At 44.6% G+C, this 288,358-nt stretch overlaps 4 protein-coding genes, 2 long non-coding RNA genes and 1 pseudogene across 8 annotated transcripts; 5 read left to right on the top strand and 2 right to left on the bottom strand.

The window, feature by feature from the left end:
• Positions 1-55,174: 55,174 nt before the first annotated feature.
• Positions 55,175-55,916, top strand: LOC132680123 (bcl-2 homologous antagonist/killer pseudogene; annotated as a pseudogene).
• Positions 55,917-63,353: 7,437 nt separating this feature from the next.
• GLRA1 (glycine receptor alpha 1) lies at positions 63,354-146,259 on the top strand. The gene is made up of 9 exons (XM_060634773.3): positions 63,354-64,037; positions 97,202-97,329; positions 103,159-103,226; positions 123,431-123,654; positions 126,391-126,473; positions 128,330-128,467; positions 130,785-130,999; positions 139,369-139,515; positions 145,920-146,259. Exons 1-9 carry the CDS (start codon positions 63,982-63,984, stop codon positions 146,232-146,234), a joined length of 1,374 nt encoding a protein of 457 aa, XP_060490756.1. The 5' UTR covers positions 63,354-63,981; the 3' UTR covers positions 146,235-146,259.
• A 13,456-nt stretch (positions 146,260-159,715) lies between these two features.
• On the bottom strand, positions 159,716-196,065 carry G3BP1 (G3BP stress granule assembly factor 1). Of its 3 annotated transcripts, XM_060634771.2 has the most exons (13): positions 195,302-195,567; positions 192,541-192,653; positions 184,853-184,965; positions 179,448-179,529; positions 178,812-178,985; positions 176,973-177,063; positions 175,234-175,327; positions 173,162-173,363; positions 171,810-171,911; positions 171,078-171,189; positions 170,748-170,876; positions 169,955-170,064; positions 159,716-166,822 (listed from the first exon to the last, which is right to left on the bottom strand). In XM_060634771.2, the coding sequence occupies exons 3-13, from the start codon at positions 184,945-184,947 to the stop codon at positions 166,616-166,618; spliced, it is 1,398 nt and encodes a 465-aa protein (XP_060490754.1). In that variant the 5' UTR covers positions 184,948-184,965; positions 192,541-192,653; positions 195,302-195,567; the 3' UTR covers positions 159,716-166,615. The 3 variants fall into 3 exon arrangements, with proteins under 3 accessions (XP_060490754.1, XP_060490750.1, XP_060490751.1); XM_060634767.2 differs by lacking the exons at positions 192,541-192,653; positions 195,302-195,567 and adding an exon at positions 195,953-196,065; XM_060634768.2 differs by lacking the exon at positions 192,541-192,653.
• A 117-nt stretch (positions 196,066-196,182) lies between these two features.
• On the top strand, positions 196,183-203,251 carry LOC132680876 (uncharacterized). Its single transcript, XR_009610738.1, has 3 exons — positions 196,183-196,272; positions 202,322-202,380; positions 202,935-203,251. It is a non-coding gene; the product is annotated as an uncharacterized LOC132680876 (long non-coding RNA).
• On the bottom strand, positions 199,487-210,387 carry LOC132680877 (uncharacterized). Its single transcript, XR_009610739.3, has 3 exons — positions 209,606-210,387; positions 205,614-205,768; positions 199,487-200,028 (listed from the first exon to the last, which is right to left on the bottom strand). It is a non-coding gene; the product is annotated as an uncharacterized LOC132680877 (long non-coding RNA).
• Positions 210,388-210,490: 103 nt separating this feature from the next.
• Positions 210,491-223,438, top strand: ATOX1 (antioxidant 1 copper chaperone). Its single transcript, XM_060634772.2, has 4 exons — positions 210,491-210,579; positions 217,049-217,124; positions 220,780-220,948; positions 223,300-223,438. The coding sequence occupies exons 1-3, from the start codon at positions 210,574-210,576 to the stop codon at positions 220,902-220,904; spliced, it is 207 nt and encodes a 68-aa protein (XP_060490755.1). The 5' UTR covers positions 210,491-210,573; the 3' UTR covers positions 220,905-220,948; positions 223,300-223,438.
• A 37,664-nt stretch (positions 223,439-261,102) lies between these two features.
• SPARC (secreted protein acidic and cysteine rich) lies at positions 261,103-283,998 on the top strand. Its single transcript, XM_060634766.3, has 10 exons — positions 261,103-261,234; positions 271,775-271,844; positions 273,150-273,212; positions 273,766-273,853; positions 275,290-275,411; positions 277,231-277,351; positions 280,152-280,285; positions 280,966-281,114; positions 283,195-283,343; positions 283,808-283,998. Exons 2-10 carry the CDS (start codon positions 271,788-271,790, stop codon positions 283,834-283,836), a joined length of 912 nt encoding a protein of 303 aa, XP_060490749.1. The 5' UTR covers positions 261,103-261,234; positions 271,775-271,787; the 3' UTR covers positions 283,837-283,998.
• The last annotated feature ends 4,360 nt before the right edge of the window (positions 283,999-288,358 follow it).

The raw sequence follows: 288,358 nt of genomic DNA, 5'->3' as shown, positions 1-288,358 counted from the left end.
GATGTCCATGCCATTGGTATAATTGCTGCAAGGCTCACCCAGAAAGGGGGGCAGGGGAGGGGGGCTTCAGACACAGCTACAAGGCAAAGAAAAAGGTTACTCTGTGACTATCAAAAGATGATCTATCCCCACGTTTATGATATCTGCCTTGGCTGCTTCTTATTGGCCAGATGGTCCTGGAGTTAATATATTTCTATCCAACAAAATACAAAAGGGAAGCAGCTATAGCCACTGCTGCTGTTGGCGCTCATACGAGCTTTTCTGCAGATGATGTTGGGGAACGCAGCCTAAAACGTTCTGCAGCAATGACTGTCGAAATGTCCACACTAGACCCACAGGCAACACTGCCCCGACTGTCTACACACCCAACTTTAGTGCCAAACCACTACCCCTCACTTCAGCACATTGTAAATTCCAGAGAGACAGATGTGGTCAATTCTCTCTGGTCCTTATGTTTTGAATGCAGATAAAATCTAATCATTGAACAAGTCGTCGCCAAACATCACTACAGGATTCCGTCAGGATTACAAAGACAAATAAAATACAGTTCCTCCTTCTGAGGAGCTTAGAGTTTCAGACACATAATAGGTACTTATTAGAAATCAAACAAAAGGGGCGCCTGGGTGGCTCAGTCGGTTGAGCGACTGACTTCAGCTCAGGTCATGATCTCATGGTTTGTGAGTTCAAACCCCGCGTCGGACTCTGTGCTGACAGCTCAGAGCCTGGAGCCTGTTTCAGATTCTGTGTCTCCCTCTCTCTGACTCTCCCCCACTCATGCTCTGTCTCTCTCTGTCTCAGAAATAAACGTTAAAAAACAATCAAACAAAACTCTAAAATGCATCTGTTTACTAGCCCCTGATGCAGCCTTTGTCAACTTTCCACTAAAATGTTCAGAAGACAGAGGAAAACACACAAATATTCATAATGAAAAAGGAAAGAAACAAAATCTGACAGAAACGTGTACTAAATTGTGAGGCAGCTGATGCTGCTAGAAAGAAATATACCAAAGCCTTGCCTCAAGATGCCCAGGTTTTTTTCTCATGAGACTCTAAAAAGTATCTCCCCACCATCTGCCCTGCTCAGAGACTCAAGCAAATTACCAGTCACCTGGCTACTACACGGATGCTGCCTTTTGAGGAGGCTGGCACACAGGGCTTAGTCCATGGTGCGCAGTAATCAAATATCTGCAAAATGACAGTGAGTGAACAAACCGTGCCCCGATCCACCCTTTCTCACACTGCTACTCCTCGTGCCCCGAGTTCTACATCCTTTGAGAGACAGCAACTCTGCGGGCATGAAGCAGGGAGAGCCGGAAATGTTAAATTGCATCCTGGAACATGTCTTTCTTACACATAAAGAAATTCAATCTAGAAAAGAAAAAAATATATATTTCTGGTAGCAATATATGCTGAAAATTGGATTTTACCTGTGTTCCCTTGATTCAGAGTATCAGGGAAGAAAAGGTAGAGGGACTAGGGTGAAACGCCACCTTTGCGGAACAGAGTGTCATTAATCTGAATTTCTCAGTTTGGGGCACCATTAACACCTGAAGCCACACCAGTCTTTTTTGAGAGTTCCTTGTGCACTGGAGGATATGTAGCACTATCCCTGACCCCTACCCACTAGGCACCTGTAACACACACACCCCTCCAGACATTAACATCTGTCCCTTGGGAGACAAAACCACTGTCAATTGAGAAGCACTGTCCTAAATGAATGTTTAAGAAACTACAAATTGTATGGTGAGCTATTTATAGTACCTTGCCCCTGAGTTGTAAAGCTGACCCATCACCACACAAATACCTCCGGACAAGAGCCAGTAGAATATCGACAGACAGAAGGTTCTAAGGTAGTTGGAAGGATAACGAAGCGTGGAAAAGAGTTACAAGCTTTAGGGGGGAAAAAACTAATGCAGAACAAAAAAAAAAAACAAAGGAGGAAGAGGAGGAGGAGGAAGAAGATCATCCCAAAGACCCCAGAAATGATCCACTGCAAGATATAGAAGAAAATTTCAGAAAATTGTTTTGTGTCCTCGACAGAGAGCACAAAGATCTGTTGTCCATGAAAGAAGCAGGAAACCTTTAGGACAGATAGGCAATATGGAAAGATAACAAATACGATATGATCCATAAAAGGATAGAATGAAATTTAAATGGATGAGGTGTTTTTTTTAAGAGTTAGCAAAAACTAAAAATATCATCACAGAATTAAAATACACAGGTGAGGCATCCAGTAAACAGAATTGATAAAGCAGAAAGCCACAACAGCAATATGAGATGCTATCCCAGACTGCCAAGAGAAAGGGAAAAGACAAAAACCATGAGATAATTGGAAGGAAGGGGATAAAAGGTTAATATGTAGGTAGTAAGCATTTCTAAAAATGGCACTAGAACAAAGAAATAGAAGCAATAACCAAAGGTAAAATGAAAATTAAATGTGTTCAAATGGAAAAGACTCATGAATATATATAGACTGGAAATGTCCACTGGTTTGCAGATCAACTCAAAGTCACCCCCATATAAAAATGTAATCTTTTTAGGAATTACATGGATAGAGATAGCAGTGCTATGTGTATGTGGTGATTTTAAAAATAAAGAAAAAAATGGGGTTCTTACAAAGGAACAAAAATCAGGTAGTTCTCATATTTCTGCTCTGAAATGAATTATGACCAAAAATTACACTCAATTTATTCTTGGTAGGCAAGGGCTCAGAAAAAAAACATGCTATCCATGTTCACTTCCTCTATTTTTGTTTTTATTTTGAAAGATTTTATTTTTAAGTCATCGCTACGCCTAAAATGGGGCTCGAACTTATAACCCCAAGATCAAGAGTGTCATGCTCCACCAACTGAGCCAACCAGGTGCCCCTGTTTCCACTTCTTTTAAAACATCACTTAATGGTGCTGATTCATAGAGCACATGTACCCCAATGTTTATAGCAGCTCTTTCAACAATAGCCAAATTATGGAAAGAGCCTAATGTCCATCAACTGATGAATGGATAAAGAAGATGTGGTTTATATATACAATGGAATACTACTTGGCAATGAAAAAGAATGAAATCTGGCCATTTGTAGCCACATGGATGGAACTGGAGGGTATTACACTAAGTGAAATAAGTCAGGCAGAGAAAGACAGATACCATATATTTTCACTCATAGGTGGAACTTGAGAAGCTTAACAGAAGACATGGGGAGAAGGGAAGGGGAAAAAAATAGTTACAGAGAGGGAAGGAGGCAAACCATAAGAGATTCTTAAATACAGACAACAAACTGAGTGTTGATGGTGGGGGGGAGATGGGGGAGAGGGGAAAATGGGTGATGGGCACTGAGGAGGGCACTTGTTGGGATGAGAACTGGGTGTTGTATGTAAACGATGAATCATGGGAATCCACCCCCAAAACTAAGAACACACTATCTACACTGTATGTTAGCCAACTTGACAATAAATTACACTTAAAAATAAATAAAAATAAAGCTAATATAAAATAAATAAAAAAGTAAAATAAAATAAAATATCCCTTAAAGCTATACCCCAAAGAGAAAAGACAAGACCTCAGAAATAGAGGCCTGATGATATAAAAAGATGGACAGTAAACATTGAAACCAGAGAATGAGAGATGAACCTCAATGATTATTAACTCTAGATAAAATAATGTGAAAAATTGTTATTGAATAGAATATATAAAAATTACTAATGTAGCATAAATAATCTAGATCTAAATCCCAAGGTTACATTAACAGAGATGTAATGTACGAGATCAGAGGTTTACTAAAAGCATACTGTTTTAAAGTTAATTTTGCTCTTAACAAAATTAGATAAATATAGAACCAACATTGCTCTCAAAAACATTTAAAATAATCATAAATGGGCTATAATTAATATAACTGTTCAAAAACATCAGGAAAAAAATAACAATATATACTCTAGGAAACACAGAAAGTAATAAAACAAGAAAGTATAAAGTAACATAAAATAAAATTTTATAAGCATTAAAAAATAAATTCAAATGAGTTTAACAATTCTCTTAAAGACAAAAACTCTCAATAATTTTGCCACATACAACTAAATTCCATGGTATTGAAAAGGGATGTGTCTAAACCAAGTAACACATACCCCAAAAAAGTTTAAAAATGAAAGAAATGGAGAAATACCGGACAGGCAGCTTAAGAAAAAAATCAGGATCACAATACTGTTACCAGGAAAGTAGAGCTCAAAGTTCAAACAAGAAGCCTCAAAGAAGATAAAGCAAATCATGTTATAAAGGATAAAATGCATAATGAAAAATATTAGATTTCTATGCATCAAGAAATTTCTTTGAAATAAATTATGTTCTATAAATGTTGAGGACAAAAATTAGTAGTGAGATAACTAAATACACTTAAATCTTTGACTAGGAAAGTGAACAAAAATTAGGACAAGAAGGATGTGAATAATATAAATTAATTATGTTGATTTAACAAACTGGGTATGGTACAATCAGGGAATATGGTTTCCTTCCAGCACTCAAGAAAGTCATAAAAATTGATCATTTATTAAGCCACAATGAATAGCTCAATAAGCTGCAAAACTAAATGTATAGAATGCATTCCAGATTGTAAAGCAATAAAACTAAAAACAAGAGTTTTAAGTTTTTAAAATACCAACCCCTGAGAAATTATTAACACTCTTACATGACTTGAAAAAGTGAAAGTCAAAATTACTACAAATCATTTCAAAAATAGTAAAATTTGATACTTCTATATATTAAAATACAGCAACCAAAGCTATACACGTATTAAAATTTATCACTTCACATGTGTCATTGTTCAACAAGAAAAGGTGGAAATAAATAGATTAAGCATTGAAGACAAGATGTTAGGAAAAAGAATAAACTAAGGTAAGAAAAAATATAAAAACAAAAACAATGGCACCACAAGGGTGGTTCAGTCAGTTAAGTGTCCCACTCTTGATTTCAGCTCAGGACATGATTTCAGGTTTCATGGGATCAAGCCCCACATCAAGATCTATGCTGACAGGGCAGAGCCTGCTTGGCATCCCCTCTCCCCCTCACTCAGTCTGCCCCTCCCCCACTTTCTCTCTCTCTGTCAAAGTAATAAACATTTTTTTTAAAAGCAAAAACTAATGAATTTAATTGATAAATTGACTTGATAAATTATCCAAGGGTCCATTAAAATTTTTTAAAATACTTCTGGAAGTGTTATCTCCTTGTAGTTTTGATTTGTGTTTCCCTGATGACGAGTGATGGTGACACATCTTGTCATGTGTCTGTTGGCCATTTGTAGGTCTTCTTTGGAAAAATGTCTATTGGTGTCTTCCACCCATTTATTAACTGGATTGCAACTACGTGGATGGAGCAAGACAGTATAATGCTAAGCGAAATAAGTCAGTCAGGGAATGACAAATACCATATGATTTCACTCATATTTGGAATTTAAGAAACAAACAAGTATGGGGGAAAACAGAGAAAGGCAAACCAAGAAATAGACTCTTAACTATAGAGAACTAACTGATGGTCCCAGAAAGGAGGTGGGTGGGGGATAGGTGAAATAGGTGATGGGGATTAAGGAGGGCACTTTGTGATGAGCACAGGGAGTTGAATGGAAGTGATATAGTGAATCACTATATTATACAACTGAGACTAATATTACACTGTATGTTAAGTAACTGGAACTTAAATAAGAATTTTTTTTAATTTAATAAAAATACTTCTAGAAAATCTGAGACAAAAGTGAAAGCATTTTCAATGTAAAATATTAGAAATGAGATTTTCTTTTTCACTATAAACAACACTTTGTGTAATTCAAGCTAATAGATTTTTTAAATCTCATTGAAATAGATTATTTTCCAGGAAGAAAATAAATCAACAAAATTCATTCAAAAAGACATTTAAGGAAAAAAAGAAAAAACCTTGACTATTCCAGTAGCAAAGGAAGAAACTAAAATAAAAGTTTGAACTGCATCTTGCATTGTATGCCAGAAATAATTTGCAATGGGTTTAAGAATGAAATTTGACATGTAATTCTTAAGTAGAAGAAAATGTTTTTTTTTAATTTCAAATTGTATCAGTCCTCATACATATCAAGAAAAAAAAATCTACACAGAGAAAACACATTCACATAAAGAAAAAAAATCTGCAGATTTGGCTCTACTGAATAGGATTTCAGTATGAATAACATCTTTAAATATTAAGAGACAGATTTGTAACCTGGAAAAAGTAGTTTCAACACACATGACAGAAAAAGGTATAATACCCTCAATGTAAACAAGAATAAGAAATAGATAATCATTAACAGAGATATAAATGGGGGACAACAAGAAAAACATGTTCACCCTCTTTAACATGCAACAAGCAAATTCAAATAACAATAAGATCTATTTGCTTCTACTGATATTTTAAATAATTCCCAGTTTTAACAGAGGTGAAGAGATTGATGCTATCTACAGAAAATGGATATTTTAACTTTTTTAAGTCCTTTCTACAAGGACAATTTGGCCACTGATATCAAAAGCCTGAAAATATACATATTCTTTGACTCAGTGATTCTACGTGTAGGAATTTATCCTAACGAAATGGGTATACAAGATAATTTATTTAGAGAAATTGTTCATGTTACTATTTATTACATAAAATATTGTTTGTGCTGTAAATGGCCAATGATAATGAATAATGTGATATGTTTGAATGATGGAACATTATATAAGCACGAAGTATAGAATATTAAATGTCATTTTAAAAATGTTATTACAGCTTATGTTTTCAAAGCTCCTATTTTTTTAAGAAAAGAACATCACAATTCCAGATGTGCATCATAATAATCTCCAAACATGTTATACATTCAGATTCCCGGGCCTCCTGAATCAGCCCAAGTGTGGACCCAGGAATCTGTATTCTTAAAATGCTCCATATATAAATATCTGTACCTGAAGACTGAAAGTATCTATGACATGTTTATTTTGGGGTAGAAAGAATATAGATAATGTTTACTTGTGCTTTATGTGCCTGTTTTGCATTTTCTATAATGAATGCATGTATTGCATTTATCAATTTAAAAATTCTAAGTTTAACGTAAATTGACCACGCAAGGTGATCTGTGATCTGATAAAGAAGCCCTAAGGACCGTGGTTCTGAGAGATTGTAGGAAAAAAAAAAATTAAGGCAGAAAACATGAACTGGTGGCCCACAAGGTACATCTGAATCCTAGACCTCTTTAATCCACATGGTGTTTTAATATTTTAAAAGTGATTGTCCACATTGAAAAATCGGGAGATTCCCCATAACAAATACTGACTTCCATCTTCTCTTGAGAAGAATACTTGGCCATGCTGGGCCCAGATGGCAGGAACTGATTACAGTACAGTGACTCCTCCCTAGGTGGGCAAGGGCCCTTAAGTTTACTACTGTCCCCACTGCTCCCTAATGTCCTCCTCATCCTGAGGTCAAAGCCAGCTACCTTTAAAAACACACATTCTTTTTGAGGGAGGGAGCCAAAACATAAGAGACTCTTAAAAACAGAACAAACTGAGGGTTGATGGGGGATGGGAGGGAGGGGAAAGTGGGTGATGGGCATTGAGGAGGGTACCTATTGGGATGAGCACTGGGTGTTGTATGGAAACCAATTTGACAATAAATTTCATACTTAAAAAAATAATAAATAAAAAAAATAAAAGCACACATTCACTAGTTTGTTGTTGTTGTTTTTTAATCTTGATCCAAACTGTTTTTACATTATCTGCCTGACCCCTGTGTGTATTTGAGTCTAAGATCCCGTGATTAAGCAAACACTGAGTCAACATGTAAAAAGTGGGGGAGACAAGGTTGAGAGCCACTGTTTTAGGGGAAAGGGTGCTGGCAGGGGGAGCCCAGACACATCTGAGGGCAAGAAAGGAGACGATACTTGGTGGGTGCTGAGCCATAGCAAGGAGTTTGGAGACACCCTGGATTCAAACTCCAGCCTTTCCGCATCCTGTCTGTGCTCACTGAACTCACAAGAAGCATTTGCTTCTCGGGGCCTCTGTGTTCTCATCTGCAAAGCAAGAGTCATATTCCCTTCCCTAGAGGACTGTTATGAGGGTTGCATGGGATAAGGCCTGTACCAGCTCCACACAGTGTTTGCTTTATAGTGAGTACTCCATAAATGCAAGCAATTTTGAGCATTATCACTAAGATCGTACCAAGTACAATGGAGGGATGAAGGAGGGAGAGGGGGACGAGAGTTGCTCATGATAGTTGGGCTCTTCTATATACCTTATAACATGATCTCATTTTATCCTGAGAAACCTACCAGTAAAGTACCAGAAAGGGCTGGAGTGAGATGATGGAGACCAAAGCGTTTTCTGAGCCACAGAGAACTCTCCTGACACAAAATATTTGTAATGCCATCATTATTGGTCTCCTTTAACTAGCAGGCCTCATGAAGAGGGTTTTCCAATATTTGATCAGTGATGTTCCCTGTCTCCCCTCTTCTGGCCTGACACTTCCCCTTGATCCATACCCATTCTTCACTCATCTAAAAAAAAATGAATAGGCAAAATAAAAGTAAATGCTTCTTGACTTTCCTGTCCCAATGGCAGAGCAGAAGGCTCTGTGTGGAAGAGCACACAGGGAAGCCCCAGGGTCGGGAGAGGGAGAGCCCGTCACCCCCAAACAGATTGCAGCTGAAGGATCTGCCGTAAAGTATCAGGGAGGTGGGCTTCCACCAGGAGAACGCCTAGGCCCTCCCTGCCTTCATCCTTTCCCAGCTCTCTGCTCACTCCAACCTCCGGCCTCAGGTTGGGTAAGCTAACTCCAGGCTTGAACCTTGGACTGTGTCAGCAGCACAGAGGAGACCCTACCCTGGGGAGGCCCCAGGCTCTACAGTCAGTGCTGCTATTTGCCTCAGGCAAGTCACTTCCTTTCCAGTGCCTTCCTCTGTTTCCTCATCTGTTCAATGGGAGTGATAATCCCAGACCTCTCCACCTACCCCTTGTGGGTTTTACAAGGACTGTAGGGGAAGGGAAGAAAGTGCATGAAAATTCATATTTCAGGCCAAAGAAATTTAGGCCAAAGTCGTTAGTACCAGTGTCGTGCAGGCACCGTGTCCTTCTACAGCATGAATACATTCATGTTCCTGAATAGCAGTTTCCTTTGGAGTTGTGTTTTCTGGGTAGAATGTCAGATATCTGAAGGTGTCAGAGAAAGCAGTTTGGCGTTGAGGGCCTTTGGGGGTCTGTGACATCCCTACCCATAACTTACCCACAATTTGTCCGTGTCGGGGCAAGAGTTGTAATCCATCATCAATTTACTTCCCAGCTATAATCATCTGTATGAGTGCAGCTTACGTTTTCCTAAGCCCTTTCCTCTTTAGGATCTTATATGGTAGTTGCCAGACCCCACAGAGAAACACTAGGCATGGATCCTTGTCGCCTTTGACAGTGAAGGTGACAACACTTGGCAGGATTATACATGGGTTGAATGAAGTCAAATTAGGAAGCACTCAGCACAGGCATGATGCCATGACACCAGATAAGTAGTCCCTGAGTGGCGGTCAGGGTCTAGGTAGCCTGTAGCATCGTTAAACCCAGGCTCCGGGAGCACCCAGCCTACTGTGCTCAATCCAGAACACCTCTATCTTTTACCTGGGCAACTACAACTTCTCAAGTAGTGGCCCTGCCTTCAAAACATCCCATGAATGCCTTCTCCACACTAACGATCTTACTCCAGGCTGATTATACCACTCCTCAGCTTAAAACCCATCATTAGCCCCACACTGGCCCAATTAAGTTTGGCCACAATTAAGTCCAAACAACTTAAAGTGGCTTACTGGGTACTGGTGATGAGGCATCTATCTCTCTCCCCATCCCCAAACTCCCTCTCTCCAAGCTCCCCACATTCTAGCCACTACTGGTCCTCTCTCAGCTCTCCCAGAATCCTGTGTGCCCTCTGCTTCTGAGCTTTTGCATGTGCTGTGCCCTACCTGGAACACTCCCACCTCCCTGACTGCCCTGACCCACGCACACTGACCTCAACCTTTGACACGGCCCAATTTAACACTTATGCATCCCCCCCCAGCTCTCAACTGAAACGTCACACCCTCCAGGAGACTTTCCTGACTCTAGGCAGGACAGAAACCTCTGCTACGTGCTCCCAGAGCAACTTCTCTGTCCCTTCAGAGCATACTGAAGGGACTTATCTGTTTTCTTCACTAGATGATGAAGTCATGTGTGGAGACGGAGGACGCTGAATCCCAAGAACCTAAGATAGGAGAGGGAAGGAAGGAGGGACAGAAGGAGAGAAAGTGGGAAAGGAAAAAGAAACTGCCTTACCTATCCAAGACTTTCCTTATTCAGGCCCTTGCTTTGTCTTTATCTTTGGGTTTATTCTTCATCTGACCTCTGGGAAGAAATGAAGGGTAGGGAACCATCCCCAACAAACCAAAACAGAGAAGCATTATTTAAAAGAGAAGTTAAATAAAAGATTTAGTCTTTAAAAAATCAATATCCGTCAGGAACATACCCATGGAAATTAAGAAAAATTCAGAACCAAGGATCAGAATATCCTCTGGGCCAAGGATTCCTTCTAAGAAAGCTCCTTTGCAACAGTCAATTCCTCACAGAGAGGGAAACAGAAGAGCCCAAAGTCCTGGCTGAGATACTAACAAATTATCTCAGGGATGGGAAGTACAATCACCCTCTTCTTCCTTTGTGTCCCATGGCAACTGATAGGGACTCCCACCTGTACTTAGGGCTTTATATGTCCATCTTGGCCTGCTAGACCACGAGCAACTGAAATCAGGACGCAGGCTGAACTGTGTCTGTCCCCCAGACTCAGTACACAGCCTGGCACATAGTAGATGCTCAAGAAATGTTTTCTGCATGAATCAATGAATGACCTTTACTCATACTCCTCTTTGAGTAAGCCACCTATGTCATGTAATCTTTCAGTGTGTATTTACTGTGTCCCTACACATAACAAGACAAACAACTCCTCACCTGATTGAGTTTGCAATCTCTTGGAGAACGCGGATATTGAGCATATAATTCCAAGTGTACTTGGAGTTAGGAAAGGGACATTCACTGTTGGCTGGAAGCTTCCACTATGGACGAGTTAAAGCTGAGCGATCAGAAAGCTGGATGGGATTTAGCCACGCAAAGGGACGAGAGGTGGGAGAGAAAGTTCAAAGAAACAGGAAAAGCATATGAGAAGGCCCCAGGTGGAAAAATGAGACCACAGAGGAGGACAGATTCTCCAAGCCTGAAAGCCAATGAGCGCAGTATGGTGTAGCCATTTCACACGCACCCTAGTAGGGGAGCTCTTTCTTCCAGTAAAATCCTCTGTGGAAGCCATTAACGTAAAACATAAAAGGAGAGCTACTCTGGTTGAAGCCACTCCTGTGTTTGCCAAGGAAGGCAAATATTTCAGCCCAGGGCTTCTCAACTTCAACATGCACACAAGTCAAACGGGGAATCTCATTAAAAGGCAGATTCAGCCTCAGGAGGCCTGGAGTGAGGCCTGAGATTCCGCATATCTACCAGCCCTCAGGTGATCCCAACCCTGCTGGCCCACCAGCATCTCCATGAACACCAGGATCCTAGCCACTTATCAGGCAGTTAACTGGGACCCACGAGAATGCGGGGATGGCCAAACAATCTCTCCAGAATAGAGGCAGTCCTGTGTGGAATGTATTTCACCGCACATGTGCGGGTCCGTAGGTCAAGTTGAGATGTTGTAAGCTGCGGGCCTGCAATGAGCTATTGTTACTGAGGTGGCTCATGTACATATGCTCACACCTGCCTCCATCTGAGTGTGTGCGTTTCTTTGAACAGTGTATATGTGCACGGGTGCACACACCTCAACAAATTCTCACAACAGAGCAAGAACCATGGGCACTAAAAATAGCTCCTGGGACTTACAGCAGCATAATCCGGATTTAGGAGAAAATAAATTATTTGATCTGTCACTCTGATGTCAGCAGGTCACTTACAATCTACCCAAGTCTTGCTCTGTTTTTTTAGTGCCACTGACAAAAGAGAGGAAGAGATCCTTGGAGCAGGGTTTCAGCTTCTTGGAAAGGAATGAGGTTAAAAAAAAAAAAAAAAAGTCTCCCTACCCGAGTCTTGGTTCAAAGGCCTTGCTGTACTCCACGGACATCCCAAATGGCACATAATTGCAGTTGTCCGTGCCTGGGGAGCAAGGGGGCTAGTACTGCCTTGGGATTTCAGGACAATTTGAAGAGCAACCCCCCCCCACCCCGCCACACACATACCTGTTACAATGCTTGAACCCACACTATTGGAATCTAATGTGCTCTTGTAATCTAATGATTTCCAGCCTAAAGGATTTTCAGTCTTCCGTAGGGGTTAATACTTTAAGCTTTCATCACGTAATTCTTCAGGGAGCTTGAAGAGCGGTAAGCGAAAGCAAGGCCTCTGAAATGCGACTCACTGTGAGCCGCTGGTTTTGTAAAACCGCCCAAAGAGCAAATGTGACTCTTGGCTGTGCTAATAGGGAGAGAGGGTGCAGGGGCACCCGTGTGGCTCAGCTGGTTAAGCATCTGATCCTTGGTTTCAGTGTAGGTCATGATCTCATGGTTCGTGAGTTCAAGCCTCATGTCGGGCTCTGCACTGACAGTGTAGAACCTGCTTGGGATTTCTCTCTCCCTCGCTTTCTGCCCCTCCTCTGTCTCTCTCTCTCAAACTAAATAAATAAACTTTGGAAAAAAAGAGTAGAGGGTAAGAAGGATGATGATCTCAAAGAATTCCATATATTCAGAGTCCACGGAGCAGCCAGAGTAATCTTAAAAGGCAAAGCACTTTGGTGTCTGGCCATCGCTGTTAGAAGACGTAAGTCAGGTGTCCTTGAGTGGCTCAGTCGGATGAGCGTCCAACTCTTGATTTCTGCTCCAGTCATGATCCCATTTGTGGGATGGAGCCCTGTGTCAGGCTCCATGCTGGGTGTGGAGCCTGCCTGAGATTCTCTCTCTTCCTCCCTCTCCCCTCTCCCCTGCCCATGCACTCTTCCTAGTGACCTGAGAAGTCCTACACAACACAGCCCCAGTCACCCCTCCAGCCCCATAGCTCCTGAGGTTGTCTCCCTCACCAAGCTCCATCTACACTGGTTTGCAGTTCCTGCCATATGCCTAGCATACCCTCAGGACCTTTGCACATGCTGTTTCCTCTCGTCTCCCTTTTCACCTAGCCAGCCCTTGTTCATCCTACAAGCTTCAACTAAATGCTACTTCCTTACCAATGTTTCCGTGACTCCACAATTCCTCAGGCTATGCACCTGAATATCTTCTTCTGCTCCATTGTAGCAGCAGTAATAATAGCTAACATTTTCTCAGTGCTCAAAATGTGCCAAGCTTGACCCTAAGCCCTCTTCATTTGTTAGTTCCTAATAACAACCCTCATGAAGCCGTTACTGTTATTATTTCCCCCCATGCAATAGATGGGAAAACTACAGACCAGAAAGGGGAAACAACTTGCCCAATGCCACCCAACGGTAAGTAATGGAGCTCAAGTTCAAAACGACCCAACCTAACTCCAGAATTCTTTGCTCAGCGTATGTTTTTCCCAGCAGACTCCAGAAGCCAGGAGCCAAGGTCCTTTGCATCCCTCCATCATCAGCACCCAGTACAATGGCTGGCACATGCAGGCACTTAGTAAATATTTGTTGAACAAGTAATTGACTGAGTAGCTTAGAGTGGGACCCAAGGAATGATGAGGAGTCTAGAAATTATATAAGAAAAGGGTGAGGTTGAAGAGTATGCTTAGCTAAGAAAAAGATGCATGGCCAACCTCAAAACTGGGAAAGAAATAGATTTCCTCTGAGTGGCTACAGAAGGCAGGGCCAGAAATGATTGGTAAAAAAAAAAATCACAGAAAGAAGATTTCAGCTCAGTAAAAAGACCACCATTCAGTGTCATGCCAAAATACAGAGTGCTTCCTTTAGGTAGTCAAGCAAAGGCTGGATCAGCATTTGAGAGGATGGTACTTGGGGAGACACGTGCTCCAGATGGGGATCCAAACGGGATGGTCCCTCTGTGTCACTCCAACCCTTATATTCTCAGGAACCACCTACCTCTTCCTGCCCCTCATTCCCAGAGGCTCCAAAAAGAGCATTTCAGCAGGAAAGCAAACTCACGATGGTTGCTCCTAAGAATAAAAGGATGGACTGGAGTTTTAACAAATACAATCCAAAAGGGAGACTCCGCCCTCCCCTGTCACTGCCCCACCCTGTTCCCCACCCTCACCCCCTCCCCTGACATCCCAGGGAGGGAGGAAATCTTTTGAAACAAGGAAGCCCTCTCCTACCCTCTCTCCTCCCAGCCCTGCAGCCACTTAGGGCAAGCGCACTGCTCCCCACTGTCCTACTCCTCCCGGAATAGTTCTGCTCTAAGGGATGGAAGGGGTGCCTAGGGCTCCTTGAAAGACTGGAGCAAAGTTTTCTTTTGCATTTAACTAAAAAGACAGAAGGGTACTTCTGCTACATGCCCTTTAAGAGCCTTCCACATTTACATTTTGATTTTAAGAATTGAATTAAATAGAGTAGAATGTTAGAACTAGGAGGGAACTTAAATACTATTCCATCCATTACCTTTGCTTTATCTTTATAGGGAAGGAAAGAAATGCTGGCACAGAGACTGGAGGGAGCTTGTCCAAGGTTGCACAGTAAATTGGTACCAAATTGTAACTCAACTCACTGTCTCTGACATCTTATTTAACCTTTCTTTTTCTAAAATTTTCCAAGATTGTTTTCTCAGACCTGCTACTTTCTGAGTTCAGGCAGGCCCTGTTTGTCCACCTTCTTTTGTGTCACCCCCACGGAGAGCCTTTAGCATGGTTTCACTTGGTAGAAATGCACTTGTGACTTGGAATTAACTTTGAACTCTTGAAAACCTTTTCATAAGGACCAGGTGATTTCTTTCCTGTCATTCAAGCCAGAGGCTCTGGAAATAAAAGCAGAGGAGAGACCAAAAGGGCATATGCCTAAATGACCTGCCTGTGACACTCTGACATTCTGATGTGTGTTTGGAGGCTGGGTCAGTGAACTGGCTCTCACTGTACCACTGGGGGAAAGGAAACCCTAGAATGAGTAGGCTAGACATAGCCTTAAAAATCTCCCAGTCCCATGATTCTCCAAAAACTAGTCCTTGAGTCTGCCATAAGGAAATGTTTAATGATGTGTGTGTGTATGTAGACACCTTTCCTGACAAAGACCATCCTTTATTCTGAGACCATGTTCTTCTTTCTTTTCTAGTCACTACGTATCTCTTCTTTTATAAAATGGTGGTGACAGTAGATGGTTTGGGGGTTTTGTTTTTAATATTCTTACCATCAAAATGAAAACTGATAATAAAGTTGACAACTCTGTGTTTGGTACCCCAATTTTTTGGAAATTTTAGAAAACCATGAAGTCTAGAAACCACTGACCTAAACCAGCCTTCTCTTTTTGACAGTTGTGGGACCAAAGGGCCATAGAAATATATAAATATTTCGTGTTCTGTGAAATAAAATTCCTAGGGGTCCTGGGTGTCTCAGTTGGTTGAGCATCTGACTCTTGATTTTGGTTCAAGTCTTGATCCTAGGGCTGTGGGATCCCAAACCTGGCCCCGAACCTGGCTCTGCACTGAGCACAGAACCTGCTTGAGACTCTCTCTCTCCCCACCCCCCGCCCCTCTCCCCTGCTCATGCTCTCTCTCTCTCTCCCTCTGCCCCTCTCCCCTGCTCATGCTCTCTCTCTCTCTGAAAGAAAGAAAGAAAGAAAGAAAGAAAGAAAGAAAGAGGAAAGGAAAGGAAAGGAAATTCCTAAAATGAAGTTAGACATGTTAAGGGGCCATAAAACAGAGCTGGGAGCCATTGGGAAAGTGAGCACATGCTCACCCAGATGGAACCTGAACCTATGGACTCTGCAAACATCATCCTAAAAAACATCCATGCACTTTGGCCACAGGGCCAGAACGCCCCCCCCTTTTTTTTATTTGAGAGAGAGCGCATGTGAGAAGGAGAGGGGCAGAGGTAGGGAGCAAGGGGGGGTGGAGAGAGAGAGAGAGAGAGAGAGAGAGAGAGAGAGAGAGAGAGAGAGAATCTTAAGCATGATCCACACCCAGCATGGAGCCCAGCACAGCCCAACACAGGACTCCATCCCACCACCCTGTAATCATGACCTAAGCCGAAATCAAGAATTGGCCACTCAATTGACTAAGCCACCCAGGCGCCTCCTAGAAAAACTCTTCTGCAACCATTGCATTTCACTATCCAATTGCATTTTAACAGCTCAGCATTATTATAACACAGTCACGTTTTGTTCAAAACAACTCGCATACATTTCTCCTCTTTCCTCTTTAAAAACTTAACCTCCTTTGTCTTTTCAGAGCACTCTTTGGATTTCGGTTGACTCTGTATCTCCTGGTTTGCAATGCCTAAGACCCCAGGTAAACACATACACTTATTTTCGGTTTTCCCATGGTCAACGGTTTTCATAGTCTCTTACAAACCAAATCCAATCTTGAGCATCCATTAAACTAGTCCTACCTCAGCACTGAAGCGCTAGATGGTCAAGAGGGCAAGTGGCTTAACTTTGGGCCTCTATTTCTCCATCTGGAAAATGGACACAAGTAATTCCTGTCCTGACTTCTTCACAGGTGGAGATCAACATATGTGAAAGTGTTTTGAATGTAAGGGGTTATTATAATGAGCTCTGTGCAAACAGCTACAAACTCCAATACCTGCAGTGCAGGCAGACAGTAGAAACAAGTGAAGGAGGCCAAGTGTGAGTGAACAGATGACCGTTCCGTCTCGGTGTTGGGAATGCAATGAGGCATGGTGGGGAGTGGGGATAATTGGCAAGTTTGGCATCTGAAGGGAGGGGAGTGGCCACCCTAGCTAATTGTTGCTATACAGCAATATAAGCTTAGATTAACCAGATATTCTCATTTTCAAGGACATTGGGACTTAAATTTTTATGCTCTATCTTTTGATTTTTAAATATTGACCACAAATTCAAACTTGGAAAATTGTGAGAGACAAACAAAATAATGTTATATGTGGGCTACTTCTATGTCAACCTCTGGTCTCAATGACTCCATTTCTCCCCTTTTCTGGAAGCCCTGTAGGCAGGTTGTATCAGAGAGTGCCCTTTATTGCCCAATGACAAGAACACAGCTCAAGACAACTTGAACAATACAAACGTGCAGCCAAGACTGGCCCCTGAGGATCTGTATACACGTTTCAGAGTTGGGCAAGAGATAAAGCTGGCTAAGAAAACACCTCATGAATTAGGGTGACACTCTCTGTACAGGCTCTCCTCTCTAATGCTCTGAACCATTTCTCTGAACTCTCTCACCAACTTGAAACACAACTACCTCATCCCCAAAATGGAAGCAATTATACGTGTCTTACCTGCCTAAATAAGATATTGGGCATAATGTGAGTAAAACAAAGAAATATACAGCAAGACTGTTTTGTCCCCAACAGTGAAGATGATGTTGTTAATGAACAGCATGCCAGGCACTGTTGTATATTAGGTATATTAATTAATTTAGTCCCCATGACAATCCAATGAGGTAGGTACTAACAGTATTTTGTGAAACTGAAAACTAAGGCACAGAAAGGTTAAGTCATTGCCCAGTGCCACACAGCTGCATAGCGGCAGAAATGGGAGCCAACTGATTACAATCTTCCTTCCTGCTGAGATTCAGAATCCTTGTTGATAGAGTGACCCAAGAAAGCCTACCAACGGACCAAGCTGGCATGCAGATTTTTTAATTTTTTTAAATATTTGTTTATTTTTGAGAGAGAGAGAGAGCATGCGTACACACAAGCAGGGGAGGAGCAGAGAGAGAAAGAGGGAGGCACAGAATCGGAAGTAGTCTCCAGGCTCTAAGCTGTCAGCACAGAGCCCAACATAGGGCTCGAACCTACTAACAGCGAGATCATGACCTGAGCTGAAGTTGGAAGTTTAACCTACTGAGCCACCCAGGCATCACATGACATGCAGATTAAAATCTATTTTCCCTACTCTCACCTAACTCAATGCCTGGCACAAAAGAGGTCCCATTGCCCTTATTATACATCCTTCCTCTCGGACTTCTCAAGTTGTTATGAAGATCAAATCATAGGATGGGTATCAGGAAGGGTATCTCAACCTCAGCGCTACGGACATTTTGGATCAGATAATTCTTTGCTGTGAGGAGCTGCTAGATGCCAGTGGCACACTCAACCGCCCCCCTTTTGCCAGCTGCAACAGCAAAAAAATGTCCTCAGCAAATGTCCCCTGGGGGACAAAGCTGTCCCTTTTTGAGCTCTACGTGTGTCAACTATGATTAGTCAAATTCCTCTTCCTGGACCTCTGGTGATTCCCCCTGCTTCCCTGTTGCCTCTCACTTGTGGAGCCCCACCCTATGCCGGGAGGGGTCTCGGCTACTGACTCTGGAATAAGAGACATCTCTCCAGGAGCTGCCTCTCCTCTGTTCTAAAACCCATCCCCAAGAACTTCTCATGTTAAGGGTTTCATTGTTCATTCCTGCAGGAAACAGATGAAGTGTTAGAAGCAACAAACAAGACAGGAATGGGGAATAACAGAAGTTCCAGAGTTCTCCGGACAGTAGAGACATACAGAAAAAGCTTGGATCGCGAGTAACTTGCTCTGCGAGTGTTCTGCAAGACAAGCAAACGTTTCTAAGAAATTTTAACTTGATAAACAAGCGATGTCTTGCAATACGAGTAGTACATGATGCTGAATGTCACATGATCACAACTGAGCCAATGGTGGTGGTGGTGGTGGTGGTGGTTCTTCTTCTTCTTCTTCTTCTTCTTCTTCTTCTTCTTCTTCTTCTCTCTCTCTCTCTCTCTCTCTCTGTCTCTCACTGTGGGATTGTGGGTTATCATCTCCCATGCACAGATGCTGGGTCTCAGGCCACAATGTTTGGCAGAAATCAGTGATTTTTCAGAAGGTTGGAAGGTGCCCCCAACTGGCACTAGTGTGTTTTTTGTCCCTTCAAAGCACCTATGGACAGCCCTCCACTGTTCCATACAAGAGTGAGCTTAGGAATGCTCTGCTTCATTCTGGGTCAGGCTGCCTGCAGATCGAGACCCTCTCCTCGGCTGCCTTGTTGCCAGTTACATTCGATACAGTCTATGACAAGAGTTTATTAATACTGTACTGTAGTCAACATCCCTGCGAGTGTATACAATGGCCCCCATGCAGAAGAAGATTCCACTGAGCCAATAGAGAGCAGTGATTCCGTTAGTGATAGTGAAAGTCGCCCTACACAATAACTTTCCTCTCTCTTGTCTCCCTCACACCGGCCACAAAGGTTTTCAAAGGTAAGTGCAGGTTAATTTATTTGTCTTTATATTTTGTATTTTCTTTATTACTTTGTATTATATTACAGTATTGTAATCATTTTTATATGAATATTTTTGGGTTGTAAAGTGAATCATCTGAGTTACCATCATTTCTTATGGAGAAATTCGCTTTGATACACAAGTGCTTTGGATTACAAGTGTGTTTCCAGAATGAACTATGCTCACAAACCAAGGTTTTACTGTATTACAATACCTACCTCATAGGATTGTCTGGGAGAACTGAGCAGGGCCTGGCCCACAGGAACCACTCAGATAAATAAATGATAAGCACATAATAAGCACCTTACATGATTAGTCCTTCATTCCACAAATACTCTTTTATGCAGACCAGACATTGGCAAGTTTGTTACAGCTTTGCGTACAGGATTCTACCCCTAAAACTTACAAGGAAGGAACTATCACCACACTGGAATTCATGGATCAAAACACTGAGCCTCAGTGCACTCAACAACTTTCCAAGGGCAGTCTAGCGGGTGGAGGGAACACGATCGAAGCCTTCTGTGGCATAGCAAACAAACACAGCTTGGTACAGCAGGAAGAGATTCAGGTCCTGGTGGCTCTGCCATTTACTCTGTGGCAGCCTGGAGTCCATAACTCAACCTCCCTGAGGCCCGATTTCCTCATCTGTAGGACGAGGGGCTGGATGAGAGTCCTGTCTAGCTCTAAAATTCCTTAACACTTACCTGTTACCCCTCTCAAACCTGCCTCTGAGACAAGGGATGGTAATTTGTCATTAAATTAGGATTAAAAAAAAAATGTTTGAGGGGGGAAAGAAAGAAGATTAACTCTCAAAGTGAGTGTTTCCCATTATAAAACCCCATTTTCTCGCTAAACACCGGATTAATGTTGCTGCAATTGTGTTGCTGGAATGAGTGGGGGAGGGGGAGCAGTAATGAACTTCTGCTGAGCAAAAATTTTCATCAGCGGGGGAAGAAGATCTAAATTAATGAGGAAGAAACGCTAAAAAAAAAACCAATCACGTCAGGCCAGCTTTCACTGGAATTACATTATTAACAAAATGCAATGAAACAACAATTGGTTCAAAGTGGAGGACAGAGAGGAAGCAGTGGCCTATTTATTCATAGAATCCCAGAATCGTGGAGCAGGAAGGAAGCCCTGGTGAGCACAACATTCTCCACAAGTAACCAAAATCATAGTAACAGCGACTGTTAAGGGCTTTATACATATTATCTCATTTAATCCTCACAATCCAGGAATATAAGTATGATCTCCTCTATTTTTTTTTTCTTTTGCTAAGGAAACTATATCCAGAGAGTCTTATTTCCTTACCCAGCTAATAAACTGCAGAGCCACGATTTGAACGCGGATCTGATGCCAAATCTTGTTCTCGAAACTCTACATCATACAGCTTCACTCTGGCTGGCCTCTGCTGGAATGTCTCTGTTGCCTGGGTACGTACCACCTCATAAGGGAGCCGTATTCCACGGCAGACGTCTCTCCACTACAAGGCATCTTCTTAAATTGAGCGGAATATACCTCCTTGTGACTTTGTCCAAAAGACACCGACTCTGCCACTCCCCTCATTCCCAAGCTTGTGACCCGACGTCCCACAGAACCCAACATCTATCCCTTTTCCGCACAGTAGCCCTTCAGAGATTTAAAGTCCATGATCACCCTGACATTTCTCTAGGATAAAAATCCCCAGCTCTTTTCTTCGTACCCCACTTGGCAAGGTCTCCAGACCCTTCCGATCTCAACCACCTTGTGCAGGACAAACTCGAATATGACAAGAGTCTCTCAGAGGGCTGAACCCATATTTCTAAGTGTATCCTAAGTGTATCCAAGTTTATCTCCTCCCTCGTTCTAGGCGTGCTACTTCTGTTAATGTACTCCAAGAGCCTATTATCTGTATTGGCAGCCAGATCACAGATTGGCTCATGATGGGCTTGCTCCCAAAGGGCTAAGATGTCTCTGCGTCTTTTCCAAAATGGCCTTCTTTAGCCAGTGTATGACTCAGCGCCATAGTTCAACAATTAGTTGCTTCATAGGAGAATGCCCAAACAGATCCCACCAGACAAAAACACCAAAAAAGCTCACGTCCCATTCAAAATCGCTTTTCCTTTGTGAGGAAACTAATTGGTATCAGTTGGTCCCACAGCAACAGATTATCCTGTTAACCAATAAAATAATCACCACCCCTCATACGCCCTTCAGTCTGTTTTATAAAGCATTTCACCTCAATAACAAAAACTACCATTTTGAGCACTTAGGTGGACACCAGGCAAGTTGAGTATCCTAACACAGGAGAATCTGGAAAGTTTGGCATGATTCTTTCCTTTTTCCAGATGGAGAGACTGGAGCACAGAGTTTAGTGACCTGCCCAAGGTTTTCACAACCACCTTACCACTTTCTCTCCTACAAGTGCCAGGACTGGTGTTCAAATCCAGTCTGCTGCTGGATCCATTTTTTTCCACCACAGCACAATGGCTTCCGAGTTCAAACTTCCTACCTGGTCCATCCCAAGAAGCCGAGTTTGTCTACTTGTCTAACTTCTCAGTTAACCTTAGGATCCTAAGAAGGGAGAGACCAAGGGACTTACCTACATCCCAAAGACTGGTGGTCTTCTTTCTGAGTCTTCAACAGCTAGTCTCTCTGTCCTGGATCCAGGCACAGAGGACGCCCCTTCCACCATCCCGCCTTATTAATCCATGCTCTTCTTTCTAGCTGAGTCTCTCAGATCTCAGAGGACCTCTGCAGGTCAGAAGGTTGGAGAGGACAAAGTCACATCCCCTGCAGAGAAAACCAATCAATCCCATCAGCCCACCTGCTCTCAAAAAGAGCAGCTGATCAGCCACAGCTGATAAGAGAGAGGTAATTTAAAGGTCAAAGGAAGGCTGGATGTCTATCTGTGCTTCCTTCATGACAAATGTGTCTGAGATGTGAGCACAGTGAGATGATGATATTTTAAGATGGGTAGCTTATCAGGAACACTGAATTTACCCAGCCTGTGTCAGTCCCATTTTATAAAATGTAGTGCCTAGGGTTTCAAAAGGCAAAGCAATGGGCTGAAATGAGCACTAGAATAGGGGCAGGGAGCCCAGAATACATATGGAGACTTGGCATCAGCTGCTGGTCTTTGGACCCATTGCTTGAACCCTTTGAGTTTCACTTTGCTCATTTTTCAAATGAGGAATTATCACATGTGGAATTTAAGAAGCAAAACAGATGAACCTATGGGAGAGAGGGGGGAAGAAAAAAGAGGGAAACAAACCATGAGAGACTCTTAGAGAACAAACGGGGGGTTGAGGGAGGGAGATGGGCGGGGGGATAGGCTGGATGGATGATGGGTATGAAGGAGGGCACTTGGGATGAGCACTGAGTGATGAAATCACTGAATTCTACCCCTAAAACCCATATTGTACTGTATGTTAAGTAACTAAACTGAATTAAAATTTAAAAAGAAAAAAAATGAATAAAAAATATAAATGAACGAATGAAGGAAATGAGGAGTTTTGTGAGCCACAGTCATAACGCTGTAATAAGAATATGTAGCAGGGTGCCTGGGTGGCTCAGTCAGTTAAGCGTCTGACTCTCAGTTTCGGCTCAGGTCATGATCTCACAGTTTCATGGGTTCAAGCCCCACATCAAGCTCTTCACTGATGGTGCAGACCCTGCTTGGGATTCTCTCTCTCTCTCTCTCTCTCTCTCTCTCTCTCTCTCTCTCTCTCTCTCCCTCTCTATCTCTGCTCCTCTCCCACTCATGCTAGCTCTTTCAAAATAAACAAACTTAAAAAAAAAAATGGAATTTCCCTTTACATTTCTAATCTCATGCTGTACAGGGCTAGAGCTCCAAGAACACTCAGAAAGCAATCAGTAACGCAAGTTAGAAGTAGTGGAACCCTATCCTCAAAAGGAATCTTATGTGGAACCCCAATATGTCAAACTGATAAACTTTGGACTACTGCTCTGGTTGTTACTGAGTTTGGGGGCATGGAACTCCCACCCCCAACCCCAGCAATCACCAGTACCTCTCTGAAACCTGGACACACTAGGGAACAATCCCAAGACCAGCCATCTAAGATCCCATTTTACAAATGGGGAGACTGAGGCCCAGAGAAGCCTCAATGTGAGCTTAGGCCAGAATCTCAGCTGAATGCAGAAACCACAAGTTTCAATTGAGTGCAGTTTCTACAGTATGCTGGGATGTTCATTCTTTTGCCTCTGTGTAACCCTATGTGTATCATATTAAACACAATGTTCTAGAAGGTAACAGCTCTTACCTCTGCTTCAGTCAAATTCCACCTTTGTCTCTACTCTCTGTTAATAGCACCAGCTAGTATTTATTGAGCACTTCCTATGTGTCAGGTGCTATGCTAAGCATTTTTATATACATTATCTCATTTAATACTCCCAATGAACCTATAAGACAGCTGTTATTTTCATTTCCAGTTTAGACATGAGGAAACTGGGGATTAAAAACATTAAGTGACTTGTCCAAATACATACAGCCAGCAAGAAGTAAAGCCAAAGTCAAATCCACAGGGCCTCTACTGACAAGCCCTATGCTTTCCTACCCAAGTATAACTTCCTTTGAACAAAGGGACCCACAGTCTGAAGGACCCACAGTCTGAGACAGAGGAGCAGCTGACTTCTCTCCAAGCTTCTCGCCTGTGTCTTAGGTGAGTCAGTCAGCTAACAGGTCAACCACTATCTAGAAGTGAAACAAGGGGTCTTTTGCATGGCCACCAGTTGAGGGTCTCACCAAAACTATGCCCGCTATGAGCCTGACCCAAGCTAGTGACCTCATGGGTCTTCCACTGCCACTGAAGCCATCACCAAGTCCGGTCAGAACCCCTGACAGCCTGAAGCAAAAGGTGTTTCCCTTCACTCCCCCATTTCACCCGTAGCTGGTTCATCTGCAATGGTTCTACGAGGCACATGAGACGTGCACGCGACTTCTCTGGGGTCATGCTGAGTTACTGTCAAGCCTAAACCCAACCTCCAGCTTTGGAACAACCTACTTTCCACCAACAAATTCTTCCAGCTTTTACTTGTCCCTGATCTTTCTTGCCTGGACCCCAAAAATGCCAGCTCTGCACGAGGCTGCTGAGACAAAGGCTATATATAAATGCCTGGGCCCTGTCATTCCTATTTCAGAAGTAGTCGATACACTCCTGCTTAAAGGTCCCACTCAACTCACCAAGCTTGCTGGGGACCTGAGTGACTGGGTCCCATTGGGAAGAACCCAAAAAGGAGATGGTAGGTAGACATCTTCTGACCTGAAACACCGGTTAGCAGGGACAGCTGGGCAGCAGATCCCAATGCCAGCTCTATCCATGCTATCCAGCTCTCCAAAAGGAACTCAGGTATCCACTGGCTCATTCTACAACCATAACTAAATACAGCCCCCAAATATACTTAATGACAAGGAATGGTGTTCATGATTTTTAAAAAAAAGCACATTTCATTATTATACTGTCAAAACATATATATTTGTGCATATGCAGATAAAATATACATATCTTTCAAAAATTAAAAATGGAGTGCTATTGTATGAACTTTTCTATCATGATTTTTTTCACTTGAAGTAGCATAAGCATCTTTCTGCACATGCGTACACATCTGCGTGTGTGAACCTCTTCGGTGTTAATTACCAGTGATTTTTGTTTTTTCTTGTTTCCATAGTTTTGGTGGGCAGCGGTTGGTTTAGCACACTCTCTTTCTCCTTTGGGGAACAACCCATCCTGCCCAAACGGTTGTGGCAGGGCAATCATAGTGCTCTTGTCCCCATGCTCATCACCACCACCCTACCCCCAAGACTGTCACATTAATTTAGGCTAGCCAAGCAGACCACTCTGTCTCCGTGAGCATAGTGAATGGTTCAGAGAAAGCTCATGGCCCAGCCTGAGCCTCTAAGACTTAATATCTGAGCAGAGTAAGAGAGGCTTACCTTTCCTCTGGAATTTCAGGCTGAAAAGATCATAATAAGCCAAGAATTGCTGGGAGACGGATTATCCTGCTTTCATGATACTTAAGGCAGAAACCATGTCTTAAAATGAAGGCAAGACAGAGCAGAAAGTAGACCCAGAAAACAGATAAAGAACACTTATGACATGATTTGAGCTTCTGGATCCAATCATGCCTGAAGCTGGACTGATCCCTGAAATTCCTAGCTGTGTCATCTGATAGATCCTTTCTTAAATTAATGTAAAATGGATTTCTGTAATAGACCTAACATGAATGTTTTCTAATATGCAACCATATGTGTGGATATTACCTTTTGTGAACAAGGGTAAGTGAACCCAATCATTCTTGAAGTTATCAGTGTATTACTCAAAGCTCTCTTCTCTCATTTTATATCACCAATTTTGCATACCACATTCCCATATTGTCAATTAGTTCATTTTTCATATGTTAATCTAATTAAAAAGTGAGCAGAGGAACGAAATACACATTTATCCAAAGAAGACATCCAAATGGCTATAGGTACATGAAAAGATGCTCAACATTACTAATTATCAGGGAAATGCAAATCAAAACCACAATGAGATATCACCTCATACCTGTTCAAAAGGTTATCATCAAGGAGACAAAAGAGAAGTTCTGGTGAGGATGTGGAGAAAAGGGAAAACATGTACACAGCTGGTGGAAATGTGTATTAACCCAGCCACAAGGGAAAACAATATGGAGGTTCCTCAAAAAATTAAAAATAGAACTACCATATGGTCCAGCAATATTCGAAGGAAATGAAAACACAATATGGAGGAGATCCTGCATTCCTCCATGTTTACTGCAACATTATTCACAATAGTCAAGGTATGGAAACAACTTAAGTGCCTGAAAATGGATGAATGGATAAATAAGATAAATAAATATGTATACAATGGGATATTATTTAGCCATGAGAAAGACAGACATCCTACCATTTGCAGTAACATGGATGGATTTTGTAGCCATTACACTAAGTGCAGTTAAGTCAGAGGAAGACAAATACTATGATATCACTTACACGTGGAATCTAAAAAAGCCAAACTTATAAAAACAGGAAGCAAATTGGTAGTTAGCATGAGCTGAGGGATGGGGAAGTGAGGGGGAATTGAGGAGATGTTTAAGGGTATAAACTTGCAATGAATAATAAATCCCAGAAATCTAATGCACTGTAGAGTGAATATAGACAATAATGTATTATAAGCATCAAATGTGCTAAAAGACTAGACCATAATTATTCCAACCACAAAAAAAAAAATGATAATTATGTGACATGGTAGAGGTTCTCATTACGCCTAAATGTCAACCATATTACCATACATAAATGTATCAAATCAACATGTTGTACACCTTACATTTTCACAGTATTATATGCCTAATATGTTTCAATCAAAAAAATAAAATGACCTCCCAAAAAAAAGCTCCTCAAAAGAGGGAGCTATGTCTACCTCATTCCATGATGCCAAGCACCACATGTATTGTAGGAATTCAGAAAGCCCTGTCCCTCCCCCCCACCCCTCAGCAGCTGAGGAGTGAGCACTGAGGGCATTATCACTCTCTCATGAAGTTCATAAGAGCACTATCTGGGATTTAGGTCAGTGTTCATGTACAGAAGGATCAAATCCAGAATCCCTGAATGTCAGAGCACGAGGAAACCTCAGCCATCACTCAGTCCAGTGGTTTTCAAACTGGATCTACAAAGTCTAGAGCTGTGTGTGGATGTTGGCAGGCAAGAGTCTGAAAGTCTAATGAGAGAATCAGTTGCTTATGCTGAGTGAACTAACCCCTGTTTCCACCATTTAACCCATGGTAATTTTGAGAGTACAAAAACAGTCTAGTGCTTTAAAAAAATTAAATCACAGATCCAACCAACTCCTTTATTTTACACATGGGCAAGTTAGGCATGGGGAGAAGAAGTGCTTGGGATCACTGACAAAGCTAGGTTAGGGCATGGTCTTCTAACGTGCTTTAAATACATGCTCTAAACTTCTCTCTGCTCTTCCAGATGCCTTTGAGTCTCCAGTCTCCAAAGTTTCTTGAGGCCCCTCAAGTCACTGCGATGACTCTCCAAGGTTTGTGAGCCTCAAACATCAAAGTCATCTGGGAGCTTATTAAAAATGCCAACTCCTGAGCTCCACCCCAGACCTACTAACACCTATTATCAGGTGTGAGATCCCAGGATGTGCTTTTTAACAAGCTGGCTCTAAAGTTTAGGCAGCACCATTTCTGGAGGACTCCCTCCAGAAACTTGCTATTCTTATCTGGAAATCCTATCCATCCCTACCAGCTCCCTGCCTGGCTAACCTCTGCCCTCCTGGGGAGTAGTAATTGAATGTCACATGTTGAGCATAATCCTAGAAAATCCTCTGTCATCATGTCCAAGTCCCAGTAGCTCAGAGTAATTAGATCTAGACTGGGGAGAGGCACAAAGGAATCATATTAATGCGGTTTGAAGTTTCTGAGGTTCATGCAATGAGGGAGACCAGGATCAGCAGAGGAAAACACAACCACAGACTTCAAGGGAGAGTCAGCATGGGAGAGCCGCAGTACCTCTGGAACTTTCCCAATTCATGTTAGCTTCTCTTGCCCTTTCTGTTCCCAATCTGGTGTCCCATCAAACAAGGGCATGCATACATGGTGGCAAACTTCATCCTTTGTAATGTTAAGTGGTGGTGAATTTAAAGCTCCCCTTACCTGGACTGGCTACACGTTAACAACTTGGTTTACACATCTCCAAAGGCAAGGGAATTAAAAGCAAAAAAACTATTGGGACCTCATCAAGATAAAAAGCTTCTGCACTGCAAAGGAAACAATCAACAAAACTAAAAGGCAACCAAAGGAATGGGAAAAGATATTTGCAAATGACATATCAGACAAAGGGCTAGTATCCAAAATCTATAAAGAACTTACCAAACTCCACACCTGAAATACAAATAATCCAGTGAAGAAATGGGAAGAAGACATGAATAGACACTTCTCTAAAGAAGACATTCAGATGGCCAACAAGCACATGAAAAGATGCTCAACGTCACTCCTCATCAGGGAAATACAAATCCAAACCACACTGAGATACCACCTCACACTAGTCAGAGTGGCTAAAATGAACAAATCAAGAGACTATAGATGCTGGAGAGGATGTGGAGAAACAGGAACCCTCTTGTACTGTTGGTGGGAATGCAAACTGGTGCAGCCACTCTGGAAAACAGTGTAGAGGTTCCTCAAAAAATCAAAAATAGATCTACCCTATGACCCAACAATAGCGCTGCTAGGAATTTACCCAAGGGATACAGGAGTGCTGATGCATAGGGGCACTTGTACCCCAATGTTTATAGCAGTACTTTCAACAATAGCCAAATTATGGAAAGAGCATAAATGTCCATCGACTGACAAATGGATAAAGAAGATGTGGTTTATATATACAATGGAGTACTACGTGGCAATGAGAAAGAATGAAATATGCCTTTTGTAGCAACGTGGATGGAACTGGAGGCTATTATGCGAAGTGAAATACGTCAGGCAGAGAAAGACAGATACCATATGTTTTCACTCATATGTGGATCCTGAAGAAACTTAACAGAGAATCATGGGGGAAGGGAAGAGGGGGGAGAAAGTTACAGAGAGGGAGGGAGGCAAACTATAAGAGACTCTTAAATACTGAGAACAAACTGAGGGTAGATGGGGGTGGGAGAGAGGGGAAAGTGGGTGATGGGCATCGAGGAGGGCACCTGTTGGGATGAGCACTGGGTGTTGTATGGAAACCAATCTGACAATAAATTATATTTAATATTAAAAAAAAGACCTCTGGCCACCATGATAAGGATATTAAGGTTAGAACAGTAAACTGGGGATAGATTTTATTTTTTACTTTTTTTATGGAAAATATTTTTTTCATGTTACATTTGTCCCAACACAACATTCCACTAACATATCTGTATGGGTATGTGCATTTTACACAAGTGTATAAAAATGTATATTTACATTTTCTTATTTAAATTTTGGTTAGGGGGTGCCTGGGTGGCTCAGTAGATTAAGCATCCGACTTCAGCTCAGGTCATGATCTCACCCTTCATGAGTTCAAGCCCCACGTCAGGCTCTGTGCTGACAGCTCAGAGCCTGGAGCCTACTTAAGATTCTGTGACTCCCTCTCTCTCCACCCTCCCCTGCTCACACTCTGTCTCTCTCTCAAAAATAAACATTAATTTTTTTTTTTAATTTTAGTTAGTTAACATACAGAGTAATATTAGTTTCAGCAGTAGAATTCAGTGATTTGTCACTTCATACAACACCCAGGGATCATCCCAACACTTGGGGATAGATTTTAGAGGGGCCTTAAAGTTTGAATGTTGTACTGAAGGCCATTTGGAAACACTGAAATAAAAAGCTTAAACAATTAAAATAAATAAATAAATAAATAAATAAATAAATAAATAAATGTATATATAGATAAATAAATACTAAAACTTAAGAACACTTCCTTGTCTTTCTCCAGACCTTTGGAGTCAGAAACTACAGTAGTGGAACAATGGCATTGGCATCTTTATAAAGATCCCCATTGATTTTTACGTAGCCAGCCCAACTCCAACCTATTAACTCAATTCGGGAACCCCACCCCCATCCATGTCCACATTTGAAGGTTGCTAGATGCACTTGCAAAGATTAGAGTAGGGAAAGGATATAACAGAGGGTCTAGAAGGAATGAAAGAAGTAGAAAGTCCACCATTTGCAACCACTAATGAAAAGACGGGGCTAGATAAGATGATCAGTGGATGCTAAACCCACTAGGTGAAAAGTTGATGGAGAATGTTGTCATGGTGTGGCCAGGCTGACATCGTGGGGACTAGGACAGCCCAACATGACACACCCAGGATGTGGCAGAAAAGGGAGGACACTGTCACCATGCCTACAAGGTCATCTAGCCTAAAAAACTGAGCTGAGTATAATTATATTATCGACTTCATATCATTTTACAGGAAATACTAGGGATAAAAGAATAATGTGAACACCACCAAGAAGTAATCAACTGAATCCATAATGTGGGATAATCAACTAAAAACCCAGTTTCTCTAGTAAATGATATTAAAAGTCAGGGAGAAGAGGACCCTATTAGAAAAGAAAAGAAACATAAGAGATGTAATTACCAAATACAAAGTGTGAGCCTTATTTAAATCCTGATTTCAATAAATCAACTATTAAAGAGCAATTTTTGAGACAATCTGTGAAATTTAAATATGATTTCCTATAGGTGATATTAAGGGGTTATTATAAATGTTGCTAGGCACAATAATTAAGTCCTTATCAGTAAAAGCTGGATATGAAGTAATTTACAGCAAAAAAGACATGATTCTGGTGTTTACTTTAAAATGTTCCAGTGTAGGGGCGCCTGGGTGGCTCAGTCGGTTGAGCGACCAACTTCGGCTCAGGTCATGATCTCATGGTCCGTGAGTTCAAGCCCCGCATCGGGCTCTGGGCTGACAGCTCAGAGCCTGGAGCCTGTTTCAGATTCTGTGTCTCCCTCTCTCTCTGACCCTCCCCCGTTCATGCTGTCTCTCCCTGTCTCAAAAATAAATAAACGTTGAAAATAAATAAATAAATAAATAAATAAATAAATAAATAAATAAAAATAAAATGTTCCAGTGTAAAAAAAAAAAAAAAAAATGGAGGGATAGTTAAAACAAGATTACCAAAATATCACTAACTTCAGAACTGGGTAATGAGTTTATTATATCACTCTCTCCACTTTTTTTCTACTTTTAAACATCTCCATTACAAACAAACAAAAAAAAAAAATTTTAATTCCTGGCAAGTACTATTTGTCCCTGGTAGGAAATGAGTCCATGATTGGTCAGTGGGTGGGTAAAAGTGAAAAAGTGAACAAGCAAATAAAAATATAACTGATTAAAGCATAGAAGGCTAATGGCTAACTGAGTTCCTGCTCAGATTGCCCAATATAAATACAAAAACACCTCTTTAGACATTCACTCATTTCTGCATCATACTGTATTTCAGGCCTGGTATTGGGTTCTGTGAGGTAAGAAGTTCCTTGAAGAGATTAGAGTCTAGTAAAGCCATCAAAATTAAAGCAAAATAGAATGCCCAGAATATTAGTCTAGTAAAGCAACCAAAATTAAAGCAAAATAGAATGCCCAGAATAATAATTAAGCAAAGCTAGCTTGTTTACACTCTTATTCTAGAAACTGTCCACTTAATAATACTTCACTGAATCCTCACAACCTTTAAAGGTAGCTGCTATTATCTCCGTTTATAAAGAAACTGAGTCTCAATAAAGTCATGCAGATAGCAACTGGGGGAGTCAGGCAACCCAAGGGCCATCACAGGACACAGGGAGAATGTACTTGGGAAGATGGAACCATTTCTTGCCTGTTCCTCTACAGGAATAAGTTTAATGATGGAGAAGTTAATGCCCTTGCTTTGAACAAATGGGCAGCCTGGAAGGCCCAGGCGCCATGAGATTATGTTGGTACCAGTTTTCTTTTATCTTTGGAATACGAAGGAAGCTTGAAACATTTAGGAAAGTACAAACCTCTGAACATGCTTAACCCATGAGAATCCTTCCTCCCTGGCCCTGCCTGGTCTTCAATTTCCAGAAAAGCCAAGTCTTTAAGGATTGAGGCCTTCGAGTCAAGTAGACGTGGCATTCAGTCTCAGCCCTGCTACATACAAGCAGTGAGCTGTGGGGAAGGGGGAGGGGAGGGTTCTTAGACTCTCTTTGCCTTTGATCCACCTATAAAATGGGATGATAGTTTTCCCCACAGCGTGTTTCACACCATCCAGGTGATGAATTACTATTAGTTGCCATTAGATGATGAGACTTTGTACCCTGCTGAGACTTTTCCTTCTTCCAGATCCCTGGAGCTCACTGACCAGAGAATTTCAACCATAATAAGCCAATGCCTGGCATGTAATAGGCAGTCAGTAAACAGTTACACTATGGAGTGATAGGCTACCTGGTGAGGTCTCTCCCACAGGCTTGTAACATTAACTTTGATACATGCCTCTCAACCAGGATGTAAACGAAGGTCAGAAGTTGTCTTTCAACTCTGTATCCCCCCATTTCATGCAGTAGGAGACTACAGCCTCAACAAATGCTTGCTGCAATAGCTAAATGCACAGCCAAGTGTTGGCTGTGTGCATGGGACAGAGTGTCCAGGGCCCCAGGCATGTTCACAACCCAGCCTCCAGTTGAGTCCATTCCTATAAGAAATGCTGCAAAACCTGACTCCTCTGGGGGGCCATTCAAGCCCCAAGTGACCCGAAGCAATTTCTCCCGACTCTGCAACACCCACCTCTTCTCTCTGCTCTGCCAGGCCAGAGGGTGGACACGTCCCTCTCGGTGATTTGTGACGCCTCCATTGGGACAGAGGGAATGCAGCAGCCGCGACATTGTCTACGTGGGGACGCATGCAGCAGGCTGGCCTGCTGGAGAGACGCAGGCTGGCCAAGGAGCTGAGGGCTGACTCCCCTGGGCACAGCGCGCGGCCGCGGCTGACCACGGCAATTCATCATGTTTAAAAACCTGCCCGAGGGAGGGGCCCTGAAAGGAGGCAGGGGAGCCAAAGCCTCAGGTTCTCAGGGAAATTCAGGGCTTGTGATCATTTTTTTTCTTTTTTCACCAAGCCTAAAAGGCTGGTGAGAAACCTCCAATCCGCAGGAGTCTACCAGCATGATCCGCAAGGAACACCCATTCTAGCCTGAACGTCAAAATAATCCAGGAAAAATTGACCTCACCTCTGTGACAACTTCCTCTTTTTCCTACAAAGCATCTCCAACTACCAAGAGCTTTGGACACCATTCTCTGTGCAACGAGTGGAGCTCAGATTTGAGATCCGAGTGACCTTGGGCAAGTCACCTCTGCCCTCTTAACCTCCGTTTCCTCACCTCTAAAAAGAAAACTATGAGCTAGATCAGGGTGCACGCATTGAAATGGTGTGGTGTAGGGGAGGCACATACACACAGACACACAACAAGTGGGCAGATGGCGATGATGTTAAGCGGCTTATACTGTCACCTGACAAACTCTGGAAGGGAACAAAACACAGCAGAACAAACTCTCACGTGTCCACCTGTTTGTGATCCACACTAAGGAGCCACTTAGGACCTTTCTAATTCTGCAGAATTCTCCTTCCACTGTTGCAGTGGGTATCTGCCACTTTCTCCCACGGCACCATCTTCTTGGCACCCGCCACAGCTGGCAACCAGATGTGCTCACGGGAGGTGCTGTAGCAGCGGTCCCGGAGATTTCCTTCTCCCAGAGAGTGAATGGGGTCGGGGGGAGGGAAGAGATTTCTTCACTTAAGTCATTTCCCAGTATCCCTACAAGTGAGAAAATAGAGACTCGAGGAGGTTAAATAATTCAGCTCAAAGTCCCTCTGCCAGCGAGAAGCAGAGCCAGGATTCAAACCCAGACCCGTGTGAATGAGAAGCCCTTGCCCTCTTCCTCCTCCACATCTCTCACAGTGAGGTCAGGGAGAACCCGGCCCTGACTGAGCAAAACAAAGTCACCCCCCACCCCAACACACACACACACACACACACACACACACACACACACACACACATACACACACACACACACACTCACACAGGCTCCAGAAGCAGAGATACACTCAACAACTTAGCATTTCAGAACTAGATTTCCCTCTGGGGCTTCATCCCCTCTCCACCACCACCGCCATTTCCATTTTTTGGCATTTGGTCTCACCCTTGTCCTCACCCAGAATTGTCCTCTAGCCAGGCTCCAAGAACTGGTGACAGCCTCCCTCCTCCAGGCAGTCTTCCTAAATTCATCCCTCTCTGCCCCCACTTGAATCCACTCTATACATAGTCTGCACCCCCCACTAACAATAGAACTATGAATACAGCCTCGGCAATAATGGGTTTTATGGAATTTTTACTCTATGCCAGGCTCAGCTCTCAATGTTTCACTGACGTGACATGTCATCCTTACGACAGCCCTATGAGCACCAGAAGCACCTCCCTACAACAGCAAGGTCAGGCAACTCTTCCCGGGTCACATGCTCAAGACACAGGGACAGGACCCAAACTCAGGCAGTCAGTCCCAGTCAGTGCCCCATCCCTCACAGCCCACTGCCCTGCCTTATGCTTGCATGCTGCTTTATGAACGGCCTGCTCACCTTCCAGCTCATGTTCAGACCCTCAGATGTAAAGGAGGAGTCTTACAAGAGAGCAACAAAGCTGTCAGTTAGGGGACTCACCAAAGCAACACACTCGGAATGCGATCACTCCAGCACCCATCTGACACTGGGGCATCTGGGTGGCTCAGTTGGCTAAGCGTCTGACTTTGGCTCAGATCATTATCTCATGGCTTATGACTTCGAGGCCTACATTGGGCTGTCTGCTGTCAGTGTGGAGTCTGCTTCAGACCATCTGTCCCCCTTTCTCTATGCCCCTCCCCTGTATGCTCACTCGCTCTCTCTCTCTCTCTCAAAAATAAACATTTTGGGGCACCTGATTGGCTCAGTTCGTTGAGCATCCAACTTTGGCTCAGGTCATGACCTCACGGTTCATGAATTCAAGCCCCACATTGGGCTCGCTGCTGTTAGCTCAGAGCCCGTTTCGGATCCTCTGTCCTCCTCTCTCTGCCCCTCCACGGCTTGTACTCTCTCTCTAAAATAAAAATAAACATTTGAAAATAAACAATCATTTAGAAGGAGGAGGAGGGGGAGAAGAAAAGAAAGGACTCCAGTCAGACAGACCCCTCAGCCAGGCTTATAAGAGAGACACCAGGATGTCTCCCAGAGGTATGACCAGTACCAAAGAACTCTAGTTATGGGCCATTAGCAGGGACCAGGGAGGAGACCAGAGTGTGCCCGGGAAACTGAAGCCCAAAGTCAGGATCCAGGGAAGGGCAGGTGGCAGGTTCCAGGAGAGCAAATGCTGACAACTCTGTTCACCCCAGGGGAAGGCACGGGGTTGCTGTGCTTAGCTCAGAGCTGTACCTTCTAAGTACCTAATGAAAGACTCAGACTTAGTATGTGTGTTTCTCTTTTTCAGGATACTACAGTCCCAAAGAGCCAGTACAGTCATCCCTTTCTTAGAGAAAATAAAACTAAGGTCCAGAAAGGGGAAGGTGTTGACCAAACAACAGGGTGAATTAGCACCAAAAAAACAAAAAACAAAAAACAAAACAAAACAAACCCCTAAGATCCTCCTGTTAGCCTTTCTTCAGCAGAAACATCTTCTGCAGCACCCAGCAGCCCTGGACAGGGGACCATCGTTCACTGGACAGGCAGCCTGGGAAATCCCAGCCATCTGGCCTCTGCTCCGGCTTGTCCCCAACCTCTGCAGACAAACATGCCACATGCCACCATCTGCATGGAGGCTTGATGAGAGGACTGTGATTTCCTGGTGTCTTGGCCAAGCTGTTTGCCTGTCCCAGCAAGTGATCACCTCTGACCTAACCTAACATAGGCCGTTAGCCCCTGCATGGCCTAAATAAATCACCTTGGACTCCTCTCATCTGCTCTGTAATAAATAGCCTCCTTGGTCAGGGAAATACTTTTTTAAAATCCTGACAGCAAGAGAAGAATGAGAGAAATCCTGTAGGGTTTACAAGGAAAACACTCCTAGCTTGGTCTGCCTTTATACAAAATGAGATTCTAAAGTGCCTGGTCTCCTGGGATCCCTTTGCTACAGAAGTTATGGGTGGTAGCCCCACTCTCAGGGTCTTTGATGAGATGTCCATGAAGAATAAGGTGTTTGAGGAAAGCAGAGAAGAGAGACTTCAGTGAAAGCCCACTAACAACTAATGTGCTTTGTCAGTAGAATGGTTTGACTCTACAGGACAAGGAGTCGAGGGGGGAGCTGAATCCATAGGGGACCCTGTAGCAGATCCTATGTGAGTAGAACATTAAACAGAGGCCTTAAAATCCCTTCCAAGTTGCAGGTTCTTTTCCCATGATTTGTGGAGGGCAGCAGTATAAACAGCAAAGATTTTAGAATCAGGACAGTGCAATTCAGTCCTGGCTTTTCTATTTAGAGGCTGGATGACCTTGGGTAAAGCATTCCTGATCGGTAACACATGGCTAACCTTTCCTCTACCTCTTTGGGGTATCACTGCGTGCCCCCTGTGGGGCACATAAGTACTCAGCAAACATTAGTTCCCTCCCTCTCTCCCTCTAAGGGAATATGCAGAATTCCAAGATCCCAACATTCCTAAAATCATTAAAAGTCTGTGATTCCAACAGAAACAGGGCAAACGAAACACGGATGTGCAAACCTCCTCTCCCGCCATTCTGTAACACGAAGGCAAGCTTCTCTCTAACCTTTCAGAGAACGCCCACGTTGATATTTACTTTCAAACTTGCAATTTGGCCCCCTGTTCTCGCCTTTTCCCACCTTTTTCTTCAAGTGACTTAGGCTGAGCTGTTGCTTGAGCCAAAAAGAAAAAGAAAAAAACACCAAGCTGAAGTCTGCACCCTTCCCTCCAGAAGATAAATTATGTTGGTTTTTGCAGTGAATGAATTGGGGCAGGAGAGATTTCACGAGAATAAAATGTTCTGGGCTGAAGTAGATCTGCTTTGTTTGCAGAGGCTCCCGGACCCCCTCGATTTGCAGGCTCCAGCCTCGGATTGCAGCTGTCCCCCAGGCCCTCCCGCAGCGCCTGGGGGTGAGCCTCTGAAGACCTGAAGCACAGGTGGCCTGGGATGGAAGGGCCCTGAACACTGGCAGCCTACCCTCTACCCTCTTCCCTGCCTTGGGACAGAGCTGTATGTGGAGACAGGAAGAAATAGACCACCCCGATTCTTTTCAGAAGGAAGAGCGCTTTTAGCAGAATCATCTAACATATCCCACTTGAGAAGAGAGAAGGCCTGCTTCCTGATTCAGCATTTCCCAATCAGGGTAACACTAACTTCACACGGTGCAGGAGATGATTTTAGGTAAGACGCAGACACAACATTCAATCACACTGACTCACGTAGTACGGAGGTCATTTCCTTCCCAACTCTCTTTAAATTCTTCTCATTATGAAGAAGAAAGCCTCACTTTGGCACCAGTGGGTCTTTAACCCTATTCTCCCACTCCTAATCTTCCTTTTCAACAAAACGCAGGCCCTGCTTCGGGTCCTTCGGCCGACAACAGTACCTGCTAGGTAACTGCTTCTATTTCGGTTGTGTTTATTTTCACATCACCTGCTTTTTAAAGCAGATGGTAATAGCTTCCCATTTATTGGAATAGTATTGAAAACTCCCTTTTAAAAAAATATATGTATGATTTTTTAAGTGGGCTGATTTGTTTAAATATTAAGCAAATAATATTATGACTGGTACATAGGTATGGCAAAAATCACAAAGATGGCATACAAAGGATTAAAATCGGGGGCGCCCGGAGGGCTCAGATCATGATCTTGCGGTTCGTGGGTTCGAGCCCCACGTCAGGCTCTGTGCTGACAGCTCAGAGTCTGGAGCCTGCTTCGGATTCTGTGTCTCCCTCTCGCTGCCCCTCCCCTGCTCACTTTCTGTCTCCATCTTGCTCTGTCTCCATCTTACTCAAAAAATGAGTCAATTTTAAAAAATTTTTTAATTTTTAAAATTTTCAAATTAAAAAAAAACACCAAAAGATTAAGATTGAAAAAGCTCTGGATTAACTGGAAAGAAATACATGACATGAAGACTTTTTCCTCCTTTCTCAAATTAAATAATAATTAAACAATACATCTTGTCGCCTCATTTTTCCAACTGAAATGCAGACTTGGGCTCTCTCACTTCTTTTTTCCTTTCTTTTCCCAAGGCTTCCTTAGCGACTGCAGAATTTGCAGCTGGTGAGCCCTATGAGTATATCATTTTCCTTCCCCTGAAGTTCCAGGTGAATGCTTCGAGCTATAAAAATGCTCATTATACTCATGTATTCATTCATCCATTTAGTAACCATTTGGGGGGCACCCGCTCCGTACCAGCCCTAGACCAGGTGCCATGATATAACAACGAGGTCTCTGCCTCCCTCAGGCTCATAGGCTAGATGGGCAGACAGAGTACCCCACAGCGACTGCAGTGTAGTGTCACAAGGACTGGAGGGGGACCATGTGACACTGGGAGCACCAATAGGAGTTCGGGGAGCGCTTGCCTGGCCTGCGTGGCAGCTCCCGTGTAGTTAGACGTGGAGAAATCCCAGCACCACCTCTTTCCTGCTGGGAGACTTGGGCAAGTGATTTCAACCCTCAGCCTCATTTTCCCAGTCTATTAAGAAGGGATAATAACCTTATCTCCTGCTTAATATTATTGAGAGGATCGAGTGAGACAATGAGCGTAAAATGCTTCACCACGGTGCCCAGCACATAGTAAATGTTCAATAAGTGCCAAATAATTTTTTAGCATCTTTCATCCAAGTCCTATTTCTCTCTCTCTCTCTCTCTCTCTCTCTCACACACACACACACACACACACACACACACACACACACACACCTGAAATTTCATTCAAATATCCCTACCTGACCAGAGAAAATTCTATTTGAAAAGCCAAAGAGAAGTCAGCATGCCCTTACAGCACACAGCAGATCTAGGACAATACTGAATAGAAAAATATGTTCTTGCTTCTGATCTGATGGTATTTCCTTAAGTACAGTTTGTTCTGGAGGAAGAATCCTGGGGTTGCAGTGGAATCAATTATAATGGCCAAGATGGGGAAGTTCAAAAGGAAAGGTGGGGAGGGAGGGGCTCCTGGCTCAGGAGGTTGAACATCTGACTGTTGATTTCAGCTCAGGTCGTGATCTTGCAATTCGTGAGCTGAAGCCCCACGTCAGGCTCTGCACTATATAGCACAGAGCCCACTTGGGATTTTCTGTCTCCCTCTCTCTCTCCCTCTCTGCCCCTCCCCTGCTCATATTCTCTCACTCTCAAAATAAATAAATAAATAAATAAATAAATAAATAAATAAATAAATAAATATTGGAAGGAAGGAAGGAAGGAAGGAAGGAAAAGAAAAAAGGTGGGGGGACAGAATGCTTCTTGGTAACCAGTGGGGGAGGAGTGGAAAGCAATGTGGAAAATAGCAAGATAATGAACTTATGTTAGAAGCAGGAGACAAAGGAGAGAATAGAAGAGGGGCACCTGAGTGGCTCAGTCATTTGAGCATCTGACTCTTGATTTCTGTTCAAGTCATGAATCTCACAGTTCAGAAGTTCAAGCCCCACATCAGGTTCTGTGCTGACAGTGCGGAGCTTGCTTGGGATTCACTCTCTCTCTCTCTCTCTCTCTCTCTCTCTCTCTCTCTCAAAATAAACAAACTAAAAAAAAAAAAAATAGAAGAGATCTTCAGAATCTGTTAGAAAATATGAGGAACGGAGCTGGCATTTATGAGCCCACACTGTGTCTCACAAAACAAAGGTTAGAACTATTAAGGGAAATAAAAATATCTTGGTTTTCTAATGCTTGCACATTTATAAAGTGCGTTCGCACATATCCAATCCTCACATCACCCCTATGAGGTAGGTACTATTATTAGCTCCATTTTATAAATGGAGACCTGAAGCTTGGAGAGAAGACTTGACTTGCCCAAGGTCACCCCATGACAGTCAAAAGTGCCAAGGGTGAAGCTCAGGTGTCCCGACTCCAGATCCAAGGAGCCTCCAGAACAGAGGTCAGCAAGTTTATTTTGCAAAGGGATAACAGTAAACACTTTACTTTGTACGTCTCTGTCACAACCGGTCCACTCTGTCGTTGTGGCATGCAAGTAGCCACAGACGATACGTAAACAAATGGGCATTGCGGTGTTTACAGAACTTTTTTGACAATGAAATTTGAGTTTCATGTTCATGAAATATTATTCTTTTCATTTCGTTTTCAACCTTTTAAAAATATAAGACCCATTCCTGGGATGGTGGGGGCGGGTAGTGGGCACCCAGAAATAGGCAGTGGGCCAGATTTGGCTATGGATGTTAGTTTGCCAACTCCTGTTCCAGAATATCTTTAAGATGAAGGAAGCACAGCCCCTCCCCTCACATACTTGAGAGGGAAAAAAAGGCATAACCGACACTCTTCCTGGAGAATTTGTTTCAGCTCAATTTCAATCACTACAGTACAACTTCAACAATACGGGCCATGTCTGTGAGGAAACTTATTTAATCCTTTTTTCCATCACCAACTCACTTTTTGACTTAAATAATTTTCTTTTTTAATGTTAAAATACTTTTATTAATGTGGGGTGCCTGGGTGGCTCAGTGGGTTAAGCATCTGACTCTTGATTTCAGCTCCGGTCATGAGCTTGTGATTCATAAGTTCGAGCCCCACGTCCGGCTCTGCACTGACAACACAGGATGGAGTCTGCTTGGGATTCTGTCTCCCTCTCTCTCTGCCCTTCCCCTGCTTGTGCTTTCCCTCTCTATATATCTCTCAAAAATAAAATAAACATTAAAAAAATACTTTTATTTGTGGAAAACCCATATTACTTACCAAAAATAGAAAGCAAACATAAACAAAAACAGTATAATTAAATGAACACTATTAATTCTAGCTACCTACAACCACTGTCAAAGACTCTGGGCCTGAGGACTGCTCTGCCCTCCGCCTTTATTTGAAAAAAAGAAAGTGAAAGGGGCAAAAAGGTGTGAAAGACATAGTGTCAGCAACATGAGAGGCTCTTCTTGATGAAGTCAGAAATACCAAAAGAAGAACAACTTCTATACCACATTCTTCAATCTCAGATCTCTGTCTCTGTGAGACATCCTCCGGGCTTGTGCTCCCATGCTCTGAGAGCTGCTGTAATACAAGCAAAGCGCTACAGGTTTGTACAAACAGGAGATAAACATGCAGGTGAAACACAGGAAAGGTGTTTCATGGTCTTTCAACTGGACTTTGAATAATGCCTGGGACTTCACTAGATCCAAATTCAGGAAGAGCAGTCCAGACTCACTGAATGAAGGAGTGAGTGGAGGAGGCACGTAGACAAGACATGGCTGCTACATTGTGAGTGGTCAGGAGAACCATGCTACGGGCTTTAGATACAACTTGCCTTGTTTCCTAAAATGTTCCCCAAGTCAACGATTGTATTTTTAGGCTCTTCTATGTGAGGGAGATAAAGAGATGTTGACCAGGCCCATGAGCATAGTGGGAATAAATTGGGACTAGTGGCTCTCGACTTTTGTACCCCGGAGGACCCGTTTCACATTCACCCTCGTGCACTCCTGGCTTCAAAATATTCCCATCTCAACAGTATGATTTAACTCCTGATCATTATTCTTCTGCATCCTTCACCAAGTCTCCCTAGTTGCCATGAGACTGATATTGACCACACTGAGTTGCTCTAATTCCAGCCAAAGTTAAGGAGGTCCTCTGACAGCAGGATTAACAGGCATGGTCTCCCTTGGGTGACTGTAGTGAAGAATCTCGCTGGTTCCACATCAAGTGCTTTCAACCCTGAACACCACTGCCCTGCTCTGATGCCACATACAGAATATCAATCAGGGCCACCAATTGTACTATACCACACAGAACTGGTTTGGGAACGGGAATGAGACAACCTTGATGGTAATTTTTTAAAAGAAAGAATGCTAAGTGTACATCAAGAGACAAAAGGGTAAAGATGTTTTATAAACACACACATACCTAATGGAATATTACTCGGCCATAAAAAGGAATCTTGTCATTCACAACAACCTGGATGGGTCTAGAGGGTATCACACCAAGTGAAATAAGTCAGAGAAAGTCATACCATATGACTTCACTTCTATGTGGAATCTAAAAATAACAAACAAGCAAACACACACACACACACACACACACACACACACACAAATAGTTTCATAAATACATGATGGTCAGAGGGATGGGGGAATTGATGAAGTAGATGAAGGAAATTAAGAAGCACAATCTTCCAGTTATAAAATAAATAAGTCATGGGGATGAAAAGTACAACAATGGGAATGCGGTCAATGATATTATAGTAACTTTGTATGGTAACTACGCCCATCGTGGTAAGCACTGTTTAATGTACACAATTGTCAAATCGCTAATTTGTCTGCCTGAAACTAATATAACATCGTAGGTCAACTATACTTCAATTTTTTTTAAATATTTAATACGTAGAAAGAGACAAAGAAAGAAAATAGAGCATCGTATGTTCAGTTGCTTGCTTTTACATCCCTCTGGAAACCCATACATAAATATTGGAACTGTCCTTCCTTACAGATGGCACTGTAATCATTGGGAAGCAAATGTAGTTTGTGGGAGCTGCCTCCCACCTGCAGTGCTCCCAGAGTGTTCAATAACTCGATAACCTCCTGATTGGCCGGTGGAATAGCAGCATAAGGCAATGTGGCTGCATTGCAGCTGCAGAAAATGCCCAGCAGGGCCTCTCCCAGGAGCTCTGCTGAGGTGGCCAGACTGGCCTCTGGCAGAATCAGCAGAGAAGCAAGGCCATCCTCACACCTCCTCCTCCCCCGTGAACACAGGGCTTTGGGGCTGGCAAAAAGCTCACCTTATCTCATTGCACACTCGCAATTTCCTGGAGGACAAGTGGGCCAGCTGAGTCCCATTACCTGATGTGAGATGATCCCCAAACTCCCACTGCCTCCAATGATCTTTCTGGCCCTGCCCACCTACCTAGCATGGAAGATCATCTCATAAAAAACAAAAGTGCTACAAATTTATCATAGCCTTCCCATGTTCTGGCAAATGCTTTCTAAGTGTGCAACCTCCCATAGGCCCAGGTCTGTGTTAACCTCTTTCTTTTTTTAAGTTTATTTACTTATTTTGAGAGAGGCAGAGAGAGCACGAGCAAGGGAGGAGCAAGAGAGAAAGAGAAGCTCAAGCAGGCTCTGCAGGGTCATCACAGAGCCTGATATGGGGCTCGAATGCACAAAACTGTGAGATCATGACATGACCCCAAACCAAGAGTCAAATACTTAACTGACTGAGCCACCCAGGTGCCCCAGGTCTGTGTGAATCTCTAAGGCAACATTGCCTACCTCATCTGCACCATCTTTAAATAGATCTACCCTATGACCCAGCAATAGCACTGCTAGGAATTTACCCAAGGGATAAAGGAGTGCTGATGCATAGGGGCACTTGTACCCCAATGTTTATAGCAGCACTTTCAACAATAGCCAAATTATGGAAAGAGCCTAAATGTCCATCAACTGATGAATGGATAAAGAAATTGTGGTTTATATACACAATGGAATACTACGTGGCAATGAGAAAGAATGAAATATGGCCATTTGTAGCAACATGGATGGAACCAGAGAGAGTGTTATGCTAAGTGAAATAAGTCATACAGAGAAAGACAGATACCATATGTTTTCACTCTTATGTGGATCCTGAGAAACTTAACAGAAGACCATGGGGGAAGGGAAAGAAAAAAAAAAGGTTAGAGATGGAGGGAGCCAAAACATAAGAGACTCTTAAAAACTGAGAATAAACTGAGGGTTGATGGGGGGTGGGAGTGTGGGGAGGGTGGGTGATGGGCATTGAGGAGGGCACCTGTTGGGATGAGCACTGGGTGTTGTATGGAAACCAATTTGACAATAAACTTCATATTAAAAAAATAATAAAATAAATAAATAATAAAATAAAATAAAATAAAAATAAACTGTTCTTCAGTGCTTTCAATTTGGACTCGAGGGTTCTCATCGGCTTTATTTCCCACTGGTCACCTCCATCTGCTTGGCTGAGTCCACAGGCCATCTTCTTCTCCCACCCTTGTATCCCATTAAGCGTACTCTCTACAACACTCTCCTCTCATTGATCTACCATCGGCCTGCTCCCAAAGTTTGCCGTCCACCTCCTTCAGGAGGCAGCAAGTCCCTCTGGAGTGTGTCCACAATCCCTGCATGAGTGCCCTCCCCAGGACTCTTGTCCTCCCCTCCCCATGTTAGGGGGGTCTGTTTCCCAGATGATGAATACCTCATGGGCAGGAACTATGCCGTCCTCCCCGCTTCATTCCCAGCTCTAGATCCGGGACATCCCCCAGTGAAGACACTCAGAGAAGGCTGCCTGAATGAATAAATTACTCATCAAATGAGCAAGTAAACACAGGCTTGGGAGTCAAATATAACCCACCTCAAACTCTGACTCTACTAGTCTTTAGAATAACCCATACGACAGTGGGTGAGCCACTTAAACTCTCCAAGTCTCAACTTCATCATCTGTAACACCTGTAAGAGAGCCAGAATACCCTCCCCAGGGGTTGTTTGAAGGAATAAGTGAGGTGATACATGCTACACTCAGCACATGACTAGATCAAGTAAACCATTCAATAGATGTTACCCACAGGTATAGACCTAGAACCTCGACATTATGCCAAGCCCTGAGATAGGCATTGGGGTTCTGCAGCCATTAAAATACACTCCCTGCTTTGTATTTTAATTCCTTTATTTATATGTTTTATCTACCCATTTATTCAGCACTTACTATACTAATAAAAGAGCACATGCTTTGTGCCAAACGGTTTATATTAATTATATCCTGTGATCTTCACAAGAACCTTATAAATTAGGCTCATTTAACAGATTAGGAAACAAGGCTGAAAAGACTTAATTAACTTGCCCTAAAGTCACATGGCTAATGAGGGACCAAACAGACCCTTGAACACACATTTTCAGACTGATCTCTCAATACCAAGCTCTCTGTTATCTCCAAGCATTTATCATTGACCTTTTCCCACCCTCGCGCTGACCTCTGTTACACAAAAGTCACACTCAAGGTTACATAAACATCTATGAAATGCAATTTTGTTCTGAAGTCTGAGGTCCCTGGGGGGTAGGATAGGTACCAATAAATGGGGTTGGGGAAGTGAGTGGTGAAGCAGGATGACCGGTTTTCAGGTAAGCTATACCCTTGGCAACTACCTGATGTACAACGAGTGGACTGAATGCATGACTGGGAAGAGGAGACTCAAAGCAACACCAGACTGGAGCCGCTGAGTGGTCAAGAGAAAGTTCACAACTCAGGGAATTGGGAAGGCAGGCAGGAAAAAAACATGAAATGAAGGGGAACCAAAGCAGAGCTTCCTGTAAGTGTGAACGGCTGGTTCAAACCCATCTTGCTCCCTGGTGTCCTTGTTTGACATCAGGCAAACCTCCTGACCTCAGGCCCATCATTAATGAAACAGGGTACCTAAAGCCTGCCCTGCCAAGCTTGCTGAATCACTGAGGGACTCCAAAAGATTCCTTAATGTGCTTTGAAAAAAATGAAAGAAGGCATATTTGGAGCATGATGTTTTAAATGTATTTCTTATAGGGCGACAACCATGACATGATGGAAGATACATCCCCCAACTGCTCAAGAAGAAGGGTTCACGGGCGCCTGGGTGGCTGAGTGGATTAAGCGTCCAACTTTGGCTCAGGTCATGATCTCACAGGTTGTGGGTTTGAGTGCCGCAGTGGGCTCTGTGCTGACAGTTCAGAGTCTGGAGCTTGTTTCGGATTCTGTGTCTCCCTCTCTCTCTCTCTCTCTCTCCCCCTCCCCTGCTCGTGCTCTGTCTCTCAAAAATAAATAAATGTAAAAGGAGAAGGAGAAGAAGAAGGGTTCGCATCCTAGCTTTGCTTCCTTGGGCAGACCCCATAACTTCTTGGCACCTGTTTTTCCTATCTATAAATCAAGAATAGGAACATCAGGGGCACCTGGGTGCTTCAACTGGTTGAGTGTCCCGCTTTGGATCAGGTCATAATCTCCCAGTTCATGGGTTCAAGCCCCGCATCGGGCTCTGTGCTGACATCTCAGAGCCTGGAGCCTACTTCAGGTTCTGTGTCTCCCTCTTTCTCTCTCTGCCCCTCCCCCACTCGCGCTCTGTCTCTCTCTTTCTCTCTCTCTCTCTCTCTCTCTCTCTCAGAAACAAACATTAAAAAAAAGAATTGCTTAAATTTCTAAAAAAGAATTTAAAAAGAATAGAAACATCAAACTCTTGGGGTTGGTCTCACTGCTTAATGTGAAGAAGTACACATCAGCTCGTTGTACATGTTTGTTATCTTGTCTGACAGTTCTACAACTCTTTTGTTACTTTGTTTAATTTATTATACAAACAATTAGCCCTTGCCTGGGGTCCTCCTAGCCAAAGGCAGCATGGGTCACCATGAATGGCCCCAACTTTGGAGTCAAATAGATCTGCCTTAGTGTCTCAATTCTGTCCCTTATTAGCTAAGTGGGGGGGGGGGGGGGGAGCGGGAACATGCCTGTGTTTATTTTAAAGCAGAAGTGAAAACACTACCTCATTTCTCTTCCTTAAAATGGAGATGATATTAAGTAGGTGAAACATACTCAAGTACCTGTGCGCGTAATAATTTATCAAGGAGCTTATACAAAAGAAGAATGTATGTAAGAGTCTTTGAATCCATTTTGTTCCACTTTTATTAAGTCTCAGAACTCGCAGGACAGAGAATTACTCTGGGAACAATTTTGCTCTCAACCAAGGGGTGGGCTGAGGACTTGAGATGTCCTCTTGCCATTCTCTAAAGGACCAAAGGACAAGAACAGATTTTCCATTCCCAGGGCACATGTTTTGTTGATGCACTAATAACCCAGGCACTGGAAATTCAGGTCAGGGATTTGGGGGAAAACTGAAGAAACTGCCATCAATCTTTTGGGAACCCAGTGTTAGACTCTAAGCTTTTAAAACAAAAAAGGACCCCTTGCTTCTGAAATTCAGGAGAAAACTGCCTTTAATGAGTCCCGGCAGCCAGGATCCCAGAAGAGGTTGGAGAGATGATACCGTGTTTTTAACGTTGGCTTTGGCAAGCGGCCGGAGGCCTCACAGGCTCAGCTCTCCAGTCTCACAATCAACTGTCAACTGACTGCTCAAGCGGCACAAACTCTGGGGTCCCTAGAGGACCTGCTCAGCCCTCTTCTGCCTGAGACCTGAGATAGGACCAGGAGGGAAGGACTGAGACAGTCCTTGGCAAGTGCAAGTCACAGACCTAGCCTGGGGATCACCATGGGAGAGGGAGGTGGTGGTAACAGTCACAACCAGGAGAGATGGGCACTTTGCCTGTGCCAGGCTGAATGTACTTTGTGCATTCCTACACAGCATCCCACTGAGGTAGGTCTGTGCCGTTACCGCCATTTTACAGGTAAGGAAACTGAGGTTCAGAGATGTTACGTAGTTTCGCCAATGTCACACATTAGTAAGTAGGGGAGCCAGATTTTGAACCCTGGAGCCTACACTCTTAGTCACTGTCACTACTGCCTGTGTGTATAAAATGACTGAGGATCTACCTCCTGAGTGTAAGCTTTGCTCCCAAGAGCATCCCACAGCCAACCATGCTGAAGATCTCTTGAATACTACTGAATGAATAGGGAGGGGGCCTTGAAGCCCAATCCCTCCTAAGATGCTTGGATCTGCTCTGCACTATCCTTGCCAAGTGATCACCCAATACTTGCTTTCATACCCTCAATGTGACAGACTTTAACTTACATGGTAGCCCTTTCACCTTTGAAGAGAGTTGGCTACAGGAAACCCTACATTGAGCTGAAATGCGTCTCACTGAAATCTCTACCCAACTGGTCTTATTTCTGCCCTTTGAGATGTTGCAGAACAAATTCCACTCTTTATCCCCCTAACAGCCCTCTGGGGTTGAAAACAATTCTGGGGGTGCCTGGGTGGCTCAGTTGGTTGAGTGACCGACTTCAGCTCAGGTCATGATCTCGCGGTCTGTGAGTTCGAGTCCCACGGCAGGCTCTGTGCTGACGGCTCAGAGCCTGGAGCCTGCTTCAGATTCTGTGTCTCCCCCTCTCTCTACCCCTCCCCTGCCCACGCTCTGTGTCTCAATAATAAATGTGCTCTCTCTCTCTGTTCTCTCTCTGTCTCTCAATAATAAATAAATGTTCATGAAAACAATTCTGGTTCCTTCAGATATTCCACCCTCCTCTCTCCCTACCACGCAGGGGAAAAAAAAATTAAGGCGTTTATTTACTTGTTCACACTCAGTAAACACTGTTTGAATACCGACCACAGATCAAACACTCTGCTATTTATGTGCCGAGGGAACAACGGAGCTTAAGTTCTAAGAGAGAAGATAAAAATACACACAAATGATTACATTACCAGATAGAAAATTATGAAACTGTAAGAATACCTGAAGGAGCGCTGCACGGATCCAGAAGGGAGATCTCTTCCCATTGAGGATGTGAAGATGGCACAAAGGAGATACTGTTGGAGCCTGGTCTTGAAGAATGAGAAATGTTACTGACCATCTGCTGTTGCAAAGAACTGGGTGGCCTGAGGGTCCTGGGCTGGTGCGAGAGTGAAAACATCGGGCCGGGAACGGATCTGCTACGCTGCGCCTGTCTCTCTGCCCCTCATTCCAGCCAGAATCTGTAAAATGGAAATAACAGCCACCTGTCCTGACTATCCCCAAGAGGCCATGAGTATCAGGTGCAATGGTTTTGAAAGAAGACACTAATGAGAGGAAAATGCTCTGAGTAGGCAAGGAATTAGTAAACCCAATTTTCTCATTTGAAGATTACTCTGACACTTTCACAATTTGGTGAGAGCTGGAAGAATCGGAAGACACATGCTTTGGTGAAAGCCCAAAGGGGGGGCTTCGAATCCAGAGCAAGCAGAAGGAGAAGAAAGAAAACTGAAATTCAGAGAGAAGAAATGTGGCCCAAGTGTGAGGCAAGGTAACCAAATAACAGCCTCAGCTCCTCGGTACCATCTCATTACAGAATAATCCTATAAGGCATGATCAAAGAAGGGATCAACAGCTCAAACATATTATCAGCCACCTAAGCCTTGAGAGGAGAAGGCCCACTGAGAGATTAAGACACTTAGGACATGTCTGAGAGGTTTTCCTGCAGTTAGAGCTTCACTAATTGATATCCAAGCCTCAGCACCACTCTGCCTGGCTTGTTATTACCACCACCTGAGAAAGGAGAGCCCGCCCTCACGAAGAGTCAAGGGGCCAAAGCAGAGAGAGGTGCATGGTGAGATTTTCTGCAAGGATCCATGAGAGGCCCTTTGCCTCTAATCAAGCTACACAGATACACACTTGGATTGGGTACAAGTTGCAAAGGCACATGGTCAATCAAACATCAAGAGGCGTATATTGAGCACTATATAAATCAGGGCTCTTTCAGGTGCAAAGGAAAAAGAAATCCAACTATAACTGGCTTCAAGCACAAAATCAATTAATTGGTCCATTTAACTAAAAAAGCCAGAGGAGATCATGATTTGAGGCTGGCTGGATCAGGCGATCAAACAATATCACTGGGAAAATGGCTCTCTCCTACTCTTGATTCTGATTTCCTCAGTATTGGCTTCATCCTTTTTGTTTTGTTTTGGCGAGGGGAAAAGAGTGTGGGCTCTCCTGTTTACATCCTCAAAGCATTAAGACTAAATAGCTGTGATTGGATAAATTTGGGTCATACGTTTATTCCTGAGCAAGTCCACACTCAGGGGCTGGAGTATATTGAGAACACAGTCCTGCCAGGCCCTCTCACCCCTGGATCTTTGGTTAACCCCACCCAAACTACCTGGACTGACAGTGGGTGAGGTAAGGGGTATTGGTATTCCTCAAGGAAAATCTAGGTGCTGCTACCAGAACAATGACAAATGGATGCCGGTTGGGCAAAAACAAAAGACATCTATTCGTAAACCTCTTCTGATGGAAATCCAAAAAGGAAATCCACAAAAATGCTGTATTTTTTCATCAAGGAAACCATTCTTTAGTTGAGGGAAAGTTGTCACAGGTAAAATTGATAGAAAACCTAACTGATTATAACAAATAACCTAAAGTGCACACTATAGATCACAAGTCTGAAAAATGACATTAGCTGCTATCCTGAGCAAGACGCTTGATCTCTCTGTGCCTTAAACATCATTTCTCTGTAAAATGGGGACAATAATAGACTCTACTTCATAGAGTTATTGTGATAATCTAATAAGAGAGTTCTCAGGAGCATGAAGCACAACGCATGTCACATAGTAAATAAATCTTGTAGGACTTGATTCATTCATTAAATTTTACTATGTGCCAAGAACTACTATGTGTACTGGCAATACAGTGAAGAAGAAAGTTTTTACTATTGTGCTGCTTTAAATGAAATTTTAAAATGAAAAAGTAAATGTATACATGAACAAAAACTTTTAGGTAAAGATAAATGCTACGAAGAAAAATAAAACAAAATGGATGATAGGGATGGGAAAGAGGTACCTCAGGGAGAATCATCACACAAGGCTTTGTTGAGAAGCAGCATTTGAACTGAGATATGAATGACAAAAAGATCTGGGCTCAAAAACAAGTGAAAAAAATTGGTAGCTTGGTGAGATAAGGGGGGGTGTGGCACAAGGTATGGTCACAGAGGGGAGGTCAGGGCTGATCATCTAAGTCTGTGACGAGGAACTGTATTGCATTCTAAGTACAAAGGGAATTCAGTGCAAAGTCTTAATATTTTAAATGTTTTTTTAATTTTAATTTTTATTTTTGATAGAGAAAGGAAGAGAGAGAATGAGCAGGAGAGGGGCAGAGAAAGAGGAAGAGAGGATCTGAACAGGGCTCTGTGCTGACAGCAAAGAACTCAATGTGGGGCTTGAACTCACAACCTGTGAGATCATGACCTGAGCTGAAGTCGGATGCCCAACCAACTGAGCCACACAGGTGCCCCTGAAAGTTTAATATTTTAAAGATTACTCTGACTCTTGAAGACAGAGAACAAACTGAAGGTTGATGGGGGCTGAGGGAGAGGGGAAAGTGGGTGATGGGCATTGAGGAGGACACTTGTTGGGATGAGCACTGGGTGTTGTATGGAAGCCAATTTGACAATAAATTATATTAAATAAATGAATTAAATAAATAAATATTTAAAAAATAAAATTAAAAAAATTAAGATTACTCTGGCTACTGTGTAAAGAATGGACTATGGGTTGGGTGTAAAAGTAGAAGTGAGAGCTAGAGAAGAAAAAATGCTTGATGGAAGCATAGAAGTAAAAAAGTAACTTTCCCCGAGGAAAGCATAAGGTAAGACAGAGATAAAGAGGGTCCATAAATGAGCTAGCTGAGGGAGACATGAGCATAGTGCAGAGTAGTGGTGAGAACCCTTCAGTGGTTCTCTACTCTCTCCCTACTCCCTCCTTTCTTTACTATGAAGAAGTAATTTGTGCCTGAAAACTATCCCACTGAGAAAAACTATAAAAACTGGGTCAAAAATACAACTGAATGTTAAGTTGGAGCAACCAAGGTGGCCATGACTTGAAGGGCTGAATTAGTGCCTTCTCCACTCGGGGCATTTTCTGAATCTCACTGCAGAACAAAAAGGCAAAACAAAAAACAGTGCTTAGCAGTTCCCATGGGGTACAAGGCCCCTCAAAAATAATTATAGGCAGCCAGAAATTGAAGAGCCACAACCCTAGAGAAAAAGGAACCACAGAGAAGTGAGACCAACATCCCGCATGCAATTTCTCATCAGTGCATTTGCCAAATTCTCAAATGCAGGTGTAGGTGGCGAGAGTGTAAGAAACCAAGCAAACATAGGGGATAACTTCCTCCAAGAGGTGGAGCTAATTTCCCTCTCCTTAAGTAAAAGCAGGACTTAAAAACACATGGAAAGAACACAGTGTGGGAATGGAAAAATAGTAACTCTGCCATGGAGAAACCTGTCGGACGCCACCTAAACTAAATGATCAAGGTCAACATCAACAGTGGTAAGTCAGGGAATATCATGTACCCACTGTTACCACATGACAAGGAGGGCTCCTCACCTCCATGATACTCTTTCAAAAACTCATAACCCCAATCTAATCATGAAAAAAAAAAAATCAGACACACTAAAAGTGACTGGCATTCTCCAAAATACCTGACCAGCATTCCATGACTGCTCATGGTTAAGGTCATGAAGAACAAGGAAAGACTGAGGATCTGTCACAGTGCAGACGAGGCTAAGGAGACGTGACAACTAAATGTCATGTGGTGTTCTGGATCGGAGTCCAGAACAGTAAAGGGACAAAAAAGGAAAAAGGGAGAGAAATTCAAATAAAATTTATAGTTTAACTAATAGTAATATGCTAATGTTGCTTCCTTACTTTTGGAAAATATATCATTTTATGTAAAATGTTAACATTAGGGAAAACTAGGTAAAGGGTATTTGGGAACTTTTTTGTAAATTCCAAAATAAAACAAAAGTAATGATAGTGATGAGGGTAGTGCTTCAGGGAGGATGGTCAGGGAGGGATTCACTACAAAACAGAATTTTAAAAGATGGTTTTTGAAAAAGCTGCTAAGAGGTGAAAATACTAAGTAAGGATTTGGGCAGCCCCAGAGAGGTGTGAAAACAAAAACTGGAGTTCAGGACCCACCAAAAAGAATGTACTGGCCTTTCAGTTGAGACCTGATGGGCCATGCCGAAGGGGCAAGGCAAATCAGAAATAGACCCCCCCTCCTGTGGTGACGGATAGTAACTAGCCCTTTGGTGGTGATTGCTTTATAATGTATTCTGATGTCAATTACAATGTCGTACACTGAAATTTATACAATGTTACATATAATTTTATGCCCCAAAAAAAGTCACACTGAAAAAAAAAGAGGGGGGTAGGAAATAGACACTCCTTACAAAGCCTGAAACAGAGCTTGAAATCATCTCAATACATGGTTGAATCAAGGTGATCTGTCCACACTCTACCAACCAGAAGGAAATTTAATCCTTTCTACAAGATAACATGATTCAGAGCCAGTGTAATTTTTCATATACAATTTAAAGTATTTACTGCAAAAAATACCAGGCATGACAGTAAACAGAAATGATCAAAATCCAATTTTTAAATATGAGGCAATAGAAAGATACCCATAGATAGCTCAGATTCTAGAATTATCAGGCAGGAATTTTAAGATAATTATGATGATTATGTTCCAGAAAATAAATGAAAAGATGGATAATTTCTCCAGGGAACTGCAATCTATTTTTTAAAGAAAAAAGGAGTGAAAATGCTAGCCTGGAAATTAAAACAATTAAATTAATTCAGTATATAAGTGTAAAACTAGATTAAACTCAGCAGAAGAGATGATTATTGAAAAGAGTACAAAGGATCCAGATAGATGCAGAGAAAGGGGGGGGGAGAATAGAAAATGCAGAAATAGGTATAAGTAACATAGAAACATCATGAAAAGGTCTTAGCATATGGATAATTGGGATTCTAGATGGAGAAGAGAAAATGAAGGAGCGATAATGGAAAAAATACTGACGACTGATGAAATACATCAAGACACAAATTCGAGGGAGAGGGGGACAGAAGACCCGAAGAGTTCTGTGAGTCTGAGCAGGATATTCACAAAGAAAACCGAGTCTCACCAGCCACTGTGGCCTGCTGGGGTGGAGGCCACGGTGGGCAAGAGGCACAGTCCACAGTCCGGGTATTGCCAGGACCAGGCAGAGGGTGGCACAGGATGGACCGGGAAGAGAACCTGGCCGTATGTCTGCTTCCCTCCAAGTGTGTACTCCAGGAAGGAAAATTCCATCAACAGTGTTTGAAGGAAGGACACTCCAAGCTTTGAAATATTCATTCCTTGCATGTAAAATATCAATGTTGGATGCCAGATCAAGATTCAGAGGAAGAAAAGTTTATTGATACTATTATGTTTTACCAAGGTGAAAACAACAGAGAATTTTCTCTGGTCATTAAAACAGAGAACCAAAATGGAAAACCTATTTTCTACTAATACCTCTTTAGTTGAACCAGTTTCTTCCTCCATGGAACACTGGAGAAAATGGATGAGTTCTGTTTTTCAATACATATAAAGTAAATGATTCTCTTACTCCAAGTTATTTTTAGAAGAAACACTTAATTGAGCAATTATGGGCTGGGAGCAGAATAAATGTGTTTTGAGAATTGTTCTAAAAGCAAAAAGAATGGAAAGATTGTTATTTTCAAACTTGACTCTTCAAGCAAATCACACAATTTGTACATCTTTTGTGAATGGTATGAAGGTGGCTAATGGGACTGGTATAATCCATAACACAGAGCTCAGTGAGAAAATGTCTATCAGGAAAGTTCAGCTTACAACTTCATTCAATCTTTCCTATTTAGTTCTAAAATAGTGTTGGATGGGGATGAAAGGCACAACACAGAGAATATAGTCAATGGCATTGTAAGTGTTGTATGGTGACTGATGGTCGCTACACTTGTGAGCACAGCATAACATATGGACTTGTCGACTCACTGTGTTGTACACTTCAAACCAATGTAACATTGTGTGTCAACTCTACTTCAATAATATATATATTGAACACACACACACACACACACGCAAAAAAATAATAATTCCTTAAATTGTGTTTGACTCCAAGCAAACGTTCATAGGCACATGATATAAATGGATAAAACCAAAGTCTGTAAAATATTAAAAACTACAGGAAAAAAAATCCATTGCCTTTAAATGGCAAAAACTAAGGCCTATAGCTGACTTTTCAAAGATATTATACTAGACAGAAAAGAATAGAGTGATATAATTAACAGTACACTTCCAAATACCTCTAAGCATCAAAATCTAAAGCAGGGAAGATACTAGAAAGTATTTTGAACTGAATAATAATGAAACCATAACTTGTGGGATGCATCTCAACTAAAGCTCAGGAGAAAAGACAAAGTCTTAAATATATATTAGAAAATAAGAAGGAGGGGCGCCTGGGTGGCTCCGTCAGTTAAGTGTCTGACTTCGGCTCAGGTCATGATCTCACGGTACGTGAGTTCCAGCCCCGCATCAGGCTCTGTGCTGACAGCTCAGAGCCTGGAGCCCATTTCGGATTCTGTGTCTCCCTCTCTCTCTCTCTGCCCCTCTCCTGCTCGCACTGTCTCTGTCTCTCTCAAAAATAAATAAAACGTTGAAAATTTAAAAAAAAAAAAAAAAAAAAAGAAGAGGGTTAAAAGTCAATGAAGCATCCATTTCAAGAAGCCAGAAGAGGGCCAAGCTGGGGCAAGCAGAAGCTGCGTCCAGACATCGGGACTGCACTGATACCTCTTCCAGAAAGCTGGGCCTGGGCACCTGACCCCCAGGAGCAGCTGCTGGCCCCTCAGGATCTCTGGCCTTAGCCCCGTGAGCCATCCCAGGCCTGGGCGAGGGTCCTGGCAGGCTAGCGCTGCCCTCCACTGGGACCCAAGAAATGGCATCCAGGCAATGTCCAGGTCCTCCCAGGCAGGAGTGTGAAGAGACTGCCCCATCTGCTACTTCGGAGGAGTAGGTAGCCTGGGACACCGAGGAGGTTTTCCGCAGCTATGTTTTTCACCGTTAGCAGCAGGAGCAGGAGGCTGAGGGGGCAGCTGTGCCTACTGACCCAGAAATGGTCACCTTGCCCCTAGAACCTAGCAGCACCATGGGGCAGGTGGGTCGGCAGCTCGCCATCATTGGGGACAACATCAACCAGCGCTACGATTCAGAGTTCCAGGCCATGCTGCAGCGCCTGCAACCCACAGCAGAGAACGCCTATGATCTTTTCACCAAGATTGCCTCTAGTCGATTTGAGAGCGGCATCAACTGGGGCCGAGTGGTGGCTTTCCTGGGCTTTGGCTACCGCCTGGCCCTCGACATCTACCAGCACAGCCTGACTGGCTTCCTGGGCCTGGTGACCAAACTGGTGGTCGACATCATGCTGCGTCACTGCATTGCCGGGTGGACTGCGCAGAGGGGTGGCTGGGTAAGTGCCCAAGCGTAGGCAGCCTCCTCCCTGCTGCTGGGGCTGCCTCTCTCCCAGCCCCACCCCAGTCCTGGAGTGCCTGTATGTGCCGTCAGCCCCTCTATCTCTGTCTCTTGGCAGGTGACAGCCCTGAACTTGGGAAATGGCCCCATCCTGAAAGTGCTGATAGTTCTGTCTGTGGTTCTGTTGGGCCAGTTCGTGGTACGAAGATTCTTCAAATCATGACTCCCAGAGGGGCCCTTTGGGGTCCTAGCTGAGACCCTTGCCTGGGCTTCAGCCAAGCCTTCTCCCATCACCCCCCCCCCTTACAGGGGTCCCCCTCAAGAATACAGAAGCTTTAGCAAGTGGGCACTCCAGCTTTGGGAGGGCCCTTGCCTGGGGGTCAGTCAGGCTGCCAGGGGTGCCCCAACATTGCATGGTGCTAATGGGCCCCCTCTCTGGGCCCCATCCTGTCAGAGAGGGGGTATAGCCTTCTTCCTCAGCTCTCTGGGACACCCTCAGCCCTATCTATTGGACACTGGGGAAATTCACAACTTGGGAAAGCAAGAGGCTGAGAGTCACTTCTCCCCTCAAAATTTTTAACGGTTATATCTTTATGTAATACCCTTGGAAGGACCCTCCCCCCACCCATTCCCACCGCTCTGCCCAAGCCAGGAAGTCTGGGGTGTGGGGGTTAGTAGACTACCCTGTGTTCCCCAGGATTCAGCTGTTCTAGAAGATCAGAGCTTGATTGCTAGGCCTGGAGCCCAGTCCTGGCCCTTCCTAAGCTCTCCCCCTGCTCCCACTCCCCCCCCCACCCCCACCCCATATCACATTTACAGTGGACTCGCAGGGATTCTGGGCCTCGGTATGGGGTAGAGATGAAGTTGGGGGCACGGACCAGGGCTGTCAGAACCTCATCAGCATCCCCCAAGCCCGCCTCCCAAGATCCTCAGTTCTCTCCCTTCCCCTTATCTATTACCACTTAAACCCAACCTATTCACTACAAGTGAAGCCCACCCTGCCCCCATCACTCCAAATAAGGAAGGAGGGGTCTTGGGTAAGTGGAGTGCTGAGGTTCCCTCCTTGCCCAGGTACAGAATTTGGTTTGTTATTGTCAGGGAAAGAGGGTAAGGAACTCATCTTGAGGTTTCTGAGAAAAGAGCTGTTAACGCCACTAGGAACCCCAGGGTTGGGATCTTCCCTTACGGCCCGGGTACAGTGTAATCTGGGGGTGTGGATGGGGAAACTGTGAGTACTTGAACTCTACCATGACCCCCCACTCTCCACACTCTTCACCTGCCTAAGCCCCTCCTGTGGGTGGGGTGGGAATGCCTTGTCTATCTTGCACAATCTAGAGGTTTGGGGGTAGATTAAGCCACATGCAGGGAGGGGATGCAGACAGAGCCCACTGGCCAGCCCCCACCTTCTGACTGTGTCTGAAATAAACTGCAATCTCTGAAAAAAAAAAAAAAAAGAAGCCAGAAAAAAAAATTAAACAAACAAAAAAATGCGAGTTGAGAGCAAAAAGAAAAGGAGGGAAAAGAAAGAATAGAAAACAAAGATACATAATATAGAAAACATTTTAAAGCTGGTTATTTGAAGTGACCAAAAAAATGGCTGATCCCCTAGAAAGAACAATCAAGAAAAAAGAAGCACAAATTATTGTATGACAAACAGACAAGAAGACATCACTACAGATTCTAGAGACTAACAAAGTAGGAGGATTATGGCAATTTTATGCAAATAAATGTGAAAAATCATATTAAATGGACAAGTGCCTAGGAAAAAAATGCAACTTACTAAAACCACCACAATAAGTATCAATCTTAACAGCCCTATATCTATTAAATAAATTGAATCTGTAAATAAAAACTTTCCACTAAGAAACCTCCAGAAAAAAAAAAGTTAGAGAGGGGGAGAGCCAAACCATAAGAGACTCTTAAAAGCTGAGAATAAACTGAGGGTTGATGGGGAGTAGGAGGGAGGGAAGGGTGGGTGATGGGCATTGAGGAGGGCACCTGTTAGGATGAGCACTGGGTGTTGTATGGAAACCAATTTGACAATAAATTTCATATATATATAAAAAAGGAAACCTCCAGGCCCGTATGGCTTCATCAATGAACACTTCCAAACATTTAAAAAAGAACTAACACCAAATCTTCTATAGATGTTTCTAAGGAATAGAAAAGAGAAAACATTTGCAACTTGTGAAGAAGCTACCACAATCTGTATACCAAAACCTGAAAAAGACATTTTTAAAAAGGAAAGTTATAGGTTAATGCCCTCTCATGAACGAAGATGACCTCGTTTAGCCAAAAGCAAGCAAAATAAAAGTATTCGAAATTAGAACAGCAGCTACCTTTGGCATGCAATGACTGGGAGGGAATGTGAGGTAGGCTTCGAGGGTGCTGGTACCGTTCTGTATCATTGTATTGATAGCATCCATTTTATGAGTAATTTAACAAAACTTATGCACTAATACATGTGTATTTCCATTTTAAATGGTTTTTAAATACGTAATACAAGAATCACCTTCAACCAACACTGATCATGACCCATTTGCCATAATTCCTAGCACAGAGAAGGTAGTTAATCAATATTTGTTAAAAACCAAATGAACAACTCTTTTAGTAGAGATGCAAAACCTCAGCACAGTGTCTCACACACACAGTTCGTGTGCAAAATATGTGTACTTTTTAAACGAATGAACCTCTGAGTGAAGGTATATCCTCTGCCAAGCCTTTTTCATGCCAAAACTCCTTGTGGAGGCAGTGAGAGACCCAACAAGAGGAACTAACTGGATAAACATGAAATAGGAGTTAAGGACAGACAGAGCAGAAAGTAGGAAAAAAGAGACTGAGAACGTTTGATGGAAAGATAGGAAAACAGCACAAGGAGATGATGAAAAGTCTCACGTGGATGTCAAGCTGCTGGAACCCAGGATATACATATAGACTTGGCTGCAAAACTAAATTGGGGAGTCTCTGGTCAGAAAGCCAGGGGCTGATCAGTCTTGATATGAGGCCTTTCTTCTTCACTGATCCTACCTCCTCTTCCTTTATTTTAGGTCTCCAGATGAAGGGGTTAGGAGCCAGGACGTGAGAGATGGGAGTCCTGAGTTCTAGATCCTGCTTTGTGGTGATACCTTAGGCCAGTCATTCCAATTTCCTGGCTTCTGTGTGACTAATCAGAAAAATGGAAGGAAAGGTCTCTCAATATTTTATGCATCCACTCCTTATGACTAAAAAATTCTCCCAGGGCCACTGAGATCTCCCAAGTACTTCTGAGGTCACTTCTTTAAAGCACAGAAAACATACTGTTGCTTTGCAATTCAGAAGAAGAAGAAGAAGAAGAAGAAGAAGAAGAAGAAGAAGAAGAAGAAGAAGAAGAAGAAGAAGGAGAAGGAGGAGGAGGAGGAGAAGGGGAAGAGGAAGAAGAAAAAGAAGGTACTAAGTTCATTCTCTAAGTTGGGTTGGGAAAGGCTGGCAATAGCCTCCAGCTTCTTGGAGGAAAGGCTTTTCCATAGTACTATTTGAAGACCCATATTCATCATAATACTTCAGCACAATTAGGCAAGTTGCTTAGTTGCTCCAAATATCTGTCTCTCTTTACAAAGTATCATTGAGGCCTGTCAAAGAAGTCTTGAGATGCCCAGCCCTTTCCTCTGTGAATGTCATTATGGTCAGAGACTTGGCACTGTGTTAATTACATTAGCTGGTTCAGGCCTGCGTAATCTCACCTGATTTTTACCTACCCTTCCCATGCCCTTCATCTTCGTGGGAGCAAAAAATGGTGGAAAGACCCTTCAGCTATAATTAGGTACCTGTATTCTTGTCCTAACTCTGCTACTAGTCTAGGGGGTGAGTCACTGAACCTCTCTGGATATAATTTTCCTCTTCTGTAAATAAAACTGTTGAACAAGAACAGTCTCTAAGACTCTCTCACATGGACTTTTTTCAGTAGCTTCTAACTAGTATCCTTGTTTTCATTTTGCCCCCTCCCTCCCTACACATTTTATTCTAAGCACAGTAGCCAGACTAATCTTGTTAAAATGTTAAGTCAGAACTTGTTACTCCTCTGCTCGAAACCCTCCAATGGGTCTCACTCACAAGTGAACCCAAAGTCCTTACTATGCCCTGAAGGTAGTGTATGCCCCAGCCCCCGAGCCTTCTCTAACCTGGTCCTCTCAACTTCACTCACTCCACCCAGGCACAATGGCCTCCTTGCTATTTCTCGCACACTCTAAGCATATTTCCCTCTCAGACTCTTTACATTTGCTTTCTGCACTGCCTGGAAAGCTCTCCTTTCCCTCCCCCCTCCCCGAGGTTCACATGGCTCATTCCCTCACTTCCTTCAGTCACTTGTTCAAATGTTTTTCTTCTTTTCAGAAAGCACGCCCTGGTCTAACCACCCTATATAAAATAGTGCCTCTGTATCACTCTCTGCCCTGAGACCACTTTCTTCTCTTTAATCCTTATGATTGCCTAATACATCATAAATTGCCTTTTTTTATCTTCTGTCTCCCTCCACTGGGAGATACACTCCATTAGAATGGGGGTCTCTACCTGTTTTGTTCCCTGCTATATCCCCATTCCCTAGCACAGTGACTAACACATAGTAAATGCTCAATAAATATTTTGTGTCATTAATGAAAGAATGAATTGACTCTAGTAATAAGTCTCAGTATAGGTCAAAATGTATTCATACTTGGAAGGGTTCAAATCTGGCTACCTATAAGGGGCCACTCAAGTATTGGAATTAGGCTACACAGAATACTTATCATAACAAATGGACCATCTGCTGAAGCAAACTCACTCCATTCCATTGAGATCTCTGTTTCATAGCATGGTAGTCACAGTAAGATTAGATCTGAATGCCATTTCTTCTATGCAGCTTCTTGTGATGAGATTAAGGGATGTTACTCTCCCTGTTTGACTTAGGCCCAAAGAGATTTGGTCATTTACCCAACATCATCCAGCCTTTTTGAGGCAGAGATAAAACAAAAACATAAATCTCTGACCTCCAAGCCTGCAGGTAGTTTCGATAGTGACCTACAACAAGAGAGAAAGATCCGAGTATACCGCTTATGGGCATAAGAAATACACGAGATATGGGGTAAAAAGTGTAGATTCGCAACCATGAGGAGCTTTTCCCACTGAACCTCCAAAGTGATTTCATGTTCAGAAGTTCAAAGCACTGTTTCTCTTACATACTGTCATATCCCCAAGGCCCAGCACACTCTTACTTCATGTATGCTGATTAAATAAAAGTAAGGGCCTGCTAGAAAACAGGTGCCCCCAGGTAATAATTACTCTTATCTCCAGAACAGCCCAAAACCTTGGAGCCAGTCACACCCACTACAGCAGCAGCAGCAACAATAACAACAACAACAACAACAATAACAACAACACACACACACACACACACACACCCCACATCCCTTCAAGGAAAAGAAAAAGTAACTTCTACATGCTGCATCCCACCTGCCCACACAATCGCTTCCTAGCCAGGTAAGGAACAAGCACAAAGTTGTGACATCACAGTTTGTTTCAGTACCTTCAGGGGTACAAAAATGTCACAGATAGGTGCATACATATATGCCTTTGTGGACAGAGACCATTTACAAACACAAATGTGTAAATACACATATGCACCACACATTTGCTTCAGAATTAGGGTGGCTACGGATCACGAATCAATTTGTACACACAGAAATATACACGTTTGTCTTGCCCAAGCTACTTACAAATGTACACAAATGCATTCACAAGGATAATATTTACGTCAAGGTATTACTGTGAGAAGTAGATGACATTATGGGAAGTGCACACTAGTACCTGATACGTAAAAAGCATGCTAGTAAAGGTTAGTGATAGATATGGGTAGGTAGGTAGATAGATAGATAGATAGATAGATAATATAAATTTTTATCAGACTCCGATGAAAATCCACCTTTAAAGCAAAATTTCCTTTTCAGTCACTACTCAAACTCATGGAAATTCTAAGCAGCCCATTACTGTTCCAGTGTGTGGAAGCCAATAAAAGAGAATAATGTGGGATGTGTAACAGTGGTGTGGGGGATGGGGGTGGGGGAAATCCCTGTTGGTAGGAGGCTGGAGAACAAAGCTTTCCAGGCTTCTTCAGGGAGAAAGCCTGGGCTTGGAGAGACCTGAACTGCTAAGAACTATTCTAGGGAAAATCAACCTCCAAAAACTCAAAAGAAGGCATTCCTAACGCTGCTGAGAAAGAGGGAAGGGTTGTCCCCACTTGGTAGGCTAGGAGGGAGAGACCCCAGAGTCCCAGCCAGTTCAAATCAGCCAGAAAATCCTGCAAGGCTATTAATCCACTAAATTCTGGGAGCTTGGAGAAAATCTGATTAACTCCACCTCCCCAGCTGGGCTCTAGAGTGAAATCTATAGCTAGCTGGTTTCTGAGACTCAAATAAGATGGGAAAGAGAGAAGCAGGAGGAAGAGAAAAAAGGAAGCAGGAGTGGTTAAGTACTAGATACCTGTGTGTATAGCTTGGTTCAATCATTGTTTTGGAACAAGACACAGCTCTCTTAGGCTCTGTTGCCGTAGCTTGTGAAATGTAAACAAAACTGTCTCCTGTCCTGTTGGAAGACTGCATATCTTCCTTATCTCCCCTAAGGGCTCCAACAGTGAGGCCAGGACTGCTCCCTCTTGACGCTGGGAAGTACTCAAAGAATTTCTCCTGTATTTTCCCATTGCAGTGGCCCAGGGGAAGAGAAGCAGTCTTTTATGGACCAGACGTCTTTTTGAAACCTCTCCTTTACTTCTGTACCAAATATTAAAACTTCAGAGCTCTAAAGAAACTCGGGGATCCGGTTCAATTCTTCCCTTTTAAGATGGTATGCTGAGCCCAGAGGCAGGTCCGAACTGGGACCCGTGGTGTTTGTTTTCCTCACATACAACTACATTCTTTAAATATCGAGGCAATATTTTAAGAGACCTCCAGAGATTAACTCCATAATCTCCCCCACCCCACCGCCCGCTTGCAAAGGAAAGGGGAGTCAAGGATCTCGTCCAGCACTTTAAGCGTTAAACTCAACCTAGAGTCTAAAACGCGATTGGCCAAACACTGAGAAAAGATCTGGTTTTCGCAGCCGTGGGCCAATGAGCACCTCGAGTGGGAGGGTTTGAAGATACTAAGGAGTTTTTCCCCCCTTTTTTTCCTCTCCACCCCCTCCCATCGGCCTTCGCCCGCCCCCCTCCCAGCTCCCATGCCGCCAGTTTGTTAAATTAATGCAGTAAGAAAGTCTGAAGATCTGAGGGAGTCCTGGCCAAAGGAAGATGGGCGAGCTCAGAAAATCGAGATGCATCTGAAACCCTGGGCTCCTCAGCCCCGCGGGGTCGCCATGGACCCTGACAGCCCCTGAAACTTGCCCTGAGCTCTCTCATGCCTGCAGCCCTGAGCAATGGGACACCTTTCCTGCAGCGATCATAACTTATTCGGCGGGGACCAGAGAACAGGGATCGCAAGGCGACAACAGACTCGCACGCAGGCAGGGAAACGAGATTCCGGGACTCGGTCGCGATGCGCCAGCCTGGCACATTCTCCGGGATTTAACTGAAGGCAGCACCGTCAATCGCTTCCCCTGGCCCCTAGCCCCCTCAGGCCAGCCCAGGGGCATAAAGCCCTGCTCTCTCTACCCAAGATGCTCGCCCAATCTAACGGTCGGAGGCCAGCGCTCTGATCGCCACAGAAGATTTTTTTCCCTTGCATGGAGCTGGCCGTTTAAACAGAAAAACAGGGGTAAAAAAGAAAATATACCCACCCCCAAACGTGCCTCCCCAGCGCCGCAGGGAGCCAACAGACAAGCTGGAGTTTAACAAACAGCAATACTCTTCGCGCTCCTGAAAAGCAGGGCTGGACGCTCTCCGTGGTGCTGAAACGCTTCACGGCTGCCTCTGTCCGTGGTACCTACAGCCCCCTCGTTCCAATTTCCCCTGGGGCTCTCCCTCCGCGCCCCTGTTCTCCACCTCCCCTTAGCATCTGGATTATTTTTTCAATAGCGCTCGCTGGTTTTGTAAGTGCCAATTTGAAACATTTTTTACCCTCATAACTCGTGGACTACAAAGCACAAGGACCTGAAAAATGTACAGCTTCAATACTCTTCGACTCTACCTTTGGGAGACCATTGTATTCTTCAGGTATGCAATTTTCTACTGACCACATTGCTGTAATGGAAATGGGGGAAAGGAGCACTGAGGCTGACTCTGTCCGTTATCCCTTCATTTTGGGGGGAAGGGGCTGCTGTATACCGCTGCAATCGGGTCCTTCCATCCCCCGCTCCCCCACCCCACCCCTCCCGCAGGGTGTCTGGCTTGTGCGTGGAGGTCTGAGACAGTCGCTGCTCTAGCAGCTGTTTGCCTGTTTTTTTGTGATTTGTTTGTCCTTCCATCTGCTATACCCCCGCCCCATCACTGGCCCCCAGCCCCTCTGCATATTGGCTTTCACTGGGCTGAGGACTTTAAGGGGAAGCTTTTGGAGTTACTCAGTTTAATTAGGACTGCATTCTCTCTAACCGCAGTGCCGAAAACCTCAGCTCTCTCGTCTGGGAGCCAAGTGACAACTAGCGGTGACGGGGAAGGTTGCACTCGAGCTCAATGGACACAGAACATTTAATTTTCTCTCCTTTTTTGTTGTTGTTTTCTTTTTCTGCGTGGGGCGGGGGTGGGGGGGAGTAGGCTGAGGCTTAGTGCTTGGAAACAATAGTGTTATGACCTCAGGTTGTAAAGCCCTGAACTTGGGTGCAGAGTGGATCTACTTAGGAACACATTCTGGGAAAGATTTCCCTTTAGAAACTTTGACTCCCTCCTCTCACCCACTCACCTTTCCAAACTCTTACTTTGTTAGTTGCAGATCCTGAACTGATGGACAATTCTTGTTTGTTTTGTTTAATTTATGTCCGTCCCTGAATCTGTAGCTGAGTTCCCTCATCCGTTATCTCTTCAGGTTAAAATTTTCTGCCTACAGGCTTAGCATTCTATGTTAGTACAAGTGAAAAGTGAAAAATCACCCTCTTCAGGAAGCATTGAAATAGATAGTTCTTTTGTAAGTGGGTGAATCAGCCATCGTCAGAGATGGTTATGATAAATTCCATTTATATGAATTGAAAAAAATTATTCTTCCTCCATGACCCGCAGGGATCATTAATCTTCCTCATTTTAGATACCTGCCTCTCACGTTTTACCATGGCACTGTATTAACAGCCATTTGAAAAGCCCACTCTAAGTTATTTTTAAAAATAAGTAACCACCAAATATTATTCCCATAGTACTCCCATAATAAACCAGCAACTAATTATTGCTTTTCCTTTTAACATTGTGGAGAATTCTGCATATGAATTGTTGGTTTGACTAACCTGTCGGTTGGTTTATTAAATGAATGACTCCTCCCCCAACCCTGGATTATAAGGGTCTATATGTGAACCTCTCTTCATGTCTTTCTCTTGAGATGGAGAAAAGACCCCCTCCTTCCCTGAGATACCCAACGCTAAAGCTTCTAATCTCTAGTTCAAATAATTGTTTGATAGGCCATAGTCCTGCCCACAGCTCAGAATGCAAATAGTCAGGGAGTCAGATAGAATGAAAAAGTGCAACAATCCAGGGCCCTGTGAAATGTAGCTACTTTATGGAGGAAGGGGCAGGAAGTATCCTCTTAATATCAAATCCTTTCTCCCCTACATACATATAGAACTGTAAAATGCCGCGGAGGTGGGGTACTGGGTAACATTTGTATGCAAATTGATTCTCTGTTTGGCTTACCGAGACAGAACTGAACCAGAAAGATTCAAGAGCAAATTAATAGGACCAAGCACATCACCTCCCCCCACCCCGCCACCACACACACACACACCCGACTCCTTTTTTATTGATGAACAGTATGTTTGATTTTCTTCTCCCCAACATTGTCTTTCACAAAAGGGAGACACGGTCTAAAAGGTTTGCATTGTAATCATTTCAAGAAGGTGATGAATCCACTGTGCTCATTCTTTAAGTAAACTGGTGGTAGCCCATCAGGAAACATCACTCTACATCTCCTTCCCCTACATGTGTCAAGGCATATCTGAGCTACAATGTGTATGGGATTCTGTGTTTATAAAGAAAGAAAAGTCATGACTCTGGAGAGCTGGGAAGGGATTGGTACCACTGCACTTTCAAAATATAGGAATGACTACATCATCTGAGGAGTCAATGTTGTTTCAGAACTGTTCTGAAACATAAAATAATGAAGCTAGGAATTGAACTCAGGAAATACCCTCAGCAATTTTTCAGAGAGATTGGGGAAAAAAAAGGTCAAAAGGAGGGAAAGTATTATCCTTGTGTCATTGGCACTTTCATTTCTAACTCTCTCATTTTTTAAATTTTAGGTCAAAATACAGAAGCATTAAAATCTGGGGACTCAATAGAATTGTATGTGGGGGTAAATGGAGACTGGCAGCCTAGCAGGTTCCATGTGAATAACCCTTTCTCCCCCAAGGGACAGGCACCGTGTTGGAATGAGCCAATCCAATCATCTCAGGCACCCAGGTACTACTTAGATTAAATGATGCCAGCTGCTCACCTTGTTGGGGGAAATCTGGGGGCTAGAAAAGGAAAGGCCATCAATAACAGAGGTGCTGCTGCATTAGTACATAACCAGCGAAATGGCCATAATGACAGTAAACAGTAAAACAAAACAGCAGTCAAAGTGAGGCAGAAATCTCGTATGGTGCCAACACAGAGAACGCATTCAGGCCTTCAAAAGAGCTGACAGGGAGAGAGACATAGGGTACTGGGACACAAACAGCATTGCAGTGCTCATCAACTGTGACCCCATAAGTAAAATGAGGTGATTTGGCTGAAGTTCCTGCTTTGGTATTTTAAAAGCCTATGGTTCTAAAACCATGAGTGACATCCTAGGATTCGATAACCTAAATTTTGTCTCTTTGTTTGCAGTTGGAGATGGGGCTTTATAGCCAGACTGGCCAAAAATAATAAGCAAAGATATGGTTTTTGGGGGGTTTTTTTAATGGTAGAAGCACATTCCTTTCAACCTCCTTTGCAAGCCAAAGGGAACTTGCTTTGATTCACAGAATGCTTACCTTCTAGCTTATGGCTGGAAAGGCCCAGGAAGACCCCAACATTTTTTATCTTCTGGGTAATTCGTAGCATATAACTGTGTTTCTCAGTCTCGGCACTACTGACATTTTGAACTGGATAATCTTTATTAGGAGGGCTGTCCTGTGCATTGTAAGATGTTCAGCAGTACCGTGGCCTCGGTGACATCCCCTCCCCCCAGTCATGACTATCAAAATGTCTCCAGACCCTGCCAAAAATCCCGGGGTAGGGAGTACAAAAATTGTCTGCAGTTGAGAACCACTGGTATCGAATGACCAAATTCTTAATCTGCTGTTCCGATGTCCTAATTACAATGGGGAGGAAAGTCTAGTTTCCTTGAGAACATGCCCCCCATGAACCACACAAATCACCCCAATGAAGCAAAAAGGGACCTAGCTCATGCTTGCAAAGGGAATAAAGGGAGAGGAGATAAACCAAGTCTAACCCATGGATGGTTTTGCCATGCTTCCTTGCACAGGGCTTTGTGCTGAATATGGCATTCATTTGTTAAGAAAGGTCACTAAAATCTTGAAGGAAAGATGTTTCTATTCACACAAGGGTCAAGAGGAACATGGCGGATAGACTGTTTCATATCTGGGTCCTGGAAACCCATCCAGTTGGAAGGTAAATGAGTTTTCTTTTGAGGTGCCCCCTCTGGATCTCTTCCTCCCAGTAGCATAGCTGTATTTTCCCTCAAATCTTACCCGCTGCGTTTTGGGCACTGCAGAAAGCATTTAAGAGCTTCTGAAATGGGCCAAGGACTTTTTTCCTGAGGAAAGAAGTTCCTTGGGCAAGCTTGCACCAGGCCCAATCAAACTGTCAGTCTACCCTCTTCTGGGGGCTTAGGAACCTTGAGTAAGAGAAAAGAAAACATCACATTTTTTATTCCCGAAGGATAGCTTAGATACGGCCCCTAGGCTGGTAAATAGAGTTATGAATTGGTGCATAACTTCTGTGTATTTGCAAAACTGGTGATGACCTATCAGGGGATATTTAGGGAATTTATCCCTGAGACCAACTTAACTACGAAAGAGGTTGCAAATGTGGTGCAGTGGAGAAAGCAGTTAGGCTAGGATTTGAAAGCCCCCTGTTCTAAAGTGAGCTCTGCTCCCATCCTGCAGCATGGCTTTGATAAGACTCTGCATCATGGGGACTCAGTTTGCTTACCAATCAACTCAAATGACTGATTCCAACACCCCTATGTTGCCTCCAGCCTGGGATAAGGTCTTTGTGAAAGACAGAGGCCCACACCCACAAAGGCTCAGAATGAACTTGCTTCAACACTGACGCTGCCTTCATTTCTTCACTAGGCATTTATTTATCATGTATTTATGTGTCCAGTCCCAAACTCTGCACTCTATGGGGGACACGGAGGTAACAGATGCCACAGTCCCTGTCCTTGCAGAAAGAGGAGACACTGCTCCCTTTAAAGCTACATTAAAAACCTCTTTCCTTCTTCAGAGGGCCCGCAGAGCTCCTCTCCCGACAGCCTGTGTACGCGTCCTGCGACAGCATCGCATTTATGTGGGCGTCATTAACTTTATTTCCTTCATCAGCTGGCAGAAGCCAGAATGATTTTTAAGACGGATGGCACTGTCTCCCGCCTGGCCATCTTGACGCTATTCTGCAGGTTTTCTGCTGCTTTAGGCAAAGCGGACTTGGCCCAAAGGGCAGGAGACCTGGGATCCAGAATTTAGCTAGTGGCCTGACCTTGACAGGGTTCCATGACCTTTCTGGCCCTCAGTTTCCCCAGCTGTAAGATGAAGGGAATCAACACATCAATCTCTCTAAAATCATTTTTAACTGTGCCAGTTAAGAATTGTCCTCCTCCAATCTACATGATAGAATGCTTTTGGTTAAAAATATTGCCTCATATTTCAATTGTTATATGAAGTAGTGACATTGCATTATATGCAGATTCAAAAGTCTGAAAGAACTGAGGACCTCATTAAGCAACTTCACTCTGGAGGGTTATCACATTCTAGATACGATTATTAACAAATTGCATGGCTATGTCTCTCTCCCCCAGGAAGTGCTTTGGACGATGAGAAAACATGGTGTTTGATTACTGTCCCCATAGATCTGAAGAGGAGCATGAAAAGAGACCAAAAGTTTCTATACTTTTACCAGGGATTCTATTTCGGTTTTTTTCCTCGCCCATAAAGTCTACGCTTTTAAAATTTTGTTAACCAAATCCTATACACCATTAACTTATTTTCCCCATTTTTATTAATCAAAGGCATCCATAACTGCCTTTGATAATGTTCAGAAATACTAAACATTTTGGTATAGACAGTGTCGCCACACTGAGTTGACCTAAGAAAAAAAACAAAAGCAAAGACACGTGATGCCTTTTAGTTAGTCCATAGAGCTTTGTCAGAAGTAAATATGCAATTTGTTAGAGTCTCTGAAATGTTTAAAATGGATTCCGAATCCTCATTACTATTTCATGAACCCCATAGGTATCCAGGGACCCCATTTGGGAAACATTAAATTTGATTTATTCTATATAGCTCCAAGAGAAGAACTGGAGCAAATTAATGGGTAATTATTTTACTGTACACACACACAAATTCTAGCTCAATGTAATTTGGAACTTTCTGGCAGATTTGTCAAGTGGTGCAATGGGCTGCCTCAGTGGTAGTAAGGGTCCCTGTCACCGGAGGAATGAAGGCAGAGAAACCCACCTCCCATGAGAGATGTAGAAGAAATCCAAGCTGCTTTTGAGGATTGAGATTTATAATTTACTGCAAAAAAAGTAAATGAATGCAGGTCAGGGACAAATCTTTACAATACTTATATTCCCTCTTTTCCTGATCCCCAAATTACCCTCCAATCTTTGTAAGCTCTCTGGGTACACCCTAAACACACATTCACTCATAACTTTTCCTTCTTTAAAATGGACTGGTGACGAATAAATTGGGCAATGAATACACACACACGATGCAACAAAGGATTATTAAAAGAAACCACCTGGTTATGTAAGAGGCTGGTTTTAAGAAATGAGAAGGACCTCAGACTAAGAAAATGTCAGAGCCAAAAAAAGACCCCTAGAAAATGCACTGGTCTACAGACAAGTCCACAGGCACGGCTCGTGTTCACAGGACCGATGGCCTGTATGGCTGAAGGCCTCTCAGCCCCGAACTCCCGCTGTCCCTTCTGAACCAACCCTCTGGTAAGCCCAACACACAACTAGCAAATGCATTCAGAAAGCACATTAGAAGGGAACAATGCCCTGAGATGCTGAGGAGACGGACTTATCCGCACAGTGCCTATGTTTTGTAATGCAAGCTCTTATGAGGGGTGCTGAGGCCCCAAAGCCTTTGAAACTCCTTATAAAGGATCACTTTGTGGTTTTCTGAAGTTGATATTGTCCGAGTCTCCCGAGGCTAATTCAGTGCAATTAGATTACCACTCTCCGCCTTTGGATTCAGCTGTTTTTCAGTGTCCGTTGCTAAATGAGTTTACCGTCTTAACAGGAAGCTGCTGACAGTCATTAATCCCAGCCGTGAAATGGGCAGCGTTCTCTCTTGCTTCGGGTACTGGGCAACCCACAGGCACCTAGAGTATAAGCCTCTACTCCCTTCCTGGCAAGGTCCGTCCTCAATTTCCTTCCCATTCACCCCCAGAAAACCACACTTTCCCTTCAGTGAGTCTTAAGTACCAACAGAATCATGGAAACTTAAGGCAATTCTAGAATTCAACAGCTCTCCAATCTAGCAGTGAGGGGCTTGTCAAACGTAGAGTTTCCTACCACCGTACCAGACTACTGAAACAGGATCCTTCAGGCGGGGGACCCAGAAACCTATAATGTTACCAAGAGTCTCAAACTTTAGTGTGTGTATGAATCACCTGAGAATCTCAGTTAGATGCTGATTCAGGCTCAGAAGGTCTGGGCTGGGGGCGGTGAGAGTCTGCATTTCTAAGAACGCCCAGGTGATGCTGATGTTTCCATGGACCAACAGTTTGAGTAGTAAGGTTCTAAATGATCCTGGCTAGGGACCCCTGACATAGATCAACCCTTTTATTTTGCAGATGAAGAGAGGATAAATAACTTTCTTAAGGCTACAGCGTGAATGGCAGAGCTCCCAAGGTCCTGTGGGATTATGTTCATCCCCCAAACTTACTCCCCTGCATGTCATCTCTAAGGGCTGTGTGCCCTCGACTCTGCCACGGCACTTTCCTTCCTTTGGCAGTCTCACACGCCGTCCTCCCTCACAGACACAAACCTCAAACAGCTATCCCCATTCCCTAACTGGTGGGTGGCCTGGGCCCTGAAGTCCTAGCACACCAAAAGCGCCCATTTACGCAGCCAGGCACTCTAGCCATGTGATGCTGGATAAAGAGAAGGGGCACCTGAAGAATGGGCTTTAAATCCGGGCACCGGGGGTGGGGGGTGGGCGGCCTAGGACGTAGCACTGCGAGTCTCTCGGGACTGATAGAGGAAGTAGATCAAGGTGATGAGAGGAAGGAAATCTGGTTTCTTTCTCCAACGATGACCCAACATAACTAGAGTATTGTTTAGGACTCCCAGATGTTCAGACACCATTGCCCCATTCTACCATCTGTCTGACCTCGGGACCACGTCCTTCCTTCTTCTCTACCCACTTTGACCTCTTAACCTTTCCGCAAAGCACATTATGATCGTATACATCAAATAAAGTAACTGCTATGATCTTCGGCCTTTGTGAGCTGCGTGTTGATGGTGGTGTGCTCAGTTCTGCAACACTGCCCGGCTCCAGAGGAATGCGGCAAGTCCGCTGCAACCCTGGCTGCCGGGCAGACGTGCAGCCCTCTCTTACAAGAGCACTTCACAGTTTAAGGAGCGTTTCACGTTCACGATCCCATGGGAGCTTCCCAATCACCTTAAAAAACAGATATGAGACAGCGGTTACTATCCCCATTTTAGAGTTAAGAAAACTGAGGTTTGGAGAAGTGACTTGCCAAACACCCTGCTGTTACTCTCAGGGTAAATCCAGGATTCAAATATAGATCTCCTTTCTCCTAGCTCACCACACCGTCATATATATATGCAATATATATATATATATATATATATATATATATATATATATATATATTCCTAAGCCACAGCCCTGGGGAGCCGGGGCGTTTATCAGGCTAACAGCCCTCACCCTCTGCCAGTGGACTGCAGTGGGAGGGTGGCAGGAAGCACCTGACAGGAGAGCTGGGAATTTCCCATCAGGCCTTTAGTTCGACAGTCATATTCTTCTGATTCTGAGCCAGATACGGATTTCCCTTTCTCTGTTTCTGATCATTTTTAAATGTACAATATAGGCATATATTCTCTTTTTAAAAAAATCTAATACTAGACTTAAGCTTAAAACTCCCCCTTTGATATGATCTCCAGGTCCCTCCCAGCTTTATGTTTCCTTAAGGGGTATTGTACTTGATCATTTTTATTCATATATGGGTGTGCATGCGTAGACGTATACATACACACATGTGGGTATAACTATTGAAATATATACGTGTAGACTATCATTTCATGGAATTATATTGCCTATATAATTCTGCAATTCGTCTCGTTCGCATCTCCACAGGTCTTGGGAAGCTTTACCTGTTGAGGCACACAGCTCTCACCTCATTCTTTTAACTATTGCAAACCATTTCATGTTGTGTGTATTCCATTGTTTTCCAGCCATCCCCCCCACTGATGGGCATTTATACTTTTTTTTCTAAGTTTTCCACTGCCATCAGTGCTGCAATAATCACAGTGTACCTACATCTTTGTGAACACATGTGACATTTTTCCAGGAAGATAACAAGAACAAGCAATGGAACGGCTGGGGCACAGAACATGTGCATCTTTTATGCTAATAGATACTGCAGTCTGCCATTCCTTTCTTCCTGAATCTTCCCTCCTCGCTCTCTGGTGCTGCTCCCTCTCAGCCTGGGCTGTAACAATGCACTAATAATAGTTGTTACTATTTATTGAACATTTATCGAATGCCAGGTACTGTGCTAGCAACATCACGTGCCTCGTCTCGTAAGCCCACAAAAACCCTTAGACAGAAGTACTAGTATATTCCCATTTATAGGTGACAAAACTGAGGCATAAAGAAGTTATGTAATTTGCCCAAGCTAAGACCACTAGCAAGAGGCAAAATCAAGATTCAAAACCAGGCTGACTCCATAAAACACTCTTTTTTTTTTTAATTTTTTTTTAACGTTTATTTATTTTTGAGACAGGGAGAGACAGAGCATGAACAGGGGAGGGTCAGAGAGAGGGAGACACAGAATATGAAGCAGGCTCCAGGCTCTGAGCTATCAGCACAGAGCCCGACACGGGGCTAGAACTCACGGACTGCAAGATCATGACCTGAGCCGAAGTCGGCCGCCCAACCGACTGAGCCACCCAGGCGCCCCCATAAAACACTCTTTTAACCACTGCACTGACACTGTTACTCCCAGAATGAACCGGGAGGGGGAGAGAGGGGACTGAACTGGACGAGAAAGACAGAGGTAGAAAAGAGATTAATTTCCCTCTCTAGATGATCAGGAGCTCATCTGTTTCCGAGGGCCCATCTCTTTCTAGATCATAATAAAGTTAACATACATCCGTAAGTAGATGAGTTTTCAATCTCCACCCTTCACACGGGAGGGGAATGGCACTAACTCCCACCCGCGTTCCAGAGGGTCGTGGTTGGGGCTCTAAGGGCAGACAGGTTGCTGCAGCCTTTTCTTCTTTATGCACCTGCACCTGCCTCGTGACGAAAAGCGCTCAGATAAAAGAGCTATCGAGGGTTCTGCGAGAGAATTTCTGACCTGGTGGGGAGGAAAAGGAGAAAGCCAGCACCAATCCTGGCCCTTTTGTTTTTTTTAATTGTTAATTGCTGGCCCTTAGTACTCAGAGCAAAGCCTCACATCCTAACCCACAAACACACAAGACCAAGAACACCAGTTTCCTTTTACCTTCCCTGAAGGAGGTTGGAGATACAGCCCGAGCTCCAGCCCTCACCACAGGCTCCAAATTTGCCTTTCCCAAAGCACACCCAGTGATGGGCTTCTCAGAACATCCCTGGGAGGGGAGGGGCTGGGTTGCTCCGTCGGTTAAGTGTCCGACTTCAGCTCAGGTCATGATCTCACAGTTTGTGAGTTCGAGCTCCACATTGGGCTCTGTGCTGATGATTAGAGCCTGGATCCTGCTTCAGATTCTGTGTCTCCCTCTTTCTGCCCCTCCTCCACTCGTGCTCTGTCTCTCTATCTCAAAAATAAATAAACTTAAAAAAAAAAAAAAGAATATCCCTAGGCAGGGGAAACCGCACCCAGGGCCACAGGAGGGTGGCGGGTGGTGGGAGCAGAACAGGGCCAGGAGGCAAGGACGGGGCCAGCTCTCCCATCATGAGCTGCACTCCAGACCTGGCCTGTGGGAAGCCCAAAACTGTTGCCTCAGACACCTGTTTTCAACAGCTCTCTGAGTGACACCAGAGACTTCTCCAAATGTATCCCTAGCAGGCCTGCTGCTAATAGCAGAAAAAAACACAATAAAAACAAAGTCTCCAAATATCAACCTTGAAATAAACTTGCTGGTTTGTTTACATTATAAGCATTCCATGTTTGCCATAAAATATTTAAATCACATGGGGAAATATGTTTAAAACTAAAATACACTGAAATCTTACCCCCTAGGGTAAATTACTCAACAGTTTGCTATTCATCCTTCCAGATGATTTTAATAACATAATGACCAAACCATGAGTGCTCGCTTTGTGCCTGACATCTTTCTAAAAGCTGAATATGTATTAACCCATGGAAGCTTCAGAACAATCCTGTAAAGCATTATTCATCCCATTTTATAGATGAGGTTACAGAGGAGGAAACAGAGAGGTTAAATAATTTTCCTAGGGTTACCCAGCTTGGAAACAGCAGTGCAAGATTGAAATCCAAGCAGTCTGGCTTCAGAGAGCCTTCAACTGCCATGTTCCACTAGTGAGCATTTCTGTTCTACAAAAATGGGATTATACTAAACACCGTGTTCTGCAACTTACTTTTTTTCACCCAGCAATAAGTTGTCAGTGTGCACACAGATGCGTCTCATTCCTTTTTGCATTTGCGCTGCCCTTTGCTGAGAATGCCAGGTTTGGGCAGGACATGGCTCTCAGCTTGTCGCTACAGAGCCCCTACCTCCACTTCCAGCTCCTTGCCTTCCCACAAACCAAATTCCAGCCCAAACTGAACTTCTCATTGGTCTCTGTAATATGCCCACTCTTCTCATCCCTGTACTATTCTCACATTCTTCCCTATCCCTCCATAAATCGAGAAACTCCCCGCCCCCCCACCCTTCATTTCAGCCCTGAAAGGCACACCAGCCAGCCCCAGATTCAAGCTAATTTGATTTTGAATCCTGCCTCTGGCACTTCCTTGCTGTATGATCTTGGCAATTTACCCAACCTTTCTCATCTTAAAACTGTTCCTCATCTTAAAAACTGAAGACACAGTTGAGTGCCTGACTCTTGGTTTCAGGTCAGGTCCATGATCACATGGTTCGAGCCCCACATCAGGCATGGTGTGTTCGAACCCTGCATCCGGGTCTGCATGGACAGCGTGAAGCCTGCTTGGGATTCTCTCTCTCTCTCTCTCTCTCTCTCTCTCTGCCCTTCCCCTGCTCATGTTCTCTCGCTCTCTCTTGCTCTATGTTTCAAAATAAATAAATAAACTAAAATTAAAAAACTGAAGAGAACAACTTCACCAACAGATAAATGAAGTTACCTTTCAAGCACTTTTTCCGTGCAGAACTTAAGCCTTTAACAAAGGACAATCCCTTTTCCACTTCCCTAAGGTCTTGTCCATGCCTCAAGATCCACCTCTAGCCCCACTGCCTCTGTGAGGCAGCCCCTGGACTGCCACCAGCCCCCTAAATGGGTGTAGACCCTCCTTCCTAAATCCTCTTGGAGAAGTAGGCATTACCCTTGGTGCTCGGTTTACTCAAAGTGCCCTTACATACATTTGGGTGCCCTTCTGACTTCCCTACTGGACTGTGAGCCCTTCAAAGGCTAGGAACTGAATGAATTTTGTGGTACGTGTGGAAAGGGCAGCAAGAAAAAGAACCCATCCCCTGGTGCTTCCCAGAATTTTCACCTTGTTCTCCCTCTTCCTCATAGACAGCATCATCCCAGCGGTTCATATATATTAGGTGTTCGGTGCTTGTTAAGTTGAATTACTTTGTCCCCACGTGCCTGCTCCCATCATCTTCCTGTTGGTTCTACAGAAGCCCAGGACCGGAAGGCTTCCAACCAGCCAACCCCGAAGCACTGCTGTGTCTCACCGTAATCCCTTTTTCCTCTAAGAAATGAGTCACAGTGAGAGGGAGCTGGACTCGGCAGCTCAGCCCTGGCTCAGTAGCCATTGCGGTGAGCTTCTCAGTTTTATCCTCGCCGTCTGGCTGAGCAGGTTCTAACTCCAGGCCCCGAAAAACACCTGAGGCATCACAGCTAAAGTTGCTTCCCACCATGACCAAGGTCTGCAGAGAGGCCCCTTCCACAGGACAAGGCAAACTTTCTAAAACAGTTTTTAGTTGTGCCAAAAGCATGAACTTCGGTAGAGATAGTTTTCTTGATGTGACCTAAAACACTCAGTAGAAAAGAACAATTCTTGACAGGAGCCAAGAAAGGACTGCATCATATCCAGAGCAAAGGGGCTTGGAGGAATTCGTTGAATAGGCCTTGGAATATAGAAAGCTACACTTCCTGAAGAGGAGGGTGACATGTTTCAATAAAAGGGGTAACCCCATGCTGCCTCAAGTAAGACTGCACTAGGTAAAGACTATGGGTCTTTCCAGCATAATTCTTAAATTTTTTTTAAGTTTTATTTTTATTTTTTTTAGTGTTTATTTTTGAGACAGAGAGAGACAGAGCATGATCAGGGAAGGGGCAGAGAGAAAGGGAGACACAGAATGTGAAGCAGGCTCCAGGCTCTGAGCTGTCAGCACAGAGCCCGACGCAGGGCTCGAACTCATGAACTGTGAGATCATGACCTGAGCCAAAGTCGGATGCTTAACCGACTGAGCCACCCAGGTGCCCCTGCATAATTCTTAAATTAAGTTGGCTCATAGAACACCCAGAAGTTAAAAACTCTTGGGAATCAGTCAGATATATTCTAGAACCCTAGTTATATTACTTGATTCCTGTATGTCCTGGAGAAAGATTGTTTTTAGGACTCCTGAGCCTCAGTTTTCATCATCTGTAAAATGGCAATGATTAGTATCAGCCCACACTGAAAAATCACCTGAAGGATTAAATGGGAGAAGGCATGGAGAGTGTTGACGTGTGACACACAGAAATCGTGCAAAGCAGGAAACCATGATTACTATATTACAAGGGGAGAGGTGCAAAGCATTGTGGGAGCATAAAGAAGAGTGTAACTCTGCCTGGAGGTGGGAAGACAGCAAAAAGTCGAAGGAGCCAGGACACTTAAACTGGGCCACAAAGAATGACTAATTCACCAGGTGGCAATGAGTGCCAAGAGAGACTGTCGCAGGCAGAGAGGAAAGGCTTGCCGAACAGGCAGGCTGGAGGATGTGGAGATCAAGGGCACTGGATGGGCCAGCTGTCCACTGTTAACCAGGCTCAGTCCAGTCCTGCAATTCTTTGTTCTCTCCCAGTGGGCCTTTTGTCAACTGGAAGCCCAGCTGAGAGTAGACAATTTGCTCATTATCCAAAAAATATTTCTTGAATTCCTGCTATAAGTCAGTGATTGTTCTAAGTACTGGGGATAGACACAGTGATGAACAGAACAGACGTAGTCCTTACTCTCATGCAGCCTAACGTCTAGACGGGTCTACAAACAAACAGCTTGGGAAACCACAGACTTTCAGATCATGGGCAGTGCTACAAACCCAGTTAGTCAGATGATGGGACAGAGAATAATCCATTGGAGTCCACCCCAGGCTGCCTACACTTGCACACATCACCTCCCTTAAGACTTACATCCTAGGGAGATGGGCAGATGGGAAAAGTCCACTTCCTTTTACTGATGAGGAAACTGAAACCCTGAGAGGAGCAGTGATTCATCCAAAGTCTCGGCCAATAAGTGCCAAAGGCAGGTGACCTCATTCTATGCAGGAAAGTCAAAAATATCCGGGACAAAAGATGAAACGGGGGGCGGGGGGAGAAGTGTAGAGAGAGTAGCAAAATGGTGTTTACGATAAGATCCCATTTTTATTTTTTTAATGTTTTATTGTTCTCATATGGGAAAAAGAAGTCTAGAGAAATGGACCCGAAACTGTTCATAGTTGTTATTATCTCTTGAGAATGAGACTATGGGGGGCTTTTCTTTCCTACATTAAATATTTTGGTAATGCTTGAATGTTTCACAATAATGTATTACTTTTGAAGGCTAAAAAAATAGATTTTCTATAAAGAGATATCAGAGAGAATGGGAACACAATCAAACCTAGAGCCAACCTAAATAAAAGACACATGTACCAGGTAGGGAAAAAAGACTTTTGCAGTGGTCTGAACCAGTGCCCAGTTGATTGGTTTTCTCTGAATAAAAATGAACCTAGAGGCTGAGTCTGTTTGGTGTGTTTGGAAGAATTTTCTGAGCAAACAGAAGTAGGTTTTCCTACCGAAGTCACTGTTCTAGAAGTAAGATGTCATTGGAAAATGGAAGGCCAGAGTTACATTATAGACTTGGGTTTTTAGAACCAGTGATAGATGGAATATATTTTCATCGGCATGATTGAAGCCCTAACCAATTCTTTTTGTAATTTCATAAAATCCTCATGGCCTTAAAAAAAAAAAAAGTTAGAGATGGAAAGAATTATCTGACCCAATCCCTTCAATTCCCAGGGAGGAAAAGAGGCCACAGGGAAAAGGATTTGTCTAAAGTCAACAGTGAATTGATGCCCAGCCCAGACAAGGACCAAGGACTCTAAGTCTCTTTTCACTATGACAATTTTCCCTTACACCTAAAGACTGTTCCACTGGTAGTGTGCATGACAAATTTCAGTGGTACAGGATAATTTTCTTTTATTTCACTAATCATGAATTTTATTTTACTAAGTACTAGAATTTATCCGTTTCATTATAATACTAGTAGTTTATATTACTAAAAACTCAAAGGTAAATTAGGGGCGCCTGGGTGGCTCAGTTGGTTAAGCATCTGACTCTTGATTTCGGCTCATGTCATGATCTCACGGTTTGTAAGTTCAAGACCCGCATTGGGCTGTTAGCACAGAGCCTGCTTGGGACTCTCTCTCTCTATGTCTCTCTGCCCCTCCCCACTCACACTCTCTCTCTCTTTCTCTCAAAATAAATAAATAAACTTTTTTTTAATGTTTATTTAAGAGAGGGGGGTAAGGAGCAGAGAGAGAGAGACACACAGAATCCAAAGCAGGCTCCAGGCTCTGAAGTGTCAGGACAGAGCCCAACATGGGGCTTGAACCCACGAACTGTGAGATCATGACCTGAGCTGAAGTTGGACACAACCAACTGAGCCACTCAGGTGCCCCTTCACATGCTATTATTTAATTTACCTTTTTAAAAAGTTTATTTATTTGTTTTGATGGGGTACCTGGGTTATTTTGTTGGAGCGCCTGGGTGGCTCAGTCGGTTAAGCATCTGACTTCAGCTCATGATCTTGCAGTTTGTAGGTTCAAGCCCCACATCGGGCTCTGTGCTGACAGCTCAGAGCCTGGAGTCTGCTTCAGATTCCGTATCTCTCTCTCTCTCTCTCTCTCTCTCTCTGTCTCTCTCTCTGCTCTCCCCTGCTCAGGCTCTGTCTCTCTCTCTTTCAAACATAAATAAACATTAAAAAATAAAAATAAAATAACAGCATGTGAATTGGGCAAAATTGGTCATATGCTATGCAAGCCATTTGGGTTTCAAGAATGCTGTTCTCCACCATTCCATCTTAAACACTGCCCTTGGACTGAATGGAAAATGCCAGAAGGACTTGTGAAACCCAGTCAGTTCTGAGCAAAGCCTAACTACCTTTAAGTCTCAAATGGCTTTTCAGTGTGAGTCATGGACATGGGCTGCTATTTGAATTTAAATAGTTGAAGGAAAGATGGCACTTTTGGGTAGTAAGTAGGCACACTCAGCAGACAGCGCATGCATAGCAGGGACAGGGTCACCAACAAGAACCTATTTAAACTACAGTTTTCTATTCCCTTCTCATGTTAAAACATCTGTGCTCCCACCCTTTGCCTTATGAACAGAAATTCCTCTAAATAATGTTTATAATATTATCTGATAACATGAATTTAGAATCTACTATATGCCAAGAACTTTTCTAAAAGCTCCAGATGCATCAACCATTTAATCTTTAAAGCAACTCTATTAGGTCAGTACTGTTACCATCCCCGTTTTGTGGACGAGTACACCAAAGCAGTGATTTTTACCAATCTAGGATACCTTGAGCCCAATCCATTTCAAAGTCTTCATAGGCGGGAAGACATTGCACAAACCTCTCCAGAGAGGTGTAGGGGGAGGGTGGAGAGAGCAGAGGAAGAAAACTGAGAGACTCATCCCAAGTCATAGCCCTTCCCATGAGGAAAGAGGTGGGGAGAACTTGACAACACATTTCCCCTCAGTTCTGCCACCGAAAGTCCTGATTTCCTTTCCATCCGTCACCATTTGTCTCATGAAGAGACAAAAGAGAATAAGAAATAATATGGCGCAAGACATAAAATGTGGGGAGGGGAGGGGTGTCAAAATGAGAGGGTGAAGAAAAGGAGAGACAAACAAAGTGATCAAGAGGGAAGAGCGCTAACTCAGGTCTCCTCCGGGTTCGGCCAAGAACTCCCTGTGTAAGTCTCCCTCCCTTTCTGGTCCACAGTAGTCTCATTTGTAAAATGGACGAGAGGACTGGACTAGCTGACTTTTAAGATCTCTCTCAGCGCCAACAGTCTAGGTTCAGAAACACATGAAGGAAAAGGAAGAAGGCAGAAGGCCAGAAGGGGAGAGAAAGGTAGGTAGGAAAAAGCAAATGCTAAGGAGGAATGATGAAAGGGGAAGGAAACAGGAGAAAGGAGAGAAGGTACTTCCCAAAGCAGATGGAGTCTGCTTTCTTGTTCAAAGAGGAGAAGAAAGACTCTTTGGGATTAAAGCAATAAAATCTTTATCCTCAGGCAGTCAGCTCCATGCCTCCCCCTGGTGGGGGCCATGACTGATGGTGGTGGAGGGTCTGAAGCAGCCCTGGGAGGCGGGAGGGGGCTGCCTGGTTCTGGACATCTAGGAAGGAGGACAGCCCCTCCCATGTGGGCCTGACAATGGACAATGATGATTAGCATATTCCCAGGCTCTAGGGCATGTCCTGGGGAAAAGACTAGAGGATGTGCCCAAGGGAGCTACAGCTGCAACATTATCATCTTGTGCCTGCAAGGATGTGATCCTGGGAACCTCCAGAGGATATCCCAGGCCAGCAAGAGATCTTCCAAGGTCATCTTCTCCAACCTCCTGCCTCTAAGCATCTCTTCCCTAATAGCCCCATGCCAAAGAATTTAGCACAGAATGACACTTGGTCCTATTCTCTAGTTTTCATACTTGTCTGAACCATCCCAGGCCTTGAGGCTCTTGAAGACAAAGACATTGTCTCTGGTTGATTAAATGTACCCTTAATCCACAGGGCACAGTGCTGGGCACCCAGTGGGCTCTCCAAACCCGTCTGATAATTGGTCAGTAGGTGAAATGGCTCTAATCTCTCTCTCAACAATATCTAGCCTGCTGCTTAGCATTTCAGTCTAAACATTCTTCCTTTTGTTTATTCCAAAAAAAAGGAAGCATGCTTCAAAGTTCAACCTGTCATTTGCCTGAGAGGACAGAGCTGACAGATACCTGCCTCTGTAGAAGTAAGGTAGAATACCCACTCTGCTGGTGACATCTCCGAATCTGGAACTGACCCCAGTGAAGAAGTGAATAGACAGTGTCACTACATAAATGAGAACCACAGGTGCAAAGACAAAGACCATAGATCATTGTTGGCTTGACATACAATGAGCAACTTGTGTATACCAGGTATTTGGCTAAGCAACTTATCCGAATTTTTTATGCTTCCCAACAATCCTAACATTAGCATGGAATATTCCTAGTTTACAGGGGAAGAAACTAAGGCTCCGGAATGTTACATGACTTTCAAGGTCATAAAGTAAGTAGTGAAGTCACCATTCTAGCCCACTCCTCAGCTGGCTCATTTTCACACATTGCTCAAAGTTCAGCCTATCCAGGAACACTTCCAGCAACAAGAAACCACCTACTTGTGTTGCATCTTCCATTGTTGGGCATTGTTTGACCAGCTGATCAAAACAGCCTTTCCTCACACGTGTCGGGCAGCCACCTCCCTCTCTGAAAGGCCCATCCATCTTCTCTAGCCACCTGGAACAAGTCAGTGGGCTGTACAAGGTGCCTCAGCTATGGAATCAGAAAAATCTGGTTCTGTTCCTACCTACCACCTCCCAGCCACGTGACTTTCAACCAAGTCACTTCTGCCATCTGGGCCTCGGTCTCTTCATCTGTGCCATAGGAACACAAATAGGTACCTCGCCTAGAGTTTGGGAGAAGAAAAAATAAATAATGCTTGCAAAGGGCTTACCTCAGTGCCAGGCAAACAGTAAATATTCAAGAACATTATTTTACCGAGTCCCTCTTCCCCATGACAACCCAACAGAGATTTGTAAAAAATGATCTCTCTGCCTAAATCTTCTCTGAGCCAAACACCCACAGAGTCTTTAATTATTCCTTACAGGTCAATTTCAAGTTTGTTTACCAGCCCTGTTGTTCCTTTCTGGACCTGCTCCAACCTGTTAATGTCCCTCTTAAAATGCAGGGCCTACAATGGAATATAATAAATTAGCCAAGATTTGAAGCACAACACACATCCCATGTTCCCTGCCATACCTGCCTCTTTTAGTCTTTATATTTTTCTGAAGTTCTTCAGAATGATTAGGTGTAACCTAGACTGGCATAAAAGTTTAGTGAAGAATGTTTGACTCTCACAAACAAAAACTTCAATTTTTATTTGTAATAATGGCTAACACTCGAAGTGGTTTCTATGTGTCTGGCACCACATCAGCATTTGACACACATTTTCTCTTTTAACCCCAACAATCCTAGGAGCACATTATTACCCTCCTTTTTCTGATAAAGAAATAGTTTTGGGGGCACCTGTGTGGCTCAATCGATTAAGCGTCTGACTTCAGCTCAGGTCATGATCTCACAGTTCATGGGATCGAGCCCTGCGTCGGGCTCTGTGCTCACAGCTCAGAGCCTGGAGCCTGCTTCGGATTCTGTGTCTCCCTCTCTCTCTGCTCCTCCCCTGTTTTCACTCTGTCTCTCTGTGTCTCTCAAAAATAATAAATAAACGCTAAAAAAAAAGTGACTAAAAAAAGAGGGAGAAAGAAACCGTTGTGAAGAGGTTAAGTGACTTGCCCAAGATCACACAGCTATGTGGCAGATTGGAATGTACCATGCTATACTACCTCTCATACCAAGCATTTAGGGGATGTTTATTATATATAAGTAGTTTCAGGCATAAAAAAAAAATGGATATGATACAGGCAGAAGACATAGGCCAGGGCAATTTAAATAACTTAAAAAAAAAAAGACATATTACACCTGCAACATGGGACTTCTGAACTATACTATCACAATGGTCTCTCTTCTCCCCTCTAGTACACTCCAATGTCTATGGCTTCTTGGGCAGTATGAGTATATGGAGAAAAAAGAAAAAGGTAGAAGCAGTCATCTCTCCTCTTTTAACCTTCACTGCCCCACCAATTCCTTCTGCCCTTGACCCTTTACCAGACTCCACCTTGTGAAGAGTTTTCAATGAGGAACATGCTGGTCCTGGGTTTGGAGGAGAAAGGAAGTCCCTTTACACTGGTGTACTCTCTCTGCCTTAGAAATAGTCATATTCTTTGACTCAGCACTTTTGCTTGTAGGACATGAACAGAGGTTTGTGACCAAGGGAGGCTTTCACAGCATAATTTATAACAGCTAAGAAGTGAAAATAATATGAACGCCCATCAATAGAAGGACAGCTACATGAATGCTAACACAACCACACATCGACATAGGCAGTCATTAATAATAATGTTTCTAGAGGTTTAATAACAAGAGAAAATTTTCATTTAGAATCTTCAGTAAAAAAAAAAAGGCAGGAAACGAAACCAATTATAATCTGTACAGGAAAAAAGAAAACCCAGAAGAAATGTACTGATGTGTTAATAGTAGGTATCTAGATAATGGAATTTCCAGATGGGTTTTGTTTTGTTTTGTTTTTTCCTTGAACCTCATTGTATTATCCCAATGTGCATTTGTTGTTTTAACCATCAGAGAAAAATGTTGTTTTTTTAAATGGTTGAAAGAATCTGGCCTGAGGGCAGCCAGCCAGCTTGTAAAGAACAGTTTTGGCCACTGGACAGTTTCCATCCAAGCAGCACCAATTACTACTCTGTCACCATCAGATCATCTTAATCCCATTGATTGAAATGCCAAAGTAATGCTATTAATTTACCACTTAACAGATAAATTACTAACAGCATAGTAGAAGGATCCCCTGGGAGTGTTCCTTTAGGTGTGACCATGGGCGGTCCTTGAACATTCAAGTGCAAAGCACAAAGAAGCCTCCAGAAGTTCATCTGTTTATCCCTCATGATAGAGGCTAGATCAACCAATTCTCTCTGAATCAATACAAATTGCATTGGACATTCACAGTGTGCCAGACACTAAAATAAGCATTGCTAAAGAATTATGTATTCTTTACACCCCCCATGAGCAACAATTACTATTACCCCCATTTTACAGATGCAGAAACAAACACAGGATAAGTTACTTGTCCAAGGCCACTCAGCCAGTAAATGGCAGAGCCTGAAATTGATGGCACAGTCCATGGAGCCTGCCCCTGTTTCAGTCCAGAAGTGAGTTTTTATTTGTGGAGTACCTTGTGCTTTCTTCAATGTGACTTCAAATAGTAAATATACAACTTAGCACAGAAGGTGACTATACTCTATGGATGAGTAAACTGATGCTTAAGTATGATGCTTAAATATGAAAAAGGGCTTGCCCAAGATCACACAAGAAAGGAACAGGCACAAGTCAAACCCAGGATTTCTGACTCAACATCCACAGCTTACCCCATTTCCCTGAGCTGTTTCTCTTTGCCTCTGAGACACACAGCAAGAAGCAGGAAGCAATGGAATTTGGCCCCCTGTGGGGTCCCCCAATGAGCTACAAAGAGGTGACCCTGCTGCAAGATCCTGCAGGGTAGAATGGAAAGAAACCCCAGAAGGAAAAGAAAGATTCAGCAGCAACCCTCACGTTCCTTCTGCCATTAAACCTCCTTCATCTTAAAACCAGAAAGGACACCTTGTCCTTCCCTCATCATCCATCTACCTTCCTTACGTCTCATCGGGCACCACAGGCTTCACGGACACATCTTGTCCTGACTTCTCCTCAGTGAATATTTCTTACAGAAGCTTATACTAAATGGAACAGGAACTTAACACAGTGCATATTCCAGTGAAGTGAGCTGTTTTAGCACATGTGAACAGCTGCTCCAAAACTTATGCCCAAATCCCACCTCAGTTAGAGTCATGCATCAGTTCTGCCATCAAAGCACCTTGATTAGGTTATTTAGTCTCGCCAAGCCTCTGTTTCCTCATTTGAGAAATGGAGGAGAAACCAGTACCTACTTCATAGAGTTGCTGGATGAATTAGAAAGCACGTATGGAAAAGTTCTTGGCTCTGTGTGTGGCACCTAGAAAGTGTTCAAGCATTGGTGGCGATTGTTATTATTCTTAGCTAACCTCTGAGTCTGTTTCCTCTTCTCTAAGTTGGAGATGATCATCCCTACTGACTTTGCAGAGCCGCAAGATGCAGTCATTAACTTATAGCAGGTGCTCAATAAATAAATGTCTTTTTTTTTTAATGCCCAAGATGACCAGATCTCATAATTCTATGACTCTTTTGCCTTCTTCTTCCCCAAGATTTTGGAACCTGCTGAGTGAGACAAAGATGATCCACCCCACTGAGCATAGCTGCAGCTGTCTGTCTTAGAGGATTGGGGGAGGGGGAGTGGGGAATGAACAAGGGCTATTTAGAGCAGTCTCAGAACCCTGGAGCTTCCTGTAAAACTCTGTATTTACATACAAATACCCACTTCAACTAAACCCTCTCAACTCACAGTTAAGTGCTCTCTTTCTGCAAACCAGTCACTCAGTCTATTAAAAGGCAGCTTCAGATTTGAATCCAAGCTGCTCTTTCTACAATTTGAGGTCATTCTCCCTGAGAGCCCAGTGAGGGTTGTTTATTTTCTCAACATCCTTCTTTGAATCAGTCTCCCGGATGCTTGAGGGCCACACACCTTCAAACTCCCTCCACTCATGAAAACCTCTGTTGAGTCTGGGATAAATAGCTCCCTTTTTGTGGATGCATTTCCTGTGGCTTCATCAAACCTACTTTCCACTGTAGGTTTGAACTAATACGGACTTGGGAGGGAAAAGTGACAAGCTGTTTCTAATAGCCCTGGATATTCAAGCACTTCCGTGTCTTCACGTAGGTTTTCCTCTTTTAGTTTGGGAGTTCATGCAAAGCAAGGGCTATGGCATATTCACTATCTATACAGTTAATAGAGAAATTTGTCAGGTCAGAAGTACCTATAGAAGTTACTTAACCTCTGTGAAACTCAGTTTCCTCACCAGTAAAATGGGAGTCATGACCCCCTACCCATAGGATTATATTAAGGACTAAATATCAAAAGTAAAGCTCTTGGTGTAATGCCTGGCACTTTATAACTGCTCAACACAGGCCAGCTCTTATTATTAGATTATTTCTATTTTGCTTCACCACCCAGTATAATCTCTGATTTACAGTAGGCACTGCATAAATCATTTGGGATAAATAAGTAAATAAATGAAGTAATAAATTAATACTATCTCAAATGAGATGATGATTACCTCAAAATGCCTGGTGAATGAAGAAGGCTGACTGACCTGAGAAGGGAAAGAACTTATTTTCACAGCTTCTGTAGAAGCACTGGGACCTTTGGCCATTCACACAACACCTGCAGTTGGTAAAGGCAGATTGTATTTTTTTTATGTTTATTTATTTTTGAGAGAGAGACAAAGCATGAGCGGGGGACCGGCAGAGAGAGAGGGAGACAACAGAAACCGAAGCAGGCTCCAGGCTCCGAGCTGTCAGCACAGACCCCGACGTGGGGCTCCAACTCACAAACTGTGAGATCATGACCTGAGCCGAAGTCAGACGCTCAGTCAACTAAGCCACCCAGGCGCCTCAGTTCATTCATTTTTAAAATACAATCTGCCTTGGGTGTCTGGGTGACTCAGTCAGTTGAGCGGCTGACTTTGACTCAGGTCATGATCTCCCAGCTCGTGGGTTCGAGCCCCACGTCAGGCTCTGTGCTGACAGCTCGGAGCCTGGAGCCTGCTTCAGATTCTCTCTCTCTCTCTCTCTCTCTCTCTCTCTCTCTCTCAAAAACAAATAAACATTAAGAAAATTTTAAGTAAAAGAAGTTTAAAAATGAGTGAACTGAAATGAAAAACATAAATAAAATGAAAACGTTAATGCCAGAAACATTCCGATAGAGAGAGAATTTAATGGTCAGGAAGGGTTTGCCCGTCCCCTTCCTGTCTTTTGGGAATGACCACATAGTCAAGAAGCCCCCAAGCACATCTGGAGATGCCAGTCATATTATGGCTCTGCCATCCGAGACCCAAAGCAGGTCTCTTCTTCTTTCAGTGGAGCCTCAATGTCGTCACCTGTACACAGAGATGCTGTGGCAGGAATGGCACAGGGAGCCAATGCAGTGATGGATTTGGAAGTGCCACGTAAACAGAAAGCATTATTTGTGTGACAGCGATCATCACACTGTTCTCAACCCACACTTTTCCAATTCCCAGAGTTCCAGGAATTCCCACTGGTAGTTCCGAGAGTCATGCAAACATTTCATCACAAAATCACGAACCAGAGCAGGTCCTCAGAGGGACCTTGCAATCGCTATCACTTAGAAGAGTCAACAGAGTACAGCGGTTAATACCACGGGTCTTACAGGCCAGTTGACTGGTGGCCTTGTCCCTCATAAGCCATCCAACCTTGCCTAAGTTTCTGAAATTCAAGCTTCCTCGTCTGTAATGATGTCATCTTCATAGGACTGTTGGGAAGTTAGATACAGCAACACGTGTAAAGTACCCAGCACATAATAAGCATGGAGTGAACGGGAGCTCTTACATGTCTTTGCCCTGAGCTCTGTTCTCTGCAAAGACAGACTTTTCCAGTGAGATTCATCTGATTAAAAAGAAAGCTGCCTCGGAGGTAATGAGAGCTATTTGCTCTCCTGTCCAGCTCGTGGGACGCATGCTGATTACACAGGGCCTGCTAAGAGCTTTCACTCTGGCACAGCAACCCCCATAGGCCTGTTCTCCAGCATCCACGTCTCTGAGGAATCCCCCTGGATTCCTCACACTGCAACTCAACTCGGGGGGACAGGTTGGGGCAGGGGAGTTGGGGGTGCTACTTGATGCACACAGGCTTAAGTCAAGTATTCTTTCACCGTGGAACCAGACAGCAGAATGGCACTGATGGTCAGAGGCGAGGAAAATTTCCCCAAGTGAGACATATAGGAACAGTCAGGGCAAAGTGAGATGGTAGCTGTAGAATTGTGATCAGGGACCTAAGTGGGCAGAAATGTGAGGTTTATGCGTGAACGTAGGTTTGACCTAGGCCCCTGGCCCGAGTCAACCCCGTGGGAGGGATGCTCCCAAAAGAAAAAGAGTGGCTTCTTCCCCTATTTTCCTGCCTTGGATTTTCCCAGAGGACAACAGTATTTTCCCTAGGGACTGACTAAAGGTTTTGGGGCCAGAATTTGGGACTTTTTTACACCATTCAAGTCACATCACAGAGGCCCAGTACCTGCACAGCTAAATTCTGCTCCCCCTGGAAAGCCAGCTGCTGGTCCCCCCATTTAACAAATATCTACTGGGCCCTGACCACATGCCAGGCTCTGTGCTCATGGAAATCATACTTATTAAGAGCCTGGATAGAAACGCGGGGGGAAAAAAAACATTCCTTCAAGGTCTTGCCTACATAACACCTTGATTGCCCCTATCCCGAGGACGAGGAAGGCCAGAGAGTGGAAGGTTGAGCTTGACCCAGAAAGCACCAAGGGCTGCTGTGATTCCAGCCTTAAAACAGACACAGGGAGTCAGGAGAAGAGAGGCAAGAGGAAGGAAAACACTGACGTAAGTTAGGCAAATGCAGCAAGGTGCCCTGCAGCTGGATCACCACGCAGTTCAGCCTTAATTGTCTCTTCTGTAAAATGGGACAGACATCTTACCTCTCAGGCTGTTGGCAGGATAAAATGAGATAAAACATACAGTACCATTTCTTGCCACCAGACAAGAAAAATAAAAACAAAGCTTTTTAGAAATCAAATGAGAGGCTGTCAGAAGTCTAGACTCCCTCTCCAGGTAAATGTATTCAATTACCTATAGGAAACCCTACCCGAGATGGACCGGGTTTGATGTTCTCTGATGCTGTACTGTAGCGGGACCAGGAAAGACTAGGGTGAGGCAAGTGAGACTCCCAAGACACAAAAGTTAAAAAGGTGCTCTGTCTCGGGCCCCTACACGGGCACAGTCGGCAAAGCCCTGACAGTGAGTGCCTCCTTCAGTCTCGCTAGGTGCCTTCATCCCTGACCCTGCTGCTGCCTGCATTATGGAGATACATAAAATAGAGCAGAAGAGTTAGTGGACGGAAGGTTATTCAGAGGAACAGACCAGAAGCAACGATAAGGAGTATGAAAGATCCCTAGAGATTCCGACTTCCCTAGGGGCAGGGGAAGAGCCAGATGGAATCTCAATGTTCCTTCCAGCTCCTAGGATCCAAGATTTTATCTTACTGCACAAGAGAATCATATTCAAATACATGTGCTTTCTCACCCAGATAAGGGGTTTCGTTTTTGTTTTTTTTCCTAGGAAGCAGGTATAGCTGTGAGAGGTAGGACAGGAAGGGGGAAGGATGTCTTGTGCATCAGACTCTGGGGAGAACTGGGCTCAGAGCATGCCAACTCTGACATTCTGTTCCCAGGGGTGCTTAGCAGATCATGAAGTGAGAGTAATAAAATGTCAGGCACTCTCTGGCCAGCCTAAGCCCCTTACTGCAATCAAATAAAATTGGAATTGCACAGCTGGCCATGAGAAGCCAGATGTTGGCCTAAGGATGCAAGCCAGGAAAGCTGAGGGTGACCGACAGGATCCACGCTGTGCAATGACCCCCAAGTTCCCGGACGTCAGAGACAGGGACACGAAACTGGACCAGTCCATAAGGACAGAAAGTGCCAGCCCCATTTCTTCCCAGGAGCCTAGGACACAGAGCCAACCACACCACCTCTCCCCATTCCTATCCCGAGGAGGGCCCACCGGTGGAAGAAGGCTTTCCTCCACAGGCGCAACATGGGCAATGGCAAATGTTGGAGCTTTCTAAAGGTGCAGAGGCTAAAATTCATAAAACCCAGAAAAATTCTCTGATTCAAGTCCCCACCTCCCTCGAAATACTGCCTTCCTCCTCCGAACCACCACAGCAGTCCGATTATGCCACCTACGCTGGGTGGCCACCTTCGATAATTGTTTATGTGCTTAATCTATTCCATCTGCTCAACAATGAACAACAAGAGGGCAAAGGCCAGTCATCAACAAATGATTATTGATTGCTACCACATGCCAAGCACTGAATAAGACAGACACAAACTCTGCCCACGTGGAGTGCTTTATCTGTAGGCAGTGACATGTTCACCTGCACCCCTCCATAGTACCTTACGCATATGGTGGGTGCTCAATTAATCAGAAGGGTCAGAGGAGTTCAGAGCAAGCGGGCCTGCGAAACTAAGACAACCTAGCACTCCACAGTCTAGTCCCTTGGCAGACAGATGACCCATCCTGCTACCTTCCCTGCTGGGTCAAGCCCCAGAGCTGTTCTCTGAGCAGCCACCACCAGTTGGATGGAGTGGGTACTCAACATACAACTGTTCGTTGTGCCTCATCTAATGCAAAACTGCCATTTCACAGATGAAGAAACTGAGGGCCATGTAAGACAAAGAATTAGCCCAAGATAACGTGGTTAGAGACGGAACTACGACTATACCCATGCTCCCCAGCTCTCACCTTACTGTTTTCCTCTGTTCCACAGTGACCTTTAAAACCCTGTAGTAAGTAAATGCCCATGGAAATACAGAACAGACTTTCCAACAACTTTTGATTAGTTGACCAGGTGCTTTCTGCACAGAATAAACAGCAGCTCATTGGTACCCTTCCTGCCAAAGCAAAGGAGATAGAATTCTGACCCAAGTCAGAGGACAAGTTGCCTGGAAACTAAGTCGGACACCCCTCATTCAGAGATGTTTTTGGAGGGCCCATTTCCCAGGCTTGGCCAGGCTGCAATTCAGTATAACCAGCTGAGAAATCAGGATGGATTATTTCTACTATAAAGGAATTAAGGGATGGTAATCTTCCCTAAACTTTTAAATCCACCTGTAAGCACACAGACCAGGGTGTCCAATCCCTACTATTCCCAACCTCCTCACCTCTTATCATTGTTCTCTCTCTCTCTCTCCCTCCCTCTCCCTCCTTCCCTCCCTTTCTCTCTCCCTCCCCCTCATTTCCTCCCTCACACACACTAAATGTCTTTCAGTTCTCCAAGTCCTCTCTCACCTCTAGACTGGATACATTCTGTTCCTTCTACTCAAAACACTCTTCCTCCCATATTTCTTCTAGGCCAACTCTACACCCAGCCTTCAAGTTCTACTGTAAAAACTGCTTTCCCCACAAAGCCTCTCGGAAAGCCCTCGCCTTGCATTAAGTGCGGTTGCGTGCCTGTCCCCTGTGTTCACTGAACCCCTCGCTCCTAGCGCTGGCCGCACCTCAGACACCTTTACTTGCACATTCTCCTCTCCCCATTTCACTCTCCTCCCCTCCCAGGCTGCACCTGCAACTTCTCCTCCAGCCCTGAGCACCTCTCCCTTGGCTGTCCTCTGCCCCTCGTCTTGTCCTTCCTCCCCTTATCCCACCCGTGACTTCCCGACCGACTCCTCTGTGCGTGTTGAACCAAGGAGACGGAATCTGTCGAGGGGGCTCCCTCTGCTAACCCAGAATGGTTCTTGGTGCTGTGGTACCTCACAGGGTGAAATTGAAGTTGTTTCTCCCCAGTATGGCTGCCAACCCCAGCTCATTTGAAATTCAGATTGACAGCTCCCTATGGATTCCCTATGTCCAATTGATGTTGCAACAGGAGGAGGAGAACCTGAACATTGATCTGGCCTTTCTTCAACAAATCCCTGAAAAATGAATTGTTCCACTGGAGAAAAATCTCGAGACTGGATTGGGAAGAACAAAGACACAAACACACTCATGTTCCCCCAAAAGATTCCAGACAAATGCAGATCCCAAGACCAGATGTGTATAAAGGGGGGGGGGGGGGGGGCGGGGAGGGAATATGACAGACTAATAAAATGATGCACTAGGGCCAGAAGGACTCTTAGAGATTATTCTAACCCCCTTATTTTATAGTTTGGGAAACTGAAAGCCTCAAAGGGAAGTGACACCCTGAAGGTCACAGAGCCCCCACTTCACCAGGTCACTCTGCCTCCATTCCCCCCGACCCCCAGCTTGGACGCCTACTCCTGGATCTTTCCATGGTCCATTTCATTAGGAGTCAAAACTGAGGTCCTTTAAGTACCACAGTCTCCCAGTATGACGAATCCCCTGGCTAAAAGGTGATAGTTTAACGCTCTTTCCAGTCGGTGTGGCTTTTGCCATAAAGCCTTCTCAGAGAGGGGCAGAACACTTGGTCCCAGAAGACCTCACTGTCTTTCTGAAATTACTATTAATCAAATCTGTCTAAACAGAGTCTGATTCACTGCATTACATTGCAGTAAATCCCTGGAACAATTTGCATCATTTCCAAATACTCTTATAGGGTCAGCAAATCCTAACAATCAAATGTTTCATTTCTCGGATTCATTCCCAGCTTCTCTGTTCAGTAGCTCACAGTCTATAAGCAAAGGTTCAAGTTCACCAGGGGTAGTGGTTCTAAAGGTGCACCAAGGGCTTCTTGATGTGTGGATTTACTATACGGGGCCCTTGAACTAATTCTGTGCAAAATGTGCTTTCTAAATATAGACCGAAATGTCCATTGATTATCAAGTGGAGGGCATGGCTATTTTGACATTCAAATGGAGACTTTGTATTTGGAAAAGAATTAGGGAAATTTGGGTCTAGGGCGGTAAGAAAAGGGGGCGGTGCTTGAGGGTGGTTCACACATAATACGGGCGAATTATTGTTGAGAAATTTTTCTTTCAGTTCTTCTCATTATCTCGAGAAGAAAGTCTCAATCAGGTGTTAACACGTCTCCAACCTTTTCCCAACATTCACTGGTCCTCCCTGAGGCTTGGGGCAAGCTCGGGCTCCGAATGTTGGTAAGCCACAGCATGTAGCTAGAATTTTAGACTTCTCTTTTGGTTTTGTTTTCACTGTTCTCACCATGGTGGTTGCGTCTATTATGGCAAACAATACTGCTTTTTCATCTGTAAGCCGTGACTATATAAAGTTCTGTTTTTAAAAAGAGTAAGTTTGAAAGAAGCGAGGCAATTTAAGGAAACACTGTAACTGACTAGCAGAGGTGGTATAGAAACAAGGCAAAAAAAAAAACCCATATTTTTGATACCCAAAAGAACCCACTGGTACATGATACATGGTCAAGCTGGGACTCGCAAATCTCAAAATTTCAAAGAATTCCGCTGCGACTCACTTGACAAAACAGATGGTGTGGTGGTAATCCACGACTGTTTCTCCTCCATTTTTCAGTGTGGCAACCTCGGTTGTGGGTATCAGAATGGCTGGAAGTCAGACTCATGTTTTGAAGTTTCTGCATGTCACAGAACGTAACAAGCTTCAAAAACAAATAGGAGTAATGGCAGCCATCACCCGTGGCACTCCTCCCAATTTATAAGCCTTTCCCATACACTGTAGACTTCAGATGAAGTGACCCTTAAAAAAAAATCTGAGTTCTAAACCCTTCTCTCATTAAAGTGCTGTGTGACCCGGGGCCAGTTACTTAACCTCTCGGAGTCTCCACGCCCTCGAGTTCAGGTCCGCATGCCAGGGCTTTTAGTGAGTCACCTGCCAGGTAGCCAGACTGAAATGCTGTACGGCAGACATGGGAGCTAGGAGAACCAGAAGACTCTTCAGCTTGGGGAGGATTCGGGTATTAAATGGCACATTTTGCTACCAGCAAATGGTAGGGGATAATTTGGGGCGAATCCATTCTTTCACTCTATGGCATAATAGGATTCAGGATTATGAAAGAGGCCTAAGGGCCAAGAGGGGTCTGGTGCTCTAGTAGCTGCTGGGAGGGAGTACTGTGTTCCCAAATCTTATTATCTGAGAGGAGGGGCAGGAGAGAGAACAGGAGCTTATGAAAGCTTCATAACCACCACTCCTAGAGAGGTTCTAGAAGTGAATTATAGCAGCAGAAAAGTCGTAAATCACCAGTTGCGCGCCTGTGGTCCCCTTTGCTCACACCACAGCCACAGAGTATCCAGGAGTCTGGTGTTGAACGGAGAAAAGCCTGGGACTGTGGTACTGACCGAGGGCCACGGAAGGCATCTGGCAGGACTTCCCAGCCATGCGGGGCCTGTGGTGCGGCTGAAAGCGGCACTGAGACCAGAAGAAGCCCCTAGACTGACTCTGAACTGCTTCAAACACACACACACACACACACACAGAGCAAGGCAAGAACAAGCCAATATATTGAGTGCCCACTATGTTCCAAGAACTGTCCTAGGTGTTTTTGAGCTATGCCTTCTCAGTTACTCCTTGTGTAAAACTAACGTGACCTGAGGCAACTGACTAAAGTTCCGAGAGGTTCAGTAACTTCCTCAAGGCCACACAGCTTATAAATAAGTGAGACAGAATAAATTCCAGTCATACGTTCTTTCCTCTTTTCTTGCACTATTCTGTACTATCTCTCACATTTCAGAAACACATACATGCACTGCACATGCCACATCTTTACATCCACTAAAGCATTCGACACATTCACACCCCATACCCCACATACACACAGACGAACGCCATGCTTAACACACTCTCACATGAACATCAGTGTTCATCTGGTTGCACACACATATCCATGTAACACAATCCACTGTGCACACACAGACACTTCCATCACACCCGAACCCCCGCACACATCCATGCACATCTCCCCACTTGTACACATCACATCCAGAAACCTGCCCACATCACACCAACTCACAAACATCCATGCACATAAAACCAGTAAAATGCATTTGTCTCTCACCCTGTCAATCAAAACTAGTTTCTTCAGTATATGGATGAGGGGATCTACTAAATAGGAGTGTCTAAATAATCCAGAAATACCCTCTGAACCTGCAAAGGAATACCAGATTGCTTTCAGTATTCTTCATCGCTGGAGATAATAGTCTAATGATTTTAAAGTTGTTAATCCATATATGAATATTTATGAATACCCTATTAGCCAGAATATTTGATTAATTAAAGTAGCATATTATTCATTCATTCATTCACTGTACAATTACTAGGTACCAATTATGCTTGAGACACCATGGTAGACACAGTAGGGGATTAAAAGAACAAATAAACGATAAATGAAAACACCATGATTCCCCGTCTTCAAAGACAAACACAAGTAACTATATTACAAGGTAACATGGTCCGGAACCTGACAAGGGAGGGGATGTGAGAGGAAAGGGCACAAGGAGGTATGATGGCTCTGAAGCTTCTGGACCTGGAGAATGGGGAAATGCTGGTGCCGTCCGGAGAGCAGTGGTCTGGAGGAGCAAGTTCAGAGAGGAAGCTGTGGCATTGAGGTTGGAAGATGAATTTGCGGCACAGGCAGGACAGCTAGGTAGACGAGCCCTGCGGGTGTTTACAAATGAGGAAAGGGGGCTTCCGGGACCAGCCAGGCAGAGACACAGATGTGAGAATCATCCATTAGAGGTGATCACTTAAACCGTTACAACTGTGAGATCAGAAACAAGTCAAGGCGAAGAACGAGAGAGGTTGAGTGCAGACCCTTGGGGAACGCAATGTCGTACTTGGCTGGGTGACAGAAGCTCCCATCTTACGCCACACACACACACACACACACACACACACACACACACACACGTGCGTGCGCACGCTCATCTATGCGTTCACCTCCTCAACATACCTGCTCCCCAACACTACACGATAGGGCTGCGTTTGCTCCCAGCTCTCTCCTGGTGTAATTTCAAGACTAGGAAAGCTCAGTTGCCCAAAGCAACCCAAGTGATTGTTCTTTAACCCTTCAGTTTCCAATCTTGACTTTTCTAGAAATCTGTACACCTTTGAGCGTGTGGCAGGGGGACAGCAGCCACTGTTGTCAGACGTCAGTAGTTCATGCTATGGCTTGAATGAGAACCTGAAACCACTTTGTCGCATAGGAATGGGGGTGGGGTGGGGACAGAAACACTGTGAAGCATCCCACAGTCTGATCTTAAATCCCCCAGTCTTGAGACACCGAGGCAGACTGACTTACTCTGAGACCTATGTCGGTCTCTTCCAGTAACTGTGCCTCAATTCTCCCAACCGAGCATTTTCTAAGGTGTATGTTTCATGAGATGGTAGTCCCATACGGATAGGCTTCTAAGCTTGTTAAAGTTTCTGAGAAGACTCCAGGTACAGATGCCTGATTATATTTCTGTTCCCAAATGCATTTGACTTGGGCAACATTATTTTTTAATTAGTGACTCTGACTCTGAAGAGAGACGCTGGGGAAAGGCTGGACTATTAGGTCTCTGAGATTCTGTCTGGTGGTGCTATTCCCCAGGAACACCTAGAAGGATGCAGGGGCCTAAAATACAGAGCTGGACCTGGTGGGAAGTTAACCCTTCAGTCTCCTCCCCAGGGAGGCCCGGCAGCCATGACTGCTCAAAACCTCAGCCTGAAGACAAGGCAGCTTCTCAGCAGCAATCAGACACCCAGCTGCCTGCCAGGATCCCACATTGGTGGATATCTGGCCGAGTAAACCACAGAAGCTGGCCTCTCCTCTTTAAGGACCCACCCTGCCTATTTCCCAGGCTGAGAACACTCTGGTGGTTCTCGGGTCTGGGCAAGGCGGGGATAGGATCACAGGGCCATCATTAACCCACTGCTTTTCTCTCTCCCTTCTTAGCCTTGCTGCTTCGAAGGAGGCTGACGCTGCCCGCTCCGCGCCCAAGCCTATGTCACCCTCGGATTTCCTGGATAAGCTCATGGGGAGAACCTCTGGATACGATGCCAGGATCAGGCCCAACTTCAAAGGTAGAGAAAACTTTCCGTCCAGATCCTCAGGGGTCTGCTTTCCTAGATTACAGAAGCAAGCAGCATGGTATTATAAGCAGATGGTAAACACATGGTTTGAATCCCACGACTCTTTCCTCTCCCAGAAGCAGACATCGTTAGTCAGTTCTGTCTTCTCCCCCCCAGGACCGAACAAAGCTGCAGAGAATCCAGCTCGACAGTACCCTGGTTTCCAGGAGTCAGTATGTGCATGAAAACCTGTTTGCTCCCTCTGGTTATGATGGACAATTGACAAACGCGGAGAAATGGGTTCACGTTTTGTTTCAGGCACAGACTTACACTCTGAACTTGGATAAGCCTCTTCCTGTCCCTGGGCCTCAGTTTCCTCATCTCTGCGGTGATAGAGTTGGCTGGATCTGTGGTTTTTATAAACTACGTTCCACGGAGCCCTCAGGCTTTTCCTGCCATGTGCCCCAAAAAGGAGCAGAGGGCATAGCAAGCAAGCCCACCCTTGCTTCCCCCCACAGGCAGCTCTAGTTGTATTTGTTTCAGAGAAGAAACTTCCAGCTAAAATGCATCTGCTGAAAGTTCCCAGGGATTGCTATATAATTTTGAGACGTTCTAGTCTAACTCAGAGTCATGATTTCAAATGGCCACAGGGACTGGGCAGGTTACTTAAATGAGTGAGGTGAGCCAAGAGGAAGGCCAAAGGGAGTTGTAGCGATTCTGGAGAAATAGAGGTGCAGGCCTCTCTGAAGCGGGCGGCCTCTCCCCAGCCCCAGCCCCAGCCCATAATTACCTGCAGGAATGAGGGAGGGCCCCATGTTGCCAGATCATCCAGTAGTCTAAGAAGAGCCAGAAATCAAGATTTATGCAAAATGTCCTGATTCCTAAAACATGTGAATTCAAACAAAACATGTTTGCAAGCCAGATAAGCTGGGGGGGGGGGGGGGGGAGGGGGGTGTGCAATTTACAAATCCTCATCAAACTGATCTGGAAAGCTTCTTTTAACTCTCAGAGTCCTCTGAGATCTTAACGTCTGTTACAAGAGGAAACCAGCTCCCTTTGTCCATGGATGCCCTGGGAAGTTGTGGCCATCTCAAACTACTGAACAGAGTTCCGCAGGTGTGGTCCTTAAGGGGCTCCCTGTGCATGCCCGCCTTCCTCCCGGTACCCCTGCTGAAATCTTATTTCGAGGACCAACTGCCAGCCTCCTAATCAATTCTTGATTCCAAATGCCCTTCCGCACTGTTCCTTTTGGCTCAAGTGCAAGACCAAACAAGGGATGTGACAGCTGATAACAGCTTCCTAATATTTGCTCACTTCGCTCGCCATTCTCCAAGTACCCTTCTCACAGTGCTCTGCAAGTGGGGTTGGTTGTTTGGGGCCCACCTCCCACTCCTGTTTACCGTGAGGCTCCCCTGGCACCTTCTCTGAGACCATACCTTCCAGCATCATTTAGCATGACCTTGCCTCCCTCAGGGACAGGTAAGTCAGGACCAAGATCGTGGCCACAGGGTCTGGGCCCAAGCCCTTCACCAGGGTCACAATTTCAAACGCCCAGGGGGATCAGGTATGGCACATGAGTAAAGCAGGATGGGGAGAAGGAAAGAAAACCAGTTAGCACAAGTTCACCTAAGAGCAGCCATTTCTCAGGTCCTAACAGTAGCTGCCAGGTAGGATTGCAGGCCCTGGGCAGCGGGCCTTCCAAGAGAAGACTTGAGGCTGGAGTTTGCTGTCAAATTGTCCAAGTTGGCAGCTAAATCCCATCTTTTAGGAATACCATTGGCCAAACGGAATACATTACAGACCTGACCACCAGGTTGCCTCCGTCGCTGCTGGTGGTTTTCGGGAATTCCGGCCCAGCATGCCCCCTGGTGGGCTCTCTTGGAACTCCATCCTGAGTGCCCTGGGGTAGCTCTCCTAAGGAGGAAAGCGTGTGTTGGACGTGTATGCATCCAGAGTACAGGTGTTAGCTTTCCTCTATGCATAGCACTGTACGTGGCACGTAGATGGCCCTCGATAAACCTTTCAAAAATGAATGAATGAACTAAAATATATGCTAAGGCTTAGAGCATCCCAAGGGATGCTGTCAAGACTTCAACTCAGCTACGTTTACTCAATTCTTTGTCTAATGCTAGCAATTTATTTGTGTATTCATTCATTTATTTACTTATTTGCCTATCAATGGACATTTTTTTTAAATTTTTTTTAACGTTTATTTATTTTTGAGACAGAGAGAGACAGAGCATGAACGGGGGAGGGTCAGAGAGAGGGAGACACAGATTCCGAAACAGGCTCCAGGCTCTGAGCTGTCGGCACAGAGCCCGACGCCAGGCTCAAACTCACGGGCCGCGAGATCATGACCTGAGCCAAAGTCGGCCGCTTAACCGACTGAGCCACCCAGGCACCCCTATCAATGGACATTTTTTAAGGAGTAAAATTTCACCCAGACTATAAAACTATTGAATCAGCTGAGAACAAACTGAGGGGTGATGGGGGGGAGGGGAAAGTGGGTGATGGGCATTGAGGAGGGCACCTGTTGGGATGAGCACTGGGTGTTGTATGGAAACCAATTTGACAATAGATTATATTAAAAAAAAATTATTGAATCAAGCAGGGCCCTTCTCCTCCCCAGTCTGAGAACCTTACTTTGAATATCTGGGCCCCAAATCTACAGGACTAGAAAATGCTTTAGACTTTTTCCAAACCTGCAGTGTCTCTTCTCCCTTCAGTCTCCTCCAAGTTGGGCTCTGAGCAAGGTACATCCTTCCAGAACACCCCTCTCCCCACCTCCCCTTCCCAAGAACTAGGAGGCAAGATTTCTCCACTCTCCCTTGTGGTGAGAGCTGAAACATTGGCATGAAGTGTCCCCTGCCCCCGAGCCCCATGGTCCCTTCACACTCCCACTCAGGCACAAAGAAGATTCCCCACAGCCCCATACAAACCGCAGAGCTCCTGAAAAGGCCCCGTAGATAAGGCCCCTGTGACCCTAACACAAGAGGAAGAGGCCTGCATTGTTTGAAAACTGCACAGAGTGATTAATCACTCAGCAGTTTCCTTCAAGCACCAGAAATTTTGCCTGCTCCTGAATCTCCTGAAGGCAGGGGTGGCTGGGAACAGCAGGCTGAGTCTGCAGAACACCGTGGCAATGCAAAGCGTTATATGGAAGTACAGAGCACTAATATCGGAATCCAGTCCTCCCACTACCGACCCGATAGCGTGACCCGGAGAAAATCACTTGACATGTCTGGGCCTCTGTTTCTGCATCTGTAAAATGATCCAGTAGAACCTAGGCTTTTCCAGTTCTGATGTTTTGTATCTTCTCTAAGACTCTGTGTAGGATAATGGCTCCCAGGATCAGGGGCACAGCCTAATACAAACACATACACAAAAGCAAAATTAAACTTTAATATTTAATGAAATATATACATTATCCTGCTGCCAAAGGCAGCCAGATTGTAATTTTCTCAAGGATAATTTAATTTCAGATTTATATCAATGAACCGCACCTCCCCCATGGGGTCCCTTCGGCTGGTACCCTCTCACACACATAAATCAGGATCTAATTTGTATGGGAGTCACAGCACCACACACTTGCACGGCCTGGGTGGGGGCTCTGGGTGTGTCATTTCAAGGCATGGGCAGTAACTTTTGGGGGCATCTTAATGGTATGAGACTGAATGAAAAGAAAAGCCCGGTCTGAGTCTAAATGAGGACCAAAAAAAAAAAAAAAAATTAATGGGTCTTCGTTGAAGTGGTAGTGACAAGGAGGCAGGCTTCCTCTCAGCATAAGGGAAATTTTTTAGCAGACAGAAGTACCCAACTATGGAAAGGGCTGCTCAAGACAAAATGAGTTCCCCAGTACTGGAAGTGTTCAAGTGCTCAGCCTTGAAAGGGTAGCTGGTGCCACCATAGCAATGGTTCCTAACCTTGGCTGTACATGGGAATCACCCAAGTTAGCTTGTTAAACAAGAGTGTCTGGGCTAATCTCCAGGGATTTGGGTTCACTGGGTCTGGAGTCGGGCTGAGGAATCTGCAGTTTAACCAGTTCCCCAGGTGATTCTACTGCAGACAGCAGGCTGGGAAGGAATTGATTAGGTGACCTTTAAGAAACCTTCCAGGCCTGAAATCCTGTAACCTTGTCATTCAAATGGAGAGCTTCCTTAAAGGAATTCCAAACCAAACAAGCTCAGAGTGTCTACCCAGGTCAAGAGCTACTGTCCCAGACTGATGGGGAAATTGTTACCCAGAAACAGGAAAAGGCATGCCTAAATAAAGTAGCCAGTGCGTATTGGAGCTTTATCGAAAACCCAGGAGACTGGCACTCCCTTGGAGGGAAAACCTGGATTCCCACAAGACTGAGTCCCTTCCTACACACCGAGATTTCTGAAAAGAAGGAAACTTTGGCTGAGTTTGGGCAAAATGTTTGGGCTACTTTTTAAAGAGGGACAGAAGGGAGGGGGTAACAGAGGACACAAGGATTGTCTGCTTCCTTCTTTCCACAATCAGAAAACTTGGATTTGACCCCTGGCTCCACCACTTGCTGGCTAAATAAACCCAAGGAAGTTTATTAAAACTCTCTGCTCCACAGCAGGGATGATAAATTTTTTCCGGCTCCCACAGGACCTCATGGGGATCAAAAAGAAAGCAGACCTGAAAAAAATTCAAAGATTGCACATTGCAATCTTCACGTGAAGGATTATGAGTTCTCATCCAAGTATTACCATTTTCAAGGTCAGCTCAAGGTTTATCACCTTCCTGAAGTCTTTCCTAATGACTTGCTCCCCAGCACCTCTCTCATACCTAGACCCCTATTGCTTATGGCAATCTTAACCCATAGTCTCACATTCCTCTCTGGTTATTTTATACTGGTCCCCTTGTCAGCTCATGTGGAAGCCCAGTGCTTAAAATCCTGGATTCTGACACTCTGTAACCTTAAGCATGCCCCTTCCTTTCCTCGAACCTCTTTCCTCCAAGTATAGCGAGCCACCAGCTTTGGAATTAGATAAATCTGAACTCAAACCCTGGCTCCACCATTTACTAGCTGTGTGGTCATGAACAAATAACCTCTCTAAGCCTCTGTTTCCTCATCTGCAAAATGGAGGTAATAACCATGTCTTCTTATGGAGTTGTCAAGAGGATGTAATGAGACAATATCAGTAACACTCTTAACACAGCAGCGAACCCTGTAATGCTCAGTAAATGGTAACTGCTATAATTAATACTATAAAATGAAGAGATTGGGCTTCAACTGGACAGAGGTCCCCTAACAATGAGATCCCAAAGAGCAAATATCTCGCCATTTGTGTCCTATCCTTTTCAGTAGAATTCAAAAGCTTGCCTAGCAAGTATTTAACAAAGACTTATGGACTTCCCTGGAGGTTCCCTCCGGATTCCTCAGCTGGTAATTCCCATCAACGCCCTTTCAGGCAATCATTCTTGGTTCATAAGTTCAAGGCGAGGAACTTGCTGTTCCTGGCGATTCCCAAGATGGCCTCCAAATGTTGTAGCCGTAAATGCATTTCAGCCACAAATTAGAAGACAGCCGATGGGGTTTGGGGAAGGGATTTCAACCATATGGCAGGATGATGAATCATCCTGTGTTAATGAAAGTACATCTCAGCTCAGCCTCTGGTGTTCTGTACCTGGTGCTCACTTGGGGACCAGGGAATCTGGCATAGCAATGTAGCTGGTAGTCCCAGCTGCTCAGGGGTGGGGTGGAGGGCAAGCAAGGGTCTCCACCACCAAGAGGGATCCATCCCTGGAGTCAGTGTCCCAACAATGTGTCCTATCCTGTGGGTTTCTTCCTGACCATGGAGCTAAGCAGCAATCTTTCTTGATTGGCAGGTCCCCCGGTGAATGTGAGCTGCAACATTTTCATCAACAGCTTCGGCTCCATTGCTGAGACAACCATGGTGAGTGAGTCAGAATACAGGCTGCTATTTCCCGCTGGGGGGTGTATCTCTTTCAGAAATATGGCATCCTCTGCGTTGCGCTTCCCTGAGGAGGCGGGGAATCTGGTGGGGTTTGGGGTTTTTTTGGTTTTTTGTTTTTTTCAGATCTCTAGTGTATATCAGACTTGGACATTTTTACTGTCCTATTCAATGTTTTGGGTGAAGACATGCATCTGAAAATGGTCAAAGAGCCAGCAAGGCTAGAACATGCCAAACACCCAGGATCACAGGAACAACATTATAGCAACAGGCTGAAGTTTTAGATGAAAAGAAAATATAAAGAGCTGCTTATAAGTTTACAGCTCAACTGTACAATAGCAGAAGACAGCTTATAGAAGCTGCAGTGGGTATACTGGGTTGATCTACTCATCTCTCTGCTTTTGTGTGTCTTTCAAAATTCACATGGTAACAAGTTTAGAATAAGTCAACTATAATGGGGTGCCTGGGTGGTTCAGTGGTGTTAAGTGTCCAGCTCTTGATTTCTGCTCAGTTCATAATCTCACAGTTCATAGGTTCGAGCCCCACATCGGGCTCTGCATTGACAGCTGCGGAGGGAATCCCGGCTTGGGATTCTCTCTCTCCCTCTCTCTCTCTGCCCCTCCTCCTTGTGCACACTTTAGCACATGTGCGCTCTCTCTCTCTCTCTCTCTCTCTCAAACTAAATAAATAAACAAAAATAAAATAAAACAAAATGAAATAAACCAGCTATACTGGAAAAAAAGACTAGAGGGGAAAATACCAAAATGTTAAGAGCAATTATCCCTGGATTGCAGATTTATGGATAATTTTCAATTTTCTTCTTTCAGTATTTCCCTACTTTCTGAATTTCTGCAAGGAGCAAACATTACATTTGTGATTATAAATAAATGCAGTGATGCTTTAAAAAATTTTTTCTCAATCCTTGGGGAAAAAAATCAATTGCACTTGTTTTGAAAGGAGTGATCTAACTCATGAGAAAAGAATTAAAGCAGCCTGAAGAGTCCTCTCTTTAGGAGCAGACTGAGAGCAGCCAGCCAATCACCAAGTCCTATAGACAGATGTTACTGCCAGGAAATCCTCTCAGCCACCCATTTCTGGACATCCCCATCCCCCTAGTCTCATTCAGGCTTCCATGGGGCTTGCTCACATTACTGCAAAAGAGTTTTAACTCTCATCCTGCCCTACGCCCATCCTTCTTTCTCACACACTGGCCCTTCTAAGACCACAGATTTGACCACACCACTGCCCTACTTCCACACCTCCCCTGTGGCTCCCCCCGGCTTCAGCATTAAGCCCCCTTCCCTTGCTGACTGCTATTCTCCTTTAAGTCTATACTTGAATTACCTGCAGAGGCAGACTTCACATTCTTAACACGGGTGTACATGTGCAAGTTCACATGTGTGCTTGACCCAAGGCTACATTGAGTTCTTTCCACCCATTCTCGTGACACATTGACAGTCCCCATACTAGCCCTTACCACTCACGCGTACCACCATTAAGAGTCTGCTTATTCGTCCCTGTTCTCCCTGTAACGCAAGTTATTCTGGGCTGGAAGCTTGTCTCGTTTCCTGTGGTAACCTCAGCAGCTGGCACAGTGATTTAATAACGGGTACTCAATAACTTTTCAAAATAAATAAACCAACTCAAATATATTGTCAGTTGATTGACACAGTGATTCAGTCCTAAACATTTAGAGAGATTAGATCTAATCTTTCAGTCCCAGACTGGCAAAAATCACTGAGCTCTATAGATCATGGAGCAAATGGTCCAAAATCTGTCCTTTTGTAAAGAGGCCTGTCTTCATAGGATCACGGAGACCCTGCCCACATCCAAAGGACGAATGATCAAACTCCTTAAAATTGATAGGCGTCTTACCTCCAAATGGAGATGATCCCACCTGTTGACTAGGAACAAATCCAGCTGCTTTTCACTGGGTATCCAGGTCAAAAAGCCAGGTTTTCCCACACTTTGAATGGATGTCTTAAGAGCGCCTAAGGAACCCCCCTGCTTTTCTTCTTGTCCTTCCCAAATCAGAAGATCATTGACATTTGCATTATTCAGTCTTTGTGTGGTGAGTATTGACACTTCTGCTCTTCTTCTGGAATAGTAAATAGTTATCAGATCAAGTCAGGGACCACCTAGCTATGTAAAGAACTTGGTTATTTGAGGACAGGTATACATATCTGCTCTCTACCCCCACCCCAACTTGTTTCTATATGATGGCCACAGATCTTGACACAGATTCCTAAAGGAAGAGCAGTCTGCCTTTATTTTGTGTGGTGGTTAAAAGCCAGACTCCAGTGCCACATAGACCCAGGCTCATTCACTATATGTGAGGAGCTGATTTGTTTCATGTCTTTAAGCTTCAGTTTCCCCGTCTGTAAAATCCCAGTGGTGACTAACATACTGACTTCCTTGAGACATCATGGGTGGAAATTATGTGCAAGAGAGTGTTTAGCACAGTAAAGAGTTTTTGTAAGTGTTTTTCATGTTTCCCATGATAATGCTGATGGTGATGGTGATGATAATGGAGACCCCAAAGCTATCACTGATTAGCTATACGATCTTGAGCCTCAGTTTCCCCCTCCCCCATGTCTCCTGTCCACCTTTCCAGACTTCACTCCTGCTGCAATTGGCCCTCTACAGAGACAGTGTAACAATTAGGACACAGCCCTCCATGGCCAGACCAAACCTGAGGTTCAGCTCTGTGACCTCGGGCAGAGTAGCCTGAGTCAGCCTTCCCATCTGTAGAGTGGGGTACCATCCGCCTTGTGACGTGTTATGAGGACTAAGAGACAAAGCATAGAAAATGCTAAGCACAGTGCTTGACACAAAGTACACACAATGAATGTCTGCCATTACTCTTAAACACTCCTCCTAATTTTGAACACATTTCACACTCACTCTCTCTTGTTACATTCCTTCACTAAATACTTGGTCCTGCAACCACTCTCTATACAGTAGACATGGTGGACACTATGTCTCCCAATTTGCAGCTGAGGAAACAGATTTGGGGGCATCACATCACAGAACCAGTGAGCTCCCAGGCAGGGATTAAGATCAGTTCTCGAAAGCCAGAGAAGGTGTCTGCTGTGCATCAAACCACCACAACATCAAAGGGCCAAGACATAGGAAATGGAGGGACCACAGACCCACACAGCACGCTTATGCAACCACCTAAGTGTCGTCAAACGTCGAAATCCAACCTCTTTTAAGTCGGCTATTGTTGAAAGTGCCAAATTAAAAGAGGTGGGATTTCTATGTTTGACAACACTTAGGTGGTTGCATGGAAACCAATTTGACAAGAAATTTCATATTTTAAAAAAATAGTAAAATAAAATAAAATAAAGAAATCCAGCCTCTTATGGTGCCAGGCTCAGTATGCCTCAGGAGGGAACAGTCAATAATGAAAATCGAGATAACCAACAAGGGAGGCCCTGGGGGCCATGGTCCCCTGGGGTGGAGATACATAATCTCTAGACAAAGAATGAGAAACTGGCAATGATGTGCCTCTTTGGGAGTGTTCCACAGGGGACAGAGTTTACTCCTTAGTAATTAAAGTTAATCTAAAAGAGGAGTTACCATTTTCAGCTTGTACATTCCACAATACTGTGATTTTCCCCCCACTGGGTCCTTAATTATCTGTATGTGTTTAATTTACTTTGCAGATGAATTAGGAAAAACAAAACATAATACCTCAGAACTAGAAAAAAACCTTAAGAAATTGTCTAAGACAGGCCTTCATTTTACAGAGAGGGGATCTGATGGCTAGAGTGAGGACATCACTTGAGCAAGGTCACACAGCATGGAGCAGGTGGGACAGAAACCCAGGTCTAATGCTGTTTGCAGTAGCCAAGCCCTCCCCTCCCTCGCAGCTTCTTTCTAATGTAGATCCCACCAACCAAACCCTTTGGACCACTTTCCCATTCAAGCCTCTCTCCTTGTCACTCAAAATATGTTTGCAGAGCAAGACTGGACCCATATTAACACAATAACAAGAGCAACAACCATGTCTAAATGCTACTATGTGCCAGGCAGTGTGCAGAGCACTTTTGCCAATATCATCTCATTCAGACCTCACAAAAGCCTCTGTGAGGCAGGAAATGTAATCCCCATTTTACAGATAAGTAAGCCAAGGCTCAGAAACATTAAGTCACTTGCATAAAGTCACACAGCAGATCATTGGCAGAGGTGGAATTTGAACAGAGATCTGTCTCACCCCAAAGGCTGTCTTCTCCTGAGCCAAATATAAATATTTAATCCCTGGATGTTTGGAATTACCCAGCCCTTGCTTGTTTCCTCTCATCATAAGGAAATCAGAGATGAAAGGGAACTTCACTGAATAGACAGGCCCAAGGCCCCAGACTTCCAGCCCAGTACTCTGCCTCACCAAAAGCACACAGAGCTGACTGTGCTTCCTGGGCTCATGGTAATATGAGCATAGTCCCCATGCCAGAAACTTTCCAGCCTGTGTTTGTTCTCCAAGAGCAGCGGGAGTGCATAGCAGCTCTATAAACAGCTGGAGTCCCCAGGCCCGACTGTCTGCCTCCCAGGGCCTGGCTTTATTCACTGGAGCTAGCAGACCTGAGAGCAGAGAGAGGCAGCCAGGAAAGCAACAGGGGTCTCTATCCATTCCCGACGAGGGGAGGGCTGAAGTTGCCAGCCCTTCATCTGACCTTTCCAGGCAGTTTCATTGAGTCTACACAGAAAACGAAGGTAGAGATTGGAACAGGAATGGGAAAGAGAGAAGAGGGAGAGGGGTCCTGAACTAAACAGCCCCTTTGACAAGCCATGAAAGAAAGATCTGGAACTAGAACCCAGAGGGATCCATCCAGCTTGTCTGGACACATGTAAGTCCCTATACTGCAGCATCTATGTGTCCGTGTAGTATTTACACACATGTGTATATTGTGGGATTGTGCATTTGTGCAGATGTACAAAGAGGCATGTGTAAATGTGTATGCTAGCTTACAGAAAATGAAACAGGGAACATCAAAGAGAAATGTGTATGACCAAGCACAGATACGAACATAAGTCTGTTTCTGTGGTGATAAATGTACATGTAAATAAGTGTGGATGTGCACGTATCTGTGTGCACACATATATGTAAAAGTACGTAAGAGTGAACGCACATGAAGTATATTATCTTCAGCTATGCAATTATATATGGATATCTATGAATATATGAGCACATATTTAAGTACAAATCAGCATCTGAGTGAGCACATTTATGTGTGTATGTATGTACACATGAATATGTGTATGTACAATTACATGTGAATAAGTGAAAGAGAATTTAAATGTGTATCGGTATGTGAGTATGTCCACACACATACATGCGCAGGTACACGTGTGAGTGTGTATATGTGGGGACACATGGATAGCTGGAATTCATATAGAATATATGTAAACAAACGTGAGAGAGAGAAGAGTGTATGGGTGTGTGTGTGTGTGTGTGTGTGTGTGTGTGTGTATGAGTATGTGTGTCTGTGTGTATGTGTATTGACACCGTCTGGGCACGAATCCCAGTGTTTCCATTATTAGGACATGTGCTCCAGGCTCTCTTGCCAAGTCTTGGGCTGGCCTGGCATAGAGACAGGCACACTGTGTCCATGACCCCCAGTGACTGGTGAAAGTCTATCCAACTCTAGTCTACAAGTTTGGTCTCCTTTGTAGATATTAAGGAGCAATGGACAGAGTCCTGAACCAGAAATCAAGAGACCAGGAGTTGAGTTCTAGCTCTGCCACAATTTAATGCCACTCAGACTCAGTCCCCTCTAGGTATCTGGCTTTAAGAATGGTGTGTAGGAACACATGAGTAATAGGTATGAAAGCCTTCTATGAATGCTACAGAAATACAAAGGATTATTAACTATTTTTTTAAATTTACTTATTTATTGAGAGAGAGAGAGAGAGAGAGAGAGAGAGAAAGCAGGTGAAGGGCAGAGAAAGAGGAAGGGAGGGAATCCCAAGCAGGCTCAAAGCTGTGAGTGCAGAGCCAGTCACAGGGCTAGATCCCACAAACCGTGTGATCATGACCTGAGCTAAAACCAAGAGTCAGACATCTAACCGACTGAGCCACCCAGGCACCCCTAAAGGATTGTTAACTATTGAACCAATCAACCAAGGACTCCAATACATAAGCCTAAGGAAACACCTTCTTAGGTTTATTTCTTCTGTTCCCTATTTTATTCATTTATTCTTTCCACCTCCGTTATTAACCACATCCTATACATGCTGAATATGGCATTAAGCTCTAGGAATAGAGTTCTGTTTTACTCATATTAGGCTAGGCTTTCCTGCAACAACAAACAATCCCCCAAATCTCAATATCTTCAAACAACAAAGATTGATTTATCACTCATCTAAAGTCTGCTATGGATATTTGTGAATATATGAGCGCATACTTAAGTATAAATCAGTATAAAGCAGATGTGGGAGACTCTCTAAGACCACTGCCCTCCATGTGGTGGCCAAGCGTTGCATTTCCACATCAATGTGTGATTTCACACTTGCCATGCAAGGGAAAAAGTCACCGAAGGCTTGAACACCGGCAAGTCGATGCTTTCCTCCCAGAAGTGACACAGACCACTTCCGCTCATATCTCACTATCCAAAGAAAGTCATGTGGCCCTGCCTGAAGAAAAGCATAATCCCCACCGCCCCCCCCCCCCCGACCCCATAGGTCTCTGCTTTCTCTATGGAGACAGTGAACAACAAAACCAAAGGTAACAACACAGTGTGATGAGTGAGATCACAGAGGTTTGCACAGGATGCTATGGGATATAGCAAATAATGACCACCGATAGCAATATTAGCCCTCACTTACTCACACGTCTTATGTGTGGGGTGCTGTGAAAATGCCGCTGTGTGATTCTGAGCAGTTTTTCTAAAGAGGAAATCTGATCGTGGTACTCTCTCTGTTAACACCTTCCAGCAGAGAATGATGTCATGGAATGACCCAAAGGTTGGGAGGTGGGGGGAGAGGTTAAAAAAAACTCATGTATCCAGCAGTGCTAAAAGAGGGGGCAAGTCAAGTAAGAAAAGACAACAGCGTCTGATGGGTTTGGCGATGGTGGATGGGGAAGGGGAGGGTGTGTGAAATTCGGGAATGTGATATCAGGGGCATGAAGAAAGCAGAAGACAAAGTGGAACAAAGACAGTAGGAAGACAGTTCTTCCAATGAAGAGGTGAGGTGGCAGTGACTCTCACGTATTGACTGCTTTACTGAAAACCAGGCATCTGCGGTTGGCAACTTATGGGGATTAGTTCATGTAATCCAACCATCCCATTTCATAGATGAGGAAACTAAAGCTCAGAGGGGCTTAATTCACCCAAGCTTTTCCAACCAATAAATACCCTTGCTGGTTACTATCCCCGGGCTGCCTGACCTCTGGAGCCCTGATCTTGGCCATGTTCACCTGCTCAGCACTGGGCAGGAGGAAAGGTGGTGGAGCCAAGGAGACAATGGGCCATGGGTCTCCTGCACTGTGGTCTGGTTAATCAGTAGGATTTGTATGATTCTATCAGAACTTTTATCACAGCAAGACCTTGGCCATCCATCCCTTCGGATATTTGCAAATGAGGCCTCAAGACACACGAAAACAGCTACCACTTAAGGAGATGAAATGCCCCTTAGCCCAACCCTAAATGTGACTCCATTGTTTGGGCAGCAGTATTTCACAAGGCCAACCTACTTCTGGGGTCAACTGATTGAATGAAGTACATGCTTTGAATCATAGAAGATAAAACTAAATCCATATACTTTTCTCCAACTCTGCTGCTGTCAACTCCAGTTAAACTTGGCATCGTCTCTTTCCTATTTGGCTAAAACTACCTCCTAACTAGCCCCCATGCCTCCCTTTCTCACACCCTACACTGCTTCCCACAGTGGCTAGAGGAATTTTTTTAAGCCCTAAATCAGATCACAGCATCCTCCTGCTTCAAACCCCACAGCAGCTTCTCTTACTCTGTTCTGCTCCCTCTGTCCCCAGAGATCTCTGTGTGAATGACCTCCATCTCACCCTGCAGGTCTCAGCTCAGATAGCTCTTCAGAGGGCTCTTTCCTGACTCCCTATCTAAAAACGTTCCCCTCTCCAGTCACTATCACATCACTAGGTTCCAGTATCCTTGAAGCGATGTCTCAGATGTGAAAATTCACTGTTTGTTTATTGTCTTGTTTGCTCTTGTGTTGGGGGGCTTATCTCTCTCAATCATCTCCATATTTCCAGTGCCCAACACACTGCCTGAACCATAGGAGCCCAATCAATATTGGCGGGAAGAATTAACCTTGGGGCACTCTGGTTGAACCGCCGTCTGTTGTAAGAATCTCAGCCACAAACATTGTGGCCAAGTAGTTTCTGCTTGGATACCTCTAGAGACAGGGAGCTCCCTGTCTCCCAAGACAGCCAATCCCACCTTTGGACAACTCTGAAATCTCCATTTACCCATGGTTTTCATTCTGATTCTAGGGCCACAGAGAATCAATCTATTCACCTGACAGCCCTTCGAATAACTGAGGTCAGTCCTCTTGCCCCTTGCCCACACCTGGCTTCTTCAACCATTCCCCATGGTGCCCAGTCCTTTTACCATCCATGGTGCTCTCTCAGAGTACATCCAGTGCCATTGCCTTCCATCTTGAAATGAAAGGTCAAGAAATGAACCCCGGCCCCCCAGGACTGCTCAGAGCAGACCAAAGTGGAGTCATCACTATCCCACTTCTGGGTTAGTAGGCTTCAAAGCATTGTTTTTAATAGCAGCCCTACCACCACAGTTCATTTTAGGCTAAATCTTATGTAGCACTTTGACAAACTGATTAAAAAAAAAAAAAAAAAAAAGGCTGTTCTGGATGAAGTGGAGCAGAGGCCAGGAATCTTACTCCTTTGGTTTTTCCCTCAATCCCTGCCTTCCCAAGGCGGCCTCAGGCAACCTCCTCAGAACGCTAAAATCACTTCTATGCATGCCACTTCAAAGACTTTCAGTTTGGGCATGCTGGGTGACTCAGTCAGCTGAGCGTCTGACTCTTGATTTCGGCTCAGGTCATGATCTCAGGTTTGGGGGTCAAGCCCTGCATTGGACTCCACACTGAGCATGGAGCCTGCTTAAGATTCTCTCTCACGCGCGCTCTCTCTCTCTCTCCCTCTGTCCCTCCCCCAGTCACATCCTCTCTCTCTCTCTCTCTCTCTCTCTCTCTCTCTCTAAAAAAAAGAGGCATTTCAGTTTAAGTAATCATGTCACAGTGTTCACTCACACTATGCCACAGACAAGAAAACACTGGAACATCTTTTTACGTACATGAGTAACAGATGAAAACAAGCTTTTGTAGTAAGTCCAATAAAAAAGAAAAGACAGAGGAAGAAAACAGGAATGCCCCTGAGTCCCACTGTCCTAGCCTGTGTTAACCACTACAGACGAGCAAGTTAGTGTATGTCCTACTACCTTCCCTGACCACACATACATGTATGCACATCAACGCGACCTTCATTTAAATAGGACTGTGCTCTTGTCATTTCCACTAACCCTTGGAATCTCTCCCATCACTGCATATGGGTCTAACTCATTCTTAGCTCTCTGCACACCACCAATGTGGAATATAAGAAGTGGCTTATTATTACTATATTCAAGATACGACAAATAGGGCACCTGTGTGGCTCAGTCAGTTTAGCGTCCAGTTTCGGCTCTGGTCATGATCTCACACTTTGTGAGTTGTAGCCCAAAACTGGGCTCACTGCTGTGAGCACGGAGCCTGTTTGGGATCATCTGTCCATCCCCCACCCCCCGCCCCACCCTGCTCTGCTCCTCCCCTGCTTGCGCTCTCTTTCTCAAAAATAAATATTTTAAAAAAGATATGACAAATAATTTTAATCTGTGTCCAAGCTTTATGGCCTGCCTAAACAATCCCATGCCATCATTTCATGGTATCGATCCACTCTTTTCCTGATGGATCCTTTGCGTTTACGTAGCTTTTCACTAATACAAACAACACCCCAAAGGATAGTCGTGTCTACAACTCTGTGTGTTTCCTCAGGATATATTCCAGAAGTGGAATGCCTTTATCAAAGGACATGCACCTTTCTTGTTATTTCAACAGATGTTATTGTCCAGCTCACTTCCAAAACAGCTCCCAGTTTACTGTCCCCATAACAGTGTTCATTTCCCCTTATCCTTGCCAACCCACGATACTATCAAGCCTTTTCATTTTACCAAACGGGATTTTTTAAAATGGTACCTCATTGTCAGTTTTAATTTTCATTCCAGATTCCTAGTGAATTTGAGTATCTTTGCATTTTTTTTTTTTTTTTTTTGCATACTGGGCATTTTCAATAATAGTCTAGATTTCTCTTTTTACCTATACCTCCTTAATACAGTTAGGGTTTAGTCTTCTGCATAGTATTTGGTGGTGGTTTAACTCTATATTTCTCTGATTAGATAGCAATTTTTCTATCATCATGCCTAGGTCTGTTTCTAGTCTCAGTTTATTATTCCATTGCTCCTTTTGTCTGTTTCTGCACCAATACCACACTATTTTAATTACTAAGGCTTAACATTTTATTTCTACCTCTGCTAGAAAAGTTCTCTGTTGTTCTTCTTCTATAGGTTTTCCTAATGTTTCCAGTCCATTTTCTCTTCCATATAAACTTTAGAATCCATTTGTTGAGGCTGATAAAAATGGCCTCAAGTTTTTATTGACATTGCATTGAGTTTATAGATTAATTTGGTAAGAATTGACATCTTTACAATATTATGTAAACACGGTACATCCCTCCGTTTATCTAGGTATTCCTTTATGCCTTTTCAGTAAAGTTTTAGAATTGTTGGTGGTGGTGGTGGTGGTGGTGGTGGTTTTTTGCTTTTTTTTTTTTATTGTCTACAAGTCACACATTTCTTGTTAGGTTTATTCCTAGATATTTTGTGTGGTTTGTTGCTATTTGGGATGAAATCTTTTCTGTTGTTGCTTTTTTCCATTATACTTTCAGTCTTTCTACACAGCTAATGCTCGGTCATTTTTTATACTCTTGGGTTTGGGGGATCCAAGAGAAAGTCTATTAAATGTCATCCAATTAGATACGGCTCAACACTCCACAAAGCCTTGGTAAACTGAATACTTAAAGAAGGCCAAGGATAGAACACTCAGAAATGCCATTAGAGTCTGTTACAGGCAGGAAATGGGGCTTCAGGCAGCTTTGGTATCCTCTGCTGAATGCTTCTCTCCCAGCACCCCACTGAGGGAGGCATCGCAATCGTGAATTTATGACAGCTCAGAGTTGGCTCTCCATCAGATCAGATTCAGGAAGGCTGACTCATGACAGTCAAACCCAGAAAAGACTAAAGTGGGTAAATAAGACTGCCAAGTTATTTAATTTACAGTGGGGCTCTCCATTTGAATAATAGGAATGCTCTTGTCCTCCGTGAAAACATTCCCTTGCTATTCTCTGAATACCAGGGAAGCCAATCAAAAGTTGCATTTGACATACGTGGAACTGGACAAAAAAGAAGGAAGAAGACCGACAGTCCTGAGGGAAATTTTGTCCATGCCAGAGAGAGGTCTAAGAAACCATCCCTGCCTTACCATTCAGAAACCCTCTTTCCAGGAATGAAAATGTTGATGTTCCCCCATCCCGATGATGCTAGATTACCAATTGCCAAATTCTTGTTCCTCAAATACCCTTTTCTCATACTACTGAGTGAATGTCTCCCATATGTTTATAAAATAGTTCTCTAAATGAGACACGATACAGTAAATTAGGGTTCCAGTTATTAAATTACAAGCACAGGCCTGTTCTAAATCATTGGGATTACATGTGGGACTTTGTGATTGATTCTGGGCGTTGCCAAGCTCTTCTGCTGCATATTCTTCTCTGCTGTAGTTTAACCCACACAGAGCAACCGGTTTTCCATTTTTCCAAATGGGCTAATGGCATGTCTCACTACTGTGCCCTGTACTGACAACACTGTCCTCTTGCCTTTTTCCAGGGTAACATCCGCCCTTCAATTTGCACTCCTTGACAACCAGTTATGAATCCACCTCACTGTTTAATATCCCAAACCAAAGTTCTCCACCTGATAATTGACTATAAAGGCATGTATGAGCCAACCAGTCACATAGGCTTAGTGGGGTCCCAGTATACTATATCTACCATATTTCTTTCACCTACCCACGTAGGAACTTGGTTTTTTAAAAAAAGGAAATAAAGAGGCCACATGTAATTGTCAAAATAATGTGAAATTGAGAGCCAGATAGTCCTGGGTTCGTGTCCATGCTCTAGCACCTACTAGCCATGGGAGTTTGGGCAAGACACTTGACCTCTACTGAATAATAGAATTATTATCAAATAATTTCTGAATTTCAGTCTCCTTCCCTGTAAAATGAATATAATACCCAGTGTGCTAGGTTGATGAAAGGCTAAGAGATACAATGCATATAATGTTCTAGCAAATGCCAGAATCCCAATAAAAGCAGCTGCTATTAGCATTTTTATGTAATTATTAAACTCATGCTGTGTTTTAGTGATCCCCTAAAGATAAACAAAGATGCTCAGTTCCACTGGTCCAACCCACCTACAGTTCTTTACAACAAATGTATCTCTGATTGTGTGAGATCCAAATCAGAATGCACCAAGCAGGGTGGTGACTTGAGAGAGGTTCGAGGCACAGAGCAGGCATCTGGAACCAAGAAGACAATGGGTCAAGATCTGGGGATTCTGCCAGCACTGGACTTGAGTGTGGCACAGACAATGGGTCAAATTCAAGGGTCAGATCAGCAATGAAGTAGGAGCACTGGTGGACTGCAGGACCTGGGGCAGAAGCTTTTTGTTTCTTGCCCCTTTTAATACGTCCTGATAATTGTGGGTATCTACAAACCTACAGCTACATAACCACAGCCAGAGATAGTATCAGGTGGCATTAAAGTGTCATGAAACTGTCACTTGGGGCAATTCTAGGAGATCCTGGACAGTGTAGTCTAGGAGTTAATTGCTTGGCATGAACATCTTAGGTCCAAATGTCAACTTTGGGACTTGCTAGATGTGTGATGTAGGAACAGTACTTTAACCTCTGTGTGCCTTGATGTAACTAACCATAACATGGGAATGAAAATAGAACCTACATCGCAAGATTACCATGAAGATAAAATAACACACATCATGCTCTTGGCATCATTCCTTACATGTGGTCAAGTCTCAAGCCTACATATCAGTATTATCAATCCTGGATCTACCAATAACTAGTGGTGGGAACTCAAGATTTTAGGGCTTTAGATTCCACATCTGTCCAAGGCAGAGAAGAATCTTCTCTTCATGCCAAACTTCACAGAACAAAATTAACATAAGGGTGCCCTGAAAACTAAAAAGCAGCAACCCCAAATCACGCATCATCAATAAAAGAAGCCAGTGCAGCATACTACTTAAAAGCAGACTTTGGAGTCAGCCAGTCATGGATTCAAGCTTCAGCCCTGTCACTAACTTTAGATGAAGCACGAGATAGCCCCCGGCCTCAGTTTATCTATAAAATGGTGTCACTGCGAGAATTTGGTGAGAGGGCTCACTAAAGCTCTTAGCACAGTCCCTGGCACTCAGTCAGGATTTAGTAAACTCTACGTGTGCCAATGAGCAAGGTCCTTACTGTGAAGAGCTGGGGCTGACTCATCTCACATTTGGAGACTTCGTCTATGACTCTGGTTCCACGGTGCTTTTCAGAGGGCTGGGGAGGGCAGCTCCCTCCTGGGGTGGGAGAGGAAGAGGCAGCTCATATAGCAAGGCTAAGTGCCCTCTACTCAGATTCCAATCCTCCTGATTACTGTGTAAATTTGAACAAATTACTTAATCTCTCTGCCTCTCCTTCACCTATAACTTAGGTTGGCTATATCTATGCTATAGGGTTGTTTTAAAGATAAAACGAGCTGAGGGATATCTGGGTGGCTTAGATGGCTAAGCATCCAACTCTTGATTTTGGCTCAGGTCATGATCTCACAGTTCATGGGATGGGGCCCCATATTGGGCTCTACACTAACAGCACAGATCCTGTTTGAGATTCTCTCTCCGCCCCTCTCCTGATCACACTTCTCTCTCTCTCTCAAAAAATACATAAATAATTTTTTTTTAATTTTTCATGTTTATTTTTAAGAGAGAAAGAGTGTGAGCAGGGGAGGGGCGGAGAGAGAGGAAGACACAGAATCTGACGCAGGCGCCAGGCTCCGAGCTGTCACCACAGAGCCCGACGCAGGGTTCAAACTCATGAACCATGAGATCATGACCTGAGCCAAAGTTGGATGCTTAACCGACTGAGCCTCTCAGGTGACCCTAAATAAACACTAAAAAAGAAAAAAAAAGATAAAAAGAGCCAAAATGCATGGCATGCTTAGCACAACACCTGGAACATAGTAGGTCCTCAGTAAGGGGGACCTTTTATTACTTATATGGCTAGTGGTTAAGCTAAGCTGAATGGTTTGAATGCCCCTACCTACACACCTCTGCTATTCCTTCTACACGAGATTCCTTTGACCTGCAGCTATATATATATATATCCTAATCTAAATACACTGAGGCCACACCCTAGTCCTCAAGCCCTGTCCTGCTCTAAGCCTGACTCCCCACCCCTGGACTTCCTCCTCACACATCAGTGGCCTCCTTTCCAGCTGAAACTAGATATTGTTCCCATCTCAGAACAACACCAGACCTGGAGGTGCTAACATCGGGAGGCTGGAACAGACTGAAAGGGGCTATTTCCAAAGTCACCTTCCCTCTGAAAGCTTTTCCTGATTCACCCAAGCTGTCTGGAAGTCATCTCAAAGACTCGAGAGCAATATCTAATAGCAATTTTTTAGAACCTCTTTGACATTTGTCACTGCCAGTGTTGTGTGGTAGTTTTTGTGTCCATATCTTGCATCACCTGCCAGATAATTTGAACTCTCTGAGGGTAGAAACCAAGACCTTATGCCTCCACCCTCACTGTTCTTCCTCTAAGCCTAGCAAATATTTATAGAGTAGAATTGAGTTTAGACAGAAGACACCCCTTTGAGAGCTGGATACGGAGACCTAGGAAGGTATGAGAATCTGGCCTTTGTCCATGCCTTGGACACTGTCTCTTGGCTCTGATTGCAACGGGAGCACATCCTGTCTACCACATTCCCTTCTCACCACCACATTCATCCAGGCCCCTTCCTATTAAGATACTTCATGCTTCCTAATTGACCACAGTGCTGAGTTTAGGAGAGTTTAGTGGGAAAAATTGGAGCGTGAAGTTAGACACAGCGGGGATGGCAGTGGGGGGCAGATCCCACTGCAGTGGCACACAGGAAGCCCTCAATAGATGTTTGTTGAGTGATAGAATGAGTGAATGAAGGAATGAATGCTCTACCTTGGTCTTATAAGCAAGGTAGTTGCCCCATTACCAGAAAACAGACCATCAGCGACTCTCGGAGGCAGGATGGGTGAATTGATCCTAGAGACTACGGAGCGAGAGCTCAGGAAATCCCTCCCACCCCAGACTTAGATGGGCCAGCCATGAGAGCTCGAGACCTGGAAGCCAACTACCAGAGGCTTGCTACAGGTTTGCTTCCGGAGGCTTGCTCCAAGCCAACTACTGGAGGCCAACTACAGGTTCCTCAGGTAGAACCTGAGGTTCTAGGGTGGAGAATTCAAGTGTTGCTCCTCTGGCCCCTGACCCTGAACGGAGACCCCAAGCATGTCGAACGCTGACCAGTGTGGTTGCAGGGCTAAGTAAGCAAAACAGCATCTAGCTTTCAGCCTATTACACCAATTACAATGATCTCTTCTGAACTGCATTTCCCACTGCTGTTTACCAACTAAGGAGGAGAAAATCAATGGCAACAGCTTGTTTGGGTAGCAGCCTCTGAAGGGAGGAGCAGGGGGCTGCTGGGAGGAGTCATGCTGCTTGCGGACACCAGATACATTCTCCAGGTCTCCCGCTTTCCCTTTGCACTGGTCATTTCCTAATGAGGCCCCACCGCTCTTGTTTTCTTTTCCTACTTTTAAGTGATGTACCTTTATCTTTTTTATGATCAACATGCATTTACTTTTCTTATAAGAAAAACTAACATATCTTTTTAAATATCAGTAATAACATGCAAATGTCATAATGCCCTCCCCTACTTAAAATTTTTCAAAGGCTCCGCATGACTCTCGGGATGAAGTCCAAATCCCTCAGGAGAGTTTGCAAGGCCCTGCAAGCACCTTCCCCTTAACACATCTACTTGCTGTTTTTTCCAAAGGACCATGCCCTTCCTTTTTTTTTTTTTTTAATGTTTACTTATTTTTGAGACAGAGACAGACCATGAGTGAGGGAAGGGCAGAGAGAGAGGGAGACACAGAATCCAAAGCAGGCAGGCTCTGATTTGTTAGCACAGAGCCCGATGCGGGGCTCAAACTCACGAACTGCGAGATGGTGACCTGAGCCAAAGTTGGACGCTTAACCGATGGAGCCACCCAGACGCCCCTAAAGTACCACATCCTTCTTTTGCCTCAAGACCTCCCCGTATGTGGCGACTACTGCCCAAAGTGCTTTTCCTCTCTGGCTCAATCTTATTTGGCCTCACCTTAAATATCGCTTCTTCTGGAGCCTTCCCTGACCAGATTTAGCCTCCTGCCCTAAATCTGGCTGGAGGGCCTGTCTTCTACATCTCCGTGGCACCCTGTATTTCATCCCCATCGCAGCCCTTGTCTCCGTGTGGTGTAAACATTACACTTAGGCTCTGGGACTGCAAGAATATGTCTGTCTTTCTTGTTCTTGGTAGATTCTCCAGTGCCTAGAACTGTGCCTGGTCCTTAATAGAGGCTCAGTTAAATGGAAAAATAAAAATAAAATAAAATAAAACTAGTAACAATTAGCTGTTCGATTTGGAAGGGTTCTTAGAGACCATCTATCCTAACTTTTTTTTTTAGAGAGACATTGACAGTGCAAGTGGGGGGAGGGGCAGAGAGAGAGGGAGAGAGAATCCTAAGCAGGTGAGGTAGGCACTGTCAGCGCAGAGCCCGACGCAGGGCCTGAACCCATGAAACCATGAGATCGTGACCTGAGCCAAAACCAAGAGTCAGACGCTTAACTGACTGAGCCACCCAGGCTCCCCTATCCTAACTCGTGTTAACACTGAGGCCTAGAGAAGCAATTAGGTCCTTTACTGAACTGCTATGTGATCTTAGAAAAATGCCTTCCCTCTCAGGGTCTCAGTCTCTCCACTATAAAATGAGGAAAGCTCTTCCTACTCTAACTTTTTCTGGCTTTGCTTCCTCCTCCTTCTGGGTATTGGGTAGCTCGTAGGTGCACTGACTGCATGGGTAGGTGGGATGGTGCAGGAGAAATATAAGGTCAGACTCATCCTCTCAACTTGCTGCCAATCAAGTTGAGAAGATAAGGTGCACCCAGTGCTAAATGCAATGTTCCTGGTGATTCCGTCTTGCCAAGGAGATCAGAAAAGGAAGAGATCGTGGAAGTCTGGAGGCATCGAGACTCCTGCAGGAGACAGCATCTAAGCTGAGCAGACAGAATTTACCGAGGCAGTGAGGATGACAGAGCAGTATCTCTGGCACAGAACTGGCTAGTCACACCTGTGGGACATAACAAAGGGCTGGGCTGACGCATTCAGAGCCCAGCTCTGCCACTTGCTAGCTCTGGGCCTTGGGCAAGTTTCATAACCTTTACAAGCCTCAGTTTCTTTCCCCTCACTAAAGGAACTTGAATGTCTGGTGTGCAGGGGTTTCATGAGGATTAAGTGTGTGTGACAGTACCTGGAACAGCACCTGGTGCCTAACAGACCATTTTAAGAAATGCCACTTTGTTTTCTTCCTTCCGGTCACGTCAACAGGCGTGACGTATCACTGGCAAGAACATCAAAAGTGCAGCTGGGGTTTGGGGACTGAAGGCTCTTCCTGCCCAACCACTCATAGTCTCGTTTACTCTGACACGACTTGTCCAGTGCCCCGTTGCACACACAAACACATGCACGCAAACACATGCGCGTGCGCACTTCACGTAAAATCCAAGAGAGAAAGAGAGGCTAGTTCTAATTCCCCAATCAGATGGGGCAGATTGGGAGCCGTCCATTACTGTCAGCAGGAAAAACAAAGTATCAACATCCAGGTCTGGCCTAGAGGTCTCCCTCCACCACGGGACTTATAAGACATGAGATTATGAGACCAAATGTCATTTTCTATAGGGCTGGAGGGAGAGGCCTCAATGAAATTATAGAACAATCCTATATAATACCTTGGAACATTTTATGAAGCTATGGATATTTCTGAAGGAGAACAGAATGGGGCATGTGCTGTGGGGGATGCTGGCAGGGGTGAGGGTGAGGGTGGGGAGGAGGATTGTTTTAGTCCATCCCTGCTGATGACAGACCCAGAGTGATTAGGAAAAGAAAATGTAGCATGATCTCATTTATCCAGCACGTTCAGGGAAAGCAGCAGGTGCTCCTGTGTGGAGACTATTGGTGAAGGAGAGCATTCAGAGTTGGACTTGAACTGAGGTCATTAATCTTTTAAGGAACTATAGACCCTTTTGAGAATCCAACATAGAGAGCCATGTTCTTCTTCCCGGAAAGCACAAATATGTCCCAAATTCTAGTTGCAGTGACATAATATTCATAGATCACATATTTACAATGCCTCCCTAACAAAACTGAAAACGTTTCTTCATGAAAATATTTCTTAACTTCATTACCCACTTTCCTGGCACAGAGACCCACCACCCCACTAACTGCTTCTCAGGCTGTGAATGGAAACTAAATGGACTCTTTCGGCTCCTCTAGAACCAATTGATCAAATCCTCTGCTAGGAGTCAGGACTCTTGTGTTCCAGGATCAACTCTGACCTGCCTTTTCAGAGTGATACCGGGTCAGTCTTAACTCTGGACTTCATTTTGTCCATCTGGAAAGAAAAAAAAAAAAAAAAAAAAGGTGGGGGGTGGGGGAGAGAGTTTCGACTAGGACCGTACTTCTTCACGTAGGTTCTATAGAAGGCAAGCATCATGTACAAACACAAGAGCTCTATGGCCAAAATAAATCGGGGAAATAATGCATATTCTATTCCCTTCTTGGAGATACGTACAAATAGTCAGCATATTAAGGTCTCTGAGAAGTCCTACAATAAAAATTCCGTTGCATTTGGTTTAGTCCAACATTTCCCTCTTGGGTTTGATCGTGACTTTTTCAGCCACATAACTCCACTACAGTCCCATCAGAGAAGCCCTTAATCAAGCACTGAGTTGAGAACCCAAGAAGGTATAACTCCACAACATCTATGCATTCTCCCCAGGGGTGGCTGGGTCAGTTGGAAGAGCACGCAACTCTTGATCTTGGGGTCGTGAGTTCAAGCCCCACATTGGGTGTAGAGCTTACATTTAAAAAAAATTTTTTTTGAGAAAATTCTCCCCAAAGAAATAAAGCAACATATATGATAGAAGGTGGCAGAAGGCTGGTATTGAAACAGAGAGATGTGAAGCCTACGACCATTGAATTCACCCATCCTTCCTTTGCTGTTTGGGAATCAATTGCTCTCTTTAGACAGAATAGTGTGAATGCTCAGGCATCAGCTTTTGGCCTTTCCTTTTGCTCCCTCAATCCATCTACAGCAGTGACTCTCAAACCTCAGTGTGCATGGGAATTACTGCCCTGATGGCATCGATAATAAAAGGGAGACTTCAACCTTATCAGTGATGGACTATTTCTCTCGCCTAAAAAAATGAAGAAACAGGGCAAAATGTCAACAGGATGAAAACAGGTGTTTATTACATCAGTCAGTACTTTATTTTTTGTTTGTTTGTTTTTATTTTTTAAGTAGGCTCCACACCCAGCAGGGAGCCCAGTGTGGGATCTGAACTCACAACCCTGAGATCAAGACCTGAACTGAGATCAAGAGTCAGATGCATAACCTACTGAGCCACCCAGGTGCCCCAGTTGGAACTTTATTATTTTTTTTTAAGTTTTCAAAAGAAAACATTTAAATAACTCAGTTCAGAAATAAATGTACTTACTTTAAGAGGATTTCTAGGAACGACTCCCCTGACTTTTTCCTGATGCACAGACTTTACGTCTCACCCCACATTAGGCGCAACCACACTCATAACTCTCCAGAAGGGACTTTGGGGAATGCTGAACAAAAGCACCAGGGGTCCTCTGAGAGTTGACATCCCAGGGCCTGACCCTGACTCTACCTCCTTGTCTCCTGGCTCTAGGACTATAGGGTCAACATCTTCCTGCGGCAGCAGTGGAACGACCCCCGGCTGGCCTACAATGAGTACCCGGATGACTCTCTGGACCTGGACCCATCCATGTTGGATTCCATCTGGAAACCCGACCTGTTCTTCGCCAACGAGAAGGGGGCCCACTTCCACGAGATTACCACAGACAACAAACTGCTGAGGATCTCCCGGAACGGAAATGTCCTCTATAGCATCAGGTGAGTTCCACACAGGTTCGCCCCCACCCTCCTCCTCAGAACACACCTTGTCCCGTTGCCTTCTGGGAGCAGATACTAAGAAGTGAACCAACCAGGCGTGAACAGGCCCTGGCAACCCAGCTCCTTTGCACAATACACAGAGCCAGCTCTGTAAATGACACTCAGCGACTGAGAATCCAATACCTTGAGAAATCCTAGGAGTGAGTGGTTCATTATAACCAGGGGAACCGAGGAAGCGTCCTAAAGAGCGGGAGGGGGGTTAAGGTTAGGCCCCCTAAGCTCACCCACCATTTCAATAAAACAAAAATGGAAAAGAGTATTCAAAGGCAGCGCTCAGTGACAGGGCTGTTCAGTTACTCAAAATGAAGAAGTTCTAGAGAGATGCCATTCAACATTATGCCTACAGATAACAATGCTGTAGTGTACACATAAACATTTGTTAAGAGGTTGGATCTCACATTAAATGTTCTTATCAGAATTAAAAAAAAAAAAAAAATAGCAGGAGCAAAGGCACAAAGCCTGAAATGTCATAGCCACTTCAACAGCCAACGAAAGGTGGATGGTGCTACTCACAGATACGAGCCAGGGCTGCCCCAAACCCTTTCTATCTTCCATACCTTGCACTGGGTCTAGGAAGCTAGGACCCCCTTCCCAGCTGGGAGGTATCCTGCAGATGCTGTTTAGGGGCAAGCTTTCAGAGTCTCCTGCCAACTCTCCCCACCTCATTCCCAACTTCTTCCCTCGAGCCATGGAGAAAATGACCAATGTCCATGTTAGCTTCTTACATACCTGGCATCCACTGAGAATTTATTTATTAAGCTGGGTATTTTACATAAATTATTTGTAATCCTATCAATCCCATGAAGTATTTTTTTATTATGCCCACTTTGCAGATTAGGCAGGTGACGATCTTAAAGTTTAAGTCATTTGCCAAAGTTCCCACAGTCAGCCTAGATTCTCATCTGTTAGCATGGATCTGATGCCTGCTCAGGACCTGGAACAGTGTAGGGCATTCGATAGGTACTCATTTGATGAATGAATGAATATGTTTTTATTTCAAAGAGCTTAAAAGGGACCCTGGGCCTAAATGACTCCTCCTCCCCCTCCAGTTCTTTGGCGGAAGAAATCTTCCTGTTTCCATTAGCAGATGAGCTTTAAATGTCCAGGACTATAGGGGAGTCTGCATACACATCCTAACCCTCAGATGTGACTGGACTCAGGGTGTCTCCTGAGAGCAGGCCAGGTAGGAGGGGGGTACTTAAGAACCTCAGCAGGGAAAGGAGGCACTAAGGAGGGGATGGCTGGGTACAGCCAGAGGTCAATGTGGCCTTCCTCACCCCGGAGCCTGTCCTGCCAGTGCACATCCAGATGGAAGGGTGATGGGCTCATGATAGCCACCAAGTGCCCTGACTGGCTGGGGCAGAAGAGGTTACCCTGCTTGGATTTTGCTGCTGCCAGGCTAGTTTTGTATCTCTACAAAGCTAAGCCCCATGCAGCATGACAGAAGGACAAATCAGCAAAAAGTGATGTTCCCAAGGTCATTCAACTTCAGGAAATTAACCTAGTGTGACAGCTGCCCCACTTTGGAGCTTTTATCTGCAGAAATTCAACTGTGTTCACTTTCTCTTCACCTTCCCCTTCCCTCTCCCACCCCATGCTTCCCTTCCTTCTCACCTCCCTTTCCCCCCTCTCGCTTCTTACCTTGTGCTTAAATGGGACCCAAATCCAGAGCAGTTGGAAGTGAGCTGGAGGGAGGAAGTGGAGACAGGGCCATGCGCTCACCGTCTGCAGCTAAGATGCCAGCAGCTAAGTGTCACTAGACCACCACCAGTGAGGTGCCTTTCAGGCTGGCAGTGTTGGAAAGCAAACACATGAGCTCAGAATCCAGTGGCCAGGAGACAAAGTTTTGAATCCTGCCTTTGAGCCATCACTTGCTGTGTGACCTTGCATGAGTCCCTACCAATTCTTCTCTGTACCTCAGTTTTCTCACCTGTCAAATGAGGGAGTTGGCCTGATGATCTAAGGCTCTTGGGGGCTGCGAGAGCCTTTCTTCTCCATTCTCTGCAGCAGGTGCTCAGATGTTGGCACAGCCTTTTAAGCTGAAGCCTTGCATCCTAGCCTGAGCTGCAGACTTCAGCTCTGTTAGGGGGACTCCCTCTGGGTCTAAGTCTGAGCCTCTTCAAGGGTCTAACAACCCAAAATAAACGGCTATCCCAGAAGCCTGGGGGCACCCACCACTTCCCAACTGACTCCAGCGTGAGCCCACAGGTGTGAGCCAGCTCTGTTTGGACACCCAGAAGGGCCTCTTTGAAATGGCTTTTGATAAGTCCAGTGTATGAAGGGAGGCAGCAAAGAACCACTTGAAGCACCTGACAGGTGCACCTGGGAAACCTGAGGCCTGGGGCTACTCAACTTAAAATCCAGACTCTGCAGAAGACAGCCCCTGGCCTCCAGGCCTTCAGGCAGCTTGCTACAGGCAGATGTCTAGAAGCCAGATAGTCTCCAAAGAAACCCATGAATTCCACTGACTGTGTGACTTTAGGCAATCTACTGTATCTCTCTGAGCCTCCACTCCATAGCTGAATATAGAAATAGACATGTATTATTTCAATACACGCCAGTTCCCTGCCCTCCTTGACTTGTCCAAGTTAACTGATTAACTGGTAATCACTAGCACAGAGGCACAGCTTCCCTGGTCTGTGGGTCTACCATCATCCAATTCTTTTCTCTTCCCAGAATCACCCTGACACTGGCCTGCCCCATGGACTTAAAGAATTTCCCCATGGATGTCCAGACGTGTATCATGCAACTGGAAAGCTGTGAGTCCCTTGCCTGAGGGCTTTAGAAAAAACCAGACTCCCCTTTACCCAGGGGACGAGCAGAACTTCCCATACAGCTACTCCTAACTGCTGGACCCCAGGGGATTACTGCACTAGCCCAAAATACCAGATGAGGGGCTTTGCTTTAGAAAATGCATTAGAAATATAACCCCCCTTCCATTGTCTGGCTGAGGCCCAACTTTGAAGCCAGCAGTATTTTCCCAAGACTCTGTTCCATGTCCCTTGCGGACATGCTCTCCAGGAGTGCAGCAGGAAGAGTTTGAACAAGCCATAGTCCTTGAACTCACAGGAAAATAGACAACTAGATGCACAAGTAACTCTAACACAGGGCGGCAAGCGGTAAGCGTGTTGTGAGAAGTACAAATGCTGTGGCCTCATGGCAGAAGAGTGCTTCCTTCTGGTTGGGAAAGAGAAGGGGTGCTAGGGAAGGCTTTATGTAGGAGGTCACAAGTGAACCTACCAGAGGAGGTAGCTGCCTTCTTTGATTGCAGACAGAAACCAATCCAATTTAAAAGATGGAAAGAAATGGAAGGACGTAGGGGGTCCTCATGGACTTGAAAGAGAAGCTGAAAGCACAGGAACCAGGGCAGAGGATTTAGGCAGCGGGAACCAATGGGGCAGCCCCTTGGAGCACCACCTCTGAGTGGAAATGGCACCAGCCAACTCTGAACCTTTTGTCACTTGACTCAAGAATCAAATCAGGAGATTATAATTGCTGGAGAGAATGTGGAGAAACGGGAACCCTCTTGTACTGTTGGTGGGAATGCAAACTGGTGCAGCCACTCTGGAAAACAGTGTGGAGGTTCCTCAAAAAATTAAAAATAGATCTACCCTATGACCCAGCAATAGCACTGCTAGGAATTTACCCAAGGGATACAGGAGTGCTGATGCATAGGGGCACTTGTACCCCAATGTTTATAGCAGTACTTTCAACAATAGCCAAATTATGGAAAGAGCATAAATGTCCATCAACTGACGAATGGATAAAGAAGATGTGGTTTATATATACAATGGAGTACTACGTGGCAATGAGAAAGAATGAAATCTGGCCATTTGTAGCAACATGGATGGAACTGGAGGGTATTATGCTAAGTGAAATAAGTCAGGCAGAGAAAGACAGATACCATATGTTTTCACTCATATGTGGATCCTGAGAAACTTAACAGAAGACCAGGGAGGAGGGGGAGGGGGAAAAAAAGTTACAGAGAGAGAAGGAGGAAAACCATTAGAGACTCTTAAATTCTGAGAACAAGCTGAGGGTTGGTGGGGGTTGGGGGAGAGGGGAAAGTGGGTGATGGGCATTGAGGAGGGCACCTGTTGGGATGAGCACTGGGTGTTGTGTGGAAACCATTTTGACAATAAATGTTAGATAGATAGATAGATAGAATCAAAGTCCTGCCATAGAGGATCTGATTGATATAGTTGAGTCATTAACTCACACCTTGGCCCCCAACTGATAGTCCTACAACAGTATTCTATAGAATCATTCCCCAGAGGAAAAGAGGGAGCTTGCAAGGATGGTGTGCAGGCAAAGTAGCAGATGTGAGCTGAATATGACCATGGGGGTAAGTATTGGGGACAAAAGGACAAGCCAGTGTCAGATGGTGGGAGGGGTAAGAAGCACAGTAGAAGGGCAGGGGGCTAGAAATAATTAAACCAGTTTTAACCTCTTTTGTTGCAAGTGGGCTGGGAGAGGGTGGCATCAAGACAACATGGTCTCATGAGTTCCATCTAGTGCCCAATGCCTCTTAGTCTCTAACCCAAACCAACTCTGACATGCTTCAAATAAATGCTTCTGGGTGGTGACTGCTCCTTCTTCTGAACCCCCATCCCAGTTGGCTATACCATGAATGACCTGATCTTCGAGTGGCAGGAGCAGGGAGCTGTGCAGGTGGCAGATGGACTAACTCTACCCCAGTTTATCCTGAAAGAAGAGAAGGACTTGAGATATTGCACGAAGCATTACAACACAGGTAGGTGCAAGGATGTCCTCCTCAGGTCCCACCCCCAATCAGGGCCAGAGATCATTTCAAACATTCATTCAATCAAGAGGCGTTCTTGATGGACATAGCTTTGTGTTAATTACCTCATGGTTAAGAGAATAGGCTTTGAAACCAGAAAAGTGGCTCTGACCCTTTCTTCCTGGATGTTCTGGGGCAAGTCACTGAAGCTTAGGCCACACTTCATTGCAAGGGAGTCTGGGAGATACGGTCTCCATCCCAGGTAGCAGCATGCCCAGTCAAAATGAATCCTATGCCTAAGGCAGAAGGGCAGAGCTGATATTAGGAGGACATCCTGCAGAGTCTGTCACAGGGGAGCTGTCATTTCTGACAGAGCACAAGTACACAGACTTCAGCAGGAGGGAGCTGAGAGGTGGCACTGAGGCTACAAATAAGTGCGGTTGGAAAGCGTCCCCTAGATTGTGAGCTGCAAGAGGGCGAAGAAACCACCACTGTTTTGCTCAGGTCTCTGTTTCCCAGGCACAGCACAGCCTTCGTTGGAAGATCAGACACAGGAATGAACTGGAGTCAAACCAGGACTGGCCTTCCCTGCCCTGCCTCAGGCTGGGAAGGAGCTTCATGGAGGCACAGTGGAAGAAAGACAGTCAATATGCCAGCTGGAGGGCTGGGTAGGAGGCTGCTGTGTGAGCCCAGCTGAGAAGAGTAGAGGCATGAAATAGGCTGATGACAGATGCCAGAGAGAGGAGGAGGTGAAGCAGGGGTGTTGAGAGAAATCACTATGTGCTCTAGTGCAAGGAGAAGGCCCAGATCAAGGGCCGGTGGCATGAGCTCTGGGCTCTCTGGGACAGCTGCACCTTCCTATGTAACCACCGAGGTGTCTCAGAACCTCGAAAGATACTCTCTTGATCCCTGGGCACGCTGAGCCTTAGAGAGGTAATGGTACTCCCATTGGCAGCCATGAGAACAGTGACTTCCCATGAATCACATAACCACACTGACTCTCACATACCACAGCCCATCACCGTTTACACCGCGCTTTCTCATTCACTACCTCATTTGTTCTTGACTATTCCTATTGAAGTGAGAGCAGAGTTCTGTGCTTGTGCTAGGCCCTGTGGTTACAAGCGAGAAAGGCTGATAAGGCCCTGCTCCATGGAGCAGACAGTCCAGAGAGCTCTAGGAAATCACCTAGTAACTGTGCTGCAGTGGACTGGAGCTGAGAACACCCCCATGGGACTGGCTCTGTCTCAGTTCCAGGGATGCACAGGTAGGGAGGAGACCAGCTACCCACAGTCCAGTGCAGAGAACAGAGAGAGCACGATGTGCCTATACACTCACTGTATTGTGCCCTAAAGGCCCTGATGACCGTGTGAACAGAACTGAACTGAAGGAATCTAGGGGTTGGGGGGGTGTTGAGCCTAGGGCAGACCACATTCAAAGCATCACAGAGGAGCAGGGTGCTTGCTTTGTCTGGTTGTGGGAAGGAGTCTGGGCATTCCAGGCAGAGGCCTTAGCAGGAGCCAAAGCTCAGAAGTGGCAAAGTGCAGGACATGCTCAAGGCAAGGGATAGAATAGAGGGGGTCATGATTAGGGTGAAGAAAGAAGGGAAGAAGGATGGAAAAGCAGGCCAGAGCATGTCTGTGAAGAGTGGACTAAAAACTTTGAACTTTTCCCTGTAGGTAAAGGAGACTTTCTGGTCTGAGGAGAGAAGGAAGGAAAGAAAGGTTTTATAAGAGGAAGTAAGAGGGGCCACCTGGGTGGCTCAGTCGGTTGAGCGTCCAACTCTTGATTTGGGTTCAGGTCATGATCTCACGGGTGAGTGAGATTGAGCCCCACGTTGTCAGCCGCACTGTTAGCATAGAGCCTGCTTGAGATTCTTCCTCTCCCTTTCCCTCTGCTCCTCCCCTCACCCTCTCTCTTTCAAAATAAATAAATAAATATTAAAAAAAAAAAGAATGGTCTACTTAGGCCCACTCTTAGCAACACAATAAGGCTGATGAGGATGATGGCAACTGACATTCCTGAGCATTAATGATGTGAGGACCATACTAAGTTCTTTATAGGCATCATCATAGTAACCAAATGAGGTAGGTACCATCACGACCACCACCACCATCATCATCATCATCACCATCCCTACTTTACCATAGATAAGGAAACTGAGACACAGAGCGATTCACTTGTCTTGTCTGAGGACACTTGTCTGAGGACACAGCTAGTGTGAGCCTGAACCAGGCCCCAGCTGACCTCAAAGCCTTGGTTGTTTTGACCTCAAAGCCTTGTTTCAACCCACCAGGCGACTTTGCCTTCTCACTATAATTTCTCGCAGGGAAATTCACCTGCATTGAGGCCCGGTTCCACCTGGAGCGACAGATGGGCTACTACCTGATCCAGATGTACATTCCCAGCCTACTCATTGTCATCCTTTCATGGATATCCTTCTGGATCAACATGGATGCAGCGCCAGCCCGTGTGGGCCTGGGCATCACCACTGTGCTCACCATGACCACCCAGAGCTCAGGCTCCCGAGCATCCCTGCCCAAGGTAAGTCCTACTGCCCAAGAGCACAGAACACCTGGACAAAGGACTCTCATCTCCCCACCTTGCCTGAGATAAAGAGAGCGCAAGGAATTAGTCACTATGTATCTACTACACTTGGCAGGATCCAGCACTCTGGGGGTGTTTTTGTTTGTGTTTTGGAGTTATTGCACACAGTAAACTTATTTGCAGCAAATAAGGAGATCATGGGGAATAACTTCCAAAGCCATGAGTCCCTGAGTGAGGGTGAATGGGTTCCTTTTATTTAGGGTCAGGATGCATATAGAAAGGGGAGCCTCATCATTGTATGTAGAGGCAGGCGTAAGGTTGTGCATGTGCCTTAAGGAAACATGCCAATATGTATATTATGTGAATGAGGCTTGTGCTCCCCCTTGGGTGGAGATTCTAGTATTAAAATGAGGGAAAGGTAATGGTAGGTCATTCCACAGGTCACTCCATGGTCCATCTCCACAGACATGAATCAGGGGTTGAAGCCCAACTAGGATCCAGCATTCTGATCCAGCACACCTCTCCTCCAGATGTGCATTATGTCGTATACAGTTACCAGACAACACAGTTTGCTCCATTCCCTGCCAACATTGCACACACGTCCTGCTTCACTTACTACTAACGCTCAACTCCACTTCCTCCTCCATTCACTTTTAGTGCTAAATGCAACACCCCGCTTCTTTCACCAGTAACAGTAGATACTTGGTGTTGGGTGTCTCCAAGACCATCCCTACATTCAGAGATTTGATACGACTCACAGGACTCAGCATAGCACTGTACTCACAACTAAGATTTCTTACGGTGACGTATTAAGGACATAAGCTAGGTGATAAAGGGAAAAGACACAGGCAGAGTCTGGAGGAATCCATGTGCAAGCTTCCTTGTTTTCTCCCTCCCACGAGAGGGACCACACAGTGTACATTCTTACCCCAACAATACAAAAGCAGTCACGCGTGTGAGATGTTTCTGCCCAGAGAGGCAGAGAAATTGCTTTGAGATTCTTTTAAGATTCTGTATCAGTGTTTTTTCTTGGGTGCTCGTCACATGCTCTGCCTAGCACATACGAAAATTCCAGACTCCTAGGAGGAAAGTAAATTTTCAGCATAAACCATATCGTCTGTACAGGCATTCTCTGCACAGCAAGGCCCCCTGATCAGTTAAGGGAAGTGGGAACATTCCCCAAATCCAAGTTCCCAGATGTCAACCAAGGGCCAATCTTACAAGCACGTCTTTCGAAGGATAGCAACGTCATCTTAAAACTCATACGTTAACACTTTTCTGCCCCTATTTCTTACATTTCTAATGTGCAACAACACATCCCGTCACTTTCACTGTTCACGCTTGAGCCACAGTCTGCTCCGTTCACTATTACCACTAGACACAGCATTTCACTCCATTCACCATTAAAGCCGGATACACGTTCTGCTCCATTCACTCTGTACTAGACACAACATTCTGCTCCATTCTTCTAACACCAGACGCAGCATTCCACTTCATTCATTACCGACACCACACACTAATTCTCCTCCAGTCACCCTTACAATAAATGCAACATTCTGTTCCTTTCACTGCTAACACCAGACCTCACATTCTGCTTAATTCACTTTTAACACTAGACATAATGTTCTGCTTCATTTACAATTAACGCCAGACACCACATACTCCTCCAGTCACCCATTCGTGAGGTACAACATTCTGCTGCCTTCACTATGAATGCTTGATGCCTCATTCTGCTTTACTCTCTTTTAATGCCTAGACACTGCATTCTACTCCGTTCACTACTACGTTTGTGCCGCGTTCTGCCTTAATCACTCAACAGCAGACAAAACATTCAGCTCCACCGTTAATGCCAGACTCCATGTTTGGCTCCCTTCAGCCTTATGCTAAATGCAACACTGCACCATTTCCGATTAAGTCCACATTTAGCATTCTGTTTTGATATAGAAAGGTTGAAAGACCATACAATGAGCACTTGAATACCCTTCACCTGGATTCCAACTGTTATCATCTTGCCACATTTACTTTGGCTCTCTCTATACACAGGTAGGTGGGTAGGTAGGTAGGTAGGTGGGTAGGTAGGTAGGTTGGTGGGTAGGTAGGTAGGTGGGTGGGTAGGTAGGTAGGTGGGTGGGTAGGTAGGTAGGTGGGTGGGTAGGTAGGTGGTAGGTAGGTGGGTGGGTAGGTAGGTAGGTGGGTGGGTAGGTAGGTAGGTGGGTGGGTAGGTAGGTTGGTGGGTAGGTAGGTAGGTAGGTGGGTAGGTAGGTAGGTGGGTGGGTAGGTAGGTAGGTGGGTGGGTAGGTAGGTAGGTGGGTGGGTAGGTAGGTAGGTGGGTGGGTGGGTGGGTGGGTGGGTAAGTGGGTGGGTGGGTGGGTAGGTTGGTGGGTAGGTAGGTAGGTGGGTGGGTAGGTAGGTAGGTGGGTGGATAGGTAGGTGGGTGGGTGGGTAGGTAGGTGGGTGGGTGGATAGGTAGGTGGGTGGGTAGGTAGGTAGGTGGGTGGGTAGGTAGGTAGGTGGGTAGGTAGGTAGGTAGGTAGGTGGGTGGGTAGGTAGGTGGGTGGATAGGTAGGTGGGTGGGTAGGTAGGTGGGTGGGTAGGTAGGTGGGTGGGTAGGTAGGTAGGTGGGTAGGTAGATAGGTGGGTAGGTAGGTAGGTGGGTGGGTAGGTAGGTAGGTGGGTAGGTAGGTAGGTAGGTGGGTGGGTAGGTAGGTAGGTGGGTAGGTAGGTAGGTGAGTGGGTAGGTAGGTGGGTGGGTAGGTAGGTGGGTGGGTAGGTAGGTAGGTAGGTGGGTAGGTAGGTAGGTAGGTGGGTAGGTAGGTAGGTAGGTGGGTAAGTAGGTAGGTAGGTAGGTAAGTAAGTAGACAAATCTTTGTTGAGTCATTTGATGATTACACACATCATGATAAGCTATCTCTAAGTAAGGAATAAGGATCGTGATACTTGTCACATCTGAAAAAATTAGCATTAATTCAATAATAATTATCTTTATATAAATTATATATATTTACCAATTTTATATCAATAATTATTGAATTAGAAATAATTCTGTAGTGTCATCTAATACAGAAACTTTATCTAAATTTCCCCAGTTGTCAAAAAGCATCATCAGTAAATATGGCAAGGGATCCAATCACAGATCCAATAAAGATTCATGTTGTTCGTGGTTTCCCTTTTAATCTAGAACATTCTCCCTACTGTTGTTTGGTTCTATGACCAAGCTGCTCTACCGTTCTACTAACTCTCAATGTGAGAGAAGACATTCTGCTTCATTTGCCATCCACAGTAGACACCACTGTCTCCTCTCTTCACTCTTACACAAAGCTTCCTAATCTGCCCTTTGTGCTATTAACACAAAACTTTGCATTCTGCTTGATTCACCATAGATGCTTGAGACCAAATTCCATTTCCTGTTACCACTTGACAACACACTGTGCTCTGTGCAACTGTAACAGCAGATATATCTGCTTTCTTTTCCTTATGTTAGACTCAACATCCTGCTCCACTGTCTATTCATAGTCGATGCCACATTGTCTTTCACTTATAATTTACGCTAGACTCAACATTCTGTTCCACTCACTGTAAACACCAGACTCAGTATTTGACTCCATTTGCTATTATAGTAATACTCAACTTCACATTATTCCTCCATTCACTTTTTTTAAAGCATAAAATTCAGTGACTATATGTTCACAAAGGTGCACATCCTCACCACTATCTAATTCTAGGACATTTTCATCACCCCAAAAAGAAACCCCTATGTTCATCAACAGTCATTCTTCATTCCGCCCTCTGACCGGCCTCTGGCAAACACTACTCCACTTTTTACTTCTGTGAATTTGCTTCTTCTAGACGTTTCATATAAATGGAATAAGATAAAACGTGCACTTTCACTTAGCATAATGTTTTCAAGATCCATCTGTGTTGTACATTCTACCAGTATTTCTTTCTCTTTGGTGGCTGAATAATATTTCCCTTGTATGGGTCTATCACATTTTGCTTATCTATTCATCGGCTGAGGGATGTTTGGGTTATTTCCACTTTTTGGCTATTTTAAATAATGCTACTATGAACCTCCACGTACAAGTTTTGTGTGGACAAATATTTTCAACCCTCACAGGGTGTATATCTAGGAGTAGAATTGTTGGGTCATGTGGCAACTATATGCTTAACTTTCTTAGGAACTGCCAAACTATTTTCCAAAGTGGCTACACCATGTGATAATCTCCCCAGGGTTCCAATTTCTCCACTTCCTCACCAATGCTTATTATCATCTGTCTTTTGGATTACAGACATCTTAGTGGATGTGAGGTTGTATCTCACTGTGGTTTTGGTTTGTGTTTTCCTAATAATAATGTTGAGCATCTTTTCATGTGCTTATCGGCCTATTCTAGATCTTAGGAGAAATGTCTATTCAAATCTTGTGCCCAGTTTATAATAGAGGTATTTCTTTTTGTTGTTGAGCTGTAGCAGTTCTTTGCGCATTATGGATTTTAATCCCTTATCGTATATGTGATTTGCAAATATCTTCTCCTAATTTGGGGGTTATCTTTTCACTTGATTGGTAGGGTCCATTATACACTAAAGGTTTTAATTTTGATGAAGTAAAATGTATCTATTTTTTCTTTTGTTGGTTGGCCTTTGCTATCATGTTTAAGAAACTAATGCCTAATCCAAAGTCACAAAGATTTCTATCTATGTTTTTTTCTAAGAGTTTTATAGTTTAACCCTGAATTTAGGTTTTAATCCGTTTTGATTTTTTCATATGGTGTATGGGAGGGATATCACTCTTTTTCATGTGGATACCCAGTTTTTACAGCACCATTTGTTGGGAAGACTATCTTTTTCCCTCCGTTGAATTTATATCCTTGTCAAAAATCCATTGACCATAAACGTATGGGTTTATTTCCGGACTCTCAGTTCTGTTCCGTTGATCTGTATATGTATCCTTATGCCAGTACCACACAGTTGATTATTGTTGCTTTGTGGTTAGTTTTAAAATTGGGAAGGGTGAGTCCCCCACCTTGGTCCTTTTTAAAGATTGGTTTGGCTATTCCGGGTCCCTTGCCTTTCCATTAGAATCTGAATATGAACTTTAAGCTCAGCTTTGTCAATTTCTGCAACAACAATAAAAAAGGAAGTGAGACTGAAAATGCACTGAGTCTGGAGATGAATTTGGAGAGTACTGCCATCTTAACGATATCATGTCTTCCAGTCTATAAACAACAGATGTCTTCTCATTGACTTAGGTCATTCCACTGCCTTCTAGACTGCTTAGTTTCTGATGAGACATCTCGTTCCTCAGAATCACAGTGCAGCTCTTTCTGCCCACAGGTCTTGTCCCCATGCTTTAATAATCTCAAGCTGCCTCCCCCAACTTAAAAGTATATAATCAATCTAACGAGGAATCAGCTGTTATTGAGGATCTCTTGTACATGATGAGTTGCGTCTCTCTTGTGGCTTTCAAGATTCTTTGTCTTCTGACAGTTTGTGAAGTGTGCAGGCGTGGATCCCTTTGAGTTTATTTTGCTTGAAGTTCATGAACTTCTTAGACGTGTACATTAGTGTTTTTCTTCAAATTTGGGGAAATTTTGGCCATTACTTCAAATATTCTTTCTGCTTCTTTCTCTCCTCTCCTTCAGGCACACTCATTAGACACATGTTAGTATACTTAATGGTTCCTCACAGATCTCTGAGTCTCTTTTCATTCTTCTTCATTCTGTCCCTCAGACAAGATAACCTCAAGCTCATGGAATCTTTCTTCTGTCTGCTCAAATATGCTATTTATCCTCTCTAGTGAACTCCTCAGTTCAGCTATTTAATTTTCAACTCCAGAATTCCTATTTTGTTCTTTTTATCATTTCTATCTCACGTTCTATGTGGTGAGATTTTGTTCTCATGCTTTTCTTTAGTCATTTATACTAAAGGTTTAAGCTAAAGGTTTCCTTTAGCTCTTAGAACATGCTGAAAATAACTGATTTAAAGCTTTGATTAAGTCCAACATTTGGGCTTCCCCAGGGGCAGCTTCTTTTGACCGCCTTTTTTTTTTTTCCTATGGATGGACCTGTCTTAGTCAATTCAGGCTGCTGTAACAAAGTACCAGAGACTGGGTGGCTTATAAATAACAGAAATGTATTTCTCTCAGTTCTGGAGCCTGGAAGTCAGGTGCCAGCATGGCAGGGCTCTGGTGAGGACCTTCGTCCAGTTGCAAACTGCCAGCTTATTATTATATCCTCATATGGTGGAAAGACAGCTAGCTATCTGGCCTCTTTTTAAAAAGCCATTAATCCCTTTATGAGGGCTCCATTCTTATGATCTAATTACTTCCCAAAGGCCCCACCTCCAAATACCATCACATTAGAATTAGGATTTCAACCTATGACAGGGAGACGGGACACAAACATCTAGTCCACTGCAAGGCTAGCCTTTATTTCTTTGCGTATCTTATAATTTAGGGTTGAAAATTACACACTTAACATAATGTGATGTGGCATCTGTGGAAATCAGATTGCACTCCCTCCTCAGGATTTGTTGTTTTTGCTGTTTGTTTAGTAACTTTTGTGAACCAATTCTGTAACATCTGTATTCTTTGTTGTGTGGGGCCACTGAAGTCTCTGCTCAGTTAGCTTGGCCATTACCTAAAGTTGGACAGAAATTTCCTTAAATGCCTGGAACCTATAAATCTCCTGGCCTTTTCCTAGGGGCTGTACATATATATTCGAACACACCTTCATCACTCAGCCAGGCAGTTTACAGTTTTGCCTTACCCTTCACCTGCAGCTTGCTCAGTGTGTCAAGGTTAGCCAGAGTTGAGAGCTAAGGGGCCTTCCCAGTCAGTTCTTCCCTGAGTTCCCACACAGGCCTGTGCATGCACACAGATTCCCATGTATATGTCAGAGCTTTTTCTAAAGCTCCCGTGTACATCGCATTCCCAGATTTTCCTTTTAAGCTTTTTGATCAACCTATTGTTTGCCTGAACTGTTACCTACTACCTCAGGAGGATGTGATGTTCAACAATTGCCACTGACTCTTTTCAACAAATGCCCCCAGGGAAAAGGCCGTTCACACTGGGCCAGTTCCAAGTCAGCTCAAATAAAAGACTGCCTAGTGAGTGAGGTCTTTCAGTGAACCACAAGACAGGTCAAATAATGACAGTTCTCTGGGAATGAAGCTTTAAAGAAGCTCTAACTCTGTTCTGCCCCGGCCACTGATTGCCTGGATACTGGTTTTCACTGTGCTTGCAGGCTGTTGGTTTTCAAGTCTAGCACAGAACTGGGAATAGGAGGATGCGAATATGGCAAGTTGAAACACCACAAGGCCCCAAGAGAAATAAATACACATGTCCACACAAAAACTTGTACATAGATGTTCATAGCAGCATTATTCATAATAGCCAAAAGGTAGACACAACCCTAATGTCCATCAACTGATGACTGGATCAACAAAACGTAGTATATCCATACAAGGAGATATTATTTGGCCATGAAAAAGAATGAAATATGCTACAACATGGATGAATCTTGAAAACATTATGTCAAGTAAAAGGAGCTAGTCATAAAAGACCACATGGTGTATGATTCCATTTATATGAAACGTCCGGAAGGGGGAAATCTGTAGAAACAAAAAGTAGATTAATGGTTGCTTAGGACTGGGGGGAGAGGACTCGGAGGAATAGGGAAAAGAATGATGGCTAAAAGGTATTAGGTTTCTTTTAGAGGTGCTGAAAATATTCCAAAAGTGACCATGATGATGGTTGCACATATCTGGAATGTATTAAAAACGATTGAAATACACACTGTAAGTGTGTAATATCTCAATGAAGCTGTTTTCTTTCTTTTTTTTTTTTTTTATGGCACCAAGTTTGATGCTCTTGCTGGCATTCAGCTGACTTTTTAAGTAAATGCTTTCAAGATTGCTGTTAGCCTTTGGTTAAGAGGGCTTCTGAGAAAGTTGATTCTGACCATTTTTGCTGTTGTCCTTGTTGCTTTTATACAGAAGAGTGTTTTTGAAGATCTTACCCTGTCGCTTTTGCTAACATCCTCTGTTTACTTTTAATGTTAGGTACACCGTTCTGTTCCTATCACCCTTAGCTAAGCACAACATTCCGTTTTGCTCAGTGATGATGCTCGATACACCATCCTCCTCTCTCCTCTCTCTAGTACTCGTCTAGGTACCATATTTTATTTTCTCCAATGTTTCATGCTGTCTTCCTGATGCATTTTTCTTCTCTTTTCCTCTGCACCTTCCTAATACCCCAGCTGAGGAAGGGGATAGCAGTGGGTAATTGCAGAGTTACTGAGGAGCAGAAATACTGAGATATTTCATTCTCCTCTGCCCTCACCCTCCTGTGTTCGTTCCCGCCCCCACTCCAGGTGTCCTATGTGAAAGCCATTGACATTTGGATGGCGGTGTGCCTGCTCTTCGTGTTCTCAGCCCTGCTTGAGTATGCCGCTGTCAACTTTGTGTCTCGGCAGCACAAAGAGCTGCTCCGATTCAGGAGGAAGCGAAGACATCACAAGGTAGGCCTTTGGATCACTGCCTAAGGAGGGACAGCTGGTGATAAACACAAAAGTTTCAGGCAGCCTTGTCTCATGATAGTTGTTTCGCTGGACCATCCTTCTCAGGGGGTAAGGCAGACACAAAATAGGGATTAAACTCCTGGAAGCCCTAACATCCCCTCCCATAAACAATGCCTTGATTGAGTCTGTGGGCAAGTTATTCTTCTAATCGTAATAACAGTATAGAAATGATCAGGTTACACCTGAAGACAGAACTGATGGAACACTGATGGGGTTACGATAATAACTAGCTGTGACCTTGAAGCTTGGCAGGCTAAAAGATGATTATTGGTGCCTTCTTCAAGGCTGCATTATTTCCAGGGGTTTGGTTTCAGATGGAATTGCACCACAAAAGGTAAAGATCTTTGAGTAGAATGTCCAGGTGCCAGGTCTTTGCTTCCTACTTCCAAGAAAGGGGCATCGAGCAAAATGCTCCCCCAAAGTGGGTTCTCTCACTTTATGACAGCTTGAATAAAGAAATACTTGGCAGTCCATCTCTGCAAAGTCACCAGCCTCTGCCAACTCAGAGACTGTGTCCCAAAACCAGCAAAGGCCATTGGGGAGTGTGCAGTCTCTGGGAGCAAACTGGCTGCATACCTTGGTCTAGAACTACTTTTCCAAAAGAAGTTTCCCATGGAGACCAGAAATCCTACTTTTCTCTCCAGCCTCATCTTTACACTGCTTTCTCCTTTTTTCTCTGAGCACCAACCACCCTAGTTTTTCCCTAGTTGCTCAAGCATTTACATGGGACTTGTTCTCTCCGGAAATGCCCTCCCAGCGCACTTTGCTTAATGTTAACCAAGCGCTCGCTTTCCAGCTCTCAGCCGAGGCATCTTCCCCGAAACCTGAGTCAAAGTCAAGGTCCTGTATTGAAGTTCTCATGCAACAGTCGAGTATGGCAGCACAGATTGTATCCTACACGGGCCCCTAGGCCACGAGCCACTTTTCTCTGAAGTCCTGCCTCAGTATGGACTGAACAAATGGACAAATGGATAAACTAAAGAACCAAGAGGAGCCTTTCCAGTCAGAGAGCCTACCAAGAAGTTTTTCCAGCAACAGATTAGGTCCAACACTATGAGCTGTCAGGCCACACCACAAACCTGCCACACACCAAGGCCCTCCAAGTTTCAGACTGACCCACTTCGAATAGCTGTCTACTCAGCTACAATGTGTTGTGGCAGAGGACTCTGTTTCTTTATCACTGTTTGGTACGTGACTTCAAGCTAGCCTTTTTCTGGGCCCGTTTTCTCCATCTGTAAAATGGACCAAATTGGCACAATTGGGGACTGTGATGAGGATTAAATCAGATTACAAAGCAGCTTTAAGTTTTTGTTCCTGCCACACAAATGCCAGGGAATAATGATTACACACGCACAGGTTTCCATCAGTATGTTTCTTGAACATCAGCAATCTGATTCAATTAACTTCTAGCAGGTTACCATAGACAGGAGGTAGACGTTTCAAGACAGAAAATGTCCGTGAGAGTTAAGGTATAACCACCCTTTTAACTCTGCATTAGAAGAGAAAACTATCTTAGGTGCAGTAAGCCAGACAGGATTTCTTTCTTTCTTTTTTTTTTTTTTTTTAAGTTTATTTATATTGAGAAAGAAAGTGAGCCTGAGCAGGGAAGGGGCAGAGAGAGAGAGGGAACAAAACCCCAAGCAGGCTCCATACAATCAGCACAGAGCCCAATGCGGGGCTCAAACCCACAGACTGTGAGATTCTGACCTGGGCCAAAATCAAGAGTCAGACACTTAACCAACTTAGCCACCGAGGCACCCCAATAGGATTTCTTTAAAGACCTCTAGTCTTAGTCCTTACTGCTCATTGGATACTGAGCCCCTGATTATTACACTAATCTAAGCAAGAACTGGCCAAACACAACTATCTTTGGAATTTATTATTTTTCCTTTTTTTCCCACTGGCTAACTGCTTTGCATTTTCCTCTGCTAAAAGAGGGTTAATACATTTGTTGAAGAGACACTTATTTGGGGAGACTATGTCTGAAATATTTGACTAGCTCCAGGCCACTAGACTATGCATGGCACAACCCCAGGGGGCACTATGCGCATAGACTAAAATATAAATGGAGTCCCCTGCAGATATGTAGCATGAAGGCCTGGAGGACCTCCAAAGGCTGCCTCTGCTGTCACCAAATCCTTACCAGTTGTATTCACTAGAGGAAAACAAAACTTTCTCTTGGGCCGGGGGAAGTGTAAATAAAGCCACAATCAGATTTGATCAGATAACCCTGCTCAGTTCCTTCCTCATTCTCTCACAGCTTGTTAGTGCTAGAAGAGCCTTAGAGGGCATCTTGTCCACTCTTCCCATGCAAATGACAACAGTGAGGAGGGGCAAGGTGATCACTAGGATCACAGAGGCACTGGTGGCAAAAGCAGGGTAGGTGCTGAAGGTCCCATGGCTTTTCTCAAAAATACTGACCACACACAGTATTCATCAATGGTTTCCATCCTGAAGTGTATAAAATAGCCCTGTATTTATTAGATGACAAATAAGAACTAAGACTTACCCAAAGGCAGAGGTCAAAAACCAGTAGCCAGAGATCAAATTCAACATGCAACTGTCCCTAATTTCACTAGCAGTGTCTTAAAAGTCTTGAATAAGGGGCCAGCATTTAAAAATCACACTTCTATCTTCAGTTAAAAAGTCACAGCCTCTGATCCCACTGCAGTCCCATCCCACCTCATACTGGGGCACAGGAACTGCCGTTAGGTAGGGAACACATTCTCCACTTTGCCACGGTCCCTTCTGACCGGAGATTTTTTTCAGCTCTGGTTCATTTCTTCCCTTACATTTCTCCTGCGTGGCCCCTGTGTGTGGTTGAATCAGTGTGACCTTGTTCCTAAGGGCTCTGAAATTGACTCAAATGTCAGAAACTACAAGGATGCAGAACTGGGCTCACCATAGAGCAGCACTTCCTCTGGAGTAATCCCCTCTGGATGTAGCTTGTATGTTGGCAATGTACGAGCCTGGGATGCAGAAACCTCCCTTCAGCCAGATGTTTGCAGAGGGGGTTTTCAGCCCCAGATGGTGAGTGAAAAGGAACTAGCTCCATGCCTGAGTTTCTCAGAGCCTGTGATCTTGGCCGGGCTCCTCAACTCCCACCATCCTCCCATGTTACCTCATTTGTTGGGCACAAAGCATCTGGTCCTCAAATTCCCTGGCCGGCCTCATTAGTCAGATTATTAGGAAAGCTGCGAGCCCGGCTGGGCAGACACACTCCCAACCTCCCTGGGTTCTAGATCACACCTGCTGGATTTCCCCTGCTCCATCCCCAAGCTTTCATTTCCTGCCATCTGCTGGGGAGAACAGGAATAGCAAGCCTTTCTCCAGTCATTCCCAGGGAATTTCCTTTCTCCGGGCTACAATGTGAAATTGATGATCATCTAACTAGATGGGGCCTCCAGGCCACACCTCCACCCCTTCCACTCCTATGTTTAATTGATGAGGAAGGCAGAGAATAATTTGCCCAAAGCTGTATATAAAATTAATTTGGTGCTTCCCCTGCATAACTAGAGCCCAGTGAGAAAACACTTTCAAGCACCCTATCCTACGGCAAGGGCAGATTTACACTGATAAGCAATAGAGTTGGGTATCCCTTCCAGGCACTAGGTCCAGTAATTTGGCCAGTTCTCCCAACTCCTTTCCTTGGCCCTGGCACAAACACCCTATAGTCAGCCGCCCTACTCACAGACAAAAATTTATTGAGATCTATTTGCTAGGCACTATACATGTTCTTTCCCCATTTCCACAGTAAGAGTGTTGGACCAGATTCATCCATTTGCCAAAGATTTCTTGAGCATTTTTCATGTCTCAAATCCTCCTAAGTGCTAGGAATAAAATCCCATTTAAAAAACGGTGGGGGAGCACCTGGGTGGCTCAGGCGGTTAAGCATCTGACTTCGGCTCAGGTCATGATCTCACAGTTTGTGGGTCTGAGCCCCGCATCAGGCTCTGTGCTGACAGTTCAGAGCCTGGAGCCTGCTTCGGATTCTGTGTCTCCCTCTCTCTCTTCCCCTCCCCTGCTTGTGCTCTCTCTGTCTCTCAAAAATAAATAAATGTTAAAAAAAATTTTTTTTAAAAAGGGAAGCTAGGAGTAGTGAAGCTATACTGGTAAACATTTACTTATTCAACAAATATTTGCTGAGTTTTGAGCTTATGTTCAGGAACTCTTCATATGTTCAGTGGTGCAGGTACAATGAACATGAATGACTGCCTTCATGGAGCTTAGAGTCTAATGGGAGGACAGACATTAATCAAGAGCTTTAAAAAAATAGAGAGGGATGGGGCGCCTGGGTGGCTCAGTTGGTTAAGCATGCAACTTCAGCTCAGGTCATGAACTCACAGTTTGTGAGTTTGAGCTCTGCGTCAGGTTCTGTGCTGACAACTCAGAGCCTGGAGCCTACTTCAGATCCCGTCTCCCTCCCTCTGCCCCTCCCCTGCTCGCACTCCATCTCTATCAAAAATAAATAAACATTAAAAAAAAATTTTTTTTAAATAGAGAGGGATGTACAGGGAGCTATGGAGCACACAGCAGGGACACCTAGTCTATCCTTGCCCTCAGGGAAGGCTTCTGAGTCAGACATTAGTTCAGTGGAAGAGGAGTCAGGAGCAGAGGTGGGGGTAGGAGTATGTTCCAAGGAAGAGAGAACAACTTGAGCAGAGGCCCAGAGTTAAAAAGAAGGAACATGACCCTTTTGAATATATGTAAACATTTCAGGGTCACTGGTGTACAGAATGCCAGATGGAGGATGGTGCAAGATGAGATGACGCTGGAGAGGCAGGCAGGGCTCGGGTCATCTACAGCCTTGTTTACCATGCAAGGATTTTAATCATCCTGAAGCCAGTGGCAGCCCATTAAAAAGTTCAAGCGAGGGATGCCTGGGTGGCTCAGTCGGTTAAGTAAGCGTCTGACTTTGGCTCAGGTCAAGATCTCATGGTTTGTGAGTTCCAGCCCCACACCAGGCTCTGTGTGGACAGCTCGGAGCCTGAAGCCTGCTTCAGCTTCTGTGTCTTCCTCTCTCTCCCCGGCTCACACTCTCCCTCTATCAGAAATAAATATTTTTAAAAAACAGCTCGAGCGAAAGATGACCAATCAGATCTGTGTTATGACAACTCAGGTGGCTTGGGAGGGCCAGACCGGAGGCGGTAGGAAGACCGGGCTGGAAGTCATCGCAACAAGCTTGTCTGGTGGCCCACGCGAGCTTGGCAAGAACTGAGCCGGACAGGGGTTCTTATGCTGTGTTTCCTGCTGTCTGCCAGCCCTGTCCTGCACAGGAACAGACAGAAGATAGACTTTCTTCTCTAAAAGCCCTCACTACCTAGGAGGGCAACGTGAGCTGGTAAAAATTCCCCAGAGCCACACGCTGAATCAACAGCTCCGCTGAGACTCTCAGTGCCACCACAGAGCTCACATGGGAAGATAACGAAGCCAGACATGATGCAAGCGGACAACAGTGTCTCCATGAGTCAGATCAGGAAAAGATCCCCGTGAGCTGGGAAAGGGAGAAATTAGAAGAATAAGGGCAGCAGGCATGTTGGTGGTGAGCATAAGGCAGGGAGGGAGAAATGCACAAGGGATGGCTGGCAAAGGGCAACCCAACTGGCAGGTGTGCAAAGCAGAAGGTAAGGGGAGGGGCAAAAGCCTGTAAGGTAAGTTGGAGCCAATTGATGAAGGGCTTTGAACAATAACTTAACCCGGAGGTATGTCTGAGGTCACAACTGCCAGGGATATGGGAACACGGAGGCAGAAAGGAGCTGCAGCTTCCCCGGCTTGTGAAAAGGAAGTAAGGCTCTTGCTGTCTCCTGGACCATTCACCCCCTCCCCCCCAACCCACTCGAGGAAACATCACCTGGGGGATGGGGTGGGTAAAGAGGGCAAGGAGGCAACAGAGGCAAAGCAGGGGATCTCTCCAAATTGTCTCCTCGATTTCTAACCAAACAGCATTCAGAGTATCTGCTCATCTGTAATCTCTGATGGTCAAAAGAACCTTTTGATGTAGCGGGGTGAATCTTCTCCCCCACTTATAGGAAAATATGAAATAAAAAACCCGAGACTCAAATAAAGAAGTGACTTGCCTCAGGTCACACAGCCAGCAAGTGACAGAGCCAAGACTTGAACACAGGTGTCCAGACTCTATGCCACATTCCTATCCCCTGGTTTGTATCTGTTTCGGCAAGCAAGCGGCGCCCCTCTATAAGGCATTACTCCCCAGCCAGCCTGAAAGCCTTCAGAAACCTGGAATGGCAGAGTCCAAGAGGCAGGGAGAACCAGATGGGCGAGGCCAGGCCCCCAGGGGAGTGCCTTGCAGGGAGGGTGCCCAGCCCCTGTCTTATTTTAAGTAGAGCCCCATGCTGAATCTGTTCCAGGAGGATGAGGCCGGAGAAGGCCGCTTCAACTTCTCTGCTTATGGGATGGGCCCAGCCTGTCTGCAGGCCAAGGATGGCATCTCAGTCAAAGGCGCCAATAACAACAATACCACCAACCCCCCTCCCGCACCGTCTAAGTCCCCAGAGGAGATGCGAAAACTCTTCATCCAGAGGGCCAAGAAGATTGACAAAATATCCCGCATTGGCTTCCCCATGGCCTTCCTCATCTTCAACATGTTCTACTGGATCATCTACAAGATTGTCCGCAGGGAGGACGTCCACAACCAGTGACGGGTCTGGGATGGGGCGGGAGTGGGGGAGGCTGGGAGAGGGCAGAATGGAAATAGCACAGGAATCTGAGAGCCTAAGGAAGAGAAGGGGAAGAGAGGGAGGGGGCACACATACACAACTCCCTCTTTCTCTGAAAAATGTGCAATAGCAAAATGCAGTGATGCATGAATCTTAGAATGTGGCACTATCTATTTAACCTCGGGTGGGCTGGTTGGGGGGGGGGGAGGGAGGGGCTTTTCTAATACAGGAGCGGAGGGGTCGGGAGGAAGGGGAGGGCTGGGTGGGGGTTAGGGAGTGAGGAAAAACAGCTTTCAAAAACTTGAGTCCATGGGCTGTGCAGTTTTCCTATTTGGAAGGAGAGTGCAGTCTGCCTCAGAGCAGAAGGAAAGCCATGTAATATATGATATATATTCATGCTTAATATTAATGCAAAATCACAAGAACAAAGGATTTGTTTCTTAACCCATCAGCCTAGTAACTGCTTAAGTTTTTCAAGTCACAGAAGTGATGGACAATTTTTCCCAGAGTGGAAACAGTCACAAATAAGCTTTTGCTCTGGTGTGTGTCCTATACATGGCCTTCCAAATGCCATGCCTGTTTTCACACTGGCCTGGGTGGACACATGCCAAAAAGGCAGTCCACCTCTGCTTCAAGAGGGTTGTGCAGCCTGGGCATGGGCAGTGGAAATGGGGCAAAGTGGAGAGAAGAGAGGGAATGACTAAGGAGATGGGGCATTTTCAGAGGCCCAAGGATTGATAACCAAGAGAACTGCACCTCAATCCTCACGTCTCAAGGCTAAGGACCACACCCGCCCCTCTCTGAGCCCCCTCGCTTCTGTGCTTCAACGCCCACCCCACTTACCCTCCACTGCCACCCAGAAATGGCTGCCATGGTTTCTCATTATATTGCCAATATGCAATCTTTTTTATGGTGACAAAAAAAAAGTAATAATCTCAAGAAATAATATGCAGATAGACTGAGTATAAACCGATGCACTTTTTTCAAATGTCTATTTTTTTGGAGAGTCTCTTTGGAATTGCAAGTGGGTATGTATTTGGGAAGGTGGGGTCAGTGGGATGAAATGGACTTCTTACAGAGTGGTTCTACAGAGTGAAGTTTTAAGAGGTGAAAGGGTAGTAATGAGGCTGCCGCAGCTGAGATATATACGGGTGGAAAGAGATGGTATGTTTAGAAAGTCTGTTCATTATATTTTGACATTTCCTATGCCACAACGAATGTGGGAAGCATGGGGAGATGACCCCATTATATTTTTATAAGTCTTTTGTTTGTTTTCCTTTTTGGTGCTTTGCTTAGCTTTAACATTTAGGCAAGTTAGACAAATATTTCTTTCCCTCTAACTCTGATGTGCCAGAACTATCCCAGGTTGGCTAGGGCACTCCAGGAAAAAAAAAAAAAGGAGAGGGATTAGGAAATGAATCGTGAAAGGTGGGGGACCCTGCTGAAGGACACAGAGGCTCACAGTTGGGAAGTCTGCAATGTGGACCATGGGATTAAAGACGGGAGTTGCCTCTGTCCTCTCTGCCAACAACGCCACGCCTGTAATGATGGCACGACTCTCTGGGGCATGCTTCCCGCTGTGGCCTGTGACCACTGTCCTGGGGTACATTTCTTCCTTTGCACTTCAGTGTCTTGGCTTTGAATCAAAGTAGCGGTAGATGGTGGGACACAGTGGCCAATCGGTTTGCCCTGAGGCTTGGGGTTTTACATGTGTCTTTCAAGTATCCCCAGCGTGGGGCAGGAGAGAGGGGAGATGTTGGGAGCCTAACTCTTCCTTAAAGCCCCTTCTTCCGGAGAAACTTCTCCCATTTCCTGTGGCACAATTGCTAATACCTCTAGAAGCCCTCCCCGCCCCCCACCCCCCACCCCAGAAAAGCAAGTCAAGACAATGATCTAAGGTGTTTAGGTAAAGAAAATGCACTAAGCAGCCAAAAAAGGATCTGGCTTTGAGGCTTGAATGATCAAACTGTTTACATCCAGGTTCAAGGTTTGTAAGTCATTGCCTTCCTTTCTCTTGGCCTGTGTAGACCAAGAAGTTAAATTGTATTCTAGCCTTGGATGATGTGGGATGGAACCCGGCTCCTGAGGGATGGGAGCCATTTGGGTAGGAATCTCTCTTCTAAGACTATCCTGTTATCCTTTTCCCAACCACAAACTGTCTAAAGGAGGAAAAGGGAACCAGAGGGATTTGAACAAGTACAACCAGTTCAAGACTGGAATATCAGTGTTTGAACTGCTATCGGCACTATGTTCACTTTATTTAAGGGAGGGAATCCTCAGCCCTGCAGTGATGCGTGAGTCGCTGGAGAGGCTATTTGCCCCTTTTACTAGCATTTTACTCACTTTATTTAAGGGGAAAATCATTTTTTTCATAAAAAAAATTTAAGAAGCCCTTTTCCCTAGTTCGCTCATGACGGGACTAAATTCAGAACGTCTTAAAGTCTAGGTGATCGGGCAGCGAAGGCATCAGGCCTCTATCAGGGACTAAAGACAGTATCAATTGTTCCAAGGCATTCTGCCTCTGCTTGAATGGCAATATCTACAGATTTCAAACTGGGCTCCTTGTATGAGGTGTCTGGAATCTCTCCGAAACAAAGACATCACTGGGCTGTTTGCCCAACCTCTGCTGGGTCCTTGAACTTCTGCCACCATATTCAACCAGTGGCCCCACTGGGAATGGCCAGGTCTAGCTGACAAGATCTAGCAGACAATAGAATCATCCTTTTGAGACACAGAGGGGGAATGTCGCTGAAATCTTCTCTCCGACTGTTCCAAATTTGGTATCCCTCATAGAGAATAAATGTGAGTGAATGCATTACAGCAGTGAAAGGAAGAACCTGAATTTTAGTCCTAGCACTAATATGTTGGGGAAACTTGGATAAATGCTTTAGCTTTAGTTCCTCTACAAACACAGTGGGGAAAGGGGTATAAACCTCTAACCTCTTCTAGCTCTAACTGTTGTGTGTGCTTGAACCGATCTATGGGAGGTTTACACAACGAAAGGCTTAATGCCACTTTTGTTTCCGAACCCTCTCAATAGATCTAGATAGATCCACACATACATGGGTCCACACAATCCTCATGGCCTTTCTTCTTTGGGAAATTTGTGGAATCGTTTTTCCTTTCGCTCCACTTTATCAAAGATGAGCAGTGGCGGGAAAAGAACATCCATCACTGTAAAGTCAAAAATACCGTCATGAATTAGAATGGAGCATGCTCAAAGAGAAGGCATTGTCATTAATGTATAATGTAGTGAGGATTTAGCAATAAACTACATGGATTTTATCATTTAAAAAAAATCAAACTAGATAATTCAGGCCAAAAATGTTTTGTAGGTGGCTCCAAGAAATAGGACAATACTTTCTCAATTTCCTCTTCAGTCTGTACACAGAGGATATCATACCTTGGGACTACATACACCAAATGCTATGGTAGGGGGAAAACTGACTAAGGTATAATGGGTGGCTTACTGGTCTTCCAACCTCTACATGGTTAGACCAGTATTTATGCATGGAGGTAGAACTAGACAGGGCATAGAGCGGATGGTGATTTCCCGCACCTCCAAAACTGCAGCTATTCCTAGGAATCCAATTTGAGAAATATCAATTAAGCAGACAGATAATGCCAATAACTTCTCACCTTAGTCTACAACTTACCTTGATTAGTTTCAAGAGCAGCCAAAAGAAATGGCTCATCTCTGCCAACCTCTGGTCTTTTCAAACTTTCAAGAGTCCGTGCTGGGCTAAGGCTATAGAGAGTAACCCAAGGACAGGAGTGAATATAAAGATGTGGTAGGGTGTGTGTGTGTGTGTGTGTGTGTGTGTGTGTGTGTGTGTGTGTGAGAGAGAGAGAGAGAGAGGGGGAGAGGGAGAGGGAGAGAGAGAGAGAGAGAGAGAGAGATAAAAGACAGTCATTTAATCCAGATTATTTCTTCTTCTAAACCGTCAATAAATAAGAAATGTATCCCTCTAAGAAGCCTATCAATATTTTTCATAGACTATGTTTTCATACTAGGGAGAAAACAAATGAATATGACAGGAGTTGGTTACTTTCCTTCAAAGTACACATTTTTATGGGCATCATTAAAAAGAGATTTTGTTTTGTGGGCCTCCATGATATTAGATTGCAGAGCAGATTAGGGTCCCAGCTAAGCTGTTACCATCACTGATAAATCAGTCTTTTGTGAAAATTACATTCCTTAGTTAATTGCAACACACTGAAATTGAAGGGAGCCATCCTTCTGTCTGCGGCAACTGCCTCCTCAGTAGAAGAAGCTCGTAGGCAAAGGGCTTGGTGGTGGTACCATTTGTGTCAGCTGGAGGACTGGGGTCGAGAGCTGAGGTCTACTTGTCCCCATTCTGGCTGGAATCCCGGCCCGGGGACAATGAATACCACTCTGGAAGCTATCGGGTTTATTCAAAAACAAGCACCTTCTGCACATTCTGCCTGCCCTCTGCCCCAACTCTGAAGAGGTGGGCAAGATGGGGTTTTCTCTACAGGCTAGGTTTCCCAGATTGACTAGAAAGCTTGCATTGAGGGGCTGGTAAGATCTGCTGAGGAAGGCTGAATGGCCCTCTACCCTCCAAGATAAAGCATCCTTAATTCAGGAACCGATGACACCAAAACAAGCTTACTATAAACAAGCAAGTAGAAACCATGTTCTTAAAATATAATTTATCTTTTTTTCCTCCACTAAGCCCTTTCTCTGAGAAACCAGCTTCAGAAATTTGAATTGAGAACCCTTCTGTTTTCCTGTAGCTCTACAAAGCCAGAAATAGGAGCTCACGCTGACCAAAGGAAGGATTAAAAGAAACGTGCTTTGTTTTGTTTGAGCTGGCTTGCCCAACGACTTGTATCTGTGTAAGGAACAGTACACGTTGGAAAGGCTTTGGTTTCACAGTATCCTGAAATCCCAATGAATAAGGAATATCGTTAGATAGGTTGAAATTCAAATAAAGAACTTGGAAAAATCCTGAAATGCTGCCGTCCCCACCTAAGTAATCTAGAGTCTTGGGGGCCCAGACTAGATGATGCCACTACCAAATTATTATCCCGTTGCTTCCTTTGGGATTTCTCAAGCTGTAAAGACAGCAATGGCAGAAGACAGGTTTGTTCATACGTGGGTGCTATTACATGCTGTTCTGATGGAGCTGTGTGGTTATTTAAAGCAATAATTAAGGTGCTTTATCATTCTTTAGAAAAGCAAAATGAGTTCCGAAGTAGATATTATTGCCCAATAATTTCTAGGATCATTAAGGCTTCTTCAGTTAGCATCCAGACCATTACTTCTCCCTCTCGCACTCTCTCTCTGCCTCCTCCCACAGCCTCCCTGTCAGCATCTCCTCTGCTTCATCATCTGTGCCTCTCATTTGGTGAAATCAAACTCTTCTAGAAGATGCTGGTTTATTTCTGAGGGGGTGGGGGTGGGGAGGACTAGAATGGACGTAGCAGCTCCTGTCTCATTTGTTTTAAGGCTGCGATTTCTATTCTTCCTCTTCCCTGTGCGTTTTGAAATTTCACTGCTCTGGAAAATTTCCATTGGAACATTGGGTCGAGAAGTCAGAGTCTAGAGAATGGCGAGCCAAAAATATACCCAGTGATGAAAATTATGTTCTACATAAGGCCATTAACCGGCTACAGAGCAGCACCAGGTAACTAATGTGGGGAGGAAAGACATTTGCTGGATGCACATGGATGCAAACACAGTGGGTCTCCCATTCCCACACTTCCCCTGCTCCACGCTTCCCTGCGTTGCCTTGTGTCTGGCTTGCCTTTCTTCAGATTCCACTGTTTTCTTAAGCAACTTCAGAAACCCTGTACCCTCTTTAAACACACCTGCCTTCTGAGGCGGACAGAGGCCGGTAGGAAGTGGGTCCTTGTTCTGGCATCACCTCAGGCTCACCATGGAAACTGCAGGTAAGCTACTTCATCTTTCTAGGCCTGCTCACTACCCTGTAAAAAGAGGGAGTTGAAGGAGATTGCTCAAAGGCAAACCCTGGATACTTTCATGGGTTAAAGAAAAGAAGAAAGGGTATACCATGTGTTAGAGAAGATTTCATTATTCTCCCCTTTTCGGTCAGGCTTGGAATCCCATCCCAGGCCTTTTGGTGGACAGGTGGGGAGAGGTTAAGAGGAGAGTCTTGGCCCTCAAGGAGGTTGCAATCTTAGTTTTTTGGTGGCTCGTTGTGGTGGTTGTTGTTGTTTGCCACGAAAGTGAAGGTATTTCACGGCACTGATGGACTTGCTTCTAAGACTGGCTTCTCACCGGAGAATCCCATCAAATGCCAGGACAACATTCTACTCTGGTATTTTAGCATGTGTGTCCTATGAAGACTGTAACCCATTTCCCATGGCAGGTGAGCTCTGTCCGCCAGAGCCTCTGGAAGAATCAAAGAGAAACACAATCAGAGCAGAACTCGTGAAATACCCCAAGGGAAATACTGCAATGACTCCAAGTCCCCTCTCAGCCTGTTCCCTGCACACACAATTTAATCATAACAAGAAACTTCCAGCAAGATTTAAGAATATTTTCCCATTTGTACATTATGCTAGCCACAGTTACAGGCAGAAAAAAGTGGGATTGTTCCAGGCCACTAGAGACATTCATCTAAATTCATACCATTAGCTAGGCTACCCTAACAAAAAAGAAAAAATATTACAGCAGGTGTGGCTGAAGTTGGGCAAGCTCACTGCACATCCCCCCGCGCCCCACCCCCGCCGCCAAACAAAACCTCACCCTGGCAATGATGTTTCTGAAATTGCTTCCACACTCCCATAGCTCCAACAAACACTGCTTATAATCAGAAAACACTGCCCCTATCTTTCCCACCAAGGACATATTTATGCTTTCTATCAGTGGAATCGCTTCGAAACATTAATAGGTTGACATTATAACAAATGATCTCTATTCTGTCTTCATCTGGCCCTGGAATTAATGGGAATATTGCAGACTGAAACGTTTTCCTTGTTCCCAAGGTTAAGAGTTAACAGGCTTTTTAAAAAAGATAATTTTAGATTTCCCATAATAAAATAGAAACCATATGGTAACCCAATCACTTCCTACACTTGGCCCCCATCACCATAAAGCCACTTCTTTGCCCCTGAAAGACTCAAATAAGGGATTTTAAAAGACCTCTAAAATGGAAGTGTGATAGCACAAATACAGGGAAATGGTAATTGTATAGTCTAGGTGGTTAATATATAGTCCCTATAAAATTCTTACATGTTTTCCCCTCCGACCCTCAGTTTTCCTATCTGTACAACAGGAGTACTGAATTTCCCACTCTTCATCTTACCCTCTCAGTTCTCCTCTCTATACCCATTTGTGGTTTTCTGGTGCAGGGGAAAGGGTACTCGCTTCCAAGAAGGCTGAGACGCAACTACCACAGGCACCTGATCTTGAGCAAGACCATTATCTCTCTGCCCCTCAGCTCCTTTATGTATTTGGAGACAATAATGCCCCCCTCACACGTCCATCTTCTAGATAAAATGAGATAGTACACATTATTAACTCCACCCCCACTGTAAACAATGTAAAGCACTGTCACTATCTCCGTCTCTCCCAAATTCCTATTTCTTCCTCTTTTTGCCAGAAGAGGGCAGCCAAGAGCTTTCTTTTAGAATTGAAGCTGGCTCCCAAAAGGCCAAATCCACCTGCCCTAACAGAGCAGCCTATGACCCTTCTGGACTGGCCCCTCTGTGCTTCCTCTAGCTTATACACCCACTGAAGGGACCTACACTCTAGTGCTGATCTCACTTATCAAGAATCTGCATCCCTTTTGCCCAAGTATCATTTGAATATTACCTAAATAGAAAGCACACCATAGCTCTGCAAATAGCTGTCACTCATGTAAACTAGTAAGATTGTGAATGAACCCTACAAATCCCAATACTGCTACTGAGCACCTACTCTAGGTCAGTCTCTTTAAATTACATGATCTAGTTTCAACAATGGCCCTGATCTTCTCAATTTGTACATGAGGAAACCGAGGCTTGGAAAGTTTACCATATTAGCCCAAGTCAAAGTCTTGCCAAAGTTTGGACCTGATTCTATAGACAACAGGAAGCTAAGTTTTGGAAACAGGCATGATGTGTTTACCTCTTCCACTTACCTGTTTTTGACCTTCAAGAAATTATTTGGCCTTATTGATGACCTTAGTCCCCACCCCCCTCCCCATAAAACACTCTATCTTCCCAAATTATTGAATATAAAATCAAGACATTGATGTGGTAACTTACTTTGTCATTAAAAAAAAAAAGTACACAGGTGTTTATTAGTTCATTTTAACTTAAATGAATCTTATAACTGCTGCTAAAAAAGTATGGACCCTTTTACTTTGGTAACATTCTACTACACAAAAATTTAAGCTCCTGTAATGTGTTGAATGCCAAGGAATACTACCTTTACTAGGCTAGAAATCAAACATCTTGATTAAGAACCAAGCAGACAATCCTTGGCCACCTTCTTTTCAGAACTTGGGTAGAAACAATATAAATCTATCAGCCCACCTTAAGTGGTTGAGAGTCTACTAATCAATCCATTTTGGGGCATATGAGGGATTTAGACTTGATATGGTACCATTTTCTGAGTATAGCATTGTGGAATAGAATAAAATGAGTAAGCAACAAGGCAGGGTGGGAATATATGACATTTGGAAGAGAGTGAAAACACCCTCGTTTGTAGTCCTGCATGAGAGACCACTTGTGTGCTGGAATGGCCTGGATTTGGCCAGCATCAAGAGTTAAGGACTAGACTTATTCTGGAAGTCTTTCCTAAGTCTAGAATCCCTCTAAAATATTCACTCAACTAAGAGCCTACTACAAACATTGCCAAGGCATAGGAACGAAAGGTAAACACCATCCCTAACTACAGAACTTACAATTCAGAGCAGTGAGATGTGATATGGATATGAATACATAATTTTCAAAGGATGATATGGTGACGGAGGAGGCAGAGACAGAATTCAGAGAAATGGTACCTCACAGGGACAATCCAAGGTCTCCTGGAGAACAGAACATTTGAGCTCAGACTCTAAAGCAAAAGAGTATTTTCCACAGCAGTTTACTATCTGGATTTATGTAATTGCGGTCTCATCCACCTTTCAAAGGGTTAACACAGGTAACCATTTCCTCCAGGCAGGTATTCAGGTAAAGTGGGAGCATCTCTCCATATGAGATACCATTGCAACAAATGTATTAAAAATGGCAGGCTGACCAACGTCCCAGTAAAGGAGGGCCTCCTAATGGTCCTTTACCCCCATCCAGGCTCTGGAAATAAAGTGTGACAATGGAATTACAGGGAAATGTATGAACATACCCTGCCCCCCACCCCCCTACCCTCCCCCCCCCCCCCACACACACACACACAAAAAGTACTCTTAGAGAAGCTGCAGCTTGTCTCCAAGTCCTTTTGTTCCTGACTTAAGGATCCCCTGGGTGATGTGTAGGAATTAGCCAGACCAGTTCATGGGACAAGGCCTCTGCTTACTACATTTCCTAGGTTGCACTTGCATCATCCACATCTCTTCAGTTGTATCCAGAAGCTTGGGCTTTGGCATAACAGAACCATGAGCTATAGGGCAGTGATGCCAGGAATGTCTTAGTGCTCTGTGGACTAGGACAGCTCCCTCTGTGCAGCTCCGAATGCTGGTGAGGATAGGAACATTTTGAATGGACCCTAGTGACATCAAGTCAGATTCAGCGGGTGTCCAGGTCAACTGCAACAGACTTGCCTTTAGATGATTTTTTGCAATGTCCCAGCCTGGAGGAAGCAGTTCAGCCTTTCAAAGTTTGAGTTACACATGGAAGGTCAGGGAACGGGTCTCAAAAATTGTCAGTCAGGACTAGAAAATGTACGCTCTTTCACTTTTCTATCAGCTTTGTTTTTAACCTCCCTTGCATTTGCCTGTCATCCATCCACCTGTTTATTAAATCTATTATGGCAAGGGCAGTGTACCTTGAAAGCAGGGCATCAGAAGGAAATACGGCCCCTTTTCTTACAATATAGGAGGGGATGCTACAAGTGCCAAAATAATCACTGATGTGGAATGCAGAAAATATGTTAACGGAGAAAGGAGGGCGCCGCAGAGCAGGCAGAGAATAAACCATAACATGTTTCCAGGCTTACAGGCCATTTGAACAGTGGTACCTTAGAGATGAGGCTTTGACGGATGGGGAGAGTCTTCCAGCAAAAGGAACAACATGAGTAAAAATATGGAGGTAAAAACCAAGGGGCATATACGAGGTATAGCGATTATCTGTTTGGCTGAAGTGTAATGAATGGAGACATGTTTGGAAAGATGATTTGGAGTATATCGTAACCACCTTAAATATAGAATAAGGGATCAGGACTCTTGAGTATGGCAATTCTCAAAGACCAATCAATAAGGTATTCATTCCTTCATGGGCAGAACAGCTGGTTCTGTCTCCTTTCCATTAGCTGACATTTCCAGCCTAAGTCAGATTTTCCTGTACTTATTTCGGGAGAACTTACCTTTTCCTCCATCTCAGAAGCAGTTATTGTACCCACTAGAAATTCACATCTTCAAGGGCATCAATTCAACCCAACAAGTATTAAGCATTTAGTTGTGCTGGGTAGGCACTAGAAGGGGGATAACAAAGGTATAGTAAAGTCATGGTTCTACAGTGAGCTCACTATTCTACAGTGATTCTGAAAAAGTTACTTAATCCAGTGCAGGTATTTCTAAAGGAGTGCTTGTGGTCCAAATATCATAACCTTTAGGTTGGTCTGAAATATTAAACAGAGCTGACCTAGAAGGAAAATATAGTCTAGCGTATCCTTTTTATTCTCAGCTGCACCTGAAATGACTTCTAACCTGGAGAGCACTTCTCTATTCAAACCATGAGATCATGTCCATAAAGAAAAAAGGGTATAGAGGTGGGGGAAAGCCAAATATGAACAGAAAGAAAAAAAAAAAAAAAGTAACTGGTTTTTAATCAAGTCATTGCTACTGGAAGTATGTAAAAAGAATAGTTTGTGGGATTTTTTTTTTTTTTCAGAACAATTTTTCTTAGGCAAATTCATTAGAAAAAATATTGTGGGCAAATAGATTAGTATAACCTACCCTAGTAAATCAAAGACTACCCTCTAAGTCTTCAAAAGTATTACTATCAAGTAAGTAGTTTGCTAAACTCAATTTTTTCCACATTAGGTGTATTTCTACCTCATTTAAAAGTGTACCATGCTCAACATGCCTGAATGCTATGTAAAAAGCTGAAACATTGATGTTCCCACAATTAATCTCAGAACATTTAAAATTCATATTATTTCATACTTTCACGGTTCAACCTTCCAATACTTAATCCATTATTTTCAGCACTAATGGTAAAGTGAGATGAGTGAATTAAACCCCAATGGGTGCATCTTGCTTAATTAGTCTATTGAATGCAGATAAAATGCCTACCTGAAGGAAAAAAAAAAAAGCTAAACAGCCAAGTTCTACTTTCAAGACAAATACACCAGGTACCTCAGCAGCCTCCAAGTAAGTTTTAAAAACTGGACACGATACAGGTCTTCAACTGCTGTAATTAGACCTGAAATGCACAAAATGAACCACAAAGTGACCAAGACGCTTAATACTTTTCAGCCCTCTAGGTAAGAGTGACAAAGGATGTCCATGTCTCAGTGTGTATAGGTCGGCATCATAACTGACCAGTTGGCTAAAATCACTTTGTCTAGAACTGATGCAAAGTATCAGTTGGAAATTGCTAGCATTTTCAGTCAGGAGCGGTTGAGGCATGACTGGGAAGGACAGTGAGGGCTTACTTTCTAAGTGTGCAAACATACTCCAGTGCTTCCAAATCACAATTCTTTGGTCTTCTCCCAAGACAAGCCATTTCCAGACACCTCAAACTCGACTGGCCCAGGGAACCCATGGGAGGAGACCCAATTACCTTGCAGCCATAATTGTTGTAAACATGCTGGAGCCATAGTTGGAAAATGGTCTACAGAGAAACGGGGACAAACAGGACCACTAGGGATTTTCAATTCACAGCTACGTCAACATTAACGAAAAAGCAGTATTAGATTGATTGAAAACATTCCACGGGACTTATTATCAAATAAAGGCTCAGTCACTGGGGAAAAGTATATTTTATTGACATAATTTATCTTAGACTTAATAACTTTAACTCAAGATTCATCCACCAAGGTGGGCCAGTTTCTGCCAACAGAACCAGAGTGCGCACTCTCGAGAGTCTCACCCCAACCTTGCCAAAGCAAAGGACTTCTGCCTAACTGGAAGTCATCTCCAAAGGACTTGCCCTTATATTTTCCCCATTTCACGCACTTAAGATATTTGCACAACAGATGTACCCTTTGTCTTAAAAGTTGCCTGATTTGATGTTTAGACAGAAGAGCAAACCCCATGTTATTCTTCTGCAAGTGATTTTGCATTTCCTTTTTTTTTTTTTCAAAAAGGTAGCTACTGACTTAAGGATGTCACGACATACAGGGGATAAAAGCGTTAACTTGCAACAGGTCCAGGGTATGTTACCTTGACACCTCACAATTTGGTTCATTACACTTTAACTACTCAAAGTTATTTTAACCCCAAAGAACAGACAGGCACCGTGTATTTCTTCAGGTCACAATGCCAACACTGGCTGTGGAGTCTGATACAGGTAAGACGACTACAATTTACAATTCTGTGATTCCAATACTTTTGGGAGATGTACAATATGCTGGGCTGGGCAGTGTGAGTTAGTTAAGCTACAAAGTGCTTCATCACCCATAATGGAAGAGGTTCAAGATGATTCATACTTCCACGTAAGACTACAAAAGTCACAAGCCCACATAAAAGCAACTGACAGCCAAAGTAGAAGAGATTTCAGGAGCCTGGGGGCATCTTAAACAATTAATTGGCCTGGAAAATTGGGTCAGAATTACTCACAAAGCTCCTCATCCTTTCCCAGAAGAAAATGTGATAGTATGTCTTTTATATGGAAATTTCTTTGTATATATGTATAAACTTGGTATGGCCTTAATGCTGCAGTTAAGGATTTGTCTGGCTACCACCTTAAGCAGCGTGTTAAGCAATCGCTTCCTTAATGTAACATTTTTACTTCTTACTGGACTCTTAACCTGAAACAACCAATTCCCTTTTGCCCCTTACTCTTCGCCCTTTTTTGCATGGAATCATAAAAGTTATGGCAGTTATTTTTTGGCTTATAAAAAATCTATTTCTGCAGTTTGAAGATGTAATGTAAAATTTCTGTGATACATGTATATAAAAATATATTTATTGAACCATCCATATACACATATCCACGCTGATTCCAATGGAAAAAAATTAAAGTTTTCTGAAATTTTCTCTGTGGTCAACTCATAGTTGTCACTATTTAACCAACTTTATCTGTGAAAAAACTTTTGAAGTACTGTGATTATCCCAGAGAGGAACCTACATATAGTCTAGAAAACATCATTTCACTAAGACAAGGCTGTGTGTTGTTCATTCAAGAAACATTTATTGATAGGTACTACGGGAGATACAAAGATGACTCCAACACAGACCCTGCCCGTAAGGAGCTTACAGTCTAGTAGGGGAGACAGAACACATCCACGGGGTACATGGTCAGAGCTACGTTTCAGTAAGATGAATCTAATATTGTGTATAAGGTAGGCTGGGGGTAAGAACAGGTAAAGGAAGCTGAGAGGCCACTGAAATCATCTAAGTGGGGAGGAAAGAGGTGTGAAAGCCTTGAGGTAGCACTGACAGGACTTAGCTAGAATAAGAAAAAAAGGCAGAGGACTTAGACTTTTGGCATGGGTGAGGACACAGAGAGAACAATGGACTAGGTCTGGGAAAAGAAATGAAAGTTGGCACATAAAATTCTTCTGCACAGGAACAAAGTGTCTGGGATATACTGGGCACAATCAGAAAGAAATGGCTAATCACCCAGACCAAGGATGGAAGTACCTCTGAGTGTCCCCAGTGACTTCCTCCCTCCTGTGCCCACCCCTCAAAATTTCCCAACAATCCCCTCCACTATGAATTGTGATAGTGCCTAAAGATTTAAGTCCTATCTCTAGGCATGTCCTTACTTGTGAGAATAAAAAACAACAAATACATTAATTTATTCAACTCAATGAGTACTCTTTTAAGGACTCTTTTCATGGAGGTCACTGTACCTTCTGGTGAAATACAGGGATAATGAACCAGTCCTTGTCCTCGAGGAGCTTATGGTCTAGTAAAGGAGGAGCTGATGGTAGTAAAACTCATACAGGTCATTCTAATTGTAGGTTGAAGGGGAAGTTATATGAGCGAGGAGAAAGGTTAAAAGTGCTCTATGAACACACATTTTTAAAAATGAAGGTTGGGACAGAATCTCACACAGGAAGGACAACGTAGGAGGGAAGGAGATGAGAATGAATTTGCTCCCCACTTCAAATTCTGGCCAAACCAGACCACCAAAAAGGGGTTCCTCACTCCTGTTGCAAGTCTTTTCTCTTAGGGAAAAGGAAAATGGTCTTGAACTGGGTTTTGAAAAAAGCAATTTCGATGGCAAGAGCTTTGGGGACAGGGGGATGTGGATACAAATCTATCTTCAGGGAAGAAAGAAGGCACTTGAAGCCACGAAAATCAGCAATGCCAGGCTTATTAGAAAAACCGTAAGTAGTTTAGCACGGCTGGCGCATCACCTCCATGAAGAATGGGAGAAATCACCGCAAAGGAAGATTAGGACCCTGACAGGTACGTGGCGTTGCCAGGCACTGAACAGGGTACATGCCTAAGACCAAATTGCTGCCCCTTAGGAGCTTACAGTTATAACAATACAAGGTGGGGAAAAGCACCACAATGTACAGAACGCAAACTGCCGAAGGATTCAGGAGAAAATTACAGCTGAGTTTCAGCTATTAACATTAGGATACCCAATAGCTTTCTGACAGCTAGTAGTAAACCCATCCCTGAGGGGAGCACAAGGTAATAATGTCCTTAGACAACAGGCCCTGGTAGAACTGGGCATTAAGACAGTTCGAAGAAAACTGAGAAAAAGTGGGTATGAAAACTGAGCTACAGAAGCAACCAAGTATGCATATAAAATGTGGCTCCTTCCCTTTTCTCCCCACATCCTGACCTTTAACAGCTCTGGCTTCCTTCAGTGAACCTAGGGCAGAGTGGTGACCCTCAAGGTGATCCATGTTACTTCTACAAGCCAATGTAGGACTCTGCGCTGATAATCTATTCTCTGAGCCATTTAGCTTTTGAAAAATGAAGAGGTTGTACAAACTTTAGTCCTTTCCAGCACTAACATTCTATGATTCAGAGAATTCTAGGAGTCTCTCCTGTCTCTTATGGCAATAATCAGAATGGGAAGAAACACTTTAAATATTCTGATGTGTCTCACTTAAAATTATGATTTTTTCGTACAAATCACAATGATCCTTATCCCACCAGCTAACTTCTACCTCCACCCATTCTTCATAATCTAACATCTAACTACATGAATTTATTTTCAACATGATGTGTTCTACATGATCTACTTAAGCATACACTGAATCTTTAGAGAAAGGAAGACCTGTTGTTCTCCGCTACTTCCGTATGCCAGCTTTTTGGTATAACAACTTCATTTAAAAGGGAAAAATCAGGGATAAGATATCATAAAAATTTCCTAAAACTATTTAAGAATTTAAACCAAATCCAAACTCAAACAGGTGACATCAAAGCTTGGGGAGAAAATCAGTAACCAAAGTAGTTAATTACATCATATAGTTGAAAGTGTTTATATCCAGATTAAACAAGATATAATCATCTCTAACTTACGACCAGAAATGTATGCAAACTTCCCATAAGCAGGTTTCTAAAAAGTAAATACTCGTTAAAGTAATTCAATAGTGAATTTTTGGTAAACATTTGCTTTTTTAAAAGACAAAGACACACTGGATGACTGCAAGTCCCTTATGAATCTGTGACACTGGCCACATTCCAAGGTACTCATATGGATTTCTGTAACTGGCCAGGTCGCGTGGTCTATGGAAGTAACCGTGAAATTGATTTCCAATACTATTTTCCTCTCGTAGAGAGCTAAGAAAAGCTACCGGGTTCAAGTGGAAACTGGAGAAGCAGAGACCGTCCGAAGTTTTCAAAACAAGTCATATAATCAAAAAGTGAACAACTTTAATTCTAAGCCAAGACAGAAGTATAATCAAACCAAAGCTGGTTATGGACTTTTTTAGACCACTGCTAACCAACTTCTTACTTTTTATTCAGGTCATTATGAGACCGTTTCATGAAAGCATTAGCAAAGCACATGAATTTCAGCATTATCCTGAAATAGCTACATAACCACTAAGAAGTAAATAAGTTTCAGCTCACATGTGCTACCATTTCTCCTTTAACATAGTCTCATAAGAGTTCATAAGCCCACCTATGGTCCCCAGAACCTCAGTATCACAGTACAAATCCTAAAACATATTACTATCTTAAAACCATAAATCCTTAGTTATCTAGTGCCACATGGCCATTACTTGATCAGCAACTTCCCACGCAAAATGTTGCTAAGTTTCTAAAACTCTAAAAACATTAAGGTTTCTAAAACATTTGTGGAAGACCATCTCTAACTGTCCACTGCCCATCCGTGGCATATTAGGCAGTTCACTAAAACCTCATATTTGAAGAAAAGTTGAAGTTGCTTTTTTTAAAAGGTTCATAACTACTGAACCAAAGGTCTTCTCTGTACGCAGTTCCTGCAGAGATTTCTCTTAAGTAGCACAAAAATAAAACTTCAATATAAAGTTATCTTTAGATCAGTAGATTTGACAAATGCAACCATATAGATTCTAACAAATTGCTTTCTATAAAGTGCCACGTTTTCCCACTAAATTATTAAACTCTACAAGGATTTTCAAATAAAAGGATGAAGAAAAGTATCCGATGATGGCAGTTACAAGCACAAAACACAACTGCTATAAACCCACCTGGATTAAGGTATTACAAAATTACTGTTACCTTCCACATGTAGGTTCAAGGTTATACTACGTGTATCAAAAATTCAGGTGAGAAAATAACCCAAGAACAAATGATGATTACTGTTACCACAGTCTATAAAACAAAGTAGCTCTACAAAATCAATGTTTCCTTATCTTGTTTACGTTAAAGGAAATGGAGAAGAGTAATGCTAACCTTTCTCTGAATGTTTTACAGACTCAGGTCTCTGTACTGTGGTAACTTATTATGGTCATGTCTTATTTAATATGTCACTCAAATGTAAAATAGGTAGGCATTAGGGTTCTAGAGAAAAAGCATCAGTTTTGGAGGCCAAGCTGCTTCCTGCTACTTGGATGACTTAGAGGCCTAGTCATTTAACTGCTCTATGCGATTTCTTCTTCATCTATTACTTTGGGAAAAATAGCACCTAATCCACAGGGTAATTGTGAAAATTAGTTTTCTAATCTGAAACTAAAGTGCAGTTCCACTAATACTGCGGTAAGTAACCTACCCATCCAAAGCCAAACAATGATTTTTGGGCTCTCCATTTCACTGCTCCCAGCAAAAGCTCACAAAGTTGACAACACAGGAATACAAGAGCAAAAGAAAACAATGTACTTTTGTAAGGCCCAAGATGTGCTTGCTTTCAAAAGGTCTTACAAGACTAAGACTCACTGACCCAAACTAATCTTACTTAGCTAAAATACTCATGGGTAAAGGGTTTAAAGCTCAATAGAAAAGAACTGTACATTGGGGCATTCTTACAGATGAGAAAAGTACTTTAAAACCCGAAAAGCTTAAATGTGACGAGTTGGTGCTTGCCTAGAGACAATCTTGCCCTAACCTAGTTTCACTTTCTACCTGTGGGAATATATGTGTATCTAGGGTATCGTGCTTATTCTATTGGCAATAATGTAAACAATGATATTGGGATTCTTCATAGTGTTAACCATGATCCTAAATCTGATACATAAAGTCCAATGCTACTTAAAACGCCACAATCATCCCAATTCTGAGGACTTGAAATTACTAAAGCAACCCTTCTCTTCCTAAGCTTATGCAACAAGTCACAAAAAGCACCTAGCATATTACTACCTGTCCAAATGTTTCTTTAAACTCACACATGGGTAAAGGAAAAGTGAGATTATTAATTACCTGCAGATGTAATTCCTGAAAGAGATCTCTGTTTCATAATTCATTTAATTCATCTAAGGCTAGTTTTCAAATGAAGGAGTCTTCAAGTTGTCCTCATCCACCCCACCCTCCATCCTCCATGCATTATAGGGAATGAGGAATATCCATGATCTCAATGGGGGGTTGCTTCATTTTTATGGAACATTTAGCGTTGTCAGCCCCACCCACTAAATGCCAGATGTGTGTGGTGTCTCTTCTCCCCTCCCCGCCAAATCTCGCCCATTTCCAAATGTCCTCTAGGAGGTATTAACAGCCCCAGTTGAGAATCACTGCATCCAGTTAGTGCCCTTAAACCATGGAGTAGGAAAAACACCTATTGTGAAATGTATGGTTTAGCATTTATTTGTGAAAAAGGATTTCTAGGTTATCCATAATTTATGACTTTACAGTTACTACAACTTAAAAATTTTTTTCAAAAATATCTCCAGCTAAGTTTTTTTCTTTCCACCACAGGCTTAATATAAGCTACAACAGTACAAGCTGAATGTCTTCCAATTATCACTGGCCTGGCCCAAATGAAGTGGTTACCAAATAGTTATTTAAACTGACCCAAAAAACAGTCATGTGACTCAGTTATGTAATTTTCTTTATGTGAAGGAGATGTTCCCAATTTTCAAATATTTGAGGTACTGAGGACCGATAATATCAAACTTCATTTTAAGACTACACCCTTCAGCAAACCTAGAGTTTCCCAGTAACAACAAAACAAACATTCCTATACCTACTCATATACTGTCCTCAAACAGTCCTAAGGATTGAACACTGTTAAGAAAATAAATAAGTTAAATTTGACAACCTCGTTGCCCTTCAGATTAGTAGGACAAGTTATCACAAAAAGGCTTGCTTCACAAATGTGTACACAAAATCTTCACCCACCTCACACCCAGCACTCAAGAAATTAACATACTATGTAAAACGAATATTAGTCTATATTGCCAGATTAATTTTTCTTCCAGAAATATTTTAATAAAAATTGGCCATTTCCAAGGAACACCCACTGCATGCCCATCAATAAAAGAGAACCATAACAAAATAGAAAATTTACCATATGCCTATGATTTAAGAAAAAAACTGGCAGACACTCAAGCACAAAGTCCAATATTAAAGTCATATTCCTTCTTACGGGCTATGATTAGGATTCTGAATAGATACCGAAATAAAATACAAATGCTGGACTATTTAGGTCAAAGGACCTCTAAAGAAGCATGTCTGTCCTCAAAGGCATTCCAGTTTGAGACTCAATTTAAGAATAAGGCATAAAACAAATGAACAGAAGACATACAAGGTGAAAGAGGGATTCTTCAATTCCCAACATACTCTACACCTGGTAAAACAAATCTAGACTTTTTTTTTTTTTTATTTTTCTTTAAACAATTGCCAAGGCTGGAATCAAAGATAAATAGAAGGCACAACAGTTTTGCTCTGGGTTTTGTGTTCTTCGGATTTTGGGGTTTCTTTTTTTGTCATTTTTTTGGTTTGTTTTTTTTTTTTAAATACAAATTAAACATAAAAGAACCCTACTTCAAAATAAATCTAAATTAGTTGCATCCTAGACATTTAAAACCTATCTCACAAATTTAAATTTAAATGATAAAAACAGTAGGTTTATAATTGTTTTGTGATCATATATCCAAAGGAAAAAAAAAAACTCTACTAACACCTTTTATTCAGTTTTTAACCATACCAGCAAGAATCAAACTGTCAATTTTTCCAATGGCAATTTCTACACACCAGAAGGTAGTCATGACTCTCAAAGAAGAAACAATTTAGATTTTTCCTGCCTTCAAAATGTTTATCAAATCCTGTGTTTCTCACAGGCTTTTGAAACACATAGAAAATAAGAAATATTCCAATGAATGAAACATACCAAATGTCAGTAATAAGGTAAGACACATTCCTTTGGGGAAACGGCTGTTAAAAAAAATCCAGTCTGTATATGCAAAAGTAAAGCAAGGAAATTCAGTCTTTTTCTCTTCTTTAAAAATCTGTTTTTCCTAAAATATCATTCCACAAAATTGGAAGTGAAGGACTAAAAGGTGAGGAGAGGGAAGGGAGGGAGAGGGAGCACACATCATTAACACAAAAAGTAAAATTGTACAAACTTAAGCAGTTTATAATAGACTAGGGTCATACTCCAGGATACCAAACGCTGGTATAAGAAATTCACCATTCTGCAGGAGCTAGAAGATTTGTACTGCTGCGTGAAGATCAACGAAGAGCAATTCACTGCCTTGGGGCAATTCCCCTTCCCACTCCAAATCCTGGTTTCTGCACCATGCCTCCACGGGGCGGGCCTCTCATTCCACCACCCAGCCCACCTCGAGGACCTCCAGGTCCCCGCAGGCGGTTATCTCGACGGTCCCCTTCCCGGGCAGCTCGAGTCTTCTTCTCTTCCACATTCAGACGGACCTCACCTCTGAACATGATGGGCTGTAGAAACAAGGAGAGCAGACTTAAAGAGTGCTTATGGGCTACCAACTACCAAAGATAAAACCAACAAAGCTATCATAAAGAAGCAGCAACTTACACATCAGCTACATTCTCAGTTTTTATTTCAAGCTCAGAACACATCATTAAATAACATGGAAAGGTGGAGCTAGGCATGCAAACTGGCTCAAAAAAAGGACAATTTAAACAACACAGCAGTGCAAGTAACTCTCATTGTACTTCTATGAACAAAATGTATTTTCCCATAGAATTATATAAATAGAACAATATAAATAAGAACGGCCAAAAAAAAAAAAAATTGCCACCTTCACCATGGATTTGAAGGCTTAGAATAAACCCCTATCATCACCTAATGTGGAAAGATGGGGCTACACATACTTCTGCAAAGTACATATACATCTCAAAAACATTATTAATTTATCTAAATAAAACTGTAACAAAATGCTATTTACCTTAACAAAATTTTGGACAATACCGAAGATAATAAAGAGGACCTTAGTGAAGAATAAAAAGATACATCCACACTAAATCTTGGGCCTTGCTTTTAGCCCAATAGATCTGAAGTAGAAAACAAAGGGTTACTCGAGATTTCAACAAATTCAATTTATGCTCCTCATTGGCACACACTGGTTTTCTAAGTGACTTTTTCTTTTTCTTTTTTTTTTTTTTACTTATTTTTGAGAGGGGGGGCAGAGGGAGAAAGAGAGGGAGGGAGAGATGGGGAAGGGGCAAAAGGAGAGAGGGAGAATCCCAAGTAGGCTTCCACGCTATCAGCGTGGAGCCCAATATGGGGCTTGAATTCTCGATCCATGAGATCATGACCTGAGCTATAAGAGTCGAACGTTTAACAAACTAAGCCACCCAGACTCCCCAGTGACATTTTTTTTTAAACAAATACCTAAAAGTACTGACTATGATAAGAAGTGTTCTATATGCCTCACATTTATTTAATGCTCACAACCACCCTTCAAGGGCTGTCATTACACTACTTTAGAGGCCAGCCAACTAAGGGCCAGGAATGTTCAGGAACTTAATGGGTCACAACATAAAGAGCAATGGAAGGAGGAGAAAATGAAGGGATCCTGACAGGCAAGTAAAAGCTTTGAACCACGAGGCTAAACTACAGCGTGTCAAACACCATGGTCAGTCTTACATAAGCTATTTCTGTACTCATAAAAAATTACTGAAGGGAGTATGGCAGAGGTCTGCCAATACAGTAAGAAGGGGGCAAAAGACAAGCTACACTTGAAGCTCCCAAACTACAAAGGGGTGATGTGAAAGTACACATGAGGAAAGCTACGTAAAGGGTAGGGTGGGGAGGGGTGGCCCCTTTGAGTTGATTTATATTTAAAATTCTGATTAAATACATAAATTTCTATTTGTACATTCATAAATATATTTAACACTAAAATAATATATTTATGTAATGTTTTAATATTCACACTATATTAAATCACTTCACACACATGAATCTGATGCACTGTTCCAGGCAATATTCTACATACAATGGGGAAAATAAAACCGTACTAAAGTCTAAAAGGTAAGAGGAGAGAAGTTGGAGAGGTTTTAAAAGGCAGTGATTGAAGACATCTCTGGGTAGTTATCACAAGGGTAGAAGCAATTTGAATGAGAAAAAGGTCTCAGACATACAGCCTCTGAGAAAATTTCAAAAAGTTCTTATGCATAAAGATGCCATGGCTTATCCATGTGCATTAAATGAAACAAACCCCCCTTACCTTGGACAATTAACTAAAAAGCCAGTTATCAGGTCTGACCTCTTTTGGCCCACTGGGAGTATCCTACCCTCTAAGGATGAATTCAAGGCTCTACCACAAAGGTGCACTGGACCTTTTGCATGCTGAATTATGGATTTATGCACAAGACCTCTGGGACATTTCTAGGTTCAGTATTCTGTGCCTATGCTAAGAAAAGCCACTGTTCTCTCCTTACTTCTAAGTGTTTTTGCAGGAGATGCATCATAAAAATACTGGTGACATAGTTTGAAAGATTAAATACACATTTGCAGATTAAGGCTCACTTAATGTTATGACCACAACAGTAAACTGGACAGTATAACAATCAACATTCTGAAGAACATCAGAAGTTCTACAGAACCTCTGGGAAATAATGACCTATAAGATTTTTATTACATGGTTAAGACAATGTGTAGTTTTAATCTGCAGAGACTGAAAGATGAGTTGTTGTGGGCAACTTTTGATGCAAATGCTTTGTAGACAGACAGGTGATGACTGCACATCGTGTATTACAAGCCATTAATTTTTATACTTTACAATAATGGGAGGCCTGGGTGGCTCAGTCAGATAAGTGTCCAACTCTTGACTTAGGCTCAGGTCATGATCTCTCAGGGTTCATGGCTTCGAGCTCTGCGCTGACATCAGGTAGCCTGCTTGGGATGCTCTCTCCCCCTTTCTCTCTGCCCCTCTCCCTCCGGCGCTCTCTCAAACTTAAAATGATTAACTTTATGTTATATGAATTTCACCTCAATTTTTTTTTAAGTGAGATTTTTTTAAATCCCACACCCATCACAATAAATTAACAGTATTTATACTTTTGTTCTCTACTACTATTACAGAAAGTGTTTTGTGCTAATGAAAGATGTGGAGGAAGGGAAGGGTTTCTTAAGAACCACACAGTAGTAAGATTCCAAATCTACCAAATCCCTCTATTATTAGAAAGTACCTGTAGGAAGAAGTACTGTTAATAAAATTGGTTCCAGGCTGGGTGACTCCAAACCTACACACCTGCCCCGGGAAAATTGGCTCTTAAGTTATCTTAGTTAAAAGCAACACTGTATTTCATCTCCTAAACCAAAAATCACCAAGGAAAGAAATCTGCATAAATTTCAGTGCACTGGTAACTATTAGTTATCTCATTCTCATCATTCGACTCAAAAATAAAGTTATTTAGAAAGAAGTTTTGTTACTCTCAACTCCCAGGCAAGTCTTTTAACAATAATGGCCCATCACAATGGAACACACTACCAAAACATGTTGGAATAAATTGTACTTTCCATGTAAGAGATATTTGTAAAACGAATATATTCAAAGATCCAAGTTATTCTTAAAAAAAAAAAAAAGATGAAAAACTGCTTACCCTGTTGCTAAGGACCTTCTGAACAGGCTCAGAATCATCAAACACAACAAAACCAAAATTGGGTAATTTCCCGCCACTGTTAATGCGCAGCTCCACCACATTCCCATAACCTGCAAAGGAAACAAAGACTCTCAAGTAACTTCTTAGAACATTTCCTTTAAATATTATACACACACTAATCAATGACAGCCGCTAGTCAACATGGGGCTACAGACCGCTTGTAATGTGGCTAGTCCAAAACAAGAAGTGCCGTAAGTGTGATACACACTGGACTTCAAAGACTTAATATGGAAAAATGTAAAACAGCTCTTATTTTCACACGTTGAAATGATGTTTTTGATACACTGGGTTAAATCAAATATTAAAATTAAATTATCCAGTTTCTTTTTACCTTTCAAAATATAACCAGTAAAAAAAATTAATTAAATAAAATAACCACTAGAAAACTTAAAATTACATATGTAATTCACTTAGATGAACGAATCTAGTGTTTAAATCTCAACAGATAGATGTGTTAGGTAAATCTAGCACTTAAAACTCAGGAACTTAGGGGCACCTGGGTGGCTCGTTTGGGCATCCGACTTCGGCTCAGGTCATGATCTCGCGGTCCATGAGTTCGAGCCCCGCGTCGGGCTCTGTGCTGACAGCTCAGAGCCTGGAGCCTGCTTCGGATTCTGTGTCTCCCTCTCTCTCTGACCCTCCCCCATTCGTGCTCTGTCTCTCTCTGTCTCAAAAATAAATAAACGTTAAAAAAAAAAAAAATTTTTTTTTTTTTAAAAACTCAGGAACTTACTTTGAAAAAAATCTTTAAGTTCCGATTTATCCACTTCATGTGGCAGATTGCCAATGAAAAGTTGGTGACTATCAGGGTGTCTCACAATTCTTCGGGGTTCAACGTCACCTTGCTCACCAGCCTCACGGACTTAACAAAAAACAGCAGCGATGAAAGAGAAAGACATTTTCAGTGGCTATTTCAATGATTTTTTTTCTCCACCCCCAAACACAGGTAATTCCATCAGCCCCATAATTTATTTTTAAAGTAGAAAATATCAACCACCCCTAAAGAACAAGCTCTCACCTCAAAACCCCCCAAACCAGAGAAGTCACCCTTCTGAGCTCTTACTTGGTCTAGGTCCCCTCTGGGGAGGAATATTTATTCGTTGTTCTCGCACTCTTTGATCCCTCTGAGGCCTCTGCGGTGGAATCTGAGATTCAGGCTTAGACTCCGGACGAGGCTGAAAAAATCGTAAGTTAACCTCTGTGTAAAAAGAAAGCAAGTTTACCTTTTTTCCTGTAAAGTTTCTTAGCTAACAATAAGGTTTAAAGAGAAAATGACACGGGTGCCTGGGTGGCTGAGTCGGTTAAGCATCCGACTCTTGGTTTCAGGTCATGATCTCACGGCTTTGTGGGTTTGAGCCCCACATTGAGCTCTGTGCTGGCAATGTGGAGCCTGCTTGAGATTCTCTCTCTCACCCTCTCTGCCTCTCCCCAACTTGTACTATCTCTGTCTCTCCCAAAATAAACTTTCAGCATCCAACTTTGGCTCAGATCATGATCTTGCAGTTCGTGAGTTCAAGCCCTGCATCGGGCTGTGCTGACAGCTCAGAGCCTGGGCCTACTTCAGATTCTGTGTCTCCCTCTCTTTCTCTCTTGAAACCAATTAAACATTAAAAAAAAAATTGTTTTAATAAAAATAAAAATAAAAACTGACAGCTCTCCAAAAAAGGAAATTATTAAAAACCACCCTGTACTCTTCTCTGCTCTGTGTACCAGTTCCCACATTCTCCAAACCTATGTGAAGCACATTACATGAAATACAAGTAAATGTGCCCAATATACAAGCTTAGAAACTCACCTGCGAAGCTGGTACTTTAACAACGTGAGGTGGTATCCCAGTAACTGGAACAGCTCCACTGGGTGGAAGGTTCTTACTGGTCACAGATGCCCAAGAAAATGTCTAAGGGAACAACATTACTTGATTACCCCTTTCAAAATAATATAAAAGCTATTAGTCCTTAATTTCTTGTACATAATATATGCGTCACATTTTCATATTAGATAGGATGTTGTTCCTAAGTATCTTGAGATTCCTTTTCTTCCCCTACTTACAAATTTAGCGTTAAAATCCCCTAGGACTAGTCATCAAGTATCAGCAAAGTAAGAAAAGGTTTAAGGTCTAAGAAGCTACTTTCACTCAATTTCAGGTTTGTGAATCAAAGAAAATTCTCTCTCCTTCAAAACCAGCTTCCTTCTAGGATTCTCCCAATTAATGGTACAAACATCAACCCTGTTACATCAACTTTAGAATTCCCTTGAACACCTTTTCAATCCGTATCAAACTTCCTAATTCTTACTATTTACGACTTAACTACCTTCATTGCCACAAGCTTAATCCCAGGTGTCAAGATTTCTCTCCAGGGCTACAATAGCAGTCACCTAACTAGTCATTCCTCCTCAATCCAGCCAACCTACTTTTCTCCCTGCAAGCTCAAGTCATTTCCTACTCACCTAATCACTGCCCTCTAGAGAGAGACCAAGAACCCTACCTGTTTTACCAATATCTCCCACACCCAAAACAATGACCAGCAGAGGTGCTTGAACTATTAAATAAATGATATAAGAAAGAACCTTAAGAACCCTGACCCCATAAATACAGCACAAAACACATTCCTTCACAGAACACCAAATGTAAATGTTCTGTGATCCCAGTTAACATCACCCTGAAATGCCTCAGGAGTAACAGAAAAGCTTTGAACTTTGAAATCAAGTATTCTAATTAGAAAAGTAGCTGTAGTTTGGCAATTTGTTTCTACTTCTACTGTAAAGTTATCCTCAATTAGAGTCAGAAAAAAAGCAGGAATAAGTCTGTTGTGCCATGATATATTTTTAAAAGGTACTTTATCACTTGTTTTTAACAAGCATTATTTTGAAACAAATTATTTAAAAAATGTGAGGTTGTTGATATGGTGATAAAAGAGCACCTGAAATTTCTGGTCTAGAAGTATTCAAGTTTCCTTGGGTGGGGAGGAGAATTACTTTCAGAAAACAATATGCGTCTTAATTCCTATCTGAGGTATGGCTCATTATGTAGTAAGTTTCCCTGAACAAATGAAAACGTACCCATAAAGTCCACCAAACAGTACTATAAAGGAAGAGAGGTTTTTAAAAATCACCTAGAAACAGGAAGAAGGAAGACATACTACATACCCTCAGGTCTTCCTGTACTGTCTGCGCTATGTCTGCAGGTGCTGGGGAAGAACTCTTCTGGGCATCCTCAGGAGCAGTTTCTTCCAACACTGGCTCAGACTTTTCCTCTTGGATTTCAGAAACAGGTTCTTGTTCCGGTTCTGGTTCAGGATCAGGCTCTGGTTCAGCAACAGGTTCCTCTAAATGTTCTTCCAAATCATTGCTTTGGAAAATTTGAGAAACATCATTCTGCCTCCACTGATTTAGCAAGAAACTCCCAAGTATTTATTAACTATAGAGACCTGAACCAAAAAATTGCTCCCTGTCTCCAAAAAAAGATCTGAGTATTAAAACAAGACAACTCCTTAGAAAAGCATTCAATGAGCAAATCAGATTTGCTAAATTCTCCTAAGCAAATACATCAAAAACAGATCAAAATGAACCAAATCATGGTTTCTGTTACAATCCTGAAACTATCACAATTCACTTAGCTAACCACACATACAAAAAGACTAACAGCTTGTGGGGAAGGGGAAAAGAGTTGTTCAAAGGTTACAGTTTTACTTTTGCAAGATGAAAAGTTCTAGAGACCTGTTGTACAAATATTTGCACATAGTTAACATTACTACTCTGGGGCGGCGCCTGGGTGGCTCAGTCAGTTAAGCGTCCCACTCTTGATTTCAGCTCAGATCATGATCTCATGGCTTTGTGGGTTTGAGCCCTGCATGGGGCTCCGTGCTCACAGAGTGGAGCCTGCTTGGGATTTTCTCTCTCTCTCTCTCTCTCTCTCTCTCTCTCTCTCTCTCTCTCTCTCTCCCTCCCTCCCTCCCTCCCTCCCTCCCTGGCTTGCACTGTCAAAATAAACTTTAAAAAGGAAAAAACAAATATTACTACACAGCGCACTTAAAAATGGTTAACAAGGTAAAATTTGTATTATGCAGTTTTTAACATCAAAAAAAACCTCTCAGAACTTAAAAAAAGAAAAAATCACACCAGTTATTCTGGAGAAAGAAGTTATGATTCAGAAGACTTCTTCTTAAACCTTCCAGAAAAATCACAAGGAATGTTTTTTAATGCTGCAAATGATTTCCCCCTGAAATTCTAATTTGGCAGGTTTGTGATGGGACAACAGATCTTTTTCAACTTGCAACCCAGGTGAGTAATGTGGTTAGTTTGTCATCACACCTGGAGAAACACGAAAACACCCTTTAAGCACTAAGAGTTTCATATCAGATGACAAGTAAATATTTCTATTCCTATCATATTTCTGTTCCATTGCAGATTAAAAAAAGTTTAAGATATAGTCACACATTTAGTGTCTGAGTTAATGAAACTATTTAATTCATGTCTGAATTTCTATCAATTTATGCTTGATCTCTAAGTAAGTCCTTGAATATATTTATTCCCCACAAAGCACTTAATGCAATGCCTTGATGTGTTAAATACTTGATAAGAAATCCCCCAAATCAGGGGCACCTGTCTCAGTTGGTAAAGCATGAGACTCCTGACAGAGGTTTTGAGTTCCAGCCCCATGATGGGTATGGAGATTTACTTAAAAATAAAATCTTTGAGGGGCACCTGGGTGGCTCAGTTAGTTAAACGTCCAACTTGACTTCAACTCAGGTCATGATCTCAGGGTTCCTGGGTTCAAGCCCCACATTGGGCTCTGTGCGGACAGCATGGAACCTGCTTGGGATTCTCTCCCTCTCTCTCTGCACCCTGACCCCTGAGCTTATGCTCTCTCTCTCTCTCTCCCTCTCAAAAAAAAAAAAAATAAACATTTAAAAAAAATAAAATAAAATCTTGGAGGAAAAAAAATAATCCCAAAATCTATTTTTCACTTATGGCCAAGAAAAAAATGAAACCAAAAAGCAACTGATGGATACTATTTAAGTAGTTCTCATTGTGCAATAGGAATTAAAACAAGTTATAACATTTTTGTTAGCTCAGAGATACCAAAAGCAAAACCTTTCTTTTAGGAAATTAGTTATTTTCAGAGATAATTCTGAGAATATACGACTGCCCTCCAACAAAGGGAAAGACTAGACAACCCAAATTCTCATGCAGCTCTGGACAGATAAAGTTTTTCTTACCTGACAGTCTGATCATAGAAAGTTCCAGATTCATCAGGTACTACCTCAGGTGTCTGCTGTCTTTCTTCAGGTTCCTCTACCTCTTCCTCAGATTCTAAATGAGTAAAGAAACTTAAAGTAATTTGTGCTTAATTCTCAAATACAACTGACCCTTAAACAAGACAGGTTTCAACTGTGTGGGTCCACTTATATGTAGATTTTTCTCATTAAATACAGTACAATACTGTAAATGAATTTTCTCTTCCTTATGATTTTAATAACATTTCCTTTTCTCTAGCTTACTTTAAGAATACAGCACATAATACATTTAACATACAAAATACATGTTAATCGACTTATGTTATCAGTAGTTTCCAGTCAACAGTAGGCTATTAGTAGTTAAAAAGTTTATAGAGAGTCTAAAGTTCTATGCAGATTTTTGGCCGGCGGGGGGGGGGGGGGGGGGTTAGCACCCCAACACTCATATTATTCAAAGGTCAACATTATATTCATTTTTACAGTGTTCATCACCATCAAAAGAGTAGTGAGTGGGGGGATGAGTTAAATAGGTGATGGGGATTAAGGGGTACACTTGTACTGAGCACCTAACGTTATATGGAAGTGTGGAATCACTACAGTGTACACATGAAATTGATATTACACTGCATGTTAACTGGAATTTAAATAAAAACTTTAATTTTTGTGAATGGTGTGAGAAAGTGGTCTAGTTTCAACCTTCTGCATGTTGCTGTCCAGTTCTCCCAGCACCATTTGTTAAAGAGACTGTCTTTTTTCCACTGGATGTTCTTTCCTGCTTTGTCAGAGATGAGTTGGCCATACGTTTGTGGGTCTAGTTCTGGGGTTTCTATTCTATTCCATTGGTCTATGTGTCTGTTTTTGTGCCATTAAATAAAAACTTTAGAGAAAAAATGAAATAAAAACATATATATAGAAAGTAAATAAAACACAGAAATTTGGTAAAATCATGGGAAAAGCTGTAAGGACAGAATTAAGGCTAATGTAGTGGCTGGGTTAAGAATAAGAACATGGAATCTGAGGTCATTTTGAGGCCCATAATCCAATGCAGGCTCTACCACGTAACTAGCTATATACAACATCAGGCAAATTACTGCTCTGTGTCTCAGTGGCCTCATCTATAAAATGAGAACAGTACTTAAAGTACTTATCTATAAGGCAGTTGTATTATACAATAAATATACAGTACTTAAATTTTTATTTCAGCCATATAAGAAGTACTGATATACTAATTATTATTAGTGTTTAGAGACCATTCTTCAGGTGTCTCTCATGTTTCTTCTGCACATCTTACAACTAAAGCAATGGCTACCTTTTGCTCCAGACTATCCTTTAGAAATATTTATACAGCAGCCTCAGAAAAGCGTCTCCCTCCAGAGCAAAGGGTAGGCACACTTACTCCCTATTGTAAAAGATTTTGATCCTTGAACTTAGGGTTCTACTCTTGCAATGCACCCTGCTACAATGCAGGTGTCGTGCAGTTCATGAGATCTACCACTGTTGCAGTGAGTAATTACCTACTACTGACTTTGGAGTTTTAGGTCTTCCATGAAGCAGGTTGACCTGTTAGATTCGAGTAGGTTGAAAACTCAGACATTCCCCTGTCTTGACAATTAGAAGTTATTAATAAAGAATACAGAGTATAATAAACACACTCAAGAAACCCATACTCTCTTCAGGTCAACCTGATGCCATCAAAAAAAAAATTTAGACAAGTAACTTACCCTCCTGAGGCTCAGTGACAAAGCCACCAAAGACCTCATCTTGGTATCTGAAGATATCATTGTGAACGTAGAACTTATTTGCAACAGAGCCCTGCAATGCCAACAAAAACTTTTCATTTATTCAGATTTTCACCAAAAGCCAAATCACCTACACCAATGGTTCTCTACTAAGAGCAATACTGCACCACCCAGACACATCTGGCAATGTCTGAAGATACTTCAGTTTTCACATGGGAGAGTGCAACTGAAAGCTATTGCTTGAGTAGAGGGCAGGGATGCTGCTGAACATCCTACAATGCACAGAACGGCCAGCCACAACAAAGAATTATCTGGTCCAAAATGTTACTAACACCAAGAATGAAAAACCCTGCTCTGCATTATAGCCATTAAAAACTACACTCAAATATATTGCTCCCTTAAAATACCACCAGATGGACAGCCAAATACTGGTAAAGTACGTAACATGTCACCACCTTAAATCTGAACAGTAACTACTTTTACCAACTGCAGCACGTACTTAAAATTCCTTAAATCTGTATCCAAGAATATTGATGTAAACACTCAACAGTGCTACAGCTGAAAAGGTCTGCCTAGAAGACCACACCAGAGTATAAATCCAACTATGTCATTAACTATTCAAGCTCCAACACTGTCTCTTCATCTACATTTAAAAAAAAGGCGGGGGGGGGGGGGTATCACATCTCCTATCTACATAGGAGCTTTGGATATTAAATGAGACAGTTCATATAACAATGCATTATATAAGGTAATGTTAGATTCTTCCTCTTTAATAGGAAAAGGAAATTTAAGCAAACTTAAAATAATTCTTAATTATATCCCATATGACTCTGTATAGTTAGAAATTCATCAAGTTTTATACTACAGATAATCTAAGCCATCCTCTAAAACTCATGACTAAAATGAAACACGTTAATTTCTCAAAAAGACAACTGAGTTATTATTCAAACAGTAAGATGACAGGGGTTTTAGATTCATTATTTCTGAACAGAAAATTATCTTTTATTCATTCATTCATTCGTTCATTTATTTATGGGGGACAGAGAAAGAGAAAGAGAGAATATTCCAAGCAGCCTCCACGCTGAGCGTGGAAGCCCAACACAGGGCTCAAACCTACCAACCATGAGATCATGACCTAAGCCAAAATCAAGAGTCGGAACTTAACCAACTGAGCTACCCAGGCTCCCTGAACAGAAAACTATCTTAAGGGTAATGCTAAAGAAAACATCTAATCAGCAGGTCCCTATTGAGCCACTTCCACATGCGTATGCAGATAGGCTTCCTGACTTTGTTCAGTCTGCACCAGTCAGGAAGACAGTACAAGTGCAAACTCTTCAACATAAACCCGTGGCTCCTTTCATGATAAGCAGGAAAAGAAACAGGGCTCCCTGAAGAAACAGCAGATTCTAGAACTGGGGCTGGGGCTAGGACTAGGGCTGGAGCAAGCAGAGTATCAAATGAGCCTGAAACATCTTGTGCCACAAAAGTTATAAAGTGCTCCCTCTGCCAAAAACAAACAAATAGATAATGGTACTGTAGTTAAGAAAGAGTATTCCTTACGCTTAGGAAAAATGCTCACTGAAGTATCTGAGGATGACTAGGCATGATGTCTCCAACCTACTTATAAATGGTTTTGAATTAAAATGACAGGTAAATAGAAAAAGCATTACTAATGTACAGGCAAGTGTGGGCAATGGCTCTAGGTAAGGAGTATGTATGAGGTATTGTACTATTATCACAACTTTTCTGTAAGCTTGAAATTTCAAAATAAATACTTTCTAAAAAGATTTGTACAACCTTTCGTGGTTTGTTTCTTCATACCTCAGGAGCAAGGACAAATGTCTGCATGAATCTCCTCAAAGCCTGGTTGTTATTGGAGAGCAACCCCATCACCTGGACCACCACCCCATCATTCAGAGTGGCATGAGCATCAACATGGCGAATCTTAGTGTGGCAATTGGTAAAGTTTTGTGACATGACTTTCCTATGGATTTCCTAAAGAATCAAGGGAAGAGTTAATGACTTAAAATTTACAATCTCCAACAAAAACAAGTTTTTAATACAACACAAGTAGAGATAATCTGCATGTTTAAATTACAAACTACACAGACCCTAATTTGCCTTAGAACAGGATATCCCAGTGACCGCCTTGAGCTTTTTAAAACTGTCCTGAATTGACATACCTAAAAAAGGTTTACAGTAAATGAGAATGATCCCTGTGCTAAAACCAATTACCTCCTAACAGAAAATTTTCAGAACAAATTATTCAAAATAAGGAAATCTGACACCCTAAGCTTTTCAGTGGCTTTACCAAATAGGTACTGAACACCAAAACTGCTAAAAAGAAATTGAAAAACTTCGTCTTTAAATATCAGCAAATCTGTTATGTATGTACCTGCCTCAATATGGGTTATTTTCTAGCTGTGTAACAGCCTACACAAAGCTTGGGATGCTTACTTTCTGTCCATAAACCGCATCTGCTGGCTTTCCATTTGAATCCAATCCCCCGTGGACATAAGAAGAGTTCTTTCCATAAAATCTGTAAAACAGAGAGATAATTTACTTGTCAGGTGCAAGCATCCTAAGCCTTGATATTTATTTTTCATGTTTGGTATCTATTTGCCTCACTGGCAGAATCTTGGAAACAAGGTGTTTTTCTTTTTCATTTTTGTATACAATCATAGATCTACTCCCTACATGTCACTCAACATTTGCTGAACAGAAATAGATTTGGTCAATGAGGCAGAACACTTTACAAGTCATAAGCTCCAGATTTCAGAGTAGGATGACTGTGTTGGGAAAGATCTTGTAGTTCATGTCAGGAAGGCTACTTAGAATAAAACAAGTTCTGTTTTCACTCAAGAAGAAAACAGGCAGCTTTAATACAGATGAGGACATCTACACTCTCCTGTAAGCTTACAAAGTCTAAACCTTTTATATCTGAGAATGCATGTGAGGGGATTCCATTAAAAAATCAGTAATTTAACAACAAAAACAAAACCAGTAACTCCTGCAGGTGAGGTTTAAGAGTAATTTTTAACAATTCTTGCTGATGCATTAAGAGCTTCAGACTTTAATTCCCCATAGCTTGAATTCACCTATATCCTCAATTGCTTTGTTTTTTCATTGTTAACACTGGATCGGGGGAAAAAAAAAAATACTGGATCAGGAAAGCCAGATGCAGACACAAAGATATCCCAAAAAGTGCCCCAACCCAGAAATAACTGCTATTAGAATTTCTTGATAACTGGGCGCCTGGGTGGCTCAGTCAGTTGAGCATTGGACTCTTGATTTCGGCTCAGATCATGATCTCACGGTTCATGGGTTTGAGCCCCACATCTGCACGGATAGTCTAGGGCTTCCTTGGGATTTCTCTCTCTCTCTGCCCTTCCCCTGCTCATTCACATCTTCTTTCTCAAAATAAATAAACTTAAAAAAAAAAAAAAGAATTTCAGGGCGCCTGGGTGGCTCAGTCAGTTAAGCATCTGACTCTTGATCTCTGCTCAGGTCAGATCTCACAATTCTTGCGTTTGAGCCCCCATCAGGCTCTGCACTGATGGTACCAAGCCTGCTTGGGATTCTGTCTGTCTTTCTCTGCCCCTCCCCTGCTTGTGCTTTCTCTCTCAAAATTAATAAATATTAAAAAAAAATTTTTCAAATTAAAAAGAATTTCTTGGGGCACCTGGGTGGCTCAGTCGGTTAAGCGTCCGACTTCAGCCCAGGTCACGATCTCGCGGTCCGCGAGTTCGAGCCCCGCGTCGGGCTTTGGGCTGATGGCTCAGAGCCTGGAGCCTGCTTCCGATTCTGTGTCTCCCTCTCTCTCTGACCCTCCCCCGTTCATGCTCTGTCTCTCTCTGTCTCAAAAATAAATAAACGTTTAAAAAAAAAAAAAATTAAAAAAAAAAAAAAAAAGAATTTCTTGCTACCTATACTACCTACAGATATGCAATTTGTCACAAATGAACCCATACGTATCATTCGACATCCTGATTCTGTCCCTCTCTGGCCCCTCAAATAGGACAGTTTTGGGCCCACAGGTACCCTAAGTCTACCCTGCAAATTTTAAAGTTATTAAAAGGCTACACATCTGCCAGTGCATCAGTTCAATGCTGGCTAATCCACTTTTCATTACAGGCAAACATCAGAGATATCAGAGTTTGGTTCCAGATCAGTGCAATAAAGAGAATATTGCAATAAATGGAGTCAAATAGGCTTTTTTGGTTTTCCAGTGCATATAAAAATTATGTTTACACTACACCTTTGTCTATTAAACGTGCAACAGTATTTCTACTACAATGTAAGCAATGTAAGCAATGTACATACCTTAATTAAAAAACACTTTGTTGCTTAAAAAAAAAAAATGCTAACCATCATCTGCACTTTCAGGGAGTCCTAATCTGTCTATTGGTGGAGGGTCTTGCCTCGATGGATGGCTGCTGACCAGGGTGGTGGTTGCAGAAAACTGGGGTGACTGTGCCAATTTCTTCAAGTTAAGACAACAATGAAGTTTCTTCCACCAATTAACTTTTCCTTTCACTAAGGATTTTCTGTAGTGTGTGATACTGTTTGACAGCATTTTACCCACAGTGGAACTACTTTCGAAATTGGAGTCAATCCTCTCAAATCCTGAGAGCCACTGCTTCATCAACTCAAGTCTATGTAATATTCTTTTTTGTTGTTACTCCCAACAATCTTCACAGCATCTTCAGCAGTAGATTCCATCTTAAAAAAAAAAACTTCTGGGGCGCCTGGGTGGCTCAGTTAAGCGTCCAACTTCGGCTCAGGTCATGATCTCACAGCTGTTGAGTTCAAGCCCCACATCGGGCTCTGTGCTGACAGCTCGGAACCTGGAGCCTGCTTCGGGTTCTGTGTCTCCTCCTCTCTCTGCCCCCACCCCCCCCATGCTCATGCTCTGTCTCTCAATAATGAATAAACATAAAAAATTTTTTTTAATTAAAACATTTTAAAAAACACTATCTTTGCTCATCTTTAAGAAGCAACTCCTCATCTGTTAACGTTTTATCATGAGACTGCAGCAACTCAGTCACATCTTCAGCCTCCACTTCTAATTCTAGTTCTCTTTATATTTCCACCACACCTGCAGTGACTTCCTCCTCTGAAGTCCTGAACCCCTCAAAGTCATCCACGAGGGCTGGGATCTTCTTCTCAACTCCTGTTCATCTTGATATTTTGACATCTTCCCATGAATCACGTCCAATATAAAGCTGTTTCATCTACACTGAAAATCTATTATTGTCCGTGTAGCCACCTTCACCACCTACCTTATCTAGATTTTCTGGATGGCTTGCTGCAGCTTCTACATCAGCACTTGCTGCTTCACCTTGCACTTTGATGTTACGGAAACAGCTTCTTTCCTGAAACCTCATCAACTAACTTGTACTAGCTTCAAACTTCTTCTGTGGCTTCCTCACCTCTCTCAGCTTTCATAGAATTGAAGAGTTAGGGCCTTACTCTGATCAGGCTTTGGATTAAAGGAATGTTGTGGCTTATTTGACCTTCCATCCCACTACTCAAAGTTCCTCATATCCACAATAAGGCTGCTCTGCTTTCTTATCATGCATGTGTTCACTGGAGTAGCACTTTTCATTTCAAAAACATTTCCTTTTTACTCACAATTTAGCTAATAGGCCAAGAGGCCTAGCTTTTGGCCTATCTCAGCTTTCAACATTCCCTACCAAGCTCCTTACAGCTTTTGATGTGAAGGGACAGACAAGTGACTCTTCCTTCCACTTAATACCTAATTAAAGCCATTGTAGGGTTAAGTTAACTGGCCTAATTTGAATACCACTAAGTCTCAGAGAATAGAAGGCCCAAAGAGGGAGAGAGATGGGGAACAACGAATCAGTGTAAGAGTCAGAAGACATACAGCATTTATTGAACATTAAGTTCATGGTCTTACATGCGTAGGCATATGCCATAAAACGATTATAATAGTACCAACAAAGGTCACTGATCACAGATTACCATTAAAAAATATAATAATGAAAAAGTTTGAAATATTGTGAGAATTAGCAAAATGTTGACAAAGACACAAAATGAGCAAATACTGGAAAAATGGCACCAATGAACTTGCTAGACTGAAGATTGCCACAAACTTATAACTGCCAAAAAACACAGTATTTGCAAAGCACCATAAAGTGAAACACAATGAGATACGCTTGTATGTATGTTGTACTTCAAGATAAAATGTGAAAAAAAAAAGGTCTTGAGTCAATAAATATATCGACAAGGACTATATTAATTTCACTTAGTTCTCCTAAGTTTTATGTATTAATTTGAGAGAGTAAGAGCAAGCAAGAGCAGGGGAGAGGCAGACAGGGAGAGCAAAAAATCCCAAACAGGCTCCCCGCTGACACTGATGAACTGTGAGATCATGACCTGAGCTGAAATCAAGAGTAGGATGCTTAACTGACTGAGCCACCCAGGCACCCCTTGCTCCTTTTCAAAGTCCAAAGTTACCTAATCTCTGAGGACATAGAAACAAATTTTGACATAAAACACAAAAAGAAAAAAGGGGAAAAAAACATGTGAAAACCTGTTCAATCACTTAAGTCATGTCAACACCAGATTTGTTTTTAATTTTCTATTTATTTTTGAGAGAGAGAGAGAAAGAGAGAGAGAGAGAGAAAGAGAGAGAGAGAGAGAGAAAGAGAGAGAGAGAGAGAAAGAGAGAGAGAATGAGACGGGGAGGGGCAGAGAGAGGAGATACACAATCTGTGAAGCAGGCTCCAGGCTCTGAGTTGTCAGCACAGGGCCTGACGCTGGCCTAGAACTCATGAACCACAAGATCATGACCTGAGCCAAAGGTGCTTAACCAAATGAGCCACCCAGGCACCCCAACACCAGCAAATTTTTAACAGCTTACATCCTTACCTGCAAAATAAAGTTAAGTACCTAATAATGTCTTACTAAAAGGTTTTAGTAAAGATCAATAGGAAACAGGTGAAAGCAGAAAATTGTAAATTCTCAAAAATATATATATTTTCCATTTTCACAACAAGGACTCAAATTTATAAATTTTCTTTTTCACCCAATAAGGACGTGATATCCAATATGCAAGCTGGTCAAAGTAACGAGGGAAATAGTCTGGTCCAGCAAACACACATTTTGGCATCTGTAAGAAATTATTCTAACAAGTCTATAAATCAACTTGTATATTTATAGCTTCGTATAATGCTGGACTGTTTGTAAGAAGAAATAATGGAAGCAACCAACAAATTCACCACTGGGGATTAAAAGATGCTATATATCTCTATAAAATAAAAAATACATGAATACTAAAATTAATATGATACATGTACTACCCTTATGAGATGACCCCAAATTATCAAGTGAAAAACTAAAAGACAGTATGTTAAAAATGTTTGCATATACAAAGAAAAATTGTAAACATGGTTTTACTAGAGCTTTTTGTGTTTATTTCATAAACTGTTAATTTACAAGCCTATACCACATTTCCAAGTTACCCTAATTTTTAAAAGCACATGGACACAAAAATGTTACTGTAGGAATAGTCTTCGATACATTCTTACAAAATATTCATGATTCACCAAAAAACACCATAAAAAACAGAAACAAAAGCATAAATACCATATTTTTATATTTTCAGCCATGATTTTTCTGACAATGTGTAAGTTTAGGTGACTTAGTCTAATTTCTTTATACTTGTATATTCTACTTAAAAATTTAATTTTAATAGCCATCATTTATTGGCTGTTATGTACAAAGCACATATTATGCAACAAGTCTACAAAGTGCATGACGAGACTCTGAAGGATAAGTAGCTACATACTAAAAAACATTAGATCATGCATGGTTAAAAAAAAAAAAAAAAGTTTTACCTGTGTAGCATGTCTGGGGCCTGGTTCAGCAGCGTGTAATACTGCCTCACAAATTCCCGCCCGACCAGCAGGGGACTAGGCTTCTCCATAACCATTGCTTTGGTCAATTCAACCTGGAAAAAAATGTTGAAGATGTTCAACTTGAAAGATCAAGTACACAGGGGAAAAATGGCAGGGGAAAAAACTGAATTATTTAGCTAAAACCAACTCAAAGACAAGACACTTTAGCAATTCTTGGTTTTAAAAAATAAGCATAAGAATAAAACCCCCACAGACCAGGTTAGATTTTTATTCAAGTTTATTGTAATCTGATGAATTCATTATTATTCTCAAAAATTAATTTCTTTAAAATGATTATAAGAACTTCAAAGGTACATATTTCCAGCATGTACCTTATCATAATCTCTCTGAATTTTTTTTAATGTTTATTTTGATGTTTTGAGAGAGAGACAAAGTGCAAGTGGGGTAGAGGCAGAGAGAGGGAGACACAGAATCCGCAGCAGGCTCCAGGCTCTGAGTTGTCAGAGCCTGATGAATTAATGTTTATTTCTGAGAGAGAGACAGAGTGTGAGCAGAGGAAGGGCAGTGAGACAGGGAGACCTAGAACTCAAACTGTGCTCCAGGCTCCGCGCGGTAAGCACAGAGCCTGACGCAGGGCTCGAACTCACGAACTGTGAGATCATGACCTGAGCCAAAGTCGGACCCTTAACCGACTGAGCCACCCAGGCACCCCTCTCTAAATTTCTAAACCCAATTAAGAGTGTTCCACTTCTAAGATTACAAGCACATTCTTATTTGTTGCAATACTAGATTCAAGGGTGATAAATATAGCTCTGACATACAGGAGGCACATGTGATCACATTTTTAGTCAGTATCAGGGAAAACTTCTAGTACCTTTAAGAGAAACCATAAAAATCTAAAAATGCTATGCTTAGTTCATTTCATGATGAAACCAAATATAATCTGAAAAAGGGTGAGCTAACAAAATGGTTTTTTTACTCAAAAAAATTATCTACCACCTCAAAGTCCTCACAATGACAAAGTTAGTATCTTTTGAGTATTAAGAAAGGCAGCAAACACTAAGTCCTCAATCATTGTTATCAAAATAAAACTTTTTGGGAAAAATATCTGGTAGGAGATAATCCAACTTTTCATTTGAGGAATAAAATCATCCTCAAATTAAGCATACAGGCAAACACATATGTACAGATCAATTACAGTAAAAAAGGCAAGACATTTTATTTCAGTTTTCTCAAAGGACAGGCAAAACAATTTGATTGGTTAATTCCTGAACAATTTGTGGACATATGTTTATCTTCATCTAGTGCATCTGCATTATCCTTTTATCTTAAAAAGTTTATTTTGAGAGAGAGCGAGCGAGCGCGCATGCGCCCATGGGCACACGAGCAGGGAAGGGGCAGAGAGAGAATCCCAAGCAGGTTCCAAAGCTGTCTACACAGAGCTGGGCATGGGGCTCAAACTCGCAGAATGTGAGATCATGAACTGAGCCAAAACCTAGAGACAGACACTCAACTCAGTCACACAGGCACCCCTGCGTTATTCTTGAATATCTGTCCAATTTACTACCTGTTTCACTGAAACCTAAGAAATTAGTTCAAGGCCAGTCCACATTTTCCCCAGATTACAGGTACTAGATCAATACAGAATACCTTCCTAGTCATACTGGAGAGTAGTTTACCTGTAGGCATGGTTACTAGAGTATCAGTAAAAAGAATTTGGATCCTAGGTCTTAAACAAATATACTTAGACTAAACCAGAATGAGAAATTGCTATATTTTTCCCTGGATCATAGTCAAACAAAAAAAAAAAAAAAAGAAGAAGATAATTTCAGATGTTCTTACTGATCCTAAATTCTTCAGAACTTCAAAGTTACAGTTGGACGTGAGATCACGTCATATAACTTGTGGTTTTCAAGTTTTAAGATTTCCCATTACTATGGTACTATTACTATGATCTGATGTAAACCAGATCAACTACACTTAAAAAAAATTTTTTTTAATGTTTTTATTTCTTTTTGAGACAGAGACAGAGAAGAGAGAGACAGAGTCAGAGAGAGGGAGACACAGAATCCAAAGCAGGCTCCAGGCTCTGAGCTGTCAGCATAGAGCCCAACGCGGGGCTTGAACTCATGAGCTGTGAGACCATGACCTGAGCTGAAGTCAGATGCTTAACTGACTGAGCCACCCAAGCGCCCTTCCACCTGAATTTTTAATGGAAGGGCTTACTCTAGGCAAAGTCAAAAGAGCAAAATATCCTATGATCTGCGTAAGAATGCATATGGAACTCTCATACAAATCACTAAAATAAAGAATAACCCAAGAGAAAAACAGGCAAAGGAAATGGAAGAGCCAATTCTCAGGAAAGTAAATGGGCAAGAAATGATAAACTAAGTAACCAATAAAATGCAAATTAAAACCTATCACTTCTCACAGAAGATCCCCTGAAATATTAAAATATCAGTCAATGTTCAACACTGTCAAGAAGTTGGGAAAAGAGAACCGGCAAAGCTGAAGAAATGTCAATGGCTGCCACCACAGTGGAGAAGTTATCTAATAAAATCAACAATGCTCCAATGAATCCAGCAATTCTTTTCTAGACACATACACAAGAGAAACACCCATAGGCACAAGAGATAAAGCGAGAAATTAACTGCCACCCTATTTCTGAAACATAACACAAATAACCTATGTTATCTGTCAAACAGGAAATGGATTAGGGTGCAGTTTATACAAATCATTCAAACACTGTATCTAAGATAATCACATGGGGCACTGACAAGATTGAAAAGCAGTACTATTTATAATTATGCCAGGTTAACTGGAGTGAATTAGGGCTGTTCCTAGGAAACCAAGACATAAAGTCATCCTATTTATAGTGGTCAAAGTCAGCATGAAATAGATCTCAAAAACAATGTTAAAATGAAAAGTCAGTTGCTGAATATGTACTGTATAATAGCTTTTAAACTTTTAAAAGTGTTTTTAGTATACACAAAACATTAGATATTGTTCATAGTACTTTTCTACTTATGAAAAGCTTTATTAACATTATGCTGTCATATACAGTACACAATAAATACTTTAGTCCTAACTTTGAAGTATTTGTTACTTCCATTGGATCAGATTTTCTTTTAATATTTAAGGCCTAAAAATTAGCCTGATACATGGAGTATCCCAGCAGAAATTCCATTTGGACAAGAAAACCATTCAAATTATTCTGCTTATATGTAAAAATCTTACTATAACTATGTCATCAACTGTTGATACTTAGTTTATGTAAACAGATGCTTTTACTTGGTAGAATTAATTTTAAAAATACACCCATAGGAGCATAACTGATTATCTAATTTATGCTTTAAACTATAGTCTGACTGCAAGTGAGGTACTTTGGAATAACTTCATCACCTATGATAACTCTTACTCCAATCTACCCTTTTGGTTTCCTTCATCTGTTTTTGTTTTTATCATGATTTGTATTCTGCAGTCATTTCCAGTTTTTTTCTTCCAAGATTTAATTTAAATTCAAGTTAGTTAACATATAGTGTAGTATTCATTTCAGAAGTGTATTTTCATGATTCATCACTTACATAACACCCAGTACTCATCCCAACAAGTGCCCTCCTTAATGCCCATCACCCATTTAGACCATCCCCCACCCACCTCCCTCCATCAATCCTCAGTTTGTTCTCTATAGTTAAAAGTCTCTTATGGTTTGCTTCCCTCTGCTTTCATCTTATTTTTCCTTCCCCTATGTTCATCTGTTTTGTTTCTTAAATTTCACATTTGAACGAAATCATACGATATTTGTCTCTGACTTATTTCACTCAGAATAAGGGAAAGAGCCAGGGTACATGGGTGGCTCAGCTGGTTAAGCGCCTTGTGGGGCCTGCACTGAGCGTGGAGCCTGCTTAGCGTTCTCTCCCTCCCTCTCCCTCTGCCCTTCCCTTACTTGCGTGGGCACACACACGCTCTCTCAAAAAATATATACAATAAACTTTTTCAAAATAAAAAAAATAAAAATAAAAAAAAATTATGGAAAGAGCCCAAATGTCCATCGACTAATGAATGGATAAGGATGTGGTGTGTGCAAACACATACACACACACACACAAAATGGAACATTATCAGCCATCAAAAGGAATGAAATCTTGCCATTTGCAAGGACATGGAAAGAATAGAGCATTGGTATATTTATTTTTAAAATAGTCTGGAAGTAAAAACAGACAAATAGATCCATAGAACAAAATAGCTAAGAAATATACCCACATATAAAGGGACAACTGGGATTTTTAACATAAATGCAGATAATTCGGTAGAAAAAGGATACTCTGTTCAACAAATGGTGGAAGAATTGCATATCCATACACTGGAAAAAATGAACCTCATTTCACGCACCACATTAAGTTTACTCGAAATGGTTTTATGTAAAATCTAGAACTATAAAATCTGCATGACCTTGGGTTGAGCAAAGATTCTAGTTACACTGAAAACATAATCTATATGAACACTGATACTGTAGATTCTGTTAAATTAAAACTTTCTGCCCTGCAAGCCCCTTTACGAGAATGAAAACACGAGCTAGACTGGGGGATAAATATTTCAAAGCATATATCTAATAGGAAAACTTGTTATCTATAAGAACTCTCATAACCGAATAACAATCCCATAAAATATGAGCAAAAGATATGAAAAAACACTCCACCAAAGAAATTATTTGAATGCCAAATGAGCCCATGAAAAATGCTAAACATCCTTAGTAATCAAAGAAATGCAAATTAAAACCACAGTAAGGTACCACTACACCTGTCAGAACGACCAAAATAAATGCTGACCAAGGTTGGCCAGGATATACAGAAACTCTCAGGATATACTCAAAATTCTGCTGGTGGGAGCGTCAAGTGGTGCAACCACTTAAGAAAAGTTTGTCAGTTTCTTAGAAAGCTTTATTTGTAACACCCTAAAGCTGGAAACCAACCAAACATCCATCAACAGGTGAATGGATAACATTGTGGTGTATTTACAGAATATAACTTTTTTCACAAGCACATATTGTATGATACAGCTTACATAAAAATTCTAGAAAACATAGGGGGCACCTGGGGGGGCTCAGTTGGTAAAGCTTCCATCTCTTTGATTTCAGCTCAGGTCATGATCTACAGTTCATGGTATGAAGCTCCATGCCTGCTTGGGATTCTCTCTCCCCCTCTCCTTGCCCCTCCACCCCCAAGCTCTCTCTAAATAAGGAAAGAAAGAGACAAAAAGAGAGAGAGAGAGAGAGAGAAAGAAAAGAAAAACAAGGAGTCCTACTTAAAAAAGTGATGCAAATTGTTAACTGTCAATTCTAAGTACTAGGACGTTTAAGTCGTCTTTTTGCCCTATCTTAATAATTTATCAAAAACACTAAGAAAAAAACACCAAGGGTTTGTGTGCACTAATATGAATATATATTAAATTATCATAAATTTTGTAGCAAGGTTATGCTATGTATTCAAACATTTGAAATTAAGGCATTAAGAGAAACCAAAATGTTTTCCCAAAACCAGAGAAACTTTAATACAAAAGCCAATGTCTGTACTCATAGCAAGAGCAGTATCACCATCACGGGATCTACTGTTCAATCTGTTTTCTAAACTCTACACGCTTACCACCTGTCACCTCCCTTTAATTCTTCCTGATAGTTCCTTGGAGAAATGGTTGACTTTAGGGCTGGGAAAGGCAAAATACAAGGTGAGCCTGAACTACTGGTAAATAAAGAAAATGCTTTAAGGGGTGGCTCAATCAGTTAAGCATCCGACTTCGGCTCAGGTGATGATCTCTCGGTTCGTGAGTTCGAGCCCCTCTCGGGGCTCTGTGCTGACAGCTCAGAGCCTGGAGCCTGCTTCAGATTCTGTGTCTCCCTCTCTCTGCCCCTCCCCTGCTTGAGCTCTGTCTCTCCCTCTCTCAAAAACAATTAAAAAATTTTTTTAAAAAAATGAAAATGTTTAAAAAAAAAAACCTCAGGGGAATGTTAAAAGGACACAAGAGCCAAAACTGCACCAATTTGAGCAGTAAGTAAAAAAGCAAAAATAACTTAGATAACATTGGATTACAAACCAAAGAATAAAATATCCATGGCTCCATAGTAACAAAAATAAATGCCTAAATACAAAATTTAATGAGTAAGAAAATAAAGTCAATAAAAAAATAAAGGGGGAAGGAGACAAAGCTGCCTTACAGAAGAATTTCAAACAGAGGGAACAAAGGAAATAAAGAATCACCATTACACTAAGATAACAGCCACAAGCAAGATCCAGTAATAAACACTATAAGGAATCTTTAAAGAAACATATTAACATATGCTAAGAAACATAGAAACATATTAACATATGCTTAAGAAACCTTTAAGAAACATAGCTAATATATGCTAACATATATTAGCATAACTTTGAAGTGTCTCCCCCCCCCCCCCAAATATTTAGTAATTACAATAATAGCTTTAATACATAGCTAATTTATGTCCACAAATTCTGATCCTCCTCTTCCTTGGGGACTGGTTTTTAACAAAGAAAACAAGGGGAAAAATCCTAACCTGGTAGACACCACTTAATCGACCAAGGTTAAATTCAACCAGTACATTATGTACTCCTTGATGTGATAAGAAGGCTAAGTCACCTCTGTATTCTTCCCCCAAATCCATAACCTCAGTCTACCTATAACACCAAGTGTACCCAAATTTAGATCAAGTGTCAAGGTCATAAAAGACAAAGAAAGAAAAGAAACTGTGACAGATCAGAGAGAGACTCAAGAGACTGCAATGTGTTATCTTAGATTGGATCCTGGAACAGATAAAGGACGTTAGTGGAAAAACTAAGGAAATCTAAGGGCAATCATTTCGTTAATAGTATTTTATTCAACATCAATTTCTAGCTATCTCAAACTCAAGTTTTCTCAAAAGAGAAAAACTTCAAAATGAACTGAAAAAACCTAACAATTTACTAGCTTTTCTTGGTTTTTTAATATCCATCCATTCCCCACTCCAAAGTTAAAAGCTAATCGGCTGGACTTATAATTGGGCAACAATCTACATTCTTTCTCAGTGAGGTGAAAAAACACTTTATGGTTAACACTACTGCCTCATCTATGAAATTCCTGAAAACATGAATTTCCCATCCTTTAGATTTCACAAATCACAGAGCAGGCTCAGAGAGTCCATGAACACAGGGTATACCTGAGTCATAACCTAAAAAAGGCTGAAAAGGTTTTGGACTCCAGATTCTGAATCCTACAAACTTTTTTGAATAAGGAAATAGCTACACTCTACAGTTCACTGCTAGACATATAAGCTTTACAAAACAGACAACTTTTTGGGTTTCAGAGCCTCAATACCCTTTGTAAGTAAAAACATAAGACTACTAAGACATGTAAAAGCACTTTTAGAATATATAAAGGGCTATACAAATACACAATGCTGTTAAGTAGCCATTTAACATCCCCAGAGTTGCAGTGTGCCCCATCTAGGAAGCCACTTTCTCTGAACCATCTCTAGCATTTACTTTTTTAAATACCTGAAATACAACAAGCTGAGCAGCTGAACAATAGTACAACATGACAAACTGCCAGAGGATGAAAGGGGAAATCAATTCATCTGAAGACACTAAGGCCACAATCTGTGAGAAAAATGTTTTAATTACTTTGTTTTATAAAGGCCACTCTTCATGTGCAGATTAACCCTGGCTCTTCACCATTATCACCTGGCTTGCAATTCAGCTTTCCCCACCCAGGCCAAACAGGGTGTCCAAGGATACTTAAAAAAAAATAAACAGGTGATTTTTAAGATTTGAAAAACATAATAAACCTAGTTAACCACCAGTGTGATCAGCAACTACAAGTGAGATTACAGTTGCTGAATCTAAATTTAACTACATGGCTGGAAGGGCAGTGTTGCAACTAAAGGTTTTTCCTACTAGCTATTAACTGACTAGCCAGGGGAGGGGGGGAAAGCAGTTTTTAAACCTACTTACTCTGACAATTCTCTTTGCAAAAGAACGGACAATGCATGTGTGAATTCTGAAATATCATTAAAAAAAAACAACCTAATTACAAAATGTTGAACGATCAAGGAGGTAATTAAACTGGCAAAAAGAAAAAATTGGTTTTGGTCACAAATTCAGGCTTTATATTAAATTTCATCTTTTAACATTGCCCCAACCATCCTAAGAACCACATACAATTCATAAACCTATAAAAATTTAAGTTTAAGGCATGAACCTGTAAACATTTAAAACTAACCTCTACCCTTTACTTTCTATGCAAAGTACTAAAAGAACAAAATAATAATGTAAATTACAAGGAAAGAAAAAAGAAAAAACGACCGCAAGTAGGTCAGCAACAAACATTACCAAATCTTCTGATGCACCCTTAGCAGACTGTCAGCTGAGAACAGCAAACTGAATGTGAGTTAAAGAACAAAGAAGTGCCTACTTTTCTATCAGTTAGAAGCACAAGAGCTTAGACACACAGGATTTAATAACAAAAGTAACGTGACTTGGCTGGGAAGAAGGGAGGCTCACCAGCCTTGTATTATCACAATTTGCTTCGTTTGTTCCTAATAAACGCACGCACAAGAGATCAACCAGGCTACCAATCTGTAAAATACCTCCGTTTTCATATTCCTGACCAACTGATAACCATTCGCCTGAGGCAAAGAACAGGTTAAGAAATACTTGAAAGAGAAACAAAAGTTTCTCTCAATGCATAAGGATATTTCATTCTGATATATTCTACTCCCAGCAGTGATACCACCAGCTGGATTTAAAAAATTAACAGTTTCTATGTCATGTTTTAACATTTGAAACCTAATGCTAACTCAATAGGCAACCCCAACTAAATAAAGGTAACTAAAATGGCTACATGAGAAGGCCAGTTCTAAGTAAAACAATGTTACATTCTAAAGCAATCTGTTATTTATGGCAACATCAACAAAAAACTTGGCCATACAGTATTTTGATTTATCTATTGCTACTTTCTGTTAACAAACATGGAAAGTACTGGGAAATGGAAACACTTACAAATATTGATTCTTTGTAGTTTTTTAATTTCCTAACAAGGATGTAAATTATGTATTCCCTCCTACTACAAAAAAATTCTTTAAAGACCAATCCTAAAAGCTCTGAAGGAAGGCTGAAAGCCATTCCAAGCAAAATTAATTCACAAGAGCTAGTCGCAAAACTTTTATTGTAGTTTTTTTCTCTCAAGTAGAGATATTTGTGATGTCAAGTAATGATCTGAACCTACAACTATATTTTTTAAGTTTAGTTAGAGAGAAAGTGAGGACGAGCAGGGGAGGAGCAGAGAGGGAGAGAGAGAATCCCAAGCAGGCTCTGCACCGTCAGCGCAGAGAGCCCGAGGGGGAACTCCAACTCACCAACAGATCGTGACCTGAGCCCAAGTCCAGTAGGGCACTTAACCAACAGCCATCCAGGCGCCCCTGGACCTACAACTATTTTATTAAGCCAAGGTGCATACTGCCTTTCAAATATCGCAAACCTATACTCGTCTTTGAAGGTGTCTTCTGTATTTGCAGCATACAGACAGGAACCTAACAGGAAACGCTCAACACATGAACTGAATGCAGAGAGGCTTTCATCCGCAGAAGATCCCGACTGCCAGGTCCCGACTGGCGTTAAGGGCAAGACTTCCAACACCTCTCAATCACCCGTAATTCACCTAGCATAATAAGCTCCAGTGGTTAAATTTATGTTGTAACTGGGCACCATCCTTTCCGTCCCAACTTCGCATTTCAACCCACGCAGGCGGGCGAGATGTGAAACTCATCGCTCTGACTCGCATTTTCTCCAACTACAAAACGAGGAAGTCAAGCGATCCTCCCGAAGGTCCTTCTCAAAAGCCTGCCCCGGTGAAGACAAGAAAAAGGTTTCAAGGTCTAGACCAATTTCGGAGCCTAACTGGCTGCTGGCGGGACTTTCCCACCACCAGTATCAAATCCGAGGAGGAACACCGTCCACGTTCATTCGCACGTATTCATTCGATTCTATCCTTTTTCCGGAAGCGTGGAGGGCGGCACGTCCCTCCGTGCGAATACACGTAGAAAGGAAAGCCCAAAGCCTCTCGTGTCCTTTGTCATAATCTCACTTCCAACCCGCGTCTCCCTGAAGCCCACAAGTGGCTCCAGTACAAACGCCAATGCACTCTTCGCAGCAGTTGGCCTCGCCAGGCTGATGCTGCCCCCAGGGACCAGGGCTCCGGGGACAGCGGCGCCCTGGAGCCGCGCAGGGCGCTGGCACAAGGACGAAAGGAGGCTGCGGGACTAGGAGTCAGACGGCCCGCGGGTTCCAACCAGCACCTGCCTCTTACCGTCTGTGTGCCTTTGAGCACGCCTCTCCACCGCGGGCCCACCGAATCCACTGCCATAGGGCAAATCCCCGCACCTACCTCCTCGGATCCTCGTGGGAGCGCATGAGAGCCACACAAGTTGCTCAGCACAGTGCCTGGCACACAGTGGGGGCTTAGAAAACACAAGGGTTATTATCTCCCCTCACTATCCATGCATTCGCTGCTCCCCCTTTAACTCCCTGCGAAGCCGAAGCGCTGCACTTCTGCTTCCCGAGTCGAAAAACCCTCATCGCGCTTTCGTGTCGCCCCGCCCCAAAATAAAAGCCTCCTGGGGTCCGGGCCAAACTGGAGCCCCTCGCCAGGGGAGGGAAGGCTCTGCGGGCGCGCGGGAGGGAGGCGGCGGGCGGGAAAGGCCGGCGAGACCGCCGCGCGAGGCCCCAGGCCCCCGAGATCGCACTGGAGCCCGGGCGGCGGCCGCGGCTCGCTCTCGCCCCGCGCGGCCGTTGGGCGTGGCACGCGCACGAGGCGGCCGCGGACACGGCCACGCGCGCCGACCGGTGGGAGCGCGGCGAAGAGGGGGCGGGGAAACTCCGCGCGCCCGTGCGCCCGCCTGCGGCCGTTTGGGGGGGGGGGGGTGGTGTGCACGCCTCGCGCGGCCGCCGCCGTCGCTCGGACTTCTCCTCCCTCTCACGACCGTCCCAGCTCGTCTTCGTCCCTGGGCCGCCCCGCCCCGCCCACACCCCAGACTACCTGCGCGGCTGAGCGGGAGAGGAACAAGCTTTGCTCCACAGCACGGCAAAAGGCAAAATCCCCTCACGTAACTGCGTCCGCACACACGCGTGCTCCGTCGCCGGTCTATATAACCGCGACTCAGCCTAACTTGTTGCGGCCAGGTCGAGCAGGCTTGTGACCAATCCCGACTGCGTCCTCTGGGCTCTTCGAGCAGCAATTGGGTATTGCCTCAGGATGAAGGCGTGGCTCTTGATTGGCTTAGACTCATGCCTATGAGACTGTGAGGATCTCGTTTCCCTAGTAACGGATTGGCATTGAGAGAGACCAATTACTTAAAGGTACGTCAAAAAGAGGGTGGGGAGTTCTTTAACCGATACCCATAGTAGCCAATAAGTGCGTGTGGCCGCTCCCATTCGATAAAATGTGTTCCCCTGGGCGGAGATCGGTTTTCCATGCAGGAGCGGTTGCTCCACAAGGTGGGGCCCGTGTACTTTGGGGAAGTAAACCCCAAGCAACTAGGAGGTGGGCGCCAGGGAGGCCAAGGGAGCCCCTGGCCAATCACAAAGCGAGACGGAGCTGATTGACGCGGGGGTTGGACTGTGCCAAGGAGACCGAGCCCCAGGGCCTCCGTGCCCTCTGGGGAGATCCTGAGGCTCTTTCTGGCCCCGGCTTCCGTCCTCTTTCCTTTCTCTCCCTCACTTGTTGGGTCTGGCCCTGAGGCCCTTCTCCCGCCCCCTCTCCCGCCTGTTCTGCAGTTTGGGACCAGGGAAGCCAAGTGGTAAAGTTCCCGTTGTTTGGGTTTTTTCTTCTTATAGCAACTTTTTTATTTCCATACGGCCGCCTAAGGGCACTTGCTGGCTCTCACCATTAGTCAGCACTATTGTTGGACCACAGTGAAGGGAACACCGAAGGGGAAAGTAGCGGCCGTCGCGTACCTAAGATCGTGTAAAGAGGTCGCCCGTGAAAACTGCTGCCGAGTTTGAGAACACAGATGTCCACCCTGCTGTTCGTAGCAAGTGCTGCGGCAGGCCGGCCCCATGGCGGGCTCGTGGGAGTTCGCTGAGGTCTTCCCTCCCTCTTGCTGCCAAGGAACCGTAAAGTCTCTGCTCGGCTTGGTCCTTAGTGCAACATCCTGTGCGTCACCCCCATTGCCATTCAGTGTTCGAATTGCTAGGGTTGTGGGGGCTTCTTTCGTGTCGTTACTACTTTAAAAGGTAATTTGTCAAACTCCTACACGGACCCCCCCAAAGATTGCCCGAAGCACTTCAGGGGCTAAGTGGTGCTCCAGCCCGGTCCTGTCCACGTCCCTCGGTGTGTTATTGGGCCCTCTGTTGGTCACCATGAGCATTCTGTAAGGCAATACACAGACGCCTCGGTCAGTTCTCATTCCAGGCATGTGGTCTCCCGTTAAGTTTTGCAGAAAATTTGGTAAAGGAGCACCTGGAGCGTCTCCGTGGAGGGGACCGGCAGCAGCCTGCTGAGACCCGGGCGCGTCCCCTGTCGCTCCCTGAGCAGGGTCTGGCCCCAGACTGGAGACTCGCGGCCGCCCCAGGAGCCAAGTGAGAGCGTCCCTCTGCCCCCTCCAGGGCCCACTGCCGCATCGGCCTAGCTCATTCAGCATTTATGAGGTTCCTATTAAGGGCTGGGATCAGAGATGATCTGGATGCCGTCTCTGTTCTCCGTCACCCATCCAACAGACTGGGGCACTTTGCTGGCCCCGGAGCCCCCAACCAGGCATCTGGGACTAAGAAAGCTTCGGATGAAACTTAACCCAGAGAGAAAAGCTGCTAAAATTTTCTGCAGTAAGGACACCCACCCACCTATTCCAACACCCCACCCATTCCATCCCACCCCCACACCCCTCTGCCCGGATCGTGCCAGCTATGCTAAGGGTTTGGAGTTTATTCTGTTGGCAATGAAGAGCCCCTGGAAGAGTTCTTAAAGGGTGGACTGAGAGATTTGCCTTTTACAAATTGACTCTCCAAATTGAAATGCTAATGAGAGCAGATTTGCAAAACTTTAAATTTACAGATTGTAATTGAACCCAGATGGCCTATGATAACAGTCTTGGCTATTCTTAATCACGTTTGGAGGGAATTTTAAGTGAAACGGCTCTTTGTGTAAGGCTATTTGGCAATCACTATTAAAATTGTGTATCACCCAAAACAATAATAGCACTTCTTGGTTGATAGCCACTTTTTTTTTTTTTTAACAAAGAAGCCTATACCACGGTGTTCAACTGCAGCATTGTCAGCTTTGTTAAAATATTTAAAAACTAAAAATGTAATTGCTCATCAACTGGCAAAGTGATTAGTGATATGCACATAATATAGAATACCATGCAGTAGTTTAAAAAGTAATGAGGTAGAATTACACAGATACGGATGGGTCTCCATTTGTTATTTGGACTGTTAATTGAAAAAAAAAGAAAGAAAGAAAATCAAGTTCAACAAACAAAGCAAAAAACAAAACTCCTGATTTCTGTATGTGAAAATCAGTACGTAAGTGCATAGGAAGGGTTCTAAATTTAAAACAATAGTTATTGCCCCTAGAGAATCTCCGAGCTTGGGAGCGATGAGGACAATGTATTATGTGAAAGTTTTACGAGACCATATTTATGTACTGTGTTGTGTAACGGGAGGTAGGAAGGAAGGAAGAGGAAACGGATTACCAGAGGGTGAATGTAGACAAGAACCCTCAAGTGGCTGTTACTGTCTTCCAAAGGAGAGAGCAAGTTGGCACTCTCCTGTGCTAGCCTCCCCACTCAGATCATGAAACCCTCAGGCCCCAGGTGCTGCATACTTAGTAAATGTTCAGTGAATGATTTACCACCAGTGAACTGTCAAGGCAGGGAGTCCAAGGAGATTTCCCCCCAGGGGACTTAACAGGTTTAGTTACAACCGAGTAGAGGGACGGCTGGCATCCAGTGGGCAAAGGCCAGGGATTCACAGACGCAGAAGAGAGAGACCCCACCACCACCACCACGCCCCTGCCATGACAGAGGACTTTCTGACCAAAAAGTCAATAGTGCCAAGGCTGAGAGACCCTGATCTGGCTATCTGAGTCAGCTAGGGGAGAGTCCCCAGCCTCCTGCTTCTCTTTCCACTGCCAAGCAAAAGCTGGATACCCCTCTTCTACACTACCTCACCCTTTCTTCCTGCCAATTTTCCCCAAAGCTATGAGAAGCAGGGAAGGAAGAAACATGGGCAAAATCCCAGAAAACTCAGCCTGGTGGTGGTGGAGGAAGTTGGGGAACAGGGAATATTAGGAAAGGAATGATCCTAAAAATATCAAGTGGATCAGTTTTTCCCAAACATAGCTAATCACTTATGAAGGGCAATTAAAAATACATGCCTGTGTGTGTCTTTCACTGTTAAATTCTCACCTGCGAACAAAGCTCTAATGAAATAACATGGATTGCAGCACTGCTCCTACTAGAAAGAGAGGAAACAACCCAAATCTAGAGCTATATGGAACTGGTTAGATATAGTACTGCAGTACAATGCACTCTTACAGTGGACTGTCAAGCAGCCATAGAGAAAATGAGGCAGATCTATGTGTACAGTCACAGAGCAATTTCCAAGAGATACCAGTAGATGGAGAAAGCAAAGTGCAGAAAATGGAAAGAGTAAAGAAGGGGAACCAATGCCATGGGGCAATTATTTCTATTAAGGTATACTCTATTGCTCTACTTATCTCTACACATATCTGGATGGTTTTGCTGTACATGCACAGGTTATGTGTATGTCTGGAAGGAGTCATAAGAAACTGTTAATGATTGTTAACGAGGTGAACTTGGGCCAGGGTGGGAGAACAGCTTAGTTTTCATTCATCCAAAGTACCCTTTGGTACTGACAATTTTTTAAACATGTACATGTATTATTTTTCAAAAGAAATTCAGTGTTAAGAATAGATTTTAATACATATACATTTTCCATAATACAAATATGGAAACTTTGATCCTTAAAACAGAGATTACTGGGGCACCTGGGTGGCTCAGTTGGTTAAGCGTCCGACTCTTGATCTCAGTTCAGGTCTTGATCTCAGGGTCATGAGTTCAAACCCCACATTGGGCCCCAGGCTGGGTGTGAAGCCTATTAAAAAAAAAAAAAGAAAAACCAGCGAAAGAGAGTACACTTTTCTTGAGGAGCACTGAGTAATATATGAATTTGTTGAATCACTGTATTGTATACCCAAAACTAATGTAACACTGTATGTTAATTACACTGGAATTAAAATAAAATAGGAGTGCCCAGGTGGTTCAGTGGGTGGTGCATGTGACTCTTGATCTTGGAGTTGTGAGTTTGAGCCCCACGCTGAGTGTGGAGATTACTTAAAAATAAAATCTTTAGGGGCGCCTGGGTGGCTCAGTCGGTTAGGCCTCTGACTTCAGCTCAGGTCATGATCTCACCGTTTGTGAGTTTGAGCCCTGAACCCGGGCTCTGTGCTGACAGCTCAGAGCCTGGAGCCTGCTTCTGATTCTGTCTCCTTCTCTCTCTGCCCCTCCCCACTCATGTTCTCTCTCTGTCTCTCTCTCTCTCTCTCTATCTTCTCTCTTCTCTCTCTCTCTCTCTCTCAAAAATAAATAAGCATTAAAAATAAAAAACCTAGTACACTAATGATACCTCTTTAAAAAGTAAATAAAATCTTTAAAATAAATAAATAAATAAATAAATAAATAAATAAATAAATAAATAAAACAGGATAAAATACCACACATTATCCCTTTAGGTATTTGAGGGATTTTGAAAATTAGTCACTGGGGCACCTGGGTGGCTCAGTTGGTTAAGCATCTGACTCTTGATTTTGGCTCAGGTCACGATCTTCATGAGTTGGAGCTTGGGATTCTCTCCTTCCCCCTTTTCTCTGTTCCTCCCCCAGCGTTCACACCTCCCTCTCTCAAAATAAGTAAATAACATTAAAAAAAAGAAAAAGCCAGCCTGAATGTTTTAATTGGCCTGCCTGCCAGACTGCTAACATCTTTTCTTTTTGCTCCTTACCATATAAAAGTCTAAAGAGACCCTTTACTGGCTTAGAAATGCATGCCTCCCTTCTTTGACATTGACTTTCTGCAAACATATCACCTCCTGAAACTCTACAGAATGCTGCCCATGAGCCAGGCAACCTTACTAATATTCTCTATAAAGATGATCTCATTTAATATTCACAACAACCACGGTTCTCACTTCTCAGAAACAGGCTCAGAGAGGGTAAGCAAGTGGCCCAAGGTCTCACAGCTAGGACTGGAAACTAGGACTCTGACTTCAAGTCCTTGTTCATTTACCTACTTGTCATTACTGCCCAGGGAAGAAGAATATAGCCCCAAGTAGGAAAAGGGGTTTGGCCTCCTCAGACACCCCTGAAGGGCTGGAATATTCTTTCATGCCCTTAAGCAAGCCACCAGGTAATGCAACAGAGACAGCTTTCCAGGTGGTTTGAGAGTTCTGGGATCCATGGGAAATCCTAATAATCTGCAGGATTTAAATTTTTTTTTTAAAATATATATTACAAGACTACACACATATAACAGAAATCCCCAGAGCATGTTGTTCATTAAAAAGAGCATCTTGCAGGGTCACTTGGGTGGCTTAGTTGGTTGAGCCTCCAACTTCAGCTCAGGTCACAATCTCATGGTTCGTGGTTTATAAGTTCAAGCCCTGCATTGGTCTCTGCACTGACAGCGTGGGCCTGCTTTAGATTCTCTGTCTCTCTCTCTCTCTCTCTCTCTCTCTCTCTAAAGAATAAATAAATGTTAAAAAGTTAAAAAAAAAGAGCATCTTGCAAATTATGTACAGTATATATGCTTAAAAATATACCAAAACCTATATATGCATATGTGTTTATCAGCATTTGTGAAACCACAGAACAAGGTCTAGCAAGAATGCACAGCAATCTGATAGTAGTTACTGCCTCTGTGGAAGACAATAATATAAAGATTTGAAGGAAACTTTCACTTTATCTGGATTGTTTAAAAATGTTTACATAGGGGCAGCTGGGTAGCTCGGTCAGCTAAACATCTGACTTAGGCTCTGGTCATGATCTCATGGTTTGCGAGTTCGAGCCCCGTGTCGGGCTCTGTGCTGACAGCTCAGAGCCTGGAGCCTGCTTCAGATTCTGTGTCTCCCTCTCTCTCTGCCCCTCCCCTGCTCATGCTATGTCTCTCTCTGTCTCAAAAATAAATAAAAACATTAAAACAAATTTTTTTAATGTTTACATTAAGAAACTTTCTATGTATTATGTGATTTAAAAACTAACTTGGCATAATCCTAAGAGTGGCTTCTGAGTGCTTATTATATACCAGGCACTGAACTGAATGTTTTATGAACATTGCCTTATTTCTCACAATAATGCTATGAGATTGGTCTAATTATTATCTTTATCTTACAGGGAAAGAAAGCGAGGTTCAGAGAGGTTTATTGCCCTCAATAGCCAGGAATTGAACACAGGTTTGTCTAGATTATCTCACTAAATACAACTTCAACTCCTTGATCCCCAGAGAAGTCTGGCATAGAATAAAGGCACCAGGGGACAGCATAACAGTTGTCCTCTGACCTTTGGCTGCAGTGCTAGGAGTTCACTAAGGAGTGCGGAGGACCGTGGTGGCCCAAAGAGCTCGTGCCTTATCTAAAGAGTCCTTAGTGGTCGTTTGACTATGTTTTTAAGATTTTATTTATTTTTTTAAGTAACCTCTACACTCAACATGGGGCTTGAACTCACAACAGGAGTTGCATGCTCTACTGACTGAGCCAGCCAGGTGCCCCATGTATGTTTTGTTCTTTTTTTTAATTGAAGTAGGGTTGACATGCAATGTTATGTTTGTTTCAGGCATATCACACAGTGATTCAACAATTCCATGCATTACTCAGTGCTCATCACGATAAATACCTACCATATAACACTATTACAATATTATTGACTGTATTCCCTATGTTGTACTTTTCATTTGTATGATTTATTTTATTGTGTTGTTTTCTGACATAGCTGTTTCCCCTCCTTCCAGGTGCCCGGCAGGATTGTACTTTCCTGCCCCCTTTAAAGACCAGCATGACCACAGGCCCTGCTTTGGCCAAAACAATGTGAGGAGAAATGACATATATCTCTTCCAGGAAGAGAAGTCTTTGGAGCTTGTGATTATTTGCTCAGGTCTTCCCTCTGCACACTAGCCCCCATATTCAAGATCCATTTGGGACCCCATTTGGGGTCCCTCAACCTAGGTCTCTGAGCAAAACTATTTGCATAGAGCCATTCCTCCAAACTGCCCAACAGGCAATGGTCATATGATAGGAACAAGAAGTAAATCTGTTATTTTAAACCATTGAGGTTTTGTGATTATTTGTTGCAATAGCATTAATCTGGCCTGTCTTACCAGTTACAGATAAGTTTCTAGATCTTCCAGTTTTTCAGCAGACATTCAAAATCTGGATCACCCACTGTTCTTTTTGTAACATTTTATTAACAGTATAAAAGTGTTTGGCTCTCACTTTTAAAAATACAATGAAAATATTCTTTCCAAGAGGACTATAGTTGAATGTATTCCTTTTTGAAACTTTGTTTGGAATTGTTATTTTTTAAAATGCTTTTCTTGGTCTTGTAACAAAGAAATAACTACATTTACATGTCAATCTACAAATGGATTTTTTTTTTTTTTTACTGTTTATATTTTGAGGGGCACCTGGGTGGCTCAGTCAATTGAGCATCCGACTTTGGCTCAAGTCATAATCTCATGGTTTGTGAGTTCAAGCCCCACATCGGGCTCACTGCTGTCAGCACAGAGCCAGCTTTGGATCCTCTATCTCCCTCTCTCTCTCTCTGCCCCTCCCTGCTAGGGCAGAGAGAGGGACAAAGGATCAGAAGCAGGCTCTGCACTGACAGCTAAGAGCCCAACGCGGGGCTCGAGCTCACAACCCGTGAGATCATGACCTTAGCCAAAGTCGGATGATCAGGTGCTCAACCAACTGAGCCACTCACACACCCCACAAATGGATTTTAAAGAATATAAAATTTACCATTTTAACCGTTTTGAAATGTCCAATTCAGTGGCATTAAATGTTCATTCATACTGTCATGCAACCGAACTCAATGTTTATAAATGTCAACTAATCAAAAAATATTTTGAGCACTTTAGGAACTAAATAAAATATGGCTGTAGGCCAGCTTCAGGCAATTTGCAACTCTGCCTGATGCCATGCTACCACTCCCAAGCCTGCACCCTAAGCCTCCTGTGCTTTGCGGCCTCTCTCTTCTCCTGCCTGGGCTTCTCTGTGGACCCTTGCATCTCAGAACATTTGACCTAGGCTAAGGATTTCTTGGTGGCTAAAGCAGTGAGGCAGCTAACACATACCTGTGTTATAACACAAAAAACCAGACACTCAATATTCCGGAGGCAGTAGACAACAGCTACAAAGGCCTTTCTATGCAGAGCTTAACCCCAGAATCTGCTGAAGGGCCGAATATTTGCGTAGGTGGGGTCCAGGCGTAAGGTCTGCTGGGACGAAGGTACCTAACCACTATCTGTGAACCTGTCACCTACACATTCCTATCCTCACAACACTGTTGGCCAGAAAGGGCCCATTTCTCAAACCTGCTGGTTTAATGATAAAGTGACTTATCCAAGTTTGCAAGGCTAGTAAGGAGACTGCTGGGTAGTCTAGAACTCAGAATTCCTAAATTCTGCTTTTTAAAAAATATTTTTCTCTGTGATTCTTAATACATACTTATTATAAAAAAAGTGGCAAAGGTAGAAAAAAAATGGAAATAAAAATCACCTATAATATTGGAACTGGTAATGGTAGTACACATAGATCTGAAGATATAAAAATGTAGTTAATAAAGCTTTGAGAGGCAAAAAAGTTTGGTTTTTTTTTTTAGTTTATTTTTGAGAGAGAGAGAGAGATCACGTAAGTTGGGGGGTGGGAAGAGAGAGGGGGGAGAGAGAATCCCAAGCCCCAATGTGGGGCTCAAACTCACAAACCATCAGATCAGAACTCACGAACCATCAGATCGTGACCTGAGCTGAAATCAGATGCTTAACTAACTGAGCCACCCAGGCGCCCCCAAGAAAACCTTCTTTAAGAGGCAATCTGACTCTATCAAAATTGAAAATGAATAGCAATTTCACATTAGGCATTTATTTTACTTTTTTTTTTTTTAATTTGAGAGAGAGACCGTGCACAACCTGGGGAGAGGGGCTGAGGAAGAGAGAGAGACAGACAGACAGAGAATCCTAAGTAGGCTCCACACTCAGTACAAGGTGCTCCACCCCATGACCCTGAGATCATGCATGACCTGAGCCGAAATCAAGAGTCAGACGATTCAACCAACTGAGCCACCTTGGCACCCCTATCCTACATAAAATTTTAAGCAACGACCTAGGTATATGGATTGTTATGTAATCATTATCAGCACCATCTCGCGGTCCGTGAGTTCAAGCCCCGCGTCAGGCTCTGTGCTGACAGCTCAGAGCCTGGAGCCTGCTTCAGATTCTGTGTCTCCCTCTCTCTCTCTGCCCCTCCCACGCTCAAGCTCTGTTTCTCTCTCTCTCTAAAATAGTAAAACATTAAAAAAAAAAGAAAAAAGACACATTAAAAAAAAAGAAAGAAAAAGAATGTGTCAGGGGCAAGTACCAGGAAGTCTGAGTAGCAGTAACTGAAATAAAGAAGAAATTACATTTCTCACATACCAAGTCTGGAGGCAAGCTGCAGTGGGCATTGGTTGAGTGAGCACACTGTCAGAACAAGCGTCTCTGTGATTCTCTTGGCATTTCTTTCATGGTTACAGTCTAGATATCACATCAATATTCTGGTCAGGAAGGGGAAAGGAGTGGTATCTGTTCCCCTTGTGAAGAAAGCAAGAGCTTTCCAGAAACCTTGTAGCAGACTTCTGCTTCTGACTCATTGGCCAGGGCATGCTTGGCTGCAAGGGAGGATGGGAAAGCAAATATTTAGGGGATGCAGGGATCTGGCCTCTACAGGAGCAAGAGAGAAAAGACTGGGAATGAGTATTGGATTAGCCAACCAATGGTTTCTGCCACAGGGACTGGTGGAATAAATTATAGTACAACTGAATAATATAACATTATGTATCACTGAACAGAACAAAGGGAATATGTACAAGAATAAACTCTGATACTTTGTAAAGTGAGAAAAGCAAGTTGTAAAATTGTGTATAGTATGCCTTCTGTTTAAAAAGGGGTAGTCAGGGGCATCTGGGTTTCTCAGTCCGTTAAACAGCTGATCCTTGATTTCAGCTCAGGTTGTGATCTCTCAGTTCATGAGTCCAAGCCCCTCATCAGGCTCTGTGCTGATGTATGGAGACTGCTTAGGATTGTCTCCTTTCTCTCTGTCCCCCCGCTCAAAAATAAATAAATGAACCAAAAAAAAGTTAAAAAGGGGTAAATAGGGTAGACGAGGGAAACTTGCTTTTCCCTGTATACCCTTTTGTGCTATATGAAATTTTTATGTATTTATCTTTTTAAGGGAATTTAGTGTTTGAGGACCTTATTTCTTTTTTTTTTAATTTTTAAAAAAAAATGTTTATTTATTTTTAACAGAGAGAGAGAGAGACAGAGCACGGGGGAGGAGCAGAGAGAGAAGGAGACACAGAAACGGAAGCAGGCTCCAGGCTCTGAGCTGTCAGCACAGAGCCCGACACGGGGCTTGAACTTACAAACCATGAGATCATGACCTGAGCTGAAGCTGGACGCTCAACCGACTAAGCCACCCGGGCACCCCTATTTGAAATTTTTCAAATTTGGGGATTTTGCCTGTAATCCTACATGCATGCCAGATAACTTCTATTAACATTTGCTGCAGTGCATTTCAGGCTTATTTGTATGTAAATAAATGGAATTTACTCAGATATTTGCATATAAGAACTATAATCCTATACATTTTCCCCTCTTCACTGATCAACCTTCATTTGTCCTATCTGATGAGTTTCCATAATGTTGCCTGTCATTAAATTGTGCTCTCTCTGCTTAACCTCCCTCTTCCTCAATTCTCTAACCTGTTCAGTCTTCCTCTGCCTTTCCTTTAATATCCTCTGCCCCTTCCCCCTCTGCAGTGATCTTGCTTTCCCAGCCCTAGTGCACAGTTGACCCCAGTGTTACCAAGATTTTAAGCCTTGCCTTCACTGGACCTAAGGAAATGCCTGGCAGGTGGGAAGGAGATGAAGGGCTAAGGGGTGAGCATTTTGCCCATAGGGGAAGAGACAGTGCCAGGGAAGCAAGGAGAAATTCCAGCAATTATAAGAATTGTAATGTTTTTGATGCCTATCCTGTGCCAAGTAATGTGCTAGGGGTTTGCATACAGAATCCTACTTATTCTTCCCAAGAATACCACAAATAGATTGCTTTGAGGAAACCATATGTCCCAGTTTGCCTGGAACAGTCATGGTATATGCCCTATAGTCCTGGTATCCCCTTTCGCTCTCAGAAGGTTTGGATAAAAAATTGTGTAGTCACTTGGGGCATCTGGATGGCTCAGTCAGTTGAATGTCTGACTCTTGGTTTCAGCTCAGGTCATGATCTCATGGTTGGTGAGTTCAAGTCCCCCTTCGGGCTCTGCACTGACAGTACGGAACCTGCTTGGGATTTTCTCTCTCCCTCTCTCTCTGCTCCTCCCCTGCTCTCATGCTCTTTCTCTAAAAAAATAAACTTAAATTGTAAAGTCACCTTAACTATCCCTGTTTTATAAATGAGGGTATTAAGGCTTAGAGAGGTAAAGAAATCTGCTCAAGGTTATACAGCTGCAAATGAAAGGGCTTAAATTCAAACTCTGGTCTATATGGCTTTGTATGGTCTGCCTAGACTGAAATTTCTTCCCCCAAAATTCACATGTAGAGGCCCTAACCTCCAAAATGACTGTGTTTGGAGATGGGCCTTTGAGAAGCTGATAAAGGTTAGATGGGCTCCTAAGCACTAATCCAATAGGGCTGGTGCCCTTATGAAAGGAGGAAGAGGGGCACCTGAGTGGCTTAGCTGGTCAAGCACCCAACTCTTAATTTTGGCTCAGGTCATGATCTCACGGTCATGGGATCGAGCCCTGTGGCCTCTACACTGAGCACGGAGCCTGCTTGGTCTCTTACCCTCTCTCTCTGCCCCTTGCCCTCTTGCTCTTTCTAAATAAAAATAAACATTTAAAAAATAATAAAAGGAGGAAGAGACACCAGACCTAGCTCTGTCTGCCATGTGAGGACATAGCAAGAATGCAACCACTGCAAGCCAGGAAGAGAGATCTCACTGAGAACCGAACCAGCCAGCACTTTGATCTTGGATTTTCCAGCCTCCAGAGCCATGAGAATTGAGAAATAAGTGTTGTTTAAGCCACCCAGTCTGTGATATTTTGTTATAGCAGCCTGAGCAGACTAACATAGGCTCCATTTCCATGCTTTACCACTCACCATGCTGGAAGTGGACCTCCTCATTCAGAGCTGGTGTGAGTCAGTGGCCTAGATTTATCCCTTCCATTTCATGTTCTTGAACCTAGACCAAGGATAGATCCATTATCCTCTTTCCTAAACCAAAGTAGGCAGGTTGTTGCCACTCCCTGTATCAGCGTGAGTCTAATCAGGAGAGAGAAACCACACCATAATTTGAACAAGGAGAGTTTAAAGAGTATAATGAGTCTGTGATAATGAGGCATCGGCTTATAAGAAGGAAAGAGAACTCTGAAGAATATAGAAACAGCAGGTACAAGGAGCAGCCACTGCTGGTAGGGCCAAGACAGTAACATAGAGCATCCAAGGGAGAATCCCCCAATCCCCATGCTAGGCTGAGATCCCAGGCCTCGTGGCCCACTGAATGGCAGAGAAGTAGTTATGATGTCATGCAGGTGGAACTTGCTAGAAAGCCACACTCTAGGCTGGAAAATTTCCCTTGAGGGTACCGGAAAAAGCTATTCAAAGAGAGGCACTTCACTGTAGGGGGACAGATTCTGAGGGAAGCTGCTGGCCTCATGGTACTGCCCATTCCTGTTACACAGCAGGAGTCCGGTGCTGAGGAAGCTGTCCTCAGAAGCTGGCCATGAGGCAACCACACACACTGAAAGGACCTGGTGAGTGAACACACTGGAACCAGGAAGGAAAACCTTTCCCCTTCCAGTGCCTCTCCAGAGCCTTCACTGACAAGGTTTAACATCCTGCCAGTGGGGAAAGGAAAAAAATATGTAAAGGGTCCAGATCCATTTTCATAAAGCAAGCCCAAAAAAGATGAGTTGGAGGTGAGACACTAAATTATGAGCACACCTTCTCAAAAACGTTTCATGTATTAAGACTTTAGTTTTCCTCAACCAGTGGTTCCCCAAACCAAAAGGGGGAGGGTTACTAAAAGTATACCTGGAAATTAAGGGGCAGTGAATCTAGGATGAAGCCTAGAAATCTGGGTTATTAGTAGGCTGTCCAAGCAGTTCTGTTGATGAGACAGCTTTGAAACTACTAACTCCGGGGGAGGCTGGGTGACTCAGTCGGTTAAGCACGTGACTCTTGGTTTCAGCTCAGGTCATGATCTCTCTGGGATTGAGCCCCAGTTGGGCTCTGCAATGACAGCATAGAGCCTGCTTGGGATTCTCTCTCTCCCTCTCTGTCTACCTCTCCCCTGCTTGTGTGCACCTGTGTGCGCTTGCTCTCTTTCTCTCTCGCTCTCTCTCAAAATAAACATTGAAACTAGTAACTCACACTGGGCTCCTCTGGCAAATTCCTTGGATATTCCAAGAAGAAGTCTCCCCGATGCTTGTGTGTGTGCAGAGGGCTGTGTGTGACTGAAGTTCTGAGTCTTGCCATGCCTGTTTCTCTGTTAGTGTCCTAGAGCATCTCTGCCTCCATCTGTCTTCACCCATGGCTGTGGGTCTCATATCCTTGTCGCTTCATTTCTCCACCTCTCTTTGTCCCTGCCTCTCAGTCTGAATAACTGCCTCTCAAGCCCTGCCCACTCTTGTCTTCCAACTTTTGTACTTGCTGTCCCCTCTGCCTCCCTCCTTCCCAAATAGCTCATCTTCCTTCATCAGATAAACGTGTACTCTCCGTCCTTGACTCAGATTAACTCCGCCTGAAACCTACTGTCAGCCAGAACCCCTCTCCCGCCCCCCCAACAGGCTCCAGTTCGAGATCCTTTCTCTGCACCCGTGGTACCGTTCATCCCTTTAACACTACGTTTTCATCGCCTGCTTCCTCCGCTCCCTGCCAGGCTGTCTCTTTCACTACTGCGCCTTGGATACCTAGCACACAGTGCTGGCTCACGGATGGGACTCAATATTGACTGAGTCAAGAAATGTTTGTCCTTTTTAGGGAGGTGTGGGGTTTGTCGTGTTCACTGCCGGGTCCTTGTATTCCCAGCCCCTAATACAGGCCTGACACTGAGCAGGTAGGTGGTCTAAACGTGGTCTGTAGGCGTTGCAGGCTGGCCCCAGGGACTGCAGAAGCGTGCGGAATCCCAGAGCCCCGCCCGCTCAAAGGGTGAGTGGCGGCCAACGGCGGTCCAGCGGCTCCTGCCCGCGCGGCCAGGGAGGCGGGGCCTAACGGCCGGCCGCGGCGAAGGGGGCGGGGTTTCGCGTGAGGGGCGGCGCTTCTCGGCACCCAGCCCCGGAAGCACAGCGGCGCTAGAGCTCAGAGCCAGCCCAGGCGTCGCTATCACCACATCCACAGTCATGCCGGTAAGTTCCTGCTAGCTCCCGCCCCGCGCAGACCCGGGCCCCCGGCTTGCGCCTCCGCTGCACCGCCGATCGGCCACACGTCGCTCTTCAAGGGCTCAGGCCGCAGCCGGAGTTATTGTCTCTCTTCTCACTCTCTTCCCATCTACTCCCAGCTTCTGCGACCTTCCAGAAAATCCGATCCGAAAGGGGTTTTATGTAGGAGTCAGGCTTCAGGACATCGGAGCTGCAGGGCCTCCAGTGGTTACAAGCCCAGCCCTTCCTTGCATAGATGGGGAAACTGAGACCCAGGGAAGGGCACAGTCGCCGAGCGGGTGGCGAGCTGGAACTGGGACGTCTAGTCCCTGCGCCTTCGCCCTGCTTGTGCCGGTCCGCGGACCTGGCCTGAAAGGGGGAATGGGGGAGGGGGGAAGATGGTGGGGGGAGGGGGAGCGTGGCTGTGGCCTCCGGGACGCGGCAGGTTTTCAGAGGTCCGTGGTTTCCTTCCCTTCCCCTGCCCACTCTGGCCGATTTTCAGTTCAGCGCTGAATGGAGACCGTGCTTTTAACCTTTCCTACGGATCACTTTCTGAACCTGAACCCCTAAGCCCTAGAGAGGTTAAGGGACCTGCTCAAAGTTGCCAGTTGCTCAATGACCGAGTTTGGGGAGGAATGAGCCGGTCTTAGCCTTTGAAGTTCACTCAGTCTTAAAGCACTTACGTGGTTGCTCAAGGCCTCATTTTGTAGATAAGGAATTAAGGACTTTCACAGATAAAAAAAAAGAAAAAGCCCAGTGACTTACTGGAGGGAGGTCTCGCAGGCGTTGGGTGGAGCCAGGATTAAGCCCCTTATCTTTAGTCTCCCAGTCTCTCCTGGCCTGATCACTTGGGAAGTGCCAGACAAAAGTGGTCACACCGGCTTGGGAATAAACTGTGATGTCAGTTACATCCTGTAGATCCTGGTTGGGGTCATGTGGTGTTTACCAATTTCCTCCAGGGTGCCTAGTTAATGGCTCTGCTTCAAGCGTATACGCAGATGTGTCCCACAGATACCCTGTGTCTTAGCAGCCTAGCTTTGGGGAGCTGACAGGTAAGCAAGAAGTTCCCTGGGCCAAGCCACAAACATCTCAGGTGTCATTTCCCTAGGGTTTTGCCAAGTGCCTTGAGACAAATCCTCAGACAACACAAAGTATGGACAAAGAACCCGACAGAATCAGCCCTCCTACTTGAGCAGATCTGCCTTTAGCAATGTTAAGAGGACAGCATTAATCCCCCTGGGACTGGGATAGTGATGGTTTTTGTAGGGGGTGGCAGTGAAGGAAAGGCCAGCTTGAGAATCACTCTATTCTGGGTTCGCTTCTGGGGATTTTGACAAGCGAAAGACCCTCCAGAGCGGATGATCAGAATGAAGGCACCATATCACAAGATGAGCAGCTGAAGGAAGGCGGTATTAGTTCAGGGACCCGTGGTCAAAACTGAGAGGGGAAGAGCGTGTCACACGAGAGGATTCTCCAACAAAAACTTGGAATCTCAGAAGCCTCTGAAAAATCTGTGCCCTCGCCTGTCAACTGGGTGACCTCAGGCAAGTTGCTTTGCCTCTCTGTGCCTTGATTTCCTCATCTGTAAAATGGGAATAAAAACCGTGATCTCAGAGGACTATTGTTAGTATTACCTGGAAAAATGCCAGGTAAAATATAAAATATGTAGCATAGCCACTGACATAGCTAGTCCCCAAGAAATGGTAGCTCTTGTGTAGACATCGGACAAATAGGGTAGGACCTATAGGCGGGCAAGTGTTAACCCCACTTTAACAAGGACCACAGTGGCTGAGAGGTTAGGCTTGGAAGAGACAAGGCCTAGGCCCTGCTACTCACTAGCTGTGTCATCCTGAGTGAGTGACCTAACGTCTGAACTTAAGCTCCCTCTTCTGTCAAGAAGGGATAATGAGGCCATCTCCTGGGAACATTGTGGTGATTAAACACAGTAATGCACACAGAGGGTTTCGAGCAATGCCCGACATGTAGTTTGCACTCAAATATTAGCGTTAGTAAACTGCTTATCGACATTGTGCTCAAAGACTGAATAGCCTGGATTTTCGAGAAAGAATCTCTTCCCTGGGAAGGGGCTGGACAATGTGACCCCACTGCGTTCCTGCCCTTCCAGTTCTGATTTCAATTAAGGAGTCGTACAGTTTACTAGACTTTTTTTCATTGCTTTCAAGGACCCGTCTTAGAGGTGATGGGGGGAGGAGGCTCTGAGGGACTGAGGCAACAGGGGGCCGGCCGGCCTTGGGCTTCTCTGTAAAGAATAGATTATTCTGCCCATTAAGTAGATTTTTCTCCCACCCCCAAATCGACTTTTGCAACTCCAACTAGAGGAGAAGAGCACTAAATTGTAACATTTGCCACCCAGAAGCCGCCTTCTGGCTTCTGACCTCTGTACTGTGGAGGCTGAAAGGGGGCCTGCTCTCTGTAGTCAGCAGCAGAAAGCTGCCCGTGTTTGTTGCCTTTAGGTTCTTGGGCAGCATAAACTTGTGCTTTTTCGCAAGGTGTCCCACTCCCAGAGCTCCTGCTGAGAGTCACCGTCATGGAGTGGCAGCTGGCAGTGTGTTGGCTGCTCCACAGCTAAAATGGCCTTGGAGCCAGGAGAGCCTGGGTTCACATCCCACGCCTCAGCACAGACTTACCATGTGATCATGGGCAGCTCAGTGAACCCCTGGGAACTTCAGGAGAAAAACAGGGTGACTAGCTCCTTTTCCAAGCTGAGCGAGGACTAACTCAAGATACCGTACAAAGAGCATTTGGCACATACGGGCACTCAATAAATAGATTTAGGTATTATCTTGGTCTTGTGAACCCTTTAAAGCTTTGATTGGGTATTGATAAATACCCAATCGATAAATCGATTGTCTGATGGTTATTCTAGAGCAGGGGTCAGCGCACTTTTTCTTAAAGGGCCAGGTAAATACTTAAAAATGCTTTAGGCTTGGGGCACCTGGGTGGCTCAGTCGGTTGAGCGTCTGACTTCGGCTCAGGTCATGGTCTTGCAGTTCGTGAGTTTGGGCCCCGCGTCGGGCTCTGTGCTAACAGCTCAGAGCCTGGAGCTTCCTTCAGATTCTGTATCTCTCTCTCTCTTTCCCCCTCCCCTGCTCATGTTCTGCCTCTCTCTGTCTCTAAAAAATAAATAAATGTTAAAACAAATTTTTTTAAATAAAAAAAAAATGCCTTAGGCTTCATGAACCACGTGGTCCATTACAACTACTCAGCTCTGCCATTCCAATGTGAAAGTGCACCAACGAGCTTAGCTGTGTTTCAGTAAAACCTCATAAGACCAGGTCACAGGCAGGCTGTAGTTTGCCAATTCACCTTCTAGAACAGCATCTCAAACTGTAATGTGGGTAGAAATAAACTGGGTGTCTTTTTAATTTTTATTTATTTTTATTTTTAAAGTAAAACCCTACATGGGGCTCAAAACTCACCGCCCCGGGATCAAGAGTCGCATATTCCACCGACTGAGCCAGCCAGGTGCCCCCTGGATGTCTTGTTAAAATGAAGATTCTGATTCAGGAGGCCTGCGGTGGGACCTAAGATTTTGCGTTTTTGCAAGCTCCCAGGTCATGCTGATAGTGTCCTCCAACAAGCTGAAGGAATGAGTGGGGTTTAACTAGAAGAAAAGAAAAACTGACCATTTTCTTTAAGGCAGTCTTTGCAGATCTGGCCTCAATAAAATAGTTGAAAGCCAAACTCCTAACTCTTGGTCTTAGTTTCCCATGGACCCCATGATGATAAGCCAGACCCAAAGATGTTCTGAGACTTGGAAAGAGCTTGAGAAGCCATTAGTCCAATTTTTTTTTTTAATTTTTTTTTTAACGTTTATTGATTTTTGAGACAGAGAGAGACAGAGCATGAATGGGGGAGGGTCAGAGAGAGGGAGACACAGAATCTGAAACAGGCTCCGGGCTCTGAGCTATCAGCACAGGGCCCGACGCGGGGCTCGAACTCACGGACCGCGAGATCATGACCTGAGCCGATGTTGGACGCTTAACCAAGTGAGTCACCCAGGCGCCCCATCCAATTTTTTTAAATTTATTTATTTTTGATCGAGAGAAGGCACAAGCAGAGGAGGGGCAGAGAGAGACACACACAGAATCTGAAGCAGGCTCCAGGCTCTGAGCTGTCAGCGCAGAGCCCAATGCAGGGCTCAAACCCACAAACCATGACATCATGACCTGAACTGAAGTCAGAGACTCAACAGACTGAGCCATCTAGGCACCGCCATTAGTCTAATTTTTTGCAGGGGTATGGTCTTGCCTCCTGGTATCCCCCCAGTGAGTTAAAAATGGAGGGGCCCAGGGCCCACCCCAGAGCCTCAATGCTGATTGAGGCAGCCACCTGCAGAGTCCCATGTCCTCAAGCCCCCAGGTGATTCCTGTGTGCACGGAGGTTGAGAAAACTTGAGTTGGCTAATACCTTTTTGGTATGGATAAGGTATTATATACCCCTGACTGGGGCCAGTAAGGCACAGGGATTTTTGCCTGGGGTCTCCCAGCAAGAAACATTGCTATGTCCAGAATTCCAACTGAGATAACAAATTTGAAATATTTTGAAGTGCTGTATGAAAAATGTAGCCTTTTTTTTTTTGAAGTTAAAAAAAAAAGATTGGAACAAACTAAAAATAATAATCCAACAACTAATTTTTCACCCCGTGGAAACTACTGGTAGGCTCCAACCTCTTTACGTCACGTTTTAGTTATATGTTGCTCCTGAGTAATTATCTCAAACCTTGGTAGTTTAAAACAATAAACGTTCATTAATTCATAGTTTCTGAGAGTCAGGAATCTGGGAGCAGCTCAGTGGGGTGTTCCTGGCTCAGGATCTCTGGTGAAGCTGTAATGAAGATGTTGGCCCAGACTGTACTCATCTTAAGGAGCATCTGCTTCCACGATGGCTCCCTCACCTCGCTTTTGGCTGGAGACTTAGTTCCTCAACATGAGCACCTCTCTATAGGGTCACTTGAGGGTCTTTAAGATTTTGCAGCCAGAGGCACCTGGGTTAAGCATCCGACTCTTGATTTCGGCTCAGGTCATGGTCTCACCGTAGTGAGATCGAACCCCGTGTCGGGCTCCGCACTGTGTGTGTAGCCTGCTTAGGATTCTCTCCTACTTTCTGTCTCTCTTCCCCTCCCCACACCCAAAATTAAAAAAAAAAAAAAAAAAAAAGTCGCAGCCAGCTTCCTCCAGAGTGAATGATCCCAGAGAGAGAGCAAGGAAGTAGCCACAATGTCTTTTATGACCTAGTCTCAGAAGTCACATAACATCACTTCAACCCTATTCTACTGGACACCCAGCCCTGAGACATAGTGGAATGGGACTTCTCAAGGGCATAAATACTCAGGACTTGGAGATCACTGGAGCCATCTTGGATGCTGGCCAGCACACTTAAAATGTTTGTCCCATTCACTAACCTGGAGAGGGACTCTCATCCCCATTTTGCAGATGTAGAAACCAAGGCAAGAGGAGTTCAGTAACTTAATCATACAGCTTGTAAGTGCTAGACCTGGGAACTGAAGCTCATCTTATTTCCAGAGATTTTAAAATAAAGGATGTATTGGTATAAGTAATCCTTGTCTGAAAGCAAAGGAAGGACCCAGAGACCCTCAACCAGCCGTGTCAATCATCCATTCACCCAACTCAAGCACCTACTCTGTGCCAGGCACTCACTGTTCAAGTATTGGATTGCGGCAATGAACTGAACAAAGCTTGCCTTCATGCACTTGGTTTGTCAGATACCCTGGAGACTATAGGATGTTGAGCCTGTATGAAGAGTCCAGGAGTCTGAGTCCCCTTACTGGCCCGGCCTCCAACTCACTGGGAGCCCAGGCAAATTCCTTCCCTTCCCTTCCCTTCCCAGGACTCAGGGGCTGCCTCTGGCAGGCATGTGGATGACAACAGTGATCTCTGTGTATCCGAACACCAGTGAAGCTTATTAGCCCTAACAGACGCCCCAGCCCAGACTTGTTGATCAGAACTGGTGGTTTTTGGAAGTTCTCAAGGGATTCTAATGCAGAAGGTGATCTTCCGATGCGTAGATAAGACCACCAGATCAGCATTGCTCAGAGTGCGTGGGCCCACCCCATATCAGAGTTATCAATGTCTTGAGACAACCCCATAACTCAAGAATCAAGATTTTGAAGGTAAGACTAGAAACCAGCATTTGAAACTAGCTTCTCACGTGGTTCTACTCATTGTGTGCTAGACACTCCTAACGGATTTATATGGATTACCTCATTTAATACAACAACCTGTAAGATGGAGAAACCCTTCCTTCCTCCACTTTACAGTTTACTAGAAGGGCTCAGAATCAGGCCACTGGTGAGTCTGATGACAGATCTTGCCCTCTCTGCCCTTTGTCTTGGTCTCTGGGTGGACCTGCGCACTGCTGGGGTATCTGGGTCGCTCTGCACAACTTAGCTCATGGTCCCCTTTGTCTGTTTTAGAAACACGAGTTCTCTGTGGACATGACCTGTGAAGGCTGCTCCAATGCGGTCAGTCGGGTGCTCAACAAGCTGGGAGGTGAGTGAGCGGCCCAGGGTTAGGAGCGAGGTGGGGGAGACCGAGGCACTTCTGTCATGCTCAAGTGCATGCAGAGGTGGGGCAGAAGCTTGAGTTGAAGCTGATAGCAACAGTAAAACTACGATGTAGTGAGTACTTAGCATGTGTCAAATACTCTGCTTAGTGGCTTCTGAGGATCAAGTCATCTACCTGTCACCACAACCATTTCGGTAGCTTCTTGGACTATCTCCATTATAAGCAGGAGGAACTGAAGTTCAGAGAGGTTAATCAATGTGGCTGAGATCACACAGTAAGTGGCAGAGCTGGGATTCGGCCCCACAATCTACCTCAGAGTCCTGGCAGAACTAGTTAATATGTTGGTGATCTTCAGTGTGGTAACTTTTGATAAGGTACATTTGAGTGTCATTTTCTATTAACGTTTTTAAAATTGTAATATTAAAAAAAAATAAACTTTGGCTCAAGTCATGTGCAGAACTCCTAACACACCCCTTTTGGACATATTTAGAAAGTGATTACTCTCGCGGCGCCTGGGTGGCTCAGTCAGTCAAGCGTCCGACTTTGGCTCAGGCCATGATCTCGCAGTCCTTGAATTCGAGCCCCGTGTCGGGCTCAGCGCTGACAGCTCAGAGCCTGGGGCCTGCTTTGGATTCTGTGTCTGCCTCGCTCTCTGCCCCTCCCCCGCTCATGTTCTATCTCTGTCTCAAAATAAACAAACGTTAAAAAATAAATAAAAAAGAAAATGATTATTCTCATCCAGCCTCCTCAGTTCTCAGCTGGGGAAACTGAAGCCCAGAGAGGGCTGGGATCTGGCCCTGGGGCTCCATGAGGTAATTAGTTTTATTTTATTTCTTGATAAGATTTTCATTTTTATGACCCTAGATAATACCCGGTTTTCAGAGGGCTTCCACATGGATGTGCTCTCACTAGCACTTGGAACATTTCCTCTGAGCTGTCCTTTTCATCTGTGGAATGGGGATGTTGACACCAGTGCCCAAGAGGGGAAGTGACTTGCCCGAAGTGAGTCAATGGCTGGTTTTGAGTCCCCTAAACTGGAATCTTAGCTTGAAAGCATCTGAGGCAGTGGGGAAAACGTGACTGCTGACTTTTCTTGTGTGACTGTGGCCTCTTCTCCCGGGGGCCTGAGTTTCCCCAGCTGTGGTATGGGCCTGTCAGCCTGTGTCAGCTTTCACCGTGGATATTTTAAGAATGAAACTGCTCAGAAGCCCCTCGGATACCAAGAGGCACACTCCGGATGAAGGGAGGGTGCGTCTATGTCACTCTTGACACCCGACCTGGAATCTGGGCTGCAGGGAAAACAGTTTGAAACCCACTGGATTAGATGATCCCAGAGTTTCCTCCAGCTCTACGATGCCACCAAAATATTTATTCCAAAGAGGAGGGAGACACTTCTGAAATGAAAGACAAAAATCCAGCGTGTAGCTAGGACACACTGCATTTTTTTTTCCCTCCCTTGGTATCCATTAGGTACAAATTCAGACATTATGATAAAATCCTGTGCCTGGGTGGCTCAGTCGGTTAAGCGTCTGACTTCAGCTCGGGTCATGATCTCACGGTTTGTGAGTTCAAGCCCCGCGTTAGGCTCTGTGCTGACAGCTCAGAGCCTGGAGCCTGCTTCAGATTCTGTGTCTCCCTCCCTGCCTGCCCCTCCCCCATTCATGCTCTATCTCTCTTTCTCTCAAAAATAAATAAACATAAAAATAAAAAAATCCTGTGTCATGGGCTTTTTAAGGCTCTTCAAGCATTTGGGGATCTCCCTTTGAACTGGGACAGGTTTCTCCCTGTCTTTCACTACTGTCCCCTCCTGGGTGGCCTCTTGAGGTGAGGTAGAAGGGTTTTCTGAGTTGGGGTCTTAGATGAACAGTTCTGGGCCTGAGGATTCACAAACTAATGGCATATGTGAACCGGAGAGACCATAGTGGCTGGCCACCCCCAATTCCTTCATGTACAGATGGGGAGACTGAGGCCTCTAATGGGCAGGACCCGCCTGTGGCCATCCAACAAGTCAATAATGAAGCCAGGCCTAGAACCTATCAGGGGCTTTCTCTCTGCATTCTGTCTTCTCAACAAAACACATTATAGGTACTCCCATGTACTGCTCTGGGGGTGAGGTGGGTGGCTTGACATTGGCACCGTCCTTCTGAAGGGTGGTTTTACAATATCAACATTTAACACGTGCCAGTCTGTTGCCCCACAGTTTCCATCCTGTAAATTCATGGCATAGAAATAGTTGGACAAGTTTTATAAGCTATGCTCAAGTGTGCTTACTGCAGCCATTGTGTGATAATAGTGCAAAATTGGAGGCAGCAATGTCAGTGTCCCTCAGCAGGGGACCGAGTGGGTGTATGGTACATCCACACTAGGGAATGCAGTGTAGCTGCTAAAAAATTATGTAAGCCTGTGTATACTAAGATGGGCAAGGTATCCCAGACATCGGAAAGTGAAATATAGCAAGACCTGTGTATACAGTATGATGCCCTTTGGGGGAATTATTTTTCATTTGTCTGTCTGCAAAAAAGACTGGGTAGATGCCGTGCTGTTTGTAGTGACTTCTGGAGGTAGGAGATAGTAGGGAGCCTTAACGCTCTAGTTTTATTCAGACACGTTTGCCTTTTTTTAATGGCGTATCTGTATTATTATTATTTTTTTTAGTTTATTTATTTGAGAGGGTGAGGAGGGGCAGAGAGAGAGGGTGAGAGAAAATCCCAAGCAGGCTCCACCCTGCGAGTGCAGAGCCCAAAATGAGGCTTGATCTCACAAACTGTGAGATTATGACTTGAGCTGACATCAAGAGTTGGACACTTAGGGGCGCCTGGGTGGCTCAGTCGGTTGAGTGTCCGACTTTGGCTCAGGTCATGATCTCGCGTTTCGTGAGTTTCAGCCTTGCATCGGGCTCTGTGCTGACAGCATAGAGCCTGGAGCCGGCTTCGAATTCTGTGTTTCCCTCTCTCTCTGCTCCTCCCTCGCTCATGCTCTGTCTGTGTCTCTCTCTCTCTCTCCTTCAAAAATAAATTAAAAAAACATTAAAAAGAAAAAAAAACAAAAAAAGAAAAAAAAAGAGTTGGACACTTAACCGACTGAGCCACCCAGGCATACCTGTATTTTACTTTTGAAATTAAAAAGAAGAAAAAAAACTTGAAAGAAGCCCAATCTAGAGTAGGGATTGGCAAACTATAGCCCATGGGCCAAATCTGGCCAACAGTCTGTTTTTGTACAGCTGAATGGTTTTTGCATTTTTTTAAAGTTTATTTTTTTTTTCTGAGAGAGAGAATCCCAGGTAGGCTCTGTGCTGTCAGCGCAGAGCCTGACGCAGAGCTTGACCTCACGAACTGTGAGAACATGACCTGAGCTGAAACCTAGAGTTAGATGCTTAACCGACTGAGCCACCCTAGTGCCCTGGTTTTTACATTTTTAAAGGACTGTAAAAGCGATACACACAGAGAAGAATATGCAGCTGAGTCCATGTGGCCCAAAATGCGTAACACATGTCCTCTGGCCCTAAGATTTTGCTGGCACCTGGTGTGGAGGAAAGGGGAAGGCGGTTGTGAATAAGAATTTTGTAGCCTGGACTCTTTCTTGCTCTGACTGGGATGATCTCTGCTTCCTTCCCACACCCCCCGACTTCCTCTTCCTGCAGGAGTTGAGTTTGACATTGACCTACCCAACAAGAAGGTTTGCATCAACTCTGAGCACAGCGTGGACCTTCTGCTGGAGACGCTGGGAAAAACAGGAAAAGCTGTTTCCTACCTCGGCCCCAAGTAATGAGGGCCTGGACCCCTGGGCCCAAGATGGACCAACGGGGGCAGGTGGGTGAGGCCCCTTGTACAAAATATTTCATTATCTAATGCAAATCCTAAGTTCAGGAATCCTCACAGCCTTCCTAGAGCACACAGAGCACTGTGTTAGATGTCTCCCAGGGTCCCTTTTATGACTTGGGGAGTGCATCTCATGATCAGCGGGGTTTAAGTATAGAGTGTATGACTCTGAGCAATGGTTTGATAAACTGTCCCATCTGAGAGGACGCCTGTGCCCCGGGTCTCATGCTCCTGTGCACTGACCAGGTAAGTTAATTCAACTTGGTCTCTCTTCCCACTCGGAACGGCTGTCAGCTTCCTGACCGTGCCCTCTTCCCAGATGAGTACAAAAACAATCCTCGTGTCCAAGCTGGATGCCCCCTTTAATTTCACACAATGCAGAGAGGCACGTAACGTGCCCTGTGCCAGAACCGTTCACCGTGGAACCAGGATAGATGTGATTTATGGAGCCAACACTCCTTCCCTCTGTGCCCAGCCACAGCTTCAGAATCCTCCACAGCACAGCCCTCCCTAGCTGTCACTGCCCAGGTAGTGCCTTTGGTGTTTCAGTTCCAGTGATTGCCACGTCCCTGATGTGGATCAGTGCTCTCAGTGCCGTTGAGAAACACAAGGCTGGAGAGGGAAAGTGACGTGATCCCAGCCACGCACAGGCGAGCGGCAGAGGCAGGATGAAAGGCATCCCAAATCAGAAAAGAAGTTATTTTTTATTTGAGGGAGAGAGAGCACGTGTGCGCACACAGGGCTGGGGGCAGAGAGAGGTTGAGAATCTTAAGCAGGTTCCACCTTTCAGCACAGAGTCCAGTGATGCGGGGCTCGAATTCACGGACTGTGAGATCATGACCTGAGCTGAAACCAAGAGTCAGATGCTCAATGGGCCTGAGCCACCCGGGCACTGCTGAAGTGTACCACTTAGTGGCATCCACTGTGTTCAGGATGTTGTGCAACTCTCTGGTTTCAAAGCTTTATCACCCCAGGACAACGCCCCAAACCCATTAAGTAGTCACTCTACATGGCCCCCTCTCCCAGCCCGTGGGAACCACTAATCGGCCTTCTGCCTCTGTGAATTTGCCTATTCTGGATGTATCATTTAAGAGAAACCATACGAAGGGTGGTTTCTGGGTGGCTCAGTCAGTTGGGTGTTTGACTCTTGGTTTCGGCCCCAGGTCATGATCTCGCGGTTTGAGAGTTGGAGCCCAGCATCAGGCTCTGTGCTGACAGTGCAGAGCCTACTTGGGATTCTCTCTCTCTCCTTTCTCTGCCCCTCCTGTGTGTGCTCTCTCTCAAAATAAATAAATAAATAAATAAATAAATAAATAAAGGGGGGGGGAACCATACGATTTCCATTAGTGTAATATTTTCAGTATTCATCAGAGCCCTAGCATGTATCAGTACTTTATTCCTTTCTGTGGCTGAATAATTCTCATAGTTTTTAATTAACTTATTTATCTTTGCTTTTTTATTATGCAAATTTTAAATGTACGAGTAGGAAAATGAGTCCCTATCTACCCTCACCCAGATCCAATTATAAGTCCTTGCCATCGTTGTCTCAGCTATGCTCCACCAACTGTACCCACCCCTCCCCCCCCCCCCCCCCCCCCCGCCATTTTGAAGCAAATTCTGGATAGCAGCTAATTTTATCTGGGCGTGTGTGAGCAAACACGCGTAGTGTGGAAAGACTCAGATGCACAGATTCTCGGTGAGAATCACCTGTCAGGTGAACTTTACCCCACACATCCCTGCAGCATCTGCCTCAGTCTGTTTTAAGAGGTTCTCCAGTGATGGATTTGAAGCCAGGTTTGGGAATCAGGGAGAGCATTTCTTAAACAATTTTTTATGTTTATTTATTTTTGAGAAAGAGAGAGAGAGAGTGTGAGCCGGGTGGGGGCAGAGAGAGAGGGAGACACCGAATCCGAAGCAGGCTCCAGGCTCCGAGCTGTCAGCACAGAGCCCGACGTGGGGCTTGAACCCACAAACTGTGAGATCATGACCTGAGCTGAAGTTGGAGGCTCAACCAACTGAGCCACCCAGGCGCCCCAGCATTTCTTGGTTACGAAGTCACCTTGGCAGATTTGTTTGCTTGTGATTTTGTTCACTGCCTTCCCAACGTGAATTAAAACAGGACAGGGAGTTCCATCCCAGCAGCCCTGGAAGTTTCCCAGAAAGGCCTCGGTGGTGATTGGCTGAGCTAGATTAATGGGTTCCAGCCAACCCAGAATAACAGGCTTAGCTGGCGTGGTGTGCACCCCCACAGCTGCCTCTTAGTGAACCTCTACTGCTTTGCAATGCCTCCATGTGCACAGCAGATGGCACTCTTGCCCCACCTAATTTCTCCTCTCTTCCAGGTCGCTGATCCTCTCCTGCCTTCCAGACAGACCTGGGGCCTGGCAGTCCTACTCGGCAATGGGGGTTCCCACAGAGACCCTCACTTGCTCTGCTCCTCCCTACCTTCCCTGCAATAAAATCGAGCCACTTTGGTTGGAAGTGTTGTCTCTTGCAATGTCTGCATGTTACTCGTTCACATGCTGTGGAAAAGGTAATTACAATGCTTTCTTGGGTTGGAGTTCTAAGAGCTCCCAACCGGGAGCAAGAGGCCTGGCAGATTCTGATTCTTTGCTCTGTGACCTTTGGCAAGTCACTTCCCCTCTCCGGGCTTCACTTTTCCTCATCTGTAAGGTGAAGATGTTGGGCCAGATTGGCGATCCCCTTTGTTTTCAATATTTTGAAAGACTTCTGTCCATCCTTAAGTGCATTGCATTTCAAGGATGTTAAATCTTAAACAGTTAGAATAGTGGCTAGAGGCTTAAAGACAGACTGCCTGGGATAGAGTCCAAGCTCCGGTACCTCCCAGCTGGGCCATTATGTCAAAACAAAGGGAATGTTTTAGTGTGTGTAGCTTTATTTTATTAAAAGAAAAATACATTTCTGTACACGTCTCAGACTCTTAAAAATTATTGAGTTCCTCAGAGAGCTTTTGGCTCTATACGTTGTGCCATATTAGAAATGAAAACAAATTTGTGACATGCAAGAATACACAAGCACACCTCCCATTAATTAGCCTTCGGGACTAGATGAAGCCACTGTATGTCGTTCAGGTTCTGGAAAATTTCACCATATGATTGTAAGTGAAAGAGAAAAAGGCATCTCCTGGAAATAGTTTTTTCCGCCTTTGCCTTCGGAAAGGGTCTTGGGTAACACACGCTGAGAAAGGCTTTAACCACTTATGGGGCACGCATGGAGGAGACCCAGCTGTGACCTTAGATCTGTCACCTAATCTCAGAGGCAGCTTCCTCCTCTGCACACTCATAATGCCTTCAACTCAGGGAACTTGGTAGCCAGACTTATATAAGACTTTGTTTCAACTCTAGACTGTGTGAGAGCAAAATTTTGGTCCCATTATGCAGTTATTAAGTTTCCACCATTTGTGCCTTTGTGGCCCTCAGCCCAGGGCCTCTGCCAACCCTCATGGTATCTGGCTCTTTAGCCACCAGATGGCAGTGTCATTTGGGCTTGACCAGCAGGAGTTTAAGACCCATCCTGTGGGTTCTGGGGGGATGAACTTGAGGGTTTTTCCGTTTTCACGGTCTCCCAGGAGACCAGGTTCAGGCTGGCTGGCCCATTGGGAACACCCCAGGATTGAGGCGCCATGGCTGCCTAGGACGAGTGGCCCTTGGAGGAGTTCTCCCCCACCCAGTTTCCAGCTGAGGCCCTCAGGTTCGATCTCAGGCTCCAGAGGACCTGGGGAAGCTGCCACGCCTACCAGCAGCCCAGCTGGCCGTCCATGGAGCAAGTAAGATCACACAGCAGAGTGTGGGCCTCTGCAGGGGTGGGAGCGGGGAGCCGATGTGTCTGCATATTATTGGGGTGCTTCTTCCAGAGCCTGACCCTGCAGCCCTTGCTGCACCCGGGCCACTCCTGTGTCCCCTAGGTTTCCCCTAGGTGTCTCGCTTGCGTCTGTGCTGCCCCACCCTCCCCACCCCCATCCTGTCTCCATGTACAAATTCCTTTCCCTCCCTTACATACCACAGCCTCCACGAAACCTCTCCACAACTGGAAGTAATTTATTTCTTCTCTTGGCCCTCACAGCATTTATCCCACCAGCTTCAGTGTTTTGACAAAGCTTTTTGTCCACGTGTCTTTCCTGCCCTCAAGGATCAGGCCAAGCACAGAAAAGGCACTGGGGATATTTGATGGCTGTGTAATAGGTACCCTTGGGGGGGATGTTTACTGAGTGCCATGCCTTTACATTAATGTCACTCCATCCTCTGATCCACATGAGAAAGCAGACTGGGACACGGTAGGTGCACAGTTGACATTGAGTTCATCCTTCAGAGGAGAAGTTTTCCTAGTCTGGTCCTTTTCCGCAGGCTTGCATTTTTGTCAAGGTCCCAGGTTGTGAGTACAGCAGTCTAGAGTGACCCCTGGGGGTTCCCAGGAACTGTCATTGTCATGGTTTCTGGGACCAGTGGGGTAAAGCTCTCAGCCACTTTGCCTCCGTCAACCTGCCCATCCTGTGGCCAAAGCCTTGGTTTGTCCAGTGCAGACAGAGCCCACGGTTGCAGAGAAGTCGTTTGTGGCTGCGGTGCTGGAGGCAGAGCCTGGGGGCTGGACCCGAGTGAGGCCGTAACCCCCATGGTGGTGTGGGCCACAGAGGGAGCCCCTCCACATGCTGAGTGAGCTCAAGCAAGTCCCCTGTTTCTGCCTCCTGTTAAACACAAGATTTTTGCTTTCGAATGTGTTTTAAAAGAACAGCGTTGTCGAGGTATAATTCCACTCAATAAATTGCATACATTCTAAGTGTATGATTTTTTAAACTATTAATTAATTAATTAATTAATTAATTTATAGAGCTGGGGAGGGGCAGAGAGAGGGAGAGAGAATCCCCACGCAAGCTCCCTGCCATCAGGGCAGAGTCCAGTGCGGGGCTCAATCTCATGAACCGTGAGATCGTGACCTGGGTTAAAATCAAGATTTGGATGCTCTCTCTCTCTCTTTTTTTTTTTTTTTTTCATTTCGTTTCATTTCATTTCATCACGGAAAGTATACTCTTTAATCCCCATTCCCCTATTTCACCTCTTTTTTTTTTTTCTTTTCTTTTCTTCTTTTTAATTCTCAAGTTGGATGCTTACCTCACTGAGCCACCCAGGCGCCCCTTGCATGTCTGATTTTTTCACACACTCATGAAACCATCACCACAACCACGACAGTGACTATGTCACCTTAGAAAGTTTCCTCAGGTGCCTTGGCCATCCCCCCCACCCTTCTCTCCACCCCAAGCAACTACCATTCTGCTTTCTGTCACAATTACTGTAGTTTAAATGTTCTAGACTTTTATATAAATGCAATCATATAGTACATACTCATTTTTGTCTGGCTTCTTCCACTCCACATGATTTTTTTGAAATTCATCTATGTTATTATGGGTATCAGTAGCTTGTTTTTCTTTATCACCAAGTAGTAAGCATTCCATTGTAGGGCTGTACCACAAGCCACGAATGGTTATTCGTTCACCTGTTGATGGACATTTGAGTTGTTTCCAGTTTTTTAAACGGCTCTCTGGTGCTGGTAAGGTTCCCCAAGGGCTCTGTGTGCACAAGAGAGAGCCTCAGTGGGCAGGTCTCTTCCAACCGAAAACCCCCAGACCCAAACCGAGGGAGCTCAAGTCATAGTTTTATCAACTTGGCTTCCTCCTACATCCTCTGGACTTCAGCAAATCTAGATTCAAATTCTCCCTCCACCACCTAATAACCGTATAACATTGGGAAAGCTACTGATTCTTTTGTGTAACTCAGTTTCCTCATCTGTAGAATGGAAACCATAACAGTACCTACCCCATGTGGCTATTGTGAGCCTTAAGCAAGATGATCCCATGCCAAACGCTTGATGACGGCATTGCACAAATGCAGCTTTTTGTTTGAATGAAAAGTTTCACCGTTATGCTATTGGAAGTTGGAAAACTGAAATTTGAAAAGTGTCAGAGATTTGACCATGTCAGATGACGCAAAGTAAAAACGAAATCTCAGCATGCTGTGAGCGGTTGGTTGAGTCAAGGTCCTCTCTTGTGTTCTCCTTTAATCAGTGCCAGTCTCTTAAAAACCTCAAGTCTGCAATTTCTGGGGAGTGTCTGTAGAGATGATTTTAGTTTTCCATGTCCTTAGGGGCTGTGGCTACTTGGTTTAAGTGGCCGAGTTTCTTAATCTGCTACCTAAGATGGGAGGGTCTGCAAATCTCCTGATTGCCTTGAAATAAGATATCAAAGTCTCTGGAAATAAGGATCTAGCTCTCATTGGTCTGCTTATCTTGGGTTCCTGGCATCCTGATCCTTTTTGAATGATGGTCCCCAGACTTGAAAAAGAACATAGGCTTTATAGACAAACAGGTTCAGTCCCAGCCTGGCTGTTTACCAGCTCTGGGAACTTGGGCAAGCTGCTTAACTGTCCAGGATTTCGGTTTTCTCATCTGTAAAATAGAAATAATAACAATACCTTTTTCTTTTTTAAAAAATATTTTTATTTATTTTTGTGAGAGAGAGAGAGAGGGAGAGAGAGAGAAAGAGCACAAACGGCGGAGGGGCAGAGAGAGAGGGAGACACAGAATCCGAAGCAGGTTCCAGGCTCTGAGCTGTCATCACAGACCTTGACGCGGGGCTTGAACCCATGAACCGTGAGATCAGGACCTGAGCCAAAGACAGATGTTCAACCGACTGAGCTGCACAGGCCCCCCAACAATACTTTTTTTCTTAAAGTGAGGTAATGCACACACACAAAGGTGCTCAGCTTGGCTATGGTTATCCTTGCAGGATCTTAGGGAAGGAGAAGACCTGGTTGGTCATCCAACCAAAAGTCCACATCCCCTCCCTCTGATGGGTGGTCCCAGGCCTTAGTGTGTACACCAGCCCTAAGAGGGAGCACCACCAGCAGCTTGCTCTGCCCTGGACAGCCCTGTGAGGGAAGATTCTGGTGTTGAACCCACCCTTACATCCCTGGCACTTCTCATGACTGGAGCTTGGTTAGTCCTGCCATGTGGGGCATCAGTCTATCCGTTCCCTGTGGTGGCTCCTCAGAGACAGAACATGCTTTTCCTTTCTGATCCCTCCCACTCCTCGCTGGCCTACTTCACGATCAGTATCCCGAATTCCCTCCTCCACCTTTCCTCAGGGACAGAGCTGGAGTTACCAGACCACCTGATCACTAGCCTCTTCATTGATGCCTTCCTGAGAGTGGAGGCTAAGAGAACATGAACCTTGGACCCTACCGATCCTATGCCAGCCCACGTGGTTCCCGGCTCAGCATGGAAAGAGCTGGAATGAGTTGGGAGAGCATGAGTTCCTCGAATAGAGGAAATCTGGACAAGCTACTCAATCTCCCTTCATCTAGGAGATGTGGCCCAGATGGCACCCACTTCATAGGTAATGTGCACAAAATGCCCAGGGCATAGTAGACCCTCAGCCGCCACATCCCCAAATTCACATTTTTGAGGACGTGTCCCTGAGTCCTACCACTCTGTAAAAGTGCTGGGCCTGCCTGGTCTGGTCACACCCAACAGCAGACCTGGCCCCAACTCTGCTGGATCACTGCCCCTCCCAGGGTCTAATTTGGAAATAGCCTTAACCCAGGCAGTCGTTTGTGGGTATCTAACTCCTTTTTTGCTCTAAACAGGAACTGTGGTTCCCTTTATGCTCCTGGTAATTAGAGAGGCCAGAAAAGCCATTGAGGTGGTAAGAAGGGCTAGAGGGAGAGGTGAAGCCTTCCGGTCAACAGCTGGCTATTAGTAAAGCTTTGGGAGGGTCAAAAGTTATAGGAAGATTCTCAGCTGTGCAGGGGGTTGGCGCCCCAACCCCCAAGCTGTTCACAGGTCAACTGTCTATATAAGGAAACATAAATGGTTTCCCTATCGGTAAATTAGAGATTACACTTGTATCACAGAGTGGTTCTGACAATGAAGGAAGATAATCCATGTACATCATTTACTACAGTGGCTGGTTGTAGAAAGCATTCAACAAGCATTAGCCATTTTATTAGTAGTGGTGTTTTGTAACCTGCTTTCACTAAATAGTTCCTGGCCACACCTTCATCTCCAATGTCTGTTTTCTGGGGCTGCTTCTGCACTGTATTGGCCAAGTTGAAGAGTTGCAACAGAGACCATATGACCCACAAGGCCTAGAATGTTCACTGTCTTTCCCTTTCCAGAAAAATGTGTTGATTCATGATCTAGATCAGTGATCTCAAGCTGTGTTCTATGGAAATCTAAGGTTCCATGCAGATACCTCGGGGAAAACAAAGAGTGGTAGATGGTGGGCATCTTTCTACAGAGACTAATCCTCTTATCTGTTAAAATTAATGAGTTGTTTTATCAAAGATGTAAGGAAGGAATTATACCAATTCTCTACAATCTCTCTTAGAGGATGAAAACAGAAGGAATACTTCTAGTTCATACTATAAGGCCCGCAATACCCTAACACCAAAACCAGACAGACATTACAAGGAGAAAAAACTATGGACCAACATCTCTTATGAACACGGAATCAAAAATCCTTGACAAAATACTAGCAAATCAAAGCCAATGATGTCTAAAAGGAATTATACACCACAACCAAGTGGGATTTATTCTAGGTATGCAAGGCTGGTTCAATATTTGAAAATCAATTAATGTAATCTATTATATCAATAGGCTAAAAAATAAAAATCACATGATCATATCAGTAGATGCAGAAAAAGCATTTGACAAAACACAAAACCCATTCATGATAAAAAAAAAAAAAAAGAACTGTCAGTAAACTAGAATAGAGGGGAATAGCTCACCTGATGAATAATATCTACAAAAAAACCCACAGCAAATCAATAGTGAGAAACTTGGAGCTTTCCCACTAAGATCAGGTGTGAGATAAGGATGTCCCCTCTCACCACTGCTTTCCAACGTTGTACAGAAAGTTCTTGATAATACTATAAGATAAGAAAAGGAAATGAAAGGTACACAGGGGCACCTGGGTGGCTCAGTCGGTTAAGTGTCTGACTCTTGATTTCAGCTCAGGGTCATGATCTCGTGGTTTGTGAGTTCGAGCCCCATATGGGGCTCCAAGCTGATGGTGGGGAGCCTGCTTGGGATTCTCTGTTTCCCTCCCTCTCTGCCCCTCCTCTGCTTGCTCTCTCTCTCAAAATAACTAATAATAATAATAATAAATTAAAAAAAAAAAAAAGAAAATCCAAGAGAGTTGGGGTTCAGAGAACTTCCAGGTTGGTGAACACATCCAGGTATCAGGAAGGTGGTGCACCCCAGCTCCACAAGGACAGAAGCTCCTGCACCCAGGACTCTCCCTGTCCTCACTGTATGTATCTCTACATCTGGCTCTTCAAGTGCATCCTTTATCATTTCCTTTAATCAACTGGTAAACGTGTTTTCCTGAGTTCGATGAGCTATTGTCATAAATGATCACACCTAGAGAGGAGGGAGAAATGAGAACCTCCAATTTGTAGCCAAGTCAGGTGAAAGTTGTGGGTAAGCCTGGGAGTCTACCACAGATCTATTACTCGGGACTGGCATTTGAGTAGGGGGAGTCTTGTTGGACTGAGACCTTGACCTATGGGATCTGACACTGTCTCCAGAGAGTGTCAGAATTGAGTTACATTTTAGGACACTCAGCTGGTGTCACAGAATTGCTTGTTGTGGGGAAAAACAAGAACCCACACACAAAACCCACACATCTGATGACCACAAGTGTCCAGAGTGTTCTGTGTGAAAGTAGAGGAGAAAGACACAAGAAGGGAGCTGTGGGGTTGTCCAGTACAGCCATCTATGGCAAAATGTTAAGATTTGTCAAAGCTAGCAGGTAGATACAAAGATATCAACCTTATTATTCTGTATACTTTCTTTGTACGCTTGCCATATTTCACAAATTAGAAGAAAAAGGACTTGACGTACACCGTGGAAAATATTGCCAACAGTTCAAGAGGCTGTGCAATGAAAAATAAATACCTGTTCATTTCAGATCTGTGATCCTCCTCAGAGACACTCGTGGGCTGTGGTCAATTTCATATGCATCTTTCAGGAGCAGTCTGCAAACGCAAGCTGTAATATCCATAAAAGCTGCTCCCCTTGGAAGCATACATACACACATACATCCTTACACACCTAGATGTCTGATCTTACCCATGTGGGAAGCAGACCTGCACACTGAAGCCTTCCATTTGGAAAGTCTACCTTGTGATCCTTGATTTTGGACACTCACTAGAAACCACTCTGTTTTCTCTGTCAGTGGACCTGAACCCATCTTGCATGTCTTTTCCAATTGGTGACTCATGTGGGCCTTTCTTATTAACTAGGGTCAGCTTTCTCTGGAGAATGACTGCTTAGCTCTTTGAAGCGTCCTTCTCAGGCTCCCTAGAATGCAATTTCCAGGTGCCAAACAACCCATATTTTAAGTCAGACCATCCCAAACACATCCTTAAAATTTGGTGAAAATCTGTCCGGCCATTTTCTTAGGATATGGTACGCAAATAGACAAAAAGTCACAAACTTCCCTTTATGACGTGAATAACCACCCCCCCCCCACTGCTCCCCCACTCTGACCTTTAGGGGAAAAGAGAGAGAGAGAGAGAGAGAGAGAGAGAGAAAACTTACAAAATGAGAACACGCGTGGCACACTGTCCACACCTTGCCTTTTTTTTCTTACTTATCACTATATCTGAGATGGTTTTGTGTTTCCTATCAGTCCACACAGTTTTGCCTTTGTGATTTATAGTATAAATACTGGTTCAATTTCATTTGTGAATATGCTGGGGACTAAATTCCTAGTAATCTTTTCTTTCTAAAATAAAGTCTTAATTTCTGTTAAGTGTAAGGTGACCAACTCATCCTTTGGCTTGGGGGTTTCTGTTTTATCGCTTAAAAGTCCTATGTCCCGGAAACCCCTCAGTTCTGCGCAAAGTGGGATGTTTGGTCACCATGTTTAAGTACCATGTGAACAGTAGACAAATTTGAATAGGAAGTAGTTCATTATAACAACACAAGTAATGATCTTCACTTTTGCCCTAAAATGAAATTATTTTTATAAACCTTTTTAGAAGTTTATTTTTTATGTATTTTGAGAGAGAAGGAGAGAGAAAGTGAACGAGTTGGGGAGGGACAGAGAGATGGAGTGAGAGGACCCCAACAGGCTCTGAGCTGTCAGCCTGGAGCCTGACTCGGGCCTTGAACTCACGAACCGTGAGGTCATGACCTGAGCCGAAATCAAGAGTTGGATGCTTAACCGACTGAGCCCTCCACCCCAGGTGCTTCCTAAAAAGAACTTGTTAACCAAATATTGTCCACATAGAATAAGGATTGTCCTAGGACTTTTGCTAGAGTTGGGGGTTGACTCATGCTTTTAGGTGGCTGTGTAGTATTTCAGGGTATGACTTCACCATAATTTTATTAAGCCTGCTTCCTGCTAACGGACATTTTGTTTCTTTCTAGCGTTTTGCTGTAATAAACAAGTCTTCCCTGAATGTCCTTACTTATTTGTTCTATAAACTGGTAAACTCCGCATAAGAAATTTGTTTTGAAAATAAGGCTTTCCTGCTAAAAACAAAACTCAAAACGCCACAAGATTAAAGCCTCTTTCATCTCGGGCCTTCTGTGAGTCTCTTTTTCTTCAGGTGACTGACTGGGCTAAGGATGAGTTTAAAACGGGTTGGCAGCCAAGGTCTGGGAAGGAAGCCCAGGCACAGGAGAGGCTTCCTGGGGTGCATGAGGGAGAAAAACAGCCCAGTGCTGTGCTTCCCAGCTTGGAGGGGGTGTTTATCAAGGCCAGTGGGAGAGGAGTTGGCCAGACTTCGAGGGGTCCAGTGTTGGCCAGGAGTAGGGCTGAGAGACTGGAGCCATTCAGCTGTGTTCCAAAAAGAGCAGGGAGAGGAAGGGGAAACTAGCCCAGACACACACTGAGTGGCTGCCGGCTGGCCAGGGCTCTTGGTACAACAAGCCCAGTGCCAGGCGGTGGGGCCCAGCCAGCTGTCCCCCGGGACCCCACCCCAGACTGGGCAGGGTTAGGTCAGTTCCGCAATTGCTTCTTGGGGCTATCAGGAATGGAGTTTGATGGAGTATGGGATAATTCAGTACTTTTCCAGAGAGATGGGCTACTTGGGCCGGAAAGGTGATTTTTCTACCCATGTGGTATGTGTGACACATGTGTATTAATGGATCCTTTATCCTGCAAAGGGGCTGTGGCATCACTCGCCAAACTGTTCTATGCAGAATGCTGTTGGTAAAACACCAGATCCAAAAGTCAAAAAAGCTCGGGAAATGCCAAGTCCGTCAAAATCAAGCAGAATTCTTTACTGTGGGAATTCTCAGAGCCTTCAGTGTGCTAACAGTGTATTTCCTGACTCTTCAAAGAGGAGATGAAGTAAACACTGTTTCCCAGATGTTAAGTCCTTGGAACATCCTCTGTCCCCTCAGGAAACACATAATAACATCTTTGCTAAATGGTGTCTGCTAATTCTAATCCATAGGAAAAGGCAGAAGCCAACAGGCCCACCTGTAAACCATCCAAGAATGTAGGACGGAGAGGCCTCTGGAATCTGGCCGATCAGAGCTAGAAGATGCTGCCATATCCTACCCAAAAGTGTGCTGGGCATCTTTCACAATATAAAATGATTGACTTTCAGGAGCACGAGGGGTTCCCCCAGACTTGAGGTAGGGGCAGCCCCATGCTGATTGGAACAGTTGAGGGAGTACAGCAGAAGAGCTTGGGTTTGCTCCAGCCTTCATCTCTGCATCTCACTTCTTCTGGTCCCAGAGATTCAGCGACATACTTCACCACAGTGATCTCTGGGGCTCCTGTGTGTCAGGCTCAGCGCACACAGCACCATGGGAGAGATGCCCCGCTTCATCCAATTGTCATCTCCACTGTGTGGCCTCTGTGTCTGTGACCCCCACCTTTGTTGGTGCATTTTTTTTTTTTTTAAGGTTAAAATGCAAAGCCATCTGGGAGGAACCATTGCCAGGGTCCTTAACAGCTTCTCTCCCCTGTGATTTATGTGGAAAGAGCCAAGTTTGGTGTTGGAGGACAGAATGTCTTGTAGTAGAGACTGTGTATGCAAATCTTTCCCATTCTTGAGTCACTGGGTTAGGCTGGTACCTTGTATCTATGGTCCCTTCTCCTGGAAAGAACTGGAAAATGAAATGCTAAAGAGTGAGAGAGAACTTGAGTCTTAGTTCACTCTGCCACTGATTTGCTAATTGACATTAGAAAGTTCTTTCCTTTCCCTGAGACTTTTTCTTCCTTTGTGAAATGAAGTGGTTTAGACTATTTTAATTAATTTCTAACTTTCTGATCAGAGGAAGACTTCTGTCCAACAAAGTCCTAAGAGCCATCCCATCTAAAACAGGTAAAAGTGGTCTGTAACCAAAGTGTTTTTAAGGTAATATGGCATCATAATATTATGGAAGTGTTTCCTGTAAAAGTTAGGATAGAGGTGCTTTTAGGAGCAAGGAGATAGTTGTGATTGGTCAAGGCACCCAAAGGGCTTTCTGGGTGACTGCAAATTTCCTGATCTGAGTGGGAGTTACAAGTGGTGTTTTCCTCAGAATCTCTCAGCAAACTATAAAAATATTACTAATACGTTATAAAGCCAATCACTGGGGAACACAACTGTGTCAATTAGATTTAGCTGCAAAAGGCAAAAACTTCATAGTAAAAGTGGCTTAACAAGATAGAAGTTTACGTTTCCTTCATGTAAATGAAGTCTAGGGGTGAGCAGTCCAAGGCACTCGATGGAAACAGCTAAGAGCTCAATGAGCATCAAAGACCTAAGGCTCCTTCTCTCTTTTGTCCACCATCTTCAACACAAAACTTCCAATCCAGAGTTCAAGATGGCTGACTGAGCTCCACTGTCTTGTCCACAATAGATCCATCCAGCAAGAAGAGGGATGAAAACAGCATGCCCTCTCACTTCAACCCCTGGAAGGAGCACAACCTTTCCTTACATCCCTTTGACCAAAACTTAATTACGAGGCCTAGCAGCAAGGGAGGCTGGGAAATGTAGTCTTTAATCTGGGTGACTTCAGCTCAGGTCATGATCTTACAGTTTGTGAGTTTGAGCCCCACATTGGGCTCTCTGCTGTCAACACAGAGCCCACTTTGGATCCTCTGTCCCCCTTTCTCTCTGTCCCTCCCCCACTCTCTCTCTCAAAAATAAATAAACATTAAAAAAAAAAATCTGGGTGGCCATGGACCCACCCAACTGTTGTTTCCACAATAAATGTAAAAAAAAAAAATGAGTAGATTTAGGGGACAACCAGCAGAAGATGCCACAACATATTAATGAATTTTAGTTTCTGGTGTGTTGAAATTAGTGGGTGACTAATGTGGGTGTCTTTGCTGCTTTTCAGTCACTGTTTTAAATATAGCTTGAGACGTACAAAATGAGGTGAATATTCATAATTTGTGGCACGGCCGGAGCACTCACAGAACACAGCTTAAAACCCCCTGAACTAGAAACTCCCCAAGAGTTTTTCCAGCTTTGACATTCTAGAATTCTATGAAAGCCCTGCCCCCTTCCATGAGCTAACAGAGGGCTTTCTCTCTGGGGACTGGCAGGGGACTTCTTGTTACCTTCAGGACTGAGAATTGTGCCCATTGTTTCTTTGGAGGCAGCCGACCTGGCCAAATATCTTGAAAAGCTCTCTGTCACAGCAGCCTTCCCCATCTCAGCCTGGGAGTTCCCCAGAGGTGGTGTGGTTTACTGAGGCATTGAAAACTCAGCATTTCAAAGCAGGGGCTGTCTGTGTCCTGGCTGGGAGTGGCTCAGACTTGCCCTCACGATTTTCGGAGACCTTTATAACAGAAGGAACCACCTTTGGTTCAACTCTTCCATTTTTCAGAGGAGGACACAGGGATCCAAAGAGGTTGAGACTTTGAAGTCCCTAAGCAACCAGGTACTGACTTGTCCTAAAGCTTTTCCATCACCACTCATTACAATAGCGTGAATTTAATGTACACGTCCTATGTGCCGGGCCAAGCACATCACATGCAAAAATCTCATTTAAGCTTCACAAAAACCCTGAGAGATAGGTACAATTTATTTTTTTTCTTTTTTGGTCATTTTACAGATCAGGAAACTGCAACCTCAATTTGCCCAAGGCCTCGCCGTTACCAGGTGTGGATCAGAACTGGAACCTACGCAGTGCGACAGCGGAGCCCGCACTTTGACCTCTGTGCTCAGAATGGCTGCCTTCCATGGATGCTCCAGGTGTGAGGAGGACCAACTTTACTCCTAGTAAACTGCGAGGGGCACATCGTTGCCTGGATGAAGCCGCTTGGACATTGCATCCGTTCAGACCACTCCTTGCCCCAGATGTAGCTCTGTCATCAGCAGCTTGGTGTCGAATTCAAGGTGTCTTGGCACCAGGAATAATGTGCCCGGAGGCGTGGGTACCTAACTTTCCACCAGGGCAAGAGCCCGTCCCCCAGATTTACCATGAGCACCTGTCCTATCTGTCCTACCCTGTCTGGGTGAGGCAATCCTCCAACACCACAAAAAGGACCAAGTACCCCTGCAAATGTACTGACCCTGGGTGTGGGGACCTCCCCCATCTCTGGGCCATCTCTGGATCTTGCCTGAGTAGCCTGTAGCGGGTCTTCTTTGTGACAGCTTTCTGTGTTGGATACGGGGCCTTTCTGCCTGTTATCACTCACTTTTCCCCTGAGCAAAGACGCTGAGGAATTGTAGGGACAGTAGGAAGCTCTCGGTAGAGAAGCACCATAGGGAGTTGCTGTGGAGACCTGAGCTTTTTAGCTCACCCCAGCTTTTCAGGTTTCTCCTTGTCCTCCGGCGCAGGAAGCTTCTAATCTGTTCCAGAGTCCAAGGAAGGATGGGATGAGGTCACAGGCCTGAGATACTTTATCTTAGAGAAGGTTCTAGAAAGGCCCAGGGGCTGAAGGTACTGTTTTTGTCCTTACTCTGACCACATTTCTGAGAGGAATGTTGGTGGGGGTTGGGCATGCTCGGCAGCCTGTTCAGAGGACAGCGGGGTTCAGACAGTGAAAGGCCTTCCACAGAGCTGACCTGCCTCTGTCAAGAGCATAACCCTGGAAAATCCCAGAGCTTCACATGGCCCAGTCTGTGCAGACTCACAATGGAAGAAAAAAAGTCCCCCCATCACCGGTCATTTAGAAGCTCCATAATCTTTACCTCCATATCTCTAACAGCATTAAAAGGGATCTAATTAATAATCCACACAAAACTCCATTTCTGTTTCCTCAAATTCCCTCATCTCCTTAATGAGGTTTTTGGAGTGGTGGGGAGGGGGGTTGGGATTCAGAGCTGACGGCCAAGAAAGAATTCTTGTAAAAAAAAATTTATTTTTAACGTTGATTTATTTTTGTGAGAGAGAGAGAGAGTGCAAGAGGGGGAGGAACAGAGAGAGAGGGAGACACAATCTGAAGCAGGCTCCAGGCTCTGAGCTGTCAGCACAGAGCCCAGTGTGGGGCTGGAACTCACGAACCCCAAGATCACGACCTGAGCCAAGGTTGGATGCTTCACCGACTGAGCCACCCAGGCGCCCCAAGAAAGAATTCTTGAAGACCTCTTTAGTGCAAAAAGGTGATTTTGTTAAAGCACGGGGACAGGACTCGTGGGCAGAAAGAGCTGCACTGGGGTTATGAGGGGTGACTGCTTAGATACTGTGGAGTTGGGGACGTAAAGTCAAGAGGAAGTTTCTTAAAGGGATTTTCTTCATATGCTAAAGAAGACTCACAGATTACTGGAGGCCTAGCTATTGTCGGGCTAAGTTTATTTTCCCCTTTACTGCCCCGTGTCACTTTGGCATACCTTGAAGTGGCCTATTCTGCTACCCTTTAGCTGGTTCAGATATTAAGTTTACTTGAAAATCAAATAAGGCACTCTTAGATCTTAAATAACGTTACATGACAAATTTTAACACATTCTAGGTCATCATTAGTTTAGCTCTTTTTTTTTAAAATTTTATTTATTTATTTATTTTAAATTTACATCCAAATTAGCATATAGTGCAACAATGATTTCAGGCATAGATTCCTTAGTGCCCCTTACCCATTTAGCCCATCCCCCCACCCACAATCCCTCCAGTAACCCTCAGTTTGTTCTCCATATTTATGAGTCTCTTCTGTTTTGTCCCCCTCCCTGTTTTTATATTATTTTTGTTTCCCTTCCCTTACATTCATCTGTTTTGTCTCTTAAAGTCCTCATATGAGTGAAGTCATATGACTTTTGTCTTTCTCTGACTGACTAATTTCATGTAGCATCATACCCTCCAGTTCCATCCACGTAGTTGCAAATGGCAAGATTTCATTCTTTTTGACTGCCAAGTAATACTCCATTGTATATATATGTATGTATATATATATATATATATACACACATTATACACATATATATGTGTGTATATATATATATATATACATGTGTATATATATATATATATATACGTATATGTATATGTGTATATATATATATATACGTATATATATATATACCACATCTTCTTTATCCATTCATCCATCGAGGGACATTTGAGCTCTTTCCATACTTTGGCTATTGTCGATAGTGCTGCTATAAACACGGGGGTGCATGTGTCCCTTCGAAACAGCACACCTGTATCCCATGGATAAATGCCTAGTAGTGCAATTGCTGGGTCGTAGGGTAGTTCTATTTTTAGTTTTTTGAGGAACCTCCATACTGTTTTCCACAGTGCCTGTACCAGCTTGCATTCCCATAGTTTAGCTCTTTTTTATCCATCAGGCTTAGCTGTGAGACCTAGACTCACTCTATTTTATTGCTCTGCCACACTCAACTTGGGGGTTAAACCTCATGTTCCAAATAGCTGGTTAAACTCCACCCATCCCAACTGTATTCCGTCAGCAAGGCACTTCCAGAAACTGCATATGGCACCACCACTCTACTCTTTGGTCAGGACTTAGTTATAGAGCCTACCTGTGAAGGAGTCTGAGAAATTCTGTTTTTTAAACTGTTTGTCAGTTAAACTCAGAGTTTCTATTGCCTAGAAAGAAGAGTATATAAAATATCAGTGGTCAACTATTAGGTTAACTTTTTTTGTGTACAGACCCTGGAATAAAACTTCTCCTTTATTCTTTGTTTAATTGCAAAGTGTCCTGTGTTTCAAAGTGAGCTGTTTAAAAACAGTGACCGTTTACAACTATATATCTTTAAGTTGGTATTTTCTCAATACCAGGCAATGAAAAAAAAAATTATCGCTCAATGAATTAGATGCTGAGGCTGATTCAAATCTGCAATTGTCATCCAAAACCTAGCTTTAGTTTCAAGTTTTTATGGTCATCAAGGCCCATTCTTCTCATTGGCTGGCTTTAAAACAAAAATAAAACAAGCTTATTGAGAAAACACTACTTTTATTTATTTTTATAACGAGATTCTGTATATAATTTCTTTTGGAATTGGGGCATATTATTAAAGAGTTTGATAACAATGATCTTTGGAAGGTCTCAAGCTGAAAGATGTATTTTGTCTATTACTGTATTCTCAAGCATTTTAAATATGAATGTCTTGAGAAAGGCTAGGTAGTTTCTGCTTCACACCAGGCTCTACCCCACTCTCCTGAATTAAACTTGCCTACTTCACCAAATCTTAACATCTGCCTGGCTTCTGGAGGCAACTGAAATGCTGAAATGCCTATCCGATTATAAGAGAGGGAAAGGATTTACCTAAAGTCCAAGGAGAGATGCCTGGCTGGCTCAGTTGGTAGAACATACAACTCTTGATCTCAGGGTCATGAGCTCAAGCCCCATAGTGGGTGTGGAGCCTTGAAAAGAAATGAAAAGAAAAGAAAAAACAAAAAAGGAAAGAAAAGAAATAAAGTCCAACAAGGATTTGTTGAACTTTGGAGAAACCAAGAAGTGGGTAAATGTTCTTACAGAGAATAATCTCTAAAGTATGAATCAAGCACAGGTCACATAAAAAGATAATGGTGGAAATTAAGGTCAGATGTTGGAGAATCTTGGAGATGAGCTGGAATACTGGCCTTGACTGTGTGGGTGGTAAAAAACCACTAGATTTTGAATTTTAAAGAGTCTAGAGTTGTTTGGGAGGTTATAGGGATTGCCTCTTTAAATTCAAGAGTAAAATAATCTGATCTGGACATGAGAGTAGAACACTTTAAAACAAGGCAGATAGGGGAGGCTGGGTGGCTCAGTCGGTTGAGTGTCCTACTCTTGATTTCAGCTCAGGTCATGATCCCAAGGTGGTGGGATCGAGCCCCACATCAGGCTCTGCATGGAGGCTCTCCAAGCTCTGAGCATGGAGCTTGCTTGAGATTCTCTCTCTCTCTCTCTCTCTCTCTCTCTCTCTCTCTCATCCCCTCTGTCCCCCTCCTTGAGAGTTCTCTCCCCCTCTCTCTCTAAACAGGCAAACAAAAATCAAAGCAGATAGGAATGGCCTGGGGTTAGTACTAATAGAGAGAAAGGCTGGGTATGTCTGCCAAGGGAGTGGAAAAAATCTTCAAGAAAAACAATGGGGCAGATCTGCTGGGATGGTCGTTAGTATTTTAATGAACACATATAACCAAGAATTTGATTGGTTTCTTGAGAGTTCCAAGCAAAGCTGCTTGGGCATTCATTTTTTTTTTTTTTTTAAAGTTTTTTTTTTTTTTCAACGTTTTTTATTTATTTTTGGGACGGAGAGAGACAGAGCATGAACAGGGGAGGGGCAGAGAGAGAGGGAGACACAGAATCGGAAACAGGCTCCAGGCTCCGAGCCATCAGCCCAGAGCCTGACGCGGGGCTCGAACTCACGGACCGCGAGATCGTGACCTGGCTGAAGTCGGACGCTTAACCGACTGCGCCACCCAGGTGCCCCAAGCTGCTTGGGCATTCAACCCAGAGAATGACTCAGGAACCATAAATTCAATGAGCATGGCTACCATTAGGTTTGCTGGGTCCTACAGGGAGGCTAGGAGCAGGGATTGCAGATAATCAACAAGAAGGTCACACTCCAGGAAGCATGGGCAAGCCAGGGAGTTGCTTTCTGGGTCTGTTGAGCTGGACTGGCTAGACAAGAGGTACTGAAAATAACTGCCATTTATTGAGCCTTTTTTATGTGCCAGGCATTGTGCTAAGCCTTGTGCATGAATTATCTCCCTGAATCTTCTTAACTGCTTGTTATTTGGGGATAGACAGCAATATCCCTATTCTACAGAGGAGAAAACTGAAAATAGAGAGGCTAAAACATATTTTTTTTGGACTGATTCCTATTGATGGGGTTAGTTAAACAGCATAACCAGATTTCTTTGTTATCTCTTCTTAGAGGAAATAGGAAAGTTCCATATGTTTATTCTAGTACTTGCAATGAGATAAGAAAGGCAGGGGGCTGCTGTATCTTGTCCCTCAGCATCCATTGGTCCTTTCTCCAGCACTTGAGATTTCCCCTGGGACACCCCTCCTCCCCCTCCTAGTATCTGTGTGGGGTGGGAAGCCTCTACAACAGCTGCAGGACAAGAATGTCCCTCAGTCTGGCCAGTCAGAGCACAGGGAGGCAACAGAGGCTCTCTTCAGCTGTTCTGCAATGCAGGCAGTCTGGGGAGGAAGTCAGGGCATCGAGTAGGCAGGAGGCCTGGGAGAGAAACTGCTTCATATTCCTTCCAAAATGTACCACTAGGCCAGTGTCTGTTTTCAGAATAGCTAACATTTTATTGGAAATGGCAGATTACAGCTGGACCATAAGCTCTGGAGAGTCAGGGACTATGTCCAGGGACATCATAGAACAAAACACAGTCCATAGTAGATGTTTAGTTGAGGATTGTTGATTGACTGGATGAATTGGTAGGCACCTTGACATGTTTGGAAGGATCCAGAGATCTTTTAGTCTGATGCCTCCCATCTTCCTGAAGAAGAAACCAAGGCAAGGGGACTCCTAGTGAGACCAGCACCCAGTGAGAATTGGGTCCTGGGCCTCCCACCCCTCAGTCCAGGGCTGGCTTTGCAACATCATAGCTTCTCAAAGTCAGAGTTTACCACGTTTTGTATTTTGGTATGAAATTGCCCTGAATCCACCGAGTCAGTAAATTATCTCCTTTTAAAATCTTTTCCAAACCTCCCCATCACCTCAAGGAGAAAGTCTTAGTTGGGAGCTACTGAATTGCTCACACCTTTCTAGCACTTGCTACCTTACTTTGCTTTAACAGCAAGGGGGCCAACTTTAGGCTCAGAGCCTTCACAAGTAACAATTAATTTAATTTAATTTAATTTAATATTTTAATCTAAAAGTTGCATGGCAATGTTCACGCATACTTCAAAGCAAAGAGAATAATATCATTAACCTTCCAGGTACCCATCACCCAGCTTCAGTGACCATCAACATTTTAGCAAGTTTATTTCACGCATTGTTTTTCAGGAGTATTTCAAAACAAATCTCATACATGATATCATTTCACCTATAAATATGCCGGTGTGCGTAGCTAGTAAATCAGGACTTTTTTTTCAGCCTGGCTACATGGGGCTTAATCCCATGACCGTGAAATCAGGACCTGAGCCGGTACCAAGAGTCGGACGTTTAACCACCTGAGCCATCCAGGTGCCCCTAATTTTTTTATTTTAAAATCGATCTCTTAGGCTGTTAAATGTTGGTTGCTGATGATACTCATACATTTTATTTGTTTATCATATATATAGTTTGTTTATCCCATTGTTTCAAGATACTAAAATTAGTAAGAATTAGTAAGAATAAGACTACTAACTATATATATTTATTAGTATATATGTCATTAAGGATGAATGCCTAAAACACTGTTAAATTTACTCGAACCAATGATTCTCAGGATGGCTATGCCACCAACTTGATATATGATTAGGCTCATTTGCTTCTGTACTTTTTTGTTTTTAGAATATATCTCTTTGACATACTTTAGTATTTTTACATTTATTTATTTATTTATTTATTTATTTAGACAGAGTGAGTGTGAGCGAGCTGGAGAGAGGGGCAGAGTGAGAGAGAATCTTAAGCAGGCCCCACGCTGTGCACCAACTTGTGGCTTTTATCCCGCCACCGTGAGATCATGACCTGAGCCAAAATCAAGAGTCAGACGCACAGCCGACTGAGCCACCCAGGAGCCCCTACTTTAGTATTTTCATTTTTATTTTTTTAATTTACTTTTTAATCAAAAATTTTTAAAGGATGCCTGCTTATTTTTTTTTTAATGTTTATTTATTCATTTTGAGAGAGAGTGAGCAGAGAGAGAGAGAGAGGGAGAGAGAGAATCCTAAGCAGGCTCCGTGCCATCAGTACAGAGCCCAATGTGGGGTTCAGTCTCACAAGCTATGAGATCATGACCTGAGCCAAAATCAAGAGTTGGATGCTTAACTGACTGAGCCACCCAGACTCCCCTTTAGTATTTTTAATTATGTAAAGTATTTAATAGTTCCAAAGTTAGAACTATAGAACAAGGTATATTCAGCCTTTATCAACAACTAGCTTTTATGAACAACATCCCCTTAAGGGAACTGTTTCTATTAATTTTTTGTTTGCCTTTGAAAATATAAGCAAATACACATACTGTTGACCCTTCAACAATTGGGGGTTAAGGGAACTCACCTCCACATAGTCGAAAATCTGAGTATAACTTTTGAGTCCCACTCTCCCCCGGATTTAATTATTAATAGCCTGCTGTTGACTGGAAGCCTTACCAATAACATAAATAGTCGAGGAACACATATTTTACATGTATTATCTATTATCTATTGTATTCTTTCAACATAGTAAGCTAGAGAAAAGAAAATGATATTAAGAAAACCGGAAGGAGGAGAAAACACATTTACAGCGTGGTGCTGTATTTATGTGGACCCGTGCATTTCAAACCTGTGTTGCTCAAGGTTTAACTGTGCATGTTTTCATTTCTCTCTCCCTTGCACCCTGAACATTGCTCTGCAACTTGTTTCTTGTGGCTGTTACTCGTTTGTTTTCCACCTAATATGTCCCGAAAATCATTTCATAGCATATGTAGAAATTCTTCATTCCTTTTTACATTCAGTTAGCATTTAATGGCATAATTTTATTAGCATAAATGGGTAATCTGGTAATTAATCAAGGCGCTATTCATGCAGGTGTGGGCCCCATGTAGGTAAACCAGTGGGCTTGTCCAAATGCAAGGGGCCTGAGGGGTAAGAGTAGAAATGGTCCCTAGAACCAGAGATGGGCTGTCAGAGGCTGAGGAGCACAGCCAGTCTGTGCTGATCCCCGGGGAGGAGCTGGGGGGACAAATACTCCAGCCACACTCTTCTTTCTGTCCCTACCCAATCTCCCACTGATGCCCCCCTTTGACCAATCCCACATGGAAACAGAGAGCATGGGAGCCCACTGATAGGGCTTAAGGTCGGCCTCCCTGCCTCGGCACACACAAGAGTGGTGGAAGGTGGATCAGAGGGGCAAGCAGGACACATCCGGCAGAGCAGTGATAGTTTTCCCACTTAATAGTGACAAAAGCTTTCCTTTATTTAAAAAAAAAAAAAAAATTTTTTTTAACATTTATTTATTTTTGAGACAAAGAGAGACAGAGCATGAACAGGGGAGGGGCAGAGAGAGAGGGAGACACAGAATCGGAAGCAGGCTCCAGGCTCTGGGCCATCAGCCCAGAGCCTGACGCGGGGCTCAAACTCACAGACCGCAAGATTGTGACCTGAGCTGAAGTCGGACGCTCAACCGACTGAGCCACCCAGGCACCCCTAAAAGCTTTCCTTTAAATTAAATATATTTTGGGGCACCTGGGTGGCTCTGTCAGTTAAGCGTCTGACTTCAGCCCAGGTCATGATCTCACAGTTCGTGAGTTCGAGCCCCGTGTCGGGCTTTGTGCTGACAGCTCGGAGCCTGGAGCCTGCTTCCAATTCTGTGACTCCCTCTTTCTCTGTCCCTCCCCTGCTCACACACTCTCGCTCTCAAAAATAAACATTAAAAAATTTTTAAAAAAATAAATTAAATATATTCTGGTTTTAAACAATAAGTTGAAGGGCGCCTGGGTGGCTCAGTCGGTTAAGCATCCGACTTTGGCTCACATCATGATCTCACGATTCATAGGTTCGAGCCCCGTATCCGGTGCTGTGCTGACGGCTCAGAGCCTGGAGTCTCCCTGTCACTTTGCCCATCCCCTACTTGTACTCTCTCTCTCTCCCTCTCTCTCTCTCTCGAAAATAAATAAAACATTAAAAAACACAAATATGAAAAATAAGTTGAAGAACAGCAAGTAATGCTATGGGTGTTATGAGGCTATGGCAAAAGGGGGGATGTGGTGCCAGGTGACAGTGGTCTGGGAAGCCCTGCTCAGGACCACACTGACCTCTTGTATTTTAGGCAATGGCTCCTCTCCCTCCCGGCCCTTCCCTGGCTGCCTTTCCTGTGGACCTTTGAGAGTTGCTGAGAAACATTAGGGAAAGGATATTTTTAATTGGAAAGAGAGGGAGAGGCCCCTGGAGGTCATTGGGTGAAGGGCTTTGAGAGCCGCTGAAACGGACCCACGCTCCTCTGGGCATTCTACTGACTGCTCCCCCCACCTTGCAACCCACGCCCTTGGCCACCCTCCCGGGGAGCACAGGGACCTCTTTCTTATTCCTTGGCCAGCTGAGCAGCTGAGGAAAGCTGGACGCTGCCTGTCCTTGGGGCTTGAACGTCTGGGTTGGAAACCGGAGAAGGACCTTATAGGGTAAAAGAGTCCCTGCCTGTGTTCAGTCCCAGCTCCCCCTGGCCCTGGCTCACAAGCCAGCCATGGCCTAAGGGCTGAGTGATGACCTCAGAGAAGCTTCGATTTCTCTCCAAGAACCCAGGGAGGCAGAAAGCTGTGCGATTGGGGGGTGGGAGGGGTAAAAGAGACAGTTCTTAAAGGGAGGCATTCCTCCTGCCTGTCCTTGCCTCCATCTCTAGATAATCTCACTCACTCAGATGAGTGGCTGAGCCCTTCCTCTGTGCTGGGCACTGTGCAAACCCTAGGGACACAACAGGGTCAAGGTATGTTTCTCCCTCTGGAAACTCCCAGTACAGTGGAGAAGACAGGAGAGTAAACAGTTACAGTGCCAGAGCCCGTAGGGGAGGTGCCTAACCCAGAACTTGAGAGGCTGGAGAGGCCAGGCTTTGCAGGGACTTGCAGCAACCTGATGGAACTTGAAGGGTAGCTGTGCAGGGGCATGAAATGTTTAGGCAGAGGGGTAATGTAATCAGATTTGTGTTCAAGAGACTCCTCATGGTGCCCTAGAGATAGCTCTCAAATTGTCCCCACATTTCTACCCTTATTGTCATTCCCTGAACCTCAGCAATAGCAGTTTCTCCCTCCTGAACCCCCAAGCATGCTGTGCTCTGCTTCAGGTGAATCTATCCTTCCCTTCATCCTCCCTTCATCCTCCCTTCGTCCTCCCTTCTTCCTTCCTTCCTCCCTTCCTCCCCTCTCCCTTCCTTCTTCCTTCCTCCCTTCCTTCCTTCTTCCTTCCTTCCTCCCTTCTCCTTTCCTTCTTCCTTCCTCCCTTCTTCCTTCCTTCTCCCTTCCTCCCTTTTCCCTTCCTTCCTTCTTCCTTCCTTCCTCCCTTCTCCCTTCCTCCCTTCTCCCTTCCTTCCTTCCTCCCTTTCTCTCTCTCTCTCTCCCTTTCTTTCTTTCTTTCTTTCTTTCTTTCTTTCTTTCTTGTTTAATGATATATAATTCACATACCATATACTATGGGCTGAACTCAGTTCCCCCAAATCCATATGTTGAAGTCCTAACCCCCAGTACCTCAGAATGTGGAGACAGAGTCTTTAAAGATGTAATTAAGTTAAAATGAGGTCACTATGGTGGGCTCTAATTGCACACAACTGGCGTCTTTATAAGAAGAGGAAATTTGGAGGGAAGACCAAGGGCCAAGGGCAGACCCAGAGAGAAGGTAGCCGTCTACAAGCCAAGGGCAGAGGCCTCAGAAGAAACCAACGCTGACAACCCCCCTAATCTCAGACACCCAGCCTCCAGAGCTGTGAGAAAATACAACTGCTGTTGTTTAAGCCACTACGTTTGTGGGACTTTGTTGTTGCAGCCCTGGCAAATTAGTACATCATACAATTAATTCACCCATGTGAGGTGTATAATTCAGTGTCTATTTACAGACCATCACCACAGTCAATCTTAGGGTATTTTCTCACCCCCAAAAGAAACCCCTTACCCATTATCAGTCATTCCCCATCCCTCCTAGGGCCCTATCCCCTCAGCCCCTTTCCCAGGCAACTACTAACCTTTTTTCTATCTCTATAGATTTGTCTACCCTGGACATTTCATATAAATGGTCCCATGTAATGCATGGTCTTTTGTGACTGCCTCTTTCACTTAAGCATAGTGCTCTCATGGTTTGATTGCAGTACCTTCTTTAGTGTCTGTTAGCTATGTGTACTTGTGCCTTTTCCTGCCCATAAAGATCAGTTGCCCATGGACACAACTCATGTCTGATTCATGCCTTTACTGTCCACAGCACATGCCTGCCATAGAGTGGATTCATTTTTCTGTGAAATTGTTTTCAATGTAGATAAGGAGGAAAAAAAGAACGTTAAAGAAATTAATGTATAGGCCTTAGAACAGATTACATTGTGTGACCTTGCCAGTAGTAAACATTAAAATAAAATTCCAGTTAACCCTAACATTCATCAGTGTAAAATTCCTAATAATAACAGCAGCATTATGCCTTAAACTTTCTAACCTTTGCATCTACTAAGACTGACTTTTTTAAATGCCATATGGTGAGTTCCTGATAATGGAAAAATCATCACTGTCAGAGGTGCCGGGTGGCTCAGTCAGTTAAGCGTCCAACTCTTGATTTCAGCTCAGGTCATGGTCTCATAGTTCATGAGTTTGAGCCCTGTGTTGGGCTCTGTGTTGACAGTGTGGAACTTGCTTTAGATTCTCTCTCTCTCTCTCTCTCTCTCTCTCTGCCCTCCCCTGCTTGTGCTCTCTCTCAAAATAAATACACTTAAAAAAAAAAACTTAAAAAAGGACATCACTGTCAAACCACTGTATGCATTGTGTGAAGCACGAGGGCTATTTCAGTGACCAAGACAGAGAAGGTCCCTGCTCATGTGGCACTTAGATTCTGGGGAGAGTGAGAGAGAGAACAAGCCAGTAAATAAAACACAGGAGTTTGATCTTGTGGTAAGGGCTATAAAGAAAATACCCCAGGGTGGGATGATAGAGTGATTGGAGATTGTGGGCGGGTAACGAATTTCACTGAGATTAGGTGGTTAGTGAAGGTTTCTCTCAAGAATTAGTTGAGCTGAGATCAGATGGATAGGGGTGTAGCTTGTCTGTGAAGACCTGAGCTTAGAGCATTCCAGACGGGAACAGCAAGTGCCAAGTCCCCACTTGGTAGAGCACGTATCATGCTTGACAGAGAGAAGGTAGTAAGGAGTATAGAGCAAGGGAGAGAGTAGTTTGACCTGAAGCCTGATGGCTGGGGACAGCTTACGTTAAAGCTTTGAGGGTCAAGAGAAAGCGTTTGGGTTTTACTCTTTCTTTTTAATTAATTAATTTACATCTAGGTTAGTTAGCATTTAGTGCAACAATGATTTCAAGAGTAGATTCCTACATGCCCCTTACCCATTTAGCCCGTCCCCCCTCCCACAACCCCTCCCGTAACCCTCAGTTTGTTCTATTTAAGAGTCTCTTATGTTTTGTCCCCCTCCTTGTTTTTCTATTATTTTTGCTTCCCTTCCCTTATGTTCATCTGTTTTGTATCTTACATTCCTCATATGAGTGAAGTCATATGGTATTTGTCTTTCTCTGACTAGTTTTGCTTAGCAAGAATTTTTTTTCAGAGTGGCTGCACCAGTTTGCATTCCCACCAGCAGTGCAAAAGAGATCCTCTTTCTCCGCATCCTTGCCAATATCTGTTGTTGCCTGAGTTGTTAACGTTAGCCATTCTGACTTGTGTGAGGTGGTATCTCATTGTGGTTTTGATTTGTATTTCCCTGAGGATGAGTGATGTTGAGCATTTTTTCATGTGTCTGTTAGCCATCTGGATGTCTTCTTTGGAGAAGTGTTTATTCATATCTTTTGCCCATTTCCTCACTGGATTATTTGTTTTTTGGGGTGTTGAGTTGCATTTGGGTTTTATTCTAATGGGATAGGAAGCATTAAGGGTAAATCAATTAGAACTAAGTTTGGCTGCATGTAATAGAAAACCTCAAAATAATAGTGACTTAAGCCAGATAAAAATTATTTCTTTGTCAGGTAAAATTTCAGGGTTGATATGGCAGTTCCTTGGTCATCAGGCACCAAGCTGTTTGTTTCTGCTCTATGACCCTAGCTAATGGCTTCCATCGTTAAGGTCACTTTGTGGTTCACAATGGCTGCTGGCACTCCAGCCATTGTGTCTGAATTCCAGGTAAAGGGAATTCAGGAAAAAGGAAGAAAGGAAGGACAAAAGAGATGGACTTTCACATGCTAATCCAAGTATCGCTGAAATCAACAATAACTCTGTGCTTTGGAGTCCCTTTTCATTCCACCAGGAGTGAGTCTCTGCCACGTAATATAGTTTCACCACCTTGGGAAGGAGAAGAGATGAAGAGGTCCAGCTTAATTTTCTCTGTCTTGCCAAGAGTGAGCCTTTGAGGGATCTGAGCAGGAGAGCCCACGATACATGAGACATTTGGATTTAGCCATAGGCAGAGCTGCCTCTAGGGTGTACATGGCCTTGGCCAAATTTTTCGGTGGGAGGAGTGGGACCCCTATCTGTATAAACAATTTGATTTAAAGAAAAAAAAAAAAAAAGAAGATGGAATTCGTAGGTGAGTCAAATTCCTGAAAGTTTCCTTCTGGATCTCAATCTCCATGCATCTTGCTGGCTAGAAAATGGATATTGGGGGATAGAACTCTGCAAGGGTTTTAACCAGGGCAGGGACATGAAGCAATTTGCATTTTAAAAGGGTCATTCTAGCTTCCAAGTGTAACATGGACAGTAATGGGAAAAGAGTGGGAAGAATATCAAAAAGGGCGTCATAGACTTGGTTCCTGGTCCTGTGGTTAGACAAATCAACCATATGACCTTGAACAAGCCTCTCCCCCCTGCCTGGGTCTGAATGTCCTCATTTCTTAATTTGGATTCGATTTGACAAGCACTCGGCTCCCTTCTTCTTATTTTTTTCCAGCTCCTTTCTCCATATGAGACTAACTTACCAGAGGTGGTTGCCTGTGGGCCCAGGACCTCTCAGAGCTGGTTCTGGGTCCTGGAGAAGCATCACCAGTTCCCAGGTTTCTTCTGGGCCTTTCTCCTGTCCTCCTTTAGGCCTGGGCACCTGGGTTCTGGAAGGAGGGAGAGGGTCCAGCCCCTGCCCCTGTCTGCCCCTCCACCTGCCTGGGTTCTGTTTTCTCCTGCTCTGTCCATGCCCTTCTCTGCCTGTCTTCTCCACGTTTGTCTCCTCTGCTTCCTCCGTCTTGCTCCCTGCCTCCTGCACGGATTTCTGATAGCACCACACCGTGCCAGCCTCTGAAGGAACCGGTCAGGGTCCCTGCCCATCAGAACCTGCCTTCTTCTGCTTTTCCTACTCTTGATGTTGTCTCTCTGTGGTGGTTTCTTCTTCTCTCCCAGTCTTTTTGCCTTTCTCTTCAGGTCTGATTCTCTATTTTAAAAGCATAAAATAACTGGGGCGCCTGGGTGGCTCAGTCAGTTAATAGCCCAACTTCGGCTCAGGTCATGATCTCATGGTTCATAGGTTCGAGCCCCCCATCGGGCTCTGCGCTGAAGCTCAGAGCCTGGAGCCTGTTTCAGATTCTGTGTCTCCGTCTCTCTCTTCCCCGCCCCCACTCGCGCTCTGTCTCAAAAATGAATAAACATTAAGAAACATTTTTTTAAGCATAAAATAATAGGTGATTATATGCTCATAAGAGCGAATTTGAAGGCCCCCCCCACCTCTGTTTTCCACTTGACCCCATCCCCTCTCCAGAGGCTGCCCCTGACCTTCTGACTCTGTATGTGGGTCTGACTGGGTCTCAGGCCCACTGCCCTTCTCTGTCTGTGTCTCTGTCTCTTTTTCCGGCTCTCTCTCAGTGTCTGTTTATGTCCTTCCCTTTCTCGCTCTGTCTCAAGTTTCTCACTCTCTCGTCTGTCTCCTTCTATTTCTGCCTCTCTTGACAAAATATAGTTTTTTTTTTAAGGTTAAAAACACAACTCTTATACAGATAAAAGATGAGTGCATGTCAATAATTTCTTTACCCTGTTATGAGGGGCTAAGGATGGAAAAGCTGGTTTGGAGAGAATTCAGAGGGAGATAGGCACTGAAGAAATGTGGGGAAAAGGCGGCTACGTCATCCACAAAACTGGTCAATGTCCTAAAAGTTGCCAAAACTATAACCTCTGAGCCTCTTCCTTTAACTGATCAGAAACTTACAAATTAATATGTACCTGCACAGTCAGAGTCCTAATCAATAGTAAACAGCAAGTCAAACAATAGGTCCCCGAGAGAGGAAGGGGGTCCTTGGATGGGCCCAGCAGGCCACGCTCCAGAGGTGCAGTCACCTTCTTACTGCTTAAGTTTGGGGTCAGTTTTGTCCACATCTGTTTCTGTGTGTCTGTCTCTTCCTGTCCCTACGTCCTCGCCTCTGCCTCCGTCCTGGTCATGACAGACTGTCAGTGGGTGTCTCTCTCTCTCTCTCTTTGGTTCTAGTTTTCTTTTCTTCTCCTTCCTTCTCTTTCTTCTTTTTGTTGATTAAGTGGGCTCCACGCCCAACATGGGGCTGGAACTCACGGCCTTGACAGCAAGAGTCACATGCTCTACCAGCCGGGCGCCCCTGGCTCTCGTTTTCTGTCTTGATTTTAGCCACTTTTACCTGGGAGTCAACCGTGTGCTAGGACCTGCACCAGCAGCTATGGCAAAAGGAAGAGCTGAGTCTGATGTGCCCTTGCACCCTGTCTGCATTTCTTTTCAGAACTGGAAGGAAATCAAGTGGAAATTCTGAGAACTTGGAGGAACGGAGCTGAGGGTGTGGGACGTGGCGGGGAAGGGAGGGCCCGCCAGCTGCTGTGGGCTGTTAGCGAGCTCCCGGCTTCAGCTGGCTGGGGCGGAGATGATTTCACACCACAAAAATGTCTGAATCAGGAGAATAACCCAACTTGGGATGCGGCTGGGAAGCAGGCAGTGTAGTGGGGGCATGGGGGCTGAGATCTGTGCCGGGGGCAGGGGCCGAGATAGGTGGCTGGCTACAATTCACCAAGGGCCTTGGGCGTCCCTCATTGTTCTGGGATTTCAGGAGAGAAAGGCTCTCTTCTTTCATGTTGCAAGTGAAATCGCAGCGCCCGGCCTCTAGAGCGATAGCAAGATAGACTCAGGCTTGCAACCCTGAAGAATCATAAGGCTGTGCTAGCAAACTCAAGGATCTGAGCGAGGCATCCAACGGAGGGACAAGAGCAGGAGAGGGAAGAGAAAGAGAAGAGGAACACTGAATGTACAGGCTGGAAGGCCTTAAATTAAATGACCTAGGGAATTTCAAGTGTTTTATTAGCTGCAGAACCCTTTGCTTACATGAGAGACTGCTATTAAAATAGCCAAACAACAGCTGCCTCTGGGGCTTCAAGAGGAGAGCCTAAGCCTCTCTGTCCTGATCACCCACTGTTTGGAAATTATGACCTAATGCCACACGCTCATTTTACAAATGAGCAAACTAAGGCTCAGAGAGGGTAGAAGACTTGCCCAAGTCATTTACGGAGTGGGTGAAGAGCTCGGATCTCATGACTCCCTGACCAGTGCTCTTTTTAAAAGGATGGGGTCCGGGGGCGCCTGGGTGGCTCAGTCGGTTAGACGTCCGACTTCGGCCCAGGTCACGATCTCACGGTCCGTGAGATCGAGCCCCACGTCGGGCTCTGGGCTGATGGCTCAGAGCCTGGAGCCTGCTTCTGATTCTGTGTCTCCCTCTCTCTCTGCCCCTCCCCCGTTCATGCTCTGTCTCTCTCTGTCTCAAAAAATAAATAAACGTTAAAAAAAAAAAAATTTTTAAAGGATGGGGTCCGGGCAAAAAAGGAAGGAGAGAAGAGAAATGAAGTGAAAGAGAAGAGGAACAGATTAGGAAAGAGAAGGAAGAAAGAGGCTGGGTCTCTTTCAAGTTGTCCAAACCAGGAGGTTAAATGCTAGCCTTTCTCCCAGAAGAATACAGAAGAGAGATAGTTAATTTCTTTAAAGAAAGGTGAATCTGGCCCGCATCAGTAAACGTACCACACTGGTGTGCCAAAGGGAGATTTCTCCAGGCTCAGGCCCACATAGTCCTGGTATATTTCTTAAAGGGGATGCTCACATCTATCACCTGCCTATCCTGCCTGTCCCTGAACACACTGAGTTTGCCCGCCTGGGAACCCCGGTCTGTCCTCCAGGGATGTACCAGGCTGGTGGATGGAGCCCCTTCCTCCCGCTGCTGGGAGGAAGTAGGTACTACCAGCTGTCTGCCCAGGGTGAGGAGACTGCGAACTTCTGGGGAGGGGGTGTCTAACACACTCTGGGGCTCACACTTGGCTCTTGAAACCTCCCCCTTCCCATGGTGCCCAGTACAGTTTGTGTTTCTCATACTCTGTATCCTTGGACAGATAACCCTCTCTTTCCATGCCCATCGTTTCTTCTCTGGTAGGGCCAGGAGCTAACGATAAATTTGTGCTTTTCAAAAACAATTTTTTTTTAGGTAGTGAAACCATTTGAAGAAATGGAATCTTGGGCAAAAGTCCAATGTGTCAGACACAAAATAGCAGGAAGCAGGGATGGGCTGGGGGCCTGGAGATCTGCCCCCTTAAGTTTCCCTCATGGAGCTCTTAGGGCCGCACAGAAGGTAGTCTGAATACCACCGACACGGGGCACCACGAAGGTTCCTTACAGGAAGCTCCTGTCTGAGGAAAGCTATCGGATCCAGGAGTGGCGAGAGAGGACCTAATGAGGCGGTGCTGGACCAGCCTCAGAAGAGGACAATGAGGCCTACTTTGTGCCAGGAAACGGTGGAGAAAAAGAGACTGTCACTGGAGAAGAGGGGTAGGGGCTCAGCTGCTTAGTCCAGATCTCCCTTCCTCATTCCCCAAGCTGTCCCCCAGGTCGGCTGAGTCACCGCCGCCACGTCGCTGGGCTGGAGGGCCCTTATTACTCCTGGTGGCACAGCTACTGAAACCGAAGAGAGGTTTGGTTTGCGGGCCACGTCAGGCATCGTGTAAGAGCTGCCACGTCGTAGGGTTGGGTTATTGGGCTTTCCTCCTCCTTCAGGAAAGATTTCCAGGCGTGTGGCGTTTCAGAAGAAAATTGGTGCCTGCGTGTGAGTGTTCCCTGGACCCGGACCAACAGCTGTAATATTACAGAGCCAGGGATGGGAGGAGACAGAACCAATCCACCGCTGAGCTCCTCCAACACCGTCCAGGCCAGAGGGAGCCCTGCACCTTCAGTCATGGAAACAGAATTCTGGGGAAAGACCAAAGGACTTGCCAGTTGCACACAATACTATACAGATCTGTAACATCTAGAGAGTGCATGTCAACACCAATAGCAGAAGGCATTCTTGGTGTGGTTTAATGGGAAGAACAATAAGCCAAAGAATTCATCAGCTTGGGTTGAGCCCCGGCTCTGCCATTATTGGCCAAGATGAGTGCCTTCGCCTTCCTGGATTTTAGTTTCTTTTCAAGACAAGGGCATTGGATCAAATAAACACTTCCCAAGGAGTTCTTCATGGAGCACAAGCTCTGTGGGATGCATTTCCAAGTTCATGAAAAAGAGACTAAATGGAAACCAACGGGTTTCTTTTCTGCAGGACGTTTCAGAGGCTTTGATGTTCTAAGGTGCCTCAGGAATATCCCCAAGCAAGGCGACAAGTGTCACTCCTTTCCCGAACTCACTTAATCCTAAGGTACCTCTTTTTCCTGAGGACTGATATTTTGTGGAACACACGTTGGGAAATGTTGAATAAGCTCATGCTCTAATGATATGAGAGTGAACATTATGGACAGCTTAGGATATGCAACAGTGAGGCAGGTGTGTGGTATATATGATCTCCCAACTCCTCACAAGAACCCCATTATGTGGCGGCTTACCCTGCACACTTGAGGACCTGAGGCTGGAGACTAAATAACATCCCCAAGTTTTCCAGAGCTGAATAGCTTGCCATAGAACCCAAGCCCAGAGATTTGACTCCAAAGCTGGGCCTCTTACCCACTCTCTAAAACCCATGCTCACTGGAGTAGTACACTGACTTTGTACCCATAAGGGTCAAGTATAATCATGCTCATTTTATAGATAAGGAAGCCAGATGGAGAGGACAGACGTCTGCCCAAGGACAGACTGTGGGCAGGGCTGTAGGGCACAGGTCCTACTAAGGGCAGAATCCATCTAGGAACTAAGGTTAACGCTTCTCCTCGGGTGGGTTTGTGTTCACGTGAGGAAGGACAGCCAACACACTGTCAACCATGTGTCACCTCAGTGAAGAAGGGGGGTCTGTGAGGTAGGCTTCGGTAAGCCCTCCCTGGAGCCCTGGCTGGAGGCACTGGAAGGAGACTTGGGTTGACTGTTCAGGTTGGACTCTTCACTTCCGCTCCCCCGGGGGCCAGCTGTGTGACCTTGGGCAAGTCCCTGAGGGATGCTGTCTGCTCAAGCCCAAAATGTTCTTAGCAAATCCTGACTTTTCTACCTCACAGACTAGCTGTACCACTCAAGGAGATTATGGGTATAGAAGTCCTTTGTGAACTGTGAAGAGCTGAGGGGAAAAAAACCTAAAGTTGCTCAGCGGGCGTGTTACAAGTGGGGAGGGGGCTGACGTGAAATTTCATCGTCTTCTCTGTTTAGCCTTGGCCCGGTCAGCAGCCACTCTGCCCAGGAGACCAAGGGCCAGTTGACAATGGGGCTTTTGTGCCCTTCAGCCAATGGAGGGCCTTCCTGGGAAAAGATACAGTAATAGGAACACAGGCTGAGTCAGTCTCTATACACCCAGGCCTTCCTAGCTTGGCAGCCTTGACTTTGAGCCAGACACACAAAGAGGGCATTTCAGAGTTTTGCTGCATAATCTTCATCCAAAGGCATCAGCAGGTCCAGTCTCTGCCTCTGGAGACCTGGAGCAGTCAGAGCTGGCCTCAGCCTGGGCCTGGAGTTGGGAGACCAGGGCTCCAGCCCAGGTGACCACTCTGTGGCCTTGGACTATGCAATTCTCAAATTCCTCAGCCCTATAGGGAAGGTGTAGTGTTGAGTAGGGCTTAAGGGCTCATCCATTCTGAGCTTCAAAGAATAGGAGAGATTCAGCCTGATCTTGAAGGATGGGTAGGTTTGGGGCAGACGGGGGGAAGGGAGGCGGCCTCACCAAAAGTGTGGTGTAGGCAGGTTTTGTGTTCAGAAGCCTTGGAGAATAGGGGGTCTGGAGTTGTGCTACTTGTGTGGATTCCTGGCTACACCACTGTGGGACCCTGAGCAAGTAATTGAGTTCTCTGAACCTTTGTTTCCTCATCTTTAAAATGGGAATGGTAATTGTACTTACCAAATAATGGCCCCCCTCCCAAAGGTGTCCATGATCTGATCCCCGTAACTGTAAATATGCCACCTTACATGGCGAAGGGGACTTTGCAGATGAAGTTAAGGGTTTTGAGATGGGAAGATTGCCTTAGATGATCAGGTTGACTCAATGTAATCCCTAGTCTTTAGTAGAGGGAGGCAAGAGGGTCAAAGTCCAGAAACAGATACGATAAAGAAGCAGAGGTCGGCGTGTCGTTCTTTCAAGATGAAGGGACGGGTCACCAGCCAAGGAATGCAAGTGACCTCTAGAAGCTGAGAAAGGCAAGGAGACGGTTCTTCCCTCCAGCTTCCAACAACACCTCGATTTTCCGACTTCTGACCCCCAGAACTGTTAAAGTAAATGGATGTGTGTTTTAAGTCATCAAGTTTGCAGTAACTTGTTTTAGCGACAAGGGGAAACTAATACACTACCTAAGTGTGTATATTAAGTGAAGGTTAAATGGGATGATGGATATAAAGTATTTTGCCCAGGGTCTGCTCAGTATTACTGGAATTATTATTTCTTTTCCTACTTGAGTCACAATTATTCCACGGGGACCTGGTCTTCCAGGGGCCCGCAAGTTCCCACACACAAAATCTGTCAATGTTTTTAACTGCAAGGCCCATTCAGGATTTATGGCCTGGAGACCTGAACCCCTGAGATTCTGACACTGTTTCTGATGTAAGGCTTAGGGGATGTTTCTTGGCACTGCTTTTATTTACTTGACTTTCTGCTTGGTTGCGTTTCTTCTTGCCAGAAGCCAGGTCGACAGAGACTCGCTGATCTATTTTCAGGGTCCAGACCTCTTGCTCCCTGTCCAGGTACTGCTGCCCATACGTGGGAACACTGGATCCCCATCTGGCTCCAGTCCAGCTCCCAGAGATGGTCCTCCAGCTGGTTCAGGTGACAGAGACTCTGGAGTTCCTGAGCAGAAAGACCAACAGGTTCTAGGTAGGATTGAGAATCTGCCTCTGAGGTAGGGGACAGGAGACCTGGCTCTGAACCCCAGCCCCACTGGGTGATCAGGGCCTCAGTTTCCCCATACCTACAATATAGGTTATAAGCCCTACCCTGACTCCCTCACCAGACTGCTCTGTCCCTCGCTGAGACAGTACATGAGGAAATAACCTTAGAATGGCCAAAAGGGTGTAAAAATGGAACGAATGAAGAAGAGGAGAAAGAGGAAGGAGAAAAGGAGGAGGAACAGGAGAAGGGGGATCTCCGAACGGCAGTTCTAAGCACACTTTCAGTTACTTAAAGACGCCAAGCTCCCCCTGCCCCAGGGTCTTGGCACCTGTTTCCCCTTGCCTGGAATGTTCTTCCCGTTGCACCACTCACTGACTCACCATGTAACCTTTTTTCTCAAAATTTGCGTCTTTCGAGAGACCTACCCTAACTACGCTATCTAAAGTAGCCCCCCCATTACTTTTTTCATTTCATTCTGTTTATCTCATTCATAGAATTGATCACAATCTAAAACTAGTTCATTGCCCGCCTTAGCTATTCGAATGTCTCTGTCCCACCTCCTGCTGTGTCCCCAGTGCGGTAGAATCAATGAATGAATGAAGGAGGTAGCTGATGTTCTGGAGGTGTGGACAGACTAGACGCCATGCACGTGTGCACATTCCCAAGGCAGTGGGTAGTAAAGCACCCTTGAGTTCCAAGGCTGTGACTGGGTCACAGGATCGGTGCTCGGGTCGGGAAGGACAGGATCACGGTAGAGTAGGTCGTGTCTAGAAGAACGCAGCTGGAGGGTGGCTGGACAGGGTGGTGGGCAGGCAGCAAAGATCCCAAGGTACTGACTTCTCGTTTTGCAAGCTGAAAAGCTGATTCAGTCTGATGTTGGATGCACAGCATTCCCAACTAAGAAGAGGGGTACCAAATGGCTGTGGGGTCTAGAGTCTGCTGTCAGAGCTGGAGAGAAATTTAGGAGGTGGTAGATTGTAGTGGTTGAGCACTTGGGCTCTGGTGTTCTTTAAACTTGGGTTGGAATCTCTGAATTGCCATGTGTCTGGTGGATGAGCCTGGGTGTATTACTGATCTGAACTTCATTTCTCACACCTATAAAATGGGGATACTAATAGTTCCTATTTCATAGAGGTTAGATCTGAAAATATATGCCAAAGACTTAGCTCAGTGCTTGATGCATAGCAGGTGTTTAGTAAATTCTGGCTCTTATTACTACTATTATGCTGTCCAATCTATTTACAAAGGAAAATGGTGTAGCTCATATGGGGGCGGAGATGGGCTCAAAGTCCCTCACTGATTCAGTGGCAGAGTGGGGACTCACAACCAGGTCTATCACACCTGGCCCAAGGTGCCCTTCTTTCCCTGCCTCTGAAGCCCTTGGTGATGGCAGGAAGACTGGCCTTAGTCCTAGCAGTTTCCCTTCCTAGGTCAAAGTCATCTTTGCTTCAGAGGCTCTTGCTTCCCCAGGGGTGCTCCTACCCTAGATATAAAAATCTACTGAGTCTTTCTGAGAGGGAGCCTGGATCAAGGTATCCCCACAGGGGCTGGCAAGTGGCCCCTAAATAGGACCTCTCACCCAGAGCCTTAGCCTAACTCCAACCCACTCTCTAATTCCTGAAGCAAAGACCACATGGGAATGGTTCCATTGGTTCATTCTCATCAGAATCATTATCTGTTTATAAAGAAGAAACACAACATTTTAGTTAATTTTAGTCCCCACGATGCCTGGGAGCTATAGCAACCAATCCTATAAAAATATGCATCTGTCCAGATGGCAAAACACTTATCTGAGGAGTCTGCCAGCAGCCAGCATTGAACAGCCAACGCAGGGCATCAGCTCTTGGCTTTTGGATCAGGCAGAGGCCTTGGGGATCATCTAGAGTAGAGTTCCTTTCCTGGATTCCTGACTAGTGCCTTTGGGAGCCTGAAGAAAGCCTTGGGCCTTCTCTGCAGAAGAATGCACAGCCACTCAAACTTTTACGATCAATTTTTATAGGGTTGAGGGTCTCTGGAAGACCAGTGTTGGGCACTATTCCAGTCTGGAACCCTATTAAAAGACAACCTCCTCGTTGCGTGAGTGCCAGCTTTGCCCTGGCCACTGTTCTCAACACTTAGAGCATCACAGCGAACATGACATGTGAAGCCCCTGCTCTCATGGATCGTTTGTCTGGTGGGGGAGACAAATAGTTTCTGATCATGGCAAGTGCTGGGAGGGAAAAAAGAGTGTAAACTGGTGAACCATGCCTGTGAGAGAAGCAAGGAGACTAATTCCAGTTGGGTGGTCACGGGGGGCCGAGGGGCTCTTTTAGGAGATGACATTGTAACAACAGAGACCTGACGGATGAGGAAACTCCAGGCACAGGAAATTCAGATCGACAGCTGTCCCTGGCAGAGGTAAGTGCAAGGGCAAAGAACCAGAGGTAGGAACAACATGGGGGTCATTGAGGAACCGAAAGACTGGTGTCCCGGAGTAGAGTGAGCATAGAGGACAGGATGGCGAGAGAGGCAGAGGCCATATCGTGTAGAAGCTTATGAGAGTGTTCTCAGTCTTCTCTTTCCATGTTATTCAAACCAAATCCATGCTTCAAGAGCCACCTGTTCCAGGAAGCCTTCTCCACCTGCCCCAACGGAGGAATCCCTCCACTCTGAACTCTGGGATAAACCTCAGAGTCTGTACCACTCGTGTGAGTGGGTGTATGCCTAAGGCATGCCCTCTCAGCAACAGCCAGAGCTCCTTGAGGACAAATACCAGGTATTAATTCCTGGATCTCTCAAAGTCCTAGAAACGCACTCATAAATATATTCATCATATATATATGATGATATATATATTCATCATATATATATGATTGATATATTCATCAATATTCTCATAAATGTTCAACCAAGACCCGTTGTACCAAGAAGTTCATGTAGCATAAGAGTGAGCCAAGTTGAAATGTGGACTCAGCCTGCCCATACCACTTTAAGCCAGGTGATCTTGGGCAAGTGACTTAGTCCCCCTGAGCCTCTGTTTCTTTATTAGTAAAATGGGGATCATAACAAAATCTAAGTTAAGGGGTTGCTGGTGAAGATTATTAAGTGTGAATAAACCTTGGCTATTGTTACTTCTATGATTATTATCACTATCATCAATCACCTTATCTACTCTATACTGATGACAGATTCCCTGGCTAGAAAGCTCATCTCTTATGTGTTATTAGTGGTGCAACTTGAGTCAGAGTTGTTATTTTTAGATCATATCCCAAATCATCAATGATGATGCCACCAGAGGCAGCTTCTCTTGTCTGTACAGAGGCGAGTCCTGGCTTTGCCTTTGTCACAGATACAACCCCCTTGAATTTCTTTGCCCTCCTCAGTATTGCCTAATGTTCGGGAGGGCTCTTGTAAAGATCCCTGGTCGCAAAGTCAGGACATCTGGGCCTGGCTCTGCCCCTGGGGGCCTTTGGGTAATCCCTGGCCCCTTCCAGGCCTCAGTTCCCCTCTGAACAACGAGGAGGTTGTTCCTGGTGATTCCTGTGGACCCTTCCAGCCCTGGCACTCCATGAGTCTGTGTAGGCAGCAGTCCCAGAACCCACGAGGCAGGCAGAGTTGGGGAGTCTGGTCAGGACAGCAAGGAGAGAAAGAAAAATCTGGAAGACATAGCCGGCTTTGGCTATGGGGAGGCAGGGGAGGGGGGGAAGGAGGAGACAGAGGAGGAGGAGGAGGGACTGAGGGGTGGAGGGGAGACAGACCCAGCCCAGAGCTCCTAGTGGTTTCCTGTTGCCCGGCTCTAAACCCTCCACATTCCTGCAGACCTTCACACAGCCCAGAGCACTCTGCCTGCTGCCCGCCTGCCTGCCACTGAGGTACGCACGACCCCCACCCGGCCTTCCCCTTCTCCAGTGCCCAGCCCCTACACCCTAGTTCACTCCTGCACTTTGTGTACAGAAAGAGAAGCTGAGCTGGGAGGTCTCTGGGTCAGGGACGGGGCGCGCATCTCCTTTGGGCTCCATCACCGCTGCCGCGAAGGGCAGGAGCCGCGGACTGGCTGCCTGTTGCTTTTCAGGTGGTATGACTTTGTCTCCCTTTTAGGTTTGCAGAAAATAATCTCATTGTGTCTTTGGGGGAGTGTTTTCTGTGTGTGTGTGTGTTTGGCTCTCTGGTTTCAGAGGCTGCCTGCCTATCCTCTTTGCTCCCTTCACAAATGTGGCAGCCTCCTTTCCTGGGAATCTGATCTGGTCACAGCTGCACAGGGACAGAGGGCGGCCAGAGTCTGCCCTGCTCCCCCTTCCAGAAGATACTTCCTAGACTGGGTTCTTGGTCGGGAGTTCTGTTCTCCAAAAGGGACTTTGCATGAATGATAAATTGATCTCTGGAGGGCAAATGGGGGGGGGGGGGTCTCCACCTTTAATCAGCACTCTGGGAAGGTTCCTGTTTCCCTGGAATTCTCCCCCAGTGACCCCTCCCCCCCAACCCACACACTCTGAAATAGCACCGTCAGATAGTCACTCCTGGGTTAGGCATTGTTCCCATCTGGGGTTGCCCCAGGGTATAAACACAGGAACTCACTGGCAGTGGCCCTTAGTGTAGGTAGATCTGAAGACCCCAGGCATCTGATATCCAACCAAGACACCTGGGTCCTTTGGGAGGCTGGGTGTGGCGGAGGATGTGCCAAGAAGGGGAGAAGGGGGAAGGCAAGAGAGAGTCCCAGGGCATCTCTCTCACACCACCTTATTTGAAAAGCCCAAACTCTACATGGGACTGGTGTCTAGGCTTTTAGGATGTTAAGTCCTCTTTGGACGCCCTCCTTCCCATCTCTACTGTCTTTACCTTCACTGTCTCCATTGGCTGGGTGATGAGGGGACTTCCTGGGGTCTGAGACACATCAAGGATAAAGGGGGCACTAAGATGAAGCATGTCTTCAAGGAAGCCCAGCCTGCCCAAAAGAGAACAGAGAGGCACACATTTTCCTCCAGAAAGGACAGCATTCTATGCAGAACACATGGAGAAAATGTTTCCACCAGCAATTCTCTAGGGTTACATTTCTATCTCCTCCAAAGGCTGATGGTAGAAGTGCTGAGAAGCAATTAAGAAGTAGGTTGGCAGACTTAAAGAGCACATTCTATGTGTTATCTTAGGTAAGTGAGTCCTCTGGACTTCGTTTCCCTATCTGTAAAGTAAGAAGACTGGACTTGGTCTTCTGGGTGCCTGACGTCATCTGAAACTTTCTAGGGAAGTTCTCTTAAACTGGAATCCATGGACTGGCCTTTGAATGGGCTTCAAGCATCTGCAAGCCACTTAAAATGATATGTACAGTAGTGTGTGTGTGTGTGTGTGTGTGTGTGTGTGTGTGTATGAGACAGAGAGAGAGAACGAGAACAAGGGGTATTCACAGCCTTTAGTCTTAACATATATTCAAATGGATGCACTACCCCCAGATAGCCAGAGGGCATGACGACGTGGGAGATGGAGTGTGGGTGGGACTGGAAGCAGATGTATATTTGCAGGAGGATAAACAATTTTGAAACAGAGTGGTTGGGGGAAGAGAGGGTTAACTCAGAGTGCTCAGCTGCCACATCGACAAAGCCTGAAGGCGGCGAATTGCCGAGGGAGAGAGGAGGGGGGAAGGGGTGCCTGGAAAAGGAATCAACTTTTGAAACTTTCTCCAAGTCCCACCCACAGAAAGGCTCTTCTTTGCCGTGACTCATTCTGGGAGGAATGTGAGTTGCCACGGTAACCTTTTTTTCAGGGTCCCTGCCTGCTGGCTGGGAGGGGACACTGAAAGACTCAGAACGTCAGGGTCAGGCTCGTCAGGCTCCGTCTGAATGTCCCCTCCTTCACTCAATCCCCAGACACCAGGACAGCAAACTCTAGGTCCTGCCCTGCTGATCTCCCAGGATCCCAGGGCAGCTGTGGGGCTGTGATAAGCCTCCCTGACTTGGGTGTTTGAAGAGTTTTTGTTCCGCTGCTGTCCCTGGGGTGCCGTTTGACCTTGAACTAATCGGGTTCTCCCTTCTGAGCCCCAGTTTCTTCCTTGATTAAAGAACAATAACAACCATCACCTCCAAGGGCTATCCTGTGGAAGAAATGGGCTGACACACAGGAAGCAATTGGTGAACTGTGGTCCTCCCACCTAATGCAATGGGTTTTTAGAACTGATAAATTTATGGCATCCAGAGACTTAATGAAATCATTTCCAGCTTTTTTTGGCCCGGGAGCCCCATCATCTTGGGTTTGTATATGACTTCTCTTTACTAAAAGTGCTGACAGGCACAATTTAAACAAAATATTGTTTAAATCCATTTTGATTTGGGCACCTTCATATTTCCCAAGAGTGTTGTACCCCCCAGTGTGAAAAGAGCATTGGCCAAGGCTATGGTAGAGGTGAGTCTTAACTCACAGTGAGTGACTTTAGGTAAGACCCTTTCCCTGTCTGGGTCTTAGTTTCCTAATCTGTTAAATGGGGCAGTTAGATGGTCTCCCGGGGCCCTTCCAGCTCTGAAAGGGCCTGCAAACCTAAATCCCAGAGGTTGCCTTCATGAGAAGGAGTAACTGGACTTTTAACACCCCCGTTTGCCTACTTGAAAAAGAAACAAGAGAGGAGGGGCTACGGCATCTTGGTTTGCATAATAGTCCTGCTAAAACCTTTATCCCTCCTCGGAGACTTGTCAACCAATAGCATGGCTGGGGTTTGCTATTTACAAGAGCAGCTTTCCTTGATGAAAATAAGCTATAAATAGGAAAGGATGATGGTGGAAAGGCAAGCGCTCAGGATGTGAGGTAAATAAGAGAATATGTGGCTTTTGAGATTATTTACGTAGGTGTGCGGAGATAAACAGGGGCAGACACGAACCCATGAGGATGCAGGTTCTAAGCACGGCTTTTACCAACAGGCCCCCACTGGCACAGCTAAAAATAAGTGCCTCCACACGTGAGCCAAGACAGAAGGCCATACTCTCACATACCTCTCCCTGAACCGTATGCTGGCTCACAACACAGCACAGACAAGTCCCAGGTGTGCACCTCGATGCACATACAAACTCTGACCCTTCCCTCCACAGGCCGAAACAGACAGATGCTGAGCCAGGTGGACACACAAAGACACACAGACACAGCTTCACATGGTCTTCAGGGCCACACGTAACTTACACACAGACACACTGTCCGTTACACACACACACACACACAACTACCATTTGCAGCCGCACACTGTTGTGTGTAGCCACACGTAACTACAGACGATGACAAGGAGGTAGACATGTCACACACATACAGTACCAAACCGCTGGCTGGACTTCACAGATAGAGACACTGAGGATCAGAGAGGGAAGATAACTCATTCAAGGTCACACAGCCAACTGATGTCTGAGCCTAACTTTCAGATGTTCAGAAATATCCAAATGTTCGCTTTTTGTCTTTTTCTTTTTCTTTTTCTCTTTCTTTTTCTTTTTCTTTCTTTCTCTCTCTCTTTCTTTCTTTCTTTCTTTCTTCCTTCCTTCCTTCTTTCTTTTTTTGTTTTCATTTGATCACTTTGGTTTCATGTTTGTACAGGCAACAAGCCCTGTGGATGATAAGTGAGGAGCAGTACTTTCTCTCTCTCCTTTGCTGGCCAGCAATGGCCTATCCCAGGCCTCATTAGGGAATTATGCCATCAGGACGGCACAATGTGGCTAATAGGTGGCTGTTCATTTGCTTCTTGCTGGCTCCCTCCCTATCCTGTCTTTAAAGGAGGTAAGAGAGGGCTGGAGCTGAGCTTTTGGCCAACCCTGGGGATTAACGAAGCCACCTCTTCTCTACAGCAGACGGCCTGGATCCTAACCCCAACCCTGACCTCGGGGATGGCTGGGCTGAGCAGAGCCAGAGGCAGCAAGCAGTGACTTGGCAGAATCCTTTAGAAAAACAGCCTCCTGTTATCCAGGAGGGAGAGATGGCTTAGGTAGGAAATTAGTTCTGCCCCCATTCTCAAGACATAGAGCTCGGTGTCTATAGAAAAAATATGGATGGAGATACCAACTGTGTCCAGAACTGGGTTCTTTCAGAAACTGGTTATTAGCCTATCTTATCCAGGATCCCTCTGGGTCATCTTATGTTAGTCATGGCATGAGGATCCCAGACTGATCAGATGAAATAAGAAACGAAACAAGGTAAACATCTGGAGGTTTCTGAACAGCTGGAAGTTTAGCTTTGACACCCGCCTGCTGTGGGACCCTTAAGTGAGCTATTTTTCCTCTCTGAGCCTCAATTCCTTTTGTCTCTCAAATCAGAAGCATGGCAGAGAGGTTTCGCATGGCTTGGCAATGCCAATCCATAGGCACTGGCTGCTAGAAGAACCCTGTTCAAGATTTAGACCCCACTCTGCACTTTAGGGGAAAAAGATCCTGTGCTTGATTAGTAATGTCTGCCACATGCACTGGAGGAGCATGTGGAGACATATTCACCATGTATTTACTATCCTAGGGATGTGACAGTCTGAGCTCTCATCCCCTCCATTTGTGGTCACCCCATTTGCAGCAGTGGCCCCTAGAGGGAGCCAAGGAGGAAAGCCTGAAGCTCCACCCGGGGCCTCTCCTAACCACGATGAAACAGTGAAACGTGGCATCTTAGATGCCTTTATGGAATCTCGGGCTGATCCCAGTCCCAGACTCTGGGGTTGCTTCAGAGCTGCCCCAGAACCTCTTCACTTCTGGGCTTGAGCTTGAGTTTCCCTTAGATTCTTCTCTTCCAGCAAGAAATATTAAAATTGGAAGCCGAGTCCAGGGACAGGCTGGGAGGGGTGATACTCTGAAAGGTTTCTGCCTGAGCTGACTTAGAAAGCCAGAGCCATAGAAACCGTAGGGACCACACTGCCCCAGGGTTTGCAAACTGGGTTTATGGGAGAACCCAGAGATGCTCCAACATGTCTCAGGGGTTTCCGAGTGTGTAGGACCTTCAGCCCCCTTCTCAGCATCACTTTTGCCTGCTTTTGTTTTTTTTTAATTTCACGCTGATTCACGGAACAGATAAACACCTTCATGTTTCAACAAATGCCAAAGGCCTTTAGCTGCTTCAAATATTGGACTTTGCAGAAGACCTCACTGAAAGAAAGGGCTTATGTAATTTTGAGCACCACTGGTCTAAAACAACCTCCTCATTGTGCACATGAGCAGGGCCAGGTGTGGTCCAGGGAGCGAAGGAGCCTTCTCTAAGTTTGCACGGTGAGCTGGGAACAATGCTGCCAAGACCGCAGTCCCAGGACTCCCGACTTCTGTGTCACGAGACCACCTCTGAGTGGCTGTGCTCTCTCCCTGGTGTGAGTGCCAGGTCTCCGGCCTGGCCCAGCTCTCCTTCCAAGTCCCAGCTCTCTGGCGGGCCTGGCTCACAGAGGGGGTTCCTTTATTAGCCTCCAGACTTGTTTTTCTCTCTTTAGGCTTGTTTACCAGGAACGTGTGTTTTTGGAACCCTTGTTTCCAAGCCAAACAGTGGGAGAGAGATGCTTGGTTTGCGTCAGCAGGCCAACGAAGGGGCCGGCCTGGGGCCCAGGCTTCATCACTGTGTTCTCTGGAGGCTGGGATAGTGTCCCCTTGACCAAGAGGAGCAATGCTTCCTTTGTTCCACCCCGACACCCTTTCTCCCTAGGCCACAGGCAAAGAGCTGGGGTTCTTCCCCTGGATTCTTGAGGGGGGGATAGATATTCTGGGATCCTTGGGTGTTCTTGCAAACAACACTGCTTACTTCTATTCTCTCATATAAATCACCCGTGAGCCTCTCAAGGTAGGTGTGTTATTTCCGTTTTACCGATGGAGAAACGAATTGAGGCCCAGAGAGGGAAAGTTACTTTCCGAAGGTCACACAGTTGCTAAGTGGCAGATTTGAATCTGTACGCTCTGTCTCCAGAGCCCACGAGTTTACCTTTCTGTTCTGCCGCTTCTATAAAAGTGTGTAATCACTCTGATATGGTAGCCATAAGCCGCATGTGGCTACTTAAATTTAAATTAATTACAATGAAATATAATTAAAAATTCAGTTCGTCCACACTAGCGGTATTTCAAGGGTTCGCCAGCCATAGCTACCACGTTGGACGCTGCAGGTAGAGAATATTTGCATCATCTCCAGAAGGTTCTCTTAGACTGCCCTGCTCCATAAACCTCTTTCTCTTCAAATCAGATTTGATGATTACAGCTCAAATTCTGTGCTTCACGTTCTTAAGAGCCTACGATTCCAAGGCCCACAGTCTAAGGTTCCATGATTCTGAGATGTTCCCCCTGTGCTGACATTCAAGGGGCTTTTCTGTGTCCAGGGAGAGCCCAAAGGAGGCCCTTTATATTTTGAGGGAGATGAACTGGGGGGGCTGGCTGTACTTTTCCACTTTTCCATCCCCGGAGTCTTTCTAAAGAGAGGAGTGACCTCAGCTTCAGGTCCTGCTGGCAGCCACGGGCGGGTTTTCAGCCATCTCCAGAGCAAATAAAGGCAAAAAGGAAGGGACTCGATGTACGGAACAGGGGGAGGAGGCGGCGGTGGGGTGGGAGTGAGCAGTGTCTGCATTTGGTGACCACCAAGCCAAGGGAAACACGCCTCCTGTTCCTCCTCTGGCCCAGGCTACTTTCCTTCCCTGCAACTCAGACCAGTTCACAGCCCAATTGGGCTCCATTCAGGTGAGCACCTGGGAGGTAGCAGCTGCCAAGGGAAACTGTGAGAGGAAGAGCCTGCCAGGGGTGGAGCGGGGCCGCCTGGGTCCTCACCCAGCCCTGCTGCTCACTCCCTGGGGGTCTGGGAAGATGTCTTCCCCTCTCTGGGCCTCACCTTCTCACCTGTACTACGGGGCAGGAAGACATGCCTTGAGCCCCCAGCGGGATGCTGGATTGTGAAAACACTTTGAAAAGCATAGACATCTGCATCACCATGGGCTAAAGAGATACAAAGGAGCGAGTCTTCATTCGATACCAGTCATTTCTACAGGGCTGTTTATATTTTCACTGGGCGGACTGGATCTAGGTTTGGTTGGCAGAGGATGTGTTCTGAATGCTGGGGTTCAGAACTCTGTGTTCTGACCTCACTGGGGTTACTGTTGCACCCCATCAGCTCTGCGGGATGGACGGCTGGCCCCTTTGCCAGACCTGTTTCCGAGAGCCTCGGGGATCTTATGCACGTGTAGAAAGTGTGGCCATGCAGGAAGAATAGTCCAGACATCCCCCTTCCCTCTCAGCCCATCATCTGGAGGCATAGGGTTCTGGGACTGGTGATGTAGCCCTGGGCACTGGGCAGGAGCCCAAATTTTGGAAATTCACGCTTTCTCTAAGATTTTGGGTCATTTTCTTAACACTGTCACTTTCTGCATTTCTCCCCCACTCTCCCACCAGACATAATCCCTAAATAGGCCCAACCCAACTCCACAAGAAGGTAGTTTGCCTGGGGAGTTTGACTTGGAAAAGGCCTGAATGTTGCATGATTTCCTCCTCTCAACCGCAGGCTCATCAAGAAAGTGGGACTGTAAGCCCTCCCGTGCCGTGTCTGCCCGTGTGTCACAGCACAGGCTCCAAGGGGAATAGTGCATATGTGAGCCCTTTAGATGCTAAACGCACTACAAGATTTAGAACTGTTTTTTGGTTCTGGCTGCAAAACCAGCGGCAGGAAGGGTGATTGTGCCACTAGGAAAGAAGTGCAGGAAGGTAGAGAGGCAGGACAGACCAAAGAGCTGACCAACAGACCTTTCCCTGGTCAAGGAGGGGAAGGAACATGGTTCCTCTGCTCACATGAGGGACAGACTGGAGATACTGGCCTTCCTGGCTTTTCAATCGGAAGCTCATTACATTCCCAGTCCTGGCTGGGGTAGTTCTCCGATGACATGACTTCTCTATCACTGGAGCCCAGACAACACCTTTTTTTTTTTTTTCCTTCTAGTTCCCAGTCTCACTTTGACCCTTTAACTTCAAACAGCCTCAGACAAGTCCTTCACTGATGTTTCTCTCTTGCTTCCATTCATAAAATCCTATGTGGGGGGTTGTCTTGCTTGTATCTTTCAAATGGGAAAGCAAACAGGGAGATTTTTCCACTTGTAGGTCTGGGGAGGGCCGGCGGGGGGGGGGATGGTAGGGAAACAAGCATACAACTGTGTGGGGCAGGAACATTCTAAAAATTTCCTGGAAAGGGAAGACTGGACTCGTCTGGGGGTTGGAGCCAGGGTGAAGCAATGCCAAGCTCCCAGGTTGATGCCTCTAAATTTCTATTACTTTTATTTCATACACATGCCGTGAAATAAGAGGTGAGGTTTTAGGTCGATTTTAATACAATAAAGGGTCATTATGAATCTGCTCTTCCTCTGCCTGTTTCTACCGTCCCAATACCATAGTCCAAGCGAAGACGGGTTATACCACAGGTGAGGACACATGCCAAGACCAGCGTGTGCCTGTGACATTTTAAGGGCATTTTAAGAACCCAGCCTACAACCTCAAAGCTTACCTGGTCTGACCCTCACAACTAATGGAAGGGGAAGCAAGGTCTGGAGAGGACCAGTGATCTTAACCAATAACCAAGGTCGTTTTGAGGCTGATCAGGATCCCCTGGCATTGAATTCCAAGCTGCGTGTTTGTTTTTTTCCATGATGCCAGGGTACCTCCAAGACGCTGGGCCAGTTGAAAAGTCTTGGAAAGAACTAGGAATGACGAGCCCAATATAGAAATTTGTGGGGACAAAAGAGGGAAGACACGGCCGCTGCCCACCTTGACTAAACGCTACTTGGAGGCAGAAGGAGAATTCTTGTTTTTGCGTAGCCACAGGAGGGGGAACAGAGTAGACCAGAAGTTGGAGGGAGGCAAGTTTGGATCCATATAAGGAAGAACTTTCTAAAGCCATCTGGGAATAGAAGTCCATCTAGTTAGAACAAGAAATAAAACGTGCCCACCACAGTTCCTTTGTGAGGGATGGCATTTTGGCAATGAATCATCAGAGAAGATTCTGCCTCCAAATCCCTTGCAGTCATGGGATTTTTGGAGCCAAGGGTTTAGCATCCAGAGGATGAGGTCTTAGCAGCGACCAGGGCAGGAGAAGGTTCTAGATCTCAGCTAACATCCTTCAGCTGTGAGGGGGAAAGAAGAGAAAACATGAACATAAGTGAGCATTTGGATAGTTTCCCTGGGGGATCCAGAGAAGTGCTGTCCCTTCTGGGTAGAATGGAGACAGATGTGGCTGTCCACTGGTCACACTCCAAGACTATTGCTCTTTGTTTCATTTACTTAATGTTTATTTATTTTTGAGAGGGAGAGAGAGAGAGCATGATGACTGAGCCATCCAGGCACCCCTCTTTCTTTTAGAATGTAGATCTCATTGTCTCAAAGTGGCAGGAGGTCTCTGACTATTAACTTCCCCCCCTTCTTTCGGAGGGTAGAAAAGAGGAGGAAAAGGAGGAGGAGGAGGGTTTGGAGGATGGGGAAAAAAGAATTACGTAACATCGGGGATTAAGGGTCCTTGAAGATGATCTGGTTCAGTATTGCCCAAACTTGACTAGTTAGCCAACCACCTTTGGCGAGCCACTTTTTTAAACCTTAAATAAATGGGGGCGCCTGGGTGGCTCAGTCGTTGAGCATCCAACTTCAGCTCAGGTCATGATCTCACACTCCATGAGTTCAAGCCCTGTGTCGGGCTCTGTGCTGACACCTCAGAGCCTGGAGCCCGCTTCAGATTCTGTGTCTCCCTCTCTCTCTGACCCTCCCCTGCTCATGCTCCGTCTCTCTCTCTCTGTCTCAAAAATAAATAAAAACATGAAAAAAATTTTTAAAACTTAAATAAATGTATGGGGAAAAAAGACTTTATATCTTTACCGTAAGCGGAAAAATCTTTTGTCTTTTGTCATAAATGGAAGGAAACTATAAAAAAAAAAACACAAAGAAGACAAAACAACTCTGTTGAATTCCAGCTGGATATAGTTTCCTGTGGAGGCTCTGAGCCGGAGGCCTGCTCTCTGTTAAAAAGGAGCGGGGAGCCTGGGTGGCTCAGTCAGTTAAGCGCGTCTGACTCATGATTTCAGCTCAGGTCATGATCTCATGGTTTGTGCGTTCAAGCCCCACGTCAAAGTGGAGTCTGGTTGGAATTCTCTCTCTCTTCCTCTCTGCCCCTCCCCTACTCATTTTCTCTCTCTCTCTCTCTCTCTCTCTCTCTCTCTTTCAAAATAAATAAATAAACTTAAAGAAAAAGGAAGAGAGAGGAGTGCTAGACAGGTATCGAAGACACCTTAGCAGCAAACTGAGACTTTCTCCTCATACAGTCGGAACTGGAAGAGAATGGAATAAAAGCGATTTCCTCTGGCACCTTCCATTATCCCTTTGCATGCACCACCTAAATTTTATCTCAGATATCACAGGAATTCAGCTCAGAAGGGGCTGTCTGTCAAGAAGCCTCCCACTCACTCAATTCTCCATCTCCGTCCCCTTGCAGGGTTCCCAGCATCATGAGGGCCTGGATCTTCTTCCTCCTTTGCCTGGCCGGGAGGGCCTTGGCAGCTCCTGTAAGTACTCAAAGAGCATATCCACTCGGTCTCCCTCCATCAGAGTCACCGACTCTACCGGCCCTGGATACTTGGAGGGGCGAGGGCTTCCCTATCTCATTTTGTGCCTTATTAAAAAAAAAAAAAAAAAAGATTTTTCTTATGCTAATAAGCTCAGGAGAAAAATTGAGATGAGGACCCCTGGGTGGAGAGTCCAGGGAAGAGGGATTTCCATGTAAGGAGAAGGTGAACCTTTAGCACCCACAGAGAGAGGGCTGGTTAGTTTTCAAGTCAGTGAGGACTATTTGGTTGCAAGCAACAGGCTCTGGTCTCACCACATTAGGAGGGGGAAGGATATCTACAGGGATAGATTATGAACTCTAAGGCCTTGAGGAGGGCTGGGGAAGGACAGGTCCAGGATCTTGGAGGTGAGAACAAGTAGACAGTCTCGGAGATGCTGCCATTTGAATGGATCTGCTCCAAAGGTTTCACTTCTTGAGAAAACGTGCCAGGACGATCTAAAAAAAAATTCAAGGAGAACCAATCCAGTTGAGCTTGGGTCCTGGGCCTGCTTCTTGGCCAGGGGTCGTGTAGAGCACCCTGACCGACAGACTGTCCCTGCAAGACTTAGACTTGCACGCAGAGGGCCAGCAGTGGTCATTCAAAGCTAATCCGGAAGCCGTTACCGGAAGAGAGGGGAAGAAGGGTGCGGCAGAAAAACAGTTTCTTGCAACCTAGGGTTCCCTCGGCCTGTCTCCACTAGGAGGTGTGAGTGACGGTGGACTCTGGCAGGTAGATTTTGGCAAAAGATCTGGCAGGGTTAGCTGTTGCTAAGGAGCCCCAACCAGCCAGGCACCTCAGAGTTGTATGCTACCTTGCTTCTTCCTACTCCAAGTTGACATGGCAAGAATAACAAATTCATGATAGGAACATCATACTTGCGGAAAAGATAATGACATCTGTTAAAATTAGCGGTGTTCATGCCCCCGTGGGTCTCAGTTTTCCAATCTGTGAGATGAAGGGAGTCGGTCTGCATCAGTGGTTTCCAGATTCATAGGAGTTCGAAGCAATGAAAGTGCTTTTCCAAGCTGAATCTTATTGGGAGAGACACCCCAGATATAAAATATATAAAGGGGGGTGCTCCAGCGTTCCACAGGGCCCCTGTGTTTGGCTTCCCTTTTGCCATCATCACCCTACCCATGGCAGTCCCTGAGGCACAGCCTTCGGGATCTCCAGGGAGCTGCTCTCCCAGCTCCCCAGGCTGGAGGCGCTTCAGAGGCGAAGCTGGCCCTGACCTCTCTGCACCCCATTTTCTCTTCCCAACAGCAACAGGAAGCCCTGCCCGATGAGACGGAGGTGGTAGAGGAAACCGTGGCTGAGGTGGCAGAGGTAGGTGGGTAGGGTCCCCAGATGTCCACATCCATTCCCTGGAGAAACCAGGGTGCTGGGAGTCTCGATCCTGGAACGGGACATTTGCCCCTTCCCGTGTGCACGCATAGCACCAAGGTGAATGCCGTGTATCCCCCCCAATCCTGACACGTTCCTGAATGTTCCTTGTTCAGTGAAACCCTGGACGTGGGAGCTATGAGTTTGAAATTTTTTCTTTCTAAGCTGTGGGGCGATTTTTCTTAGGTGATCACCCACAGTCTCCCCATACGTTAAACACGAAGGGGAGCTGCTGTGGCACGGCTGGTGGGGATAGTGGGCTCGGTACCCCTCCTGCCCTAACACCCCTCAGGGCCTCTGAGGCACCTCGGTGGGCCTGTAGGAGTCTGTCTTAATTCTGACGCTGGCATCTGTGCTCTCTGTGTGCCCTGGGCCTGGCACACCTTTCCGGCTCATCTCTCCTCTCGTGGGACCTGAAGCACCCGAGCAAGTCCCCTCCAGTCTTTACCTCTGCGAGTAGGGGCCATTGGACTCACTCTTGTCCCCCCACCCCCAGGGACCTGTGGGAGCCAACCCCGTGCAGGTGGAAGTGGGAGAATTTGACGAAGGTGCCGAGGAAGCCGAACAGGAGGTGGTGGCTGAAAGTAGGTCCCTTTCTCGTGTCTTGTCACATCCAGGCTTTGCACTCCACTGCTTGAGCCTGGGGCATGGGGACAGCCTCTGTGAGGTTCCTTCCCAAGGAAATTCAGGGTGAGGTCCTCCCCCCGGGGGGGGGGAGGTGGCTGTGGAGGAGGAACAGTGTTGACTCAAAGGTTGGGAATATTCTCTGGAATCTGGGAATGATCTGTTTATAGCCAGGCTGTGGGTCTCAGCAAAGGATGTTCCCAAGCTAGAAATGGCCTTCTCCCCTCACAGCTGTCCGCCCTGATTCCAAAGTTGGGCTTCACGTTCCCACTGAGGCCGCAGGTCACATGTGGTCCCCGAGCTCCTCCATGACCTCTGTCTCAGCCCCTGTCCCACACGGGCACAGACCTCCAGGAGCTTTTATACTCCTTAGCTTATGTGAAAATTGTTTCACACAGCCGTGAGGAAATAAGGCCTGGAAACCTGACAAAGCTCATATAATGCTACCCTTGGAGTTCGTGCCAGAAGGACCGAACTGTCCTAGGGCCATCGGCTCCGGCACACCGTGCTGGCATCTCCGACCCAAGGGGTTAACAGCGTGGACTTGGGAGGCAGACCCACGTAGGCTTGCCTTTAAACTTGCCAACTCCCTCTGCAAGTGCCCTCCGTTGAGCTCCGTTGAGCCCGCTTCCTCACCTCTAACCCAGGGATGACAAAGATAGCGGACCCTCGCCCCACGGCTGTTGGAGGATTATGAGATAAAACGCAAGGGCACTTGGCCCACCGCCTGGCAGGGCAGGCATCCAATAAAGAATGACTAAAATACCCCAAATCAAGCACCAGGAGGAAATGGCTAGATTGAGCTGTCATCCTGAGGGCACAGAATTTTTGTCGGAGCAGAGGGGCATCTAATGGGTCTGTTCCTTCCCTCCTCCAGGCCCACCCTCATCCGGTGTTTACCAGACACAGCTGGGCTCTATTGTTCACTGTGGGCCTCAAGGCTCTTCTCCCTTTTCCTTTACAGCCACTCAAGTCTGTTTTGCTTGGCCTCACAGCTCCCTGGCTCCATGACAACAGCTGATTTTCCATCCTTCTAGAAAGTTTATTTTATAATCCAAAAACGTCTCACTATCACTGAGGAACAGAGCTGAGAACACAATGGTTGCTTCGATCCTCAAGGGAGTCATATGGTATCCAGGGCTCCTGGGTCCCAGATGAAGCCTGCAGGCCCCCAAAATGTGCCCGACCCTGACCTCACACTGAATCTCTAATCCCCAGACTGAGCCAATTTCTCCCTTAAATGCCAATTGCTGGGCTCAGCAGAAGAGAAAGGAGGACTCGGGGCTGCCCAAAGCCCAGAGTGGGGGCCCCAGGAGAGGAATTCTGCCCCGGGATCAGTCTGGTTGGGTTCGGGTGGACCGGGTGGTGCTAACTACACGCCCTTGTACTCTACCAGACCCCTGCCAGAACCACCACTGCAAACATGGCAAAGTGTGTGAGCTGGATGAGAACAACACCCCCATGTGCGTGTGCCAGGACCCTACCAGCTGCCCTGCCCCCATTGGCGAGTTTGAGAAGGTAAGGGCCGGGGGTTGGGGGATTGGGCCTTCGCAAACGTGGAGTGGCTGCCCAGAACACTGGTGGCCTGGTGACTCTGTGGGGCAGTTCCAGTCTCAGAAGTCCCCACACTGGTCACAGCAGGAAAGTGGAGGTAAGGCTCTGTCCGTCACCATGTGTCTCCAGCAACCGATAAGGATTTATTCGGCACCGTCAGGTTCCCAGCTCTGTACCAGATCCAGAAGGGAACATATCAAGAACATCAGACACTGAGATAGAGACTTCAGTGCTTGGGAGCAGCCTAGCAAAGCATCCAAAAATGTGGGTTCTGGGGTCAGACTGAAGGTTGACTTCAAACCCCATCTCCACCCGTGTCAACTGTGAGATCTTAGCTAGATGTCGAACCTTTCCAAGTCTCAGCTTTGTCATCTCTGACATGGGGATAGAGATTGTCTTTATTTCATAGGGTGGTTGTGGATATTTGTTAGCTGGTGCTTTGTACTTAGTACCCAATATATGCTATTTAAAAAAAGCTTTGAAACCCATCCATTCTGCCTCTAATAGGACTCATTCATTCAACCAACCATCCATCGATCCAACCGTGTAATTATTTATTGAGTGCCCACTCATGACAACCAATGTGCTAGTGATGACCTAGCTCAGGACAGCATATTTGGTACCGGCATTGTTCCCACAACCTCCCATCCGGGTTCTCCATCAGTAGTCTCTCCCCAATACAACTTATGCTCTGGGATCCAAATTTTAGCATCGTTGTCAGGTTTTTCCTCCTCCTCACCCCTTTACTCCCATCCCACTGGTCACCAGTGCCCATCAACTCTCCCTCTGCGGTGATCTATAAGCCATAGTGAGTATGTACAGGAGGTTCCACACAAGGCTCCCTGCCTCCTAACACAGATACTTCCTGCCACAGTCCTCGTTCACCCCGCGGCATCTCTGCTTGGCCACCCCCACGTGCAGAGAGAGATTCACTAGGAGGACTCACGTGACCCAATGTACAGTTGTGCTCACAGCTAAGACTTATTACAGTGACATATTAAAGATACACAGTAAATCACGCGGGAACAAGATGTAGGGAGAGCCTGGAGGAATCCAGGCCCAGGCTTGCTTGCTTTCTCCACTCGCATGAGGGGTCTCACAAAATGCACTCTTTCCCCAGCTACAAAGATGCAGCCACGTGTGAACAATGTTTCTGCTCAAGGAAACCCATTAGAGACTCGGCACTCAAAGTTTTCATTGAGCGCTAGTCACGTAGGCACCCTCTGCCTAGCACGTACCCGAATTCCAGACTTCCAGAAGGAAAGCAGATGTTCAGCACAAACCGTATCGTTTGTACAAGCAGCCTAGGCACAGTGAGGCACCCTCATCATCTGTGGAAAGTTTTATAGCAGGTGCAGGGAATTGTTTATCGGCCAAGTTCCCAGATGCCAGCCAAGGGCCAACATCACAAGCGGGCCTTGCTAAGCATGACTGTCCCAGGCTTTCTGCATTAACTTTTTTCTGTACTCTGCCTGTTCACCACCCCCCATCTTTCATTCCTCTTTCCACATCTGCCAGGCTTGTTTCCAATATCTCTGCCTGATTCAATTGTACCTCCACTCAGAGGCCAACAGTGGCTCTCACCATGGGCTCGTCATCGGCCCGGGAGCCCACAGAGTGGGTTCTTGTTGCAGCCCCAGCACTAACCCACCGCCTGACCTTGGGCTGATCACATTCCTTGCTTGGCCCCTCGTGTCCCCATCTCTGAAATGGGCAAGGATGGTGGCGCCAGTGAAGGGCTTTGGGAATCAGGGCGTGGCCCTCTGTGCTCTATGCTTTGCAGGTGTGCAGCAATGACAACAAGACCTTCGACTCTTCCTGCCACTTCTTTGCCACCAAGTGCACCCTGGAGGGCACCAAGAAGGGCCACAAACTCCACCTGGACTACATTGGGCCTTGCAAATGTGAGTCTGTCCTTGGCTTCTTCCAGCGCCTCATCTGGGGAGAGAGCATTGAGCTGGCGCTGATGCGGGCTCTGCACCCCCGTGCTTCGTGACATTGGGTCAGTCTCTTTCCCTCTCTGAGCCTCAGGATTGCCATTCACTACTTTTTAGATGTTTATTCATTTATTTAGAGAGAGGACACATGTGCACACACACAAGTAGGGGAGGGGGAGACACGGAGAGAGAGAGAATCCCAAACAGCTCTGTGCTGATGTAGGGCCAAGGCCCCGAACCATGAGATCATGACGTGAGCCGAAGTGAAGAGTCGGATGTTGAACCTACTGGGCCACCCGGGCGCCCCAGGATTGCCATTTATAAAATGGGATGATTGTCTAGGAGTAGCTGCCTCTCGGCTCTGCATTCGGGACACCTCCCAGGAAGGACTGAGCAGTTGTGGAGGTCAGGGAGGGTTTTTGGATCCTTCCACTAGCATCCAAGACAACCCTTCCTTTTCTCTACTGATGAGGATGTTCTTCTATAGGGCTAACCCAAATCTTTAGTGCTTCAATACGGCAAAGCAAAAATGATGTTCTCTCTGGGCCTATAAAGTGTTTTTAAAACACAGTAAAACCTTGGTTTGCGAGCATAATTCATTCTGGTGACATGCTTGTAATCCAAAGCACTTGCATATCAAAGCGAATTTCCCCGTAAGAAATCATGGAACCTCAGATGATTCGTTCCACATCCCAAAAATATTCATATAAAGTGATTACAATACTGTAATATAATACAAAATAACAAAGAACATATAAAGTCTAAAGAAAAATAAACAAATTAACCTGCACTTACCTTTGAAAACCTTCGTGGCTGGTGTGAGGAAGAGAAGAGAGAGGAGGGTTATTGTGTAGGGCGACTTTCACTATCACTAACGGAATCACTGCTCTCTATTGGCTCAGTGGAATCTTCTTCTGCATGGGGGCCATTGTATACACTCGCAGGGATGTTGACTACAGTACAGTATTAATAAACTCTTGTCATAGACTGTATCGAATGTAACTGGCAACAAGGCAGCCGAGGAGAGGGTCTCGATCTGCAGGCAGCCTGACCCAGGATGAAGCAGAGCATTCCTAAGCTCACTCTTGTATGGAACAGCAGAGGGCTGTCCATAGGTGCTTTGAAGGGACAAAAAACACACTAGTGCCAGTTGGGGGCACCTTCCAACCTTCTGAAAAATCACTGATTTCTGCCAAACATTGTGGCCTGAGACCCAGCATCTGTGCGTGGGAGACGATCACCCACAATCCCACAGTGAGAGAGAGAGAGAGAGAGAGAGAGAGACAGAGAAGAACCATTGGCCCAGTTGCGATCACGTGATGTTCAGCAACACATACTACTCATATTGCAAGACGTCACTCACTTGTCAAGTTAAACTGTATCAGAAATGTTTGCTCATCTATGGAACACTCACAGAACAAGTCGCTTGCAATCCAAGGTTTCACTGTATTTGAACTTGAATGCTTTAAAATATGAGGCATGCCAGTTTCCTTTAGGCCCCATTACTCAGCGTTGCCCTATCCTTGGCCTTTTCACTCCATCACATTCCCGTCTGCCCACTTAAGACCTACAATTAACCACTTTCCTCTAGAAACCTGGGAGTCAGGTGTTGGGGGAAGGGATGCCAGGATACTGTCTAGCTTCTTGTTAGTGATTCCAGGTGTAGATCCCACTGGCCCAGGTGCCTCTTTCAGCATTGGCAGTCTCCTTATCACTTCAGACACCCAAGGCCACATCCTCCTCCAAGACAGCACCCATGTGGTGTCTCTGGTACATTCTGGCACCAGATGGCACTGGGGAGAGCCACTCACCTGCTTCGTGAAGGTGTTCAGGGTTCAGAAAGGTGGAGGAGAAAACCAGGTTCTCCCGTGGTCAGCCCCATGCTCCCAGTTATGGGGCTCAGGAGGCTGGGGAGGAATGCTGATAGGAGTCCTTGGGTAGTGAGACTGAGGAGTGGGCCAAGAGGCCTTTTACCAAAGTGGTTCTTTCTGTCCTCTGGGGTGTGTGGCTCATTTGCTCCAAATCCTAGTGTGTCCACCACAGATGTTCCCTTCCACTCCCCAGCTGGTGGTGGAGAAGGTAGTTGTCCTAACCACAGAGGGGACTTTCCCTGGACTCAGGATGAGGGAAGGACAGACCTCTAAGCCCCAGGGCAACCACATGCCAGGGATGGTGGATGAGGTTCTGATAACGTGGCCTCGAGCAAGCCCCTCCCCCCCCCCCCCCCCCCCGCCCCATGCTGACCTTTGATAAGTCCAATAAGAGGGTAGACTTGGTCTGACATTCTGGGATTCTAAATTCCAAAGATCAGGATGGAATCGTCATGAAGAATGTTCTGGTGGGTAAGTATTACTGACCTCCCCACCAAAGCTACGCTGGGCCTATGGATAATGTTATTCAACCTCCCAGCTCAAACACCTCCCAAAGGTTGGTATCACCAGCGTGAGACCCGGACCTCTGCTTTCAGAGCCCCATCACCCAGAAAAGTGCAGGAGTCACTGGAGTGAACCATTGCCCTCAGCAGACTAGATCAGGCCCAGGGAAGAGCAGACGTGGCTCAGTGGAACCTTCTTCCCCCACACAATCTCCTTTGCTCACTGTGGTGTGAGAAACAGTCCCAGAAAGGCCGAGCCACTGTGCCCAGGTCATCGATTGAGATGGCTGTAGGAGGAGGCCCTGGGTGAGAAGAGTGGCCCAGCCAGCATGTTGGCCCTCAGGCAGGGAGAGTCGGGGTCTGTGCTGACCACTCCCGTGTTTTGGACCCTAGACATCCCCCCCTGCCTGGACTCCGAGCTGACCGAATTCCCCCTGCGCATGCGGGACTGGCTCAAGAACGTCCTGGTCACTCTGTACGAAAGGGACGAGGACAACAACCTTCTGACTGAGAAGCAGAAGCTGCGAGTAAGTGCTCTCTTCCCAGCCTGTCCCAGGGCCCTTGCCTGGCACTGAGCGAGGTGGCTCCTGGCCCCGGGCTGGCTGAGATCCAGTCCCATCCCTAGAACTAGGCCCCCACGTGTAAACCTACACCGCGGCGCTGACGAGTGCCCTTATTCTGGGCGCTGGGACGCCGGCTTCTCGCTGCCTTTGGAGGCTGATAATACATGTTCACATCTTAAAGCCCGAGGAGCCCTGTAATAGAGAGACCTGCTCACTTTGACCCAGTGTTAAACAAAAGGAACACAAACGCCCAGTTGCTTTTTCCTTCTGATCTGTGGATCTTTAACGTTACTGAACATATCAAGCACTTGGAGTACCGATAATGTGCAGATTCCCGAGCCCCATCTCGGGCCCACAGAATCAGTGTCTCTGTGAATCCGGGCCCAGGAAGCTGCATTTTCACACACTCCCCAGGTGCATTTGGTGGGACAGCTCTAGGCAGATAGACCGCTTTGAGATCACCCCAGGCCTCCGCTTTTGTGGGTGAGATGCTGGTACCCATCTATGCCACTGCCTTCCCTCATTTCGAACCTTGGCCTGGGCTGGTCTCTTCCGGCTCTGGCCTACTGTCGGAAGAGGAGGGGCCCTCCCTGGCCTGGACGGTCTCCCCTGGACCCTTTGTCACACAGCATCTGCTCTCACAGGTGAAGAAGATCCATGAGAACGAGAAACGCCTGGAGGCTGGAGACCACCCCGTGGAGCTGCTGGCCCGGGACTTCGAGAAGAACTACAACATGTACATCTTCCCCGTGCACTGGCAGTTTGGCCAGCTGGACCAGCACCCCATTGATGGGTAAGGCCTCAGGCCCTCAGGGTCACAGGGCGCCGCTCTGGCTCGGTGCTGGAGGACGCAGAGTCGTGGGTCAGGGCTGGGAGGTGCACTGGGTATGGCCAGAAAACTCTGCAGACTGCTGCGTGCAGTCCTGGAGTCCCACAGTTTGTGTAGGGGACGAGCAGGAAGGAAGCCATAATACATGTTCATGCCGGAAGAAGTGGAAGTCAGCTGGAATTGAAAAATCCCTCCTTACCCCTGTGCGCACTGGTCTTGGGTATCCACTTGTTGAGGGAGAGTGAGCTGGAAAGGAGCTCAGACTCCGTGGGGTAGTGGGGCGGAGGTGGGCTGGCCTGTGTGCTCACAGCCCTTCAGCAAAAGACCTGAGACCCAGCAGCCCCGGGAGGGCAAACTGAACCTGGGACTTCTTAAAAAAAACTCCACAGAACCAATCCCATCCACATCGCAAGCCCTTGTTGAATTGCTCTTCCCTGTCGTCCAGATGGGTTTTGACGTGCCGTGCAACCACACGGCAGAACAGGCACGCAGCTGTCCGTGACCCAACACTCACTGAGCAACTATTATGTGCTCAGCCCTGTTCGGGCAGGGGGTTTATCCGTGATCAGAGCTGATGTGGTCCTTGCCCCCATGAAGCTCACGCTCTGGGTGACAACCTGCTTCTCACAATCGAAGGACAACAGTAAAAAGGCCCCCAGAAGGTGTAAGTGGGTGGCCGGCTGCACGTGAGGCCGGACAGTGGTTGTCACGACCCTCACCACAGCTTTGTGGCCTCCTCTTGCTGTGTGTTCTCGGGGAAGCCCGGAATGGAAGGCCACCTCGTTCGCATGCCTGGGGGGAGGACACCGGGCCCAGGGATGGTCCTCTCTGGGACGCTCACCCCTCGTCTGTGCCTGGAGCCCACCCACCCTGGCCACAGTCCCCAAGTGGGGGGGTCTCCTGAGCTCTGGGAACCTCCTTGCTGCTTCTCTCCCAGGCTCTTTCCATGGCTGGGATTCAACTGAGTCACTCACTGTGGAGGGGAAAGGGGAAGTCAGGGGGGACATCTGAAGCTCAGACTGAGCCGCTGGATCCCACCACAATGAAAGCACCGGGAGAGAGGCTTCCGGATGGGGCCGCAGGACTGTGCGTCTGGGAAAGTGCTCCAGCCTGGGCCAGGGGGTCCGTGCCCCCGCTCTTCTTGTCCCAGAGCTGCACGGTGACCTTGCCTGAGTTCCTGCCCCTCTTTGGGCCTCAGTTTTCCCACCGATATACAACAGAAGGGGAGAGGATGCTCCTTCCAGTTGAAACATTGTGTGATTCCTTCCACGAGTTGGGTGGCGTGAGGGAGTCTGGGGGTTAGAGAGAAAATTGGAGTCACGGTGCGGCCCCTTGGGGAAGAGTGTTTTGCGGACAACTGGTTGAGGGCTCTGGAGAATAAGGAAAAAATTAATACGTGTGCTCTGGAGGCCAGGCCGGCTGGAGGAAAGGGAATGGACAGCGGGAGAGAAGCCAGAAGGCCTCCCTCTCGCACGTTACCAGGTACAGAAAGTGAAAGCTCTTGTGGAGGTCAGAGTCCTTCTGACCGTCCTGCCAATCCCAGCCCCGTCCCACTTCTCCCCAGAAGGCAGCACCGGCACCATTTAGTGTGTTTCTTTTTAGACTTTTCTCTAGGCATTTGTCGCTATAGACATGTGTGTCCCTGGAAACACGCACGGTTGTTTCATATCAGATTTTGATCTACCAATAGCAGAAGATTTTCACTTTAAGTGTTTGCGCCCCGATCCTCAGCCAATAAGGAAACAAATGCACCAAGAGGCCCTTGTTATGAACCCATGGGATCTCAGAACCGGAAGGGCCCTTAGCCGTTACGGTCAACTCTCCCCCCTTTGATGGAGGGGAAACCGAGGCTCAGAGCAAGGCATTGCCTGCTCTCAGTCCCACAGCAGGTCAGCGGCAGAGCGAGGGGGTAGACCAGGATGCTGGCTTCCTGCTCCGCTCGCACACCCCTTCCTTCCGCCCTGTGGGGCAGCCTCGCTCTCCTGTCTCTCCTGGAGCGTGGGGCTTTCCGACACCTCAGGCCCTCCCCGTCTCCTGCCCACAGGTACCTGTCCCACACGGAGCTGGCCCCACTGCGCGCACCCCTCATCCCCATGGAGCACTGCACCACCCGCTTTTTTGAGACCTGCGACCTGGACAATGACAAGTACATCGCCCTGGATGAGTGGGCCGGCTGCTTCGGCATCAAGGAGCGTGAGTGTCTGAGCAAAGGGGCCCCATCCTCTCCCCACCTCCCCTCTGCTCTCTGTCATCTGCGGGTCCATCCTCTCTACCCAGCTCTGCTCTCTGGGCCTAGTTAACTCCTGTCTGCTCTCCCTGTCTGGGCGGGCCTTGCTCTCTCAGGTGGCTTCTTGTCCATCTGGCCGTCTTTATCATTCCTTTCCTCAAGCGTAGCACTCAGTCTGTGCCTAGCCCTATTTTGGGAACTGGCAGGCACGTAGACAGGAGACAGGAAGTGTAATTTGGCAGTGTGTGTCAGTGACAGGAACAGGGGCAGGGAGACCAAGGTTATCAGTCGCCACGTTCCTGGGTGACCCTGGGCTGGTCATCTGACCCCTGGCCTGCGGATGGGGGGGACCCGCCGACTCCTCGGGAAGCCCGTCTTCACCCGCACAGGGCCTCACGCTCTAACTCTGTTCTCTCGTCTTGCCTTGCAGAGGATATTGACAAGGATCTGGTGATCTAAATCCACGCCTGCCTCCTTCCGCAGTTCCGGATCCTCCCTCTTTGATCTTCCCCTTCCTGTTTCCCCCAAAGTTTAAAATGTTTGGATGGTTTGTTGTTCTGCCTGGGGACAAGGTGCTAATATAGATTCACATGAATACATTAACGGTGCTAAAAATGGAAATTGTAACCCAAGTCATGACATTCTTAGGTGTAACTCTGCTCTCACTGCCTCTTGCTCGCCCACTAACGGCCCCATTTTGCTCTCGCCCCTTGCGGTGTCCCCCGTTGTCTTAGTGGCGTGTGGGTGGGAACTTTGATCTGCTCAAGCCTGCCTTCAACACACATTGCGTCTTCAGATTTTCTCTCCTCTTCTGTTTGAAACTAATGCTCACCAAGGTAGTCTTTGTGTTCATTTTATTTCAGGGTATTGGCTGCCAGGGGGGGCTCTTCCCCTCATGGCCTGAAGGTGGGAAAGGGAAGTAACAGGCACGTGATGCTGGCAAGGATGTTTCTGGGACTGGAGGCCTAGTGGGAGAAAGCTGTGCGGAACCCGCCAGCCAGAACCGCAGGTGGCAAGGCTGTTGCTGGGAGAAAGGACCCGAGTCTGTGTTAGGAAAGTATGTTAACTCTCGCATACGCCAGTTCCGCACCAAGTCTCCCTCATCTTTCGGTGCCGTTTCTTTTCACGTTAGGCTGTTTGTCCAAACTTTTGGGAGCCGGGGTGGACCATCAGCTCTCTGGAATCCGCCAGGGCCCTGCGGGGGTGGGTCACCACACCGTGCAGGGCTTCTCCCCTCCTAGATGTCTTTGGGAAATGCAGGACTGGGAGGTGCTTTCGACCAGGAAGGCCAAGGTCTAGAGCGAGGTGTAGAAAGTTGTAAAATAGAAGTGTGGTTGGTGAATTTTTTTTTTTTTTCCACATTTAGATAGCTGTCACAAGAGGTCTTTCCCTCGGTTTCTAGCACGTCCCTCCTTTTCTCCCTCTCCCCACTTTTTTCCTTCTATCAGTCAAGAGTAACTTCAAAGTCAATGGGATGGTCGGATCTCACAGGCTGAGAACTCGTTCACCTCCAAGCATTTCATGAAAAAGCTGCTTCTCATTAATCTTGCAAACCCTCGCCATGATGTGGGGAGTTTGACAAATCTTTCAAAATAAAAAGTAATGACTTAGAAACTGCCTTCCTGAGTGATTTTGCATGTGTCTCAGTCTTAGACACCTCATTACCCTGATACGCAGACCCATGGGCGGACGTGTCTACACACAACTGTGCAATTGCAGACCTTTGCAAAGACACTGCTAGGCTTTGGTACACACGGGCTTTTTTTTTTTTTTTTAACTTTTTTTTTATGTTTACTCATTTTTGAAAGAGAGAGACAGGGCACAAGCAGGGGTGGGGTGGAGGGGGGGGGGGACACAGAATCTGAAGCAGGCCACACAGGCTTATTTATACTCAGGGGGTATGTTTGTACACAGGGAATGTATGATTCCTATATGCACAAATTTAGCTTACTTTTAATTTTATGACCTGTGTGCTGACCCTTTTTCATTACTGCACTTCATAATCAGAAACACCAGGCTAAGCAACTATCTCCTTCCAACATCCATCCATCCATCCGTCCGTCCATCTGTCTATCCGCTCATTCATTCAGTCAACAAACGTTTATGATATACCGACTATGCACCAGGTCCCATGCCCGGTGATGGAGACTCAATTGTGGCAAAGCAGACAAAGCATTCGTTCTAGAATGTATAGCCTAATAGATTAAACAACTGCAGGACCAAATATAAATTACAAGAAGAATGAAAAGTGCAGTAAAGGAAGAGTAAGAGAAACCATGAGTACGTGCAAAGGGGGGGTGGGGGTGGGCAAAGCATTATTCTAGAGCTGCACAGTCCCACAGGGTGGCCACTACCCATCATGCATGGCCATTTAGATTGAAGCTTAAATTAACTAAGATTAAAACTCCAGTTCCTTAGGCACATCAGACACTTTTCAAGTGCTTGTTAGCCACATGTGAGTTGTGGTTACCGAGTGAACAGGGTAGATCTAGAGCAATTTTTGTCATTGCAGAAAGGTCTATTGGACCGGGCTGTTCCATGGCTTCCTTGAGAAAATTTGAGCTGAGTCACAAAGGAAAAGAAGGGAGTGAGTGTGTGGAGTAGGGAGAGAGCAGGGAGACGGCAGGGAAAGAGCATTCCAGGCAGAGGGAACAGCATGTGCAAAGGCCTTGAGGTAAATGGGGGGCATGACGAGTCCCAAGCTGGCATGGCTGGTGCACAAAATGAGGGGTAAGCCATACTGGACTACGCTGAAGAAGAGGGCAGAGGCCCTGGAAACGCAAGCTGGTGCAGCCACTCTGGAAAACAGTGTGGAGGTTCCTCAAAAAACTAAACTCTACGCTACGACCCAGCAATTGCCCTACTAGGCATTTATCCACGGGACACAGGTGGGCTGTTTCGAAGGGACACGTGCACCCCCATGTTTATAGCAGCACTATCAACAATAGCCCAGGTATGGAAAGAGCCCAAATGTCCATCGATGGATGAATGGATAAAGAAGATGTGGTCTATATCTACAATGGAGCATTACTCGGCAGTCAAAAAGAAGGAAATCTTGCCATGTGCAACTATGTGGATGGAACTGGAGGCTATTATGCTAAGTGAAATTAGTCAGAGAAAGACAAAAATCATATGACTTCACGCATCAGGACTTTAAGAGACCAAACAGATGAACATAAGGGAAGGGAAACAAAAATAAAATAAAAACAGGGAGGGGGACAAAGCATAAGAGACTCATAAATATGGAGAACAAACAGAGGGTTACTGGAGGGGGCATGGGAGGAGGGATGGGCTAAATGGGTAAGGGGCACTAAGGAATCTACTCCTGAAATCATTGTTGCACTATATGCTAACTAATTTGGATGTAAATTTTAAAAAAAATTAAAAAAAAAAAAAGTGGTCAGAGGCCAGACCATGTGGTCTCGTAAGTGATGGTGCAGAGTTTGGATTTTATTTTTTGTGCAATGGGAAGTCATTGGAGGGTTTTAAACCAGAGAAACAGACAAATAGGATTAGATTTGCTTTAAAAAGAGCACTCTGGGAGCACCTGGGTGGCTCAGTCTGGTAAGTGTCGGACTCAGGTCATGATCTCACAGGTCGTGGGTTCCAGCCCCACATCAGGCTCTCTGCTGTCAGTGTGGAACCCGCTTTGGATCCTCTGTCTCCTTCTCTCTCTGCCCCTCCCCTGCGCACTCTTTCTCTCTCTCAAAAATAAATAAACAAATAAATAAACAAACATTTTAAAAAAAGGCACTCTGATTTTGGAAGGAGATAATGACAGTTTAAGTCCACAGAGCACATTTCAAAGTTTACACACGTTCATCGTGCTAGTGTGATAGTTCCGGCTGGTATTCCAATTCTCTCGTTACAGAGCCCAAGAAGTGAATGGGCCACAGAGCTGGGTCTTCAGGTGCCAAGCCCAGAGTTGTTTTCACCCCCCCCCCCCGTCTTATTTGAAACTATTTTCAAATTACTATACTAATACAAACATACACACACACACACACACACACACACACACACACACACATATGCCCTCAAGGGAAAGGCAGCAGCAGAAGGGCATAGGCATGAGTCAACCTAGGGCCCCAGGGAGGGCGGGGCAGGGCTGTACCCCTGCTGGCTGCCTCACAGTTCATCAGCCTTCAGGGCCCCCAGAATCCAGAGTCTTTCAAGGCAGTGTTTCTATATTCTTCTACCTGCGTTCTCCCTATCTTTAAATCAAATCACTTAAAACAAAACAAAACAAACAAAATTAACATTTAAAGGAAGTTGTTTCATTACCGTAGGTAGAAAATCAGTATCATCTACCATTACTAGAGATGAACCTTAAAGATAAATACAATAAAAATATAAACACAGCGAAAAAACAATGTTATGCAATTATGAATGTGTTCCATGCTTGAAGTATAGTTTGTTTCTTTTTCTTTCAAGTTTATTCATTCATTTTGAGAGAGAGAGAGAGAGAGTGTGTGAGTGAGGGAGGGGCAGAGAGAGAGGGAGGGAGAGAGAGAATCCCAAGCAAACTCCATGTCAGTGCAGAGCCTGAGGCAGGGCTTGATCTCACGAACCTGTGAGATCAGGACCTGGGATGAAATCAAGATCATGACCGGATGCTTAACTGACTGAGCCACCCAGGCGCTTATTTCTTTCTCATTAAAAGAAAAGATCTACGAGATTTTGCTTTGATAATCAGATGGCCCCAAAGAGAACTAAATAATAGCTCATTGAATGTTAATTGATGCCAAATCTGTAACTCTCCTAAAATCATCTCCTAGGCCGGAGTGGGGGTCTCCCTCCCTTTGGGCCATTCCTCTTTGCAGTAAAAAGAGTGTGGGTCCTTTGGAGACCATCTGAGTCCCCAGTAACAGAAGGCTCCTTCCTTCTGAGTATCTGCCTCCGAACTGGATTGAGCCCTTCTCGGGCAATGACCTAGCACTGAGCTCGTGTCCTGTCTGATGATAGTGGTCTCCGCCTCATA

Source organism: Panthera onca, chromosome A1 (assembly GCF_046562875.1).
Source record: "Panthera onca isolate mPanOnc1 chromosome A1, mPanOnc1 haplotype 2, whole genome shotgun sequence".
Taxonomy (NCBI): domain Eukaryota; kingdom Metazoa; phylum Chordata; class Mammalia; order Carnivora; family Felidae; genus Panthera; species Panthera onca.
Note: the sequence above shows the minus strand (reverse complement) of the source record. Positions and strands in the feature narration are given on the sequence as shown.

Coding starts and splice junctions, on each gene's coding strand:
- ATOX1 (XM_060634772.2), top strand. Junction 217,125..220,779: donor GGTGCTCAACAAGCTGGGAG/GTGAGTGAGCGG, acceptor CTCTTCCTGCAG/GAGTTGAGTTTGACATTGAC.
- G3BP1 (XM_060634767.2), bottom strand. CDS start 184,947: ATGGTTATGGAGAAGCCTAGTCCCCTGCTGGTCGGGCGGGAATTTGTG. Junction 179,530..184,852: donor GCCCCAGACATGCTACACAG/GTAAAACTTTTT, acceptor TCTGTTTTACAG/ATTTTATGGAAAGAACTCTT. Junction 178,986..179,447: donor ATGCGGTTTATGGACAGAAA/GTAAGCATCCCA, acceptor TTGATTCTTTAG/GAAATCCATAGGAAAGTCAT.
- SPARC (XM_060634766.3), top strand. CDS start 271,788: ATGAGGGCCTGGATCTTCTTCCTCCTTTGCCTGGCCGGGAGGGCCTTG. Junction 273,213..273,765: donor CCGTGGCTGAGGTGGCAGAG/GTAGGTGGGTAG, acceptor CCCCACCCCCAG/GGACCTGTGGGAGCCAACCC. Junction 277,352..280,151: donor CTACATTGGGCCTTGCAAAT/GTGAGTCTGTCC, acceptor TTTGGACCCTAG/ACATCCCCCCCTGCCTGGAC.
- GLRA1 (XM_060634773.3), top strand. CDS start 63,982: ATGTACAGCTTCAATACTCTTCGACTCTACCTTTGGGAGACCATTGTA. Junction 103,227..123,430: donor CCATTGCTGAGACAACCATG/GTGAGTGAGTCA, acceptor TCCTGGCTCTAG/GACTATAGGGTCAACATCTT. Junction 131,000..139,368: donor CCCGAGCATCCCTGCCCAAG/GTAAGTCCTACT, acceptor CCCCCACTCCAG/GTGTCCTATGTGAAAGCCAT.